A 288,358-nucleotide genomic window follows, 5' to 3' on the forward strand; every position below is an offset into this window, starting at 1 on the left:
GTGCCTGTGAACATGGAGTGATTAACAATAGCTTGCACTTCTTCAGATATGCAATTAAAAACTGTTTTGAAGAAGGTGGTGTGGATAGGATCGAGAAGGCAGGTAGAAGGCTTAAGTTGTGATATCACTTTCCTCAGCATGTCTGTGTCAACCAGGGAAAATAAATCCATAGTGCCTTTGTGTAGTAGGCTAGGGCACATATCATCAAACTTCTCATCAGGTCTTGCTTGACTGATACCCAGGCTAATGTTTGTTTTCTTATCTCTGAAATATGCCGCAAACTCATCACATTTAGATGCGGAGGAAAGTTCAGGGGATCGAATTTATCAGGCCATCAATGGTTGAGAAGAGCACTCTCTAATTATTCTAATTATTAGTGATCAAGTTAGAAAAAAAGCTCTAGTACAGCTAGTTGTTGGGCTAACCTGGGATCTGCCTCCTGGCATCTGTACTGTTCCCAAAACACTGTCTGGGAACTAAACTCTGAGTTACGCCCGACCGTCACCTGTTATGCTTCATGCAGACACAGGAAACAGATCTAGGAGGAACTCAAATATTTGTAGAACCCTGTGTCCACCTATCAGCAGTCTTCTCTCCACAAAGTTACGTCAGACACTGATCCTTGACCTGAAGCTCCAAGAAAGTGTCTGGGCTTGTTATGATTCAAAACCTTTCTCCTCCAAACAAAACTCTCATTGATGTGAAATCACTGTGAAATTGTGGTGGTTGGGTTTAGATGGATGCCAGGCCCTTGACAGCATCTCAGTGCAGCTGTCATTCTGAAATGTCAAGCCTTTCCCTAAAATAAACCCTCTTCCAAATCCAAACTCCGTCAGATTACCCAGCTCTATTAAAATAATCCTCAAAGGTGTCATCTGTCATAACAATGAAATGTGCCTGCACTGTGTAGATAACAGCCACACGTTAATGGGTGTTTTATGAACTCTGTGTCAACTGTGGCCTTGATTTCCTCCGAAATGCAATTAATGTCACAACACGACACTGTGGCGATTCAGTGTTTGAATAATTGGGGTCATTGAGGAATCTGATATAGGACCCCATACCGGCCTGTAGGAAATTAGATGATGGTCTCAATTTAGCCACTCTCTATACATTACATTACTATGAGGCCATAGTGATACTGTAGCTCTATGGGTGTTCTATACTTTACATTCCGCGTTGAATTCAATGCTATGTGTGAAACCCACGTTGCAGCAAGCATCCCTTTCATCCCATATCCACAAATATGATCAACACACAACTGTCAGTGGGCCTGTATTGGGGTAATATGTATCATATATTATATTATATATACCTCACATGAGACCAATGTAAATAGACAATAAAACCCCTTCACCCTATGCAGATACAATACAAGTTAACACAGAGATCATACATCCATATAGATGGCATCAGAATCCACCTTAGGGGACAAGTTTCAGATAGACACCAGACATGGATACTATAGTATTATTCTATCACACATTCAATAGTCAGTTCTCTGGGTACTGTAGAGAGAGATACATTTTGGCCTGTCAGAGGGGGAAGGGCTAAATGGTCCTTGGGCATTGTCTTTTGTGTTTTGTTGAGCCATTTGCCATGCGGCCGAAGGTGACAGAGAGCACGTAGATTAGGGTCGAGCCTACAGTCCTTTTAAAGCAATCTTTCTTACTGAGGTTGAAACACAAATGCACACACACACATTGCACACGCTCTGAAAATCTTTGCTCAAGCATATCACGAAGCCTTTAGCTGAGTATCTGACTACAGAAGCTTCGTTATTTCCAACCTTAGGCTGTGTCAAGTTTTTCAGCAACATTCCTAACCACCTCTCATCAACAGAACTAACAAGGGCATGTTTGTTTTGTTTTTAGTTTTTATTACTGGTACAGCAGTAGATGCATCCTTTGCGATTTGGGTCTTTCAAACGCATCGTGGATAAACATATTTCTGAAGTGTAAGCTATGTAAACAAACTAAAATATCCCTCTAGTGAACCAGCATTTTTGTCATATGAAATGTTTAATTTCACTGGAAGAAGTGTAAGCAGTGATAAACAAAGTAAACTCTTAACAAAACAGTTTTCTAGCTGCAAAAACTGAGCGGATCAAGGACTTTTAAGGACTTGAAATGCTCAGCAAATAAAGAGTACTGCTCAGGGATTATTTGAGCCACTCCTTATAAATGTATAAATAAAAATATAAATGTCCATGATCATACAACATGTCTCCAACCCACGAAGTGGAAATACTGCAGTCTCAGAGTGTGACAATCCATGCATATTAGCATACTGCATGATCAATGAAAAAATGCACATGAGGGGAATCACAGTCATAGCCTATAGGCCACTGCCAGACAATGCAATGGTATATTTATAGAGCACACCACCATTTTCCAATGTTGTTTTTCCAACAATTGTTTACAGACAGATTCTTTCACTTATAATTCACTGTATCACAATTCCAGTGGGTCAGAAGTTTACATACACTAAGTTGACTGTGCCTTTAAACAGCTTGGAAAATTCCAGAAAATGATGTCATGGCTTTAGAAGCTTCTGATAGGCTAATTGACATAATTTGAGTCAATTGGCGGTGTACCTGTGGATGTATTTCAAGGCCTACCTTCAAACTCAGTGCCTCTTTGCTTGACATCATGGGAAAATCAAAACAAATCAGCCAAGACCTCAGAAAAAAAATTGTAGACCTCCACAAGTCTGGTTCATCCTTGGGAGCAATTTCCAAATGCCTGAAGGTACCACGTTCATCTGTACAAACAATAGTACGCAAGTATAAACACCATGGGACCACGCAGCCGTCATACCGCTCAGGAAGGAGACGCGTTCTGTCTCCTAGAGATGAACGTACTTTGGTGCGAAAAGTGCAAATCAATCCCAGAACAGCAAAGGACCTTGTGAAGATGCTGGAGGAAACAGGTACAAAGTATCTATAGCCACAGTAAAACGAGTCCTATAACGACATAACCTGAAAGGCCGCTCAGCAAGGAAGAAGCTACTGCTCCAAAACCGCCATAAAAAAAAGCCAGACTACGGTTTGCAACTGCACATGGGGACAAAGATTGTACTTTTTGGAGAAATGTCCTCTGGTCTGATGAAACAAAAATAGAACTGTTTGGCCATAATGACCATCGTTATGTTTGGAGGAAAAAGGGTGTTGCTTGCAAGCCGAAGAACACCATCCCATCCGTGAAGCATGGCGGTGGCAGCATCATACAGTGGGGGTGCTTTGCTGCAGGAGGGACTGGTGCACTTCACAAAATAGATGGCATCATGAGGAAGGAAAATTATGTGGATATATTGAAGCAACATCTCAAGACATCAATCAGGAAGTTAAAGCTTGGTCGCGAATGGATCTTCCAAATGGACAATGACCCCAAGCATACTTCCAAAGTTGTGGCAAAATGGCTTAAGGACAACATAGTCAAGGTATTGGAGTGGCCATCACAAAGTGCTGACCTCAAACCTATAAAAAAATGTGTGGGCAGAACTGAAAATGCGTGTGCGAGCAAGGAGGCCTACAAACCTGATTCAGTTACACCAGCTCTGTCAGGAGGAATGGGCCATAATTCACCCAACTTATTGTGGGAAGCTTGTGGAAGGCTACCCAAAACGTTTGACCCAAGTTAAGCAATTTAAAGGCAATGCTACCAAATACTAATTGAGTGTATGTAAACTTCTGACCCACTGGGAATGTGATGAAAGAAATAAAAGCTGAAATAAATCATTCTCTCTACTATTATTCTGACATTTCACATTCTTAAAATAAAGTGGTGATAACTGACCTAAGACAGGGAATTTCTACTAGGATTAAATGTCTGGAATTGTGAAAAACTGAGTTTAAATGTATTTAGCTAAGGTGTATGTAAACTTCCGACTTCAATTGTATATTAACAACCGCAGGTCTACATGACATATCAAAACATACTCAATATACTGTAGGCCTAGATGAGGATTTCTGCTGACTGTACAGCATAGATTGTGGCATCTGCTATGCAAATAAATGAACATTCAACATTGTTTCTGATGTTCTGCGCTGGAAAACGAGAGTTTGGTTGAACCTCTGGGGAGTCTTGAGGTATGTCCTGTTTCAGGAAGAAACACCATACTCCTCCCTGTCTTCTCCTCCTCCTCTTCCCCCTCCTCTCCCCCTCCTCTTTCCTTGCATAGCCAGACAGAGGTGAGACAGGCTCAGAGAGAATGGACAGAAAAGAGAAGAGGACTAGAACATAATTTAACAACCTCTGGAGACTTCCACAGTAACTGGATGGCGATTCAATAAGCTTTTCAGACAGGAAAAGTGAGGCCCCCTCTCTATGTATGTAACTATTGATGATAATTCCCATCATTGTTAAAACTAGCTAGTGCTCATTACTGTACAGTTTGAAATATGAGCTCTCGCTGTCAATTTAATGAGCTGTCTGCTAAATTATGGCTTTTCATCACTTCCTCTGAATCACAGAGTAAATGTTTTTATCTTAATTGTGTAACTAAATTAATTTGACAAAATGTCAAGATGATTTATCGTTTGTTGCTTTAAAATATTAGGTAATTCAATTTGGTCTGGGATGAAGTGTTCTATAGTCTGCAATGAATGATAACAAACATTGGGAGGAGAAAAACCATATCCACAGCACACAGGCAACCGAGGTAAAACAACAAATTCCCTTTACTGGTCAGATGTAGCCAGAATGGACCATTTATCCTTAGGCCAGGCCTGGTAAAGCTGAAGAGAATCTTGATAAGACCATCTTATACCTGCTGACCCCAAAAAGCATTTACCACAAAATGTATTCCAAACAGCAAGTCCAAGAGCAGCAGTAAGAGCATCTCTACCTAACCCTTAGGCTAGGGAAAGCCTCTATTACCATTAACCAACAGTGAACACAGACCATTAGTGACAACATGGCTGTCACAGTGGTTCTGCTCTTCTTGTGGACGTTGTCAGAGTGAGAGAGCCCCTGTAGCTATGGTAGGCTATGTGTCCATTGAATCGTCTACCGCCATTGATTGAATTGATAAACAAAGGCTTCTTGGTAATGGAATTCAATGCCTTGAGGCAGGTTTGCATATTCTTCTGCTCTCTTTGAGCTCACTAAGGATGAAAGACATTAGATGGGACCCAGAAACAGAACGAGACAAAGAGGTATTCTGTGGTAAATGGGAATGGAAAGACAGATTTCCTTAGAGAGTGGATTCGTTCACTTTACCACTGGCCCATAATGGGGGAAATTATAAAATGGAGTCAGGACACTAAAAGAGCAAAGGCATGCTGAAGACTAGTCCATTACATCCAGTGAAAATATTTTTCTTTTGTAAACAATATAGCCAGTGTCAATAGTTGATACAGTATGTGAAGAGGTGATTGAACTGAAAAGGACCTTATTTTCTTCACCACTAAATTGTACTGTACATCATCACAATACTAGACGGTGTTGGCCAGACGTGACTGAGAAATAAATATAGTAGCAGCTGGGATCCTCCTCTTTTTAGTGGCAGCCATCAAAAGTCAGCTTTCACACGGGATTGCACATAGAAATGACTGGGCTTATAAGAATAGGCTACTTATTTATATGTATTTCTTAACCCCCTAGAGTCGATGTCCGTGCCCCCACGAAAAATAAATTAGCATAATAATAAAATATTCCCATATAAATCAGTCAGTTTAAGCTAGAGATATCAGATTTTGAATTGGATGCGTCTCAATCCACCGGATCCGCCAATGTCGCACTTCCACATCTGCGGTAAAAGGTGACAGAGCTAGAGCGGTGTTTGTCAGACCATGAGACATCCCGAAAATAGGTCTTCTCACACAATCATCTGTAGCATCCGAATGGTTTGGCCACAAGCATCCTTGGACTCATCTGAAGTTGGTACAGCCAATCTGCCAACTTCTGTCTGTAGCATCCGAACAGTTTGGGCTACACACTCCTCTGTGGAAAGGTGAGACTCTCACAAACATGGTCATGTTGGTAGCCTGACAAGACTCGTCTGAAGGTCCCCCGGTACCAGTTGAAAAAATGAATGGAAGTACAGTGCATTCGGAAAGTATTCAGACCCCTTGACTTTTTCCACATTTTGTTACGTTACAGCCTATTCTAAAATTGATTTAAAAAATATATCCTCATCAATCTACACACAATACTCCATAATGATAAATCGAAAACAGGTTTTTAGAATTTTTTGCAAATTCATAAAAAAATGAAAAACAGAATTACCTTATTTACATAAGTATTCAGACCCTTTGCTATGAGACTCAAAATTGAGCTCAGGTGCATCCTGTTTCCATTGAACATCACTGAGATGTTTCTACAACTTGATTGGAGTCCACCTGTGGTAAATTCAATTGATTGGACATGATTTGGAAAGGCACACACCTGTTTATATAAGGTCCCACAGTTGACAGTGCATGTCAGAGCAAAAACCAAGCCATGAGAGCTCCGAGACAGGATTGTGTCGAGGCACAGATCTCGGGATGTCTGCAGCATTGAAGGTCCCCAAGAACACAGTGGCCTCCATCATTCTTAAATGGAAGAAGTTTGGAACCACCAAGACTCTTCCTACAGATGGCCGCTTGGCCAAACTGAGCAATCGGGGGAGAAGGGCCTTGGTCAGGGAGGTGACCAAGAACCCGATGGTCACTCTGATGGAGCTCCAGAGTTCCTCTGTGGAGATGGGAGAACCTTCCAGAAGGACAACCATCTCTGCCTTTATGGTAGAGTGGCCAGACGGAAGCCACTCCTCAGTAAAAGGCACATGACAGCCAGCTTGGAGTTTACCAAAAGGAAGGCACCTAAAGGACTCTCAGACCATGACAAACAAGATGCCCTGATCTGATGAAACCAAGATTGAACTCTTTGGCCTGAATGCCAAGCGCCACATCTGGAGGAAACCTGGCACCATCTCTATGGTGAAGCATGGTGGTGACAGCATCATGCTGTGGGGATGTTTTTCAGTGGCAGAGACTGGAAGACTAGTCAGGATCGAGGGAAAGATGAACAGAGCAAAGTACAGAGAGATCCTTGATGAAAACCTGCTCCAGAGCACTCAGGACCTCAGACTGGGGCGAAGGTTCACCTTCCAACAGGACAACGATCCTAAGCACACAGCCAAGACAACTCAGGAGTGGTTTCGGGACAACTCTCTGAATGTCCTTGAGTGGCCTCACCAGAGCCCGGACTTGAACCCGATCGAACATCTCTGGAGAGACCTGAAAATAGCTGTGCAGCGACGTTCCCCATCGAACCTGACAGAGCTTGAGAGGATCTGCAGAGAAGAATGGGAGAAAAAAACAGTTTAATCAATTTTAGAATAAGGCTGTAACGTAACAAAATGTGGAAAAAGTCAAGGGGTCTGATTACTTTCCGAATGGAGACTGTTTAGTGCCAAAAATAATTGTTTTATACCTCAATGGGTCTTACATTTTAAATCAAATAGCTAAATGATCCTTGGTGTGACCTTCTTAAAACAATTCCATATATTTTAGTAGAACCCCCCCATATTGTTATGGGATTTTTCTGTCCGTGCAAATAGAAAAATATGTTCATATTCATATCAGTATGTACTTGTTATGTTCCAATTGTTTCACAATATTATTCAGTAAATGTAATTTGAGTTAATAAAAATAAATTAAAAATACAATACACACATAATCCAGAAAAAATCTAAAGAAATTAACCCATAAGAGTCTAAACCCTGTCTAAACCCCCTCCCCTGGTTTAGACAGGCCTTAGACACTTATGGGTTCATTTCTTTAGATTTTTTCTGGATTATGTGTGTATTTTTTTTATTATTATTACTATTGCTAGGCATTACTGCACTGATGGATCTAGAAACACAAGCATTTCGCTGCACCTGCGATAACATCTGCAAATCTGTGTACGCGACCAATAAACGTATTGATTATTTCACTCCACTTATCAACAACTGTTTGAGGAGCATGCAGCCTCTCGCTGCTCAACAGGTGATAGTCCACCCAAACTCTGTATGCCATGGGCTCTCCAACCCTTTTCGTGTAGCTATCTGGTGCTTAATTTGGGAAACCAAGTAAAATCTGTTCGGGAACATCAACAGTAACATGTTTTCACAGCAACACATATTTCATTAAACTGTTGATAACCCCTCTCTCTACACGCTCGAGAAAGGAATGATGAAGAGGAGAGATTGAAACGCACGGTGGTGAGATACTCTGTAGCTAAAGGTAATGTGTCAGCCTACTAATTAGGAAAACATAAAAAATGCCCTATTAGTAGGCTATTCAAAATCAAATTCACTATAATTGTAGGCTAAATCTGTAAGCCACCCTGCACAATCACTGAACCAACAGCATCGCCTAGGCCTATTTGTTCTCTCCCAGACTCATGGATATACATTTTGGAGCGTAGCATAAGGTAACCAGTCCATCCAGTATGCATAATAATACAGTCCACACTCAAAGGCGATTACTGGAATTTGTTTAATTTTGGAGTATAGGATAGACCAGTTATGTACCAAAGACATCTTAAATCTATGAAGTTTTTAAAAATATTTTTCTGTCATGTGTAATTTATTTTATATTTTTTTATTTAACCTTTATTTAACTAGGCAAGTCAGTTAAGAACAAATTCTTATTTACAATGACGGCCTACACCGGCCAAACCCAGACGACGCTGAGCCAATTGCGCGCCGCCCTATGGGACTCCCAATCACGGCCGGTTGTGATACAGCCTGGAATCAAACCAGGGGGTCTGTAGTGACGCCTCAAGCACTGAGATGCAGTGCCTTAGACCGCTGCGCCACTCGGGAGTAATATGCAGGAGGCCATTAGGCTATGTATTGTATAACGGCATAATCATTATTTTACAATAGAGCGCTGATTGCCATTAGCGACCTAGTGGTCTTTAGCGAGTTGGGTACAACCAACACATGTCCAGAGTGGATAAGAGGAGATTACCGTGACTCAACGGTCACGTGGAATTTGACTGTGGTCATGACTGCCGATGTGGTGGTAATATCGTCACCTCAACAGCCCTAGTCCCAGATTTGTTTGTGCTGTCTTGCCAACTCCTATGGCCATTGTCATGCCAAACAGTTGGCAATACAGCATAAACAGATCTGGGTCTAGGCTATCACGGACTGACTTCTTAGACCATGGAGATTGTATGTGATGGCATCACAGCTGTTGGTTGTTGGGTTGTGGGATCAAATGGTGAAGGCCTTTCAATAGAGCAGAGTTAATGGTGATTGATTGTCTTTGTAAGTTGTCCCTATCTCTTTAGGGAAAAGTCCCACTCAAGTCCCAACCGATCCATACGAAGACACTGACCATAACAATCACATGCAATTCCTTCTACCTCAGGATCAATTCAGGTGTATATAGCCAGGGATTGAGTGATGGGGTCAGTCTGTTACATTTTCTAACAGCTAAATCAAGGTTATATTTCACATCAATAGCCATTCTAAAGATGTAGAAGTGCTGATCAACACTCATTTCAAGATGCTACAAAATATTTCCTCATCTTTTATGTATTCTCTTTGCTTAATTTTTATTGAATACCAAACAAAAGGCATCACCCTCCCAGTCTCTAAACACCAAGGCACATAGATAATGGGAACCAACCAGTATAGTAGTGTGGTAGGATCCTATACAGCTGCAACATAAATAGACTAGCTCTATTAATCACACCAGACAAATTGACAATTTACACAGTATTAGTCCAGCTGTAATTGCTTATTAAAACACAGATACTGTAGCTGGGTGGGAAGTGTAATTATACTGCTGGATGCATGGAGATGCATGGGGATCACCCATGCAATTCTGCATAATGGGTTTGCCTCTGCACCATAGTCACATGCAGCGCCCACACCCCTCCCACACCCCCCTCTACCACAGCCGTGCCCCCCAGGGGTCTAATCTTTATAATAGTATCTCCTCAACCCCCTCACCACCACACCCCTCATCCCAGCTATCTGCCTCTTAGTGCTTGTGGGGGTCTGGGTGGTGGCTGGCTGTTTGTCCTGCAAATAAATGTAAATAAATACAGTCTGTGGGGAAAGACTCACAGTAGGGATGTATTTTTATAGAAACATGTAAAGACGGATGAGAGAGAGATAAAGCTCTGCTAGTGACTGTCGCCGGGGCCATTACCGAGAGATGAGAGGCATTTTTCACTCTTACTCCGTCTGGCCGAGGGGATTTGTTGAATTACAACACACTGAGAGAGGGATAGATTTTCCCTGTTACCTTATGGTCTCATGCTAAGACTTCGCCTGGTGGTTAAGGGTGGGTGGGAGCCTGTGGAATGAGCACAGTGACCACATACACAGTGATGTCTTTGTAGTGTGGTTTGTAGGGAGGATTATATACAGGCACATTAACAGACACAGTGTGACGCATCGAGGCCTGTGGGTTTCTCATGGTTTTTACTTTCATGGATTAATTTCCATTTCTATGGAGGACCGCAAGGAACCGGAGCTCCTCCTTGAAGGAGAAGAAAAACATTATCCTCTGGGCGGGAAGTATTAGGACTCAGAGATGCTCTTTTTGCAGGCTGCTGGTTTGTGGCTAGTGTGATTACCACACATTCCCTAGACTTGGGATGCAATTCAGCTGACCATATTTAATGCCAAGCTACAAGACAAAAACACATAAGATGACCATAGATGTTAGGGGCTAGTCTGCACAGTACCTAAGGCTAAGTGCCAGGGGGCTAGCTAGGGTGCCAGGGGTATTGGTGCTGTCCCCAAGGAGGGGCCACCAGAGAGAGAGAGGGGGAAGCAGTGGACCAGATGGGTCTAGAGATAGACAGAGCTTGTAGGTCTGAGCACAGCGCAGCCTGAGGACCCAACATATGGAGAGAGGAGATGAGAGAGGAGAGCAGAGGGACAGAGCCAAGCTACACACATAGAGCCTGGATGAGATGTGGACATTGGAAAGAGGTGGAGACTGAGACAACTGTTAAGACTGGACTTCCCTAGTGTATCCTTAGGGGCCTGAGGAAGACCTTTGGGTTGAAACGTTCCACTCAACAAAACTGTGGGAGCATTCAACAGTATGCTGGTGTCCATATTTCTTTCATTCTTAGAGACATATTAAACTTCTCTGGTTTCTATCTCAATCTTTATTTACCACCTGAGTATCCTAGTGAGACAGATGGACTACACACAGAAAGGACACACACCCAGGGCTGTGGGATAGGACTCAGAGCTGAGGGAGATGATCTCACGCAGTTACACCATAGACTATCAGACCACTGAGGGGCAAATGGAGAGGCGGTGATCCAATCCAAGAGGAAGTGATTTTTGGCTCGGGTGGCAAGGGACGGCACACCCCTCAAGGCCTCCAGAGATGTGACCTTTAACCCCAGTGGGCCAGGACAGGAAGTATAGGTCGGCACAGGAAGTAGGAAGTAAAGACCAGTGAGCAGCCATTGGTCACTGGTACAATAGAGGTCAGCTTGGGGTGGCTGGGTGGCTGGCTGGTCCATGAGCCAAATGTCATTCATTGTCATGGTTCAACAGCAAGGAGGAGGATGTGGGTTTGGCCCATGTCTCTGTGTGGATGTCCAAGGGAGGGGACTATGTGTGCAATACTGTTCCCAAAACATTTAGGCAGGTCAGACAAAACAAGTTTGTTCAACATTACCTCAACTGATATACCAGGGGCGGACTGGGACAAGAATTTGGCCCTGGCATTTTATCCACACCAGCCCACATCAATGCACGCACCACCAAGATGAATTACATACATCTTTATGTTCACTAACTAATATCATAGGCTAATTGATTTGGGGTTCAACACCTGAGGAAGTGGAAACTCAAAACACATGAACTAGATCACTAACTCTAAAGATAATCCACACTGCCAGTAGACATGTATTCATCCAACAGTAAATTGAATGTCTTAAAAAAACTTTGCAGTTGTAGGCTACTATCCATGAGATCTTTAGGCCTATGCCCTCACACGACCACGCGCCGCTCCACATCTCAAAGCCATATCAAATCAAATGTTATTTGCCACATGCACCGAATATGCGTGAAATGCTTACTTATAGCCCTTAACCAACAATGCATTTGATGTGGACACCAAGGAACTTGAAGCTCTCAACATGTTCCACTACAGCCCTGTCGATGAGAATGGAGGCGTGCTCAGTCCTCTTTTTTTTCCTGTAGTCCACAATCATCTCCTTTGTCTTGGTCACGTTGAGGGAGAGGTTGTTATCCTGGCACCACACGACCAGGTCTCTGACCTCCCTATAGGCTGTCTCATCGTTGTCGGTGATCAGCCCTACCACTGTTGTGTCGTCGGCAAACTTAATGATAGTGTTGGAGTCGTGCCTGGCCATGCAGTCATGGGTGAACAGGGAGTAATAATAAATAATAATAATATGCCATTTAGCAGACGCTTTTATCCAAAGCGACTTACAGTCATGCGTGCATACATTTTTGTGTATGGGTGGTCCCGGGGATCGAACCCACTACCCTCTACCAGCTGAGCTACAGAGGGGACTGAGCACGCACCCCTGAGGGGCCCCCGTGTTGAGGATCAGCGTGGAAGATGTGTTGTTACCTACCCTTACCACCTGGGGGCGGCCCATCAGGAAGTCCAGGATCCAGTTGCAGAGGGAGGTGTTTAGTCCCATGATCCTTAGCTTAGTGATGAGCTTTGAGGGCACTATGGTGTTGAACGCTGAGCTACAGTCAATGAATAGCATTCTCACGTAGGTGTTCCTCTTGTCCAGGTAGGAAAGGGCAGTGTGGAGTACAATAGAGATTGCATCATCTGTGGATCTGTTGGGGCGGTATGCAAATTGGAGTGGGTCTAGGGTTTCTGGGATAATGGTGTTGATGTGAGCCATGACCAGCCTTTCAAAGCACTTCATGGCTACAGGCGTCAGTGCTACGGGTCGGTAGTCATTTAGGCAGGTTATCTTAGTGTCCTTGGGCACGGGGACTATGGTGGTCTGCTTGAAACATGTTGTTATTACAGACTCAGTCAGGGACATGTTGAAAATGTTGGTGAAGACACTTGCCAGTTGGTCAGGACATGCTCGGAGTACAAGTCCTGGTAATCCATCTGGACCTGCGGCCCATGTGAATGTTGACCTGCTTAAAAGTCTTACTCACATCGGCTACGGAGAGCGTGATCACATAGTCATCCAGAACAGCTGGTGCTCTCATGCATGCTTCAGTGTTGCTTACCTCGAAGCGAGCATAGAAGCAGTTTAGCTCGTCTGGTAGGCTTGTTTCACTGGGCAGCTCGCGTCTGTGCTTCCCTTTGTAGTCTGTAATAGTTTTCAAGCCCTGCCACATCCGACGAGCGTCAGAGCCGGTGTAGTACGATTCAATCTTAGTCCTGTATTTACTTTTTGCCTGTTTGATGGTTCGTCGGAGGGCATAGCGGGATTTCTTATAAGCGTCCGGGTTAGAGTCCCGCTCCTTGAAAGCGGCAGCTCTACCCTTTATCTCAGTGCGGATGTTGCCTGTAATCCATGGCTTCTGGTTGGGGTATGTACGTATGGTCACTGTGGGGACGACGTCATCGATGCACTTATTGATGAAGCCAGTGACTGATGTGGTGTACTCCTCAATGCTATCTGAAGAATCCCGGAACATGTTCCAGTCTGTGCTAGCAAAACAGTCCTGTAGCTTAGCATCTGCTTCATCTGACCACTTTTTTATTAACCGAGTGGTGCTTCCTGCTCTAGTTTTTGCTTATAAGCAGGAATCAGGAGGATAGAGTTATGGTCAGATTTGCCAAATGGAGGGCGAGGGAGAGCTTTGTATGCGTCTCTGTGTGTGGAGTAAAGGTGGTCTAGAGTTTTTTTTCCTCTGGTTGCACATTTAACATGCTGGTAGAAATTAGGTAGAACGGATTTAAGTTTCCCTGCATTAAAGTCCCCGGCCACTAGGAGCGCTGCCTCTGGATGAGCGTTTTCCTGTTTAGTTATGGCCTTATACAGCTCATTGAGTGCAATCTTAATGCCAGCATTGGTTTGTGGTGGTAAATAGACAGCTATGAAAAGTATAGATGAAAACTCTCTTTGTAAATAGTGTGGTCTACAGCTTTTCATAAGATACTCTACCTCAGGGGGGGGGGTCAGCCGTTGCCCACTGATCTGCCAAAGGCTCATTATAGATTCTAACTGGAAAAAAAAGAAGATAAAAAATAAAGCTTAACAGGCCCATGGGCTTGCCCGCCATGTCACCTTTGTCATGTTTTATTTTTATATAAAAAACATATTTTTGTGTGTGTCAATTTCAACCAGCCTACCCAACAAAAAAATTGTCCAGCCCATCTGTCATTTGCCAGAATTGCCAGATGGCCTATCCGCCCCTGTGAGATACCCACAGATGTTCCTTTCTTTATTATGAATATTGGATTCGGACTTTTAAGATGTATATTCATGGTTAATGATGTTACATTCTTTGTGTCATCTCTAGATGTAAATAAGACCCTCATTTTCTGAGGCAAATTCCACTATAATTGAGGGTTATTTATTGTCAAATAACTGTCACAGTAATTATATTAAAAGATGACAAAAGGCATATCCATAAACTGAACATCACTGTGCACAATGACAGACTCCATTCCTAATGGAACATGGCAACCAATTAGATGTAGATTCACCATCCAGTCCCATTAATATCTCACACATCCATCACACATAGGGTAATTACTGAGCAAACACACACTGCTCCTGTGTCTCAAGGTGAAAAACGACTAAATTAGACACTATGAATGAGCAATGAGACAGAAAGAAGCGGACATTCCACAGCAGTAAGAATGTATGGTCCTATTGGACAATGTATGTAAATGGAATGGGCTGTTTATTTCCAACACATGTACTGTGTAAAACAATTTCATTGACAGAGCTGTATGCAAAGAGCTATATGCTCATGTCATTCATGTTCCACTCAAGTTCGTTTGAAGTGTGACATGCAATTACAGAATGTACTTCAACATGTATAAAATAAGGTTGTGTACATCGGCTACAAATAGTGACTCGTGTACCATCTATATATATAACAATGTAATTATAAAAGCAACAATGGTGTACTGTTTGACAAGTTTAGTCCTCTAATGCAATTAAACTCCCCATCATGCGCAATCAATTTAACATTGACAGCATCTGATCTCTGGTTCCCAATTTCCAATATTTCATATGGCATGTCACCCAGGTCTCTCTCTCTCTCTCTCTCTCTCTCTCTCTCTCTCTCTCTCTCTCTCTCTCTCTCTCTCTCTCTCTCTCTCTCTCTCTCTCTCTCTCTCTCTCTCTCTCTCTCTCTCTCTCTCTCTCTCTCTCTCTCTCTCTCTCTCTCTCTCTCTCTCTCTCTCTCTCTCTCTCTCTCTCTCTCTCTCTCTCTCTCTCTCTCTCTCTCTCTCTCTCTCTGAATTAAACACTGAACAAGACTATTGATTTAGTAATCCCAGAGAATCCCTGTAGCAGCAGAGACAATAGAGGTCAACATTAGACTGGGGCTATGGTCTTAACTGATGCATGATAATGTGACGATGCTATCGCAGTTATATTACATACAGTGCCTTCAGAAAGTATTGATACCCCTTGACATATTCCAAATTGTGTTGTGTTACAGCCTGAATTCAAAATGGATATAAAATAAACATCTATGTTTTAGGTTATTGTCCTGCTGAAAGGTGGATTTGTCTCCCAGTGTCTGTTGGAAATCAAATCAAATGTTATTTGTCACATGCTTCGTAAACAACAGGTGTAGACTAACAGTGAAATGCTTACTTACGGGGCCTTCCCAACAATGCAGAGAGAGAAAAAATACAAATAGTAGAAAAATACACAAATAATAACACAAGGAATAAATAGAAAAATAATAACACAGGGAATAAATACACAATGAGTAATGAAATCCTTGAGCGGTTTCCTTCCTCTCCGGCAACTGAGTTAGGAAGGACGCCTGAAGATATACCATCCAAAGTGTAATTAATAACTTCACCATGCTCAAAGGGATATTCAATGTCTACCAATAGGTGCCCTTCTTTGCGAGGCATTAGAAAACCTCCCTGGTCTTTGTGGTTGGATCTGTGTTTGAAATTCACTGCTTGACTGAGGGACCTTACATATAATTGTGTGGGGTACAGAGATGAGGTAGTCATTCAAAAATAATGTTAAACACTATTATTGTAAACAGCACATTTTTACTCCTGAACTTATTTAGGTTCGCTATAACAAAGGTGTTGAATACTTATTGACTCAATACATTTCAGCTTTTCATTTGTAATGCATTTGTTTTAAAAAAATAACAAAAACATACTTCCACTTTGACATGGGGTATTGTGTGTATACCAGTAACACAAAATCTCAATTTAATACATTTTTTATTCTGTCTGTAACACAACAAAATGTCAAGGGATGTGAACACTTTCTGTAGGCACTGTATCTAGGAGACTGCTTGTGATATGTTATCATGTCCAGAGTCTGTCTTATCTGTTTGCACAGGTGCTTTCCCAAGACATTTGTGAACGCTAAAGCCCTCATTCACATATTTCATTACTATATTGACATGAGATGGGATTTAATTACACATTACATTTTAGTCATTTAGCAGACGCTCTTATCCAGAGCGACTTACAGTTAGAGAGTGCATACATTTTCATACTGGCCCCCCGTGGGAAACGAACCCACAACCCTGGCATTGCAAGCGCCATGCTCTACCAACTGAGCTACACGGGGCACATGTTGTGAAGACTAATTTCTGCCACATGTTAAGGCTAACATTATCTAATTATCTTAGGCGTCCTAATTTACATTTACATACATTGCTTATAAGACATCATGTTCTGTATTCAGACTTCATTTACACACCGCTGGTGGGCTAAATCTGCCCCTTGGGTAAAACCATATCTTCAATGAAAAAAAGTATCTTTCACATGTTGATTCTATTCTCCTGGTAACACCAAACATATTGATGTACTGTATGAAGTGTGTTTTGTTATGCATATCAAATGTATAAAAAAATCATCCCAAGTTTTGGTACTGTGATATTGCCTAATGTCTCATACAGTATTACATGTGTTCCCATAAGGTGCTATGGGAGGGTTGCTCCTCTTCACAGCAGCAGCCAGAGGCTGTAGTTAGCAAAGGGGGGGGGGGGACTCTCAATGGCAGAGACATACAAAAGAGCATCTCCTCTTTGTTCCCAGTCACTGTACAACTATGAGAGTAGATCATGGAGAGAATCCCCCCAGGCACTCAGTAGGCCTACAGTATTTTGGGTGCTCACACAGTAACTATAGCACCACACTCTAACATATATTCTACAGTACAGCTCTTTACTCTAAAATACACACTGGGGCCACGACAATGATAGGGTGCAATTTGCATTCCTTGAAGAGGTAGTACCGTAAATACTGTGGGTAAAGGCACAGAAAACAGGGAGCCAAAACAGGAAAACAAGACCAAAAAGCTTTTCTTCCTAAGTGAGTGATTCATTCATTCACTATCCTCCATCCAACAAACCCATTTGAACTGAGGTAAAAGCAGAAGGGGGAAGCACTCACAATTCACATTCATTCTCTTGCAAATGTAAAGAGCGCCTGTTGTACCTGTTGTCATGGCAACGCTATCCATATGTGGTGTGTGTGTGTGTGTGTGTGTGTGTGTGTGTGTGTGTGTTAGAGTGGGAACCAGGAACCACCAACACCCTCCCTCTCTCCTGGGGCCCCCCTAGCTATGTCGGGGAGATTAATAATGCACGTGTACATGCCAGAGACAAGGCTCAGTGAGCAAATGAAAGAAGAACACCAGGGAAGAAATGAAGGATCTGACTCCCGCTAGATGGCCACACTGGAGATCCAACGCATTGATAATAATCCAGACTTCCCTTTCCCTTCTCTCTCCACTCTACACTACCCATTATAGCACAGTTAGAAGGCTATGCCAAACTGATTCATGCATGTCTGTTAGAGGAGGTTAAAAGGTTGGATGGGAGGGCCACAAGACAGTGTTTAAGTTTTTATTCAAGATGACCTGACCTTTGTACCCCCATTAATACAAACCAAGGACATCCTCCCCTTCATTCGTTAGAGTTGGATGAACTCCTACAGTGAGGGAAAAAAGTATTTGATCCCCTGCTGATTTTGTATGTTTGCCCACTGACAAAGACATGATCAGTCTGTAATTTTAATGGTAGGTTTATTTGAACAGTGAGAGACAGAAAAACAACAACAAAAATCCAGAAGCACGCATGTAAAAAATGTTATGAATTGATTTGCATTTTAATGAGGGAAATAAGTATTTGACCCCTCTGCAAAACCCTTGTTGGCAATCACAGAGGTCAGACGTTTCTTGTAGTTGGCCACCAGGTTTGCACACATCTCAGGAGGGATTTTGTTCCACTCCTCTTTGCAGATCTTCTCCAAGTCATTAAGGTTTAGAGGCTGACGTTTGGCAACTCGAACCTTCAGCTCCCTCAACAGATTTTCTATGGGATTAAGGTCTGGAGACTGCCTAGGCCACTCCAGGACCTTAATGTGCTTCTTCTTGAGCCACTCCTTTGTTGCCTTGGCCGTGTGTTGAGTCATTGTCATGCTGGAATACCCATCCACGACCCATTTTCAATGCCCTGGCTGAGGGAAGGAGGTTCTCGCCCAAGATTTGACGGTACATGGCCCTGTCCATCGTCCCTTTGATGCAGTGAAGTTGTCCTGTCCCCTTAGCAGAAAAACACCCCCAAAGCATAATGTTTCCACCTCCATGTTTGACGGTGGGGATGGTGTTCTTGGGGTCATAGGCAGCATTCCTCCTCCTCCAAACACGGTGAGTTGAGTTGATGCCAAAGAGCTCGATTTTGGTCTCATCTGACCACAACACTTTCACCCAGTTCTCCTCTGAATCATTCAGATGTTCATTGGCAAACTTCAGACGGCCCTGTATATGTGCTTTCTTGAGCAGGGGGACCTTGCGGGCGCTGCAGGATTTCAGTCCTTCACAGCGTAGTGTGTTACCAATTGTTTTCTTGGTGACTATGGTCCCAGCTGCCTTGAGATCATTGACAAGATCCTCCCGTGTAGTTATGGGCTGATTCCTCACCGTTCTCATGATCATTGCAACTCCACGAGGTGAGATCTTGCATGGAGCCCCAGGCCGAGGGAGATTGACAGTTCTTTTGGGTTTCTTCCATTTGCGAATAATCGCACCAACTGTTGTCACCTTCTCACCAAGCTGCTTGGCGATGGTCTTGTAGCCCATTCCAGCCTTGTGTAGGTCTACAATCTTGTCCCTGACATCCTTGGAGAGCTCTTTGGTCTTGGCCATGGTGGAGAGTTTGGAATCTGATTGATTGATTGCTTCTGTGGACAGGTGTCTTTTTATACAGGTATCAAGCTGAGATTAGGAGCACTCCCTTTAAGAGTGTGCTCCTAATCTCAGCTCGTTACCTGTATAAAAGACACCTGGGAGCCAGAAATCTTTCTGATTGAGAGGGGGTCAAATACTTATTTCCCTCATTAAAATGCAAATTAATTTATAACATTTTTTACATGCGTTTTTCTGGATTTCTTTGTTGTTATTCTGTCTCTCACTGTTCAAATAAACCTACCATTAAAATTATAGACTGATCATTTCTTTGTCAGTGGGCAAACGTACAAAATCAGCAGGGGATCAAATACTTTCTTCCCTCACTGTATAAGGACCTACGGACTGCTGGTCATGAGTGGACGTGCCATCTCTCACAGAGAGACTGATAGGTCCACAGTAAAGACTGGTACTCCTCAGTGACACCCTGTCAGGTTAATTGTCCGTGGGGACGCTCTGAGATGGGAGAGAGCACTGACCCCCAGCGTGATGCCTGGCTTAAATGACAACGCCCCCTGCTGTGGGGGAGGGCCAGCATCAAGGTCAGGGGGTTAATCTGGACAGGTCAGTCACAGGTTGGTTACCCCTCACTCTCTCTGTCTGACTCACTCTATACCCCCCCCCCCCCCCCTGTATGTCCTCAGTGGAACCTCACTCCCCTGATAATAACCATTACTCTAAAACACTGTGACCCCTCTGATACAGAGGGAGGAGACCAGCCTTTCAATTAACTCCCCACTCCCAGATGGTTCATCATTGCAAATGACACGGGTCAAATGTGATGCTAATTCAAGTGGAAGGAAGTGGGGAAGTCAGGGGAGGAGAGTCAATCAGTGGTGGGGTGGGGTGAATCCATGAAACACGGATGAACTTGTGGGGGATTCTTTGGGATAACAATGAAGAGTACACTGAAGGGTTGTAGGTCTGATGCAGACATGAAATAGTGCACAGGTCCAGTCTGCATTAACAGCAGGCTATGTACATTTTTACATTTACATTTTAGTCATTTAGCAGACGCTCTTATCCAGAGCGACTTACAGTTAGTGCATTCATCTTAAGATAACTAGGTGGGACAACCACATATCACAGGCATAGAAAGTACATTTTTCCTCAATAACGTTGCTGTCAGTAGAGTCAGAGCTAGAAGGGGGGTGTGGTGGAAGATTATTTAAGATACTGTTTGAAGAGGTAGGGTTTCAGATGTTTTCAGAAGATGGGCAGGGACTCTGCTGTCCTAGCATCAGGGGGAAGCTGGTTCCACCATTGGGGTGCCAGGACAGAGAAGAGCTTGGGGGGGAAGAGGAGAGGGCCTAGAACTGAGCCCTGGGGGACACCAGAAGTGAGAGTACATGGTTCAGACACAGATCCTCTCCACGTCACCTGGTAGGAGTGGCCTGCCAGGTAGGATGCAATCCAAGAGTGTGCATAGCCTGAGACACCCAGCCCTAAGAGGGTGGAGAGGAGGATCTGATGGTTCAAGGTGTCAAAGGCAGAGGATAGATCTAGGAGGATGAGAACAGAGGAGAGAGAGTCAGCTTTGGCAGTGCGGAGAGCCTCTGTGACACAGAAAAGGGCAGTCTCGGTTGAGTGACCCGTCTTGAAGCCTGACTTGTTAGGGTCAAGAAGATAATTCTGAGAGAGATAACTAGAAAGTTGATCAGAGACAGCACACTCAAGTGTTTTGGAAAGAAAAGAAAGAAGGAATACAGGTCTATAGTTTTTGACGTCAGATGAGTCGAGTGTTGGTTTCTTGAGGAGGGGAGCAACTCGGGCCATTTTGAAGTCAGAGGGGACGCAGCCAGTGGTCAGCGATGAGTTGATGAGGGAAGTGAGGAAAGGTCTCCAGAGATGGTTTTGAGAAGGGAGGAAGGGATGTGGTCGAGCGGGCAGGTTGTCGGGCGGCCAGACCTCACTAGTCGCATGATGTAATCTGGAGAGAGAGGGGAGAAAGAGGTCAAGGCGTAGGGTAGTTCTGTGTGAGTGAGACCAGTGGACTCAATAGGCTGAGTGAATGAGTAGCGGATGTTGTCAACCTTTTTTTCAAAGGAGGTTGACAAAGTCGTCCGCAGAGAGGGAGGAGGGAGGGGGGGGTGGAGGATTAAGGAGGGAGGAGAAGGTGGAAAATAGTTTCCTAGGGTTAGAGGCACAAACTTTAAATTTAGAGTGGTAGAAAGTGGCTATAGCAGCGGATAGTAGAGAGGAGGGAGTGAAAGGATGATAGGTAATCCAGAAGTTTCGTTTTCCTCAATTTTCGCTCAGCTGCCCGCAGCCCTGTTCTGTAAGCTCACAATGAGTCGCTCAGCCACGGAGCAGGAGGGGAGGGCCGAGCCGGCCAGGAGGAAAGGGGACAGTGCGAGTCATAGGATGCGGAAAGGAAGGACAGTAGGGTCAAAGAGGCAGAATCAGGAGACAGAAGGGAGAAGGATTTAGCAGAAGTGAGAGATGATAAGATAGAAGAGGAGAGAGTAGTGGGAGAGAGAGAGAGAAGATTGCGACGGCGCATTATCATCTGGGTAGGGGCTGAGTGGTTAGGGTTGGAGGAACGGGAGACAGAAAAGGAAACAAAGTAGTGATCAGAGACCTGGAGGGGGGTTGCAGTAAGATTATTAGGCAAGCAGCCTCTAGTAAAGATGAGGTCAAGCATATTGCCTGCCTTGTGAGTTGGAGGGGAAAGGGTGAGGTCAAAAGAGGCAAGGAAGGGAAAGAGAGAGTTGGAACGAAATGAATCGAAGGCAGACGTCAGGAGGTTGAAGTCGCCAAGTACGAAGAGCGGTGAGCCATCGCCAGGTTATGAAGGTGTCAAGCTCATTGAGGAACTCTCCAAGGGCACCTAGTGGGCGATAGATAACAATAATGTTAAGCTTGAGTGGACAAGTGACAGTGAAAGCATGGAATTCAAATGAGATGGACGGTGAGATAGAGGGAGAAAAAAGAAAATCTCCACTTAGGAGAAATGAGTAGACCTGTGCCACCACCGCGACGACCAGATGCTCTTGGACTATGAGAGAAAACATAGTCAGATGAAGAAAGAGCAGCTGGAGTAGCAGTGTTCTCTGGGGTGATCCATGTCTCCGTCAGGGCCAAAAAGTCAAGGGACTGAAGGGTAGCATAGGCTGAGATGAACTCAGCGTTCTTGACCGCAGATCGGCAGTTTCAAACGTTGCCAGAAACCCGGAATTCCACATGGGTTGTGCGCGCAGGGTACACTAAATTAGAAGGGTTGCAGCCAAGGGGTGGGGAGTGTCTGTAAAGCCTACATATAGAGATACGAACAGGTATAGAAAACACACACAAATAGTTGACAAAGCTACAAATGAGAATCTATAAATAACTAGGTAAGATACTCAAGTGAGAGAGTGGTGTGAACCCCTATGTTTAAACAAGACAGTCAAGACTAAACGAGGGTGTGTAAGAAGTGATTCATGTTGCTCTCACAATCTCATCCACAGCTGATGTCACCACCACTGAGTCAGTCACCCCAGGCAGGGCTCATCAGCCCTGTGAAACAACACTGACACACAGAACAGAAAGAAACAACAACAACAACATGGACCTGTTTGACATGAACTGCTTACCACAGCCTTGTAGCTCTCCTTTCTCTTCCTGATACTTTGGAGTTTAATTACCATGCCCTCTGGGCCCAGGCTGGATAGATAATGTTTACTTAATACATCTCTAATATACACTGAGTATACAAAACATTAAGGACACCTGCTCTTTCCATGACATAGACTCACCAGGTGAATCCAGGTGAAAGCTATGATCCCTTATTGATGTCACTTGTTAAATCCAACTCTATCAGTGTAGATGAAGGGGAGGAGACAGGTTAAAGAAGGATTATTAGGCCTTGAGACATATTTTACTGAGTTACAGCTCATTTAAGGAAATCAGTCAATTGAAATAAATGCATCAGGCCCTAATCTATGGATTTCACGACTGGGAATACAGATATGCATCTGTTGGTCAAAAAAAGCTAGCTAGTCAGCTGATCAGAAAACCAGCCATTATCTGGTGTGACCACCATTTGTCTCATGCAGTGCAACACATTTCCTTCGCATAGAGTTGATCAGGCTTTTGATTGTGGGCTGTGGAATGTTGTCCCACTCCTCTTCAATGGCTGTGCGAAGTTGCTGGATATTGGCGGGAACTGGAACACGCTGTTGTACAAGTCGATCCAAAACATCCCAAACATGCTCAATGGGTGACATGTCTGGTGAGTATGCAGGCCATGGAAGAATTGGAACATTTTCAGCTTCCAGGAATTGTGTACAGATCCTTGTGACATGGGGCCGTGCATTATCATGCTGAAACATGAGGTGATGGCGGTGGATGAATGGCACGACAATGGGCCTCAGGATCTCGTCGCGGTATCGCTGTGCATTCAAATTGACATCAATAAAATGCAATTGTGATCGTTGTCCATAGCTTATGCCTGCCCATACCATAACCCCACCGCCACCATGTGGCACTCTGTTCACAACGTTGACATCAGCAAACCGCTCGCCCACATGACGCCATACACGTGGTCTGCGGTTGTGAGGCTGGTTGGATGTACTACCAAATTCTCTAAAATGACGTTGGAGGCGGCTTATGGTAGAGAAATGAACATTAAATTATCTGGCAACAGCTCTGGTGGACATTCCTGCAGTCAGCATGCCAATTGCACTCTCCCTCAGAACTTGAGACATCTGTGGTATTGTGTTGTGTGACAAAACTGCACATTTTGGAGTGACCTTTTATTTTCCCCAGCATAAGGTGCACCTGTGTAATGATCATGCTGTTTAATCAGCTTCTTGATATGCTACACCTGTCAGGTGGCTGGATTATCTTGGCAAAGGAGAAATGCTCACTAACAGAGAGCACAGCATTTGAGAGAAATAAGCAGGGATCTTGTATTTCAGCTCATGTAACATGGAACCAATACTTTACATGTTGCGTTTATATTTTTGTTCAGTGTAGCTCTCTCTGTCCTTTACTTTAACCCTATCCTGTTAGGCCCTGGAATGATATTGATACTGGCTGATCCAAACCTGCACCGTCCATGTTGATGATATCTTACTTCCAGGCCTGCTGAGACTCTTCGAATGTGTCCCAAATGGCACCCTATTCCCTTCATAGTGCACTACTTTTGACCAGGGCCCACAGTACTCTGGTCAAAAGTAGTGCCCTATATAGGGAATAGGGTTCCATTTGGGACACAACCTCTTTGTCTGCCTAATGCAGGACATTATAGGACATGATTTGACTGAGCTCCAGATCCAGAGATCCTCTCTTTGCCAGACGGAGTGAGCTAGATGAGCCAAAGAAAGCAGTGAATAGGGTGCCATTTGGAACGCAGACATGGTTTGGGATGGGCATTACTCGAGTGCTCATTCTGCTTGCAACATTAATAAAAGGCAGATTCTCCTTGAAAACGGGTTTGATCTTCGAGCTCATTTCCTGTATGGGAGAGGGTTAGCTCTAGTATAATGGTATGTAAATTACTGTATTTGCTCCAGGGGTTGGCTGCTATGTTCTCCATCTTCTATATCGATTCAGTTTGAATACATACATCTTAAGCAATCTGCCTCCATCTGTCTCCATCTCCACAAGATGGTAGTGAAAAATATATTCATTAGATAATTATCCAAAATTGTCCACTTCATATTTCCCCAAGCTCCAACATCTGCCATGCAACATCACAACACAGGCATGCTGTATCTTAAGTTTCAGACACGACAAATTATCAAATTATATTAAGTCAAAAGACATAAACGAAGACGAACATATTCTCGACCATGCCGCACAACTCACAAGCTCTCTCATCCGAGCACAACCTCACTGACAAAGAGAATAATCTTAGTATTGCCAGCAACACATTATCTCACAGTGTTATATTTCAGCAGCACAGCCATAGATGATGTGATATCTGTTGGCTCTGCTGGTGGTATAAGGAGACACTTTGTGTCTTGCCTACCGATGGCTGCAGGGAGATTCTGTTAGCTTTTGGTGTTGCTATTCATTCTCACAGAGAAGAGGAGGATTCTCTCCCTACAGAGAGATAATTAAGAAATAAATATACCACGGCTAAGGGCTGTTCTTAGGCAATGCGGAGTGCCTGGATACAGCCCTTAGCTATGGTATATTGGCCATATACCACAACCCCCTGAGGTGCCTTATTGCTATTATAAAATGGTTACCAATGTAATTAGAACAGTAAACAAGTAATTGTCCATAATACCTGTGGTATATTGTCTGATATACCACAGCTTTCAGCCAATCAGCATCCAGGACCCAAATTACCCAGTTTATAATGGAATATAATCATTAACAGCCCCTTTGGTTTATGACATCAATCCTGCTTATATGAAACAGACTGGGGGAATGGCGACAACTTCAGTCAGGAATTTGTATAAAAGTTCCTGCTTGCTTTGTATGTATGTGTGTGTGCGTACGCGGCATGCGTGCCTATGTGCATGCGGGTTTATGTACGTACATTTGAAGTAAATTGTCATCTAACCAGAAATTCACTCACTTTCTATTTGTGTATGGCATTGTGCCATGTGTCATTTCCCCACTCCGTGACTCTCCTTCCTGCAGCTGCATCCAGAAGACATCAGCAGTTCCTCTGTACTGATCTCCCTCTGTATTTTGACTGTGGCAAACTGCCCTAATTGGTGCCTTATGGTCTTCCTTAAAGAGCGTGACAGGGGTGTGTACTGTATATCTGTTCCTGTGTGTGTGTGTGTGTGTGTGTGTGTGTGTGTGTTCCTGTCTCTGTTCCTGTCTCTGTCAGTGTGAGGAGATCTTAGCCTCTCTGCTGGTGCAGTCTGATTAAACTCCAGTTTCCCAGCCAGAAGCAGCCCAATTTAGCCCCGAAGTGGAGGGTACTGGAAGGTTTCACCAAGCAGGGCAGTAGGGAACCAAATAGCCCTACAGAGGTCGCCGTCGCATATACAGTTAACCCTCTAGAGTCTAAGCCCTGTCTAAGCCGGGGGGTGGGGGGAGGGTTCTAAGCTAACACATGGAATTGTTTTAAGATGGTCATACCAAGGATAATTTAGCTATTTGATTTGGAATTGTAAGACCCCTTAAGGTATAAAAAAAATATATACAAAAATTATTGGATGAAACATTGAATTTGGCATTACTGCTATTAGCCAATAGAAACGTATTGAATAACAGATTCACTACATGGAACAACAGATAGTCCCCAAAAAAATCTAAAGGAAGTTTGTTCTGAAGTGTCTGTCCTATATCTGAGAGATGGAGTGATGCATCACCCGACCTCAACCCAACTGAGATGGTTTGGGATGAGTCGGACGGCAGAGTAAAGGAAAAGCAGCCAACAAGTGCTCAGCATGTGTGGGAACTCCTCCAAGACTGTTGGAAAAGCATTCCAGGTGAAGCTGGTTGAGAGAATGTCAAGAGTGTGCAAAGCTGTCATCAAGGCAAAGGGTGGCTATTTGAAGAATCTCAAATATAAACTATATTTTGATTTGTTTAACACTTTTTTGGTTACTACATGATTCCATATGTGTTATTTCATAGTTTTTATGTCTTCACAATTATTCTACAATGTAGAAAATAGTAAAAATTAATAAAAAACCCTTGAATGAGTAGGTGTGTCCAAACTTTTCACTGGTACTGTATATATATTTTGTACATGTATTTATCCCCTTATTTTAGGCACTAAACTATCTTCATATACGGTATACTTCCATACATTATAAAAAAAATTACAAGGGACATTCAGACGGAGAACACCATCGTGTTCATGTTAGTGTGTAGCCCAAACCGTTCGGACGTTACAGAAAGACGTTGGCAGAAGAGGCTGTCCCGACTTCAGACAAGTCTTGTGAGGCTTCTGGGCATCCTAGGCCAAACCGTTCGGACGCTACATACGATTTTGTGAGAAGACCGATTTTCGGGATGTCACATGGTCTGACAAACACTGCTCTAGCTCTGCCACCTTACACCGCAGATGCGGAAGGGCGATATCGGTGGATGCAGTGGATTGAGACGCAGCCATGCAAAAAAACAGATATCTCTAGCTTAAACAGACAGATTTTGATGGTGATTTTTTTGTTAATTCGATTTCCGCGGGGGCGCGACCATTGTAGGCTAAGGGTTAATAACAGTAAGTACAGTTATTTTAACAGTAATTTTCCGTCTTAGCGCATAAAATTGAAGAAGCATTGTCCAACGTTGGAAGGTACACTATACAGTGAGGGAAAAAACTATTTGATCCCCTGCTGATTTTGTACGTTTGCCCACTGACAAAGAAATGATCAGTCTATCATTTTAATGGTAGGTTTATTTGAACAGTGAGAGACAGAATAACAACAAAGAAATCCAGAAAAACGCATGTCAAAAATGTTATAAATTGATTTGCATTTTAATGAGGGAAATAAGTATTTGACCCCTCTGCAAAACATGACTTAGTACTTGGTGGCAAAACCCTTGTTGGCAATCACAGAGGTCAGATGTTTCTTGTAGTTGGCCACCAGGTTTGCACACATCTCAGGAGGGATTTTGTCCCACTCCTCTTTGCAGATCATTTCCAAGTCATTAAGGTTTTGAGGCTGACATTTGGTAACTCGAACCTTCAGCTTCCTCCACAGATTTTCTATGGGATTAAGGTCTGGAGACTGGCTAGGCCAATCCAGGACCTTAATGTGCTTCTTCTTGAGCCACTCCTTTGTTGCCTTGGCCCTGTGTTTTGGGTCATTGTCATGCTGGAATACCCATCCACAACCCATTTTCAATGCCCTGGCTGAGGGAAGGAGGTTCTCACCCAAGATTTGACGGTACATGGCCCCATCCATCATCCCTTTGATGCGGTGAAGTTGTCCTGTCCCCTTAGCAGAAAAACACCCCCAAAGCATAATGTTTCCACCTCCATGTTTGACGGTGGGGATGGTGTTCTTGGGGTCATAGGCAGCATTCCTCCTCCTCCAAACACGGCGAGTTGAATTGATGCCAAAGAGCTCGATTTTGGTCTCATCTGACCACAACACTTTCACCCAGTTCTCCTCTGAATCATTCAGATGTTCATTGGCAAACTTCAGACGGCCCTGTATATGTGCTTTCTTGAGCAGGGGGACCTTGCGGGCGCTGTAGGATTTCAGTCCTTCACGGCTTAGTGTGTTACCAATTGTTTTCTTGGTGACTATGGTCCCAGCTGCCTTGAGATCATTGACAAGATCCTCCCGTGTAGTTATGGGCTGATTCCTCACCGTTCTCATGATCATTGCAACTCCACGAGGTGAGATCTTGCATGGAGCCCCAGGCCGAGGGAGATTGACAGTTCTTTTGGGTTTCTTCCATTTGCGAATAATCGCACCAACTGTTGTCACCTTCTCACCAAGCTGCTTGGCGATGGTCTTGTAGCCCATTCCAGCCTTGTGTAAGTCTACAATCTTGTCCCTGACATCCTTGGAGAGCTCTTTGGTCTTGGCCATGGTGGAGAGTTCGGAATCTGATTGATTGATTGCTTCTGTGGACAGGTGTCTTTTATACAGGTAACAAGCTGAGATTAGGAGCACTCCCTTTAAGACACCTGGGAGCCAGAAATCTTTCTGATTGAGAGGGGGTCAAATACTTATTTCCCTCAATAAAATGCAAATCAATTTATAACATTTTTGACATGCGTTTTTCTGGATTTTTTTGTTGTTATTCTGTCTCTCACTGTTCAAATAAACCTACCATTAAAATTATAGACTGATCATTTCTTTGTCAGTGGGCAAACGTACAAAATCAGCAGGGGATCAAATACGTTTTCCCTCACTGTATATATAAAAGTATGTGGACACCCCTTCAAATTAGTGGATCCAACTAATTCAGCCACACCCGTTGCTGACAGGTGTATAAAATCAAGCACACAGCCATGCAATCTCCATTGACAAACATTGGCAGTAGAATGGCCTTACTGAAGAGCTCAGTGACTTTCAACGTGGCACTGTCATAGGATGCCACCTTTCCAACAATTCAGTTCGTCAAATTTCTGCCCTGTAAGTGCTGTTATTGTGAAGTGAAAATGTCTAGGAGCAACAATGCGAAGTGGTAGGCCACACAAGCTCACAGAACGGGACCGCAGAGAGCTGAAGCGCGTAGTGTGCAAAAACGTCTGTCCTCTGTTGCAACACTCACTCCCGAGTTCCAAACTGCCTCTGGAAGCAACGTCAGCACAATAACTGTTTGTCGGAAGCTTCAGGAAATGGGTTTCCATGGCCAAGCAGCCGCCACCAAGACTAAGATCACCATGCGCAATGCCAAGCATCGGCTGGAGTGGTGGAAAGCTCGCCGCCATTGGACTGTGGAGCAGTGGAAACGCGTTCTCTGGAGTGATGAATCATGTTTCACCATCTGGCAGTCCAACGGACTAATCTGGGTTTGGTGGTTGCCAGGAGAATGCTACCTGCCCCAATGTATAGTGCCAACTGTAAAGTTTGGTGGAGGAGGAATAATGGTATGGGGCTGTTTTTCATGGTTTGGGCTAGGCCACTTAGTTCCAGTGAAGGGAAATCTTAACTCTACAGCATACAATGACATTCTAGACGATTCTGTGGTTCCAACTTTGTGGCAACAGTTTTGGGAAAGCCCTTTCCTGTTTCAGCATGACAATGCCCCCGTGCACAAAGCAAGGTCCGTACAGAAATAGTTTGTCGAGATCAGTGTGGAAGAACTTGACTGGCCCTGCACAGTCAACCCTATCGAACACCTTTGGGATTAATTGGAACGCCGACTGCGAGCCAGGCCTAATCGCCCAACATCAGTGCCTGATCTCATCAATGCTCTTGTGGCTGAATGGAAGCAAGTCCCTGCAGCAATGTTCCAACATCTAGTGGACAGCCTTTCCAGAAGAGTGGAGGCTGTTATAATAGCAAAAGGGGGACCAACTCCATATTAATGCCCATGATTTTGTAATAAGATGTTCGACGAACAGGTGTCCACATACCTTTAGTCATGTAGTGTATGTTCGTAATCGGGAGACGGTTCTGATTAGGAGGTCCTCGTTTGCATTGCCGAGCAGTGCCCAATAAATAATACAATCCAATTGTTCGATACTACCATCCCCCTTCAACTCAAAACCAAACATGGGTGTCAATGTTTGCGTGCACACGTTCAATTCTACTTCTTGTCTGCAGCAGCATGGTGCCCATATTGCGACGCTGATTAGCTAGGACAAACAGGTGTGAAACACAGACAGGTGTATGCACAAACCGAGAACACAACATGGAATCCATGTTTGGTTTCGAGTTGGATGCGGGGTGGTAGCATCTAACAATTTGATTTAATTATATCTTGGACACTGCTTGGCGATGCAAACGAGGATTTCCTAATCAGAACCATCTACCGATTACGAATATCGGCTCGTGTGTGGGAAAAGTGTCGCGAAGCAGCCACAGGCACAGGTCGGCAAATAACTCACAAGGTGGGTATATTACATAAGACTGGACTTGAGGTCTAGAAAACTGGGCTAGGAAGCGAAGAGGTCCGGAGGGGTACAGTGAAGTGGAAATGTGTGGAATATTGCTGCATCCGTGCCAAATACCTCTCAGATGAGATTACCTCTCTGCTCTTTACTGCTTTAATCATACAGGATATAATGGCTGCTGTTATAGACGTCTCAAGGCTGTTGTTGCTAGGAAAAGCTACTTACAGTATGGAGGAGTTGCTGTGAAATGATGTACCTTGGTGCTGATTGACAGATGTATGAGAGTTATGGAGGCTTTCCTTATGTAGCCTGCCCATGAGTTTTATGATTTAATGGTCTAAATCATTGGAAAGGTAACAGTACTGAATCACCATAATTATCTTGCAAGTAGTATTGGAAGAAAACACATTGGTTTCACACAACATATAACGGAGGGAAATTGTGAAGACCTTTTTCTTTCCACATATTGTTTATCTCGCGCTGTCCATTGTAATTAAAGTAGCATATTTATTCATGTTCAGATCAGAGCTCACGTATGTAGGCCTACTGTATGTGTGAGCAATAGTACTTCTTTACATTAATCCTTAGAATAAGTAATTACGTTGCTTACTTTGTCTGAAAAACACTGTTTTGTTTGTAACATTTCTAACCAAACTCACCAGCTTAAAGAGTCTCACATTGGGCATTCTTTACCAGAGTAGTGCGCACATTGAGTGTAGTGCGCACGCACAGTCTGTTATTCTTCACAGAAATATTGGAGGGCATGACAGACTGTGTATTCTTAATTTCTTATATTCAAGCTAGCATACATGTCTAAATGATCAAAGCTGATGTACAGAAACATTGAATAGGCTCTCTGAACCCTGAAAGAAAAAAAGCATGAAATTCCATCCTCCCATGAAGTTGAATCTAGAACAAGGGAAGAATACACTTTTGAATTCACTTTCTTTTTAAAATAAGCACTTTCGATGGCTGTTAATACCCTTTACTTGAGCTGATGTGTAGCTGTCTTCACAATCTGGCCAATTGTTTCTGGGGATTAGAATGTTCACTAAAGCCTATTCTTCTATTCCCCTCCTCCACTCCTCTCTCTCTCTCTCTCTATGGTCAAGAGGGGACTGCTTAATTATCTCAAGCTATTCACAGACACACACCAAAATATAATATAAATGCATTTTCTCTAAAGGATTCCTGGGACATAGCTACTGTAGCGGCTGTGATCTTTTATTATGCAGATGGAGGGAAAGCAGGGCATAAATATTTACTATGTTTATTACTACACCAATCGTCCTGTAAGGCCAGACCAATACCAAAATACACAGCGTTTATCCCCAAACAGTTTTCACACCACCTGAAAAAGTGTATTGGGTTGAATTGACAAAAGGTCATCAGGTGCAGGAGGTACTGTAGAAGGGGGATTGCTGTAGTGTAGCTCATACTACTTGAGAAACTGTTATGAACCAAGCCCAGCTAACAATTCTAGGGAGAGAGAACATTTTTGTAATGTTACCTGTAATGTTCCCCTAATGTTTGAATGTCCAATTTTCTGTTAGTTAGGGGAACATTCTATCTATGTTAGCAAAAACCTTCTGAGAACCTTTCCAGAATGTTTTGGTGTTAAAGTTAGGAGAACATTCCCTTAATGTCAAGCAGAACTTGCATTTTATGGGACGTTGCAAGGTTAGGACAATATTCCATCAACCTTCCACCAAATATACACAGAACATGGTTGCCATGTTCTCAGAATATACAATATTAATGTTCTAGACCATTGGAGGCTGCTGAGGGGAGGACGGCTCATAATAATGGCTGCAACGGAGCAAATGGAATTGCGGTATTTGATACCATTCCAACCATTCCGCTCCAGCCATTACCACGAGCCCGTTCTCCCCAATTAAGGTGCAACCAACCTCCTGTGTTCTAGACATGTTTCGTGGGACGTTGCAAGAACATTCATGTGTCCAGTTTTCTGAGGGTTAGGAGAATATTCCATCAATGTTCCACCAAACATACTCAGGACATGGTTGCCATGTTCTCAGAATATAAGATATTAATATTATGGATACGTTTCATGGGAACGTTGCAAGAACATTTCTGTGTATCATTTGTCAGGATGTCGCCTGATGGTCCCAAAGAAACGGTTTCCAAAATGATTTTGTTTCATTACACATCACACCTTGTTACTGTTGCCAAGCCTATCAAGGACCTGATTAGTGAACCACTGATCCATTCACAACTCTTTTTGTCTGTTGGCAAGGTTAGGGATACTTACACACAGTGGTTTCAACTAATATATTTTAAATACATGATTACATTATGCATGTTCATTTATGCAGTAATTATTATTCAACATGTCCTCATCTGGTATTTGAACTCATAACAGCTTGGTTCACCACATTCAGAACTTCCTGCTACGCCCCCATGTCTGTCAGTTATCAGTTCATTTGACTATTCTCTCATCATTGATTTGATTTACTTATTTCAACAATTTAAAGGCCTTTTGTATAGTTAGTTGTCTAATGTTGGTGGGCATATTAACCTGGTTTAATGATACTCCTGAATAACTATGATCAATAAAAGTTTTTTCTTGTGTGTATTTGTACAGAGCTGAGATTTACTACAAAGTGCATTCACCCTATTGCGTATACCTATCAAGTTGTTTCAGGTTTTTTACATGGAAGATACATTGGAGATAATATAGGGCAAGTATTAGAAACAATAGAACACTATGGAAAATATGGGAAACCAGGTCTGCTATTCATAGCAGACTTCGAAAAGACATTTGATAAAGTACGACTGGGGTTTATATATAAATTCCTGGAGCATTTCAATTTTGGAGAATCTCTTATAAAATGGGTCAAAATCATGTATAGTAACCCTAGGTGTAAAATAGTAAATAATGGTAGATCTGAAACAGCTTGATAGGTGTAAGCAATATGGTGAATGCACTGTGAAGTAAATCTCAGCTCTGTTAAAAGTGGCCTGGGTTCGAGACCTACTAGGGGATGTGAGAGCAGGGTGACTCCCCTAGTAGGTCTCGAACCCAGGCCACCAGCACCAATGACGAACGCCCTAACCACTGTCCCAATAAGGGATATCTCTAGTACTAATAATAATTACTGTATAAATTAACATGCACAATGTAATCATGTGTGTCAAATGTAAGTTGAAAACACTGTTAAAATCAGTGTGAGTGAGTATCCCTAACCTTGCCAACAGACAAAGAGCTATGAATGGATCAGTGGTTCACCAATTAGGGCCATGATTGGCTCGGCAACAGTAACAAGACGTGATGTGTAATACATTTTTCTTTGGACACAAATGTTCTTGCAATGTTCCCATGAAACTTATCTAGAATATTAATAGGTTATGTTCTGAGAACATGGCAACCATGTTATGTGTATGTTTGGTGGGACATTGATGGAATATTCTCCTAACCCACAGAAAATTTGACACATTGTTTTTTGCCTCATTCCCATGAAACGTGTCAAGAACATTAATATCTTGTGTTCTGATACCCAGAACGTGGTTACCATGTTAAGTTATATTTAACATTAAGGGAATGGTCACTTGGAGACATTCCTTGCACATCACGGAATCATTCCTATTAAAATGTTAGTTAATGACGTAATGAGACTCTTAAGGGTACGTTCTCTAAAGTTGTGGAAATGTTTGTCGTTAGCTGGGTGCTCCCTACACCTTGTGGAATGCTAAAGGATAGGCCAAGGACTGTAGAGCACATGTTCTAGGGTTCAAGGACAGTGGTCCTTTAGTAGTTTTGGAAATCCCAGACCTAGGACACATTGTTTACATTGTGGGAGGGAACCTGTCTGCCTAGGTAGACTAGTCCTTTAGGGACTACTGGGGCTGTAGGGAGAGAGGGGCCAGCTTAGCTGTAACCTTAACTTGATTGACCAGCACGTGACATGAGATTATACTTTTTTTTATTAAAAGCATAAAACATGGTTAGGGTGACTTTTAAAGAACTAGTGGATGTGACAAGACCCCTAGATAGAATTACTATGTGCATGTGGCAAATGGTCTGCAGTTAAAATGCCTCGCTGCTGATGAAAAATGCAACCATGTTCTGTGTATCTTTGGTGGGACGTTGATGGAATAGTCTCCTAACCTACAGTCTTGTAAAAATGCCATGGTAGTAGAAAATTATACACAATGTAGAAGCAGATTGATACAGCATAGTGGAATGCCTGACCGATCGAACTTGAACAGTCTTTCCTCCATGTTGTTCATGGACTGAAAGCAATCCTACTGTATTGAATAAAGATTTGACATCTTAATAGGTGCTTGTTTGAGCATGGTGAGAAATTGCAAGCTGGCCAAGTAGATGAGAACACACTCATTTAATCAAGCAGCCCTCTAGTCAGGAATAGAAATGTGGTTACCATGTCATGATGTTCTCACAGATTATTAATGTGCCAGAAGGATAAAACATTTAATTGAAAGCAAGTCATCCCAAGCAATTATTTTATTATTATTTATTATTAGGATGTAGCAAAACAAAATGGTTCATAATGTGTTCTGCTACGATTTCCAGACCGAATCTGTGGTATTCCAAACGTTTTGACAAAATACGCATGTCAAGATCAAGTCTCAATCAAGACAGAAATACGTTGTACTGTACATTGAACTTTTATTTTCAAAGGGAAAATATATAACTTCAATAAATACTGTGGAAACACAGACATACAAATGGACTAAACATTTTTTTTTTAAGGTTGATGTTCTACAGCTAACACATTCTGAACTTTAATTTAACATTTTTCATACAGAGAGCACAGGCTACACCCACTAGCTGATATACTGCCTTGGGGGGGCTATTCTGAAAGCAGTTCAACAGACTTCTCCAGTTATATGAGGAAAACACCCAAGTACTTACTATGCTGCTGAGAGAACTTAAGACTAAAATTTGTAACTGAAAGATGTATATCTAGTTTAACAGCAACTGCTTGGAGAGGGTGGAGGGAAAGGGGGATACCTATTCAGTTGAACAACAATGCATTCATGTGTTTTCTGCATTTAACCAAACACCTCTGAATCAGAGAGGTGCGGGAGGCTGCCCTAATCGATGTCCACGTCTTCAGCACCTGTGGAACAGTTGTTGTTTGGGGTTAACTGCCTTGCTCAAGGGCAGAACGGCAGATTTGTTCCACCTTGCCGGCTCGTGTAGTCAAACCATCGACCTTTCGGTTATTGGCCCAACGCTCTTAGCCACTAGGCTACCTGCCGCCATGAGCTATAGCTGCGGGCTAGTTCTACTTAGCTACTTGACTTAGCCTACTGCCGCAGTGAACTAGTCACATCCATGATCAAATAACTGTTGTATTTGAATCAAGAGTAGGCTACGAATGTGGTGCATCTGCACCAGAAATGAACAGTCTGAGTAAGATGTAGCCTGCCCTAGCTCTCCACACAGAAATCATTAACAGCGCTGTACAGTTCTTGAACTAGCAAACACTGATAACTAGACTTTGGTCTTTACAGACCATTGCCCTCCTTGGAGTTCGATAAGAATCCTCACATTGCATAACTGAGGACATCCTTGAAAATATCTGTGCAATGATGGTCTTCTGTGTCAATAACCGAAGCTCAGTGGCTTGCTCAGCACTGGCCATGTTTAACCCCTTAGTTAAGCTTGGCTGGCATGGGTGTGTACTGTGCACCCACACATGTACTGAGGCCCTGGCGTCGCCGGCGATATGGGCAGCACAGCTGAAGTCATCCCAGTGACAGAAGAGCGGGGGTGTAGGATATGTCCTCAAACAGAGATACTGTACCACGTCCTTCAAAATCATTGGTCATGATCTTTACACAGCCTATCACAACCGTCGTTGGCAGAGTGCTACTTCGTGAGCGATTCCAATGCTCTGTCAAGCTTTACTTTGGTTGTAAATGATAACAGCAAAACAACAAAGGGGTCAGACTATGCTGAGGTTTAAAAACAGCGCTAGAACGATATGCAAAGGAGTACAACACAGAAAAAAGGCTTTCAGATCTTTCGTAACAGTGTGCAACAGCTTATAACAAAACAAACATCCCATTTCCATTTGGCAAACTCATAAAAGGCAGTAACAAAAGAGAAAAGGGGGAGATAAACTCAAACATGGGCAATGTGAACAAACCACAGTGTTTTTCTGTCCTTTAACTGCTTTGTAAGTGCCAGACCCAGCAGCCAGTGCAAGAGATCCATTTGTCTTCTTAAATCCATTTTACTGTAGCAGAATCTCACTTCTAAACAACAATCTTCTCACTCAGTGCTGAATCCACCACCGTACACTCCCCCCCAAAAAAAAGGTTATGGTGTCATTTACTGTACCAAAAATGTTGTCATTTCCTGGGGTAAAGAAATCTTGAGATGACTGACAGAATTCAGCATGTCTTCCTCCATCTCTTTCTTGTAGTTTACGTGAAAGGGTTGTTGAACATTTTGGCCTTAAAAATAAACCAATTCTGAAGCCTCAGATGGCCTCCAGTGTCCGGTTTCCTTCAGTCTCTTTGGTGAACGTCTATGGCGCAGAGTAGGGCATCTTGATGTAAGTTTGTACGTTTTAGGTCAATCCAAACCAGTGGAGAATCTGATTTAAAAGTGCAGAGCTAACTCGCCTTCTCACTGCTTTGCCTGTGTGTCTAGGAGGGGGAGGGGCTCTATGCACAGTGTCCAGTCCCCATCACCTGCCTGCTCCTCCCACAGTCTACATCAGTCAGTCTCCCTACCCCAACAACCAATCACATTATTGTACAGCTCTTGGCCTTGTCTTTGCGCAGGTCTGACGTGACAGCGGTGAGTTCGGGCCTACTGGGCACGTGCGAGATCCTCTTGGTGCTCCTGGAGGACTTGTTGCGTTTGATGCTCTTGTTGCTCTTGTTGACGCAGGCCAGCGTGGCCACGTGAAAGATGTCTCTGACGCTGTTTTCAGACTGCAGGGACGAACACTCGATGTAGGGAGCACTGATCTGCTTGGCCATGTTGGAGCCCTGAGAGAGAATAACGCCACGAGATCAGTCTGGAGATCTGTCTTTTATCGTTATTCATAGCTGGTATTCAGGTATCACATTTCATAATACCACATTAAGGCATATAGTACTAGCCCAATAATAATTCAAATAACATGTCCACATCGTCATCATCATAGTGAGTGTCAAAGTATGAGCAAAATGCATGTAGCGCCTACCTGATCGTATGACACGGGTGTCTGTCTGTGATTGGATAGTTCCACCAGTGTGGTGAGGTCTGTGCGGAGGTCTGACTTGCATCCCACCAGCAGAATCTTTGTGTTGGGACAAAACTCCTGGATCTCTCCTCGCCACTATGGGGGAAAAAAATTAAGAAAGAAATCAGCAACACTTCTAGTACACAGGTGTGCTTTTACAGGGTTGGCTAATATTCAGTGTCAGACATCCTAACATGAGATTTGCATGCATAACCCTTGACTTTCGCAATGTCACATTGTGAGTTATGCACCCAGATCTCAAGTTAAGATTTGGGCCTAAAATAGTTAGACAAGTGCATAAAGTGCTGCATTGATGGACACTGGAGCTTTCCCAAAGAGTCAACCACCCACACACCCACTTGTTATCTTCATATCATGCGGTCATCTGTGAAAACAGTCACTGACAGCGCCAGCTCTGTATCGCACAATTTAAGTAATGGAAAACATCCTCTTCCACTTTCCCAGGCTTATTCGGTGCCTTGAATTACTGGTCTCCTGCTCTCATTTCCCCTCGCAACAATGCCCAGTCTGATCAATGTGTGTGTGGTCCAGAGACTGGGGCACAGTCTGGTGATTATGTTCTCTCCAGAGGAAGGATAACTGCCCCTCTCACTGGACCAAACTCCTCTCAGCTGGCACAATACCGAGCCCTAGTGTCATCACAGGTCAAAGGGCACCGAGACCCAGAGTAGCCATGCCTGAGATACCACATGTGAACAAGGCCTTTTGGACTACTTCTCAGCCTCATGCGAGTGTTTTCACATTTGTCCCAGTCTCCTTTCTCAATAGTACGACCTTAGGTGTCCTCTCTTGCATTGGTATGGCCCTAGTTCTAATCTCCTCTCATTGGTACAGCCCGGTGCAGTAATTTTCATCAGTGGGGTTTTTCAAAAGCCACTTCACCCAGTAACACAAGCCTCTTCCGAGAGGGTCAAGGGGGCAGAGTGAAAATGATAGTGGGCAATTCAACAATTCAGGGGCAAATCAGAGGAAGCTTACAACTTAGAGGACATACTGTATATGAAACTCACCTTCTTCAGTACACTGTCCAGGGTGTCTGGTCTGCTGATGTCAAAGCAGATGAGGACTGCATCAGAGTCTGGGTAGGAGAGAGGTCGCACATTGTCATAGTACGGAGATCCTGCAAAAACACAATAGTAAAAACCTGGTCAAAAATATGCAAATTAGGCCAAATAAAGAACTGTAAGAAATCACATCTCAGCTCTGCACTGTATTTCTTATAAACAACTAACATTTGTTTAGCTCAGATAACTAAAATGTGTTTAGTTCCAGACCAAGATTTTATACTGTAAATGTTAGAATGACCCAGGGAAAGCAAACTTTCTCCCTGACACCATTTCACTGTACTCTGTGTGAGCCGGCACCTCGGGACATCCATAAATTACTACGCTCGTGTCATCATTTCAGCTGCACTGCCCGTGGTCCCGCTCTCTCCCTGCTTGGTGCTCTGGCCTCCATTCATACCCAGCCCAGAACCCACACAGTCAGAATTAGGACAGGAGACATCTGTAATATGGAGCAGATCGAGAGGGGGGTTTCTCAGATTACGCTAACCAATTAGTCACTCCCGTCCCAGGTCACTGCTGTACATCAAATATCCAACGGCAGTTTTCCCACACAGTGTCAAATCGCTTGACTGTCTTGCTACATAGTATGCAGCTGGGCAACTGTGATTAGGAGCAGCTTGGATTGGATTTAATCTAATTTGCTGGGTTTGCGTTCTAAATTTGGAATTATAAATTTTTAGCAAGTCTTTGAAGCATCTTTCCACGTGCATTTTAATTTCCTAAATTCTACTGCACAGCGCATGCTAATATAAATTGTCCGGAGTCGCTGCCAAAGAAGTCAAGCAAGGAGGTGGTATGCCAATCTGGCAAACTATGCATCTGATTAACAACCCATGTAAAAAGCAAGATGATGCATGAGATTTCGCAAACTGAATTTGGAAAAGCACACAGTGAGCCTGTAGTGACTAAATATCACATTAAAATCACATAGAAACCCAACAATACATTTGCAGACTGATGACTGGCAGCGGAACATCTGAGCTTCCACATTCGGAATGCTATGCCAATGCCAGGAATTCTAGGAATTGTGTTTTTTTCCAGATTATGTGTCTGAGAGATCCTTTGAGAACTACACTGACAGTTCGGTATTCAATGATGACAGCTCAAGGAATTGTTTCCAGCGATGGGGGGGGGGGGTTATGGTAGGAGAGAAGTCTTATTCTGTCAAAGGAATGTAGATTAAATCATAAAGCATTTAATGCATTGACAGGAGCATTTCTCCCCCTCAAAAACATTAATTCTGAACTTGATTTTTTACGCTCCAAAATGGCTGTTTTCATGTTTAGCAGATAAAAAACATGAGGTTTGGTACACTAATGACATGCTCATGTTTCATCCATCGGCGTGGGCCAGGTCAGTTCTCTGTAAGCATGGAAAACACATGGCCGGAATGTTACATCCAATTTAAACTTACATTTACCTGAACAGCAAGTAATGCCAAAATCGTATTTGTTTGTACCGAGTAGGCCTAAGATCTTCTCCAGCATATGATGGCCAAATCTACACTGACAAGATTAACAAATTGTAATTTAACTGTCTGTGTGACTATGTAATTTAACTGGTCCCACTGAACTATGGGACTGCTCATCGATCAGGTAGAGAATGAAGATACTAATATTTAACAGTAAATAGATTCACCCAAAAGAGTATACATTGCATCATGGAGACTGTTTCCTCAGTCAATTGAACAATCAGACAACCAGTGTAGTGATGACACCGGGAACGGGGAGGAGCCCAGAGAAGGAAAGTTACTGCTTTTTTACGATTCTGCTACCGAATCGACTAGCAGTCACTTTGGGGATACAGACACCCTTATACAGAAGCCCAGGAAAAGGAAAGGACAGGATGGCCATGCTGACGGACTGACAGAGACAGCTCATTAGCCCCATTTCACTGTAGCCCTGAGGCCTTGTTCAGTCCCCTGAGCCAGCCAGACGCCCACACACCCATCTCCTCCTTACCCTTCCCTCTCTACCCCCTACTGTGAGTAAACACCCCCGCTATCAGACTGAATTAGCCATTCTGACGGAACTATTCTGAGGGCTTAAAAAGGAGATCCCAGTTGGAGTCCATAAAAAGACAGGCTACCACAATGCTTCTGACAAGCACAAAGACAAGGGGATGTCTTCCTTTATTCTTCCCATTCCTGATGAGGACAGAGCAGAGACCAGCTCAAAACAGAACTACTGCCCCCCACAAAAGGACAGTGACAGCTTCATTTGTTTCATATCCCATGCACTTGTGAGGGAATAAGACCTAGGGGCTACAGTGCTGTCTGTGTAAACGGATATAGAATAGTGAGAGCATGGATGACCCCCCTCCTCTCAGATCACTAGAATGGAACTGTACATTAATCTACAGACATGGAGGACTTGTTTTCAAACAGTGAGTGGGTCCTCCAGGGAACTCTAAAAGGTAACTTTGTCCTTGACTGGTGACATGGAGACATCTTTCACAGTGGGAATACCTCTAAAAGAACGATCACTCTGCCTATGCATTTATGGCTGTCTGACTTGATGTGAAGTGGGTTGCTAGGCTACTCACATAAAAAAGGGGATGTACTGTACAATGCCATTTGTAGAACCCCACCAGATTCTTGGCTTCCGCGTGGAACTGCCTTGTTTTACGTATTTAAACAAATCCGAGAGAATGGAAAAGTAACAAAATCATTGAAAGAACATTGAGGAAAAACCTATTGGTGCATTGAATCACAACTTCAGTCTGGTTTCAAACAACTAAAAATGTGAGAATGTTTTGCTCAAAACACAGGCTGAGTTTCGAAAACAAGCTTTAAAAAAAATAAAAAATAAAAAAAACTCAGCATTGCAAACAATGGGGTCTTTGTGAGGAGAAAGATGCAGTCTTGTGAATGGCATGCAAGACATGCAGCTCAAATTCTCTCAACCGAGATGCATGAGCTCTGCCAGTGCCACTATAGCAGAGAGCAGCCCAGCCACATCAGTCAAGGGCTGAACTACCAAAACAATGAAGTGACAATAAAGAACATCATGAAGACACTTAAAAGACAGGAAGACCGACAGGCCTAAAAAAAAAGGTGGTCCTTCATCTCTTCAGAGACATCAAGAAGCTGCAAGCAAGTGGGGGCATTGACAGACACTGTCCGCTACACCTTACCTGAACAACAGCTCTCTCCTCACCTGCCCCACAGGCAGTCTGACCTCATCCTCCAATAGGTAAATTACCAGCCTGAGGGGCATCTACATGAAACACAACAGGGGTGGATGTCTGTGGGGGGCTAATGAGTCACTTTAAATTACCTCCAGTTTAATGAGCCCCTAAACAAAACCCCAAACACTAAATAACAGTGTTCACCCTGTATTCATGGAAAACCCTTTTAGTGTAAACTTAGACAACGTTTGTAGAAAATATATATCTAAGTACTTTTGGCATGGCTGAATTACTGACTGGGCACATGCCCAGGGGCCCCCATTGATTTTGTTATAATGTTTGAGCATAAGAACACAGAATTAGCCATGACAAAATGCATAGAATTACAGGAAAGTATCTTTTACACTGCAACATTTTGCAAAATGAGTAGAATTGCAGAAAAATCTACATTAAAATAGCTAAATTTGCTCTCAGCTCCATGGAATAATTGAGAATTGAAGGAAAGTAGCCCCTTTAAGTTTTAAATTGAAAATGCCTGTTATCTTGCTAGCGAGCTCATGGTTAGCTAGTTAGCAACATTAGCCTGGCTAGATGGCTAGCCAATTAAATACATGAGAAATTCATAAAAACGAGTTTAGCTTTCTTTGGCTTTTATAAACCAACAGTCTAACTTGCTAGTTAACTAGCTAGCTAACAGATGGTGACGCTAGGGCTTGCCGTTCTTGATAATGTTTGTCTGTTGGTGAGGGATGATAACCTACTTCAAGTACTACTTGATGGACTGATTAGCATCCTCAAGTCAAGTGTGCTTACTTTACTGCAGGAAAATATTGATAGGTTTGCTGTTACCCTCTGGACAGCAGATCATTAGTATAGCTAGTAGGCAAGGTTATGTAACCTTATTTAGTCCAACCTGCTATGGTGGGTTTTCAATTAATTGGTATTCACACGTTTGTTTGAGGTAGAATTGAGGGGGTATTGATAAATAACGCATGCTCCACTCAAGTTGATAGACTAATAAAATTCAATTTCAGGCAACACTAAGCACGGAACGACGCAGACGCCTTTTGGACATCTTTTTTCAGTGCAGTGCGGACCAGCCTTGATTTCCACATCCACTGGTTTTTGGTCCGGACTGGACCAAATCTGAAACAATCATAGACGTCTATGTTTGGTTCAGATTTTGTCTGGTCTGGACCAGCCTTGATTTGGCCCAAACAATTAAGTATTTTCAACTTACATTCAGAACCGAAAATGAACCTTTAAACTTAGAGAAAATACGTATTTTTCAATGTCCTGGAAAATATGTATTTGAAAATGTACGGAAAATGTATTTTTACCGTTCATTCAGAACCTAAATTGAACCTAACTTTAACGTCTGGAAAACACGTACAGTGCATTCGGAAAGTATTCAGACCCCTCTACCTTTTCCACATTGTTACATTACAGCCCTATTTTCTTCCTCAACACACACAACCCCATAATGACAAAGCGAAAACAGGTTTAGACATTTTATTTGGAAAGGCACACACCTGTCTATATAAAAGGTCCCACACTTGACAGTACATGTCAGATCAAAAACCAAGCCATGAGGTTGAAGGAACTGTCTCTGGAGAGACCTGAAAAAAAGCTGTGCAGCGACGCTCCCCATCCAACCTGACAGAACTTGAGAGGATCTGCAGAGAAGAAAGGGAGAAACTCCCCAAATACAGGTGCGCCAAGCTTGAAGCGTCATACCCAAGAAGACTCGAGGCTGTAATCGCTGCCGAAGGTGCTTCAACAAAGTACTGAGTACTTATGTAAATGTGATCCGTTTTTTTATTTGTAATAAAATATGCAAACATTCCTAAAAACCTGTTTTTGCTTTGCCATTATGGGGTATTGTGTGTATATTGATGAGGGGAAAAACAATAACCCATTTTATAATAAGGCTGTAACGTAACAATGTAGATAAAGTCAAGGGGTCTGAATACTTTCCAAATGCACTGTATTTTAAACGTCTTTTCAATGTCATTTTGCTTACTGGGACTATTCTAGTTTTGCGTGGGCCGCATTTGTTGGTCACACCTAGGGCGGCAGAATGGTAACGACCGGCCCTAGTCGGGTGAGTAGTATTGGTTAGGTACTGTATGTGCTTTTAGGTTCCTCCGCATGTGTAGGCCATTGTACTGGCCTGTGTGGTACGGCCTTTCATACACAAGTATGTGGACACCCCTTCAAATTAGTGGATTCAGCTATTTCAGCCACACCCATTGCTGACAGGTATAAAATAAGGCACACAGCCATGCAATCTCAATAGACAAACATTGGCAGTAGAATGGCTTTACTGAAGAGCTCAGTGACGTTCAACGTGGCGCCGTCATAGGGTGTCACCTTTCCAACAAGTCAGTCCGTAAAATTTCTGCCATGCTAGAGCTGCCCCAGTCAACTGTAAGTGCTGTTATTGTGAAGTGGAAACGTCTAGGAGCAACAACGGCTCAGCCGCGAAGTGGTAGGCCACACAGAACGAGACTGCCGATTGCTGAAGCACGTAAAAATCGTCTGTTCTCAGGAAGCAACGTCAGCACTGCATCTGGAAGCCAAACTGCGAACTGTTCATCGGGAGCTTCATGAAATGGTTTACCATGACCAAGAAGCCGCACACAAGCCTAAGATCACCATGCGCAATGCCAAGCGTCCATTGGACTCTGGAGCAGTGGAAAGCATGATTAATCACGCTTCACCATCTGGCAGTCCGACGGCCAAATCTGGGTTTGTCGGATGCCGGGAGAACACTACATGCCCCAATGCATAGTGCCAACTGTAAAGTTTGGTGGAGGAGGAATAATGGTCTGGGGCTGTTTTTCATGGTTCGGGCTAGGCCCCTTAGTTCCAGAGAAGGGAAATCTTAATGCAGCAGCATACAATTACATTCTAGATGATTCTGTGCTTCCAACTTTGCGGCAACAGTTTAGGGAAGGCCCTTTCCTGTTTCAGCATGACAATGCCCCCGTGCACAAAGCGAGGTACATACAGAAATGGTTTGTCGAGATCGGTGAGAAAGAACTTGACTGGCCTGCACAGAGCCCGGAGATCAACCCCATCGAACGCCTTTGGGATGAATTGGAACGCAGACTGTGAGCCAGGCCTAATCGCCCAACATCAGTGCCTGACCTGTTGGCTGAAAGGAAGCAAGTACCCGCAGCAATGTTCCAACATCTAGTGGAAAGCCTAAGGGAGGGGGGGACCAACTCCATAATAATGCCCATGACTTTGGAATGAGATGTTTGACGAGCAGGTGTCCACATACTTTTGGTCATGTAGTATATGTGTAGTAGTTTGTTGCATCGTATTGCTTAGTTTATAATTTGTGTCGACTTTGAATTAAATCTAAGCCACAGATTGTTAACGTCCTCCATTTTGTAATTGACCGTTATAGATGCAGACCCAAAGACATTCAAGCAGCACTTTGAGAGCAAGCATCCCAAGTCTCCAATGTCCCAGTACTGGTTGATGTGCAGGCCTAAGTCACCATACACACTAATGGACCTACAGCTGGGGTAGGATTATTCCATCATTCACACACAGTAGACAGTGTAAACTTCCAAGATGGCATAGCAGTGCGGTCGTGTTTTCTGTAGTGTCCTCATGTAAATAGCCTGTTTTTTTTGTATACAGTGGGGAGAACAAGTATTTGATACACTGCCGATTTTGCAGGTTTTCCTACTTACAAAGCATGTAGAAGTCTAATTTTAATCATAGGTACACTTCAACTGTGAGAGACGGAATCTAAAACAAAAATCCAGAAAATCACATTGTATGATTTTTAAGTAATTCATTTGCATGACATAAGTATTTGATACATCAGAAAAGCAGATCTTAATATTTGGTACAGAATCCTTTGTTTGCAATTACAGAGATCATACGTTTCCTGTAGGTCTTGACCAGGTTTGCACACACTGCAGCAGGGATTTTGGCCCACTCCTCCATACAGACCTTCTCCAGATCCTTCAGGTTTCGGGGCTGTCGCTGGGCAATACGGACTTTCAGCTCACTCCAAAGATGTTCTATTGGGTTCAGGTCTGGAGACTGGCTAGGCCACTCCAGGACCTTGAGATGCTTCTTACGGAGCCACTCCTTAGTTGCCCTGGCTGTGTGTTTCGGGTCGTTGTCATGCTGGAAGACCTAGCCACGACCCATCTTCAATGCTCTTACTGAGGGAAGGAGGTTGTTGGCCAAGATCTCGCGATACATGGCCCCATCCATCCTCCCCTCAATACGGTGCAGTCGAAAAGCATCCCCAAAGAATGTTGTTTCCACCTCCATGCTTCACGGTTGGGATGGTGTTCTTGGGGTTGTTCTCATCCTTCTTCCTCCAAACACGGCGAGTGGAGTTTAGACCAAAAAGCTCTATTTTTGTCTCATCAGACCACATGGCGTTCTCCCATTCCTCCTCTGGATCATCCAGATGGTCATTGGCAAACTTCAGACGGGCCTGGACATGCGCTGGCTTGAGCAGGGGGACCTTGCGTGCGCTGCAGGATTTTAATCCATGACGGCGTAGTGTGTTACTAATGGTTTTCTTTGAGACTGTGGTCCCAGCTCTCTTCAGGTCATTGACCAGGTCCTGCCATGTAGTTCTGGGCTGATCCCTCACCTTCCTCATGATCATTGATGCCCCACGAGGTGAGATCTTGCATGGAGCCCCAGACCGAGGGTGATTGACCGTCATCTTGAACTTCTTCCATGTTGTAATAATTGTGCCAACAGTTGTTGCCTTCTCACCAAGCTGCTTGCCTATTGTCCTGTAGCCCATCCCAGCCTTGTGCAGGTCTACAATTTTATCCCTGATGTCCTTACACAGCTCTCTGGTCTTGGCCATTGTGGAGAGGTTGGAGTCTGGTTGATTGAGTGTGTGGACAGGTGTCTTTTATACAGGTAACGAGTTCAAACAGGTGCAGTTAATACAGGTAATTAGTGGAGAACAGGAGGGCTTCTTAAAGAAAAACGAACAGGTCTGTGAGAGCCGGAATTCTTACTGGTTGGTAGGTGATCAAATACTTATGTCATGCAATAAAATGCAAATGAATTACTTAAAAATCATACAATGTGATTTTCTGGATTTTTAAAAATATAAAAATATAAAAATTACAGACCTCTACATGCTTTGTAAGTAGGAAAACCTGCAAAATCGGCAGTGTATCAAATACTTGTTCTCCCCACTGTATATTTCTCAATCTCACTTTCCATCCTTTAACTAAATATACTTTCCTGCAACCCGCCTCACCCAATGTGGAATGGATTCTATTATTTCTTCATACATTTTTATCCAGAACCTCTGGCTGATACTAGCCAGCTAACTAGCTACTTGCTATTAGCCACCGTTAGCGGTCTTCGCCATTGTCCGTGGCCTGCACTACCTACCAGCCAGCTCTAGCCTGGACAATTATCGGCCAGTCTGCACAGTGCGCTATCGAGCCAGAGCATATCGGATTTTCTGCCGGAATCACTGAATCACTGGACCTTAACACAGGATCATCGCAACTAGCTAGCTGCAACCGAATGGCTGTTGTCATTGTTGGCTAATCACCACTATCCTGAATCTAACCCCAGTTAGCCTTGAGCTAGCCTCGAGCCCATCTCCCGGCTATCTACCTCTCTGTCAACCAGACGGGACCTCCTAATGTTGACACGGAGCCCCGCCGATCCAATCGTCTGATGTGGTTTCAACAGGCTTCCCGTTGCGACGACCCCGAAGATCCATCTGCTAGCCCCGGCCCGCTAGCACACGCAATCAACAGCCGTGCCTCCAGCTCGCCTGTAGCGTAGCAGTCACTGAACTGCTCCCGGACGTACTTATTGCTGTTCACTGGACCTTATGATCACTCAGCTACACAGCTGATGCCTGCTGGACTGTTCCTTTATACGGTACCCCATCCTGTTGATATGTTTAGCCTCAGCTCAAACTTTCGTCGCCATTACCAGCTGTTGTCTTAGCTCTCTCGAATAACACCTGTGACTGCTTTATGCCTATCTCCCATGTCAATATGCCTTGCCTATTGCGGTTTCGGTTAGTTCTAACTGTCCTTTTCCAATGTAGAGCCCCCAGTCCTGCTCAACTTGTCTCAGATCCTTTGTCCCACCCCCCACAGACGTGGAGACCGGCTCAATCAGTGCCTCCAGTGATGCCATCTCTTTCATCTTTACCCAACGCTTAGGTTTACCTCCACTGTACTCATATCCTTCCATATCCTTGTCTGTACATAATGCCCTGAATCTATTCTACAACGCCCGGAAATCTGCCCCTTTTTTTCTCTGTACCCAACGCACTAGAAGACCAGTTTTTAAAGCCTTTAGCCGTCTCCTTATTCTACTCCTCTTCTGGTGATGTAGAGGTTAACCCAGGCCCTGTAGCCCGCAGTATCACTCCTGCTCCCCAGGCGCGATCATTTGTTGACTTCTGTAATCGCAAAAGCCTTGGTTTCTTGCATGTTAACATCAGAAGCCTCCTCCCTACGTTTTAGTTATTCACTGCATTAGCGCACTCAGCCAACCCTGATGTTCTAGCAGTGTCTGAATCCTGGCTTAGGAAGGCCACCAAAGATTCTGACATTTCCATTCCCAACTACATTTTCCGTCTAGATAGAACTGCCAAAGGGGGCGGAGTTGCAATCTACCGTAGAGATAGCCTGCAGAGCTCTATCATACTATCCAGGTCTGTGCCCAAACCGTTTGAGCTTCTACTTCTAAAAATCCACCATTCCAGAAATAAGTCTCACTGTTGCCGCTTGCTACAGACCCCCCTCAGCCCCCAGCTGTGCCCTGAACACCATATGCGAATTGATTGCCCCCCATCTATCCTCAGAGTTCGTATTGCTTGGTGACCTAAACTGGGATATGCTTAACACCCCGGCCGTCCTACAATCTAAACTAGATGCCCTCAATCTCACAAATTATCAAGGAACCTACCAGGTACAACCCTAAATCCGTTAACATGGGCACCCTCATAGATATCATCCTGACTAATTTACCCTCTAAATACACCTCCGCTGTCTTCAAACAGAAAAGGTGTCAGCTAGAGATGACGTGCAGGAGCTTGCAGGGATTTGTAGTCTGGCATGAGGTCTACTTTAATGCTAATTAGCATTTTCAAATCTGAGCGTAAACAGAGCCGAATATATTGATAAAAATCACCTTGTCCGAGAATGATATACACGGTTATCAAAACGTCACGCCAGGGTAAGCCTACACGAAACACAGCCCTTATTTGTTTCTAAAATCCACAATGGATAAAATGAAAGGTGGAAAAACGATTTGAAACATTTCCTTGTTTGACCGCTAGGTTCTATGGGTATTATGGACAAGTCTACTGTGGGGCTCTTATTCACATTCAAAGCACGGGGTCAGAAGATGGGTTCATACACAAACATGATCCAATTCAATATGTACAGGTTGGAACACTGTAGGGGTGAGCCGGAGGCTGCTAGACAACCTACACAGAGCTGAGAAACCTGCACAACCATCTGCTCTACATACTAATAGCTAGGCCCAGAGCAATTAACATACAGTATATAGTGACGACACAGGTGATGCGGAGCTGCCAACACTCACGCATTGGCTGTGAGACACGCATTTGACCCTCTTCTCACGCTCTCACGGCACACATTGAAAAGTACTGCTTTTATTGGTCTAATTAGTCCATTGTATAGTCAACACGTTAAAATCGATTTGGAGCACAGTTGAAAAGTTAGTCAGCATCTGCAATTTAACATCACGAGCAGAACCGCCATTGTCCTGTCTTGCCACAGCACTGAACCGCGGCACATTGAAGCATATAATTGGTTTAGTTATGTAAGGAATCAAGGGGATTGGATGCATGTTTTAAAGAAACACCATTAAGATTAGAGTGGAGCTGAGAGTTAAGAAAAACAAAACAAACAAAAAACTGTAAAAAGCATGGTTAGCGCCGTTTAATGTACAGTGTTGTCAACAAAATTAGGTTGCTATTACTCCCATACCCATTGCAGAACGTAGCCTTTTGACAGCATGTACTAAAGTCGATTTAATACACACCTGCATTAGTCCCCTCTTTTGGTGATTGGCATTTAGGCTGTGCCAACGAAAAGGCAGCAGACAGACCTACAGTATGTTTGAGCAGGGACGTTTGGTAGGGTGACCTGATTTGTAACTATGAAAATGATTTTGTCAAACAGATTATGAACGCCAAAAAGTGTACGTTCGATTCTAGAGGGGGGGGACAATAAATATAAAAATAATTTGGTTAGGGTGTAGGGGCAGATTTGTCATCTATTTACTTTATTTAGTCTGATCAGTGGAACAATTATAATTCTTAAAATGGGCTAAAATAGGGTAATTACTGTGCTTGTTTGCAAGAACACTTATTTCCCACACTTATTTTATTATTCCACTTCTTCCCAGTTTTGCCAGTGTAATCACATATTTGAAATGTGATATGCCTCCAAAAATGATTTATATGAGGCTATGTATTTTTGCAGCCATTCATGGAGAGTTTTGAATAAGTCATACAAATAAGCATTGGATATTAGATGCTCCAGTTTGTTTGACATTTCAGGATTGTGCACATTCTAGGAAGAGATTGTAGGGGGATTCACAACTCAAACACATCACATTTTGTCTATGTAGAGTAACATGATGGCAGGGATCTTCAACTAGTAGGCATAAACCATCTAAATATTTATTATATTGATTATATTTTTCTTGATGGTTGGGTGATTGAGAAGTTAGCCCTATTTTAGAAGAGATAGTTCACCCAAATTACCAAATGTTTGTGTCCTTACCTTGAAAGCAGTCTATGGCCAAGGAGACTGAAATATATTATTTGGTTACCCACTGCCATCAACCATTAATATAAACATTTCCTGTGCAGAGCCTTGGTGTGTAGTGGTAACACTCCCCGGCACGTCGCATACAACTTTTCACCTGAGAACAGGGCTCAATTCCTGCTTCCAAACTTCCTATTGTTTCTACCATTTGCCTGTATCCTAATCTCATTTAATTACTGTCTGACTAAAGTGTCAAACCACCCAAAAAATGTTAAGAAAATATTAGCATACTTTAACTTCCAACATCTCAAAGTCGTCGAAATTTGAGCGTTCAAAGCATCCTTAATACATCTGACCGGTGGTATTATTTTTGACCCTTGTCATAGGCCTAAGCCATGTCAAAATACGTAGATTGCAGGAAATTAGCTTTAAAACAATAACATTTTCCTGGGGGAGGACCCCGAATCCCCCTCTAGGGCTTGTGCCAGGGGGCAATGAAATTCACATAGAAAATCTCACTGCAAGCTTTCTTCACAGGTTGGCAGCCCTGTGATACTTCTCAACAAGAAAAACTACTGGGGCACTAATTCAACATCAACGACACAGAACTATAAATATCAGGCCGCTTGTAATGCTGGACGGAAATGTTCCTCTGAACGGTTTCTGCTAAAATAAACATTTATAATTTTGTAAAACAAACGTAATATTCCCCAGTGTATCAAAGGTGGTCCCCATTAGGACCCATATAGATGTGATAGATAATAAACAGTAGAAGCAGCATATATGATGAGTAAAAAAAAGGGTCAATGCAGATAGTCCAGGTAGCTATTTGGTGAACTATTCAGCAGTCTTATGGCTTGGGTGTAGAAGCTGCCCAATCACCCAGCCAGGCTGGAGGACTCTGAGGCTATAGTATAGGAGGTAATTACCTTCTGATCTGCGGCTGGGTTAGGGTTAGATACCCCAGGGACCTCTGTGGGCATTTTTTGTACCAAGAAATGTAATGTAAGCAAAGTGTCAGCATTTAATTACTCAGGAAAAACAGTATTTGAAATGGGGAAGGTGTTTCAAATGATATGGGGTGTTTGACAGTCAATCAGTGGCATGTATTCATGGATGCCAGGCTTCCCCAAAACATTTAACAAGAAAAAATTTAATTCGCAAGAGGCTTAATGTATCTCACCGGTATAAGCATCAGAGCAAGCGAAACAGCGCCCCTCGGTCTCTGTACGTATAGGCCATCTATCGGATGCTGTCTGGTCCAAAAGAGTATGACATTGTTGCTGCCCGTAGCAATCAATTGAATTTACCACAGGTGGACTCCAAGTTGTAGAAACATCTCAAGGATGATCAATAGAAACAGGATGGACCTGAGCTCAATTTCGAGTATCATAGCAAAGGGTCTGAATACTTATGTAAATAAGGTATCGGTTTTATTTTTAATAAACTTGCAAAATATCCTGTTTTCGTTTTGTCATTATGGGGTATTGTGTGTAGATTGCGGAAAAAATTATGACATTTAATCAATTTTAGAATAAGGCTGTAACGTAACCAAATATGGAAAATACTTCCTGAATACTTTCGTATGTCACTGTACCTAGATGTAGAAGGCTAACGTTATCTAGGTAACGTTGCCCATGAAAAGGAAGTTAGGCTAGCGAGAAAGCATTTTAGCCAGGTAGCCTAGGATAACAAAAAATACAAGCGTATACTGTATGACAGTGATAGACCGTTACGTCAACATTAAAGAGGATGGCATTAGCGTTTCTCTACAAGTACGGTGAGTCAACATGTTTTTTTCTACTTGCACACAGAGAATCAAAACCATGGACAGCCACCTATTTAGCTTACGTTGATTGGACAATTGTTTTTGGTATCTTTTAGTTGTCACTGTATTAGACTTAGCATGAGTGATTTGATGTTGAAATAGAAATGGTGCTGGAATAGCGGAGGCAGCTCCTGTTTTCTTTGCGACTTGCGGTAACTCTCCGTGGTTCTAAATCAATAGTTATTTAGTGGTCCGAAAATGTCGGAAACATTAACTTGCTTGACCATGCTGTAGGTCATGTAACTGGTTGTTACATGCAATATACTTTGTGGACTTCAGACAGTAGTTGTTCTCCAGTTTTTTGATGAAAAAAAGGTTTGGTTGAATTTATTCTGCCACTGTGTCTTACTGTCTTGGCCTTTAGGCCTATATAAATCACAGTCGCAAGGCATATGACCTAACTGGTTATAGAGCAAACAACGCAATTATCACAAAACAGGTTGTAATATGGATTTTTTTGGGGGGGGGCTTCCCCAGTCATTTTACCCACGCTCCTGCATTCAAGTCTCTCTAAATTATGAATTTAAAAACAAGATAATGTTGCGTATATATTTTGAGTGTTTATTTAATAACCATTTATTAATATTTTCTTAGCTGGTGCCTCCACTGAGTGTGCCAAATGCCTTCATCTGTTGTTACACATCTCTGAGTAGAGAGACAGGATGTGGACACTGCACACTGAATTTATGGTTGCCATGGCAACACACAGTCACCTAGGCAGAGAGCTCTGTAAATATTGTGCATACTGTATGTGCTATTTTGAAGTGTTAAGCATTATTTTATTTTTTTACATTTTTGATGTTTTACTGCTCTGGGGTTTGATCAATTACATCTTGTGGTCTTGACTCTCAGATTTGCAGAATTGGGATGGAAAGTCTATTTTTGGCTTACACGTTATAGCTAGCTAGAAGACTGTTTGGTTTTAAATAATGCAGCCCATGCTTTTTCAGTTTAAGCTGTCCGGAATAACTACAACAAGGACTGCATGCTGTTTCCAGAGATGGCAGAGGAGGCTCAGGGACTGTTCTTAACGACTGCCAAGGTGTGGTGGCTTTTTGTGCGCTTTTCACCAGCCATGGCATCACTCAGGTGGGTGCTACATGTTCGGCAATGGAGGACCAGTAGCCTACCTACGGAGGAGAGACATTTGGAGAAACTGACAGTCAGAAAAGCAGGTGTGGGGCACTGATGAAGAGCTCCTGGCCTGTTTGTCAGACTGTCTGTTTCTTCCTGGCTGTAACATCAATGCCCCCTCCACTGAAGCTACACTGCATTTCCAATCCAAACTACCTCAACCCCCGGCCTTTCCATCATTCGACGCCAACTAGAGACATTCAATCTCCATGATCTCAATTTATAATGTGTTGGTTTGCTTTTTTGTGTGCTTTGATATTATTTTCTGTAATGAAAAGCGCTACAGAAGTAAAGTAAATTATTATTTTAATAAATCCTTGTGGTAGAGCAGTCCATCGCAACATTCCTGGGATGCAGCATCACCAAGTTCCAACGCTGGATATTCCCGCCACCTACTGGGCTTGTTTAATGTATTGGATGACCTGTCAAATTAAGATTTCAAGCTGAGTGCACAGTCCAATTTTCCACAAGCTTTTAAAGTGTGGTAATTCATTCAAACGCTCACATTCCACTGTGCCAGTCCAAATTCCACAGTCGGGCTCGTGCCCTGTAGTGCAGTATTAGTATATAAATATAAACGCAACATGTAAAGTGTGGTCCCATGTTTCATGAGCTGAAATAAAAGATCCCAGAAATGTTCCATACACACAAAAAGGTTAATTCTCAAAAAATTTATTGCACACGTGTTTACATCCCTGCTAGTGAGAATTTATCATTTGCCAAGATAATCCATCCACCTGCTAGGTGTGGCATATCAAGAAGCTGATTCAAGAGTATGATCATTACACAGGTGCACCTTGTGCTGGGGACAATAAAAGGCCACTAAAATGTTGTCACACAACACCACAGATGTCTCAAGGTGAGGGCTCGTGCAATTGCTGACTGCAGGCAAGCGGACTGCAGGAATGTCCACCAGAGCTGTTGCCAGATAATTTTATTTTCATTCCTCTACCATAAGCCGCCTCAAATGTCGTTTTAGAGAATTTGGCAGTATGTCAAACCGACCTCACAACCGCAGACCATGTGTATGGCATTGTGTGGGTGAGCGGTTTGCTGAGGTCAACATTGTGAACACAGTGCCCCATGGTGGCTGTAGGGTTATGGTACGGCAGGCATAAGCTACTGACAATGAACACAATTGCATTTTATCTATTGGTAATTTGTATTCACAAAAATACTGCGATGAGATCCTGAGGCCCATTTTATTTTTATTTTTTCTGTAACCAACAGATGCATATCTGTATTCCCAGTCATGTGAAATCCATAGATTAGGGCCCATTGAATTTATTTCAATTGACTGATTTCCTCATATGAACTGTAACTCAGTAAAATCGTTGAAATTGTTGCATGTTGCCTTTATATTTTTGTTCAGTATAGAATGCTGTAGAGATGAAATAGACATTAAGATAGTATAATTCAAAAGGTTCTCACCTGAAGTGTCCCAGAGACTGAGTTCTATTCTTTGCGTGTCGATTTCAAAACTGGCTGTGTAGTTCTCAAACACCGTTGGGACATAGTTCTATAAAATAAAGAATTTGCAATACATCATTATGTTGATCATACAAACGTTATCCAATACACCAAGATGAGTTGCACAAAAAAAACACTAACACATTCTGCATCGTAATTTCATCTGTAATTCTGCAAGCAGTTAATTTGAATCACTTGGTATGTGCGTAAAAGCGCACATAAAAGTTCGGAAAATATCATTTTCCGACACTTCCCCCTCGGGTAACGACTCGTAAATGGCACAAACACGCAAGTTAGTTCATTCATCCAAACGACATCCAACAATAGTCCTACCTCTGGAAAGCAATCTTTCGCAAAGACGTGAAGTAGAGCAGTTTTTCCACACTGACTATCCCCAACGACAACGATTTTACACTTCACGCTCTGGTTAGGATCCATCTCGGATTTCGGTGAAAGCTTTTGACCGGATCCTGTATCCTTCATTGACTTTTCAAATGTCTATAGATAAGCTCCGCACACAAATCAGATATCCATAACAATCGCTACTGTCCTGTTATATTGTTAGTTGCGTCCTCTATACACCGGTAAACTCCTGTTGATATTGTTAGCTACGTCCTCTATTCACCAGTAAACTACTTTTGATCATGCACAGCGACGAGCACAGGAGGTTTATATACGAGGCGGTGAACCAATCGGTTTCCTCGGTCATATGACGAAGCAGTGGTCCGCCCCTTTCTCCCTCGTGGAGACATCAACATTACCACGAGGACAGCGCCCTCTACTTGTCGGTATTCCCTACCATGCTCTCAGAGGAGAGGACAAGAAAGGTGTGTTCAGAGGTGAAAAGAAGCCAGCAAATTTCCATAGTAAAAAAACTAACAAAAGAGTCATTATCATTGTGGCTGAATAAGTGGGACACCTCAAGATAAGGTAATAATACAGTTACTTAACGGTCCATTATGTAATTCAGAAATACCTGGAAGGCTGGCACAACATGTCTAGCTACTCTGTGCTGAACATCTGGTAAACTAAATCGCACATAACTCATGTTCAGAAACATGTGGCTGACGCAACAACTTTGTGATGTTCCCTCAGGGCGAAACACAGCACCACATGGATTGTCGTCACTAGTCACCACAGCCACAAAGTCATCAACCCCGTCTATTTCTACATTTTTTACATTTTTAGCCATTTAGCAGACTCTCTTATCCAGAGCGACTTACAATTAGTGAGTGCATACATTTTCATACTGGCCCCCTGTGGGAAACGAACCCACAACCCTGGCGTTGCAAGCGCCATGCGCTACCAACTGAGCTACAGGGGACTACAACCTTATGCCTAACCCCAACCTTAAATTAAGACCAAAAAGCACATTTTTGTTTTAATCAATTCTGACTTTGAGGCTGTGGTAACTGGAAACCCCATATGGATGGAGAGTGGCGCTTAAAATAATAAAACAATATATATTTGTTTACTTCTGGTAGGTCTGCTTCTACATCTGGTAACAGAGTGGAGGGCCAAACCCCTCTGTTGTGTCTTGGCCAAATGCCAAGGGAGGGAGGACAAAGAGATGAATTCAATTAACTTTGTAATTAATGGATGAAGGACACTGGAGTGGTTCAAAATTAAGAGGGAGGGAAATTACATTTGATTTGGATTATTAAGTAGGCCTATTCATCAGTGTTGAGATGGGTGATCAATGCCATCCAGGACCTCTACACCAGGCGGTGTCAGAGGAAGGCCCCAAAAAATTGTCAGACTCCAGCCACCCAAGCCATAGACTGTTCTCTCTGCTACCGTACGGCAAGCCTTACCAGTGCACCAAGTCTGTAACCAACAGCTTCTACCCCAAGCCATAAGACTACTAAATAGCTAACAAAATGGCTACTCGGACTACCTGCATTGACCCTTGTTTTGCACTAACTCTCTTGCACTGACTCTATGCACACACACTGGACTCTACCCGCACACTCACACTGACATCCCAATACACACATACACACACAAAGCACTGCCTAGTCACCCCTATCTATATGTACATAGCTATCTCAATTACCTCGTACCTCTGCACATCAACTCTGTACTGGTACTCCCTGTTACTTTTACTCGTTACTGTTATTTTTATTTTTTTATTTTTTATTTCACCTTTATTTACCAGGTAAGCCAGTTGAGAACAAGTTCTCATTTACAACTGCGACCTGGCCAAGATAAAGCAAAGCAGTGCGATAAAAACAACAACAACACAGAGTTACACATGGGATAAACAAAACGTACAGTCAAAAATACAACAGAAAAATAGAAAATCTATGTACAGTGTGTGCAAATGTAGCAAGTTATAGAGGTACGGCAATAAATAGGCCATAGTGCAAAATAATTACAATTTAGTATTAACACTGGAGTGATAGATGTGCAGAAGAAGATGTGCAAATAGAGATACTGGGGTGCAAATGAGCAAAAATAAATAACAATATGGGGATGAGGTAGTTGGGTGGGCTAATTTCAGATGGGCTGTGTACAGGTGCAGTGATTGGTAAGCTGCTCTGACAACTGATGCTAAAAGTTAGTGTGTATTTATTCCTCATGTCACTATTTCTATTTTTTATTACATTTTTTATCTTTATCTTAACTCTGCATTGTTGGAAAAGGACCCGTAAGGTAATCATTTCACTGTTTACACCTGTTGTTTACGAAGCATGTGACAAATACAATTTGATTTGATTTGATAAATGTGATTTAAGAATGAAAAAAAAAACATTCAAATAATATGAGAAAAATTGCTATATTGTGCAATGTTTTCCACCTGGAAGCCCAGCCAAAACAGCATCATTACAACAGATAATTAATATTCCTCTGTCACTCAAAACCTCGATCTTGCCAAAAATATATAATTGAATGTGTTAAATCCCCAATGTCCTACAGAGTTTGATTAATATGAATGATGACAGAGCCCATAGGCAACATCTGCCGTCTCTCACCTAACCTAGGAGAATCAGGACCAGGTCGGTCTGTGTGTCCTATACTGCAGCACGGTGGAGGAAACTCAGACACACACACACACACACACACACACACACACACACACACACACACACACACACACACACACACACACACACACACACACAATGAGACATCTTGATGAGTTCCCGGACTTTGCCCTGCAGCTGTTCATCATAGTAAACGCATAATGAGGCCCTCTTGAGAGAGAGGATCCCTGCTTTGCGTGAAGGGAAGCACTTCATTCTGCAGCCTTTCTCCAGGGCCCGAGGCCCCAAAATTCTGCCCCTCCCTCCACTCATCCACTCAAATGAGCCACTAATGGTGTCGATTGCTGCTAATGATGTTCACCATGTGGTGTCACATACTGTAATTTCCCGAATATGCTAATCGTTGTAAACGGTATATAAATATGAATAAATATTATCTGTGTGTGATTAGATGCTGACAGCTGAGAACATTCACCACCACCACCACCAAATAACTGATGAACATGAACTGATGAAACTATTGCACACAAAAAACGGTGAGAAAAACATATGATCCATTGCATTGCAATACACCTCATTGTTTGATGCTATTGATTTTCATTGGAGAAGAGCAGTGCAAGTCCATTTGAATTAGTGTGGCAGAGAGGGATAGAGCAAAGAAACAAAAGTGGTATATTGTGAGCCCATCCCCCATGTCAGACAGCTCCAAACAGTTCAAAGTGATATAATAGGTCCTGACAGTGTGCAGTGGCATGCCCCCGCTGAAAACAGCCATCACATGGACAAGATATAACAGACAGATGCTGTCATCATCGGCTCCCCCTTTGTCTTAGATGTAGAAGAGTAGAATATCTGCATTTTGACAAGTTCAAGATTCTTGAGAATGCATCTATTTTAAAGATGTTTATAGTATTCAACTTTCTTTTTCTCACAATAATAGTCCACCTTAAATGTCTGTGTTTTTGTTCCAATCTGTGTATAGACTGAGCAAGATTGTGTTCCCCGACCCTCCCTAGCACTCTTTAAGCCACTGTCCAATGTTAAATGAACCACTTCAGGGAAAACTAACCCTACTTCCCCTGCCTACTGCTGCCATATCATTACCGTAACCCAGATCTATGTTCTGTAATTGTGTTGTTAAACCACATTAACTTGGTAGCCTGTTATTTTCACACCTAATACGCTTTCTCTATTACACATGTGTTGGTGGAACTCGCTTAATGGCTGCAGCCGCAGGGTCCAGCTAGTCCTGTCAGCAAATAGTCAGCCTCCACTGAGAGACCCCCTGCAGGGTCCTGGTTGGGCCATTTAGCAAGTGACCACAGATTAGAATATGGGTGTCTGCAGGCACTTTGCGAGCACGCGAACAAAAACATACTCACACATTTTGTTCTTCTATCTTCGTGGGGACCTATTTTTTCTAACCCCTAACCCTTACCTTAACCCAAACCCAAACCCTAAACCTAACTCCTAACCCCTTACCCTAACCCTAATTTTAACCTCAACCCCAATTGTAACCCTAAACGTAACCCCTAAGCTTAAAATAGCCTTTGTCCTCATGTGAGTAGCCTTGGCTTGTGTGAGCCGGAACGGCTCATAGGGCAGGAGCCTGTCTCCTGTTTCTGTAGTGCAAGGCAGCTTGATGTACAAGTACACCCCCTGGACAAGACGCTAGTCTGTCGCAGGGCCTTACCCCAATCTATCTCCTTAATGCTGAGTGCCAAGCAGAGATGCATCAGGTCCCATTTTTACAATCTTTGGTATGACTCAGCCAGGGATTGAACTCACAACCTTCCAATCTCAGGGCAGACACTCGAACCACAATTTTCCTTGTTTTACTATCCTTGTGGGGACTTTGGGGGATTTTAGGTACCCACAAGGATAGGAGAACCAACCCCACCAACACCCACACCCACAAACCTAAGAGAGATGGTGTGGGGGAGGGGAAGAAGGAATTGGTAGAGGGCTTGGAAGAAAATGGTGGAAAGAATGGGATAGAGACAAACAAAGCCATGTAAAGGGAAGGAGGAAAAGAGAGCGAGAGGAAGAACAAATAAAGAGGAACAGAGGGCAGGAGGGTGGGGTATGGAAAGGTCGGAAGCTAAGAACATTTGAGAATGGGAGAGGGGAGGAGGGTGTGAACATCTGCAGCTCAGCTCTCCAGAGGTTTGGTGTGTATGTGTGTATGTGTGTTTGTGTCGTCCCGTCCCAGCCCTGAGTGTGGCTAATTAAACTTAACCAGCAGGCTTCAATGGTCCCAGGGTTTCCCCCGCCTCAATTCACAGTCTGGTGGTAACCTCCATTAATGGACTGCCAGGGAGCTCCATCCTCAACAAACAACAAATGGATGGGCATGGAGATGGGGGATAAGGGAGTGGGGATTTGATTTGTCAGGTTATGAAGTCCAGTTGGCCCGTCAATTCAGAGGTATGTTAGAAGAACACACGTAAATACACAAACACCTTTTTTTAATAGCACTCTGTCATCCTGGGGAGGTCATTCCTATGATTCCTCCTAGTGTGTCGGCTGCTCTGACTCACTCTTCCTGGAATGTGTGGATTGAATGGTTCTCAAGCCGTTACGGCTGACATTACATTTACATTTTACATTTACGTCATTTAGCAGACGCTCTTATCCAGAGCGACTTACAGTTAGTGAATACATATTTATTTATTTTTTTATACTGGCCCCCCGTGGGAATCAAACCCACAACCCTGGCGTAGGTCAGTAGAGTCAACAAGTATTCTATAGCATGGCCCATTATCAACAATGAATGTGTCATTTTACTTATCAAACAGGGTGTGTTGCTTGAGTTGATTGGATTACTAACACATTTAATTAAAATGGACAGATGGTCAGTGGTGGTAGAAGTAGCCTGCATTTGAACTGAATGTACAGTACTGTATGGCCTTGTTGAGTTTGGCTTTTTGAAAGACCAAGTAACATAGGCAAAGTGTACAGACAAAGCATATGGGATTCAAATGTGATCTGAACATGTTTCTATTGGCGACCATGGAACAGTCTGGCAATGCAGCCCAACCTGTCTGTATTGTGGAGATGGGGAATTTCCTGTGCTCAGTAGTAACCACGGCGACCACATGTCTGTTGCTCTCCTGTTCTAGAGGGGGCTCCGATCTGGGAGAGGTGAGCAATGGAAAACTCAACTCTTGTTTCCTTTACTTCCCATTAAAAAGAAGCACGGCTCTGGAAGCTTCTCTTCCTTCCTCTCTCTACTCTAACCCACCTCACTTTAAAGCTTAGACCTGTGCTAAATTAGAGTAGAATCAGAGCTAGATTTTCCCAGTGCTCTGGTGAAGGTAGCTCAATAAAGGGAAGAACACACTAGTCTGTTGTGCAGTCCAACATCTGGGCCTCATGTGGTCATGTCAGCCTTTCCTTGTTTGGTAACACTTCACTTGAACCCTTGATCATCAGAGCTACTTAACACTATCATGATTATGACATAGCAGATGTCAGAAACAGTCATGACAGTGTTATGTAGCCCTAATGACGGAGGGTTCAAGTAGAGTGTAAATTATTATCAAGGTCATTGGTTATTATGATGTTTTTCCTGCAATAGATAATCAAAATGATGATCACTGGGATAGGTTTGAATATCGATGGCATAGTTTGGTTCTGTATTTAAAGTGGAACTGACAGCGTTTTAACTACTTTGCAGATATGAAACAAACAGACAATCGTAATATCAGTAAAAAATATCAAATTCACAGTTTATGCTACAAAACTAACTTCATAAGAGGTTTTAAAAATAGGTTATATTTGACAGAAAATACTATAGATGAATGCAGTTCAATGCATGACTAATATAATTCACCAATACATTTCTTGGTAGTCCAAAAAATATTGCTATCAGGTTGCAGGTTGTAAATCACAGCTGGCCTGGTACATTGTTTGCTGCCTCCACCCATTCGGGATGCACTGTTTCAGTTTCAATTACTCAATATATTTGGACAAAAACACGGACGAATGTAACTAAGGCTGGGAATGTCAATACAATCAAACTAGCAAGGGCAATGATCACAAGTCAGTCATAATGTGGCTAATAGGCTAACATATCTATTTATGTATCTATTTATTTAGCAGTCCAATGTTAACTAGCTAGCTGCTGGAAGGATGTCATGTCATTGGAGGAGTGGGTGAGTGACAGTCTTTTCCCACTCATATCGTTTTTTCGGTGTCTACAGCTAGAGATGCAGGTGTCATTTGGTTAGCTAGCAAGAAATGTGAATGGCTTTGCTAGCGAACTTGAACTACTGTTATCCAGTTAGTATATCATAAATTCACTCTGGCTATCTACTCCGATTTCAGAGCACTCTCGTCTGAGCGTGCCAGAGCGCATAATATACGATTGTGCAACACCTGCGGAATATGAGAGGTTTAAGTACATGTCACAAAAAAGTAATTAAATTGTTGCCAGCAGCACAGTTAGTCACTAACGCTCTAGATAACATGTAAACAGCCTAACCAGCTCTGATAAGGCGGGTGAAATGGATCTAGCACCCAAGCTAACTGGCTAACGTTGGCTAGCTTGCTAGCTCCTTCCAGACACAAATGAGAGAACACCTCACTCTGATCATTTTACTCGCCCTAGCAGAGCTGTTTAGGCTGTTTTCATGTTATCCAGAGCGTTGGTGACTGTAACTGTGCTGCTGGCAACAATTTAATTACGCTTCTTTGCCGACGTTTACTGACACCAGCCAATTTCAACGGGTGTTGAGCGTTCGTAAATTCATCAGTTATTCTGCGCTCTGGCACACTCAGACGAGAGTGCTCTGAAATCAGAGTAGATAGCCAGAGTGAATTTACGAACGTACCCTTAGTTGTCAATCAAATGTATTTGGCATTGATGAAATGGGCAGGCGTGCAGGCAGGCAAGTTCCCGTTCAGTTGTCAAAACGTGGGTTGGGACAGGCATGAATTGGAAGGCAAGCTGCAGAAGGACGAGCAGGCTACTATTCCCCATTGTTTATCAGCGCAACTAGCTGAAAAAGGTTTAACTAATGTTCGCTCGTTAAATTTGAGCTCAACTCACTCTGGCTTGCATTACTTGTTGATCTTGTTGTTGTTAATGTATATAACTGAGGGAGAGATAGCCACCTTTTCATGGTTATTATATCAATAGGACTGTAAACTTCCCGCATGTAAGAGGACTCCCGTGGTGTTTACATATTTGCAGAAATCCATTCAGGTGTATTTTGTGGCTTTTGGCGAATGTTTTCTATTGATCTAAAGTCGCGCTGTTGCTACTGACTGTAAACACACAGTCAAGTTCAAAGTGAATGATGGCAGGCCCTTGCGACAAATGGCTTATTTACATAAAGGCCTACTGTAGCTCTGATTGGCTATGGCGCACCGGTCTGCATAGACACCTGGAGGAGACAGATGGCTTTTATTAGGTTTTATTTACTGCAGTGTCTATTACTTGTCCAAACGCAAGGCCTCTTTAGCACTCTATATTGCTATAGAATTTTCACAAATGCCTTACTCTGTCATTCCCAAACATTCTATGAAAACGTGAAAATTACCATATCTAAGTGCTAGCTTAGAACATTTGAAAAAAGGTGTCATATTCTGTATATGAACAGATTTGAATAAGATATAAAAATGTAAATGTTGCTAAAACACTGTCAGTTCCACTTTAATGGGTGAGGTTACGGGAGTGGAGGTTGATGGCAAAATCCTCACTTTTTCAGAATGAAAAATAATTAATCCGTTGGCATATTCATTCTGATCTATGGATTAGTAGTGCTATTTCCAAAGGACTTTCACCCAATATTTTCAGACATGAAAGTTTAACGAGGATGGGGGAAAAAATCAATGGGATTTGTGGAGTAATAAAGCGAAAGACATCGGAGTCTGAGCTGTGTGGAGGCAAGGTCATAAGCCTGGATATCATACTCACACAGCCTTATGAGTGATACCACATATGATTAACTGTGCCAAATACAGTATGTACCATCAGCCGGTCTGGTCACCTCTCCTCAGACATGTGTGCAAGGCATGTGTGTAGCTAACGTTCAGTCTAGACTCTAGTCAGCATGTCAGGAGAGGAAACAAGGATTTATTCAGCATACCAGTGTAATACCCCTGTTATAACCCCAATAACTATTGTAATAACACTAATGTATGTATACATCAACCAGATTATACTAGAGGAAAACATTTGTGATCATTTTCCCATTGTTGTGTGTCCTTAACATTAAAATCCCATCTGTATTCTCCAGAGACTAGGGTAAAGGTAAACATGAGTGTTAACCCTGCAATGAATAACGTACCCACAGGTTAATGCCTATTGTGCTTTGAGGACTTGACCTCATGACCTTTTGACCTGGCAGTTGCATCACCCGCCAGGTGACCCCAGTCTGCCCTCACGTTATTCTTAGGTCACCCCATCCCTTCAACCATAATAACTATGTTTAGTCTAGATTAGTTAAAGTGTGAGAATACTACATAGAGAATTTAAGAAAATTGAGAACGTGGCTAGACTTCATAATATTGTATTAATACATGGATTTTATATAGCGCTTTTCATTGTTCCAAAGATGCGTAAAACATCTCTCTTTTAGCTGATTTCAGGAAGAAACTGTTAATGACCACTGGCACTGACACAGATATATAGATAAAAGCTATGAAGCCAGGTGGCTAGACGTGGCCATATAGGGGAGCACATTCCCCCCTCTTCCCAAAATGTTCACCTGTGGAATTGAAAATGTATCAATTCACTGTGAGGTCTCTCTCACATTGAAGGAGAGGTGAGTGGGACAGCCAAGGGCACAGATTTATCAGTAGTTCCTTTCCTGGACAGCAGAGCAGTTTTCATGGCTAAGGTTACGCATGATGCAGATTTGCGCTCCCAATGTGACCTCATATGCCCCTGGAGTGACTTGAATACCGAAAGGAAAGGACATGCCCACACATCTGTGCTATAAGAGGGAGAATGGGATGATATGGGAGAATATATGGGGGGAGTAGAAGACAGACATGTATTCAAACTTAATATCTTCATAGGTCAGAGTTTTTTTACACTAGACTTTTGCTCCCAAAAAATGTCAAGTTACATTATTTTGATGAAACGGCTCTATTATGAACAGTCATCTCAAGCAAGTGCTATTTTTCTCAAAATCAATCACACCAAATTCTCCACTGTCTGTAAATACCACTTTCTACAGTCTAGGGCCGGGGCACAGTAGATAGATGGATGAGGCTCATTGAGGAGAAGATTGTGAATGTGCTATCACCCCAGTCTCAGAGTGAAGCTATCCATGACTGGCAAAGGTGATTCTAACATGCATTGACTCTGGGCTGTGAATACTTATGTTTACATTTAACATTTTAGTCTTTAGCAGACGCTCTTATCCAGAGCGACTTACAGTTAGAGAGTGCATACATTTTCATACTGGCCCCTCGTGGGAATCGAACCCACAACCCTGGCATTGCAAGCGCCATGCTCTACCAACTGAGCTACACGGGCCCTATGTAAATTAGATATTTCTGTATTTCTATTTCAATAAATTTGCTAACATTTCTAAAACATATTTTCACTTGTGTAGATGGGTGAGAACAAAATCAATTTAGTCCATTTTGAATTCAGGCTGTAACAAAATGTGGAATAAGTCAAGGGGTATGAATACTTTCTGAAGGCACTGTATATAGCACCACTGGAAACATAGGATTAATGGACAGTTTAGAGGGAAATCAATCAATGTAGCTCCTACCCTTTAGCCAGAGACACCGAATATATCACGCCAACACATTTTAGGCCTGATTTCCAGACCTGGAACCCTAGTCTAAATGTAATATATACAACTCCTCTACACCTACTGTAGCTATATTGCCTAAACCCATGGAGCAACTTAGGTTGTGATATGGTTTAGTGCATCTCAATGTTTTTCTGTAATATCCAAATGTTTTTGTTTTTTCTTAATTTTGTCAAATTACAAATAACTGAGACAGGGGATATTTATAAGTAGGCTACAGACTGGTGTACTGAAAAACATGACTAGGCATCTGTTTAAAGGTCAACCCTGAGATGGTAAGTAGCATCTAAAATGCCTCATTTTCTGAATTTAAAATCATCCCATGATTGTTGTGTGTATTTAACATGGCTGGAGCCAGACAAGCAGGCCAGGGATTAATGCCAAATGCTTTCCTCCATCTCTCAGAGTTCAAATCCCAGCGCAGGTGGTTGCATTTGTTCAGCCTCCCTTTTAAGGATACCTGTTTGTTTGTGTGTGTATGTGTGTGTGTGTGCTGTGGTGGGAAAAGTACTCAATTGTCATACTTGAGCAAAAGTAAAGATACCTTAATAGAAAATGACTCAAGTAAAAGTGAAAGTCACCCAGTAAAATACCACTTGAGTAAAAGTCTAAAAGTATCTAGTTTTAAATGTACTTACTGTTAGTACAGTGGTGGAAAAAGTACTCAATTGTTATACTTGAGTAAAAGTAAAAAGTAAAATTAAATGCTATACATCAAGTTCCTCATATTTTTTTAAAAATATGTATTTACAGACAGCCAGGGGCACACTCCACTATGTACTCACAATGCCTGTGATATGTGGTTGTCCCACCTAGAATGCACTAACTGTAAGTCGCTCTGTATAAGAGCATCTGCTAAATGACTAAAATGTAAATGTTGAATGTCTGTAGTGATTGCTGTTGCTGTAGCAAAAGTACCTGTGTGTCTCACTGGTATAACTTGGCAAAGGCACTGGGGCCTGTACGGGCACTTGTTATTGTGTGATATTTCATACTCACCTGTTGAGAGGTGAAATGTAACAAAGCTGTGGCCTTGAATGGAATGAAAGATGTAAGGAACAAGGTCCACATCAGGGCCGCAGCTACATACGAGGACACCAAGGTCCGGCCTGAGTAATTTTTTCTATATCTATATCTATATAGACATACACATACATACATACATACATAGATACATACAGTGGGGGAAAAAAGTATTTAGTCAGCCACCAATTGTGCATGTTCTCCCACTTAAAAAGATGAGAGAGGCCTGTAATTTTCATCATAGGTACACGTCAACTATGACAGACAAATTGAGAAAAAAAAATCCAGAAAATCACATTGTAGGATTTTTTATGAATTTATTTGCAAATTATGGTGGAAAATAAGTATTTGGTCACCTACAAACAAGCAAGATTTCTGGCTCTCACAGACCTGTAACTTCTTCTTTAAGAGGCTCCTCTGTCCTCCACTCGTTACCTGTATTAATGGCACCTGTTTGAACATGTTATCAGTATAAAAGACACCTGTCCACAACCTCAAACAGTCACACTCCAAACTCCACTATGGCCAAGACCAAAGAGCTGTCAAAGGACACCAGAAACAAAATTGTAGACCTGCACCGGGCTGGGAAGACTCAATCTGCAATAGGTAAGCAGCTTGGTTTGAAGAAATCAACCGTGGGAGCAATTATTAGGAAATGGAAGACATACAAGACCACTGATAATCTCCCTCGATCTGGGGCTCCACGCAAGATCTCACCCCGTGGGGTCGAAATGATCACAAGAACGGTGAGCAAAAATCCCAGAACCACACGGGGGGACCTAGTGAATGACCTGCAGAGAGCTGGGACCAAAGTAACAAAGCCTACCATCAGTAACACACTACGCCGCCAGGGACTCAAATCCTGCAGTGCCAGACGTGTCCCCCTGCTTAAGCCAGTACATGTCCAGGCACGTCTGAAGTTTGCTAGAGTGCATTTGGATGATCCAGAAGAGGATTGGGAGAATGTCATATGGTCAGATGAAACCAAAATAGAACTTTTTGGTAAAAACTCAACTCGTCGTGTTTGGAGGACAAAGAATGCTGAGTTGCATCCAAAGAACACCATACCTACTGTGAAGCATGGGGGTGGAAACATCATGCTTTGGGGCTGTTTTTCTGCAAAGGGACCAGGACGACTGATCCGTGTAAAGGAAATAATGAATGGGGCCATGTATCGAAAACCTCCTTCCATCAGCAAGGGCATTGAAGCATTGAAGATGAAACATGGCTGGGTCTTTCAGCATGACAATGATCCCAAACACACCGCCCGGGCAACGAAGGAGTGGCTTCGTAAGAAGCATTTCAAGGTCCTGGAGTGGCCTAGCCAGTCTCCAGATCTCAACCCCATAGAAAATCTTTGGAGGGAGTTGAAAGTCCGTGTTGCCCAGCGACAGCCCCAAAACATCACTGCTCTAGAGGAGATCTGCATGGAGGAATGGGCCAAAATACCAGCAACAGTGTGTGAAAACCTTGTGAAGACTTACAGAAAACGTTTGACCTGTGTCATTGTCAACAAAGGGTATATAACAAAGTATTGAGAAACTTTTGTTATTGACCAAATACTTATTTTCCACCATCATTTGCAAATAAATTCATTAAAAATCCTACAATGTGATTTTCTGGATTTTTTTTCCTCATTTTGTCTGTCATAGTTGACGTGTACCTATGATGAAAATTACATGCCTCTCTCATCTTTTTAAGTGGGAGAACTTGCACAATTGGTGGCACGACTCCAACACCATCATTAAGTTTGCCGACGACACAACAGTGGTAGGCCTGATCACCGACAACGATGAGACAGCCTATAGGGAGGAGGTCAGAGACCTGGCCGTGTGGTGCCAGGACAACAACCTCTCCCTCAACGTGACCAAGACAAAGGAGATGGTTGTGGACTACAGGAAAAAAAAGAGGACTGAGCACGCCCCCATTCTCATCGACGGGGCTGTAGTGGAACAGGTTGAGAGCTTCAAGTTCCTTGGTGTCCACATCACCAACGAACTATCATGGTCCAAACACACCAAGACAGTCGTGAAGAGGGCACGACAAAGCCTATTCCCCCTCAGGAGACTGAAAAGATTTGGCATGGGGTCCTCAGATCCTCAAAAAATTCTACAGCTGCACCATCGAGAGCATCCTGACTGGTTGCATCACTGCCTGGTATGGCAACTGTTTGGCCTCCGACCGCAAGGCACTACAAAGGGTAGTGCGTACGGCCCAGTACATCACTGGGGCCAAGCTTCCTGCCATCCAGGACCTCTATACCAGGCGGTGTCAGAGGAAGGCCCTCAAAATTGTCAAAGACTCCAGCCACCCTAGTCATGGACTGTTCTCCCTGCTACCGCACGGCAAGCGGTACCGGAGTGCCAAGTCTAGGTCCAAAAGACTTCTCAACAGCTTCTACCCCCAAGCCATAAGACTCCTGAACAGCTAATCATGGCTACCCGGACTACTTGCACTGCCCCCCCACCCCATCCTTTTTACGCTGCTGCTACTCTGTTAATTATTTATGCATAGTCACTTTAACTCTACCCACATGTACATATTACTTCAACTATCTCAACTAGCCGGTGCCCCCGCACATTGACTCTGCACCGGTACCCCCTGTATATATAGCCTCCCTACTGTTATTTTATTTAACTTCTGCTCTTTTTTTCTCAACACTTTTTTTGTTGTTGTTTTATTTTTACTTTTTTTGTTAAAAATAAATGCACTGTTGGTTAAGGGCTGTAAGTAAGCATTTCACTGTAATGTCTGCACCTGTTGTATTCGGCGCATGTGACCAATAAAATTTGATTTGATTTGACTAAATACTTTTTTTCCCCACTGTACATACACATATACAGTGAGGAGAACAAGTATTTGATACACTGCCGATTTTGCAGGGTTTCCTACTTACAAAGCATGTAGAGGTCTGTCATTTTTATCATAGGTACACTTCAACTGTGAGAGACGGAATCTAAAACAAAAATCCAGAAAATCACATTGTATGATTTTTTAAGTAATTAATTTGCATTTTATTGCATGACATAAGTATTTGATACATCAGAAAAGCATAACTTAATATTTGGTACAGAATCCTTTGTTTGCAATTACAGAGATCATCCGTTTCCTGTAGGTCTTGACCAGGTTTGCACACACTGCAGCAGGGATTTTGGCCCACTCCTCCATACAGACCTTCTCCAGATCCTTCAGGTTTCGGGGCTGTCGCTGGGCAATACGGACTTTCAGCTCCCTCCAAAGATGTTCTATTGGGTTCAGGTCTGGAGACTGGCTAGGCCACTCCAGGACCTTGAGATGCTTCTTACGGAGCCACTCCTTAGTTGCCCTGGCTGTGTGTTTCGGGTCGTTGTCATGCTGGAAGACCCAGCCACGACCCATCTTCAATGCTCTTACTGAGGGAAGGAGGTTGTTGGCCAAGATCTCGCGATACATGGCCCCATCCATCCTCCCCTCAATACGTTGCAGTCGTCCTGTCCCCTTTGCAGAAAAGCATCCCCAAAGAATGATGTTTCCACCTCCATGCTTCACAGTTGGGATGGTGTTCTTGGAGTTGTACTGATCCTTCTTCTTCCTCCAAACACGGCGAGTGGAGTTTAGACCAAAAAGCTCTATTTTTGTCTCATCAGACCACATGACCTTCTCCCATTCCTCCTCTGGATCATCCAGATGGTCATTGGCAAACTTCAGACGGGCCTGGACATGCGCTGGCTTGAGCAGGGGGACCTTGCGTGCGCTGCAGGATTTTAATCCATGACGGCGTAGTGTGTTACTAATGGTTTTCTTTGAGACTGTGGTCCCAGCTCTCTTCAGGTCATTGACCAGGTCCTGCCGTGTAATTCTGGGCTGATCCCTCACCTTCCTCATGATCATTGATGCCCCACGAGGTGAGATCTTGCATGGAGCCCCAGACCGAGGTTGATTGACCGTCATCTTGAACTTCTTCCATTTTCTAATAATTGCGTCAACAGTTGTTGCCTTCTCACCAAGCTGCTTGCCTATTGTCCTGTAGCCCATCCCAGCCTTGTGCAGGTCTACAATTTTATCCCTGATGTCCTTACACAGCTCTCTGGTCTTGGCCATTGTGGAGAGGTTGGAGTCTGTTTGATTGAGTGTGTGGACAGGTGTCTTTTATACAGGTAACGAGTTCAAACAGGTGCAGTTAATACAGGTAATGAGCGGAGAACAGGAGGGCTTCTTAAAGAAAAACTAACAGGTCTGTGAGAGCCGGAATTCTTACTGGTTGGAAGGTGACCAAATACTTATGTCATGCAATAAAATGCTAATTAATTACTTAAAAATCATACAATGTGATTTTCTGGATTTTAGATTCCGTCTCTCACAGTTGAAGTGTACCTATGATAAAAATTACAGACCTCTACATGCTTTGTAAGTAGGAACACCTGAAAAATCGGCAGTGTATCAAATACTTGTTCTCCCCACTGTATATATATACACTGCTCAAAAAAATTAAGGGAACACTTAAATGATTGACAATACATTTCACATGCTGTTGTGCAAATGGAATAGACAACAGGTGGAAATTATAGGCAATTAGCAAGACACCCCCAATAAAGGACTGGTTTTGCAGGTGGTGACCATAGACCACTTCTCAGTTCCTATGCTTCCTGGCTGATGTTTTGGTCACTTTTGAATGCTGGCGGTGCTTTCACTCTAGTGGTAGCATGAGACGGAGTCTACAACCCACACAAGGGGCTCAGGTAGTGCAGCTCATCCAGGATAGCACATCAATGCGAGCTGTGGCAAGAAGGTTTGCTGTGTCTGTCAGCGTAGTGTCAAGAGCATGGAGGCGCTACCAGGAGACAGGCCAGTACATCAGAAGACGTGGAGGAGGCCGTAGGAGGGCAACAACCCAGCAGCAGGACTGCTACCTCCGCCTTTGTGCAAGGAGGAGCAGAAGGAGCACTGCCAGAGCCCTGCAAAATGACCTCCAGCAGGCCACAAATGTGCATGTGTCTGCTCAAACGGTCAGAAACAGACTCCATGAGGGTGGTATGAGGGCCCGACGTCCACAGGTGGGGGTTGTACTTACAGCCCAACACCGTGCAGGACGTTTGGCATTTGCCAGAGAACACCAAGATTGGCAAATTCGCCACTGGCGCCCTGTGCTCTTCACAGATGAAAGCAGGTTCACACTGAGCACATGTGACAGACGTGACAGAGTCTGGAGACGCCGTGGAGAACGTTCTGCTGCCTGCAACATCCTCCAGCATGACCGGTTTGGCGGTGGGTCAGTCATGGTGTGGGGTGGCATTTCTTTGGGGGGCCGCACAGCCCTCCATGTACCCTCCATGAAGTAGCCTGACTGCCAATAGGTACCGAGATGAGATCCTCAGACCCCTTGTGAGACCATATGCTGGTGCGGTTGGCCCTGGGTTCCTCCTAATGCAAGACAATGCTAGACCTCATGTGGCTGGAGTGTGTCAGCAGTTCCTGCAAGAGGCAGGCATTGATGCTATGGACTGGCCCGCCCGTTCCCCAGACCTGAATCCAATTGAGCACATCTGGGACATCATGTCTCGCTCCATCCACCAACGCCACGTTGCACCAAAGACTGTCCAGGAGTTGGCGGATGCTTTAGTCCAGGTCTGGGAGGAGATCCCTCAGGGGACTATCCGCCACCTCATCAGGAGCATGCCCAGGCGTTGTAGGGAGGTCATACAGGCACGTGGAGGCCACACACACTACTGAGCCTCATTTTGACTTGTTTTAAGGACATTACATCAAAGTTAGATCAGCCTGTAGTGTGGTTTTCCACTTTAATTTTGAGGGTGACTCCAAATTCAGACCTCCATGGGTTGATAAATTTGACTTCCATTGATCATTTTTGTGCGATTTTGTTGTCAGCACATTCAACTATGTAAAGAAAAAAGTATTTAATAAGATTATTTCATTCATTCAGATCTAGGATGTGTTGTTTAAGTGTTCCCTTAATTTTTTTGAGCAGTGTATATATACAGTATCAGTCCAAAGTTTGGACACCCTTACTCATTCAAGGGTTTTTCTTTATTTTTACTATTTTCTACATTGTAGAATAATATTGATGACATCAAAACTATGAAATAACACATATGGAATCATGTAGTAACCAAAAAAGTGTTAAACAAATCTAAATATATTTGATATTTGAGCTTCTTCAAATAGCCACCCTTTGCCTTGATGACAGCTTTGCACTCTTGGCAATCTCTCAACCAGCTTCATGAGGTAGTCACCTGGAAAGTTAATTTGTGCAATTTCTTTCCTTCTTAATGCGTTTAAGCCAATCAGTTGTGTTGTGACAAGGTGGGGGGGTATACAGAAGATAGCCCTATTTGGTAAAAGACCAAGTCCATATTATGGCAAGAACAGCTCAAATAAGCAAAGAGAAACGACAGTCCATCATTAGTTTAAGACATGAAGGTAAGTCAATATGGAAGTTTCTTCAAGTGCAATCGCAAAACCATCAAGCGCTATGATGAAACTGGCTCTCATGAGAACCACCACAGGAATGGAAGACCCAGAGTTACCTCTGCTGCAGAGGATAAGTTCACTAGAGTTACCAGCCTCAGAAATTGAAGCCCAAATAAATGCTTCACAGAGTTCAAGTAACAGACACATCTCAACATCAACTGTTCAGAGGAGACTGTGTGAATCAGGCCTTCATGGTCGAATTGCTGCAAAGAAACCACTACTAAAGGACACCAATAATAAGAAGAGACTTGCTTGGGCCAAGAAACACAAGCAATGGACATTAGACCGGTGGAAATGTGTCCTTTGGTCTGGAGTCCAAATTAGAGATTTTTGGTTCCAACCACCGTGTCTTTGTGAGACGTGGTGTAGGTGAACGGATGATCTCCATGTGTATTTCTCACCGTAAAGCATGGAGGAGGAGGTGTTATGGTGTGGGGGTGCTTTGCTGGTGACACTGTCTGTGATTTATTTAGAATTCATCGCACACTTAACCAGCATGGCTACCACAGCATTCTACAGTGATATGCCATCCCATCTGGTTTGGGCTTATTGGGACTATCATTTGTTTTTCAACAGGACAATTACCCAACACACCTCCAGGCTGTGTAAGGGCTATTTGACCAATAAGGAGAGTGATGGAGTGCTGCATCAGATTACTTGGCCTCCACAATCCCCCGACCTCAACCCAACTGAGATGGTTTGGGATGAGTCGGACAGCAGAGTAAAGGAAAAGCAGCCAACAAGTGCTCAGCATATGTGGGAACTCCTTCAAGACTGTTGGAAAAGCATTCAAGGTAAAGCTGGTTGAGAGAATGCCAAGAGTGTGCAAAGCTGTCATCAAGGCAAAGGGTGCCTATTTGAAGAATCTCAAATATAAAATATATTTTGATTTGTTTAATACTTTTTTGGTTACTACATGATTACATATGTGTTATTTCATAGTTTTGATGTCTTCACTATTATTCTACAATGTAGAAAATAGTAAAAAATAAAGAAAAACCCTGGAATGAGTAGGATTACAGAGATGAGGTAATCATTTAAGAATCATGTTAAACACAATTATTGCACACAGAGCGAGTCCATGCAACTTATTAGGTGACTTGTTAAGCAAATTGTTTGTGTGTGTAGGCCAGTGATACAAAATGTCAATTTAATCAATTTTAAATTCAGGCTTTAACACAACAAAAAGTGGAAAAATTCAAAGGGTGTGAATACTTTCTGAAGGCACTGTACTGTATTGAGGACCAACCAACCAATTTACTAGATTCTACCCTCCATTTGGCTCCCGGGACCCCTGCAGTCATGGATAGCTTCACTCTGAGACTGTGGTGGTAGGGTCTGTAGCACATTCACAATCTTATCCTCAATGAGCCTCATCCATCTATCTACTGTGCCCCGGCCCTAGACTGTAGAAAGTGGTATTTACAGACAGTGGAAGATTTAGTGTGATTGATTTTGAGAGAAATAGCACTTGCTTGAGATGACTGTTCATAATAGAGCCGTTTCATCAAAATAATGTAACTTGACATTTTTTAGGAGCAAAAGTCTAGTGTAAAAAAACTCTGACCTATGAAGATATTAAGTTTGAATACATGTCTGTCTTCTACTCCCCCCATCTATTCTCCCATATCATCCCATTCTCCCTCTTATAGCACAGATGTGTGGGTATGTCCTTTCCTTTCGGTATTCAAGTCACTCCAGGGGCATATGAGGTCACATTGGGAGCGCAAATCTGCATCATGCGTAACCTTAGCCATGAAAAATGCTCTGCTGTCCAGGAAATGAACTACTGATAAACCTGTTCCCTTGGCCGTCCCACTCACCTCTCCTTCAATGTGAATTGACCAATTTTCAATACTGCAGGTGAACATTTTGGGAAGTGGGGGGAATGTGCTCCCCTACATGGCCACCCCTATCCAGCTGGCTTCACAGCTTTTATCTATATAACTGTGTCTAACTTATGTGATTTGTTAAGCACATTTTTACTCCTGAACTTATTTACGTTTGCCATAACAAAGGGGTTGAATAGTTATTGACTCAAGACATTTCAGATTTTTTATTCATTTATAAAAATTTTGAAAAACATAATTCCACTTTGACATTATGGCCAGTGACACAAAATCTAAATTCAATCCATTTTAAATTCAGGCTGTAACACAACAACATTTGGAAAAAGTCAAGGGGTGTGAATACTTTCTGAAGGCACTGTATATATTTTTTTAGGAACTCAGTCGGAATAGTAGAATACACCAGGTGCAATGTTGAAACTTGTTTGTGCATCAGCAGTTTTCCTCTTGTTATATGTCACTCACTGACAGTCACTCAATTAGCCCATGTCAGTGAAAAAAAATGTGATTGGTAAATTACTCTAGTTAGTCTAGTCAGCTATCTAAACTAGTAGTAATCATGGCCGAATTACCGACCGGCCATGCAGGTCACATGCCCAGGTGCCCTGACCTCCAGGGGGCCTGCATTGATTTTGTTAGTCACTAACTCAGATATAAAAAATATCATATTAACATGGCATAAGTCATGGCAAAATGTGTAGAATTGCAGGAAATAGTTCTGTAAAGGAAACGTATTGGTTCACCTTTTGTTAATTAAATACTTTTTCTGCTAACAGATCCCTCTGTACGTATAAAATTATAGTTTTGAATCCTGGTGCTGAGTTAATGTGTAGCAGTTAATTGTATCGCTAACAGGCTATGTGTTTGTAGATCAACTGAGGTGAATGAAGCTACAGCAACAAATGTGGTAATGGCTGGGGTCATTTTGGCATGTTTTGGTTTTCTCCAAAGAGCATTTTAGAGTTTTAAATTGTATAGAAATGCAGTAAAGGAGCAACTTTCTTAATGTTTGTTGGATGGGGCTACGGCCCTGGTTGACATCACCAGATAAAACAGTTTTTCTTACATATCCCACTATTTGACTCATGTATTATGATATTCATCAGCCGTGGGCATGACTATGAAAAACAGCACATTTTGCATAACAAAGTTAAGAGATATGCAATTTCATGCCAGGTTTGATGAATTATATCAATGGAATAGAAAGCAAATCGCTGGTATTACAAAGGAATCCATGTGGAAGGAAGGGAAGGTGGAAGAATGAATAGATTCATTATTCTGGCTGTTCGTATTGTTACTGGATGTGTAAAAAACAGTAGGCGTAAAGATAATCACTATGCATTCTGACGTTCCTCTTACAGCAGATGGATTACAGCAGGAGTTTAACAAGGTAACAATTACCCCCCATATCTTCCTATGTCTTCACTACACACTCACCACCATCTCATCATTGTTTAACAAAGTTCCACCAAGTGAAAATAGTGCTGTTGTTGCTAAGGAATGGTAGTGTCAAGTCAGGTATAGAGGGACACAATGTTTTGTTTTTGTTCATGTGCTCATCATGGAGAAATGAGTCAAGAGAGAACTCGCAGATGAGTATCTCTAATGGCAGCCATTTTAGTTTATTTCCATAGACATTAAATAAGATCAGAAAGAAAGCTTGGATGTCAGTTTGAGCTCATTTCAATCTCAAGACAACTTTAAAATTATAAATGACAATCTTCTCAGCCAAAGGAAGTATACAATATTATACTGTACAAGTGAACTATTCAGTTATGGGGCGGCAAAGAGTATTAGGGCAATATAATCTGCCTGTGGACCACATTAACATATTAATGCAAAGTGCAATTTTTTGCTGGGAGGCAAAATCTTTCCCCCAGGGTGAACAGAGTCTTTGATCGGCCAACTCAGAACGTTGAGGCAGTTATGAAAATAGACGATTCAGAATTAGTAGAGCATCTCAGGAAATAATTTGAAAAGGAGCCATGCATACATTATATTTGGAGACTGATAAACTCAAATACGAGATAATGCGAGAGCCCAGTTGTTAAATGAAATTCTGAAATACTAGGCAAGGCCAACTATTCAGTCTGATTCAGAATGGCAAGACATTCTTAAAATTCAGCCACATAATTATATAGAATTGTACATTGTGTAGTAGCTCTCACTGTAATGACAATATCATCCCATGGGGAACTTATTAGAGATAATATTAAACATCATCTATTTCTCCTGCTCTACAATCCTATATATTAGCATTCTCATTTCATATCAATCAGTTAATCACATGGACAGATCTACTGAGACTGAAAAAGCTGCTGTGAGGTCATACCATACCAACTGCCACTTTAGCCAATGTCAGTGTTTACATGCCTATTTATTTTCTGCAACGACACACTCACACATTGTAAGCAAGCAAGTGCTAGTGACTTCTAAGTCTTTAACTTGAGCAGACTTAAGGCGATTGACTTCGGGAAAAGTGGCTATCAGCTGATAGCGAATGATCATCTAAATCTTCTAGCTAGCTAGTTTGCTATGCTCTCAAAAAAACTTGTTTTGACTTGATTTTAGTTTGATCTGCTGCTGACATCTTTCTCTTAATAACAGTCAAATTGCCCCCTTCTATGTCCCTAACAGTGAGAGACAAACATAACAGATATAACTCAAAGTTAGCCAACTAGGTAGGCCTACCTACCAGTATTCAAACTCTCCGCTCCCCACCACACTGCATGGAGCAGTCAGACGAGTGAGCGCTTGGGGAGGGAGGGAGGGGGAATTTACCCAGGTTCAAGAGCTTATGAAATGAGCTAGTTTGATGTGCAATTCGTTACATTTAAATTTTAAACATTGAAAAGAGACTTAAAATTAAAATAATTTCATGAAATTAAAAAAAATCCACTGAGCTGCGAGGGCACTTTTTCATAGGAGGGCAAAAGGGCAAGTGCTCGGGCACTAATTGAGCCCTATCTGTGCACGTGCCTGCCTCCACCCCACACAGTGGTAACGTCAGAGCTCAATGAGTCAGAGAGGTGCACTGACATTCACCACTGTCTGGGATATGGCCTGGCTAGCCACACATTTTCCCTTTTGTTCTCCAACGTAGCCGCCGAAATTGTCGTAACCCCTATTACTAGCCTGTTCAACCTCTCTTTCGTAACGTCTGAGATCCCCAGAGATTGGAAAGCTGCCGCGGTCATCCCCCTCTTCAAAGGGGGTGACACTCTAGATCCAAACTGTTACAGACCTATGTCCATCCTACCCTGCCTTTCAAAAGTTTTTGAATGCCAAGTTAACAAACAGATCACCGACCATTTCGAATCACACCGTACCTTCTCCGCTATGCAATCCAGTTTCCGAGCTGGTCATGGGTGCACCTCAGCCACGCTCAAGGTCCTAAACGATATTATAACCGCAACCAATAATAGCTAGTACTGTGCAGCCGTCTTCATCGACCTGGCCAAGGCTTTCGATTCTGTCAACCACCGCATTCTTATTGGCAGACTAAATAGCCTTGGTTTCTCAAATGACTGCCTCGCCTGGTTCACCAACTACTTCTCAGATAGAGTTCAATGTGTCAAATCGGAGGGCCTGTTGTCTGGACCTATTGCAGTCTCTATGGGGGTGCCACAGGGTTCAATTCTTGGGCCGACTCTTTCTCTGTGTATATCAATGATGTCGCTCTTGCTGCTGGTGCTTCTCAGATCCACCTCTACCAGACGACACCATTTTGTATACATCTGGCCCTTCATTGGACACTGTGTTAACAAACCTCCAAACGAGCTTCAATGCCATACAACACTCCTTCCGTAGCCTCCAACTGCTCTTAAACACAAGTAAAACTAAATGCATGCTCTTCAATCGAACGCTGCTGGCACCCGCCCACACGACTAGAATCACTACTCTCGAAGGGTCTGACCTAGAGTATGTGGACAACTACAAATACCTAGGTGTCTGGTTAGACTGTAAACTCTCCTTCCAGACTCACATTAAGCATCTCCAATCCAAAGTTAAATCCAGAATCGGCTTCCTATTTCGCAACAAAGCCTCCTTCACTCATGCTGCCAAACATGCCCTCGTAAAACTGACTATCCTACCGATCCTTGACTTCGGCGATGTCATTTACAAAATAGCCACCAACACTCTACTAGGCAAATTGGATGTAGTCTATCACAGTGCCATCCGTTTTTTCACCAAAGCCCCATATACTACCCACCACTGTGACCTGTACGCTCTTGTTGGCTGGTCCTCACTACATATTCGTGTCGCCAAACCCACTGGCTCCAGGCCATCTATAAATCACTGCTAGGCAAATCCCCACCTTATCTTAGCTCATTGGTCACCATAGCAACACCCACCTGTAGTATGCGCTCCAGCATGTATATCTCACTGGTCATCCCCAAAGCCAACACCTCCTTTGGCCGCCATTCCTTCCAGTTCTCTGCTGCCAATGACTGGAACGAATTGCAAAAATCTCTGAAGCTGGAGACGCTTATCTCCCTCACTAACTTTAAGCATCAGTTGTCAGAGCACCTTACCGATCACTGCACCTGTACACAGCCCATCTGAAATTAGCCCACCCAACTACCTCATCCCCATATTGTTATTTATTTTGCTAATTTGTACCCCAGTATCTCTATTTGCACATCATCTCTTGCACATCTATCATTCCAGTGTTAATACTAATTGTAATTATTTTGCACTATGGCCTATTTATTGCCTTACCTCCATAACTTGCTACATTTGCACACACTGTATATAGATTTTCTATTGTGTTATTGACTGTACGTTTTGTTTATCCCATATGTAACTCTGTGTTGTTGTTGTTTTTATCGCACTGCTTTGCTTTATCTTGGCCAGGTCGCAGTTGTAAATGAGAACTTGTTCTCAACTGGCTTACCTGGTTAAATAAAGGTGAAATAAATAAAATAAAAATTTGCCTATCGTTTGTTTGCTTTTATAGAGGAAAAGGGACAAAAGGACAGGCTCCATGACAAATATTTAAGCTGTTTCCACTGATTTTACATCAGAGACTGGAAGCAAGTGAGTTTCTGTGGCAATTCTTTGTGTTGTGGTGTAAATATGAAAATAAAGGATTATCTTTGGATTCATTGAAATAGGACACTGTACAGAACAGAGGATAAATATGTCCTTCACCTTAATCCCACGCCCTTACATCACCTAGCTTGTTGCCTCTAACAGACCTCACTAATCCTAAAATCTGCAGTCTAACAGTGGTAGAACCTTTTGGTTTCAAGGCTTCAGGTTGCAAAGTGACCTGATACATACACAGGTAACCACTACCAGCCACACAATTCTGTAACCTACAGAGTTCATACGGCACAACTTTTTTATATTCACCAAGTATTTACCAAGTTATTTGGCATAAGAATATAGACACTAGGAAGTGAGTCTATGGTAGTAAAAATACTAGGGATTTGCGACAATATCCTTTTTGGAACTCTTTGCTCTTTTAATAGAGATAGGGAGCGAAGCTAAATTTAACAAAACGCTGAAGACACTCAGACAGAAAATTACCTCCATAGCAGTAAAGTTTCAGGCTAAGGCCTATCAGAAATTGTTTCTACCACAAATAATACTTACCTTTCAGACGGTAAAAAGTATGCTAAAAGCCATATTATGTCTGCTAACTGCACGATTACCATCTTCTCCCCACTTTACGTAACACCTTTAGAAATAGAATCTCTCTCCATCGCTTAATGCTTTTAGCGAGAGTAGTGAGTAGAGAATAGGACCATTTACCATATTAAAGGATACAGTGAATAGGATTGGTTTGCTAATGACTTCCCTCATAATGAAGGGCCAGGTGCGTCGGCCTAACCTCAGTCCTCAGTCCTAATTGGATCTCTGCTACAGGGAGGAATGCCCGGTCTGTGAAGACATTTCCCAGAGAGACCCAGGCCCATAGCCATCCCATAATTACCCACTAGCTAAGCCTCCCTGATTGCAGCTGCTCTTTTCAGAGTTGTCTGGGCTGGAGGAACATCTCCTGTTACCGTGTCTCCAGAGGAATATATGAGGAGCACTAAGATTATTAGAAAGAACATCATGAGCATTATATTTCAGTTGGCGTTCATTTGTTTGAATATGATTGATATAACAACCACCAAATAGGTTATATAATATTTATATAAAAATCACATTTAGTTCAAAGTCCCCATCGTCTAGCCCAGAGGAAGTCGTCCCCTGAGGCAACCTGACCTTTTGACTTCTGAACCCTGGCACTGACCCCTCCGCAGACCGCCCAAAGACACCAGTCTATCACAGAAAAAGAACAGAGCACACAAACCCTGCGGATCAATTTAAACTGTGATTCATGAGCATACAAAAATACCACTAGATTCAAAGATCTAGTTCGCCATCAGAATCGTTCAACCAAACGTGATGACACTGCAGTGGTATTCAAACCTTTTCAGCGGGGACCCCATTTTTTTCCAGCAGAATTTCTAGGGACCCCATTTTTTTCACAACAATTTCTCGCAACCCCACCCCACCCCAAATCTAATGACAACCTTAAAAGTGGTAAATTTCTATTTTTACATTAACAAATAACCTTAAATTCATTAAATGTTCATCTCTTATCAAAATGAAAAGAAACCAATAGGTTTGTGCCCATAGGCGACATTGTTACCGGTGATGTCTGGTGAGGACCTGCCTTACAACAGGCCTACAAGCCCTCAGTCCAGCCTCTCTCAGCCTATTGCGGACAGTCTGAGCACTGATGGAGGGATTGTGCGTTCTTGGTGTAACTCGGGCAGTTGTTGTTGCCATCCTGTACCTGTCCCGCAGGTGTGATGTTCAGATGTACCGATCCTGTGCAGGTGTTGTTACACATGGTCTGCCACTGCGAGGACAATCAGCTGTCCGTCCTGTCTCCCTGTAGTGCTGTCTTAGGCGTCTCACAGTACGGACATTGCAATTTATTGCCCTGGCCACATCTGCAGTCCTCATGCCTCCTTGCAGCATGCCTAAGGCACGTTCACGCAGATGAGCTGGGACCCTGGCCATCTTTCTTTTGGTGTTTTTCAGAGTCAGTAGAAAGGCCTCTTTAGTGTCCTAAGTTTTCATAACTGTGTCCTTAATTGCCTACCGTCTGTAAGCTGTTAGTGTCTTAACGACCATTCCACAGGTGCATGTTCATTAATTGTTTATGGTTCATTGAACAAGCATGAGAAACAGTGTTTAAACCCTTTACAATGAAGATCTGTGAAGTTATTTGGATTTTGACAAATTATCTTTGAAAGACAGGGTCCTGAAAAGGGACGTTTCTTTCTTTGCTGAGTTTACATTTTGGAGGAAGTATAGTATTATATGTCTTTCTCTGAGACCAGGCTTCTTGTTGCATCGTAACAAAAAGGAGAATTACAAGGAGAATTTACGTTGTTGGTTAGGGGAACTAACGACAAAGGTAAGGAAAATGTACGTAAAAGGTAAGGAGAACTAACAACAAAGTTAGGAGAATTTATGTAACAGGTTAGGTGAATTAGGTTAAGGTTAGGAAAATGGTTATGGGAATGGTTAGCTAAAATATGACAGTTGTCCCGACATGACTCGAACACGCAACCTTTGGATTGCTAGATGGTCGCGGTATACACCCACCCATCCTCCCCAACCAACCTCCCTACTTTCATTTGTGTCTTAAGTAACCATACCATTATTGTATTTGTAACATAATGTAACATATCATACTTAATGGAGGTGCACACATTTCCGTAAAATGGCCAACGTCTGTCCAGTGACTCCAGTCTGCCAAACCAGGTAATGAGAGTGTTTTGTCTTTTGTTTTCACTCCCCTCTAGCTGAGAGGATCATTAAAAGGTAATTATCTGTTGGATTCCCAAGGAACCATTAACCATGGTCGGTATCTACCTCCTTTCATTATCTGCTGGGTTTCCAATACGCTGACATGGGCTTACTGGTATTGAACAAGTCTGCAGTTAAAGTATCTACTGTAGGAAAATTAGAGGTTGACATGAAAGCTGGTTCTTGTCAGTTAGACTAGCACGTTTTAGTTAATGTTTTGATTTCTTGCTCATGGTTAATATAAGACTGTATAGCATTGAAGTAATTGCAGGAAATTCACATTCAATTCAAAACAATGTCTTTGAGACATTTAATTGATATTCATAATCTAGATATCAACCAGTGGTGATCGGTGCCGTTTAAGAACGTGGCCTTATTTCTATTACAGCATATTGGATGACTGTCATTCATATTCCATTCACCCAGCTCAATGTAACATTGATAAGTAAGGCTACAACATGATGCTCGAATTTTCCCTGTACCCATCATGAGGTTGCTACAACCTAGCCTATGAATGAAAGTTTACAGCTTAGGAATTTTGAGTAAACAAGGTGACAGACAGTGACATATTCAATACTGCCTTGCACACTCTTGCCTTCAACTAGCTGATCTAGAGTGTAATCATTAGTCCAACAGTTGCAAACAAGAGTTTCTATTGGACAAATTCAGGTATGTTTTATCCCCATTTCGTTCCGTTTGCTTCCGTTTAAGAAATGTTTTTCAACAGAATATAGCCCTTATCACACGCAAACACAGTTCACTTTCATAGCAGCCACATACAAACAGCTCGTTGTATATATAATTCCTTCTCGTGTCTATCAACGCGCTCTCCTCCTCTCAGGTTTTCCCTTTGCTTGTGTCAATGTACCCAGAGGAGGACAGAAGCTAGCTGTCCTCCGGCTACACAATGGGGCTACCCTACAGTGCTGCTGAGGCTACTGTAGACCTTCATTGCAAAACAGTGTGTTTTAATCAATTATTTGGTGACGTGAATATATTTAGTATAGTATAAGGATCACTTTTTTAATGTTTCACTATTTTTATTTTTATTAAATTCACTGAGGAGGATGGTCCTCCCCTTCCTCCTCTGAGGAGCCTCCACTGATATCAACCACCCTTCGATTAGCATCGAGTCTCAGCAAGAGTGATAGGTTCAACTTGGTACATTAACATGTCCCTTGGAACATTCGCGATCGCCACCTGGCAACAGGAAGTGAGGCATAAATCAAGCTGTCATGTCATAATTGAAACATGAGCCCTCCAATGGGACAGGACCACCTCACACACATGAAATAACACATGACCTCAGCTCTGCCAACCTGGGCCCTCGCTACGGCGCCATGATGGGCCCCTGTGTATTTGAGTGATTGATTGGCCCCCTCAATGTATCAATAACGCTCTTCGGAGCGAAGAATCATGTTTAGCCTTTGACCCTTAGTCTCTGTATCATAGTATGTGCATCGCCATCGGGACCTTGTCTTTATCACATGGTATGCACTGGGGGGTGAAGAAGAGAGAACTATTTTCCTTTGTAAGGCTTCTATTTTACTTTACAATAGCGTTCCACTTTAATATAATCTTCCAAAAACCTTCTCCTCCCATTAACTAATTCTAGCCCACGTTTATTGAAATGGTGGTTAATGAAGGTCCTAAGGGAGTAATATGAATGGTTCTAATAGGCTGGAATTATTGCTGGGGAGTAGAATCTTCAAGTGTCCCGACACTCCTGGGAGATCTGGAACGGCAGCTTTGAAAGCCACTGATTGCATCCCTCTTGGGATTGAGGGCCTTCAATATCCATTAGCCCACAACAGGATTACCACGGGAGGAGGAGCATTATGGAATCATATGGAGTCACAGCATTCCAACACCAGGGGTGTATTAACTACGCACCAAACGGAAGCCAACAGAAGCAAACAGAACAAAACCGAGAGGAACCTACCTGAATTGGTCCAATAGAACTCTAGTTTTCGTTGCAAAACTTCTTCTGTTTGGAGTAAACGGTTTCCATTGCAAAGCGTTTTTGGAACTGTTTGCACAAACAGGCTATTCCAACACGCAGCAGGTATGTTATGTGATGTGTCTTAGGAATGGAAGTAAAAGGCATACAGTATCTGTTCCCTAGTGACTTTCTGCTCTTAATTCTGTGGACTGGATCGCCCAATAGGACCCACCACAGCAGAATTGTACCTTGAGCGTAGAGTGATGTAATAACCTCTGTGAATCTATTTTTAACATGAAACTCAATGTAAATGATAAATCAGGACTGAGGCCAGAGTGTTTATGGGAAAATGCCCTCAGGTGAAGAGTCTCGTGTCCATCCAGAAAAATCTCTTACATACATAAAAGGTATCGACAGGACTGTACAGTAGATCTGAAGTCGAGTAAGGATGTAATATGTTATGTGCATTGTGCCTGCCTGTCATAAATCAACGGAACAAAGGTAGGCTTTTGAATGTCTATATACCCAGTATAGGGAACAGTATTAAACAACTTGAACTGTGGTTTTTCTGTCAAATTACTCCTGGTTATGATCCCTCGCTCTAGAATACTACACAATATTTATTTAATACTACACAATATTTAATAGTATTTCAGTATATACCTCTACTGTATGATTGAGGACAAATACACCTCAAATATACCCATAGAAGAAAAACAAAGGCTTCTCCCTTGATACTTGGTGATATTCTACAGTGTAGACAATTTTTCTCTACAGAGACACAGTTCAGTGTGTTGACCTGATGTTGTGAAATCAAGCAGTCACCCAGAAAACATGAAATTGCTCCATCGCTTCGATCTCATTACCAGAAAACCTTGGCAATGAGTCCCTCAATTAAACTTGTATAAACTCTACAACTCTGGCAGTAACTAATGGACCAACGCATCACTTGTTGTTCAGCCTGACTTCTCGCTCAGGGAAAGTTCCCCACTACATTATGATTTAAGAGCGCCTGCAACATCAACGTTTTCGAAGGTAACGTGTTTAGTCCTGGACTTTCCAACGGTCACACATGGGGTTTCACTTTTACATTCCGCTTTGGTCAGATTGCTTACCTACAACCTTGAGCCAGGTTGCTCATATATAGTATGGGCATCTTAGTGATTTTGAAATAATGTAAATTCCCCTGTGACTGATTCGGCTGCCATATGTTACTGTAGCAACTCATTTTAGATTTATGAATTTGGATTCATTTTTAAAACACCTCTGCAGCTGTCCTTGTCTTGAGTAAATATATACGTGAGTGTGGAAGATAGGGGAACGTGGGTGTGGGAGATTGGAAGTATTGTGGGGCTTAGTAAACTCAGTGTGCTGCAAGTCTGGAGATGGCTTGGGTGTGGAGGATTTTTGTGAATCTCACTCGTGTGTGGGTGAGTGCGTACAAGCGAGTGAGCGTGCGTGCGTGCGTGCGTTTGGGGTGGAGTTGTCATTGAGTCGTCACTGCTCTTAAATCAGCCAGCTCTCTTTCTGCCTTGCAGAGCACATTTTCAGACTCACAGGGAGTTGTGGATTGCATTGCCTGGCTCACATCAGTAGACCTGTATAGGGTTTGCTGTATGGTTGTCAAAGAGTAACTCTCAGTTCTGTGTGTTCGGGGGTGGGGTGTCACTATTGTCACTATTCTAACCATTGGAGCAGATTATAAATCTGTTTTGCCTACTACTTACCTAAACTGAATACTGTGTACTAATTGTACTACGTACTATTTAGCATGTACTGTTTAGTAAAAGGTATGCAATATGCCATGGCCGAAACTTCTTACTTTTGGTGCGTTCAAGACAACTGGGAATTCAGAAACAAAATGACCTCAGACTGGAAAATATCGTGGCGTCGGTGACCTTCAGGTCAGATAAGTCGGAGCTTTAGGATGATGCCCGAGTTTCTGACTTGTAATTCCGAGTTGGAATTATAAGTCAGAATGATTTTTCCAAGTCGGAGCAAAACATTTGTTGAGTTCACTGCTGTTGGCTTCACATATGAACTGGAAATAATCGGCTGTAGCCCCACCCAGTGACCTTTCATGTTGTTGTTTTGGGCTAACAATGGCTAAGTAGCTAGCATTTGGAATGACGTATTTGGAGTAAACTGTAGGCCTACGCATGTATCAATTGAAAGTCAACTGAAGCTTGAGAAGAATGTGATATGCAGTAGAGGAATGCAGTGCTGAGGCAGAGGGCTCGTAGTGAGAATGATTGGCTACTACTCTGAACTGTGTGTGGTGAGCTTTCTGTTGCTCAGAGCTGCTGAAACATCACCCAAGTGGGTTCCAGTGGCTACATGACTCCACATCTTGACCCTTCTGGGAGGTAGAGGATCCCACAGCTACTGTGTATTTTTGCTTAAGCCTAAGGTTCTTCCACTTTTTCACCCATGCAGGTGACAGCTACCCTTACAGCTCACACTCCTTCACATAGATCGTGAAAAGACATAAGATGAAGTACAACATTAACCAAAAAATTAGCAAAGTAGAGTTGTGTAAACTTTCTGTAGCTAGACTGCCACATACATAATCAAATTGGAGTGCCAAGATGAAACAGTAACGAGTGCAGCTTACCATTACTTTCACCATAACACGGGTATATACTCCAAACAGTTGCAAAACGTTCCATTTTGCAACGAGAACTAGCGTATCTATTGGACAGGTTCAGTAAACAGGAAGGGATCTACCTGAATCAGCCCAATAGAAATGCTAGTTTGGAGCAATGATTACAGCCCTATGTGCAATGAAACTAACTAGCTAGCTAACTAGGCTAATAATGTTAAAATATGAAGTTGTCGCTCAACAGCAAGTAACCATGTGTTCGGACGGTTATACCTTCTAGTCCTAGCTACTAAAGCACATAGCTAGCTAGGAAAGGGCACGGCAGGCAGTAGGTTGAAAATCTGTTTTCAAAGATGTACGATGAAATAGTTGTGATAATTTTGAAGTAAACAAATTACATTTGAGCACCACTGCAAAAGCTTCGCTATTCGCCATCTTCCAAGTTGTTTTGTTGTTTACTTGAAGAGATCTAGCTATCAAACCCCCCCAATGCATTGTGGATGTGAAATTCCAGAATAGTGTGCAGTGAATTGTACTAGATGAAAGCCAAAATGGGTGTAATATCCTGGCATTTACTGCACTCGATTTTCAAAAATTCACATACTATAAAACGTTATATTTTCTCGGACTGAGGATGCATCATGCGTGATTGTTTCCTGCTATTGGTTCATTTCGGTAGTGCATCCCCATATCTAATTGACAGCTGATTATCAGCTGTTGTCAAAGCCGAAATTAGTATGACATCCGGGCATTTAAAATATACTCGATTTTCGAAATGTCACATACTCAAACGACCTACTATTTAGGAATTATGACACAGCCGATGTGTGTCTGCACAGTGAGGGAGTAGACTGGAGCAAACTGGAAGGGAGTGGAACAAAATGGATCTGGGGGAATTCATGCAGGGCACAGAGCATGCCACAGCACTCATGTCACATCTCTTCCACAAAAATAGTGCCTGGTTTTGTTTTCATTTCGGGTACGGTTACAACCAGAGCGATATATATATAAAGCCAAAGCCATTTCACCAAGACTTGCTGCTATTAACCCTATCCTTTGAAATGCCCCACCATATTAGCCAAGGCTTGTGGCAGCTGTGCAGCACTAGGGCAGCTATGCTAGAGGGGTTTAGGGGGCACATTTGACAGTAAAGAATGCCGTAATGCACCCCTCCTCTGTCCACACCGCTGCACAGCTCCCATAAAAAGCAAGGTGCAGTGCAGATGCCGACACTTACCCTGTTGGGCCAGCTTTATAATAACTCTGGGAATGTCTTTGATCCAGGACTTGTTAGGAGGGGCACTAAAGTGACGGTTTCTGCTGACATTTAGCTAACCAAAGACACACAAACAAGCCCCTGACATGGCGAGGTGCTGGCTTGTGTCGTCGCAACCTTTAACCCCCTTCAAAATAAACTGTGTCCAAAAAATATTAGGCTATTCCTCTCTACATCTCTTGTGAATATTTTGTTGGGTATTGTGCCTTGTGAACTACGTTAAAACACTTAATAGGCTTCTATAGGCTGACATTCGTTGCTGACATTCAATTTGCCATCATCACAGCTATGAGAGCAATGTGACACATACTGTATGGGTGTCATCATAAAGTAGTGACTAACCAAAAGCCAAGGTAATGAACTGTCACTCCAGTCCAAAGCCTGCTGATCCTGCTGATCCCCTATGTTCCAGTGTTAAGTACATATATGGCACCCAGCACTGACACTAAACAAGTAAAAGCTCAGAGCAGAGGAATCTGAGGACCACAGCTGGGCTACAGCACACACTTCCCTTCCACAGCAGCATGGATGACTCAGACAATACAAGTCAGATGTTCCTCCACTCACAGTCATCTGGACAGCCAGTGCTAAGAATCCATGATGACTGATACTCCAAGACCTGCACATGTGACACATCAGATATGCACATCACTGAGTAACACCTCAGTAACAGTTATCTAAAGTGTTGTCCTTATGTTTACAGTACAATTTGGCATATACACCTAGTGTACAAAACATTAGGAACACCTTCCTAATATTGAGTTGTACCCCCTTTTGAGCTCAGAATAGCCTCAATTTGTCAGGGCATGGACTCTACAAGGTGTCGAAAGCGTTCTGCAGGGATGCTGGCCCATGTTGACTCCAATGCTTCCCACAGTTGTTTCAAGTTGGCTGGATATCCTTTGGGTGGTGGACCATTCTTGATACACACAGGAAACTGTTAAGCTCAAAAAACCCAGCAGCGTTGCAGATCTTGACACACTCAAACCGGTGCGCCTTGCACCTTCTACCATACCCCGTTCAAAGGTCCTTAAATATTTTGTCTTGCCCATTCACCCTCTGAATGACACACATACACAATCCATGTCTCAATTGTCTCAAGGCTTAAAATTCCTCCTTTAACCTGTCTCCTCCCCTTCATATACACTGATTGAAGTGAATTTAACAAGCAACATCAATAAGGGATCAGAGCTTTCACCTGGATTCACCTGGTCAGTTTGTCATGGAAAGAGCAGGTGTTGACATGAACTGTAGCCCTATGTGTTTCCTCTATCAAGGGCCCTATGCCAACTTCTCATCTGGCTCCTCTCACCCCTAGCAGAGTTTATCAACCTTTAATCAACGGGACAAGGCTGTTTCCCGTTCAATGGGAGAGAACAGAAAAGCCATCATGGGGCTTTTATGAGTTAGAGGAAATGTATTATTGGTTGTAGAGGCTAGGAAATGAACTCCTCACCTAAGGAACCATCAATATGTCAACAATGTACAGGGAGGGGCGGGGGGGTTATTGTTTTCATTTAGATGCATTAAGGGTAAACATTGTAATGGCAGTTAGTTGTTTAGGAATATGGAAGTTAATTAATGCCTTTTTATTGGCCCGTACCGTACACCTGGCCGTAAGCGAAGCTCAGCAACCCCAGAGGCTCCTGGGGCTTGAGAGAGAGAGCCCAGACCTAGCTAGCATAAGTGGTTATTGAGGCCCATCACTAACATGCCACGTCGCTATCGGACTGATGTGGTGGGGAAAGACCCAGAGACTTTCCACAATAAACTGCTGTGAGTGAAATAGCGCGGTCCGTCCTTGGCCAGCGGGCTCAGACAGACACTCCACAGGCCAGCCTACCATCCCAGTGGAAAAAGAAACAGGAATGTGTTATCTAAAGACAGGGCTGCTGTGCTGTGAAGAAACCTCTGGTCTCTCACTAGGGTTGGTTTCTATGGAGGTACTCTGGTGAAGTAGCCTACAAAGTTGCATCAGAAGACATTTTAGAGTCACTCCAACAACCTTGTTGTCCACCAGTTACATTGTGTTTTTTCTCCATCCCCCTCTTACTGTACTTGGCTTGGCCTTTACATTGGAGTATTATCCCATCCTTCCATTTAAATAGTTAGGCTAGATAGTAGGGTTGATTATATGTGTGGTCCTCTGTAGCTCAGCTGGTAGAGCACGGCGCTTGTAACGCCAAGGTAGTGGGTTCGATCCCCGGGACCACCCATACACAAAAATGTATGCACGCATGACTGTAAGTCGCTTTGGATAAAAGCGTCTGCTAAATGGCATATTATTATTATTATATATTATATTATATGAATGGGTATCAACACAAATATGTATTCTTCGCTAACTTGAGCTGAAAGCTTTTGTGGTTTTTTAAATAAATCAAATCTAGTAAAATTGTGTCTTGCATCCCACAAGACATTCACCAGACCTCACGCAAGCAAGATCAAAATAAACATACAAGCTCCTTGTGCATGTCGACAGAGTGGCAGTTGAAGAATGCCTGTTCACGCCACATGGCCCCTCATTTCCTGAACAGTCTCAGGCCATTTTTCCTCACCCTGGCTGGTTTACAGCTCAGACGCAACTATTTTAACACCCCGCCATTCATCAACGAGAAATTAATCTCCAAAGACTGTCACAAGCAACTATTTATAGGAAAGCTGCCATTCCAGAGATGTCTAGCCCTTACTTTCCCAAAATATGTTCTTTTGTTTACTCTCAGGATGATAGGATACACTCCAGATGACACAAACTTTTTGTGTTTTTTTATATCAGTCAGTCACGCCATATTGTGATTCATACTGTAATGAAGTGGTTTGTATTCATTGATGCCATTGCCATTTGAATATATCTGTCATAATTGTCCTGTGTTAGACCATAGAGTGGAGCTGGGCCTTAGCTTTGCCTCTGGGTCGTGCACCAATATTGTGCACCAATATTGCATTTTAAAAGCCTGTTATATGAAATGAAGTGCCATTTAATATACACCACATGGATAATTCAATAAATCTGATTTTTTTATATGAATAAATACTTTTTTATTTTCTTATTATATTTTTTTTTGGGGGGGGGGGGAGTAGATCAGCTTTAATATTGCAGATAGATTGTAACTTCCATCAATGTAAATGTCTGCATCACTTCCAATCCCCCAAATGTTGTTTTTGTCTCGCATATATATATATATATATATATATATATATATATATATATATATATATATATATATATATATACATACACATATACACACATATATATATATACACACATATATATATATATATATATATACATATATATATATACACACATACATATACAGTGGGGAGAACAAGTATTTGATACACTGCCGATTTTGCAGGTTTTCCTACTTACAAAGCATTTAGAGTTCTGTAATTTTTATCATAGGTACACTTCAACTGTGAGAGACGGAATCTAAAACAAAAATCCAGAAAATCACATTGTATGATTTTTAAGTAATTAATTTGCATTTTATTGCAAAAATATATTTTCCTTTATTACTTTCCAATCCCACCACCCATTCCCTAATTGGAGTAAACTAGTGAACAACAATGCTTAGGCCTCTACTTCCAGCTTATACATACTATGTACATTTTATGGACACAGTCAATTTTACAATAATTCTATTTTGTTTGTTTTTACTCCTGAACTTCCTCTACCCTCAACCTCTCCGATCATTTTCATGATGTCCATCCGGTTTGCTTCTATATGCCATATCTTTCTAACTGTGCTCTTTCACAAAAGCTCTCAACCTATAACCTATATACTTATTATGGACACAGTATGCTTGCATTATTAGTTATCTTGTTGTTATTAGTTGTTGTTAGTTGTTATTAGTCCCATCCTTCAACTTCATTCAACACCACCCATCTATCTCTTAACACCATCCATATTGGATTTCTATTTGCCATATATTTTTCAACTGTACTGTGATGTTTTACAAAAGTTCTGAACCTTTCTATTCTCATTGTTTCTACAGATTGTAAATTGAAAATAAACATTTTTGCTAAAGTATTATTATATTATTGATCGATTGACTATGACTTTTCAGATCACCCAGTAATGCTATCTGCAGGGTTAGCTCCAGGTAAATATTGCAATCCTTTAGCCATTCCTGGACCTGTGTCCAAAAACAAGCTACAAATGGACAGTACCAAAACAAATAATCTCTTTGCAGCAAAATCTGCAGAGCTGGGAAGATTGTATCCCCCATATGTTATGTGAACTTGTTTTAATATGGTGAAACTATTCCATTTAAACAAAACATTGAACATCTAATAGTCAAATCATAGTGTAAAAGTGGGTGCGCTGGTTCAACTCTTTTTGGCCATGTTCTGGTGTTTTGTGATGGAAAACAGAGTGGGTTGGACCTGTTACCCATAGATAGACAGGTTAGAAATGTTTAAACAATTTTTGTGTGTGTGTGAAGCTTGCATTCAATTGCCCCTCCCTGTTGCACACAACAAGCTTCAATTTCCCCTGTCACCAGGGGATTAATGGCTGATTTAATATTAAATCGTCAACCCTGTTACTTTATTTTGCACTTAATAGGCACTTACATTTTTACATTTTTAGTCATTTAGCAGACGCTCTTATCCAGAGCGACTTACAGTTAGTGAATACATATATATTTTTTTATACTTGCCCCCCCGTGGGAATCGAAACCCACAACCCTGGCGTTGCAAACGCCATGCTCTATCAACTGAGCTACATCCCTGCCGGCCATTCCCTCCCCTGGGCCAATTGTGCGCCGCCCCAATGGGTCTCCCGGTCGCGGCCGGCTGCGACAGAGCCTGGATTCGAACCAGGATCTCTAGTGGCACAGTTTGCACTGCGATGCGGCGCCTTAGACCACTGCGCCACTCGGGAGCCACTTACTATAGTATTTTTTTATTTAACCTCTTGAGATGGGATTTTTTTTATTTATTAAGTTGAACATGTGCTCTTCATGACAGAATGTTAAAATGAGGTGAAATCAAGTTTATTTTCACCAAGTTACACTACCCAAAAGGGACTCATTTCGTGGAATGACCCCCCTAATGAAGGAACCAGGATGCGGACACAGATGAACTAAACAGACACCTTTAGTATCCACAGCAACAGAGTTTATCAGGTTGACAGGTCCCATCCGGTGTGTTGTCAGACAGCAGCGTACTCAGACACCTTTCCCATTTGGTAAAGGTCACTCTCCTCTCCTCCACTGCACCAGTTCTGTTGTCAAAAAGTTTCTGCAGATGCCTTTTTAGATACCGCTTGGTGGAATGTCCAAATCTGCAGCTGAGGTCTGATGAGTTTCCAGATGAATGTTTTGACCGTAAACATCCCCAAGTTCAGTGTCCTCCCGTCTCTACGGCATGTGTTTTAATCAAACAGCACTACAGAGCACTAGGAGCTACCAACTCCTGCTCACATGTAGACACACTATGTTGCGCATACTGTGTTTCTAGCATGTTTGACAGCTCAGATAAATCCATGGTAGATAAAGCCTTATATCAGATATGAGAGTGGTGAACACTGACTACCCACTACTACTACCCCACCAACCAAGTCCACATACTTCTGCCCGCACACACACACACACCATCCTACTGCCTGGGAATGCAGCTACCCCATGAGAATCATTGGTCAGACTCAGGTTTCTGTTGCTTGTAAATTCCTCCAGCGTGCAGATTAATGGTGCAGAGGTCCTTTTTATAATGTATGACATGCATGACTTACAGTCCTCTCTCTCTCCTTCCTGACGAACAGAAACTCTAAACAGATGCTCTCTCTCCCTCCCTCCCTCCCACTCTCTCTCTCACGCATAAACTCTCCCTTTGGCCAAGTGTTTGAAAATGGGCAAGCGAAAAGGTAGGTCTGTCAAAAGCACCAGACAACAGTTACTGAGGGAACAGTTTACAGTGAACTGACTTAAGCCCTTCGCCCTGAGGAAATATCAATGTCATTGTCAGCCCTATCCACTAGATGTCAAACATACGAGCTAGCAGGCTAGTGGAACTGCTCGTTATAGCTATTCCCTAATGGATAAGGAAATAATCATTGGACGTTTTGAAGTCTCCTTGGCTGTATGATACGTAATAATTAGAAACTCTTAGATATCGGACTGCTAGGGATGTGCATCTTTCCATTTCAAGAATATTCGATACGTATCTAGATACATGGGCACCGATACGTTTTAGTTTTAACCGATTCGGTGCGATTCAGTTTGATTAGAGAATGAATCGCTGCGATTCGGTTAGATGCAATACGATTCGATGCACTAACATCTGTTGCATAAACACATTCATTTTCCAGTCTAAATTAACATCTGCTGCTGATGGAGCTCATGAGTTGGGCCTTTCTGAGCTGGATCTGTCTGATGTATGTCTATGGTGTATGTACTCTGTAGGCACCTGATCTGAGCCATAAGGAAGACTAGGCACTACCACCCCAATACAACTATCAGATTGGGGGGGGGGGTGTTTGAGCTAGTAATGTATCAATATCTATTGTTTACAAATTAGTTATGACATAGCCAATGAATATATAGCACAACTTTGGATTTCACCTCCCATCTCAAAATCGAATGGTTTTGACCGTTTGGACATTTTTACAGCGTGATCTTCTCTTCTCTCGCTTCGGCCATGCAGGGGGCCCTCGCAAAAGTGATTGCTGTCCTCGTTATGAAATTATCAACTTTACCCTGTATATATATAAATACGAATGACTATTTACACTGATTATTTAAAGCAAAACTACCAAAACTATTGCTGATGGTGAACCTGAACAATCACAATAAAATCAATTGTAAGCCCCGTTTGCAGGTATAGCCAAACGAGAGTTGTGTCTCCGGTAACTTACTTTTATTCCAGTAAAACAATTTTCAATAGCGCACAGATAACAATAGCCTAGCAAATTACATAGTTTGTCACTCAACTAATAAAGCCTAATATCACGCAAGCCATTTTAGCATTTGAATGCTGAAGGTGCCGCGCAGATGTGCAAGATCAGGAACAGGCCGCATACCTTGCGTTGGTCAGCGCGTGAAGCTGGGCACAGTGCGCAGTTTGACTAGGCTACTGATATTGCATGGGGTTGTTCGGCATGCAAAATTAGTTGAAGATCAATGACTGTCAACACAGTTGCATCCAGTTCGACACTTAAGGAGAGGCATCAGCTGTCACAAAAGATGATCGGTATTTCTGGAAGATATATAATATGAGCAAATCATTTGAGTGAATCTGTGATTTGTAAAGTTTGAATCGATTTTCTGACCGATGAATGCTACATTTGGATCGGTTTGTGGTCCACGGACCTATGCACTTGTATCTTAAACATTTGAATCTGGGACTGATGCGTATCGATGAATCGTTACATCCCTACTGATTGCCTGTACATTTCCTCTGAGTATGGGGGACTAGGAAGGTAAAAGCTGAGTGTAAATGTGAGCGTTCGGTTGTTAGATCAATCTTTATTAACTTACTGCCCATTTCAGCTTTTACGACAACAATCAACAAGACAAGAATGTTGACATTCTATAGCTTTTCCAAATGCTAGAAGTAAAATAGAAGTTCTCAAACAGGCTTTCCTTTTCCATTCAGGCTCAATGTTCCTCACAGACAGTCCCAAAGCTCCTCTCCCTGATCGTCTGATTTGGCAGCTGCTGCAGCACTCTGTGAGAGTTCTGGAAAGCATTGGTCCAATCAGCCTATCCTCTCGCCCCAGCCCCTGGCTCGGGTCTGATGTCAGCTACCCAGGAGGAGGTTGTTTACACTCAGTGGGTCCCCAGACAGTCAAGGCTTCTGGGACGGGGGCCACATGCCACAGAGGAACTCAAAGAGTGATTTTACAGAGAGACGGAGACACAGACAGAGACCCAGGCAAAGACCTCAGCCAACAAACCACCAGAGCAGACCTCCTCCTCAGCCTTACTCTCTGTTTCTGACCAACCAGGCACGTGTCAAACAACACTATATTTGTTGTTTACTAGTGTGATGTTTCACTACATTCTTACCCTTCAATTAGACGCCAATTACCCATTGGTTACAGAGTAGTTTGTCTTTTTAGGATGAGAAGAAAAAAAGCAGTGTTGAAGTATGGTGTTTATGCTGTCTGAATGGTTACTTACTGTAAGCAGAGACTTTTCACTCGGCAGGCCAATAACGGACAATACCAATGTGTAAGCGAGTGATGACTCACCGAAGAGTATTGTGCCTAAATCAGAAACATTTCTCAGTCAAACATCATCTGTGTGTTTAAGGGACTGCCTTGGCATTATGACGTCAGCTGCGGATGTGCAACATTCACTTTTATTGTCCCATCCCACAAGGAAAATTCATGCCAAATTGATACCGCTGGCAAAGAGGTGAATATCTAGCCCCATCTCAATCATTAGAGACGCCACAGACCTTAACCAATCTCATTTAATTATCTCATTCAGAGAGGGAGTAGCTGACAAAAACACTGTTTTGTAACTGTGCGATGTTGGTGCAATGGGGTGCAAGGAGGCAGCTTCAGGGTGGAAAAAGAAGGAACGTTGCCAGGTAATGCATTGCACACATCATCTCATTTGCATGTAAATCACTGTTTTAAATATTCATGCTGAGGACGGTGATACGGCATTGGCCAGATGAGAGGAGACACTGCTTGCATCCCTAATGGCAACTTATTCCCTATATTGTGCACTGCCTTTGACCAAAGCCCTGGTCAAAAGTAGTGCACTATATTGGGAAAAGGGTGCCATTTGGGACATAGCCATACTGTACCATCACTGACTTCATCAGAGCCTTGTCCAAATATATTAAGGGAATGTATTGTATATTTCTTCAGGGTCATGTTTAGGATCATATTTTTGCATTGCATTGTGTATATTTAAGCGCCATAGTCCGTTTTTTCTGTCACAGTAGAGACGCAGACTGATGGAATTTAAAGCACACTACTTATCCTTGAAGGAAAAGGTTTCCAGTGTTTTGGTGTTGCGTGTTGAAATTATAGGGTGTGCGATCAAAATTGCAGTATTTCAAAACATAATCTGGTCTGCTGAGAAGAATGTGATGGGAAGTTAATCATCCTTCTAGAATAGTTCTGTGATTTTAACAACTGTCTGAGTCATGTTGCTAAATCCGGTACTCATTTATTTTCAGTATTTCTGGAGGGTTTGGAAGATGTGGGGAACAGTGAGCATCCAAATGGTAGAGAGAACATTGAAATTAGAGTTGGTATTGTCCAAATTATACAATACGATAACCTTTAGCAACTATTGTACAAGCCACAGGCTGGCTTATGTTTGGGAAACCCAGGGCTAGGTTATACTCCTCCCCCAACCACTCAGTGCCATAGGGTCAAAACAAAAGGTGAAAGCATACAGCAACCTTGCCCTACATGTCAATGGAATGGCTTTGGGGAAGACAAAGCAGTCAACATGGTTTATTCACCAGCACATCTCAAGCTAATCCTCTACCTCCATTGCCTCCTGTCATACAGACAGATCATTATCGATCTGCCAATAATTTCTGTGATCTGATATTTAGGTTTAGCCAGGGGCTAATCGGAGCTGTGACCTGTGCATGTGTGTCAACAGTAGAAATCATCCACTAATGATGGACTGTGTTTTTTTCCTGCTTTCCTCCATCGGGCGGGTCCTGTCTTGGTCTTTAATCTGGATCGTGTTTGTTTTTCCTGAGTGTCCAATTATTGCCTTCACCTGAACTGACAGGAAAGGGTCAAAGACCAATCAGGAAGCCCCCTCCCTTTCTGCGGCCAATCCAAACAAAGTGTCAGCCATGACCTGCCTCCAACCATCAACGTGAATGGAATGTAGAAATGAGTCTACCCCCTAACCCCTCAATTACAACAGATGGCTTTACCCCCAACTACATGCAATGTGTATGTACACAACACTGAGCTGAATACATGTGCACAATCATACATGTGAAGAATATATCGCCAGTAGCAGTCTTGCAGTTTAGCAGTCTTATGGCATGAGCAGCAATGTGAAAGTGATACATAAAGATTATACTGTGCCACCAAGGTGTGAGACACTGAGGTGTGACAGAATAACGACATGAATCTGTCTGCACCGCTTCCACTGAGCTTCAAGCCCACCCACACAGACCAACATGGCCTGCCCTGTGCCCTTACAATGAGCAGTGGAAATGTAGTCCCAACCCTCGATTGCTATGGTAGTTATAACATCTCAGGGACCAGGCAATGTGAGCAGGTCCATGGGGTCCATGCATGTGATAAAGTGCCTTGTCAGGAGTCGACAGTAGTGATGGAAAGTTTGGCTCTTTTTACTGACCCAGATCTTTTCGACTCGTTCAATCAAAATAACAAATCTTTCGACTCATTTCATGAATTTTTTATTAACTTTTATTTATTCAGGGGAACCCAATTGAGACCAGTGTCTCATTTACAACGGTGTCCTGAGGACAACGTGATTCAGTAATGCCCAGAGAACACACGACCCCCTACCAGTGAACGATGAACTGAAAACTCGAAAGAGTCATGATTCTACAAGCCTCACATTCACCATAGGGGGCTTATTGGTGCTGTCATTTGTGACTGAGACTTGTAAAAGTGTGCTTTAAACAATGTACATTTGTTGATTGCTAGGCATACAAATAAGATACTTTCTTGATACATTTGAAACAAGGTCAAGTTGTGCAGGTTGGAATTTATTGTCATGAATCTTGCCCTTGAGGCAGCTCTGTAGAGTAGTCAACAGCTGGTACAGCCACAGTCATAAAAACAGATTTTAGAGCTAACCCTAACCTTAACCACACTGTTAACCCTAATGCCTAACCTTAACCTTAAATTAAGGCCAAATAGCAAAAAAAATATGTATGAATTGTTACAATATAGCACATTTTTACTTTGCAGCTGGCAGAAATAGCTAAGTTTTGCAAGATTCATCACAATAACTGTCAATAACACATCTCTCTGTAGCTCAGTTGGTAGAGCATGGCGCTTGCAACGCCAGGGTTGTGGGTTCGATTCCCACGGGGGGCCAGTATGAAAATGTATGCACTCACTAACTGTAAGTCGCTCTGGATAAGAGCATCTGCTAAATGACTAAAATGAAAATGTGACTGGATTAGATTGTGAACGATTCTTGGCGAAATGCATTGCTTGGCGATATAAGCACAATATCGTTCGCTAACTGCAGCCCCCCAAACGATTAGTTCTCGAATTCGAGTTTGTTAAGCAGAGGCTGTGTATGTTTCAGTTCCATAAAGCTGTGTTCATCATAACATTCAATAATCATTTAATTGCATTCATTCCTGCACCATGTGATCAATAGTTCTAAACATGTATTTTTCTTCTCTATGATACCTGGCAGTATGATCTATTTTACTCACATATAAGACAGACAGTTGTTGGTCGGAGCACGTCTTTGGAGCCACTGAGCCGGAGAAACGTGTGTCAATCCTGCTGTAGGACTCATTGCGGCCAGCAGGACGAACCACTAAAAACGAACCACTAAAATGAACTCAGAAAAACCAATCATGACTCTGGAGTCGGTAAAAAGAGTAGTTCAAAAAGAACGAATCGTTCGCGAACTGCACATCACTAGTTGACACGCTCACTCATTCTGACAATACCCTGACATTCCCGTTCCACCATCCACCTCAGTCCACCTCCATCCACTCTATACCTCAAACCAGGGTGGGGGAGGAAGGAGAGGACATCCATCAAGTTCAGCCCAGGCGATAGCGCCCCCAACTTCCCCCCAGGACCTTGGTCCCCCAACCCTACTAACACCTCCATCACAACCCCCCTATCCCCCCTTCCCTCCGGGACTGTTTTAGGGCTGCAGTGGGGTCCTGTCTGACTGGACCGGATATGCATTCCAGGACCCAGGGACGGCCTAGCACCATCTGTCATCCAGCTAACAGGGGGGCTGGCTGGGCTGGGCAACCTTTGTGTCTGAGGCATGGAGCTTCTGTCCTCCACAGCCAGGCCCAGGTCTAGGCTGAATTCCAAATTGCACCCTACTCCCAATTTATATAGGGAATAGGGTGCCATTTGGGATGTAGCACAGATTTGGCATGCCAATGTCACAGAGCCCTGGCCGCTGGTGACATTGACTGCCATTTGGCAGGTTTTACAACTGACCTGCAATTTCCTCATGACAAATTAAAACCGCTGATCACAGGCTGCAAATGCTTTTAATTTCCTTTCAGCCAGAAACTATAATGCATGTGAAACAAAACAGCATGTGAAAAAATTGTGTGTGTTTACAAAGAAAGTATACAGAGGAAGTATGCCATGTCATTCTAATCATTTCATTGATTTTCTCTATTATGGGCTGGTTAGGCACCGAGTTCTGGTTAAATGCAGAATCCATCCGTGAGCTTACATAAGAGCTTACACTTCCAGACAAGGTGTGCTTATAGCGTCAATCTGATTCTAATGTATCAACACATCATTTACTCTGCTCTGCACATTTATAAACCAGAGGCATGAAATTCACTTTCCTTGAGCTATGTCTGATTTCAGGAAACCAACATAAATGACTGACTTAGCTAGCCCTGAAGGTCAGAGCCAGCCAGACAGACATCTGCAACAGCAGCAGAAAACCCATTGGCACATTTGCTCCTTTACTATTTAGTATGAGGGGGTGTCAGGGGTACCATTTGGTAGCCATTACTGTTGAAGAAGGAAATCAGGGGAGGTGCGGTGGTGCGGAGGGGGGAGCGAACAGGAAGCAGTCCATATGCAAACCATTACCCTGGCTCTTATCAGACAGCCCCAATATCATAACCCTGGCAAGAAATACGGGATTGATTTAATACACACATCTGAAATGCAATGTTGATCTTTGATGCCTGTTGCTTTTTAATGAGCTAAACGCCATGCTCAAGAGAACGATGTATCCATCTACTGCATATGTGTTTTATTTCTCTCTAGGCACCATTGCTTGGAATAGCCTGTGTGTGTGTGTGTGTGTGTGTGTGTGTGTTTACGCGGTCTAGGATTCAGTTAGACGGTCTGACAGTGTTTGATGTAGTGTGAGAGCAATTACCGCAGCAGTTCTGTCTGTGCTAGTGTGCTCTGTTACACCCGTCACAGGCTCCAGGTGTTGTTGTAAACACTACACCCTCTCCACAGCCCTCACCGTCTCCTCCCACTCTCCAGATGTCTATAACTGTGTGCATGTGGGTATGTATTCATCAATAGAACAGAAAATGTATGAAATATGAATGAGCTTGTATATGAGATGTAAGTGGTGAAAAATATGCATGTTCATATCTTTATGTGATTAAGTGTGATGTTTCGGGCATGGGTAAATAGTCTTCCATGTTATACAGCGAGCACCGATAAACCTGTTGGCCTTGTGCTAAAATAACTCATTGCCATTTGCCTAATTAACTTTCACAATAGTTTATGCCCAATTTCTAAGACAGGAGGAGACCTCTGCACCTTTGTACAACAGAGGAAGGGATGCTCAGGGCAGATATGGTGCCAAATACAGGGATGACATAGCACTTATGCTCGGGGTCTCCACAGTGACCTGTCCCTTCCCGCTAGGGACATTTAAACAACGTACCATAGCAGATGAATCCTCTTTATCTCCGAGCAGTCAGCGGCTGAAACGCCTCATTAACATGCTCTATGACACTGCCAGGGCAACCATTGAACTGAGGCATAGAATGGAAAGAAGTGGACAGAAATGTAAATTTGAGATAAAAGAAAAGAAACAGCACTGAGAGTCTATTGTTTTCAGACACTTCATACATCTGTACCTCAGCCATATTTCTCATGAATCAGCTAACCAAGCACCAAGCTTTAGATTATATCTAATTATCTGCATAATAGTGATTATCATTCTATGAAGCGCTCCAAAGGGGCAACAGTTTCCCACCCTAAAATATTTGGGTCCCTCCTTTTTCAAACCTTGATTGCGTTTGAAAAGTTCCCTCTAACGAGGCCCTCTCCTGTCTCCCGTCTGGCCGGTGGCAGCCCATGCAGTGAAGTCACTGTTATTCCAAAATCAGCTCTGGAGCCTCCAGGCCTAGCATCCAGGCCTGAACTAATGAGATGGAGCAGTCACATACAATGAGTGTCTGATAAGCCAACACATTATTCTGCATCCCAAATGGCACCCTTTCCCTATAAAGTGCACTACTTTTGACCAGAGCCCTGGATAAGGTGGAGGCTGGATGGAGCATCAGTGCTGGAAGTTGAAGAGGAGTCAGATTTCATATTAAACTTGAAGGAATGGAGTACATTTCTTTTTGAAGAGTCTTAGGAGGGCTATGAAGCTGCAGATACTCATATAACGCCAATGAGGCAATGCTTTTTTGGATTAGATTTTAGTATTAAAAGATAATTTCACCATAGCTGATTTTTAACACAGGATCCAGTTTTCTAAATGTCACAAAGTTCAAATCTTTCTCGAACAAATGTCAGCAGTTTGAAATCTTAAAATCTTAAGAGTGCATTCAAAAGAAGTATCCTATTCTTGGGGAAAACTATAGTATTCAACTGAAAAGTTGTCTAAAAATATATAGCTTAATCAGTGTGTGTAGCTCAGCTGTTTATCAAAAGAGACGCTCATTACTTGACGCTTTTGATGTTTCAAATAAATGCTACGTGTAACAATAATGAGTCCAATCTCATTAATTTCAGTGTTGCAGTGCTAGACTACCATCTTTATTCATCTAATCAACTCACACTGCAGAAATAGGGAAACATTTGAACTGCAGAGTCTGTGTGAAACAAATGGAATGACAGTGTCTGGTCACTCGAGACAATTTTGTAATCCTTTTTTGTAATTCCTTTCCATCAATTTATAAATAATTCAAGAGTGTCCATCATAGCCAGTCTCTTCAGTAGTAGGACTATATAATGAAGATAGAAAGGAATAAGGATATTAGGCATGACTCTAGCTATTCCCCCAGGGACTGGCATGATGGCTTCCACCATCTACAAAACATCACCTCAGAGCACAGCAACCTTTACCCCTATCGGAAAAGTCCTGGCAAATCGACATAGCATATTTAAACAGAATGGATTCCTAGAAACCATGTATTAAAGTTGTATTGACCATTATTTTGACAGGTAAGTTGACTGAGAACAAATTATATTTTACAGCAGCAACCTGGGAAAGAGTTGCAGGAGAGGGGATGAATGATTCAATTGGAAGCTGGTGATGATTAGGTGGCCATATTGGACATTTTGCCATGACATTGAGGTTAACACACCTACTCTTACAATAAGTGCCATGGGATCTTTGGTAACCACAGAGAGTCAGGACACCCGTTTTAGCATTCCATCTGAAAGACAGCACACTACGCAGGCCAATGTCCCCTTAACTGCCCTGAGGCATTCGGCTCTCCTTAGACCAGAGGGAAGAGTGCCCCCTACTGGACCTCCAACAGTTATTCTAGCAACATCTGGTCACCCGTCCAGGGAACGACCAGGACCGACCTTGCATAGCTTCAGAAGGAAGCCAGCAGTGGGATGCAGGGTGGTATGCTGCTGGCTAAACATATCGACAGACATGGCAATGTTCTTTCTCACTGCAATATGCTGTATGTCTACGCACCTAAGAAGACTTGAGGAGGGATCGATATCTAATCATCTCAAAAAATATATCTCGTCCTCTTTAAAAATATAATTGATTTCTGTTTGTTTTCATAGATTACAGTCATTCCTAAGAGGATCAAACTAGAACAGCAGCATGAGAGCCTCTCAGACCTGTATCAGCCCTGACCCTGAAGTCCAGAGAGAAAAGAATAGAGAGGAGTGAAAGTGATTGAAAGAGTAGAAGGGAAAGAAAGATGAAGAGGGAGGGAAAAACTGAGAAAGAAAAATGTAAAAATGAGAGAGAGGAAGAGAAAGAGAGGGATAGAGAAAGAGAGAGCGAGAGAGAGAGGCGGCTATCTAACCTGGGCTGGTTCTATTAGTCTGACTGTAGCCATGGCCTTGGGATATGGACATAAAACAGAGGGACAGATGTGTGTTAAAAGGCCTTATGAGTAATGAACAGAACTCAGAGAGCAATAAGAGAGGGGAAAGGAAGGAGAGACCTGGTTAGAGCACTTGTCTATGCTCTCCTTAAAACATATTGAAGTGTGAAGCATTTATGTCTTGTGCAACGCTCCCCCCCCCACAACATCTGTTTGTTTTGTATAGCTTGTTTCCAATCAGAACGGTCAGAATGTGTTCGCATTCTAAAAGAGTCGGGGAGGAAAGCAAATGCAGACTCATCGTGGAGAACAAACACTAGTGGGTGTGGCTTTTGGCTGGAGCGATGTGGATGGATATTCAGGCTACAGTAGGTATATCACTGTAATCAATACTCTGAGTAGTCTGTACACAATGTGACAGCGCCAGACAGAAACGAGACAGAAGATGGATATGGAATGGATGAATGTGACTGTTCTGTCACAGAGGGATGGATGTCACCTAGAGCTCTGAAGGTCGAAGTTGTTCGTCCTCTGTCACTATCTGTCGTTAAGAGGACCCTACACCTGTGTCCAGTGTGGTGACTGACTTGTGAGAATAAGTGGGCCGCAAAGGATCATAAATCCATCTGATGTTCAGCCGAACCACTGTCTGTGACCTTAGAGGAGTTAGTAGCTGACCCCAGCACATTCGGGTTCTCTAGTCATTCAATCACACCCCTCTGCCGTCCTCCCAGACTGCACTGCTCAGACAGTGTCTCCCTTCTCGGGCCCTTCGCTCTCCCTTCATTTGTGTATCCATCAGCTCATTTGGCGGGTAAAGAACAACACAGTCTGAGCCAAGGGAGCTAGATTAGATAGCTCCCTATTTTAGGGTGGCCAATATGTTGCCATTACACTGGTGGAGTAATGGATCTAGTTAAGTCCTGTTTTCCAATCCTCATCAGTCCCTGGACTCCAAAGCAATATGCATCAAATGGGCCAGTAAGTGGTTTTGTATCAGCAGGCCGGGCCATCAAAATTGGCCCTGCAGACCACTTCAGTCATGCATTATTCACTATGGGGAGACATTCATCTTATTTGAGTGACTGAGTGAAGGCTAAATAATCCTCGCCAGGAAATGTATTTGGCTTATTTTGGCTCCATTCAGAGTGCCAGCGGCTTGTCTTGCCAAAATGAGATAAAGGTTTTATTGAGGAATATCCCTTACCACTCAAACACAGGGAATCGAATCAGGGGTGGTGATGTGCCGTTTGGAAGCACTTCAATTGTCACACTATCTTTCGATTCCTGTTTCTCCCCCTCTCTCAATTTCTCTCCCTGTTTCACACTCTTTCAGCCTCTCTTACTCTGTCACAGTGCAAATCTCTAGAGTGCATCAATCACCTAATCAACCACCTAATATGTTTGTTAAAGGGGTAAAAAAAAGGGTAAAAGGGAAGAAGAAAAAGATCACGCTCTGGGCTATGAAAGTCTGGCTTCATCCTTCCTATCCCCCAAGATATCACCTGGAGAGATTTGGACAAATGTGTCTATTCTGACATTCTTAACTCACACTGGCCTGTAACATGTATCATACTCTATAGAACCCAGGGATTTAGGGACAAGCAGCCACCTTTCAACCAATTAGGAGCTGTAGGAGAGGAGAGGCAGGGGGAGACAGGAGGAGGCACTGAGGCAGGCAGGGGGGTTAGGGGGAGGTAGGATAGGGGAGGCAGGCAGAGGTGAGCCAGAGGGAGGAGTCCCTCTCTCTCTCTCTCTCTGAGGCACCTGCCTGCCTGCAGTGACAGACGGGTTAAATCATTAAGGGATCTTTCCTCCCCATTTCACTTTCAGACTCCCTAGCATGACTTACTACCGTCTCACTGTACATACACAGCCTCAATGTCTCGTACTGTAAATTCTCATTACCTCACTCAAAGAGTCAGCCAGGGCTGGAAGATAGATATAAACTATAAAGTGACAAAAGATCTTGCCAGGCTGTAAGCTTATACTGGGCATTGCTTTTGGTCCTCATTGGTGTTGAACTCAATGGAACAGCACACACAGACTGCCATAGCAGTGTTTCCCCTAGGATTTTTTTCAGCAGCAGTGGCAAGGTTAGCGTGAAGGGCTATAAGCGTGGCCAATTGAGAGGTTTTAGAGGCCATCCTCTTGGCCACAGAGACAAAATGTTGCTGTTTTAAAGCTAATTTCCTCCAATTCTACACATGTTGCCATGTGGTGGAGAGAACATTTACAGTTGTAAAGCTAGTTCAACACAATTAGCCACGGCTTATGCCATGTTCTTATACTATCTGAGTGACTCAAACATAACAAAATCAATGGGGACCCCATGCCATTAAAAAAAAATGGATTCTCCCTGACGTCTAGTTTTTATATCTTGGTGATACAAAATATTTTGCAGTGGCGGCCACGATTTAACAGCGGCGGTGCTTTAATACCTCCATATTCATGTCAGGGATTGATTTACAGTAAGGGTTAAGTCAGGGAAAATCAATAAATATTATGAATAGCCATACTTCTTGACTTATGACATGGCATGCTGTGATTGGTGGCAATCACTGCAGTTTTAGGGCTTTCAATTATGAAAAAAACCTTTAAAGGCCACTGTGGGATTTATGAGTGTCCATAACAGAGAATGTGTACGTCCCAAATGGCACCCTATTCCCTTTAAATAGTGCTCTCCTTTAGACCAGAGCACTGTAAGTAGTGCACTATATATGGAATAGGGTGCCATTTGGGATACATTTGGAACGCATACAATGTATCCTACATGTATCCTAGATGCCTATGCTTTGCATTTCTGATGATTGCATTTCCTATCAAATTATCAGCATTATGGGATGTTTGTATCCCTGCTATGTTGACGTAACGAATAGCTTATTACCTGAAATAGCCCATTCAAGGTCAGTTTATGATGCATGGCTGAATTGGTAAAGATGTGTCTTCTAGTGTTTGTATAATGACAAGGCACTACCATCTAGTGGCCTACTGCAGTCATTATGAGCTGAGTGGTACCTTAGACAATGCAATTCTCAATTGTATTATGGTTTTAATGCTGATCAATAAAGTTATCCATAGAATATATTGATGACTCATTTCATGATAACAGATGAAAATCCTTGGTTTGAAGTTGAGCATAACAAATACCTTGATTCATACCAAAGATGCTTGGCACAGAAAAAGAGGCATAGTATCCCTAGATGTAAACAACTGTATTGTGCATTTTTATTTGCCTCCTTCTAACAAAGATCATATAATCATATTCATATTGGGCTCCCGATGTGCGCAGTGGTCTAAGGCACTGCATCTAAGTGCTTGAGGCGTAAGGCAATGCATAAGGCACTATCATGCATGTTGTTTGGCCTTGTTAAACTTTGTATCAACTTTGTATAAGACTTACATATCAGTTTTGGCATCATATAGTGCTGCATGTCAGTGGGGTGTCGAGTTCATGGTGAATGCTGATTAATGCATCAGCACTGATAATTTCTAAGGCATAGTCATGTGGTACCAAGTACTGAGGAACATGAGTATAGATGTACCGTAAGAGGATGGCCGTTAGTGTTAATGTTAGGCCTCCATCTCAGCAGCATCCTCAGTGAAGAAGGCTTTCACCTCCTTGCCCCTGGAGATGTACTTGATGAACTCCACCTCCCCACCGTAGTTACTGGGCTTCTGGAAGTCAATCTCCAGGTAGTCCTGCAAGTCCTCCTCATCCTGGATGTCTTCTACAGTGCTATGAAAAAGTATTTGCCCCCTTTCTAATTTTCTCTACTTTTGCATATTTGTGATACTGAATGTTATCAGATCTTCAACCAAAACCTAATATTAGATAAAGGGATCATAAGTGAACAAATAACACAACAATTACATATTTATACAAAGTTATGCAACACCCAATTCCCCTGTGTGAAAAAGTAATTTCCCCCTTACATTCAATAACTGGTTGTGCCACCTTTAGCTGCAATGACTCCAACCAAATGCTTCCTGTAGTTGTTGATCAGTCTCTCACGTCGCTGTGCAGGAATTTTGGCCCACTCTTCCATGCAGAACTGCTTTAACTCAGTGACGTGTGGGTTTTCAAGCATGAACTGCTCGTTTCAAGTCCTGCCACAACATCTCAATTGGGATTAGGTCTGGACTTTGACTAGGCCATTCCAAAACTTCCAATTTGTTGCTTTTTAGCTATTTTCATGTAGACTTGATTGTGTGTTTTGGATCATTGTCTTGCTGCATGACCCAGCTGCGTGTAATTAATTTGACGTTTTTGCCGAGGATGTTTTAGTTGCGCAATTTTACATCTAACTAAGTTGTTTGGTGCAGTATTTCTCAAGTTCAAAAATGCGCAACGTGTTGTCTCATGTAAACAAAGTAGGAGCTGCTGGGCAGGTGTGTCTCACTGTCTATGCTATTGGATAGAGCAATCGCCACAGCTGTTCACCCCATGTTAGTTGGCAAATGGACATCATCAAATAAAAACCCAACCTTCATTTACCCATTGTGACGCACAGATGTTCCAAACTCAGTTTTAGACGAGACTGACTTTATTACCAAAATTATCCTATTTACACTTTGTAGTCAATTTTGACACTAGAATAACTGTTTCTGACTCTAATCAATGCCACATAAACCATTTTCAAAAGGATTTATTTATTTTTAAAGGCAGTCGCTCTTTAATGTCTTCAAGGTACTTAATTATAACATTAATTGTGTGAACTACTGTACCTCAAACTTGACAGAGGGGTCCAGTGTAAGGCTTTTAGGCTTCACATACACCTTGTCTTTGTCACAGGACACAGTGCACTTGGCCATCTTCAGGATCTGGGCTGCCACTGGGGAAAAAAGGAGAACCCAGTATTACACATACAACGAACATAGATAACTCTGGAATAAGATCAAATCTGATTTGTACAGTACATTACTATACATTAATTTGTCCTGTCTTTATCAAGCCACAAAAGTAAGTGATCTATTTTATTATATATCAAAGGCTAATCCAACATGAGCAGACAAAGGGACCATATCTGGCCGTCCTGATTCCTGTACCTTTATCCTCCTCGAAGGTGATCCCAGCCTGGAGTGTAGCAGACTCTGTCCTCTTGGCCTGTAGCTTAGAATGGCTTTTTTTCAGTTTCTCCATCAGATCCTTGTTACCTCTCTCGAGCATCAAGATATCATCCTGTGTAACAGACAATACCATGCAAAAAACATATGTGAATCATCCACCACAGCCTCTATCTTATTCACCTGAATGAACCTATTGCAGAGAACACAACTTGCCCTAAATGGCTTTACATAAAGAGATTTCTGGCATGGCCAGGTAAATGCCTACCTGTAGCCCTCTCACAGTTTTAATGAACTCATCCTAACGTTGCTCCCCCTGCTGTTGAAGGACTACCAAATCTTTTTGAGTCTTTTTCTTAGAATTTTCAGTTTTGACAACTGCAGCCTAGATTTTTCGTCCTCTGCCTTTTCAAGTTTTGTCTGCATATTAGTAAAGAAACATATATGTTAAAACAAACCTTTAATTTAATAGATAGCTGATCTATTTCAATGTGCAAATAGGCTATCTACCCTCAATTTATCCAGCTCTTCCATGGCTTTAGACAGTCATCATTGCTCTGATCCATCTATTTGTAAGATTTGATTAATTTAGGAAAATCAGTAGTCAATGTAAATGACTGCCAAAGACCTAGAGGATTTTAGCTACCTTTCCATTCACAACAGGCTTGGCGGGGTAAGAGTCACCCATTTTCTGCAGCTGCTACAATCAAACTTACTTCAAGTTCCTCAAAGTCACGAGGTGTAAATCGAAAGTGAAAGTTTTTGTATGTACTATGCACGGCGCAACCATAAGAGCTTAACACAACATATTAGCAAAAATAATCGTTGTTCCACTGAGATTCGAACTGTCACTTCAAAAGGACAGGTGAGGAATCGAAGTTTCTGAAAAAGAGGCATACAAATATTATGATGCTTCAATCAATATAGGTCGACCTAATTGAATAATGACGGAAAAAACTGTGATTCTGGAGGGTCTGCCAGACGACCTAGACAAAATTAGATCCAAATTGGATTTGTACTTCAAAAACAAAAGGAGGTCTGGAGGAGAGGTATTACAAATTCAAGACTATCCTGGGGACAAGAAGAAGGCTCTGCTTGTTTACCTCGAAGATGCATGTAATTATTCAAATATTTTGAAATCAAAATATTTACATACTGTCATTTTAGACACATAATCTGATTGTGAATAAATTAGCCTAATTATACAGTTTATCTATTGTGCTCAGGCCTATATCTGAAGTATTGTGATAAACAGTTAATGTAAACAATCTAACTGTTGACAAACATCCGAAGCACCAAGATTGTGTTCAGTAATGTAATGTTTTAGGAGCCAAAACAGCAGAATCTGGTTTTGTAAAATGGATGAATTAGGCCTAGACTACATATACTGTACCTAATGATGCTATTTTATCTTTTCCCCAGGTCTGCAGAAAGTGTTGGCTAAAAGAGATCATAAGATAGATTTTAAAAAACCCATTGGGGTGGTTGAGCTTCAAGTGAAACTGAAAGAGGATGGCGGTGAAACAAAAGTGAAGAATGTTAAACCACCTCTCTTACCTCACCCAAAAAGAGACAATCTGACTCTTGTGGGGAAATCTGCACCCAACACGGAAGAGAAGGTGATTATTTGTGTATTTGTTATATTGCATCAAGTTTGCCATATTACAATATTTTGACATGTCTTCATTTGTGTTTTTCGGTGCCTGTCTTTATCTGTGATGTAGCAGCCAGTGTCAGACAGTCAAGCAGGTAAGATTGATATTCATAAAGACACTTATTCATCAATATATAACATCAATATGGGAATCACATTAATGTTCATGCTCTCTCTTTCTCTCTCTGTGTGTGTGTGTGTGTGTGTGTGTGTGTGTGTGTGTGTGTGTGTGTGTGTGTGTGTGTGTGTGTGTGTGTATGTGTGTCTTTCTGTTTATTTTTCAGATTCAGTGGAGGATAAGGATATAAAAGCAGAAACATATTCACTGCTTGTTAGAACCACCAAGGAACTCGAAAAGGAGCTCCTTAAATTGTATTTTGACCAGTTTGCATCAGAAGAAGAAGGAGTCAGCATTACAAGACATGACAAGAATAGCTGGATCCTCAAACTGTCCTTTCAGTCTGGTAAGGTTTTTTTTCTCCATAGACTTATGTAATTTAAAACTTCTTTCCTCAAATTAATATTATATTGTGGATTTACTGTATGTAGGAGTTGTTAACCACACACTTGTATTTATTTTACTGTAATCACTGTACTTTTCAACTTTGTACCTGTTGGAATAAACACTATAATTAGATCTGTCATACTTGTTTATCATTCAGAGGTTACTTTGCTATGACTGTAAAATGGAATGTCTCATCTCAGCTGGGAATAGGGGTCATGAGGAAATGCTTCCTTCCCAGTCACAAGAACACAATGGCTGCTATTTGAGTCTTTGCATTTTAGAGAATTGACATTGTTACATTACATTACATGTCATCTACTTATATCAACAGGTGAACATCATATGCGTTTATTTCTTGAGTCTGTTTGGACAATCATGCCCAACAATAAATTCTGTACCTCCTGTCAGATGCAGAGAAAGTCCTTGCCAAGAAGGAGCATCAGTATGGCATTTCTGTGGAGGTGTACAATGAGACAGCTGTGGAAGGGAAACTGGACAACAGGCGCTTCGTCCTGACTGGGTTCAATGAGAGCTGCAAGTGCGACATCATCTCTCTGTTCATCGGCAGCTGCAGCCAAGGGGCTGAGCATGCCTGGGAGACCCTGGACGATGGAGACAGAATAGTGGTCACCTTCAAACAGAACATTGGTGAGTCCACAGATACATCAAAAATATGTATACACAATATCGCTAATATTACGCCATTAAATTAAGTTCAATTACCAAACAACGGCATACAATACTAATCGAACTATTAACATTTTATGTTACTCAGACATAAAGTCCTTCCTTAGGAAATGTTCATCAAAGAAGTTCCAGGGCATGGAGATCGGGGCGTGTCGTTTAGAGCTGACAGACTCTGTGCTTGTCCAGGGGGACATGAGCCAAATCAAAGGAGGAGTGGAGGAGGCCCTCAATCTCTACTTCTCCAGCAAGAGGAGCAAAGGAGGAGATATCAAGTCCCAGATCTGGGTTACCAAGGGCAAGAGCATGGTCATCACCTTTGAAGACTGTCATGGTAGGCCCCTTTTCAATTACATTATCCTCTAGAAATAGGAATAAGTTTTAAGCTAACGTGTTCAGTAAATCATTCTGCCCTCTGTTCTCCTTATTCCAGTTGCCTATCAGGTGGTGGAACACATGCATAATTTCGGTGGGGTGGACCTCATAGCTCAGCTATTCTACTCCAGTCTGCAGAAGGCTTTAACTGGGCAAACAGCCCCCCAGTCAGATATCCCTTCTAACATAGCCCTTTGTCTCAGCTCAGCACTTTTCGACTTCATTAAACGTGATGAAGGCCGCAAGCAGGATTTAACAACTGGACTACGTAAGGTCAATGCTAGTGTCTCCTTCAATATGACCACAGAACCCCCACAGATAGAGCTGGACATGACCATGGAGAAGGAGTCCTTGGGCATGCTCAGACTGGGCCCTACATGGGGACGAATTGCCCGGAGAGAGGCTCTGGCCTTGCTAGAGAAATACAAAGAGGTTCAGCTGCCCACAACGGTGGAGGTCTGGGAAAGGGCTGAGAGTAGTTGTCTTGGCCTCAAATCCCCTGATGCCAGCATTTCTTACAAGAAGAGCAATGGTGAGATTGTGGTGGTAGGCGTGCAGAATGAGGTGAATACCCTTGTGGAGAAGATTGAGCACATGGTGAAGAAGGTCAGTGATGAGCTTGAGATGGAGAGGAACACAATAGTAAGAAAGATCTCACTGGACTCCAAAGAGAAGTTTGAGATCATCTGGAATCTTGTCTCTGGCAAACTAGTGGACGTGGAGTTTTCCAAAGATGAAGAAAGCTTTATCATATGTCTAAAGGGTTTGGAGAACAAGGTGAGCACAGCAGAAGGTGTTGTCCAAGAGGCCATGGGGAATGTTGAAGCCAAACTGCTTGATGTATCAGTGCCTTTGATGGAGTTCTTGAAATCTCTGGACCTGAAGAAGTTTGAGAGGGAGCATTTTGCCCAGAACCACATATCGTCTGTATTTCTCCTTGGTGATGGTTCTATCCAGATCCTGGCAGAAAAAGCTGACGTCCAGAGAGCTGAAGACAAATTACATGAGGTCATCAAAGAAGAAGTCATCAAACTCACACAAGACCAAGCCCATCTGACCAATGGCGAACAATGGACACAGTTCTTTGCCGTACTTAATGGCGAGCTCAAATTCACCAAGAACAACCACAATGTCAGCATCTCCGTAACACAGGAGAAGATTGTAGTCTGTGGATTCTCCAGTGTGGTGGCAGATGTGTCAGGGAAGTTGAGGGGATACCTGGACAACAAGAAGCCAGAAACGGTGGACATCTCTCTCAAATCAGTCCAGGAAGTAGAGTTTGTGGCCTCTTGCATGAACCTCTCAGAGGTCCCTGAAATCAAGGCTCTGGGCGTGACTATACTGCCATGCATAACACAAGGATCTCCTTGTCTGAAGATCACGGCAGCGGGTGATAAAATCAAAGAGGCCGTAGATGCAGTGAAACAGCAGGTCAGTACAATTACAATGGAGAGGTACACATACTCCAAAGCCGGAGAGTCCGAAGTCCTAGAGAAGAACCAAGTGGATCTGCAGGCTAAGGTCAAGGATTTAGGGTGCAAGCTCTACCTATCGCCAGTGATTACCCACTGTCAGAAATACAGCTACAACATAGAAGGTTGCGTCACTTTAACTGTTGGTCAGGGTAACATCTCCCAACATGCTGCAGATGCTTTGATCTGCCCTGTGAGCAGCAGTCTGTCCTTTGATACTCCAATTGCCAAGCAGTTCCTTCAGATTGGTGGGCCTGAGATCAGGAAGGTGTTTGACAAGTTCCTGAAGGAGAGGCAGACTCTACAGCCAGGAGATGTGGTCTTGTCCAACCCAGGCACCCTTGGAGCTCAGCACCTCATCTATGCAGTGATTCCAGTATGGGGGAAGGACACCTCAACTCTTAAAAATATACATCTACAATCAACGGTCCAGGACAGTTTACTGAATGCAGACATCAAGAAGTGCATCTCCATATGGATGCCAGCGATGGGGTGTGGCACCTTTGGTTTTCCCGTCACAGAGAGTTGTGCAGCAGTTATCAAGGGAGTCCTCGGATTCATTAAACAGAAACCCCAACACCTGAGGAACATATTTGTGATAGATTCCGACGCCAAGATAGTGGGGGAGTTCCAGTCAGCCATTGAAGGAGAGGTAAGTCCTTTTCTCAACATCCCATTCCATGTTTAGTGTTTGTTTATAATGCCACCTGGCTATACCTGTGATTAACATACCATGCCAAACCTTGGTACATGCATGGGTTTGATTAAAGAAGAAATGTGCAGTGTTATTGTAAATGGGGACAAGTATTCCTGTTGAAAGTCAAACCTCTTCTTGTCCTACTTGATTGAACAGGGTTATCGTCGACAACAAACAACCAACAAAACAGCAACAGGCACGACTCCAACTGCTCCCTCTGCAGCTACTGCCTCAAATAACACACCTTCACCACCACCCCTAGTGGCTAAACCAGGCTCAGACATCAAAGGTTCGTTTCTTCAACCATACATTTTTGTATCATCATACCATAAGGTTGAATACTGCAGGAAACCTATAACATGCCCTGTCCTCACAAATTGATTTCCAAGTTTTTAGTATATGTTTTTTCAAGACGAGTGATGAGAAGAGAATCATCCAGCCCATTGGGTATCTCACTACACCCCCATATGCCATGTCTTGAAATATGCAGACAGACGGATTAACTGACAGCCAACTTTCTAGATCCGCCCATAACTTTTGTACTTTATAGCATTTCCAGAAGGCATGGATTATTGAGTCATTGTTAGTTTTACACTTAAGACATGACTCTGCCGTTGTGCTGTAGAATTTGTGAATTTTGTCTCTTGTATAATAACTTCTATACATTCGTTTATACTGGATTAATACATTTTAGTTAACTGTAATTTCATTAGTTATGCTCTAACATTCCCTCCATCTTGTGCCAACATCAGTTCTTTTTAAGTCTTGGTTCCAATAGTTTATTTATTTTTTCTGAGATTGTCAGTTGGATAGACTCTCTGCAAGGTTTTGAAATATATTTCCTATCACATGAACATCCTTTTCTGACTCAAGGTTGCTCTGATGTCCAAAAGATTTCAAATCAACATTTCATGATATGTAACTTTTAAGTTGCATGTATTTGAAAATATCTACATCAGTCAGTCCAAAATTGCTTTTTAATTCTGTCATGGAAATAAATGTATTTCGTGTTACCAAGTCATTTACGGTTTCTGTGCCTTTAGTTTTCCATGTGGACCAATTTATCGGTGAATTCTGAAAAGCTATCCAAGGATTGTTCTATAGGGTTGTGTTTTTAGGGAGTGATATTGGTTCTTGTAGAATACGTTTAATCTTCTTCCATAGTGTTATAGTGTTCTTAACTATGAAGTTGTTCATGTTATTAGGTTTATCCTTTGAAAATAGACACATGAAAATATTCTGGGGATGCGCATGCGCATCTTCAATATGTACCCATTGTTCCTCTTTAGTGCATCAAACTTGGTCCTGGGGACCCCAAGTGGTGCACGTTTTGGTTTTTGCCCTAGCACTACATAGCTGATTCAAATAATCAAAGCTTTATTATTTGAATCAGCTGTGTAGTGCTAAGGCAAAAACCAAAATGTGCACCCCTTGGGGTCCCCAGGACTGAGTTTGGGAAATGCTGACATAGACTGACCAGGTGAATCCAGGTGAAAGCTATGATCCCTTATTGATGTCACTTGTTAAATCCACTTCAATCAGTGTAGATGAAGGGGAGGAGACAGGTTAATAGATGAAGGGGAGGAGACAGGTTAAAGATTTTTAAGCCTTGAGACAATTGAGACATGGATTGTGTATGTGTGCCATTCAGAGGGTGAATGGGCAAGACAAAAGATTGAAGTGCCTTTGAACAAGGTATGGTAGTAGGTGCCAGGCAGGCGCACCGGTTTGTGTCAAGAACTGCAACACCTCTGGGTTTTTCATGCTCCACAGTTTCCCATGTGTATCAAGAATGGTCCACCACCCAAGGGACATCCAGCCTACTTGACACAACTGTGGGAAGCATTGGAGTCAACATGGGCCAGCATCCTTGTGGAATGCTTTCGACACCTTGTAGAGTCCATGCCCTGACGAATTGAGGCTGTTCTGAGGGCAAAAGGGGGGGGTGCAACTCAATTCAGCATCACTGAGACTATATACTCAGTGTATATGTCGCAAGGAAAAACATTGGGTAGCGAGTTGATACAATTCATAGTCTAGAAGGTTAAAACCACCCTCAGGCTTAGGAAGATGTAAAACGTTCCTTTTTATTCTATGAGTTTTATTTGCCCATATAAAGTCTGTTATGACCGAGTATACTTTTTCAAAGAATGTCTTCGGTGGGGTAATTGTTCCATTTAATTAGATCTGCTTTCTTAAATTTTCTTCTATTAACAGTGATTATTGGTGGAGTGTCAGTGACGCTGAAAAAGGGAGACATCACCAAAGAGACAGTGGATGTCATAGTGAATTCCAACAACCATCATCTGAATCTTAATTCTGGCAAGTGTCTGTTTTAATGTTTTTAACACATGGTTTGTTTTCAGTTTGTTTTCATTTGACAGTGTACGGTAAGTCTCTATCTTATATATTATCTCAACAGGTGTGTCTGGAGCCATCCTAAAGGAAGCTGGGAAATCAGTAGTGGATGAATGCAGAAGAATGGTACAATATCTTGGTAAGGTATACTTTTTTATTCAACCTTAATTTATCCACGAAGTCCCATTTACAAGAGGACTTTGTCAAGCGATAATACTTGATATGATAAGATTAGGTTATAAAATCAAACATCAAAGTATTTCTAGAAATAATACAGTATTCAGCTTGCTACCAGACCAGTAGTGGTAGTAGACAGAATACTGACTTTTTGTCCCAATTTCCCCAGGTGCCCTGAAGGACGATGGTGTTATGCTCTCACGTGGTGGGAACCTGAACTGTAAGAACATAGCTCAGATAGTTGGGCCCAAGAATGCTGCAGATATCACTACCTCCATAGAGAAAGTCCTTAATCTGTGTGAGAAAAGGAAGGCAGTCACAGTGTCCATTCCTACTATTGGCACAGGTGATTCAACTGGAATATATTGTAAACTAAATGTTCCATTCCAGTGTCACTTGTATTGATTAATTGATCCATTTATTTGTTTCAATTGATCTATTTCTCACTTTGGATGCTGATGTCTTGTGCTTCAGGGAAAGGTGGCATTGAGCCCAAAGATTCCATCAAGGCCATACTAAAAGGACTGGAGAGACACATATCACAGATGCCTTCATCCAGCATCAAAACCATCTTCATAGTGGCCTTTGAGCAGAAGATCTTTGACCTCTTGAGAGATTACTTTAACAAAAGGAACCTGGGCCCACACAAAATCATGCAGGTAGATTTCATTCAACTAAGGCTCAATTAAACATTTTCTGTTTTGTTGATGAGTGTGATAACTAGAGGTTATGGGTTTTATCTAGGCTGCATCAACATCTACACCTTCTCAGTCCAGTCTTCCCCCAAATCAAGGTCTGACTTTGATACATCTTTGTTTACATTTGAAATGAATTCATGTTGTCCTATTTTAAAATGTGCATTTGTATAATTATCACAATGTGTGTGGGTGAAATGTTTACCTTTTCCCTCCCCTAGTTAAGATCCATGGTGTCAGAATTGAAGTGAGGAGAGGCGACATCACTCAAGAAACTGTCAGAGGCATCGTGAATACCACCAACTCTGGTATCAGCTTAACAAGAGGTCTGTATACTGAAAAAACGACATAACATTTTACATTGTTAGCGCACTCCAGAAAATATGATTTCTTCTGTTAATATAACTTTCTTCCTACCTACTGGATACAACCTAATTTTAAACATGTTATTTTCAGGAGTTAGTGCTGCGATTCTCAAAGCAGCTGGGAGCGCAGTTGAACAGGAGTGCAAAACCATTTGTGAGTGTCTCCCATCTCCCATATCAGAAGAAATGGAACCTGTGGTGTATCACAGCCATTCAGTCTGACTCTCTCTCTCTCTGGGTGTATGTGTGTCATCTGCTTTACATCTCCAGGCCCTCTGAGGGCTGATGCAGCAGGGGTGACCAGTGGAGGGGACCTGCAGTGTGACTTCATCCTTCACATGCTGGGGCCCCACTCTGTGGCTGACGCTACACTACGAGTCACCAAGGTGCTGGAGTGCTGTGAGAACAAACAGATCGCAACCGTGTCGTTCCCTGCTGTGGGCACTGGTAGGCAATGGGTTATTAGTCGTTCAGTGTTATTACAGGTTATTATAAACGGTTGTTATTAAAACTCGGATCAAATCATTTTTGTAGGCTCCCAACATGCTGGCATTTTAATTTGTCAAGTTATCCACAGCTATTGTCCGATTTTTCAGCTACACCTAATGCAGTGATTCTTTTATCGTTCCCATTGTAGGAGGTGGGGGCCTTAATGGTACAGACTCCATTGGTGCCATCCTCCAGGGCATCCAGGATCATCTATCACAGTGCCTCTTTTCTACCATCATCAAACTGATCTACATCGTCATCTATGAGGACAAGGTCCTGCAGGAGTGTCAGCTGGGGCTCAACCAGTGGAAGACTAGCCAGATGGTATGTTAAAGCTAGAATCCTTTATTGAAACAATAACAAAGCATTTTCCCCACACCTGTTTCGCTAAAAAGCTAAGGGATGGGGCTGGAGAACCGCTCTCAGATCTATAGACAGAGCTATGGATGCAAGGACTGACCATCCATGATTAATGTTTGAGGCTAAACAGTGTTTGTTTATGTTACGTTGTTTATAAACATTGGAGTAAAACAAGCTTATATTTTGGGTTCTGATGGGGTACAACATTTGAACTAAGTTCATGAGGCATTTATAAGTTATATTCTTCAAGAATCAATGGGTATATATCATTCATTTATAAGTTTTAAAAAATGTATGTAGCTAAGGATTCTAGCTTTAAAGAAATATGAATATAAAAAAGTAACTAACTTTGTAATAATAATGTCATAACTGCCATTGTTAATATAACTAATCTTCAGACATACTGTGGATGTATAGTATACTTACACTGAGTGTACAAAAATTTGGAATACCTGCTCTTTCCATGACATAGACTGACCAGGTGATTCCAGGTAAAGCTATGATCCCTTAATGATGTCACATGTTAAATCCACTTCAATCAGCGTATGTGTGCCATTCAGAGGGTGACTGGGCAAGACAAAAGATTTAAGTGCCTTTTAACGGGGTATGGTAGTAGGTGCCAGGCGCACCAGTTTGAGTGTGTCAAGAACTGCAACGCTGCTGAGTTTTTCATGCTCAACAGTTTCCTGTGTGTATCAAGAATGGTCCACCACCCAAAGGACATCCAGCCAACTTGAAACAACTGTGGGAAGCATTGCAGTCAACATGGGCTAGCATCCCTGTGGAACCTGTTGTGTCGAGTAAACGTTGCTAATTATGCTGTGATACCAAGGAGAACCGCTGACGCTGTATTTTCATCATAAAGGTTTATTCATAACAAAGGGTTACAGCGTCGATTTACAGATACCTGCAGTTATCTGGAGAATAATCGCCCCATCTCAAATATGATTATTCTGCTCTCCTTTGTCTCAACCAAGTATTTATAATCTTTACCCTGCTGTGGGTGGTTTCCCATACAGACCAATCACCTGTCTCCACACAACAGACTTCCTCTGTTCTATGGGGTGTCCCCCTAAAACTGCTCCCCAGATGCTCCCTCTAAGCTGAATAAACCTCCTCTCAGGTTCCATTTGAAAACGTTAGCAAAGTCATAATTCCTCAGATACTACATATTCCCCCCTTCGAGACAAATTAAGTCTCGAAAACAAAAAGAATAGGATTATGACAAATAACAATCTCTCTTATTGAGTATTTTTAACAATAAACCAAAAACACATTTTTCTATGAAGTGTAAATACATTTCTATGAAATTTGAACAAATCTTTATGGAGTGTGAATACATTTCTATGAAATATGAACAAATCTTTATGGAGTGTGAGAGCGAAAAACCTGTCTGGCAGCCTTCTTTCCAAATATCCATCCATCAATCAAGACAGTAAAATTCTCTCACGGCCCCTCTGCCCCAGGCAACCACTTAAGTACTCCAGATCAATTCATAAATCTTTATCAATGCATTTGAAACTATGATGCAATTAAATACACATGAAAGCCTCAGCAAACAAAATACAATCCAAAATGTCCACACTCAGGCTGGTCGACCCATCGGACCCTCCTGTGGATTCTCTCTATCCCTGCCTAGACCCAATATCCCTAAGCTTCCACGAAATAAACAAAAACATCTGAGATCCCCACATGTACCCAATAACAGCAAATATCATTCTACAAAAATTTATACAGAAAGAAAATGACACAATTTATGTATTACACATGCAAATATGTCTATATATCATTGCAGACACTGGAATGTAGTCCACTACACTTCATCTCCTCAGCAGTGTCGACTTCCAATGCATCGTCGATGATGGAATCAGAACATTTCCACACCTTCCTTGTTCCACTTCCTCCAGTCCCTTCATATTGTCCTTTCATATTGTCCCTTCATATTGTCCTTGTTTGAGCATTTGAATCCCCTCTACATATTCCCCCATATGCTTCTGGAAGAAAAGAAAAGACCAAACAGTATATTTTGCAAAACAACACATTCAAATTAGAACATCAATATCAACAAAAAATATAAAAATGATATATCAAATGAATCACATTCTATTTCCCCCCTTTGATTCATAACAAAATAACAAAATACTAAAATCACACTAATATTGAAAAACCTCTAAAAATGATCGGATAATCAAAACTGATATATATCTATCAATACTCCTTTGAGTCTTGACAGAAGGTTAAACCCTCTTATCGTTTCATTTGCAAAACCCTTCAAATTATAGGTAATATTATCTATGTTATCTTCCCAAATTTTACACCATACCATGGAAAAATCCCCACTTCTCTCTTAGACTTATCCTCCAATGGTAGGCTTCCCAGACTATGAAACTTCTCTCTTTCAGAATCAGATTTCTCTCTTTCCCCTTGCTTCCCCTCTTTTAATTTTAAAAACCTCATATGGAAGCTTCAACTTCAACATGTAACAACATCCTATCCATCCATAGGGTAAGAATATATTCTCTCACCACAAACCCCAGATGTTTCTAAAATCCCCCAATAGTCACATTACCATGCAAAACTTCTCTCCTTACTAAATGAAACCTCAAAAGTTACATTATATTTCTCATTACTAACCTTATGTTCCTGCTTACCCCAAAGTCATCATATAATCATCACAATCTGATATTCCCCTAAACATCCCTTTCCATCATATGTTTTATTAGAACAAAAACAGCTTTTAGCCCTCACTGGTTTCCTCTCCAATGCTTCATGAAGCGCTGTTAACTGATTTTCCTTCCTATCTAACAAATTCACATAGGTTAATTCACTTAACCAATAACACTTAAACCTAGGCCTAAACAAATGTTTCCACAACTACATTATTGTATCTGTTAATGATTGTTGCTGATACAACAGCCATGATAAAGGGCAGCAGGTAGCTTAGTGGTTAAGAGCGTTGTGCCAGTAACCGAAAGGTCGCTGGTTCTAATCCCCGAGCTGACTAGGTGAAAAATCTGTCGATGTGCCCTTGAGCAAGGCACTTAACCCTAATTGCTCCTGTAAGTCGCTCTGGATAAGAGCGTCTGCTAAATGACTAAAATGTAAATGTAATAAAGCATAAGATTGACACATACTTGATAGAAGTTTAGCTACCTTCTAAGATTCAACCCCATTTTCCTTATGCTGAAATTCTCAACAGACATTTACCCTCAAGATTCCTCACTGATCTTACAGAATGAGTTAACTCCTTGAACCAAAGATTCCTACCTGCCCATCCATCTTTAATTTTCAAACAGAAGAATCAAATCCATATGCCTTCCATTTAGTTTCTCTCTTCCCTAACGAACTGTATTGATCAGATATATCTTCTTGTCTTCCAGTAAAATCAAAGAACTCATCCTGTACCTCCATGATAGTATTCTCCCTCTAACATTACTCAAAATAACTTAGCAATCACTCATAACCCTCTTTCACTTCCTATCGTTCTACAAAATATACTTCCTTTGACTAGGTGAAACAGCTTCTACTTCTGGTCTTCATAACAACACTTCTTCTCCATAATTATCTCTCCATATGAGAGGAATATCACCTCTACACATTCCTTCTCTCACATCTACAAGGAAGATGAGCTGTATCAACCATCCTAACCCTAATGACAGTCTTTTCCTCTAAAATTGGTGCTGGAGCGATTGGCTCCCTTGTAATCAAATGTGATATATTTATAGCTTTAATAACTGTCAATGTTGAAAGAGTTAAATTGCTTCTCACTGTTGTTATAATAGGCTGAAGTGTTGATGTCATTGTTGTTAATTCACCCATTCTCCCTAAGGCTTTGAACTCTTGACTTGTATTTCCATCTATCACCACTAGTGTCACTACATTAACTCTCAGTCCCAACTCTAATCCCTCACTTTCAAACTGTTGATTATAAAAAATACATTCATAATCACCTTGATCTTCCTGCTGGAAATTGTAAATATAGATACTGCAATCACCCTCAATCTTCTCTTATCATTCAGCAACGCATACATTCTCAATGCATCTGCTCCTAACAGATCTAAACTCTTACCATATCTATCTTCCCACTGAACTCTAAATTTTCCTTCACCACTGTTCTCTCTCTCTTACTACTAACATTGAAGCTTAGCTGACTGTCCTAGAGTTCCTTCAACCCTAGTTTTCTTAACTTTTTTAATCTGACTTTTCTCCTAACTTTTTTCAAAACCCATTTCACTGATTTATCCACAAATTCCTTTCCCACTAATTTTTCAAAAACCATTTCACTGATTTATCCACAAATTCCTTTCCCACTAATTTTAGAATATGTGATCGGGAAGTCCCCACCTGCTTATGACTTCTTTACACACAGACTTGGCAAACGACTGAGCATATTTTAGCTTAGTTTGACATTGTCCTCCTTCCTATGATATATATCTTTTCAAGCAAATATGGTTCCCAAAAACCCTACTCTTTTATAATCTTTCTCCTAACCTTAGCCTTCTTTAAAGAATCTTCACTGAGATTTCCAATCCAGAATACTAAAGACAAATCCATCTCTGTCATCATCAACCATTGGTAAACCTTCTCCTTTGGCACTTCTACCAGACAGCCGTCTGGTGTACATCTTATTGTACTGTTCAACTTACACAATGCTTCTCTTCCCAACAATGCAATAGGTATATGTTCTGATACCAGTATGGGTATTTTAATTTTCTTTGATTTTTATAGCAGAGCTCAATTGGTTCCTTAAGAGTAATCAACTGTTTTACTCCCTCAAATCCCTATCCTAATTAGTCAATTTTACATAGTGAGATGTGTAACCTCTTCAGGCTGTCAGGGTTGAGTGTAGAGGTAGCGTAGAATCACACGCAGGACATACAGAGGTTTCGAACAGACGTCTTTAGTGAAGTCCAAAGAACAAGTCAACCACGGCAACAGGCAACAGGCGAACTTTACGCACAAAGGTAAAGTACAAAATAAAGGCGCACAAAGTGCGGGACTCTCTCTAACAAAAATATATATAGAGAACAGAACAACAAACTAACACAACACGTGACATCGAACAATTACACACAACACCTGACCAAACTCAATAGAACTAAATAGGACGCATAATGAACACTAACAAGGAACAGGTGTAACAAAACAGACAAAACCAATCAAACATAGAAACATAGAACGGTGGCAGCTAGTACTCCGGAGACGACGACCGCCGAAGCCTGCCCGAACAAGGAGAAGGAGCAGCCTCGGCCGAAACCGTGACAGTACCCCCCCCTTGACGCGCGGCTCCAGCCGTGCGCCGACCCCGGCCTCGGGGACGACCAGGAAGACGCGGAGCAGGGCGCGTGGGATGACCACGATGGAACTCGGTCAGAAGAGACGGGTCTAGGATGTCCCTCCTCGGCACCCAGCACCGCTCCTCCGGGCCGTACCCCTCCCACTCCACGAGATATTGGAGACCTCCCATCCGGCGTCTTGAATCTAGGATGGACCGAACAGTGTACGCCGGAGCCCCCTCGATGTCCAACGGGGGCGGAGGAGTCTCTTCTATCTCATAGTCCTGGAGTGGACCAGCTACCACCGGCCTGAGGAGAGACACATGGAACGAGGGGTTAATATTCTTGTAATCAATGGGCAGTTGTAACCTGTAACACACCTCGTTCAATCTCCTCAGGACCTTAAAAGGCCCCACAAACCGCCGACCCAGCTTCCGGCAGGGCAGGCGGAGGGGCAGGTTTCTGGTCGAGAGCCAGACTCGATCTCCAGGTGCGTACACTGGCCCCTCACTGCGGTGGAGATCGGCGCTTGTCTTATGTCGACGGATGACTCGCTGCAGATGGATGTGTGCAGCGTTCCACGTCTCCTCCGAGCGCCGCACCCACTCATCCACCGCAGGGGCCTCGATCTGGCTCTCATGCCAAGGTGCCAGAACCGGCTGGTACCCTAACACACACTGGAAAGGGGTTAGTTTAGTGGAGGAGTGGCGGAGAGAGTTCTGTGCCATCTCGGCCCAGGGAACATATCTCGCCCACTCCTCCGGCCGGCCCTGGCAATACGACCTCAGAAACCTACCCACATCCTGGTTGACACGTTCGACCTGCCCATTACTCTCCGGGTGGTAACCCGAAGTAAGGCTCACCGAAACCCCCAACCGTTCCATAAACGCTCTCCAGAATCTGGAGGTAAACTGGGGGCCTCGATCAGACACTATATCCTCGGGTACCCCGTAATGCCGGAAGACGTGGGTAAATAGAGCCTCAGCGGTCTGTAGGACAGTAGGAAGACCCGGCATGGGAAGGAGACGACAGGCCTTCGAGAACCGATCCACAACGACCAGGATGGTGGTATTCCCCTGTGAGGGGGGAAGGTCTGTAACAAAATCCACCGAGAGGTGAGACCAGGGTCGTTGTGGAACGGGCAGGGGTTGTAACTTACCCCTGGGCAAGTGTCTGGGCGCCTTACACTGGGCACACACCGAGCAGGAGGAGATATAAATCCTCACATCCCTGGCTAACGTTGGCCACCAGTACTTTGTGCTAAGGCAGTGCACTGTCCGGCCAATACCTGGATGCCCAGAGGAGGGTGACGTGTGAGCCCAATAAATGAGTCGATCCTGGACCTCGAGCGGGACGTACGTCCGACCCACCGGACACTGTGGAGGGCTAGGGTCGGTGCGTAACGCCCGCTCGATCTCCGTATCGACCTCCCATACCACCGGTGCCACCAGACAAGACTTAGGTAGTATGGGAGTGGGCTCAACGGACCTCTCCTCCGTGTCATACCGCCGAGACAGGGCATCTGCCTTCCCGTTCTGGGACCCAGGGATGTAAGTGATCTTAAACACGAACCGGGCTAGAAACATAGTCCACCGAGCCTGGCGAGGATTCAGTCTCCTAGCTGCCCGAATGTATTCCAGGTTACGGTGGTCAGTCAAAATGAGAAAAGGGTGTTGAGCCCCCTCAAGCCAATGCCTCCACACCTTTAGGGCTTGTACCACGGCTAACAGCTCCCTGTCCCCTACGTCATAATTACGCTCCGCCGGACTGAGCTTTTTCGAATAAAAAGCACAGGGGCGGAGTTTAGGTGGTGTGCCGGACCGTTGTGAGAGAACGGCCCCGATACCGGCTTCAGACACGTCCACCTCCACTTGGAATGGTAAAGCGGGATCCGGGTGCGCCAGCACCGGAGCCGAGGTAAACAGGTCCTTCAGTCTCCCAAAAGCCCTGTCCGCCTCAGCTGACCACCGCAAGCGCACCGGACCCCCCTTCAGAAGGGATGTTATGGGAGCTGCCACCTGTCCAAAACCCCGGATAAACCTCCGGTAGTAATTCGCAAAACCCAATAACTGCTGCACCTCTTTAACCGTGGTTGGGGTTTGCCAATTACGCACGGCTGACACACGGTCAACCTCCATCTTCACCCCTGACGCAGACAACTGATATCCCAAAAAGGAGACCGACTCCTGGAAGAACAGACATTTCTCTGCCTTGACATACAGGTCATGCTCCAACAGCCTCCTCAACACTCGGCGCACCAGGGCTACATGCTCGGCTCGGGTAGAACTGTACACCAGAATATCGTCTATGTACACGACTACTCCCTGCCCCTGCATGTCCCGGAAAATCTCATCTACAAAGGATTGGAAGACTGATGGAGCATTCATTAACCCGTATGGCATAACGAGATACTCGTAATGACCGGAGGTAGTACTAAATGCTGTCTTCCATTCATCGCCCTCTCTAATGCGCACCAAGTTATATGCGCTCCTGAGGTCCAATTTTGTGAAGAACCGTGCCCCGTGTAATGACTCCGTCATAGTCGCAATCAGAGGGAGTGGATAACTATATTTCACAGTAATCTGATTGAGACCGCGGTAATCAATACACGGGCGCAAACCTCCATCCTTTTTCTTCACAAAAAGAAGCTCGAGGACGCGGGTGAAGTGGAGGGCCGTATGTATCCCTGTCTCAGAGACTCGGCAATGTATGTCTCCATCGCCCTCTTCTCCTCTTGTGACAAAGGATACACATGGCTCCGCGGGAGCGCAGCTCCTGCCTGGAGGTCTATCGCACAATCCCCCTGTCTATGAGGCGGCAATCGCGCCGCTCTCGTCTTGCTAAACACGAGTGCCAAATCCTCATACTCGGGGGGAATGTGCATTGCGGGCATTTGGTTCGGACTCTCCACCGAGGTCGCCCCTACGGAAACACCCAGACATAGCCCCTCACACTGGGCAGACCACCCCTTAAGAGCCCTCTCTCGCCACGAAATAGTAGGATCATGTGTAATCAACCAGGGAAGCCCCAGCACCACCGGATACGCAGGAGAGTCGATCAGATAGAGCTGAATCGTCTCCTCATGACCCCCCTGCTTCTCATTTTTTACATTTACATTTTAGTCATTTAGCAGACGCTCTTAACCAGAGCGACTTACAGGAGCAATTAGGGTTAAGTGCCTTGCTCAGGGGCACATTAACGTCATTTAGCAGACGCTCTTAGCCAGAGCGACTCACAAATTGGTGCGTTCACCCTATAGCCAGTGGGATAACCACTTTACAATTTGGGGGTTAGAAGGAATACTTTATCCTATCCCAGGTATTCCTTAAAGAGGTGGGGTTTCAAATGTCTCCGGAAGGTGGTGAGTGACTCCGCTGTCCTGGCGTCGTGAGGGAGCTTGTTCCACCATTGGGGTGCCAGAGCAGCGAACAGTTTTGACTGGGCTGAGCGGGAGCTATGCTTCCGCAGAGGAAGGGAGCCAGCAGGCCAGAGGTGGATGAACGCAATGTCCTCGTTTGGGTGTAGGGACTGATCAGAGCCTGAAGGTACAGAGGTGCCGTTCCCCTCACTGCTCCATAGGCAAGCACCATGGTCTTGTAGCGGATGCGAGCTTCAACTGGAAGCCAGTGGAGTGTGCGGAGGAGGGGGGTGACGTGAGAGAACTTGGGAAGGTTGAACACCAGACGGGCTGCGGCATTCTGGATGAGTTGTAGGGGTTTAATGGCACAGGCAGGGAGCCCAGCCAACAGCGAGTTGCAGTAGTCCAGACGGGAGATGACAAGTGCCTGGACCAGGACCTGCGCCGCTTCCTGTGTAAGGCAGGGTCGCACTCTCCGAATGTTGTAGAGCATGAACCTGCAGGAGCGGGTCACCGCCTTGATGTTGGCGGAGAACGACAGGGTGTTGTCCAGGGTCACGCCTAGGCTCTTCGCACTCTGGGAGGAGGACACAGCGGAGTTGTCAACCGTGATGGCGAGATCATGGAACGGGCAGTCCTTCCCCGGGAGGAAGAGCAGCTCCGTCTTGCCAGGAGTTCAGCTTGAGGTGGTGATCCGTCATCCATACTGATATGTCTGCCAGACATGCAGAGATGCGATTCGCCACCTGGTTATCAGAAGGGGGAAAGGAGAAGATTAGTTGTGTATCGTCAGCGTAGCAATGATAGGAGAGACCATGTGAGGATATGACAGAGCCAAGTGACTTGGTGTATAGGGAGAAAAGGAGAGGGCCCAGAACCGATCCCTGGGGGACACCAGTGGTGAGAGCACGTGGTGCGGAGACAGCTTCCCGCCACGCCACTTGGTAGGAGCGACCGGTCAGGTAGGACGCAATCCAGGAGTGAGCCGCGCCGGAGATGCCCATCTCGGAGAGGGTGGAGAGGAGGATCTGATGGTTCACAGTATCAAAGGCAGCAGACAGGTCTAGAAGGACAAGAGCAGAGGAGAGAGAGTTAGCTTTAGCAGTGCGGAGAGTCTCCGTGACACAGAGAAGAGCAGTCTCAGTTGAATGACCAGTCCTGAAGCCTGATTGGTTTGGATCAAGAAGGTCATTCTGAGAGAGATAGCAAGAGAGTTGGCTAAAGACGGCACGCTCAATAGTTTTGGAAAGAAAAGAAAGAAGGGATACTGGTCTGTAGTTGTTGACATCAGTGGGGTCGAGTGTTGGTTTTTTGAGAAGGGAGCAACTCTCGCTCTCTTGAAGACGGAAGGGACATGGCCAGCGGTCAAGGATGAGTTGATCAGCGAGGTGAGGTAGGGGAGAAGGTCACCGGAGATGGTCTGGAGAAGGGAGGAGGGGATGGGGTCAAGCGGGCAGGTTGTTGGGCGGCCTGCAGTCACAAGTCGCAGGATTTTATCTGGAGAGAGAGGGGAGAAAGAAGTCAAAGCATAGGGTAGGGCAGTGTGAGCAGGACCAGCAGTGTTATTAGACTTAACAAACGAGGATCGGATGTCGTCAACCTTCTTTTCAAAGTGGTTGACGAAGTCATCCACAGAGAGAGAGGGGGGGGGCGGAGGATTCAGGAGGGAGGAAAATGTGGCAAAGAGCTTCCTAGGGTTAGAGGCAGATGCTTGGAATTTAGAGTGGTAGAAGGTGGCCTTAGCAGCAGAAACAGATGAAGAAAATGTAGAGAGGAGGGAGTGAAAAGATGCCAGGTCGGCAGGGAGTTTAGTTTTCTTCCATTTCCGCTCCGCTGCCCGGAGCTCTGTTCTGTGAGCTCGCAATGAGTCATCAAGCCACGGAGCTGGAGGGGAGGACCGAGCCGGCCGGGAGGATAGGGGACACAGAGAGTCAAAGGATGCAGAAAGGGAGGAGAGGAGGGTTGAGGAGGCAGAATCAGGAGATTGGAGGGAGAAGGATTGAGCAGAGGGGAGAGATGATAGGATGGAAGAGGAGAGAGTAGTGGGAGAGAGAGAGCGAAGGTTGCGGCGGCGCATTACCATCTGTGTAGGGGCAGAGTGAGTAGTGTGGGAGGAGAGCGAGAGAGAAAAGGAAACAAAGTAGTGGTCGGAGAAATGGAGGGGAGTTGCAGTGAGATTAGTAGAGGAGCAGCATCTAGTGAAGATGAGGTCAAGCGTATTGCCTGCCTTGTGAGTAGGGGGGGACGGTGAGAGGGTGAGGTCAAAAGAGGAGAGGAGTGGAAAGAAGGAGGCAGAGAGAAATGAGTCAAATGTGGACATAGGGAGGTTGAAATCCCCCAAAACTGTGAGGGGTGAGCCATCCTCAGGGAAGGAACTTATCAAGGCGTCGAGCTCATTGATGAACTCTCCAAGGGAACCTTCTCCATCCTAAGTGGCACTGTGACCTCCCTAATCAACCCGGATCCTAACGGACGGCTATCTAGGGCATGTACAGGGAAAGGATTATTTACCGGAAGGAGAGGGATCCCTAACTCTACACAGAATTTGCGATCTACAAAATTCCCAGCTGCGCCTGAATCTGCTAGCGCCTTATGCTGGGAACGAGGTGCAACCTGTGGAAAACAAACAGGTATGGTTATGTGTACGACAGAAAGCTCTGGGTAAGTGGGGCGCCTACTCACCTGGGAGGACTCCCCAATGTGTGGCCTGCCTTCTCTTCCACCAGGAGACCCTCCCCAGCACCTAGCCGCGGTGTTCCCTCCACGGCCACAGTTGGTGCAGGGGACGGCCCCCCTCAGGCTCCTTCTCCTCCGTTCTCTAGCGCCAGCACCTCCGAGCTCCATAGGGCTCGGCTCGGAGGTGCTGGAGGGTGGAATGGGCGACCCCCACCCGGGACGCCCGCGGGTGGCGAGCAGGGTGTCCAGCCGAATGGCCATGTCAACCAATTGGTCAAACGAAAGCGTGGTATCCCTGCACGCCAACTCTCTACGGACGTCCTCCCGGAGGCTGCAGCGGAAGTGATCTATGAGAGCCCGCTCATTCCACCCTGCATCTGCCGCTAGAGTCCGGAACTCCAGTGCAAACTCCTGAGCGCTCCTCATCCCCTGCCGGAGGTAGAATAGACGCTCCCCCGCCGCCTTCCCCTCCGGTGGATGGTCAAACACTGCACGGAAGCGGCGGGAGAACTCCACATAGGTGATAGTTGCGGCGTCTATTCTCCTCCATTCGGCGTTGGCCCACTCCAACGCCTTGCCGGTGAGACAGGAGATGAGGGCGGAAACGCTCTCGTGTCCCGAGGGCGCCGGGTGTACGGTGGCGAGGTAGAGTTCAACTTGCAACAGGAACCCCTGACACGCGGCAGCGGTGCCGTCTTACGCCCTCGGGAGCGAGAGCCGAATCCCACTGGGTTCCGGAAGTTGGACAGGCGGGCTGACCGATGGTGATGGTGTGGTAGGTGGGGGTGTGCGTACCCCGCTGGTCTCCCATCGATGGAGGGTGTTCATAACTCTGTCCAGAGCATGCCCGATTTGGTTAATCCTGTCCTCCTGTCCACGAAGGCGCTCCTCGATGATCTCCGTGGGTGCGGTTGCTCCTGCTGATTCCATTGTAAGGGTGTGTAATTATGTCAGGGTTGAGTGTAGAGGTAGCGTAGAATCACACGCAGGACACACAGAGGTTTCGAACAGACGTCTTTAGTGAAGTCCAATGAACAAGTCAACCACGGCAACAGGCAACAGGCGAACTTTACGCACAAAGGTAAAGTACAAAATAAAGGCGCACAAAGTGCGGGACTCTCTCTAACAAAAATATATAGAGAGAACAGAACAACGAACTAACACAACACGTGACATCGAACAATTACACACAACACCTGACCAAACTCAAGAGAACTAAATAGGACGCATAATGAACACTAACAAGGAACAGGTGTAACAAAACAGACAAAACCAATCAAACATAGAAACATAGAACGGTGGCAGCTAGTACTCTGGAGACGACGACCGCCGAAGCCTGCCCGAACAAGGAGAAGGAGCAGCCTCGGCCGAAACCGTGACACAGGCTGAACACAGATAAAAGCTGTTCCACTATCCGCTATCACTTCCCATAGTCCTTTGTTTATTTTCACTTCAATTGTTGGATCTTTTTCCGGTCCTGATGCTACCAGCTGACACCCCCCTTTCGGATCTTCTAGGCACCCCTAGAATCCTTGCTCCTTGTCCCTATAAGGGTTCACCTGTCCTCCAGATGATCTTCACTTGCTCCTGTATCTTCCTCTGAAATTCCCTCTGATGTTTCCTTCTGGCCCATTGCACTCACAGCAAAGTGACCAACCTGTCCATAACTATAACACACTTCTTAAGATTGCTGGAAGTATGGCTTAAATCTTCCTCTTCCTCTTTCTAAGCCTTCTCGTCCTCTTCCTCTCCAATTCTTTCACAGTCCAGAAACTATCTATGGATATGAAACAACTTGTACCACTAGGTGTGGCTGGTACAATTGCATTTGACCTTGTTCAGTTGAAGCTGTGTCAGTGATTGTTGATTTGGTGCACACTGATTCTTCATAACCAAAGCTTTTCTTCTCCTTCTTCTTCTCCCCGAGTTGTATTTGATTGAGTTTTCTGAGAGTTTCTTGGTCCTGTTCTTTCTAGTTGTTTACATATCGGTATTCTTCAAAGGCTTATATTCTAGGCTCTGTCCTCGAAATATCATCTTCCATCATCTTCTTACTTGTGCTCTCTTTCCTTTCCTCAATGTATGCTTCTCCAATTCTTGGGATCCTTTTCTCAGCAGTTTTTTCCTCTTCTCTTCTGTATCTTCAGCTTCTTGAGTTGTTGTTCCAGTTCTCGTTGTCTCTTCTAAATTATTCCCCTTATCCAGGCATAATACGCATCAGTCTATATCTCTTTCTATTTCTTCTTTGCTAATCATTGTAGGATAAAATCCTCTTGAACATAAAGCACCTTTAATCTCCAAATCTTCATCGCTGTATCCATCTTTACTTTCATCAGAACTCGAATCTCTTGTATTCTTCTTCTTCAAACATCCATCACCCCTTCTTTCCGCTCTGGCCAACCTCCATCTGATCACAGGGTCATATCCACCCATGATCTCTTCTCAATCACTCTGATCATCATCATCTTCATCATCATCATCATCATCTTCAAGTTCCATCTTCCTGATCTCATTTTCTTCCTACTTTTGGAGTTTTGGATTCATCTTTATGGTCGTTTCTGCTTTTCCTCTCTCTATTATTCAATCACTTGACTCCACTGGCCATGGTTGTTCAATACTTCCTCTGTTCTATGGGGTGTCCCCCTAAAACTGCTCCCCAGATGCTCCCTCTAAGCTGAATAAACCTCCTCTCAGGTTCCATTTGAAAACGTTAGCAAAGTCATAATTCCTCAGATACTACAAACCCTTTCGACACCTTGAAGAGTCGTCCATGCCCGACGAATTGAGGCTGTTCTGAGGGCAAAGGGGGGGGGGTGCAACTCAGTGTACATTACTGTGTATAGTTGTTGTTTTTAAACCCATTCTTTGGATTGTCATCCAGGATGAAGATGATCTTTATGGTGATGATGATGACAGTGACTCTGAGGATGATTTTTATGATGATACCACCAGCTCTGGGGAAGACGATGGCAGCAGTGGTCAGACAGGTTCGTACAATTCCAATTTATTACAGCATGTGACATTCTGCTACAGTTGATGTCTGCTACTTATCCTTCCTCTGTAACCTTTACCCTTTATCCAGGAAACACCATTGAAGCAATGATTGGGCCAGTGATGGTCAAGGTGGTATGTGGTGACATCACTAAGGAGATAACAGACGCCATCGTCAGCAGTACAAACTCAAGCCTCGATCTGAACTCAGGCAAGATCCCTATTCCAAATTTCGAATCAGCAAAACAAATCTGATATTCTTGCATCATAAAGGTCTTCAGGTGAAGATTATTTCACTCATGTTGTTCCTCACTGTGTAGGTGTATCAGGAGCCATTCTAAAAGCAGCTGGACAGTCGGTTGTGGACGAGTGCAAAGCTTTAGGTATGAGACTTCCATTTCTTCCATAAATACAAACAAAGTAAATGAGAATTGAAATGTGGGTAACTGAAAAAGTGGTGTTTGTGTTAGAAGTTAGACATGCTAATGCATTTGTGTTCTGACCCCAGGGACCCAACCCAATGATGGTGTTGTCATGACCAAACCTGGAAACATCCAGACCAAGCACATCATTCACATGGTGGGGCAGACCAAGGAGAAGGAGATCACCAGCTCCATTCTCAAGGTGCTGAAGATGTGTGAAGACAAGAAACTCCAGTCGGTCTCCATCCCAGCACTTGGAACAGGTAGGCGTAATAACATTGTAGTATTATTGTTAAAAACCTAAAAGTGGAATTTATTATTTGCTATGCATGTACTGTAATGATAAACACTGGACACCAAAAACACAAATGTTTATGCTGCTGTACAGGTGCTGGTAACTTGGGAGCAATGGCGGTCGGGAATGCAATGTTGGACGCAATAACTGAGCTACAGAAAACCATCAGAACCCCATCAGTTAAAACGATTCACATTGTTATATTCCAAACCAAGATGATGAAGGACTTTGATGAGGTTATGAAAAAGTTCAAAAAGGTGACGCCCAAGCCTGCTGGTTAGTAGTAACCTAATCGTCTTCATAAATATAACTATATAAGCCTTTAAAATCGTTTTTTTACAAATGTTTAAGCCTTTACAAGTGTTTAATCTTTTCCACAAGCATGTTTCTCATATATTATGTATGTATTTATTTACTTCTACAAAAACAGCCAAAAAAACCACACCAGCCCAGCCTGCTCCTACCAAACCAGCCCTGTGTTTGGCCAGCGCCACAGCAGCCGTGGTCTTCCCCAGTATGGAGACTGAGGTGTACGGGCCCTCCCCTGCCAGCCTGGCTCAGGTGAAGAAACTTCTGGACGAGCTGGTCTCTGAGGAGTGCATCAGCCAGGACCTGCCCTCCAGCCACCTGCCCCTTCTGCTGGAGCCGCAGAAACAGGCCATCGTGGCCCTGAGCCAGAAGAACCAGGTCCGTGTCCTGGTAGCATCCCCAAACAAAGTCACTGTCTCTGGGAAGAAAGACAACGTTTTTTCGGTCGTCCTCCAGATTAGGGACTATCTGCTGGGGGCGAGGGACAGGGAGAGCCGGGAGGGAGAGGAGAAGAGGATGTGGGAGACGGTGCGCTGGGAGGCCGGGGAGGGAGAGGCCTGGGGAGAGCTGGACCAGAGTCTCAGCTATGATCTCGAGCTGGCCGTACACAGGAAAGACAAAAGTTTTAAATATAACCACCAGGGGGAGACATTCACTGTTGATCTGAGCAGAATGCAGCAGACTGACAGCAAAGGGACAATCACCAGAGTCAAAAGGAGCCTTGTGGCAGACTCGGACACAGGTAATACCTCGGTTATATGTTTAGGAAAAATCTTTATAGTCAAGCATCGTTTATAGTTCATACAAATGTATAGTTTATCAAACGTGTATAATACAGAACATCAAGAGAATATTAATCCTATGAATTGAAATAATAAACATATATTTGATAATAACTCATTGATCCTGTGTTTTTACATTGATGATCTGTTCAATTGTTTCCTCTATGCTTCTGTTTTTCAGCTGTCATTCAGTTCCCACGTAGCTGGACCAGAATGGACGGCAAGGACCTGGAGATAGTCACATTGGCTCCCAACTCAGGGGAGTACCAGAGCATAGAGAAGGAATTTGTTGCAACCTCCAAGAAACCAAATACTAATACACAATCAACCATTCAGATTGTCCAGGTAAATGAACTATTACTGATATGATATACACTGAACAAAAATATAAACGCAACATGTAACAATTTCAAAGATTTTGCTGAGTTACAGTTCATATAAGGTAATCAGTCAATTTAAATTAATTAATTAGGGCCTAATCTATGGATTTCACATGACTGGGAATACAGATATGCATCTGTTGGTAGGGGGGTGGATCAAACAAAGCAGTCAGTATCTGGTGTGACCACCATTTGGCTCAAGCAGTGCAACACATCTTCACATGCAGTTGATCAGGCTGTTGATTGTGGCCTGTGGAATGTTGTCCCACTCATCTTCAATGGCTGTGCAAAGTTACTGGATATTGGCGGGAACTGGAACACGCTGTCGTACACGTCAATCCAGAGCATCCAAAACATGCTCAATGGGTGACATGTGTGGTGAGTATGCAGGCCATGGAAGAACTAGGACATTTTCAGCATCCAGAAATTGTGTACAGATCCTTGCAACATGGAGCCGTGCATTATCATGCTGAAACATGAGGTGATGGCGGTGGATGAATGGCACGACAATGGACCTCAGGATCTCATCACTGTATCTCTGCATTCAAATTGCCATAGATAAAATGCAATAGTGTTCGCTGTCCGTAGTTTATGCCTGCCCATACCATAAGCCCACCATGGGGCACTCTGTTCACAATGTTGACATCAGCAAACCACTCACCCACACAAAGCCATACACACTATCTGCCCGGTACAGTTGAAACCCGGATTAATCCGTGAAGAGCACACTTCTCCAGCGTGCCAGTGGCCATCGAAGATGAGCATTTGCCCACTGAAGTCGGTTACGATGCTGAACTGCAGTCAGGTCAAGACCCTGGTGAGGACTACAAGCCACAGATGAGCTTCCCTGAGATGGTTTCTAACAGTTTGTGCAGAAATTCTTCGGTTGTGCAAACCGACAGTTTCATCAGCTGTCCAGGTGGCTGTTCTCAGACGATCCCACAGGTGAAGAAGCCGGATGTGGAGGTCCTGGCTGGGCTGGCGTGGTTACACGTGGTCTGCGGTTGTGAGGCCCGTTGGACTTAATGCCAAATTCTCTAGAATGGCATTGGAGGCGGCTTGTGGTAGAGAAAATAACATTACATTTTCTGGCAGCAGCTCTGGTGGACGTTCCTGCAGTCAGCATGCCAATTGCACGCTCCCTCAAAACTTGAGACATGTGGCATTGTGTTGTGTGACAACATTTTAGAGTGGCCTTTTATTGTTCCCAGCAGAAGGTGCACCTGAGTTACGATGCACCTGAGTTATGATCATGTTGTTTAATCAGCTTCTTGATATGCCACACCTGTCAGGTGTATGGGATTATCTTGGCAAAGGAGAAATGCTCACTAACAGGTGTGACGACCCTCCCACTCTGTCTGCCGTATTCTCTCTTTGTTCTTGTTTCCTTGTTAGGATGCCGGTGGGCGGAGTTGGGAGGGTCGTCAGCTACATGGGAAACACCTGGGCCGGGTGTGTCCCAGGATAAATGGACCTCTTCCACATTCATTAGGGAGACTCTCTCCAGGCAGTTACTTTGATCTTGGTTGTGATATTTTTGAGGCTTTTTTGGGTTGTTTGCTTTGGCACTTTTCAACACTTTTCCATATTACATTTATGCATGCAAACACTCACGTACACTACTGATTACTGATTACACACACCATTGTTATTTGATTTAGTTTACTTTAATTAATAAATATATACTTTGAGTACTCCTTGTCTCCACGTGTCTCCCTTTTGTTACGAACTTGAGCCGGGTTCGTGACAAGTGGGGGGCTCGTCCGGGGATTTTGAACTGGTTGTGTTTGGGAGAACGTGGAGTTAATGTCCAATTCTGTAGGGTTTTTCTTTGTAAATTTTGTTAGTTTGTTTGAGTTTGATAGGGCAGTATTGGTTGCCTTTGGGTTTTGTACTGCGTTGGAGAGAGTACATTGGTTAGTTTCCAGTCCCTGCCCAGCCTGGAAACTCTTGCTCTACTCGCTGTTGGGACATCGGGCTGAGGTGAGTACAATCGGCTGTGTACCTCAGTGGGAGATTGGGTAGGGTAGTGACATTTGCTACCCGGAGCTATAGCTTTTTTCCCCTGATAGGCTTAGTGACGTGTTTTGTTTTGGGATACGTTGGGCATGGTTAAATGTTTGTTATTTTTGTGTGGTGTCTGTGGACTGAGCAGTTGTCTCGGGGGCACATCCGTGGCTTGGTGGAATCTACCAGCGTGCTGGGGGGTTTAATTCCTTGCCAGCGGGCTACAGTGCGTAATTACCCACCGCGAATCTACACGAAGACTAGGGTTGAGTTATTGTAGGTTATGGGGAAGCTCCATATCCCATCTCTCTTCTGTGGTGCTCGGTGTGATTGTCATTTCTCTTGTGTCTGGTGTGCTCAGCAGAGGGGTTGAGCAAGATTATTATGATATATATATATATCAATTTTTTTTTTTTCCTGATTATGGCGTCTAATGTAGACGAGTTCATTCGCTTTCCATCAGAAGAACTGTTAGAATTATGTACTAAAGAACAGCTGTTGAAGGTTGCTGAACACTACAAGGTTGAAATTAGTGATAAACGCCTAAAAAATTCTATTAGGTTAATATTGAAGGCCAATTTGATGGAGAGTGGTATTCTGGATGTTACCACTGGGGCAGCGTCTGCTGAGGACACGTTGTCTCCCCGATATGTTACAATGACCGCTCCATCGGTTAGTCATAGTGGTCTTCTTTTTGAACAGCAGAAAGAACTGCTTCTGTTACAGCTAGAGCATGAACAAAATGGACAAAGAGCTAAAATGGAGGATGAACAAGCTAAAATGGAGCATGAACAAGCTAAAATGGAGCATGAACGAAATGGACAAAGAGCTAAAATGGAGCATGATCGTGTAAAATATGAAAGGGAATTGGAATTTAAACAGGATATGGAGCGTGCTAAAATCAAGCTGCAACAAGAGCGACTAGAGTTGGTTAGGGAAGGAAAGCTCTCAGGGGAGAGTTTGCTCTGGGAAGGTGACCCAGAGTTACCAGAGACATTTGATGTTGTAGGGAATTTACGGTTGTTGCCCCAGTTTAATGAAAAGGACCCGGAGACATTCTTTTCATTGTTTGAGCGTGTTGCTGACGCTAGGAGTTGGCCTGATTCTGATCGCACTTTGATGTTGCAGTGTGTGCTGACTGGTAAAGCGCAAGAAGCATATTCAGCTCTTAGCGTAGCAGACAGTGTTAGTTATGAGAAGGTTAAAACGGCTGTGTTACAGAGTTACGAATTGGTCCCTGAGGCTTACCGCCAACGATTTAGAACTTTAAAAAGGGATGATCAGCAGACTCATGTTGAGTTTGCGCGAATATTATCTTCACAGTTCAATCGCTGGTGTTCCGCCTCTGCAGTTATGACTTTCCAAGGGCTGTGTGATCTGATTATGTTAGAACAATTTAAGGACACAATCCCTGATCGTATAGCTGACGTACATTAACGAACGAAAAATAAAGACTGTCGCTGAAGCTGCGGTTTTGGCAGATGAATATGTGTTGACTCACACACATTTTTTTGCAGAACCCCGTATTCGGAGTGAGTGGGGGTGTTTGCAGAGATTTGGGCCTCGCTCGCCGAGATACTTCGGTTCCCCGGGCAGAGTTTCATTCAACTGGGGTTGAGCCTGATACCCGTGGTAAAACTGACTTTGGTCAAGAGTGTCACTACTGTCGAGAATTAGGTCATTGGAAAAATGAATGTCCGATTCTGAGGTCTAGGGGTAAATTCAGTACAGGTGCTTATGGTAAATCGAGGCCTATAGCGTTAGCAGCGCCTGTTCCACATCAGTTCACTCCTGACGCATTGTCTCATGCCCAGAGCCATGTGAAGGGCTATATTGATCCCGAGTATTTACCTTTTGTTACGGAGGGTTTTGTGTCTATGGTAGGAAGTAAGAACCTAGTGCCAGTAAAGATCCTAAGAGATACAGGTGCCTCTGAATCATTTGTGTTGGAATCTGTGTTACCCTTCTCTGCGGAGACTGATTTGGGGAATAGTGTTCTAATTAGGGGAATAGGTTTGAACACTCTGTCAGTTCCATTGCATAAACTGATGTTGGATTGTGGACTGGTGAAAGGTGAGGTTGTTGTGGGGGTGCGTCCTTCATTGCCTATTGAGGGTGTTGACGTGATCCTTGGAAATAACTTGGCTGGGGAGCGTGTGTGGCCTATCGTGTTTCCATCTTTAGCGGTTTCTACTAAGCCTTCAATTGTAGGGATTCCTGATGAGAGTGCGCAGAATTTCCCAGAGGTGTTTTCTGCGTGTGCAGTGACGCGTTCTATGATCCCTGATGACTTGGTCACGGAACTGGCTAACGAGAATACCATAAAGAAGTCTGTTACTGTTTTTCCTGTTATCCCGTTATCCGTATCCCGCTCCGATTTAATCGAGGCGCAACGGGCTGACCCTACATTAGAAGAGTTGCGGGACCAAATTGTGCCTGTAGAACAGTTGGGAGATGTCGCACAGGGCTATTTTCTCAAAGAGGAGGTCCTGATGAGGAAGTGGATGTCTCATGGTAGTTGTTTTCTGGGGGAGGCGATTAGTCAGGTTGTGGTACCAGTTAGGCTTCGTGAGTTGGTGCTGACAACTTCTCACAACGACGTTGCTGGGCATATGGGTGTGAGAAAAACCTACAATCGCATATTACGACATTTTTTTTGGCCAAGATTAAAGAGGGATGTTTCTGATTTCATCAAAACTTGTCACACCTGTCAATTAACTGGTAAACCTAATCAAGCTATTAAGCCGGTACCACTGTTCCCTATTCCTGTACTCAGTAAACCTTTTGAGTATTTGATTATTGACTGTGTTGGTCCTCTGCCTCGTTCTAGAAAGGGTAGTAATTATTTGTTGACTGTGATGTGTCAGACCACTAGGTTTCCTGTTGCCTACCCTCTCCGGTCTATCACGACTAAGGCTGTGTTAAAAGCTTTGACTCGGTTTCTCTCACTGTTTGGAATCCCTAAGGTCATTCAAAGTGATCAAGGATCTAATTTCACCTCTAATCTCTTTGGACAGGTTCTCCAACAACTCCATATTAAACACAACTTGTCTAGCGCTTATCATGCCCAAAGTCAAGGAGCACTGGAACGTTTCCATCAAACACTTAAGTCTTTGTTGAGAGCTTATTGTACTGAGATGGATAAGGATTGGGAGGAGGGGTTGCCTTGGTTACTGTTAGCTGCTAGGGAGGTTTCACAGGAGAGCACGGGTTTTAGCCCAAATGACCTAGTGTTTGGACATCGGGTGCGTGGGCTTTTATCTGTTCTCCAGGATGACTGGAAGTCTCCCGAGCCTCCTCAGTCCCTGTTATCATATGTGGGTGATTTTCGGCGACGCTTGTATGCCGCTGGTGAAATGGCTAAAGAGGAGCTATCATCTTCACAGGACAGGATGAAGAGCATATATGATCGCCGAGCTGAGCCTCATCACTTTAGTCCAGGTGATCAGGTTCTGGCTCTGCTGCCAATTGTTGGTTCTCCTTTTCAAGCCAAGTTTCAAGGTTCATATACAGTGGTGCGCCAGTACACTGAGCAAAATTATCTAGTTGCCACTCCAGAACGGAGGAAAGCACACCAACTGTGCCATGTAAATTTGTTAAAACCCTATTATGCACGTTCCTCTGAGACTGAACAGGGGGAGTCTACAGAGGACGGTAAGGCTGTTCTTTTGGCTGATATTGTTTATTCCCTGAGTTCTGGTCATGCTAGGTCTGTGCAGGAGCAGGAAGATGTTTCTGGTCCTGACGATTGCATACTGCAGGGTAGATTGAAAAAGTCAGAGACACTGGAGATTGTAGATAGCCTTCTTACTCATCTACCTGTTGATGAGCAGAAAGAGAGGGTTGGTTTGATTCGGAGATTTCCAGGGTTGTTTTGGATACACCTACACGTACAAACTTAATAGAACATGATATTGACATTGGAGATGCTGACCCCATTCGTCAACGGTTCTATAGAGTTTCTTCAGAGAAACTGCGTTGTCTGGATGCTGAGGTCAGGTACATGCTGGAGAGTAAAATAGCAGATCCTTCTTTCTCCAGTTGGGCTTCTCCCCTGTATCTTGGGCAGTAAATCGGATGGAACAAATAGATTTTGTACGGACTACCGTAAGGTAAACGATGTCACTGGGCCGGATTCATTTCCTCTTCCTCGGATGGAGGACTGCGTTGGTCAAGTCGGCGCAGCTACGTTTGTGAGCAAATTTGACCTGTTAAAGGGGTATTGGCAGGTGCCACTGATGAGTAGGGCACGTGAAATCTCTGCCTTTATTACACCTTTTGGTTTGTACTCGTATTCGGTTATGAGTTTCGGACTGCGTAATGCGCCTGCCACTTTTCAGCGATTTATGAACAGGGTTGTCTCTGGTCTGGCCGGTTGCGCTGTTTATCTGGACGATGTAGTGATATATGCAGATGCTTGGGAGGAGCATCTGTCCCGTATTCAGGCCTTGTTCGGACGTCTGGCTGCGGGTCGCCTCACGATGAATTTGGCTGAATGTGAGTTTGCTCAGGCGACTGTTGTATACCTTGGAAAGGTGGTTGGGCAGGGTGACGTGCGCCCTGTTCATGAATATTGATGTGACCGACCATTGTTTGATTTTGTCATGTTCTATCCTTCCTGTTTGTCCCCTCCTAGTCTTGTGTTCTTCTTTCCTCTTAAAGGTTGCTTCCTGTGTAAAGGTTGCTGAGGTCTGGAGAGGAGGATGATGGGTGGGGCAAGTGGAGGTGTGAACATGTACAATTTGTCGGTTTGGGACGCAGGGGCTGGTACGTTGGTCCGGGGTCCTTGTTGGTCCCCGGTCTTATGGGGGGGGGTGTGACGACCCTCCCACTCTGTCTGCCGTATTCTCTCTTTGTTCTTGTTTCCTTGTTAGGATGCCGGTGGGCGGAGTTGGGAGGGTCGTCAGCTACATGGGAAACACCTGGGCCGGGTGTGTCCCAGGATAAATGGACCTCTTCCACATTCATTAGGGAGACTCTCTCCAGGCAGTTACTTTGATCTTGGTTGTGATATTTTTGAGGCTTTTTTGGGTTGTTTGCTTTGGCACTTTTCAACACTTTTCCATATTACATTTATGCATGCAAACACTCACGTACACTACTGATTACTGATTACACACACCATTGTTATTTGATTTAGTTTACTTTAATTAATAAATATATACTTTGAGTACTCCTTGTCTCCACGTGTCTCCCTTTTGTTACGAACTTGAGCCGGGTTCGTGACACAGGGGTGTAATCACATTTTAGAGAAATAAGCTTTTTGTGTGTATGGAACATTTCTGGGATCTTTTATTTCAGCTCATGAAACATGGGACCAACACTTTACATATTGCATTTATATTTTTTTCAGTGTAGATTATATACAACCAGGAGAGAAATGTAGTGCTTGTGTCACTGACAATATCTATAATGCTTTATCTACAGATCCAGAGGATTCAAAGCAAAGACCAGTGGCAGAGGTACGCAGTGAAGAAACAGGCGTTGGATAAGAAGTATCCTAAAAACAAGAATGAGCTGAACCTTTACCACGGCACCACCAAAGACATTTGTCAGAAAATCAACGCCTGTGGTTTCAATAGGAGCTTCTGTGGGAGAAACGGTAAAGAACATTCTTCATCAACTCATACACTGTCACTCCATTCAGATAACAGTAGTGCTCTGTAGAGCTTAATCAAACAAAGATTCAAACAAATGATCACTTCAAAAACTGTCTTGTCATTATAGTTGTCAATTTCACCAGATTCCTCTATTTCATTCCATGTTTAACTACTTGAAGCTTTCTTGAATCTTTTTGATTTTCTTCGGTTTCAGCTACTGTTTACGGGGACGGGACCTACTTTGCCAAAGAGACGTGGTACTCGTGCCAGGATGCCTACTCCAACCCAGACGCCAGTGGGCTGAAGTACATGTACCGTGCCAGGGTGCTGGTGGGTAAACCCTGCCTAGGAGTGAGGGGCATGAAGGAGCCGAACCCTCTGAACCCTACTGATCTCCATCAGGGCCTGCATGACTGTGCTGTCAATGACCTGCAGAATCCCTTTATTTATGTGGTGTTCTGTGATGCAGGGGCCTACCCTGACTACCTCATCAGCTTCAAGACTGTCTGAGAGAGAGGCGGCCTGATGAAGGCCTTTTTTTTAAAGAATACGGCACTGAAACGCCAATACGGCAAAATGTAACATTTGCACTCTAAACTGTAGAAACTACACTATATATACAAAGGTATGTGGACACCACTTCAAATTAGTGGATGCGACTATTTCAGCCACACCCGTTGCTGACAGGTGTATAACATCGAGCACACAGCCATGCAATCTCCACAGACAAACATTTGCAGTAGAATGGCCTTACGGAAGAGCTCAGTGACTTTCAGCGTGGCACCGTCATAGGATGCCACCTTTCCGACAAGTCAGTTTGTCACATTTATGCCCTGCTAGAGCTGCCCCGGTCAACTGTAAGTGCTGCTTATTGTGAAGGGAAAACATCTAGGAGCAACAACGGCTCAGCCGCGAAGTGGTAGGCCACAGCCTGAAGCGTGTAGCGCGCAAAAATCGTCTGTCCTCGGTTGCAACACTCACTACCGAGTTCCAAATTGCCTTTGGAAGCAACGTCAGCACAATAACTGTTTGTCGGCAGCTTCATGAAATGGGTTTCCATGGCCGAGCAGTCGCACACAAGCCTAAGATCACCAATGCGCAATGCCAAGCGTCGGCTGGAGGGGTGTAAAGCTTGCCGCCATTGGACTCTGGAGCAGTGGAAACGCATTCTTTGGAGTGATGAATCATGCTTCACCATCTGGCAGTCCGACGGACGAATCTGGGTTTGGCGAATGCCAGGAGAACGCTACCTGCCCCAATGCATAGTGCCAACTGTAAAGTTTGGTGGAGGAGGAATAATGGTCTAGGGCTGTTTTTCATGGTTCGGGCTAGTGTGGGCGAGTGTGCAGCTCTCAACTGGTTTTGGCATGGAGCAGCTCACATAAGAATGACATCGGTAGCCGGTAGGGTAGGAAAGATGTTTCAATGTATTATATCTACCAGTAAATGCTAACTAAGGCAACAATAGGTATGCAAAGCAGGTATTGAAAAAGTGGACCCGGAAGTGTTGGTTAGTAGGCTATTTGTGATGCGCAATTGTCATCATGCGCAATTGTCATCATGTGCTGTTTGCATCAGGGGCGTAGATACCCACTGGGGAGCCAGTACCTGACAGGCCCATCCAATCAGATTGATGTGGTTTAAGCGTTCTATTTTAAAAAGTGTGATTTTGAGAGTGAAAATCTGATAAATCTATAGGAAAACTCATTAAAAAAACATAGGAAAACATAGGAATTTTCATACAGGGTGCCTTTCCTTCGCTGGGTGGGCCGTTTGGGAACTTTTTGGCAAAATTTGAGTCTACTCCCTAGAAAGGCAGGAACCTAGGAAGAAACCTAGAGAGGAACCAGGCTCTGAGGGGTGGCCAGTCCTCTTCTGGCTGTGCCAGGTGGAGATTATAAGAGTACATGGCCATTAAGGTTAGATTGTTCTTCAAGATGTTCAAAGGTTCATAGATGACCAGCAGGGTCCAATAATAATCACAGCATTTCCCAATCGAAATTTACAACTATTACTTCCCATTGCAAAAATAATTTCACGTTTAGCACACAATAACCAGTGACCTAAAGTTTAAAGTGGAACTGACAGCGTTTTAACTACTTTGCAGATATGAAACAAACAGACAATCATAATATAATATCAGTCAAAAATATAAAATTCCCAGTTTATGCTACAAAACCAACTTGATAAGAGGTTTTAAAAATAGGTTATATTTGACTCAACGTTCCATGACGTACACTAAGGCATTGTTGGCAAAATAGATGGATGCAGTTCAATGCATGATTAATATAATTCACCAATACATTTCTTGGTAGTCTGAAAAATATTGCTATCAGGTTGTAAATCACAGCTGACCTGGTACATTGTTTGCTGCCTCCATTCAGGATGCACTGTTCCAGTTTCAATGACTGAATATTCTGGACAAAAACGGACGAATGTAACTAGGGCTGGGAATGTCAATACAATCAAACTAACAAGGGCAATGATCACAAGTCAGTCATAACGTGGCTAATAGGCTAGCGTATCTACAGTTGAAGTCGGAAGTTTACATACACCTTAGCCAAATACATTTAAACTCAGTCTTTCACAATTCCTGACATTTAATCCTTGTAAAAAATTCCCTGTCTTAGGTCAGTTAGGATCACCACTTTATTTTAAGAATGTGAAATGTCAGAATAATTGTAGAGAGAATGATTTATTTCAGCTTTTATTTATTTCATCACATTCCCAGTGGGTCAGAAGTTTACATACACTCAATTAGTATTTGGTAGCATTGCCTTTCAATTGTTTAACGGGTCAAACGTTTTGGGTAGCCTTCCACAAGCTTCCCACAATAAGTTGGGTGAATTTTGGCCCATTCCTCCTGACAGAGCTGATGTAACTGAGTCAGGTTTGTAGGCCTCCTTGCTCGCACACGCTTTTTCAGTTCTGCCCACAAATGTTCTATAGGATTGAGGTCAGGGCTTTGTGATGGCCACTCCAATACCTTGACTTTGTTGTCCTTAAACCATTTTGCCACAATTTTGGAAGTATGCTTGGGGTCATTGTCCATTTGAAAGACCCATTTACGACAAAGCTTTAACTTCCTGACTGATGTCTTGAGATGTTGCTTCAATATATCCACATAATTTTCCTTCCTCATGATGCCATCTATTTTGTGAAGTGCACTAGTCCCTCCTGCAGCAAAGCACCCTCACAGCATGATGCTGCCACCCCCGTGCTTCACGGTTGGGATGGTGTTCTTCAGCTTGCAAGCCACCCCCTGTTCCTCCAAACATAACATTGGTCATTATGGCCAAACAGTTCTATTTTTGTTTCATCAGACCTGAGGACATTTCTCCAAAAAGTACGATCTTTGTCCCAATGTGCAGTTGCAAACTGTAGTCTAGCTTTTTTATGGCGGTTTTGGAGCAGTGGCTTCTTCCTTGCTGAGCGGCCTTTCAGGTTATGTCGATATAGGACTCGTTTTACTGTGGATATAGATACTTTTGTACCTGTTTCCTCCAGCATCTTCACAAGGTCTTTTGCTGTAGTTCTGGGATTTATTTGCACTTTTCGCACCAAAGTACATTAATCTCTAGGAGACAGAATGAGTCTCCTTCCTGAGCGGTATGACGGCTGCGTGGTCCCATGGTGTTTATACTTGCGTACTATTGTTTGTACAGATGAACGTGGTACCTTCAGGTGTTTGGAAATTGCTCCCAAGAATGAACCAGATTTGGCTAATTTCTTTTGATTTTCCCATGATGTCAAGCAAAGAGGCACTGAGTTTGAAGGTAGGCCTTGAAATACATCCACAGGTACACCTCCAATTGACTCAAATGATGTCAATTAGCCTATCAGAAGCTTCTAAAGCCATGACATAATTTTCTGGAATTTTCCAAGCTGTTTAAAGGCACAGTCAACTTAGTGTATGTAAACTTCTGACCCACTGGAATTGTGATACAGTGAATTCTAAGTGAAATAATCTTTCTGTAAACAATTGTGTCATGCACAAAGTAGATGTCCTAACCGACTTGCCAAAACTATAGTTTGTTAACAAGAAATTTGTGGAGTGGTTGAAAAACTAGTTTTAATGACTCCAACCTAAGTGTATGTAAACTTCCGACTTCAACTGTATTTATTTAGCAAGCTAAAAACACTGAGCCTAATGTTAGCTAGATAGCTAGCTGCTAGGAGGATGTAATGTCATGCCATTGGAGGCGTGGGTGAGTGACTGACTTTTTCCCCTCGTATAGTTTTTCGGTGGCTATACGCAGCTAGAGATGCAGGTGTCCTTTGGTTAGCTAGCAAGAACTTCAACGACTGTTATCCAGTTAGCATATCTCTTGCGTTCGCAAATTCACTCAGGCTATCTACTCTGATTTCAGAGCACTCTCGTCTGAGTGTGCCATTGCGCAGAACAACTGATGAATTTACGAACTTGCAACACCCGCTGAATATGACCGGTGTCAGTAAACATAGGCAAAAAAAGTAATAGTTAGTCAAGAACGTTCTAGATAACATGTAAACAGCCTAACCAGCTCTGCTACTGCAAATAAAATGGTCAGAGTGAGGTGCCAATTAGCTCGGGTACTTGGTTGGGACAAGCATGCATTGGCAGGCAAGCTGCAGAATGTCGAGGAGGCTACAATTCCCCATCGTTTATCAGTGCAATTTTGATGGCAAACTAGCTGAAAAAGTTTGAGAGGGTTTATCTAATGTTTCTTCGTTACATTTTAGCTCATCTTGCTCTGGCTAGCATTAGTTGTTGATCTTGTTGTTGATGATGTGCATAACTAAGGGAGAGAGAGCCTACATTTTCATGGTTGTTTGATCAATAGGACTGTAATGTTCCCAAATGTAAGATGACTCCTGTGGTGTTTACATATTTGCAGAAATCCATTCAGGTGTATTTTGTGGTTTTTGACGAATGCGTTCTAATGATCTAAAGTCCCGGTGTTGCAACTGCCTGTAAACACACAGTCCAGTACAAAGTGAATGATGGCAGGCCCGTGTGGCAAATGGCTTGTTTGTATAAAGGCCGACTGTAGCTCTAATTGGCTATAGCACACATGTCTGTGTAGACTCCGGTCCTGGACAAGACAGATGTTTTTATTCTGTTTTATTTACTGCAGTGTCTATTAATTGTCCAAACGCACGTCCGCTTTCCCACTCTATATTGCTATAGAATTTTCACAAATGTCTTACTATACGTAATTCCCAAACATTCTAAGAATTTATGAAAAAGCGATGGCTAACAACTTCAAGCACGCTACAATAAAAAACACAGTTCCACTCACCAGATGATGATCATTAGATAATTAACTTCTTGTTGAAAGTTATTCTTGAAAAGGGAGAAGCTATCAAATTAGCAACAACGTCCTCTTTGATGACACCTGCTGCAGCTGCTGCAAACTAACCGACTCTGACTCAATTTGCTTTAGGTGGCCTCGAACACAACACTGTCAACATACTTTTGGACATGTAGTGTAGTTTAGTGGTAAATATTAGGCCTAATGCCTTAACATTATATTGTATTGATTTTCCTGTATGAGGGTTCACTAAAAGCTGCCTTTGTTTGGCACAGAAAAGCTGTGAACTGTACAGTATTACATTTAGTTTGTTTTTGAAATCCTGACAATACCCTTGTCAAAATGTGTTCTGGCTTTTATGTCTCTAATCAATATTATCTCTGCAAATCACGAAGTGCCTCTTGTAACCTGTCCAAGTTCAGCCAAATAGTGTGGCTCAGTTGGTAGGGCATGGCACTTGCAACGCCAGCTTTGTGGGTTTGATTCCCACAGGAGACCAGTACAAAAAAGTATGAAAAATGTATGCACTCACTATAAGATGCTCTGGATAAGAGTGTCTGCTAAATTACTAAAATGTAAATGCATAATGTCCTGGCTTTACCCAAATAATGTTGTCAGGGTATTTGATATACAGTTTATGGGCGGGGAGCAGGACCGAGTTTGGGAAACCCTGGTTTACAGTACTATAGTATATAGAGTGCTTTCAAAAAGTCTTCACACCCCTTCACTTTTTCCACATTTTGTTGTTACAGCCTACAATTTAGATTTTGTATCACTGGCCTACACACAATACCCCAGAATGTCAAAGTGGAATTATGTTTTTACAAATTGATAAAAAAATGAAAAGCTGAAATGTCTTGAGTCAATAAGTATTCAACCCCTTTGTTATGGCAAGCCTAAATATGTTCAGGAGTAACAATGTGCTTAGCAAGTCACATAATAAGTTGCATGGACTCACTCTGTGTGCAGTAATAGTGTTTAACATGATTTTTGAATGACTACCTCATCTCTGTACCCCACACATACAATTATCTGTAAGGTCTCTCAGTCGAGCAGTGGATTTCAAACACAGATTAAACCACAAAGACCAGGGAGGTTTTCCAATGCCTCGCAAAGAAGGACACCTATTGGTAGATGGGTTAAAAAAAATGCCTAAATTGAATATCTACTTGAGCATGGTGAAGTTATTAATTACACTTTGGATGGTGTATCAATGTACCCAGTCACTAGAAAGATACAGGCGTCCTTCTTAACTTAGTTGCCGGAGAGGAAGGAAACCGCTCAGGGATTTCACCGTGAGGCCAATGGTGACTTTAAAACAGTTACAGAGTTTAATGGCTGTGATAGGAGAAAGCTGAGGATGGATCAACAACATTGTAGTTACACAATACTAACCTAAATGACAGAGTGAAAAGAAGGAAGCCTGTAAAGAATAAAACATATTCGAAAACATGCATTCTGTTTGCAATAAGGCACTAAAGTAAAAATGTGGCAAAGAAATTAACTTTGTCCTGAATACAAAGTGTTATGTTTGGAGTAAATCCAACACAACACATCATTGAGTACAGGGCTTAAAGCAACAACAAAAAATCCCATGACTGAAACCTATGTCGATCTCAGATAAGTTGTCTGGGGTCAAGTTAATCTCCCCTTTCATGTAAGAAAACCATGACCATCATTCTTTTAGGGAAAGAGGATCATTTTGTACATGCAAGTTTGGCCAATTCCAGTCCCCCCAGGATAATTTTTATCGAGAACGACTAAGAAGCTCGGTTCTGGTGACTTTTTAAAAGGACATTCTACTCCGAAATTAATGAAAATAAAATTATGCTGACACTATCTAAAATATAATTTCCACCTCCAAAAATGGGCCCAATACTAATTAGTGACCATAATTCATCAATCAGGTACAAGGGAGGAGCGAAAATCCGCAGACACTCTGCCCTCCGTGGAATGAGTTTGACATGTGATATAGCCTATGCATGGAATATTATCAGATGGGCTATTAGCAATAAGCATTATCACCCCAACTGATGAAGCATAGTGGCTATAAAATGTGCATAGGCTGAAGCATGGGGTTTGTCCATCTGCATTTACCCCATTGGACACAACATCCTGATTGTTGTTATTTTTAATTATATTTTATTATAAATATATAAATTATTATTATTTGCTTTAAAATATTATTTATATTACAAAGTATGTCATTGCCCTTTTAAGACATTGCCCCTTTAAGAGCTCTGTTGTGCAGCTGCACCTAAGCCAATTTATGCTTGATCTGAAAATGTGGTTGGAGGCGCCGTATGGCGGGTGTGACGCAATTGCGGAGCATCCAGAGTTATGCAGAGGTCAAATTGTGCTTCCGTACCGCATCGCCGTGCCCGCCCACATTTTGTATCAATGCGGAGGGCTCCTTATAGCTCCACATTGACATGATTGGTTAACGCTAGGTGAGGGCGGGAGTTCCTGTACAAATACAAACTCACTTCCTTGACAACTTCCTTCACAACAGCTCTGCGCTGCTACGCGAAGCGGAAGAAGTAGGAATGCCCCCATAAATGCTCGAAACTCGGGTTGTAAAATTTTTCGTATTCTGACCTTGAATTTAAGCATGAGAATAGCATGCTATTTACCCCGCTATTCGTTTGAAGTGGAGATCTAAGAAATGAAGGTGTGGCAGAGGTGTATCTACAGATACACAGTATTCTGACCTTGATTTAATTCCCTGATAATTCCACCACCTTTACGCGTGAGGAAACCATGAAAAGGTCTAGCGAACCTGCCAGTTCCAAGTGGGAAAAGCATCTACTTTATTTTATTTAATTTTTTTTATGGAAATAACAGCATTCTGCATGCACTGTAATTTATAAATGTATAAGTGCTATTGATAAGAGCTAGGTAAATGAGTAATCCGTTTGGAGAAGGGGATTGTAAATACATTTATTTTTCCTTATGATCCCTGGAGACGAATGTGAAACCAGCCATATGAAGGCAAGCTGAAAATCATAACATGACATGTATTGTGGACCCTTTTCCACCGTGAAATAGACTGTAAACTGTGCCATTATTCAGAATGTTTATTGTGTGCCCTCATAATTGGCGTGGATGAAATTTTGACACCCAAACAATAGGGCTGAACCTGCCATGGTGATGTATGCACTTTAGAAGGTTTTAATTATAGCCTATGGCCGGGCTTTTCTCCGTTTTATTTTACAATTTGTATCATGTTAAATATTAGGCACTATCGGCAGCTACTGTCAGTAATACCCATATTAGCAACTTTTCAACTACTTGCTACTTTGCAACTACTTAGCATTTTAGCTAACCCTTCCCCTAACCCTAATACTTTTAGCTAACCCTTCCCCTAACCCTAATACTTTTAGCTAACCCTTCACCTAACCCTAGCTTTTAACCCTTGTAGCTAACCCTTCCCCTAACCATAACCCTTTAACCTAACTCTTAAACGTAACCTTAACCTTATGCCCGATGGGTAAAGTTTAGGAGTTAGGTTAAAGGGGAAGGGTCAGCTAAAAGAGTTAAGGTTAGCTAGGGTTAGGTGAAGGGTTAGCTAACCCGACGTAGCGTTGCAGACTGCTCCATTGAAAATGTATGACTTCTGCCGGAACGCAGAGTTTGATGCAGCTGGTGGACATGAGGCGTTAACCCTAACGTCAATATATTTCCTGCGTAAAGGCTCTCCAGGCTGTTTTTTTTACTCATACTTTCCTAACCCTAAAATGTGCCTAAATAATCTACAACATTGTAGTATTTTTTAATCTACCAGTTGGTGCTGAAACGGAGACGAAGGTGCATAGATGGCATTATTTCATTGATCCCTATTTTCTGAACCCCTTCTCACAATGTATTGTAGTCTGTCGACAAAATTCTAATTAAAGGTACACGTATTTAAAGGGATGGCTTAAGATAAATGTATTTAAAACTCCATGAGAAAATCTGTTGGCCAGCACGTAGGAAGGTTTAACGGTTGAATTCATTTTTTATGCGTGCATTTTTTGCGTGCATTTTTTATACGCACATTGAAAGGTGATTCTAACATTTACATTTGACATTTTAGTCATTTAGCAGACGCTCTTATCCAGAGCGACTTACAGTTAGTGAATACATATTTTATTTTTTTCATACTGGCCCCCCGTGGGAATCGAACCCACAACCCTGACGTTGCAAACGCCATGCTCTATCAACTGAGCTACATCCCTGCCGGCCATTCCCTCCCCTGACTTTTTGCACATTTTGTTACGTTACAGCCTTAGTCTTAAATGGATTAAATTGTCCCCCCCCTCCCCCTCCCCCCTCCCCTCCCTCCCCCTCATCAATCTACACACCCCATAATGACAAAGCAAAAACAGTTAAAACATTTTTGGGGTTGTTGTCCTGTTGGAAGGTGAACCTTTTGCCCCAGTCTGAGGTCCTGAGCACTCTGGAGCAGGATTTCATCAAGGATCTCTCTGTACTTTGCTCCGATCATCTTTCCCTCGACCCTGACTAATCTCCCAGTCCCTGCCGCTGAATATTTCCACAGCATGACGCTGCCACACCGTAGGGATGGTGCCAGGTTTCCTCCAGACATGACGCTTGGCATTCAGAACAGAGTTCAATCTTGGTTTCATCAGACCAGAGAATCTTGTTTCTCATGGTCTGAGAGTCTTTAGGTGCCTTTTGGCTAACTCCAAGCGGGCTGTCATGTGCCTTTTACTGAGGAGTGGCTTCCATCTGGCCACTCTAACAGGATGCACCTGAGCTCAATTTCGAGTCTCATAGCAAAGGGTCTGAATACTTATGTAAATGAGATATTTCAGTATTTTTTTATTTTTTTTTAAACCTGTTTTCTCTGTCATTATGGGTATTGTGTGTAGATTGATGAGAACATTTAATGTAATGTAACAAAATGTGGAAAAAGTCAAGGGGTCTGAATACAAGCATATGTGAAATCTGAAGCAACAAAGATCTTTGGTTCACTGTGATATGTCACTGCCATTATTTGCAGCTCATTGCATGACAAAAAAGACCTGGCTTCAATTTACGGCACAAAATCACAGAAAGGTATAGAGTCAGCCAAAAGCTTGTTTATTGAAAAACATGTATTTTTATTCCCATAGTTAAATGAGAGCGGTACAGTGGTTTCCCATGTTGAACTAGTAGTAGAAACAACCCATGCTACTGCCGAAGGAGGCAGTTTATGCCAAGGGGGCCACAGCCTTGGTATAAAACACACAGCTACACACATAGCCCCTTCCACCAGACTAGAGAGAGCCCTCATATCAGACATTTTCATTAAAGAGTTGTCATCTGGGTTACTGACTTAAATAAAACACAAAGCTTCTTAATAATGCAGCTGTCAACATATCCTTTAGACAAGGACTTCAATCAACACCCCTATTCAATCAACACCCCTATCTCAACCCTTCATCACACAGTACAGTAGACATGTCAGAATATTGAAGGATCCCCTGGCTGGTTGTATTCTAAGAGGCTGAATGAATCAAATAACAGTTTCAACACAAAAGGGGATCATCTCTGTTCAAGCCCAACGGTCAGGAGGTTAACTTGATTACATCTACCCATGCAAGGGAGGAGCAGAGTACAGGCTTGGACAAGAGAAACATAACAGAAACATCATAGCCCTAATATCAGCATTATCCTCCATTAGACCGACCGACACGCACTCAGGAAACTCACCAGGTCAGAGAGCGAGAGAGAGAGAGAGAGAAGAGAGGGAGGAGAGATTGAGACAGTGTTATTGCACTACATCTGCTGGGTAGAGTTGCCGTTCCAAGTGTTATTCTCATCCTCACTGTCCTCGTGATTCCGTAGCCTGTGGATTTTTCCGTCTTGTTTGAAGTCTGCTGGTTGCTTCTCCCGTGTGCGTTTGCGAAGGGTTTCTCTGAGAAAGTGGAAATGGATGTGAAATAACCCAACTAGGCTTTAGAACACCCAATCTTACATAACCACGGCGCTCAATCAAACCCCTAAATTAATTCTCTGAATTCTTTTCACTCTGGTTACAACAACAATTCATGTTAAAGGTGGCTGTTATGACCTCTGACAAGGATTAACCTGAACCAGTAGACCAGCTTAACCATTCAATTACATTGTAACAATCTGGCAACATTTTGTCACTTGAACTCCTAACCATAATGTACCATCACAACAATCTCAGCTACTCCTAAAAATATGCCTGTACACAATGACTACATAGAAGAGTCTGCTGGATGGGGCCTCACCTTTTTGGTTCACCAGATGAGGATGAGGAGGCAGAGGCAGTGTTGGGCTGTTGGGCTGGGCCTCTGGGGCCTGCTGCTCCAGGGATAGGGGGGCTGGTGAAGAGGAAGCCACTCAGGAACCTCCACACAGCCAGCAGAGGGTAGAGGATAGTACCCAGCACAGCCCAGATACCCCCTCCAGAGGTCGACTGCACTACCATGTTGTTTGGCCGTCCCGTTTGCTGGAAGGGGTTAGAATTATATAAAACACATTTTATTCTCAATGCTCTCATTCTACTGGGAAAACAAGCAAAAAGTCCCCAAAACAAACTAGATAAAGCAGTCGGAAAGTATTCAGACCTCTTCCCCTTTTCCACATTTTGTTACGTTACAGCCTTATTCTAAAATATATAAAATAAATTTTTCCCCTCATCAATCTACACACAATACCTCATATGACAAAGCGAAAAGAGGTTTGTAGAAATATTTGCAAATTTATTACAAATAAAAAACAGAAATACCTTATTTACATAAGTATTCAGACCCTTTGCTATGAGACTCGAAATTGAGCTCAGGTGCATCCTGTTTCCATTGATCATCCTTAAGATGTTTCTACAACCTGATTGGTCCACCTGTGGTCAATTCAATTAATTTGACATGATTTGGAAAGGCACACACCTGTCTATGTAAGGTCCCACAGTTGACAGTGCATGTCAGAGCAAAAACCAAGCTATGAGGTCGAAGGAATTGTCCGTAGAGCTCCGAGACAGGATTGTGTCGAAAACATTTCTGCAGCATTGAAGGTCCCCAAGAACACAGTGGCCTCCATAATTCTTAAATTGAAGAAGTTTGGAACCACCAAGACTATTCCTAGAGCTGGCCGCCCGGCCAAACTGAGCAATAGGGGGAGAAGGGCCTTGGTCAGGGAGGTGACCAAGAACCCAATGGTCACTCTGACAGAGCTTCAGAGTTCCTCTGTGGAGATGGGAGAACCTTCCAGAAGGACAACCATCTCTGCAGCACTACACCAATCAGGCCTTTATGGTAGAGTGGCCAGACGGAAGCCGCTCCTCAGTAAAAGGCACATGACAGCCCGTTGGAGTTTGCCAAAAGGCACCTAAAGGACTCTCAGACCATGAGAAACAAGATTCTCTGGTCTGATGAAACCAAGATTGAACTCTTTGGCCTGAATGCCAAGCTTCACGATCGGAGGAAACCTGGCACCATCCCTACGGCGAAGGTTCACCTTCCAACAGGACAACGACCCTAAGCACACAGCCAAGACAAGGCAGGAGTGGCTTCGGGATAAGTCTCTGAATGTCCTTGAGTGGGCCAGCCAGAGCCCGGACTTGAACCCGATCTAACATCTCTGGAGAGACCTGAAAATAGCTGTGCAGCGACACTCCCCATCCAACCTGACAGAGCTTGAAAGGATCTGCAGAGAAGAATGGGAGAAACTCCCCAAATACAGGTGTGCCAAGCTTGTAGCGTTATACCTAAGAAGACTCTAGCCTGTAATCGCTGCCAAAGGTGCTTCAACAAAGTACTGAGTAAAGGGTCTGAATACTTATGTAAATATTTGTTTTTACTTTTAATAAATTAGCAAAAATTTCAACAAAAAAACTGTTTTTGCTCTGTCATTATGGGGTATTGTTTGTAGATTGATGAGGGAAAAAAAACAATTTCATCAATTTTAGAATAAGGCTGTAACGTAACAAAATGTGGAAAAAGTCAAGGGGTCTTAATACTTTCCGAATGCACTGTACACAAAGAAACCTAAGAAGCCTAAAGATAACTGTGGAGCGATTCTATGACACTGTCTTGTTGTGAATTCTATCAGCAGAAGTTTACATAGAGAAATGGGGAGCTCACTCACAGGCAGCAGCACTATAGAGGCACTGGGGGCCAGCTCAAGCTCCAGTAGGGTCTTGTCCAGGTCGTCAGCCGTAAACTCTCTGCGAGGGAACACGGTCGCCAGGGCGAAGTTGCCATACCTATTTCCCACTTCCTGAGAGGAGAAATATAAACTCTTAAGTGACAGCCAGCATTATGGTATTTAATATCATACTCCACCAAAGAGAGGATGAACATGTTCTTAATAGTCACTTGTCCAACTCTTAAATTATATTGAGTTAGAAAAAGTATCTTACATTGACAGCGAACTGCCGAGCCTCCTGCAGTCTGGCCTCTGAGGGGAACTGGTTGGTGAAGAAAGAACCATCTGGCAGACGGAACTGTATTCTGGCTATGGTGCTGGAGGACAATAACACAGTTTTTTGATGCCAATCTATAATTACATTAGTAGTGACATATAATATAAAACTTATTGGGGTGTTTAAACATTTTATTTATTTAAAGTGACTGCTTTAAAACTTCCTCATGGATATATAACTTCCACCCCAGCCCTGTGACTAGAATAGCTCCATACCTCCTCTCCCTTTGTGTGTTCTCCTTCTTGGCATCTGCCTCTGCCTGTCTGGCCTGCAGTGCTGCCAGCCGGGCTGCCTCCACCTCCTCCTTGTTGTTGGCATAGCGGGCAGCTCTGTCAGCGCGGTCCTGTGGGGACAAAGGTGCATCAGCCAGCCACTCACCTCCTCCCACACCACAACAAACAATGGCTATTTCATCAACAAACCCTGCAGCGCTCACTCAGGCCACTAGAGGGAGTTATGAGTGAAAGTTCAATCAGAGAGGCCCAACAAGGGATTAGTTGAGGAGTGAAAGTGTGATGTGTTTGTTTACCAGGGCGATCTGTGCTTTGACACGCTCCCTGGCAGCCTTCTCCTCTGCCTTATCCCTGTTCCTCTCATCCATAATGCGTTTGGTCTTCTCATCCTCGTTCTTCCTCTTGAAGTCAAGCATCTCCTTCCCCATCTTCCTTCTCTCCATCTCCTTCTTTATTTCACCCTGACCATCATCACACAGAAATAGATACAGGTGCACACAAGCATTAACACCAGAACTGCCATAGGCCAACGGCCACTGACGTTTGATTTTGTAAGTAAAAAGAATCGGCCAAAAAGTACTGCTCTTTCCCTGACTTTTCTTAAATGTTTGTCTTCTACATTGCTCAGTTGTCAGAATTTTAAAATCACAAACAGTAAAGTATTTAGGGGTTTTTCTACCAATTTTCCACCCCCACACCTATTCCTACCTTAACAGGTCAGGACAAATGTGCTGTAAGACGTTGGTACCCAGCCATGTGCTAATGTATGTGTCTCTCCTCACTGAATGAATGACGTAGGCTAAATGAATGAATGGTCGATAGAAACTGATAATTGTGCATGTTACTTCACAATTGAATTTAAATTAGGCCTAACTGAATGGTAAGGAGGGTGATTTCATTTAGTGTAATGATGATGAAGAATTGTAGCCATTGTGACTGAAATCGGGAGCATAGAGAAGAGAAGACTAGATTGATTGATGCGTAAAGGCACGGTTAGGGCACAATACAGAGTCCAATACAATCAATAAATGACTAGTTTTCATATTTTGTCATGAATATTTATATTAATTCTTTACATTTGTGTTATGCCTATTTATCAACGTCAGCGCTCATGTTTATAGCAAATCATTTGACCGTAGCCTTGGTGGTTGATATTCTCTTTTACGTTTTACTTTGTTAAAAAAAAGCTGTTAGTGGACTGAATTATTTACTATAACTCTATTACTAATCAAATTTATCGTAAGTGAAACAAAAACAAGCTACGTGTTGCAATAGGCCTTTAGAATAATGCAAAACATACAGTATCCTTGACTCTGTCAGAGTTTATGAGCAAGGGGAAGTGAACGATGCCAGCCAGCCTGCACAGCTGGCCTATCGAAACTACACCTAAACTATACAGAAACTAATTTCACACATAAGAGTTAGCCTAAAGACAAGATTAAATTGACAATAGTCTTGATGAGTGACAATATTATCAGTTGTCAAATTGTACATGAAGAGATGGGCGCAGCTTGGAATTAACAGAGGCAGGGAAAGGAGCACCACTTTATCAAATCCTCCTTCAGTCACATGCAGGTAAAACTCTGATAGTAACAGAAATAGCATATTCTACAGTTTCTATAACACTTACCTTTGTCAAATAACTCAAAATTCAAGAGGTGAAGCTCCATTTCCAAATATTACTTTTTCAAAGAATAACTGCGCTGTCCATGCGGCATCATTGCTCAGGCTGCAAAGACTAGTAACATAATAAACGTAAAATATATGCTATTCTGTTCTATTTTTATATAAATGTTCTTATTTCCACAATGTTTTTTAGGCCTGCCAAAAAAAATGATGTTGGTTTTCTTTGTGATGGATTGATTTAACTCTTGAACTAGTGGTTTTTCATTTTTACTTATAGCCTAGAGTAGCAAACTAATGAAAATGCTATTATGTTCTTTGAAATAATTGTTTTTTTCATATTCTAATGTTACCTAAGACCTTCATAAACGCAACCAAATGATTATTCTTCCCATAGCATATATGACATGTATTTATTAGACTGTTAGAATGTTGACCCGTCATTGGCTGGAAGGGGGTTCCAACGAGGCCAGGCGTATGCTAATAACGTTGCCCAACAACATTCTCTAGCGGATACTTATAGGCTGAAAGGCCCGGCAGTTCTTACTATGTATAGGCAACATTTGCATTATATAGTATTAAAAGAGCTCAAACTTGTGCTGAGGTGTCAGTATGGGACACCAATGTCTACAGTTATTATTTACCTCCTCCTCTCCTTTCCTTTTCTGCTCCCGTCTTTCCTCCAGTTTCTTTGTTAACCTACAGAAGGAAAGGTTTCAGTTTGAAAAGATAAAGCATGTTTCAAACCTTTATCCCACCTCCGTCGTGTGTGTGTGTGTGTGTGTGTGTGTAGTTCCTACCTCTCCACCTTGGCATCGAGGCCTTCGTCAGGCTGAGAGCTGGTTGACACGTCGTCTGATGATGCACTCCTGTCATCCCCAAGGGTCACAACCTCCGAGGCCGAGGGGCCGCCTTCTTCTGCTGGCCTGGACAGGGCTTCTGGTTAGGACCACAGGCAGATCAAAGCAATCATTATCAGCAATCATGACAGTGTCTCAATTTCAATATCTCAATCAACAGGACACATATCAAATAACATGCACAGACATGCATTTACATATAGCGCAAGTACTTGTATTTTGTGGCATTGCTTTTCAGTAGAATTACTTTTCATCAACATTCCATAGTGGCCCCTCACACAAACACACCTTTAGACGTTGCTGGTACTGGTGCTGCTGCACTGTCTGTGTCTGCTCGTGGTGTGTGGCTAGGCTGGAGCTCCTGTGGGGATGAGGGGGGCTGTGCTGGGGCTGGCTCTGAGGCTACCGTGGCTCGGGGGCAAGCCTCCATGGGAGCCCCTGCATCCACTCCCTCGCCTGTTATCTGCTGAGCGTGCATCTGTAAGGCACAAGAAATGCATGTTAAGTGTGACACCCTCTAGCCTGGCTGACGCACGACCCACGTGACTACACAGCGAGCTGGAGACTTCGAGAGCAGGTGTCAGCCAAACTAGATACCCTCTACCGTACATCTATCTCAGTGCTCTTGAAGACCATTTACTGCTGTTGTTTAAGTATTTTCTGTTTTGTAATGGCTGTCATACCTGTTTGACTTTGTCGATTCTTTTCATGAGTTCCTCTGCAGAGACACTCCCGGCAACAACTTCCAGGGGGATTCCATTCTCTCCGATAAAGAAACTGGACGGGATGCACACCACCGGGTCTTTTTCAGAAAGTTAAAGACAAACCAACCATACTCACAATAATAATAATAATAATAATAATAATAAAATGGGATTGGACTTGATTGCATGATCTAGAATGTCTGAAAGACAAAGCTTGGTGAATAATCAAACATGTTTCAGAAGAGACGCAACATCTTGTTCTAAAGGAAATAAAGCCTGAGGGATCACAAACACAACAGTCTAACTCTAGGGGTGATAAGAACCCTTTGGCGAGGAAGGATACAGATTTGGGAGAACTGAGTGCATGTCTCGCTGCAAGAAAAGAAAAACATTAAACATAAGATGCATCATATTTATGTTAGTATTTCCATTTTGATAGTACTGTACGGAAAGAGTACATCATATCCACACAAGTGTAGGAGGATTCCATTATAAAGGCTACCTCTTGGAATCAACCTTGATTGCAACACAGCAGTTATGGGAGGCCTCGGCCACTCTGTCGTCCTCCCAACTGGACATCATTTGTGCTGACACCTCATCGTCGCCTAGTAGATAGCAAGAATGTCAGATTCAGAAGTGGTGAATCATTCGTCCTACATCACTCAATGCCCTGTTCCCGCACAACACACGTCTGTGGTGTTGGTGTAGCGGACTAAACTCCACTCCATGGTGAAGGAAGGAGTTTAGTCCGCTAGTGTTGGTGGTGACAGTCGCCATCCAGAATAATTGCGACTAGTTAGCTAGCCAGTCAGACAGTTTGTTGTCAACTTGCGGCTAACACTAGTACCAGGAAGCTAGCCAGAGCTAGCTAATTACATCGCATTAACTAACGTTATTTAGCTGAGATTTGACAGCTGTCATTCCTTTTCGTTTTGACAAGCTAGCATCGGCTACATCGACAGCTCGAGTGTAATGTTGTCGACATGTATAGCTAGCTAGCTAAATAGCTGACAATGACAGGGCTCGTTTGCTCTCCCGAGCTTGACACAGTTTGCTTCGCTACCTATGGCGAATCATTCAACTGGTTAACGTTAGCTTTGCTAGCAGCAAATCTGCGCTGGCTAATCTACAAGACAATACCTGTTATTACGACGACGAAGATGGAGCTCTGTTGTTTTGCGGAGATGATGGCTGCTGGAATAGAGCCTTCAAACCAAATCATTTTTATAAAATGTGTTGGCTTTTCCTGTTAAATCGTTTCAATCCTGCAAGTGCCTAGAACGTTCAATCATCACGGAACTAACGGAGAATGATGGAAGTTGTAGTCCAAAGATACGAATGCTTGCTTATGGGACTTGTGGTCCTCTGTAGCTCTGCTGGTAGAGCACGGCGCTTGTAACGCCAAGGTAGTGGGTTCGAACCCCGGGACCACCCATACACAAAAAAAAAAAAAAAAAAATGTATGCACGCATGACTGTAAGTCGCTTTGGATAAAAGCGTCTGCTAAATGGCATATTATTTTGAAGTCAGTTCATTATGTCACCCAATTAACAGCAGATGGCGCTGTGGTACTGATGAAGTGATTGGTGCAGATAACTAACTGTCCCCCACGATGAACGGGGGACTGGATCTATCGGATCTATCTCAGTCCATTTGAACATTAGTTAGTCGAACGAGATCTCAGTCACCACTGGTACGATTTTGACGAAACTTGGGTGAATGATGCGTCTTGCCATAGAGATCCGGCATTTACAAAATTAAAGACTGTCTATTATATTGACACGATAATCACATGACCACTATAACAATGGAAATAGAGTACCACAGTATGAGTCATAATACCCATAAAACCTAGAAGTCAAACAGGGAAATGGTTCCAATCGTTTTCCACCATTCATTCTTCCCATAGGTTATTTTTATTTTTAGAAACACTTCAAATAAGGGCTGTGTTTTGTGTAGGCTTACCCTGGCTTGACGTTTTGATAACTGTGTAAATCTCTCTAGGACAAGGTGACTTTTATCAATATATTCGCCTTTATTTACCCCCCAAAATGCTAATTAGCTGCTAATGTGGCTATCTTAAAGAACTACAAATGCCATTAATATCTGGACGAGACTGCCGAATCTAGGCAAAGTAAGAATCTCTGAAATTAACTAATGTTAGCTAAATGTAGTAATGAATAAATTGGCTACATTTCTTTAAATGGGCAATTATGTGAACTGTCTTGTGCAAGTTTTAAATTGACACAATACCTGTTAGCAAAGGTGTCAGTTAGAGATGACACGCAGGAGCATGCAAGGATTTGCATGAAATCTTTGATGCTAATAGAATTTTCGAATCTGAGAGTAAATAGAGCCGAATATATTGATAAAATTCACTTTTTCCGACACAGATTTAAATGGTTATCAAAACGTCACACCAGGGTAAGCCTACATGAAACACAGACCTTATTTTAAGTTTTTCTAAAAATCCTATGGGAAGAATGAATGGTGGGAACATTTTGGAACCATTTCCCTGTATGACCGCTAGGTTTTATAGGTAGTATGACACCTCCATTGTGGGGCTCTATACATGTCCTCAAAGATGGAAGGCACGCTGGAAGAGGGGAGATCAGGTGGGACCATTCTAGCCAATGAGAGGGCAGATACATGTGTGAACAGGCCATAGAGATAGATAGAGGACTCATCTTTGTATCTGTGCCATTATAGTGTCTGTAACAGCATGGGCAGTGCCATTGAGGCTATCTCCATTTTAGTAGTACATTTTCTTCTTCATTGGCTGATTGCGCCCAACTTGTAGGAATCCCCATCCAGTGGACTACTTAAAATGGTGGAAGCCCTCAATGGCAATGTCCATTTGGATTTCAAATCAAACATGAGGTTAACTATGAAGTTAAAGTGCAGACTGTCAGCTTTAATTTGAGGGGATTTCCATCCATATCGGGTGAACTGTTTAAAAATTACAGCACTTTTTGTACATAGTTCCCCCCCCCCCCAAAAAAAGTATTGGGACCAATTCACTTATGTGTATTAAAGTAGTCAAAAGTTAGGTAATTGTTTAAATATTCATAGCACGTAATGACTACATCAAGCTTGTGACTCTACAAATGTGTTGGATGCATTTGCTGTTTGTTTTGTTTGTGTTTCAGATTATTTTGTGCCCAATAGAAATGAATGGTAAATAATGTACTGTCATTTTGGATTTCAAATCCAAACTTTTGGAGTATAGAGCCAAAAGAATAAAAAATACTTCACTGTCCCAATAATTACGGAGGGCATTGTCTATGCAGCCCCTCATGAGCAACATGTTTCCCATAAGGACATAAGCTCCGCCCATTAGATTTTTAGCAAATTATACTTTTTGTCCCGCACGAAACGTATTCTTTTTTGGTGACCAATTTTTGTAAAAAATATATATATTTTTTTTCATACATCGTATTTTATGGTCAATCTGGCTTCTGTATTGGCCGTACAGCATTTACTGAGATGCGGCCTTTGCAGAAGTCAGGTCATTCATACTTGTTGCACTTCGTGGAGCAGAGCTGAGCTGTCGTGAAGGAAGTTGTCAAGGAAGTGAGTTTGTGTTTATACAGGATGTACCGCCTCGTGGGTGACGACATGTTTGCTGTTGCCTTGTAACTATGGATCTTTGATTAACAAGGCCCTCTAAAAAACAAACGGGTGTGGTAGCTCACCAAACTCAACACAGAGATGTATTATGCAATGATTAATAGAACATTGCATTTGATTAATGTGCTAATAGATCAGCCTCCACTACATTACTTTGTAATGCAGTATTAAGATAGTATTGGTTAAAATAAGTGTACTATTTGTATTCTTGCTCTTTATGGAAGTATTTTTATTTCACAAGGCAAATAGTCACAACATGTCCATCTTAGCATGTCAAACATCCTAGTGCTTTTCCTACTGATCATTTCCCCACACTCTCTAAAAGGCTATGCATGGTCAATTACTGTGATAGTCTCTGCAGAAGTCAAGGCATACATACTTCTTGCACTTCGCAGAGCATAGCTGTTGTCAAGGAAGTGAGTTTGTGTATATACAGGACCTACCGCCACTCAATCATGTCAATGCAGAGCTACTCCTAACAATTCACTAGCCTCGATTGGGGAGAGACTACATTTTCACTACTAGTTTGGTGCTTTCTCTATCAAGAAGATAAGCATTTCGTGCCGTCTTTTGTTTTTGATGCTACATCAAGTTGATAAAGAAAATCTTCTTTGATAGTCACCATGTCTTTGATTTTCAAAATGACAGAAATTCAATCTAACCTTGTTCTTCATTAGGGTGGCTGTGGTCCCCAGATGCCAGATACCCAAACCCTGGACATTCACCAGATATTTACCCACTACATCAACCTAGATTCAGCATACCCCTCTCTATCCAAGCACCTATTCCTATGGTCACAATGCTTTTCCTATCTTATTGCTGAACCACCGGTTTTAAACAAATCGAAACGGCCTCACCTTTACTGTCAGGGCCAGTTTCCCGGACCCAGAAGCCTAGTCCTGGATTTAAAAAGCATGTTCAATGATGTAAATGTGATTCTCCATTTAAAGTGCTTTTTAGCCCAGGACTAGGATTAATCTATCTAGGAAACAAGCCCTCTGTGTTTATAGTTTAATAAACACATGAAAACCTCCACTACCCTGTTTAATAGTAGGAATACAACCAAATTGGCATAGCTATTGAAGCTGTCTGTAACCTAATCTGTCTAATAGAGCCCTTTCCAACCTCAACTCATTTTAGCTTTACTCCTACTGTGTCTGAGCTGACCAAGTCATACGACAGTGGAGAGGGTAATGGCAGCAGGTTGTCACCCTTCTGACAGTGACATGCATATGCTCTGAGTGCTTCACTACACATTATCAGAGAAAATGACCACTCTCAGTAACGACTATGAGCACCTTTCACAGAGAATGGGGTTATGTCATTTCCTTTCATGGAAAACATCTCTCTGCTCACAGCTTTTGTTCAATGATTTATGCATGTCTAGGATTATACTGGGGGTGATAGTGAGTGCACTTTTGTACTATTGGTTTTATACTGATTTACCATCAATTCTCCATGGTCTTCAGTGTATGTATACATTATAGAGCAACATGTATTAATATTACATGTGCTACTTGAAATAACTTGACAACGCAGAAATATACTTAACACCAATCCGTGTGCTAGACATCGACCCTCGGACGGGAAAAAATGAAAATCAAGAGGAAAAAAGGCATTGCAAATGAATATCATAAAACAACCCAAGGGTCATTTATTGCTGAGAATTTCCTCAATAACAAAAGCTCAATTTCGCCAGCCTTGGCTGCAACACGGAGCTCAGCTAGGTCCTCCAGATGTTGGCTTAATTATCTGCTAATAATCTCACTTGTCAGTATGGAGATCCTTAATGTCGCGACCGGACACCTAACGGGCTCCTTAACATACGGATAACGCAGACATGAAGCCATCCATTTTAAACTGTTTCTGGCAACACTAACTCCCCCAGGCTCTAGATGAGACATGAGGGCAGGTGGTTCGATTTTTCTTGCAGTAAATTGCTTTGACGTTATTAGAAAGAAGGAAAAATATGGCAGTGGAGGAAGGAACTGTGTGGCATTGGGTGAGATGATGTTGGTGGGAGGTTAATGTAGCAGACAAATGACCCTATAAAACCTGGATTGAGATGAATAGCACCAACCAAAGACTAAATTAGATAATACCAAGTATAAAACCCACATCTCCACCCATAGCAAAAGAAACCTATCTGCTTACACTGACATCTGAGGTAGGACTATACTTGGTGTTGATAAATAATAATTTAATAGTAAATTGAAACATGAAAGAGGCCATCCAAAGCTGTTCGGTGATGGACAGAGATAGAAAGAGAAACCCAGAGGACCCTCATCCATTTCAAAGGACTTCTTGTGATCTGAAAAAGCACATATGTTGGTGTAAACATTTATTGGTTTCAAACTGAAATAAAAATGACTTGCACCAGCACTGAACAGCCTTTCAGAATCCACACATTTTTATCTTTGAGAGAAATAAAGGAGATATATATATATATATATTCAGTTGTATAAATGTGCAAACTGTATTTTTCCCCAGTGATCCAGTAGGTATATCATTTAAAATGACATAATGAATGATTTGAAACCATTGGCCTTGTAGAAGGAGAGGAGAAAGAGGGAGGACAGTGTGGTGAAGAGAGAGAGAGGCCATCCAAGCAGAGGATTGCTAAAATATGCAGTTGCAGTGGAGGAGTGTCATTTTTATCTCGACTTTTAAATTAAGTTAAAAACCAGGGTTGTCAAACAAAAGCCTTTCTTCGCTGCTCTCATCTGTGTCTGCCTGTGACCAACACATACAGACCATTCACTGTGAAAAGAGAAGTGATTGAGTTATTTAGTTACTAAGCCTATATAAAATTATTTACAAGGTGCAGGTCTTTTCATTTAACAATAGACTGACTGGGGTGTCATTTTGTGATTCTTGGAGAATAAATCAGTAGACTCTCGAGAGAAAGGCACAAGAGACCCATTGTGTAGCTGAGGGCGACTCCATGATGTACTGGCCACAATATGGGGCAAGTGGCTGGTGGCAGGGTGGCCGATAATCAGCTACCCTGGGGTGTGGGGAGGCTTTGGTTGAGTTAAACGGAACCAGACCTGACACTGCAACTGGGCTGGGGGAGTAATAATGAGCTTTGGGTCTGACTCAAGATTTCAACAACTATAAAACAAATTAAAAAATACAACAAAAATACAGACTGCCCTTTTGATATGTTCCGTCCTGTTCTCAAAACAGAGAGCAGACGGGTTTATAATATAATAAGGGTGGTTTTTTAATGTTCGTTCACGTCGGTTCAGTGTTATGTTTAGTTCTTTTTCATCAAATCGCTAGTAAGAACATTATAAAGTACAACACATTCCCCCTAAGCAAGTCTCTACAAATCAAGTGGAAAAACAACCCTTTACAACGAGCCAACTTAGTGAGTGTGGGGGGAGTGATGGCAACAGGAAGTGACTGGCGGTGCTGGTGAGGGGTGAAAGGTCAAGCCAGAGGTCCTTAGCGCCCTCTACTGGGAGCTTGCCCTCTCCAGGGGGTGTCTGTGGCCGTAGCCTCGGTCCCTCCTCATAGTGAGTCTGAAGGAGGCTCGGGGACCATTGTGGTGGAGGAGGGCGTCCTGCGCAGCGTATCTGGAAGGGAACGTGGCCAGGATGGTGTAGGCAAAGGCTGGATCGGCAGGGGCTTGACCGTGGGTTTGGGTGGGGGGTTTGGCGTGGTGGTGGTCACAGTTAGCCCCCGACTGCCAATCCCGGTGGCTGTGGTGCTCTGGGAGCCATCCGACTACAGCCCCGGCTCTGGAGAGCTCACCCAGCAGAGAGTCCGCCTCGGTCCGGCTGATCTCCCCCGGCAGGTCAGTCACCTCCAGGACTCGCCCACTCACTGCCCCACACAAAGACAGAGGGAGAGACACTGTCAAAACTCATTAGTTAACGTAGTACAGACTAATCCTAACGTCCTTTGCAAACAGTTCTGTTCTATGTACAAATCTGTGGGAATTCAAATCAAAGATAAAAAAATATATATAATTGATAAGATTGATCTAAGATATATCTAAGAGTGAGATTAGTTTTTTGGGGTATTTTTTTAGGCTTGGAGGTCCACATCTCTGTCCTAACAGACAGAGGGTGTTCCCTACCATTACCTGGATCACCTACACTGAGATCTGTAGACAGAGCCTTCCTTGGCTGCTTCCTCCCTCTGCCCCCTCCACCGCTGTGCCGCATCCCCATGGGTACCTGGGTGCAGAAAGAAGGACAAGAGCATGTTCAGATTACCATCTCTTGGTCTGCAACTATACTTTCTGTGGAATCCAGCTCAAGGCATCAGAATTATGAAATTGTTTACATTGGAAGACAAATGAGGAACAAAAGAAGCAGAGACCAGTGTTTGACTTAATCTTTTGTTTTATTTGCACAGTACTAAAGAGAAGATGTTTCCAGGCTTTGCCAAGCATTTCAGAATGGTACATAGAAATCCCCACAGATATTTCCTCCTAAAACGATAGGTAGCTTCAACTGAAGTGGATGATGTGTCTTGTGTAGACTCACCTGATGGTTGGGGACCATGGGTGGAGTGTGGAGGAGAGGAGGACGGATCTGGGGGTTGTACTGGAGGGGCTGACCTAGTAACGGGTACTGTGCATCTCCTGGGAAACAGAGACAACAACAGTTTGGTTCAATTTCTTTAGGGTTACCATTTGCCATAAAGATGGTCCTCAGGGACCCTGAGCATTCCACATATTTGTTGAATTTACTATTAGCACACCTGATTCTTCTAGTCAACTAATGACAGCAAACCCTTGGGATAACATTTTCCTATATAATTGGAATAGATTAAATATGTGAAATGGCTTGTTGAAGGTCCCCCAGGACTGGGTAGAAAAACCCTGGGTGTCTCCCTCACCTTGCCCTGGCACAAAGGGTCTGGAGAACTGGGGCATCACGGGGGCGAGGCCTGGACGGATGCTCTTCACATTGGTTAGGTGGTGTGGGTGGGAGGGAGTTGGCGACTGGGCGGGGGAAGTTGAGGGACTGCCCAGCAGGGGACTGCTCTGTACGGACAGATGGTGAGGACAGGGGAGGGTTAGTGGGTGAACACAGACACCATGACATTTAATCTCAAGGATACTTACTTCTTAGAAAATTACAGACCATGGCTACGACTGTCCACAACATCAAACCAAACCTCATTACTACATTTACACTCAGAGTGTGATACTGATGAAATCGATGTTTTATTTTAAATCGTTTTTGTATTTTTATTTATATCTGCAGGTTCTCTCTAGGCTCAGCTGAGTCCCTTCACTCACCTGTGAGGTGTCTAGGGTGGAGAGTTCTGTGGACTTCTGTCCTCTGGTGTGGTCCAGACTGTAGTACTTGCTGTGTTTCCACTGCGGGGGCGAGTGAGGCCGTGGCTGCTGGCCGGGGGGCAACGTCAGCTGCATCATCACCATCCCACCGCCTGGGGGAAGGGGAACGCCTAGGGGGGGCACAGAGACACCAAGGACGGAGAATAGAATCTTACATTAAATTCAATAAATGTTTATTTATCCCCTCAGGGGCAATTAAAGATTTAATTATGTGTAAAAACATCTTAAACTTCATGTGCTAAGCCTTGGCCGCCTGTTTAACTTGGGAATCACAGCATGTTCATCCTGTGTTTGTGCGTGTGGCGGGTTTTGTAATTAAAATGACTTGGTGGACGTCACACATTAACCTTAAAAATATATTTATCAAGTTCAATAGGATTAGCGTGTCAGTGTGACTGTTAAATTATTTCCTTCTGTTTGTATTTCATTAGTGCATTATGAAGAAAAACAAAATAAAGTCCATGTTTGCTGTCTCACTGCTACAATCCTTTGTAATCGAATTATATGTGATGTTAACCTCCACTCATTTGATATGTAAAGTTATTAGTAATTAAATTCCATGTTTGAACAGTGTTTGTTGATATGCGTATTATTCTTGTCGTGACTTTCAGTGTGCCTTCTTTCCAAGGACGGCTCTGACCACTAATACTTAAAATCGTATCTAAAACCTTCAGCCGTCAAGCATCCATTTAAATGTGTTTGCCCAACAATGAAGGGTTAGGGAATTTACTAGACCTGCACTTGTCCTTATTAAAAGAAGAGTTCTGACTGCACTTAGCCGGTCTGGAATTATTTTTGGCAGGGGTTTAAAAGTAAACAGTGTCTATATAATGCTGTTATCCTGACAGGGTGTAAAGTACTGTATGTGGCTAACTCATGGATGAAAAAACCATTGAAAACCTCCATGTATATTTTGCCTCTATGTTTTCCATCTATTTTATTATGACAGTAAAAGGAAAGTCTACAAAGTGTGCCAAAAAAGCTGTAGTAATAGAAAACCAGGCAAAAGATGAACCTCAGTAGTACCACCATCCTTGGATTGAATCTTTAGGCCCATCTTGGTGCAATATGATGCAGTCTAGCGGGATTTAATTGTGAATGAAAAGAGGCCACAGAGAAACAAAGTTGACCATAGAGAAGCTTAAGGACCAAAACACATTTCCACATTTAAAGAAACAGAATGCCATTATAATTTTGTACAATGGACTTATCTAACTCCTCGTAAGCGGTTTCATATGAACATTTTGAATTACGCTTCCTGTACATTGTGCCCTCTTAATGAACATGTTACCTCTATACACATGGTTTGGGAATGCCCTCTTATCTATATTGAACAAAAATATAAACGCAACATGCAACAATTTCAAAGATTTTACTGAGTTACAGTTCATAGAAGGAAATCAGTCAATTGAAATAAATTCATTAGGCCCTAATATATGAATTTCACATGACTGGGCGGGGGCGCAGGCCCAGCCAATCAGAATGAGTTTTTCCCCACAAATGGCTTTATTACAGACAAAAATACTCCTCAGCAGCTGACAATTATTATTACTAAATAAAAAACATTTGATCACAAAAAAATAAAAAAATGCCACAAAATAAATATATTAATTTGTTAGCATTTGCCACAAAAAAGGTTTAAATGAAGTTAATTATTTTTCACTTGGTAATCCCTGCATGAAATTTGATTTGAAAGAACATTTCCCTTTCCTTTTTAATTAGTTATTCAAGGAGAAAAGACAAAGAGAGGGAGAGATGGAAAGAAGAGAGAGATGGGGTGACTGACGATGGCTATACTGATTCACAGGGGCTTCGCCACAGAGAGGAAATTCACATTAACTGAGGCAACATAAAACAGTTTAAATTAGAACACCCATGAAAGCCCTTACTTTTTTAAGATGGCCATAACTGGGAACAAAGCAGCAGAGGAATTACTTTTTAATTACCAGCCTATATCTGTTCAATAATTAGATCGTTAAGACTTGGAGTGTCATTTCAATTAGCACCTTAACGCTTCACAGCTAACAATCGAGGAGGGGGGAATGGGAGTGAAGGCTGGCAGGATGTTAAGGCGTCTACATGACTACCTTTCTTTTGTTGTTGCCACACCGTATAATTATAGCTTTGGCCCTGGGAGATTGGAAGATGAGAATGCTGCCTGCCTGTCTGTCTGTGCCCCCTCACCCTTTTAGAATCGATTCAATCCATTTTGAATTGCCAGAGAATTCGGTCTGAAGTAATTTCTCCTGCCTCTGTTAAGTGGGGTTCTAATTCCAGGGTTTGGTGAAAGGTTATTTTAGGCTATTACACTCCAATGTTTAGCACAGGGGGGATTGGACTGTGGCTAAATTGTGTGGGTTGGATAGAAGAGTATTAAAGAACAAAAAGGTAGAGGTATAAAAAAGGTATAAAAGAGAAAGTCATACATCGAAGCTAGTGATCTGTGGGTTTTGTTCCAGAGACAACCTGCACGGCGGATAATTTTATTGATACAGATTGATTTTTCCTTCTTAGTTGAGACCTGGTTGTAATGGATACTGGGGCTCAGGCTGGCTCTGTGCTGTGATTGGGCTGTGTACCTGAGCACTGCTGTGCCTGATGGAGGGGCTGCTGGGAGCTGCAGGGGGAGGACGGCCGAGGGAACTGCATCTGCTCTGATCCGGGAGGAGGCAGGAACCCAACAGAGGAGCTGCAGAGAGAGAAACACACACACTTTAACGCTGAGCAGCAGAGAGGCAAAGCTCTGGCACCGCTTCACTCAATGTAATCAGACTTTGGCTCATCAGTTTAAAATGGGCTAAATTACTGAAGTGGAACACTGTACACAGGGGATCAATAACCCAGTATTGCATTAGAACTACCACTAATATCCTCAATCAGAAACAAGTAAAGGCTGGGAGGGAATCGGCTAGGAATCGCTACGGACCTCATTTTGTACCAAATCAAAACAAATCAAGGGCATTAATCATTTTGTACTGTGTCTCCGTAACCGAATTGCGGTTGCAGTGTGCCACTTTGGGTTTTCTGCTTTCCAGGCTCTTCTTTCGCTCGTCTCGATTCTGATTTAATAAGGATAGAAGCAAAGAGAAGGCAGGCAGGAGGCAGGGTGATGCGTCAACCCAAAGCACAGAGGCAGGCAGCTGCTGCTGGAGACAGTCGGCTCTTCGCTCGGCACCCTGAGGAATAATGTGCGTCTGCACAGCGGACCAGAGGGCTGGCATGAAGGATGGTGTAGAGAGCAGCTCACCACATGGGACCAGCAATGTTATATTAAGACTCAGTAGATATCTGGCCTTATAAATCATCTTGAACATGGCCTACTAAAGAAGAGGCCCCAGGAGGAGGAGGGAAGAGGGGGTTTGAAAGTGACCCCTTTCCTTTCCTTAACATGCACAGCCCAGCGTGAACCATCACAGGGACGGGCTAGTTATCGGTTCAAACTAAAAACGGCTTACTGTAAAATCGGGAATATATTAATGCTCTGTAATATTGTAATTAGTCTATAATCAGAGTATGTCCACATTAAAACATTGGGATTTCCTACTACATGGTGTTTCGTTAAACTGGGAATACATTTATAACCTGCATTCAACAATGTAATGGGTGTATAATGGGTCAACAATAAGTGTAATGGGTCTATAATGGGTTTAGGTATTTCCATGTTAAAACAGTGTGGTGACGATGATTTCCAACCTCATTGTGTTCTGTTGATTGGGTGTGATAACACTGTAGTAGACCTGGACACCAGAGCCAGGCATGGGACCCTGGTTGGACTGGTTGTGGTTGGGGATGATGATAGGCTGCTGATATGTCTGCTGTGGCACACCCTGGGAGCCTTGAGGCTGCATGGATACCTGCCAAGACAGACCCAAATTACACATGGTCAACATGGGATGCCAAAAAATATACAAGGTTACATAGATCGTTATTGTAAAAGAGAATGGTTCTTAACGACTAAAGATACTTGGCTAAATAAAGGTTTAAATAAATGTTTTTTTTTTAAACATCTTAATAATAATCATCATTGACAATTGTGTGTTTTTACATTATAGACTTACATTGTCTTAGTGTTGCTGAAAAGCCAAGTACCCACCTGATAAGATGGCATGGAGGGATACTGGACCATCATGCCTTGCATCTGATTTCCCATATTGCTATGCAGGCCACTAACAGTGTTCTGACTCTGTGGCACTCCTATCATACTCTGATAGCTCTGTGGTTGATTTGGCATCACTGTTTGGTAACCTGGAGAAATTGTGAAAGAGAGAGCGAGTTGAAGTTGATAATCAAAAAGTGGACACAAATGACTTGAGATCCTTAGATTTCAGCAGACTTGAGATCCTTAGATTTCAGCAGACTTGCATTGAAATCAAATGCAAAGTTCCTTGGCACAGTAAGGCTGTGCTTATTTAATTGAAAGTGATCAATAATTCAGTGAAGTCAACATTAAAATGGCTCTGTGAATAAACAACCTGTAAGAGCCAAAGTCATTTCAATAGGATTTATCCTCCACTGGTAAGATTATGGGAGACGAGAAGAAAAAATACTTTTCATAGAGGATGTTAGAGGAAAATTATCCTCATTTTTTTTCACAAGGTAAAATACATCAGTGTCAAGGTTACCAGAGAGTGCGTAAGCTCTGAGAATGCCATTGAAAAACCCTCCAAAGCAGGCGCCCTGAGGAGAGGTATGGGGGGATGGAGGGGAGAAAACTACAAGAGGTAAAAAGGAGGAAGGGAGGGAGGGAGGTGGGGGGCTGGGCAATTTTCAATTTCTCCTGGCTTTTGGCCAGAGCAACAGCAATCAATTTGGCCCAGATGAGAAGAGAAGTGGGACAAAAGGAATGGATGGCCCCCGGCGGGGAGTGAAGGAGAGGCAGGCGACGAGAGAGGCTGGTCGCTATTTTTAGTGCCATTCTCTTACCTCCACTTACAAACCAAGCATGAAGCGAATATAATATTAAACCCTCTCTGCTTCGGCTGACTGAGCAGAGGATGGAAGCGAGGAAGGAGAGGACAGCGGAGTCGCTTTGCACTATGGTACCACCCAGACCCAGACCCTGAACCTAGGGACTCAAAAGGCTTGAATTGCTTGCCTTGCTGCTTGCAGACAGTCTTGCCGGCCTGGTTAAAAGGAGGCACTGACTGTCAGGCGGCTATAGCTGATAAGATGAAACAGACACGCCACCCCTCTCCTTGTCACAGCAGATAAACTGGGGCTTCTGCTGCCTTTCTCAAGTTCAAAAGCTTAATCTTTGCTTACAAGAATAAGGGAATAGGACTAGTTTTTCCTCAGACGCCTGGGGAAAGGAGTTTTCAGTCAGTACTGGTGTCCTTCAACTCAGATCTACCACAACATTTTTCTTCCTCCCTCTTTTCACAAAAAAACAATTTCCTTCGGCTTTATTTTACAATTTCTGGAGAAGTATAGTACATTTTCACAGAAAATTAGAAGTCTCTGCTGATATTAAGAATTCTGCTGGTATTTTGTGTTTACAACAATTGCACACATTATGAATATATAATACATTCTGTCTTCAGAATTGCAGTTGAGACTCTTGCTCAAGGCTTTTATACTTAACAGAACCAGCTAATGAGCAGTATAATATATGTTACCAGAAATTATATTTTATTATTAAATAATTGTAGAAGTGGAGCACACAAAAAAGTTGACGTCTGATTTTGAAGTCAAAACCAAAACGAGGGCGCTTGTTTTGGCAGGAACATCGAGCATAAAAACAAAAATACACTGAGTCTTCACAAATATTCATGACGAGATACATAGCCTTCTGATTTGATAGTAAATAATCAAGTATGCCCAGAAGAAAGGAGGGCTTTAAATGTGTGAGTTTTACAGCAGTTTGATTGATTGCGTAACCGTTAGTGCTGATCGATTAACCGACATTTGTTATTTTTTGACCAACATCGTTCAATTATTTGAATTCCATTTAGTTCGTTTTTTTTCTTTGAGCTCAATACGAATTCTCACTGCAGTTTCTCTAGAGATAAATCAGATCGAGCCCGAACTGTGCAATGTAGTAGGGAGTTGTAGTTCCCAACAGGCCAATATTCTACATAGTTTAGCGCAATGTTTCCCAACCCTGGTCCTCGAGTACCCCCAACAGTACACAGTTTCATTGTAGCCCTTGAGAGAGACACCTCATTCAACTCATTGAGGGCTTGATGATTAGTTGACAAGTCGAATCAGGTGTGCTTGTCCAGGGTTACAATAAAAATGTGTATTGTTGGGGGTACTCGAGGACGTTAGCGCAGAAAACATGGCAATTAACTACAATGACCATAATCCATTGCACGCCTACTTGTCCGGAGACAGAGAAGAACCCATGATCGAGAGGGATAAAGAGCAGTTGCTTCGCGAGGTACTGTATCTCTACCTGAAAATACATTATCTAAGTGATTGATAGTTGGTATTCAGCAGTCAAAAGTATGCCTTATTTACTTTGAAGAACAAATAAAATTGAGATTTTGTCAGACAGCAGCTCTATAGAGATGAATTACTTGGAATTAAATAACTAAGTCATCAAATAAAACAAATGTAATATACACAACTGAAATATTTAATTAAATTAAAGTCATGTGAATAAATAATGGTTAATAAGTGATAAGCAGTAATGGGTAGTCACTACCATCATGGGACTTTTATTAATTGTTTTATTCTGTGTTGTTACAGCATAATGCATAGTGCATTTAATGTCTACAAAAATTATATAAACCGAAACAGACCTCAAAAAGCACCGATTGCTCAGCACTAGTAGCCATAGAGTGTTGTTGGCGAACAGTTGTCTGAAGAGGTGAGAGTGAGGGGCTGGAAAAGAGACCGGTTCACTGTGAGAATCATAGGCCTCTCAGACAGCGCCCCGGCCCCGTATCCTGAGCCTCTGGTTCTACTGTGGAGGGCCAATACCTGGTTCCACCCATGGAGGGTCAAGATCCACCCATATCCAGGACAGGCCTTTTGGTTCTAACCCAGTCTGGAGGACTGATATCCAGGTAAGAAACCCGACTAAACACCTGACTTAGGACCCACAGGCATATAAACATTCTGACATTTCCCTGCTGGAACTCATCATCATTTAATAATTTCCCCATTTGAAATACCCATCATTTTCTCCACTGCCAACCTGCATGACAGATACATGTACAAAGGCTGGCAGGTAATTAAAACAAAATTCCCCATTTCCTTTTAGAGATCAGATTGGCTTTTGGATTTCAGTGGTGCAGCGGAGCATCTGTTTCTCTAGACAGGCCAGTGAATAATACCTCAGCGATACACAGTGGGGACTCAGTGGGGGAGAGGTAAACAATGCTAATAGTGTATTTGATTGGAAATTGTTATTATGGGCTAAAAGGGCAAGGCAACACAATGGCCAAAACTGCAGAGAAAAGCATTCCAACACAGTAGTTAGCTTTTTGCTCTGCCCCAGGGGCACTGTCTAATTTCCCCTCTGCAGTTTACTGAGATGAGCCTATTGTGTACCCGCCATTAAAGCGGATAACCGGAGAGAACAAAGTGCTGAGAGTAATAGAAAATAAGTGTGAAGAGGGAGAGAGGAGAGCGGTAACAGCCATCTCCCCGCAGCTTGATATAAACTGTATTAAAATGAACACACCGCACACAAGGAGGTGTGGTATGGGGTATTTTACCCACCATGTAGATACATTTAATGCAAACCATTCAACTGATGGTATTACAGATATTACGCCAGAGAAAGAACACACACCTGAAAGTAACACCTGTTTTAATAGAAGAACTTGGCAGCTGAGATGGGATGGTTGAGTTACTGGTTCAGCCTGTGCTAGATACTTACCTGTCTGTTGTGTGGGCGGGGGCATTGGCTGACTCTGTGGGGCGCTGTACTGCACTGTGCCCACAGGCCTGTACTGCTGGTTGGACAGAGGGTACTGGCCTGGCGCACAGTAACATGCTGGCATCTGTAGGCAGAGATAGAGCGGTCTAAAATGGCATACCATTAATACCAACACAGCTACAGCTCTCTGAGGTCTCTGAACATACAGTACCTCAGCTGGTGTGTGGCATAGTTACCAAGTGCCATTTATATGCTATTTTAAGTAGAGAAAGTATTTATGAACACATTTCTTGTAGATGTCTCTCTCAGATAGTAATGCTGGAACATTACAACCATGTAGTTGAGGGAACAAAGAGACTGGCCAAGCATTGATTAAGATAGTACTAATATACTTTCGTTCCATCTAACTGACTAACAGAACAGAATATTGTATAGTCTAATAGTAGTAAACCAGGTTAGGGTCGGATGTACAGAAACTACCTGCTGCATGGACTGCTGCATGTAGCCCTGTTGCTGCATGACCGGCTGGTTGACAGGCGGAGGGGCGGGAGTGTTGTAGGCCTGGTGGGCAGGGACAGGCTGGACTGGAGGGGCCACCATGTAGCCCTGCTGCTGCGGGGGGGTCTGGAGCACCACGGAGGAGGGGTACATGGTAGTGTGGGCGTCCCTACCTGGGCCCTCCCCAGAGGCCTGCCGGGCCAGACTCATGTGGCTGAACTGGGCTCCCAGGTTGTTTTGCTGTGGGAGCACACAGAAATGTGTTAAATGGCATACATTATATTATTACATATCTTTTATATATTTATTAATATCATGCGAGTTCAGTCATGGCTCTACTTGAACTACTACAGAACCTTGTATATAATAAATAATACATAGTACTTTTATATAGTGATTTTCTGAAACCTAAAGACTTCCATAGAACACTACAGGCTAGTACTACAGAACTACTACTGCTGGCTGCTACTGTAGTCAGTGTTCACTGAACTACTGTGCTAGCCTACAGCAATTAAACTGGATACAGCCACCCATCCAGAGCAAAAATATGAAGGCCCTTAAACCTAAAACTTAATTCCACCTGACCTGTTTAAGTGTGCTTTGGTTTACTTTACTGGGCGGCGGGTGGTTAGGGACTTTCAGCATTGCTATTCATAGAATATCAAATTCTATCATCTGATGTGAAATTAATTATTCAAAGCAGCCTTCCACAAATGTAAAAATGTAATTAGTCATTACGGGATGTTTATTGGTAGAGGGAAGTCAGGAAAGAGGTTAGTGGAACACATGATTTGCATCAAATGGATTGAGTGGGGTAGAAACACATGAAAATAAAACTGATTCGATTGATCATTAAATTGGCATATTAAGTCTTACTAAGGGGGAAAAACACTAACCATTGACTAACTGCATTCGATTAGTCTCGAGAAGTTACGCTAAGCAATGCCTGACACTAGTGACTATAAGTTAATTAAGGAACTTTTGCAAGTCTTGTTTAAAATTGTGTGTGTATTCTTTCATGAGCATTAGCCTAATGTTAAATTCAAATCTTAATGTGGGCATATGGCAAGAACAGAACATTTGCGCCATTAATTTTGCTGGAGAGAATTTCTATATTTTATTAATCACATCTATCATATAGCTTGCAAATGACCCTATAATATTCCCAGTTAGATGTCTCATCTAAATGTCTCAGGCACCTACAGTACCAAAAACTAGTTTTGCTCTGTACTAATAAGTTCACTATGCATTTACAAATGTTTTATCAAAATATTTTTTTAACAAGCCATAAGAGGGAAGATGGGATAGAACCCAAAGGTTGAAGGAAGGGGTGAATGATGGAAAAGTAGAGAGACAAAAGTCAAGTACCACAGTGTATTGTTGGTTAGGGGAGACGGAGAGGAGCTGAGGTGGGTAAGAGATAGATGAGTACTGGACAGGCTGAGCAGAAGGCTGGAGGGGCCGGACCGGCTGAGGAAGGGATAGAACAGACTGAGAAGAGGAGGACAGGAAAAGAGGTAGAGGAGAAGATGTAGAGAAGAGGCAGAAAAAACAAAAGGTAGATTTAAAGGAGAGAAGTAGAGGAGGAGAGGGAGAGGAGGAGAGGAGAAGAGATAGAGGAGGAGAGGAGAAGAGGATGAGAGGGAGAGAGGAGAGGTAGAGGAGGAGAGGAGAAGAGGAGGAGAGGGAGAGGAGGAGAGGAGAAGAGGTAGAGGAGGAGAGGGAGAGGAGGAGAGGTAGAAAAGAGGTAGAGAAGCAGAGGAGAAGAGGTAGAGGGCAATGGGTTTAGTCAAAGACATTAGGCAGAAGTTGCAAACACTGCAAGAGGAGAAAGCATTGTCATCTCATAAACAAAAGAGAATTACAGTAGAGGAAAAGGATATTAGTTTATGGAGTGAATCAGTGCTAGCTCATAGGGGAATACAACTAAACAGTAATGAAGTTCATTAAGACAAAGAGCTCAGTCAATAGATGACCATGAATATGAATATCCTCTATCCTCTACCAAGGTTGACTGGTGGAAATCAATTACAGGACATTAATATGAACGCCATGGGACAGCGCTTAGTTCAAAATAAATATCCTCCTATTTGCAAACCCCTCATCAGCCTCATCCCCTGTATCTCTAATGATGTCTTTATTAGAAAGGGACATTGCTGCTTCGCGTCGTCGGAAAGGCATCCTTGTCCGACCCCTGGGTTGTGCACCCACACCATCAGCGGTCAACTCAATTTCCTGTCCTGGTATTTTCACTAATGAAGCTCAACCCCTCCGGTTCTCTGTTTTTCTAAAGGAGCTCTCCATGACAGGTTGTGTTGATGGGGATCTTGCTATTAGAGATTGCTATTCCTACCACTGAGGGCCTGTATGAATTCTAATTATTACTGTTTGGGCTGTGTGCTGCACAAGGGGTCACAGTGTTTAGCTGACACTCTGAACTCAATTCCTTTACTCTGACAGGGGTCGCGACTAAGGAGAACGGCAGGTTGCAAAACTTCCTCAATGAATTACACCGTACGAATGTCAAGCACCGCCATGGTAATGTTTTGAAATGGGGGCCATGTCAATCACCAGGGTGGTTTAGGATGACTGAGAAAGAATTGCGCATGTGCATCTGTTCTCTTCCTACTTTTCCTTGCCCTGCAATGTACAAGCACTTTGTTTGTAATGTGTAGATGTTATGACTAAGCCTGTGACATCTACATTTTCTCCTAGGCTTCAATTGAATTGAATGTAAATTAAATTCAGTGCCCTGCTAAAGGGTTTTAGCGGACCTGTGAGAGGACGTGGTTGTGATTGGTGGGCTGGTGTTGGTGGGGGCCAGGCGGGTGCGGGTGTGGAGGAGGGGGCATGGGCTGCTGGGTCCTGCCCTGCTGATTATGATGCTGATGATGTTGATGCTGAGGAGCCATGCTATGGTTGGGGTTGTACACCACAGCACTGCCATCCGGGTTCACAAAGGGCTGGCCTGCAGGTAGAGAGGAGAGGGGGGCAGGGCTGAAACACACTGGAAAACCACCAGCACTGGGATCTTTATTAACGCATTAATAATCATAATTTTCAGCATTATAATCAACACTATCCATCTCTTTAAACACATCAATAATTATTTTCAACATTATCTTCATCACTATCGACATTATCAACATTACACAGATAACTTCAACGCTTTGATACGAATTTGCCAAATTGCTAGGTATCCAGAAATGTAATTTGGCTAGCATTATCCTTCCAGCAGGTGTAGACAGTATAGTGTCCAAAGGGCTTCATTTACATATCCTATTTCTGAATTCACACAGTGAAGTGAGTAAATATTTATAATAAATGTGTACCTTTGCATGAGAAGGAAAAAGACTAAGAATATTGTGTGCGGAGGCACTTTATGTAGCGAGAATATGAAAGAAACATCTAGGAGAGATTCATACCCTCATTCTTTCCAAGGGCTAATTTCTGAATCACTTGTGAAAAATGCATTGATGCATCTATGGTGGTTCACTGTGAAATAGGCTGGCTCCGAATATCCTTGCGTGAAGGTATTTTTAATGCAGAAAGGAGGTTATTGCCACGGCGCAGTACAGAGACACTCAGCTCCAGTGTATAACTTATCCATCACATTACCCAGTAAAACCTTGGCTGTTTTTTCCTTACTTTTGTATTCTACACACATCTAATGAAGTGCCTGTTGGTAATATACATGATCATAAGGACAAGGGTTCACACTTCAGACATGTATGCTTTGTGAGCACTACAGTTACTCATACACTACGAGGATTAGAGGGGGTCTGGCCAGGCTCTTATTTTACTGAATCTAATATCGGTGAGTATCTATTATAGTTAGCATTTTTCCTACACATTTGGGGTCATAATAAATTATTTTGAAGAAAATATAGGCTATCTATTTGCACTCTGGGCTCATTGGCGAGTGGAGTGAGAGGGTGGGTTTTCCTAGCTTTTTTGCACGTTCGACGCCCACATGGCCCTGAAAATAACTCCTTGAGTTTTGAACTATCAGGTGGCTAAATTAATTTGTGGGTGCTACACAAGACATTTGCCAAGTCCTTAAGAAAGGTCAATAAGCAATTACACACCCCTGGCTGGCTCTCAAAAAACATATTGGTGCCAGCGCCATTTACCCGGGTTTATCAGCCAGACCCATGCATATTTAAGAACTAACATTCTCTAGGTCGGCCTCTTAACGAGCAGACTGAAGAGGAATGCATTATACATCAGAGTGCCGACTTACAGACTATCGACTTTTCTATATTCAATAACACCGTACAGTATGGCTCCATTATCCCGTCTCAGCAACATTTTGGGGAATTTGTTTTGACCAACGTCGGGAATTATTGTTCTTGCGAGTTGTGAGAACGCTATAGTTTTTCAAAGCGCTTCCGTTACGACCTCATCTGCGGGAGGCAGAGAGACGGATCCTCATTTGAATGCAAGCCGCCTCATTAGACAGCGACTCCCGTGTCAAATCGAAATTTATTTGAGGAAAGCGATACACATTCTGTCGGTTGGGTTTACTATTTAAAGGACAATCAAAGCAAACGAAGCAAGTTCTAATTATCACCTCCCCCAAAATACTCAGCAGCATCAGAACTCAAATACATCATAAATAATGCATGAAGAAATGCCTTGTGTTCTGTGTTCTGTTGTGGCGTTCCACCACTTTTCTTCAAGACATCTCCCCCCACAACCCTCCCCAGCTGGCTCCAACATTACAAACGACAGTACGCTGTCTGTCTCTCTATTCACCGCAAGAAGAAGAAAGCAGTCAAGGAATAAGCAGCAAGTTGTGAGTGTCTATGAGTCGTGTTAGTTTGAAGGAGAAGATATCAGCTTGTGAAAGAAACCCAATGACAGGACACAAGACACATTTTACATCCCCCACGGCAAGCCCCTGTACTGTACAACTAACTTACTCCTAACCAACCTGGTCCGATGGTAGGGTTAGAGGGTACCAACCTGTGTGTGGGTTGACCAGGATACTCCCTGGCGGTATCCCTGTGGCTTCCAGGGGAAGCAAATAGTAGCTAGTGTTAGCTGTATTCGCTGGTGGTGGCGGCACCGGGCCGCTCCTGCTTCCCGCCTCATAAGTCACAGTACTACTAGTGCAGATGGCTGGGTAGGCCACTGGGCAGGGGGGCGCGGCGTGGTTGTGAGGGTGGCCAGCCTGGGTTAAAGCTGGGACGGGGAGGGGTGGCTGGGAGCGAGAGAGCGAACCCGTGGAGGACCCTACACTACTAGAAGACTCTAGGGAACCTAGGGAAGGAGGGAAGGAAGGAAGGAGAAGGAAAGCCTTAACCTACAGACACAGCAGAGTTAAGACACCATGCTTAGAGTCGTTATATGGGGATGGATGGGGAGAGTCGTAAGATGCATGCCAAGGGTCACAGGAGATACTGATAGTATCTACTGATGATATCTACTGGAGGAAAAGCTGCTTGAATTCATTGGGTATTTATATTAGTCTGGCTCAGACAATCACCTATAACTGTATAATGCATCAATGGTTGAGGCCATTGGCATAAATACCTTTAGATTTCTACTTAGGTCAACTAACATTTTTTAATAAGAAATGCACTACTTTGAAAGGTCGGTTTTTAAATTCCAAAACTACACAACCAATGATCTATTCTAATTACCTGTGGGACTGATGCGGTCATAACATAGAAAGAGGATAATGACATCATCAGCAGCTCTAAATGACAAGTTAATTAATTTCTTGATTAACGTCTTCATTTAGCTATTCACTTGAGTGTCCAAGCACCACCACTATGTCCATGGTGGGCAGAACAGAACACAACACTTAATGAAATTAATAGATTCTTGAACTGTACATAATTAGATCATTAAGACAACTGGAATCTAATCACTGTCTGGTAAACAAAATAAAACATGATTGACCAAGACATTCTACTACAATTCTAAAAGACTGCCAACTTACTGATCGCATATTACCATAACATTTGTACAACTATGGTTCAAAGAAAGTACGGGAAAATGTATAAATGCTCAAGCTCATGCTTTGTTGAAATGGCTAGCTACTTCACCTATTAAACTGACCATTGTATGTTTGAGATAGGGCTCTTCTTTTTGTGAATTAATAACCAATGAATTCACACTCAAGATACCGAATGGTTGTAATAAAATGAGAGGAGGAGCGGCAAATGTAATAAGAGGAGAAAGTATGCTGGAAAGGCACGCATTAGAAAGCACACTGTCAAAAATGTACACACTGTTAATGTGTGAGTGGTATGTTAAGCGCAAGCAAGGTGTGACAATGCACTAAGACCTGCATCCATCTTGTGTTGCCAAATAGAAAATAAGTGCTCCGTAAATGTAAAAAAGGGGGAAAAAAACACACAAAAACCATCCTATATCAACGCAGGCAGACAGGAGATTAAATGTGCATGGTTTGGTTTTCCTCATCTGCCGACATCTGTTTGAGAATACACCTACTGCACAAAACCACACAGTGAAGCACCCGTTTCACCTGGTAGGAGTCCTCATAGGGAATATGTCTGGTTAAAGACTAAAAGCATTCAAACCCTTTGACAGAATGATGGGCATTATTCTTGAATCTGCCTTTGTCATGTCAAATGGCTTCTCTGATTGGACGCTCCTTTAATGGGCAGGGCGTTGTGACAGGTGCTGCACTGCTGATTGGCCCAACATATAGGTGGAGATTTAGAGTGAAGTGAACGGTGGTTGATGGTTAGCTTGGTTAAAGCAGACTGAACACTGCACTCACCATGGAGCGTGGCATTCAGTCTGGTTTAACCAGGCTAGTTGATAGTGGAAGTGGTGGTTATTTATGTACCAGTCTTAGAAAGGCGACCCATGCTCTTGCTGCTGCCTGAGCTGTCTCCCCTGATAAGGACAGAGATGCCGCTGAAGCTGCTGGCCTTGGTCATGGCTGGCCTCAGGTTACGGTTGGAGCTGTCAGAGTCTGTGCTGCTCCACGGCCGAGGGTCAGAGTACTTGGGCTCATTCTCAGAGCTGCTCTGGCGACTGTTGGCCGAGCGGCCATCTTTTAACCTGAGGGAAGAGCCATTTTAAACCATTATGGGATTATACATTTATTAGCTATTATAACAGATCAGAAACAGTTATGCTATTAAGGAGTTTCTAAGCAGAGAGTAAGAGATGGGGAATTTGTCATGGCTATGTTATGGTGAGAGATAATTACCTAAAGATTTGCCGCCTTTGCTGTGTGTTGTTACAAGCATCATCCTCCTGTATCCTTTTTTCAAGAGCAAAGCCATCTGGACCCTGTAATAAAATAAGCTCTGTTCGCTACTTGTATTTATTGACTCAAACTCTCATAATCTGCATTGAAAAGCTATTAAATTAATATTAAGGGAATTCTATGGGAGAGTTCTCACATCTTGAGCAAATATCCTTTCTCTGGCCCTCTGGTACTCCTCCTCTCGTTCCTCTATAGACTTACTCCTCCGGTCGTCCTTCAGCCGCATCCGCATCTAGACATATCAACACCCTGCTTTAGCACTAACATCTGACACATACATCAACATTCTCCTTTAGCAATGGTTTGATTGTTACTGTTAACTAAGGGCTCAGGGAATATACTCTAGGAAACGCTGAATTAATCACCGTTAATACCAGTTGGCCATTGACTACTGCTTTTACTTTGTGCATGGAGGAAAAACATTCTGAGCTGAGCTAGTAGTGAAGACACCATTAATACCATTTGGCCATTGTCTATGCTTTGTGCATTGAGGAAAAACACTTCAAATGAGGTTTTGTCTTTTTAAAACTTCAATGACTTTGGCTTTCATGGTGAAAAGCTAATTTTTTATTTTCAAATGTAAACAATTTTTCTTGGAAGCTCATTGTTCATTGATCATAATGAGGTCTAGTATTGTGGAGCCTCACATCAAATGACTATCTTACCATGTTGTCATCTTTGTCTGAGCCAGAGTTGTCCCTTTTGAGAATGTAGCGCTTTTGGAAGTCGTCAGTTTTGTCATCTTTGATGTGTTCTGAAAACTTCTGATCAGGACTACAGAGAGAGAGGGAGAGAGAGAGAGAGAGAGATCGGGGAAGAGAGAGAGAGAGAGAGAGAGATCGGGAGGAGAGGGAGGAGAGAGAGAGAGAGAGAGAGAGAGAGAGAGAGAGAGAGAGAGAGAGAGAGAGAGAGAAAGAGAGATAGGGGAAGAGAGAGAGAGAGATGAAAAAAACTTGAGTTGTAGTATGGCTTCGTTCCAAGAAACCTGAGATGTTTACACCATCTCCCTTCCGCTTCAAACGCTGTCACTCTCCTCCCAACCTTCATCACCCAATATTGAAAACGCAGATAATTACGTTTCCCCAAAAACTCATTTAGAGGGCTGCAAAGGAAAATATATTTTGCCTTGACAGAACATTTCTGCATCCTTAGCCATTTTAATTAGAGTAGGGCTGAAAATGTTAATTATTGGTTGTGGCAGAGAGGGACGAGAGTGAGATGACTCACATTCTTGTATTGCTAGTTTTGTTGATGATTACAGATTTCCCGGTTTGGTCGACGTTGTGGTCGAGGCCGAAGTAGGCGGCGACGCGGTGCAGCAGCATTCTGTGGTAGGAGGTCATTGGAGGGAACTTTCTCTTCTGGCTTCTGAGGAGGGGGATGAGGACAGGACAGAGGGGAGGAGAGAGGACAGAGGAAGGGAGGAGAGAGGACAGAGGAAAGGGGGAGAGGACAGGGGAGGTGGGAGTGGATGGGAAGAGAGTGGGAGAGGACAGGGAGAGAGGAGGATGGAGGAGAAAGGGGGACCAAATCAATAATTCAAAGAGACACTACAGGACAATTAGGAATAGTCGTTCTGGGAAAAAAGGTCCAACATAGCCTGGAGTCAAATCTCATTAGCTCTCCCCAGGCAGAGAGAGACACATCACACAAAATTATGCATGAGGCTTAATAAATGAACAGAAACAGCTTATTCTGTTGAAATTAACCCCCCCCCCCCCAAATCCTCAACAAATCAAGACACAAGAGACTCGTAATTCAGTTGAAATGCACCAAAAAAAATCTAGACTGCTGAACTACTCACTCGTTATTACTGATAAAGTCGAGAATGTCCTGTTCCAACTTCAGCAGCATCATTCTGTCCCTGTGAATATAATGGATTGAACATGGAGAGAATTAGTTTGGAGTCTGTTTAGTAATTTGAGCATCCATCTCATTACCTCAGGGTATGACAAAAACTGCAATTAGTAATCGACTGATGAAGATGCCAAGTGTTCAAACCTTTTAGAGAATGAGTCTTTGCTTAATCACCAGTGAAAGAGAACAACAGCCGGGCTTGTGGAACCAGACAAAATATTTTTTAAATGACTAGCATGGCTACACACCTGGGGTTGTTTTTCAACGTGTTTACTAAGAACTCATGGATATCGATCCCGGTAGAGTCTGTGTATTCCTGACTGGAATCTGGAGGGGGAAAAATAGGCATTAAGACAAACTTTTCTATTGTGTTTCTTCATTTCGCAGAAATTTTGCAAAAGTTAGAGCACTTAATGAGCAAGAAACATTTAAAGAAAAATGTAAGCTTAACTTGTAGGACATAGACCATCCATTGCTTTTTACACTTAATTTTACAGAAATGTTGAAGGTTCTTTGAGTGCTGACTGAGCAAACTTTACAACCTCTGAGAAACCTCTGGTTCCATACAATAGCCGGTGCTTACCACACACAATGGCTGTGTCCCAAATGGAAACCTATTCTGTATTTACTGCACTTCTTTTGACCAGGGCCCATAGGGGACGCAGACGATGCCTACCTCTGGACAGCATCTTCCTGGGCATTCTCTCAGTCTTTTCTAGCAGCTTCTCCACTCTTTTGTCTTTGTCCTCCTCATCCTTGATGGGTGGTGCCTCCTCTTTGTCAAACGACTGGGAGAGCTGGATCTCAACTGCATCCTGCAAAATAAGACTGTTGGAGTCACCTTTTATAATGAAATAAAAGGGATCAGGTGATTTCTCTTTCCTAAGTAGCTATCCATCAGGACAACTTCACAAATGTACAGATTCTGTAGCTAGTGGGGTGGCATGGTAGGAAAGCCCATGTGTACTAAGGGTTATCAGTTTAATGCTATGATCTTGAGCATTCACACCCTACAGAGTAGCTAGAAACAAAGCAGGTTTCCCCCTCCTCTTTCTCTGATTAAGAATCTGAAGCAGCCAGAAAGGCATTCATTTAGCCTTTCAGTCAATACAAAAGTAGACCGAGGTAGAACAAGCACACAACGAGGCCGAGGGACAGCAAGTGTTTTTTTATTTAAATGGGGAAAGCTGCAATGTTAACATTGGAATAATTTTTTTCTTTGCGCCGCCCCTGTGAAAAGTACTAGCCTGAGTGAAAGCGAGAGAGCGAAGGATGGTGAATCGAGTGAGGGGAAAAACTCCTGGGAAAGAATCTCAATCACACACCAGTTCAAGGGCATAAATCTGACTGAATGAGTCTTAGTGACACCCTGCCAAGCATATTCTTTCATGAGGTGGGAGATATTTTGACTAGCATTTGTTTAGTTCACTCACAGTCGGAGAGTTTCCATACTGCTCCTTATTGAGGGTTTTTCTACAGTAAACCATCTGAACAAGAGACTATTTCATTCTATGGAATGGGTGGAATTAAAGAAAGTTGGCCTAACACCTAATAAAACAAACGTGTTCTACAGAAGCTTGGCTTCAATTCATTCGACAGATTTGAACCCCTGCTGTCGGATTAAAATGAATTATTTTAATAGGCTAATTCTAGTATGACCTTTTGGGTCTTAAAAATGTTCTGATTTCATGTTGATCAAAAACATTGGAGAATCTAGACCACAGCTGAGACTAAATATGAATCATGAGGTGAGTGACCTGAATCTAGGTAGGAGCTTCAATAGTCACAAATCCTTTCAAGCAACTGGAAATGTCGTGTTACTCAAACAAATTAATTTCTGAAGCTTTTGTAGGGGGGAAAATGTTGTTCTGGAGGCTGAAGATAACCAGAGGAGAACAGTTGGTGAGGAGTGGAAACTACAGGAATTTCTTGTTAACCTCCTCCTTGACGTTTCACTATTAAAAGAGATGCACTTGTGGGGTATAAATATGCAATGAAATGATGTTTTGACACCAGCTGATGGTTTGGGGAGGGGCAGTGAATTGTCATAGGAGGGGCGCGGGGGGGTTGCGGTTTACCTTGTGTTCTCGAGGCAGATCAGTGGTAATAGGGGAAGGAGGAGAGGACTCTTCGCAAACAGCCAGGCTCCGAACTAACTTTAACTTAGACTGGGGATTGGAGAGTGGTGAGGGTTAAGAAGACAGTCAGGATGGGACAAAGACGGTGCAGGTAGAGTTTGAAAACACACCACAAACCAAGCGCATGGTGGGAGGGGGTATCAGAAGGAAAATGAAAAGGAACCCAGAATTCCCGTGCAAGCACAGCACACACTGGCATTGCAACCCAAGCTCAAGAATACACCATTCACACGGTCACCTAGGTTACATTGACCATTAACTGGTCACTGGTTAGATCACTCGTCGTGATTCTGATGCATTACAATTTTGATTTTGCACTTGAATAACTGAAAACTACAAGCTTTAAAAAAAAAAAGTATGGAAAATATATGTAACACAAAATGACATTTTAAAAAATGCAGGCAGTGTAAATTACAGGGAAAAACAACTCATTGTCAACTATTAGATGGTGGGGTTCATCAAGCAAACACTGTTACAGACATGCCTCTTGCCACTGTACCTTGGGCCTTTTTCCCATCTGTCCCGGTGTTTGCCGCTGTACGGTCAGCAATGAGACAAAATGGATCACATGAGACAAGGGTCTCACATTGTCTGTAAGCCCTGGGATGAGTCCCCTTAATAACAAAATGACTGAAGAGGACTGAGTAAAATTACATAGTAAAGATGTGAATCTGCTCTTAAAACCATTTATTCCATCTCTACAAAAATAGATCCATTGAATATTTTTGTAATGTGAAGAAATGTTTTAAGATGCAACCTTTTTTTGCCTAAATATCCAACAGATTCTAACCTTATTTATTAATGGTTGATGCACAATAACATTTTAATGTGTTAGCCCTAATGCATCAGGCTAACCTATACCCAAGTCTAAATAAGTCACTAGTAGAGGATTTGGAAAGAGAGCGTGCCTTGCCCTCCATGCTACTCTGAATTCTAGACTTGGAAGAATGGCCGCGGGGAATGGTAAAATGACTGTTCTCTCCTGCACACACATCTAAAACAGTACCTTGTGTGCAGTGAGGCGCCTCGATCTGCAAAGTGGAGGAGACAGATGGCGGCAAAGACATTTGTTCCGCCTCCCCTCCCCATCCCCCTAGGGGTGACACATGAGAAGTTTGTGGATAAACTGGGATTTGAGATCGAGATGATCTGCTTTTCCACTCTTGCATGGCTTTCCTCAGCAGACTGACTGCATGGCTCCTGGCCTTTCCATTCCCTTACAGGTATATCCCCCCCCTTATCCCAACTGCCTTTAGTACTGTACAACCACCTTTACAAGGGAGGCCAGCCAGGCTAAGATAAGACTGAAATGGCAATCTATTCCATATAAAGTACACTACTTTCGACCAGAGCCCTACAGGCCCTGATCGAAAATAGTGCACTATATAGTAAATAGGGTGCCATTTCAAATGCAGCAGAGTGCTGCTGCGATACAGCTCTCCTCTGACTGCTGTAATACTATATAACCACCTTTACAGATGGAGCCAGGATGAGAGTAGACCAGTGCTGCTGAGATATGAAAAGGAAAACGAGCCGACATCAGCAGGGTCAAGGCTCTTCAGAAAGGGGGATAGCATGAGGGAAATGTCACAGCATCAAGGGAGACTAGCCTAGCTGTTCAAATCTTTCACGCGCTACCTGTCAGAGGATGGGGGTAGAAAAAAAATATATAGGCCGCCTGCCATACAAAACCTCCACAAGGTTAACCTTCAAGCGTATGATAACTGAGTAGTGGTTTTGAGGTACACCACTTTTGCGGGTTCTCACAACTCAATTATCTGACAATTGATTGCTTGTGCTTTGCCAGGGACTCCCCAGGGCCCCTGAGCCTGTGCTGTATCAGAAAGCAATTATTTCTCCCCGCTCTGCTAACCATTACAAAGCCCACCGATACCCCCAACCCTCACACGTCTGTCTCACTAGTCCCCTACCATTTCTCGATGCATATACCTTCAGTGTAGTCCTCTGGTACATAACCCAACCCTTTCAACTGACATGCCATACTTTGATACGGAAAATGTGTGGGTAGGGATGGTTGATTTTGGGGGGAGGGGGGTTGCAGGCGTTGGTCAAAAAAGGCTGACTGGTAGGGGATGGTGTGGGGTCCAGGGGGTCAGATACAACCCTGCTCTGTGATGAGGTTTACCTGAGTTTCGTTCTTGTCTTGGCAGCAGCTCTCTGGTTGAAGCTCAGGTTGGAGCTGGGTCTGAGCTTCGGCCTGTGGCTGGGTCTCTGCCTGCTCCTGCTCCGTGCCGTTTGTCTTGGTCGGGCTTGGTTCTTCTCCCCCTGCTGGTGCCGGTGTGGCACTGGCATGGTGGCTCTCCTCCGTCTCCACACCTCTCATAGTGGCGCTAGTCTCCTTTACAGTGACAGTATCAGACATCCTCATTAGAGAAGGCTACTTGGAGCTTTGTCTACCAAGAGCTCGAGACCTAGAGAGCAGAGAGAGAGATAGACAACACACGACACGGTTCCTTTGGTCAGCCTCAGCCACTGCCTGTACTCCCCGAGGCTACTGTTTCAGCAGCAGCTATTTGTATTAAACAGATCAATGAAGTTTCCTCAATGACAAATCACCCAATATTATAGCCAACTGTGTAATAATGCATCATTGTAAACCCTTAACCTCGCCCCCCTCCCTCCATCTAAATTGATGAAAACCCTGAGAGTGTGAGCAGCACCTGGCCTCAGGAGAGCCCAGCCATCTCAAAAGTGCTAATGAGAATCAGTGGCTTCTAAAGCGCCTCCATTAACACTTTAGAGGGTGAGATATGCTCTACTCCTGTGTGTGTGACACTCCTTTACTCACACCATGGGCCTGCCTGACAGTGCGTGTCTGGTGCCAGGGCGGACGTCAGCATGGCCAGATGGTGCAGCGAGCTGTGACTGCTCTGCCTGCCAGGCAGCCTGCCTCACAGGGAGAGAGACGGTGGTGGTGACACTCCCATATGTGGGCCTGTAGACGCTGTAGCTGTAGCTAGCAGCACTGAGGCCTCCAGGGATCCGTCTCTTCCTTATCGTGAAAACGGGAGAAGCAATCTCCCTGTGTTATCTCCTATCTGGCAACCTGTCACCACACTGGCATCCTATTCTCTCCGAGCCAGTCTCTGTGGCTGTCACTGCCCGCTCTACCCTGCCTATCCAGTCTGCCATCTCTAGTCTGGACTGGACTGCCTTTTTAATGCTTTGGCCTGAGACATGGGCTGTGACTCTTACTGCAGAGGCTGTAATGTCTGTGATGCGAGTGATGTGTGTGTGTGTGCACGTGCGTGTGTGTATTTACTGGCTGCGGTGCTGGGCCTGCAGGTCAGTGGTAGAGCCGAAGAGAAGGGTGAGGCCCACTGAGGCGGGGTCCCTCTGGGTGCTGCTGCCGTGGGTGTCTGGGTGGTGCTGGACCAGGTGGTGGCTGAGGCTCTGGTTTGTATGGAGCTGGGTCGTGCTGGAAGCCCTGAGGAAGAGGCCCATGTCCCCGTCACCAGCACTTGGTCCGGCAAGCAATGGCGCTGGCCTCCGACACGGCTCTCATGCCCCTCAGTGACCTGGGGAGAGAGACAGGTGGAGGGAGGAAGAAAGAAAGAGAATGGTTTGTTAGTATACGTGTTCACTTAAATGCATAATCACCAATGTAAACTAATCTTTTAACACTTATGTAGAACAGGGTGTTGAAGTTGTCAAGTGCATACACACTCACACAGAGTAGGAGTGATACAAAAAAACTATCATTTTGAATCTACTCTATTTGGCTGACCACTGTCTAGCTGAGAATAAGTGAATTGATGGAAAAAAACAACCATTTCGTTGCTTCTGATTCTTTTTAAATCTCCTGTGGTTGGAGGCCAAACTGCAGGGCAGGAGGCTGTCACAGAGAGCTAACGTTTCCATCTCTCTGTTCCCTCAGAGCTCCTCCACGCTCTAACCCTGCTCTCTTCTGGGTTAAGAAGCTGTGTATGTGGAGGAAGTCCCAGTCAGAGGGGTCGGCCAGGAGGTCAAGTGGATTTCCAGCTCGCTCCATAATCCAGTTAACAATGGCTCCAACTCACCTCTTAGCCATACGGAGCCCCAGGTAACCGGGCACTGTGTCACCTCGTAGAGGTTGCCATGGGCACCAAGAAGCATGGCCTCATGGTAGCTTGTTCCTCCAAAATCTGGTCTCTCTTCAGTCCAGTTATCTGATCTGCTCTACACTGGCCAGGATGACTCTGTTGGTGCTTCTCAATTCAATTTTTTTGCAGAATTGAGCAGTGTAAATACCAGTCCAAACAGCTGTTAAAAACAAGCCTTTGTTGGAGGCCTGAGATCATTGGGACGTGTTGATTTGAGAATGGCAGGGCACAGCTAAGCAAACACTTGCTGGGTTCCTGACTGACAACGTAGCGCATTTATCAGGCTAATGGAGGTGGCGCAGAGCTGAAGCAGGGGCTGCTGCATTATTTAAGCCTCCGATGGCCTCACCTGATTGGGATTCATGAGATCTATAGCCCAGGGCTGGTGGGGGCTGTCAGTGGAGAGGACAGGCGTGTCTGGGTGGCTCTTAGTCTCACACACACACTTACGGTCACACACACAAACCCCCGTCTGTCGGTTTGCTGCAGCCTCCTGTCTGTCAACAGGGCGTGTGGTGTCTGTCACAAGTCCCTCTGCTCCGTCTCTTTCCCCAGGCCTCCTGCTGTCTGGGCTGCCTGCCCTGTGTGGGAGTGACAGCCTGCCATAAGCCCTCCACATCTCAACTATGCGAGCTGCGCTGTGGGGGTCACAGGGACCAGACGTCGGCGAGGGGCTGAACGAGACACTCTGCATATTTTCCCACCTCTTCTCTAAGCGGACTGACACTCAAGGACAATTATGCTTTTAATGCGACGGAGAAGAGCTGTTCTGGAATTCATGAGAGCTCAGTAGCTCACCAACCCCCTACCACCCCTCCTCCCGTTTTTTCCGCAGCACATCCGGCGTCAGGCGAGCAAGGACACCCACGCCTGGCTGACCTTTTCCCTCCCATGCCCCCACTCTGGAGTGGCCAAAGATGGAGGCTCCCCCGGGCAGAGAGCAAGGCTGGGTGGTGGTGGAGGGCTAGTGGTAGAGAGGAGAGTACAGTACAGCCTCTTCTAGTGGGAGGACCAGTGCTGCCTGACTGAGGCCCCATGTGGATCAACCTCCATTACACAGGGTCGTGGTGTAATGGAACATCTAAGAAGCAGGTCTTTCTTGACCCTGGACATTGAGCCTTGTAGTCACATGACTCTTCAGGGACTTCTGGTCTCAGCTGCAGCACTGATTGGACGTTCAGTAGAATTTTCGGTGTCTGTGCATATAATAATATAATAATATGCCATTTAGCAGACGCTTTTATCCAAAGCGACTTACAGTCATGCGTGCATAAATTTTTGTGTATGGGTGGTCCCGGGGATCGAACCCACTACCTTGGCGTTACAAGCGCTGTGCTCTACCAGCTGAGCTACAGAGGACCACTATGCTTGTGGTTTGTGTTTTTCTTATGAATTCATGAGTGCATCATTTCTACGGCAGATGCTCGTTATCCTCACAAGGTGACTTGGTTCACACAAATGCATTTGTGGATGACAGATGGACGATATTACAGAAGCAAAGAGAAGGGCATTTTTATTTTCCTTTGAGACAGAAAAACAGCAAAAAGGTCCCATTCATGGAGCTCTCTTCTTGTCTTCCTCCAGGGACTTTTATTTTAATTATATTTTTTTACTTTTCCTTCTTCCCTCTTCAATGGGGGAGGGGGGGGAGAGAGGTAGAGCTGCTGCTCCTTTTTGACTGGAGCCTGAGCAGCTGCAGCCAGTGTTTAACAGAATAGGCGAGGAGGATCCGTGTCCACATTTAGCACTAATTGGCCAGTGTGTTCTAGCCGAGCGGCTAGCCGGAGTCAGACAGAGACCGCACCGGCAGTCTCTTCTCCTCACAGTTGACTCGAGGAATGGTTAGGTGGTTAGGGCTTTACATCGAGCTGCTCAACCAACTGTGGCCGACCATTGAGCAAAGGCAAAACTAAGAGTACAAATGAGGGTGGAAGTGGTGAGTTTGTGAGTGAGCCAGGTGAATGTAATGGATTGTAACGTGTTTGTGTGCGTGCTCGGTGTGTGCCTCTCTCTCCTATCGGTCATCCAGTCGGCTAATGGATCTTGGGAGATAGAAATGAGATGGGTGTTGGTGTCAACGAGTGACAGCTAAGAGTGGAAAAGGTATTGATTTTGTCAGGCTGGATAAATAAGCTGTTGCCTGCTTCCTCATCCTGCTGTGTTGTGTGCAAAACAAGAGGTAGGGTTGCATCCCAAATGGCACCTTACTCCTATATAGTGCACTACTTTTGACTAGGGCCCATCAAAAGTAGTGCACTATATAGGGAATATGGTGCCATTTGGGACGAATCCAGGGAGGTTTCACATAGACTTAAATAGTGAAGAAGCATGGCACAAACATGGGCAGGAGGAGAGGAAAGTGGGGGCAGTCAGCTACTGTCGATCTGCAAGTTGACACCGTAATAAACCACAGAGACAAATAGACTGATCTGTCTGACAGTCCAATCGTGTGTAAACTAACCATGAACATACAATTATATTTTCCAGAATATAAACTAGGTAAACAGTAGTTCCTTCTTATGAAAGCATGTTTCTCATAAAAAATAATTATACCCTTTATCCGTGGGGGAAGCGTTTATTCTCATGGCTGACTTAAAATTGTGACAATGCAATGAGTAAAAATGTTTTGGGGTCAAGAATAGAATAGTGCATTTATTTAATTCTGCAAGATTACAATCCTTTGTGATATTGAAATAAGAACTGAGGGAGATGAAAACTGTAATTAAATGCCTTCCTGTCAACCTTTGTTATCTTTTAAGCACATAGACCTGGAGAGTGTCTCTTTTTTACCATCCACACACAAGGGGATAACATCCTTATTAATAATCCCCATCAGCACTGGGTGAACTATTTTTTCATAGCCAATTATATTTACGGATGATTGACAGTTGGCCGGCGTTGGAACGGAATATAAATTGCAAGAGGGTGCTCTGATGCCTGACACTACTGTGCTTTAACTATACACACACACACTTAAAACACAAAATGAAAAGAAAAATACCAGTGAGGCCAACTCCGTAACTGCCCCTTTTTGCAGCCACCGTGCCCACTTCCCTTACAGCACCATCTGAAATATGTAATTCCCTGGCTTCAGTTTGGAACTGCGCCAAGAAGTACACTGTTCCATTGACGGACTCTAAGATTCCGCTGCATTCAACACTGAAGGCTCAAAAGACAGTCCACCTCTAGCCCCGGGGTGCTTTCTTTAATGACGCTCTCTGAGTTAGGGAGATAAAAAAATGCCCACGAGGCAGGAGGTTCAACTCTCAGACACCGGTGGTGCTGTTCATTTCCATCTGCTTAAACACAAAGCCGTGATCAAAAGCAAAGAGTCTTGCCGGCCGGCCAAACGTTTTCATTAAATGCAGGAATATAGAAGTCTATGTCCGAGCCAGGGCTATCAAAAATGAGATGTGAGAATTCCCCGTAGAGCGGGGCAATATGGACAAAAATCCATATCACGATAAATTGAATGAAATTATCACGATAACGATACATTGAACGATACGTTTATAACATTAATGTGCACCAATTACTTTTTTATATCACCCTTAAAACTACTACTACTTTAAATGTTGTGGCTTTCATTGTCCCGTTAGCAATTGCCCATATTGGCAGACTTATTTTATTTCAAACTTCACATTCCTCTAGTAAAAGCTACTTATCGTTATTATTGATAACAGTAAAATGTCCCCGATAAATGGTCGGTATCGATAATTTTTGGTTTATCGTCCCAACTCTAATTCACAGTACATCGAGCTACACTAATGACTTCAATATCAATCACAATATCCACTATCCATCATCTCATCCAGCAGAGACATTGTGAATCTCTCACCTGCTGTGTGAGTTTCCTAACAGAGGGGCCAGGTGACCTCAGGGCTGCAGTCAGAGGTGAGGCTACCTCTGGCTTCCTTTCAATTACCAACGGGGGAGAAAGAATTAATGAAACCTATAAGATAAGAGAAGGAAGGATAAGGATCAAAATCCTGGTGCAGTTTTTTTCCTTTGCTGGACGGCAGCAGCCGCCACTCAGCACACAAAGGAGCGCTACGTTCCGCTAATGAGGACTTCCTGTGGAGGTTAGAGCGCAGCGTGCCGGGCTCTGCTCCCTCCCCCGCTACATCCATCTAGCAATTACACCACTTAATTGCCTTCATGAGCATGATATTCCCCTGCCTTTTGCCCCAATCTTAATGCAATTACGCCAGGGCTTCTGGGCAATGTTAAACGCAATCTCTGGAGTGCATCTCTGGGGCATTGTGGCTTGCAGTAGCACTGGGTCCTGTTATGTTATTAATTTCAACCCCCTCTTAGAGTGAGGCTGGAGGAGACTGAACTGAATCATTAGCCAGACTCTGAAAATGACCCTTGTCGCCTCGCTCCGTTCCGTTCCAACCATCTGGGACTATGATGGGAGCCAAAGCTCACTCACGCAAGTGACATTTGAGCTAGGCATCAAATTAGAATCATTCACTTGGCCCCTTCATTAGATGTATGATTAGTAGACATAAAAGGATATGAGAGGAGGACTGTGGGGGGAGAATGGCTGATGCAGAGTAGCCGTTAGTTGTGCGGTGCCAGTGGCGTCTGACAGACTCCATTCCCATCGTAACCTTGTCCCACTTTACCAGGACTCTGATTGCCCCATTTAACAGAAATGAGATGCACAGTATTCAGGGTAACTAAATACAAGTGGCCCCACTCTACCAATTACGACACCGTTTGCACGCACTTAGCATAAAAATGATTTGCTAACGGTCCCCTAAGGTATCATAAGGGGAAATGGAATAGGCGCAATTACCAGTGAACTATTAGCAAATAAAGCCAAGCTCGTAACGCTACATAATCTATGACAGGGATAATAAGCAATTCATCAGCCAGAGGACGATTGAGCAAACAAACGCACCTGGAAACAGAGAAATGAGCATGAAAATGCTGACAGAGGCACAATAAAAAAACAGCAAACCTCAACACTTCTAAATGGCTTATGAACAGATTGAGCACTTATTAGCCGAATTGCAACAATTATAGAAGAAAAATAGGAAGCTCACTCCTACCAGACAATGTAATAATATTCAGAGTTGCAAACGATCTGCAGATTCTGCGCCATTAGACTCAACAACCTTTCCGGTATGAAAAAAATCTACCGTGTCACAAATTGACAATGCCAGCTTGACATGCCTGTGAACGATGGGGCACAATTTGAATCGCCATTGAAGGAGAGAGATGGAGACCGTCTTACTTTTGCATGCATTTCCCTCCTGGTCCAAGCATGGCACAGCGGGTAAGGTTTTAGAGAGGGACTAAGCAGCATGGGTCCGAGTGCCGTGGTTCTATTCAGGACACATCAAAAGATCTCAGCAGGGGATCAAGCGCACCGCTTCCTTCCCCCTCTCTAACCTAAGGAAAAAAGCCATTTGGGAAAGAAACAACGTCGCAGCAGCGCAAATAACAATATTTTCAAAAGGGGAAGTTAATGGGACTACGGCCAAAGACAACCACAAATCTCCAGACTGCTAATCATATTCCTCCTTTTCGAACGCTAAGCTTGTGAACTTCTAGAAAAACCGCAGCATTTCCCCGGCAAAACTCTGCTCTCTCACTGCAAATTGCTGAATACTACAGCCACACTCAAACAGTATCACGTTTATTTCTTTATGTACAAAGACAAACGGAGACAAGACCCACTTATAGTGTGCTCATATATTGGACATTGTTCTGGTAGGTACTTGCACCTCTCCAGCGGAGTGTGCACAACACAACACTCACCTGCCACATCGTAGCCTTCATTATTTCCATTGGTCAGGGGTTTAGTTTCCATAGTACCAGAGGCTGCATTGGCTGTGCAAGTTGCCGCTCGGAGAAAGGTCCCCGAGACAGCCCCCTTCTTCCGCTCTCTCTTTCTTCCTCTCTCTGCAGCGCTAGCTCGCTCTGTCTGTGCCGGGGTGCCTAAGTGCCAGAGCCCATGGTTGGGTTGAGACTCACTCTGAAGCCTCGGAGACAGCGCCAAATCAACGACTGGGCTGTATGATGTCAGAGCCGGGCTCAGCCACTCAGGTGGCTCGGCTGAGCTCGCGGCACGTCACTGGCTAAATTGAGCTCTTTATTAGCGGAGCCCACGGCGTCGAGAGGAGCCATGGGATGTTTACCTACCTCACCCACCCCTCCCCCTTCAATAACCAACCACCCCCCCAAAAAAAAAAAATCACACCTCAACCAGAGTGTGTGTGGGTGATTGTGTAGGAGTGAGTGTGTGGGAAAGGAGGGGGTATGTTGGACCACAGTATATGCCTTACAGACTCGAATAGTGTAGAGGTAGTGCAAGGTAAAGAAAGCTGAGATAATTATACTGTCTAGGTGTATTTGATTGACTGGAGTAGTCAATTAAGCGGGAGCAACATCTCATTTGAATAAAGGTTTTGACCCCTCTCTTCCTTTCTGCAAGTTTTTTAGTGAACAAAACGTGTTTCTAAAGAGATAGTTACTGCAAGACAAAATATTTGATTATTCATCAGTGATGAAGAATCGTTCATCAAGGAATGCTTGGCCTAATCAACCCAATAGGACAACATACAGATGCTCAGTGATCTGAACATGTAAACAACAAAGGTCTGAACACTGCTTATGCAGGCTCATACACATTTCATGGTATGGTCTTAACATAACATTAAAAACCAACAATGTCTTAATCCTACTGTACCCCACTAATACCATCTTCAAACAGGTTTCCTAGAATGAGAAAAACAGAACCCAACAATATGCAAAATAGCTTCTCCTTCCTAAACAATAGGGGTGTAACAGTACAGGTATTCGTAGCGAACCGTTCGGTACGGGGAACTCGGTTCAGTCCGCACTGTGAACCCGAATGAATACATAAAAAAATTTAAACACTAGGCCCAACTCTGGACCACGAGAATGAGGATGAGTGATATAACGTACCTTGATATTTCTTACATTTTTATCTGATGAAGCCCCCAAACTCAACTCTGGACCTCGAAGCTAGTTCCACCGCGTTTTTTCATTGTTCCCCTCTAATCGGGGACTGATTTTGACCTGGGACACTAGGTGGATGCAATTATCAGGTAGAAGAGAAAAACAGCAGGCTCCGGACCTCGTAGGGTAAGAGTTGAATACACCTGAACTAGAGCCTATGCACACGTTGTAATCAAAATTATAATCTTAATCTTGGCGCACTTCAAGCTGTCCTTTTGTGTGGCGCAGAAGAACTATACTGAACAAAAATATAAATGCAACATGTAAAGTGTTGGTTTCATGAGCTGAAATAAAATATCTGAGAATGTTCCATACGCACAAAAAGCTTATTTCAAATGCTCACAACCCTGTTAGTGAGCATTTCTCCTTTGCCAAGATAATCCATCCACCTGACAGGTGTGGCATATCAAGAAGCTGATTAAACAGTATGATCATTACACAGGTGCACCTTGTGCTGGGGACAATAAAAGGCCACTCTAAAATGTGCAGTTTGTCACAATAAAATGCCACAGATGTCTCAAGTTTTGAGGGAGAGTGCAATTGGCATGCAGGAATGTCCACCAGAGCCGTTGCCAGATAATTTAATGTTAATTTCTTTACCATAAATCGTCATTTTAGAGAATTTGGCAGAACGTCCAACCGGCCTCACAACTGCAGACCATGTGTAACCACGCCAGCCCAGAACCTCTACATCTGACTTCTTCACCTGCGGGATCATCTGAGACCAGCCACCCAGACAGCTAATGAAACTGAGGAGTATTTCTGTCTGTAATAAAGCTCTTTTGTGGGGAAAAACTCATTCTGATTGGCTGGGCCTGGCTCCGCAGTGGGTGAGCCTTGCTTCCAAGTGGGTGGGCCTATGCCCACCCATGGCTGCGCTACTGCCCAGTCATGTGAAATCCATAGATTAGGGCCTAATGAATGAATTTAAATTTACTTATTTCCTTATATGAACTGTAACGCAGTAAAATAATAGAAATTGTTGCATATTGCGTTTATATCTTTGTTCAGTATTGTTCTGTACGACGGCGAGTGGTGGGGTCGATAAACCAGGAGGATTCTCCATCATCGTTTAAATCTCCAGTTTGGGAACATTTTGGCTTCCCAGTAGATTACAATGGCGATGGAAGGAGTGGGTATGTTGCCACTTCTCAATGAGAATAGCCTATGCACCTGCCAACACCTCAAACATGTTGACACATTTACGCCGACATCACCCCAGTATTCCTACCACCCGAGCAAGACGGAAATGCAAAAAGATAAACTTTGTCTCACCTCTGCATTCAAGCAGCCCTTCGCAGCTGATTCTGACCAGGCCAAATAAATAACAAGAGCGATAGTTATGTTTATAGCCGGGGATATGTGCCTATTCTCGGTGGTTGAGAAGAATAAGGGGTTTCAGCACCTCGTGCAAGTGCTAAAGCTACGTTATTAACTTCTCCCTCTCAAACCCATTTGAGAAAACGGGTAGTACCAGCTCTATATAAGCACGCTAAAGTCAAAGTTGTCAATGAACTGGCCAATGCACCCTGTGTTGCGCTTACAACAGATGGAAGGACCTCCAGGGCTACAGAGAAAATAGCCCATCACATTACCCCGGAGTGGGAAACGAGAAGTATCGTGCTATAGACATGCCCCTTTATGAGATTCACATCGGTGCGCATATTTGTCTCTTTGTAAGAAAACATGGCATAGGCCTATACAATGTCTGAACCATTTTTACATATTGATTTCATACGCATATTGCACTTTATTTTTGTGTTGTTGTTGAGTAATTGGTTTTAAACGTTTATTTAGTAAAAGTTTTAATCTAAGAAAATACAAAGTGTTGGTATTCTGATTATGCTCTCATCAGGCATTATATGACTCATGATCATATATGGAATCAGGAATACCAACACTTTTTATTTTCTGAAATAAACAAAAATAAATTACAGTAACTTTTGGCATTTCGCTGTACTGAAACCGAACAGTGACCCCAAAACCGCAATACATACCGAACCGTGGGTTTGGTAAACCATTACATCCCCACTAAACAAGTAATTCAAATCTGGATGGTATTAAAAAAAAAAAAAAGCATTTCTCTCAAGGATAGGGCACATGAAACCGGCAGCAAAATCCTTTCTTCCCCCTCTGCCATTGATCTACGTGGGGACCACACAACCCCCTCGGGCTAACACACCGACACCTAAAAAAAACACCCCGCAAACAATTACTGCAGACACGTGCGGCACCCTGCCTCTACTGTAAACAAATGTGATTTTCACACCTTCAGAATTATACAGTTCTAGCAGAGAATGAATGCTTCCTTCCTCCATCCTCCCCCAATAATATATTACAGATCCCTGTCAAGCAACCATCAGGAGTCTGTGTTCATTACATTTGTTTACATTATACCGCAACAACGTAGGGAGTTGAGCGCAAAGAGATGGTGTTTGGTAATAACATAGGCTTTGAATGACTCAGTAATAAGCAGATTAGAAAGTTGGAGACTCAATTGGAGGGAGAGAGGGAGGGGGAAAAGTTAGTAAAAAAATTTAACCAAGCGTTTGTTTTTGCAAGCCTTTCCCTGAAACCTTGTTGCATTAGCCCTGGCAGGCTCGAGTCCTAGATTAAAACATATCCCTGGGCGTCCCTGATGATATTAATATTTGATGATAGCTCCTTAAACGATTGAAACTGCAAGTGCACACACCTTCCCTAAGCTGTAGGAAATAAATATTTGACTATGGCTTAAATTATCATCCTGAAAGAGAAATTCTGCTGATAGAGAGAAGAGGCTACTCCTGTATATCCAACCCATTAGACTTTACTCCTTAATTGAAGAAAACTGCACCCCTGAAACCTGTGCGGACAAACAAATTATTTGAGAGAAATAATGACATAAGGTCTATTTAACTAAATTGGTCAAAGAGCCTGTTTTTTGGAGCATCACACCATTTAGGTGCAAAGTTTCACTGTCACCTCTGGGTGTACGACTATAAATGGAGGTGCGAGGGAGGTGGGCTGGGGATATAGTTGTCATCACTCGAGTGCTAGGGCAGGTCTGGTTGGGCGAACTGTGACAGGCTCACAGGGCTATTTGCACACACGAACACACTAACAGGCTACACAGTACACACACAAGCTATACTTACGCACACAGGCACACACACTCAAAGCATGGTGCAGTGGTGAAGCAAACATCTAGGCAGACAGGTGCTGGTGCTGGTGCCGACATATAGTGAGTGAGCAATATGTTTGTAATATCAAATCGCAATACATTTAGAATCTCAACACATAACGTATTGGCACCTAATAATCGTGATATTGTGAGGTCTCTGGCAATTCCTAGCCCTACACCTGACTAGATTTGTTATCAAAATACCTACACACCCCTGGCGAATAAGGCAGTTCCTTTCGCCGCCGTAATTGGCGAATATTCACTCATACTAATTAATTGAATGCATTGCAATGCAAGCTGGGGAGGAAATGGATTCAGATTAGGGCTGGGCGATATGATTAAAATATCATAACACAATATTTATCCAATTTGACAGTATTTTATGTTTTTATAATAATAATAATAATAATATGCCATTTAGCAGACGCTTTTATCCAAAGCGACTTACAGTCATGCGCGCATACATTTTTTGACGTATGGGTGGTCCCGGGGATCGAACCCACTACCCTGGCGTTACAAGCGCCGTGCTCTACCAATTGAGCTACATAGGACCACAGTTTTAAATTTGCTTTAAGAGTAGTGCATGACCCTAGGGTGGCAACACATACATTCTAAGTGATTTGAAAATGGGGCTCTCTTCTATTCTGATAGTTTTATACTTAAGCAATAAGGCACGAGGGGGTTTGTGATATATGACCAATATACCATGGCTAAGGGCTATGTCCAGGCACTCTGCGTTGCGCCGTGCATAAGAACAGCCCTTAGCCGTGGTATATTGGCTATATATCACAAACCCCTGAGGTGCCTTATTGCTATTAGAAACTGGTTACCAATGTAATTAGAACAGTAAAAAAATAAATGTTTTGTCATACCCGTGGTATACGGTCTGATATACCACGTCTGTCAGCCAATCAGCATTCAGGGCTCAAACCTCCCAGTTTATAATGTTCAATTAAATTCAACCAAAAATGTTCAGCATTGTCATCAATTTCTTGCACTCATTTGAGACCACACTGCCACGTAGGGCTGCATGGATGGGCAAAAAATCTAGACTTTATTTTTAACCAAATATTGCAATTGAGTTTTGACTTGTGATTTAGATCAAAACACATTTTAGTCATTTAGCAGACGCTCTTATCCAGAGCGACTTACAGTTAGTGAGTAAATACATTATTTTTCATACTGGCCCCCCGTGGGAATCGAACCCACAACCCTGGCGTTGCAAATGCCATGCTCTACCAACTGAGCTACAACCCTGCCGGCCATTCCCTCCCCTACCCTGGACAACGCTGGGCCAATTGTGCGCCGCCCCATGGGTCTCCCGGTCGCGGCCGGCTACGACAGAGCCTGGATTCGAACCAGGATCTCTAGTGGCACAGCTAGCACTGCGATGCAGTGCCTTAGACCACTGCGCCACTCACTTTGGTGAACTGTTGGAATCATGGAAATAGAATGATTATTCTAATAAGTGGGCACCACCTAACGTGCGATTACCATTAGCGGCTAACATGATTTGGCCACAAACTAGCTGTTTACAGACAGTAAGAAACAAACAGTGTAATTATAGAATGCTTGTGGATTTATATTAAGAAGCAAAGTGGAAACAGCATCGTTGTCATCTTGTTGCATGTGCTGCATTGACCATGCAGACTGAACGCAAGTGTTCTCGTGGTCGAGCAACAACAACTGCAATCCACACGGCGGAGTAGCGCATCACATTTAACAAACCAAACATTGAAATACCGTTATAGAAGGTAAAGTAAAAACCCAAACTGGTCCGTGCATCAATACCAGTATATAGTCAAAAACGGTATACCTCCCAGCCCTAATTCAGATTAGCACTGATTTAGTTCAAACTGACAAGCGTGGTAGTAGTGGTGGAGACACTGCATTTACAAAGAGCAACCAACCCTTGAGTGACTAATTCTTGTAGTGCAATACATCCTGCAGTCAATTTAACATGAGGAACATACAGGTAACTGCCAAATTAAAGGAAACACCAATATAAAGTGTCTTAATAGGGCGCTGGGCCACCACGAACCAGAACAGCGTCAATGCACCTTGGCATAGATCCTACAAGTGTCTGCAACTCTATTGGAGGGATGCGAAACCATTCTTCAAACAATAAATTCCATCATTTAATGTTCTGTTGATGGTGGTGGAAAACGGTCTCAGGTGCTGCTCCAGAAACTCCCATAATTGAGATCTGGTGACAGACAGCCGTGCCCTGTGGATGGGGGCATTGTCATCCTATGGGGGGATAGCCATGGGAGCCAAAATAATGGCCTGCTGTAACAGTGGATGGTAGGCCCCTTACTTAATCTGGTGAGCAATGAGAGGCAGGAAGCAGAAGATCCAGTGCAAGGTATTTATTTAAGGCTCTTGGAGCAGGTGCAGGTATTTACTAAATCTACAAATCATCCAACAAGATGCTGGACCAGGCTCAAAGTAAATAATAAACGGATAAACTAGTCAAATGAATATAAAGACTGAAGATCAAACAACTCTACAATAACAGTTGAAATACTCCCGAGTGGCGCAGCGGTCTAAGGCACTGCATCTCAGTGCTTGAGGCGTCACTACAGACCCCCTGGTTCGATTCCAGGCTGTATCACAACAGGCCGTGATTGGGAGTCCCATAGGGCAGCGCACAATTGGCCCAGCGTCGTCCGGGTTTGGCCGGTGTAGGCCGTCATTGTAAATAAGAATTTGTTCTTAACTGACTTGCCTATTTAAATAAAGGTTAAAAAAAATAAAAAAAATACTATAACCTGTACAATACAGAAACACTTGTAAAGAGTTGGACTAGAGCATAAACTATTTTTACCCCCAATTAGTAATGGAGTGTCCCTTCTTAATGAGCAGACCATGGCCACCTGCGCCTATGGTGGCCACGCCCCTCCATACGCAAACATTTGTAGAGACAGATCTCACACAAACATTTGTAAGTAAAGCTTTAGACTAGCACTGAACTAATAAACTTTATCTAATTTAAAATTTAGAAATGATTTAGACTAGATCAAAACACAGGTAACACACTTAACCAAAATGAATGTTTGGTGAGGTGACTAGGCAATTACATCACCATGTATACTGTGAAATGGGACTAGTGAAGAAGCACAATTAGCTTTCTCACGCCTGCCCAGCAGTTTTATACATGGCCCTAACTAAGCATGATAAGATGTTAATTGCTTAATTAACTCAGGAACCACATCTGTGTCTAAGCACCTGCTTTCAACATACTTTGTATCCCTTATTTACTCAAGGGTTTACATTATTGAGGCAGTTACCTGTACATGTAGCCTATATGAGCAGAATACAGCCTACAAGGCGGCGGCTCCTTCACTTGGGCTGTGTCTGACAACTTTACTTGAGGTCAAACCTTTACTTTCGTTCTTGTTTCTCTCAATTATTTTCAAACCTCATTTTGGGAGTGAAACACGGATGGAAGAAGCAAGGATTTGACGCCGGCAAGTAACGTTTTCAGACACAGCCCTGGAGTTGACCTGAGAGGCAGTAAGTGGAGGAGGAGACAGACAAAACAAATGCCATCCCATCATCCCGGCTCCCCCATCTAATTGCCCCTCGCCTTCTTTCTCCCCGAAAAAAATGATCCCCCTCTCCATTACTCAATTAGAAAGAACATATGTCAAGGGTGACTCTGCGTTGGCAAATTATAACCCTATATCGACCATAAAATCAGAAGTAGTGTCACTACACTTAATTACAGACACTCCAGAAGTTCGGAGTCGACCGCACCGTGCCACCCTACAGGACACTATGCCCACTCACTGGTTATTCAAGATTCTAGAATCCCAAATTGAATAATATTCAGGCGTGCGTGCATGAGCACACACACACACAATTAAAGTGACAGAAACCTCATCTCTCAAATGCCAACCCAACACTTAAATAGCAGACCTGGCTAAAACCAGGGCAATAACGTGCAGCGAGTTAAAGGACACCCCCAGAGGAAGTTGACGCCACTATTCTGACGTAATTTCCTGTCCTTCGGTTTCACCTCCGAAGAATGACGAAGGCTACTTATACATATTCACGATTTGGGTGTGGGAATTTCCACGTGGAGTTGATAAACATCAATAAATACGGCACTGGCAGTTTTCAGTGTAGCTAGCTAGCATGCTAACCTTATCTAGTTAGCAAAGGTTATGTTGTTGCAGGAAAAAAATTTGTTACTACACTGTATTCAAAAGATTAGCCAGCTGGCTCTATGGCTGGTTCTGGAGCTGGATTTGTCATAAGCATTGATTTAGGGAAAACTTCACCACAGATGGAAACCACTGGCCATTCTTTGACTTCGCCATCTATTGTTATCTCCAAAGTTTTGGCATCTTCCATAAATTGCGGCCGCGAATCCACCATAGAAATAGTTAGAAAGAATAAGATGAAGCGCCGGTAATATGGATAACTATTGAAAGATAGCTGATATGTCTTTTTCCACATTTTAAATGGACACAGTGGTAGGCTCTGGCCATCGTCTTTCAACGTGAAAAAGTGGATTAGGGCTACATAAGCAGACAGTGAAATGATTGGACTCATAGCTTGAAACATCAACCACTTCAATGGGTTATTGCAGGGTTCCCTAACTGGTGGCCCCGCGGGCCAAATCAGCTCCAAGCAGGGGTTTGAACAAAATGTTCCCCAATTTTTTGGGGCACTGAGCAAATTGTAGGTCTTGTGAGCGGAAACTTGAGAATTTTGTGCAACTTCCTGCACGCGTTTACAGTGAACTCTGAGGCTGTACCCTTACAGTTTTAGACTGTTGCCAATAGGCTATTGTGGCTATCTGAGCATAATGTAGGCCTACCAACTGACAAATTCCATAACATTTTCACATGGAAATAGCTTTTGATTTCTATGACATAGCCTACAGTCGAGGTCAAAAGTTTTGGGAATGACACAAATATTGGTCTTCACAAAGTTCGCTGCTTCACTGTTATGAGATATTTTTGTCAGATGTTACTATGGTATACTGAAGTATAATTACAAGCATTCCATAAGTGTCAAAGGCTTTTATTGACAATTACATTAAGTTTATGCAAAGAGTCAATATTTGCAGTGTTGACCCTTCTTTTTCCAAGACCTCTGCAATCCGCCCTGGCATGCTGTCAATTAACTTCTGGGCCACATCCTGACTGATGGCAGCCCATTCTTACATAATCAATGCTTGGGGTTTGTCAGAATTTGTGGGGTTTTCTTACCCTCGACCACAAGTTCTCAATAGGATTAAGGTCTGGGGAGTTTCCTGGCCATGGACCCAAAATGTCGAAGTTTTGTTCCCCGAGCCACTTAGTTATCACTTTTGCCTTATGGCAAGGTGCTCCATCATGCTGGAAAAGGCTTTGGTCATCACCAAACTGTTCTTGGATGGTTGGGAGAAGTTGCTCTAGGAGGATGTGTTGGTACCATTCTTTATTCATGGCTGTGTTCTTAGGCAAAATTGTGAGAGTGAGCCCACTACCTTGGCTGAGAAGCAACCCCACACATTAATGGTCTCAGGATGCTTTACTCTTGGCATGACACAGGACTGATGGTAGCGCTCACCTTGTTTTCTCCGGAGAAGCTTTTTTCCAGATGCCCCAAACAATCGGAAAGGGGATTCAGAGAAAATGACTTTACCCATGTCCTCAGCAGTCCAATCCCTCTACCTTTTGCAGAATATCAGTCTGTCCCTGATGTTTTTCCTGAAGAGAAGTGGCTTCTTGCTGCCCTTCTTGACACCAGGCCATCCTCCAAAAGACTGCTCCACAGTCCAATGGCGGCGAGCTTTACACCACTCCAGTCGACGCTTGGCATTGCGCATGGTGATCTTAGGCTTGTGTGTGGCTGCTCGGCCATGGAAACCCATTTCATGAAGCTCCCGACGAACAGTTATTGTGCTGACGTTGCTTCCAGAGGCAGTTTGGAATTCAGTAGTGAGTGTTGCGCTTCATTCTGTGAGCTTGTGTGGCCGACCACTTCGCGGCTGAGCCGTTGTTATCACTTCACAATAACAGCACTTAAAGTTGACCGGGGCAGCTATGTCAGCAATGGGGGTAGCTGAAATAGTTGTATCCACTAATTTGAAGGGGTGTCCACATACTTTTGTATATATAGTGTACTTCCTCAATGGATAGAACAGCTTGCTATGGAGCGGGCAAGCCTTGTACATGCATTGGACAGACAAGTGTAGTGTAGGGTGCAACATTCAACACATTTTGCAGGTGAGGAGAGCGCTGGGCATGAAGTGCTGGGCATCTTGTTATGTAATGCATTATCTGAATTAGGCCCACAGAATTATACCTAAGCCAGAGCGGTTTCTATGAAGGAAATTTGAATGTCTGAACTTCAGAGAGCTGGCTTAACTAACGTTTGACCAGAGCTAGCCCTTGGTCATGACTCTCAGTTCCATTACATTACACATAATGCCTCCTAGAGTTTAAGAGCTAGACCAGAGCTAGCTAACAAGCTTGTGTGTGGAGAGCAGCACCCAAATTAAAATAAACACGCGTCTTACCTTTTTGTAGTTAATAAATCCAATGTGAAACGTGATAAGGATTCTATAGTTAACTAGAATTGAAGAAGTTATGCCATTGTTCTCCAATTAAAAATCTCTCCCTAATATCTGAATCACGCCTGTAACTACAGTAGAATATGCATGTTTCGGATGGAGGGGGAGGGACAGGTAGCCTACACACACACTGGCAAAGATGTTCAGCTGGCAGGCAGGCAGTCTCTGGAATAAGTTTGAGTGACAGTGAGGGCTTTGTTGCATTTTTGTGGGACATTATTTTTTCCCCAAGAACGTAAAAGAAAGTTATTAACCGGTGCCCATGCTTTTAAAATAGCAGTGCTGTTCCAGAACAGTATAGATCACTTTCGTTCTCGGTTCTGGTTCTGTTCCTCTAAAAGGTATATTATTTTCCAGTTTTCGACTACTGTTCCCTGAACAGGTTCCAACCCCAGTGATTTAAATTTTTGGAAATCTGTTCCAAAAATATTCCCATGCATAATAAAGAGATACTGTATGTGATCATATACAAGTTGAAACTATTATGTTTAAGTCAAATATATCTGTTTGGGCTTCTTGCAGTCAACAAATTATTTGTAGTTATGTTCCGGCCTCCTGACCATCCGCTCAAGAAAAAAAATCGTCCCGCGGCTGAATCTAGTCAATAATTCCTGGGTTATTGGCTCAGAGGGATATATACATTTTTCTTTGATGGTCATTCCGAGGCAAAATAGCTTGCATTGCTTTGCAGTGATTTACAATGTTAAGAGGAGCATACCTTTTGCCAGCCAGACAAGAGTCAGATGCCAATGGCAGGATTTTTCATGCCCATTCGTACAGTTTAAAAACACAGAACGCATTGAGTATTTATAATATTACATTGCTCCCCACAGTGATATGATGCTGGCCATTATTCTGTACACTTTCACAGTGAAAAGCCCAATCAAAAACAGCAGAGGGGTCCCATTGAAAAGACTAGATCAAAATCTTCCCAATTGACGTCAATCCAAATTACACAGGGGAGTGGGTCTTCCAACATCAAACAATTTTTCAGTATGAGTTTTGGAATGAGGAGGTTCTTCTAAGCAATAAATGCACTTTAAGTGACTTGGCAGAGCTGAATGCGCTGGCTCAGCTTGGGAAAGGAGAGCAAACGGAGAGGCAGATCTAACAATGTCGTCACACCCACTATTCCCACTGTCTCCTTTTCTCCGAGATTTTGAGATTGAGCCATTAACAGATGGTATTCTCAATACAAAGGAGTAAAATCAAACGTTTTATCATTTGACTCCATCCAAAACATTTAATGAGGACAGACCACCAGCCAACTATATTCCTGCCTGCCTTCTGTAGTTTAATAGGCTGTTCTCAGGTCCATTTTGCCCACTGCCCATGCAATGGATCCACCTTTAAATGGTTTGTGGCCGGCCTGGTCAGGTGGTGGAGGTTTGTGGCCGGCCTGGTCAGGTGGTGGAGGTTTGTGGCCGGCCTGGTCAGGTGGTGGAGGTTTGTGGCCGGCCTGGTCAGGTGGTGGAGGTTTGTGGCCGGCCTGGTCAGGTGGTGGAGGTTTGTGGCCGGCCTGGTCAGGTGGAGGAGGTTTGTGGCCGGCCTGGTCAGTTGGAGGAGGTTTATGGCCGGCCTGGTCAGGTGGTGGAGGTTTGTGGCCGGCCTGGTCAGTTGGAGGTTTGTGGCCGACCTGGTCAGGTGGTGGAGGTTTGTGGGTTTATGAAAAGGAGAGGAACCGGAGAAGGCGTGTCAGGGAGCCCTAATCTCCCCATAAAAATAAATCATGACCCCAGAATCTGTATTAAAAACGACTGATAACACCTGCAGGCTATTCAGCGCTGCGGTTCAGGCACATTGCACTCTGGATTTATGAGTATCAATTTCAACATGTTTGGCAAAGATGGTTTCCCGGGAAAATGGCAGAGAGCGAGGCGGTTCCTGAATAACTGAATGCTCATCAGCAGTCTCTGTCCGATACGCACTCGACAGCCACCACTACGCACCCAAACTGTAACAAAGGATACCAAAGTAGCCCGTCACTCATGTCTTTCCAGCACTATAGCTGGAAAAAGAGAGAAAAACTAATCTGTCAAATAATTATAGCTTGTCCTACGATTCCACAGTGCAGTTGTCTTTTTGATTCTTTCACATGCAAAAAAAAGTCCCCGACATTCAGCTTGGAAACACCTGGCACAGGGCTTGTGAGACAACACTTCCAAAGCGCTCGACCAATTCATTTGCATAATAAAGAAAGCGTAATGGCAGCGTTTACTAATTAAGCCTCAAATTGCAATTTGCTCCCAGGAAAGAGGACGAGGGAGAAAAAATAAGAGGGAGGAGATAGAAGTGACAAAAGTGTTTATTTAACATTTTCCCCAAGGACATACTGATTCCTGCACATTCTAGGAAAGCAAAAAATAAATTAATTAATGAGGTCCCTTGGGGTGTAGGGAGAGCCTTCCTCTCTCCCACTTTCTCTCCTCCCTACCTTCTCTCCATCTCCTCCCGCTCTCTCGTTCCCTCTTTCTCCCCCTCGCTCTCTGTATGTTGGTGAACGTGGCAGAGCTCCTTTGGACACGGTTCCATCCTCATTAGAACAGAGGCAGAAACTTGGGCTGCACAGACACTACAGGTTCTGCATGTGTCAGACGGTGACACGTGACCACACCGTGACACGCTCGTGCCGAGATGATGGGTGGAGGGGGCAGCAGTACGAGCACGTAATGTATTCTGACAGCCCAAACCAACGTTAGCGTACATTAGATTTTCAGTGCGCTCTAGCCAATAGAATAATATTAGTCTAAACTTTGTGATTGGCTGGGTCAATTCAGGCAGCTCGCAAACATTGCGTGTCAACAACGGCATTCAACTGCAAAGTTGTAAATTGCATTTAACGATGAAAAATATGTGTTTGCAGAACACAAGTCTTTGGTGGTTTGTGGTGGCAAACCCTGATTCTCAAATGACGACCTCTGGTACACTAGATCTATTGATCTGAAGAGCACGGTTTCCCCTGGGCATTTTATAGGACAGTGTTTCTTAGCAACCATTACATCATTGTTTTTTTCTTTACCAAAACCGGCGGAGCAAAGCCCTAAAATGATTATGCGACTCCAGACAGTTTTTCCCAGCCCAGACTTCATAAACAAACACAGCATATTAATGCAGGATGCGACAGATCACTGCTCACATTTATTGATTCCCAAAGCGGCAGGCAGGCGTACGATGCACATATCCAGATTGGCATCTTCACACACACGCACAGTGCAGAGTGTCATCAGCCTCCTCCACAGTTGCTTAAGGTAATAATCTCCATGCAAACCCCCCCCCCCCCCAGTGATTGACCTTTTCTATTGCACAGGTATACAGAGCAGCAGAGTATCCACTCCAGGGAAAGGGCAACAGTGTTTGCAGAACAATATTAAACCCATATAAGGACCAGACAGACATTTCTCTAAATCTCTATCCGCAAATCTGCAAATCTGTGTGAGAAAAATTGCTAGGGGAGAAGAAACTCATTAGAAACACACGGGACAGATCCGTCGCAATTAGAGGGGAGCTCGTAAGCTGTGAACCTCTACTTGCAACAGTGGCTCTGCAGCTCCGCTGTGCACAGATGACAGGGTGAGCGCTCAGCACAACTGACGCTCTGCCTGCCCGCCTGCTCTCCCTCTATCTCTTTCTTCCCCGCTCTCTGGCGGCCCTGAGCGCCGGTGAAAAATATGCTGGAGTAGGGGCAGCCGCAGAACATTTCTGTGGGGGGCCAGGAAGAAAGAGCGAATAAGCGGGGTTTCACCAGGCATATATTCTTACTTGGTCAACCCTTGTCCTACTGGTCGACCTCTGCCTAGATTTGACAGAACCTGGTGCTGGTGGACCCCCGCCTGGCTGGCAGATTGCAGGGAGAGGGGGAGGGAATAGAGGGAGGGAGAGATCAAAGGGAGGGTAGCATTCAAGCCCAGGCGAAGGACTACCAGACGGCAAAATAAAAATACATTACCGTCTGGCGAGAGCAATAGTTTACTTAAACAGGTTCCTCAGGTTTCCACCCTGGCCTTCAGTGCTTTTATCGCTTTTATGTTGCACTTGCAAGCTTGCTTTCAGGGAACTGAATGCAATAAAAATACCTAACATTGTCCGAGATGCCCTCATGCTGTGTAGAATGATTTACACCACCAGCCAGCCATCGCAGGTTATTCCTTCATTTTGTGGCAATTTAATAATTGGCTCTGGGGACCCTTTTTTGATGACGGACGACTCAAGATTCGGAGAGCATTCATACGATGTGAAAGACTGATGAGGGTCAAATGGCTTAAAAAGAGAGCACTTGGGTCACTGCAAATGTGTATAGATAAAACTGCTGTCTGCCTGCCTCAAAGGAAAAGCTCCAACAAATCTTGAGGCATAGGCAAAAACAAAAAAATGCTCTACTTGTCAGTGTTCCAAATGGGACATTGTCTTTTTGGGCAGGAGCTCACCGGAGTACCGGCAGTTCAGATTTTCTTCTGCTTGAGTTCCTGCACCGCCTATAGAATATTAGCGCAAAGGTTTTGAGGAGTTCCTGCACCCGAAATCTGTACCGGCACCTATTTCAGTCCAAGTCTAGCACTGGCCTAATAAGGCATACACCATCAGATAGAATTCATAGCAAGCAGTAGGGAGGAGGTGGGACAACGAAAGGGATATACACTACATCACCAAAAGTATGTGGACACCTGCTCGTCGAACATCTCATTCCAAAATCATGGGCATTAATATGGAGTTGGTCCCCCGTTGCTGCTTTAACAGCCTCCACTCTTCTGGGAAGGCTTTCCACTCAATGTTAGAACATTGCTGCGGGCCCATTCAGCCAGAAGAGCATTCGTGAGGTTGGGCACTGATGTTGGGCGATTAGGCCTGGTTCGCAGTCGGCGTAACAATTCATTCCATAGGTGTTCGATGGGGTTGAGGTCAGGGCTCTGTACAGGCCAGTCAAGTTCTTCCACACCGATCGACAAACCATTTCTGTATGGACCTCGCTTTGCGCACAGGGGCATTGTCATGCTGAAACAGGAAAGGGCCTTCCCTAAACTGTTGCCACAAAGTTGGAAGCACAGAATCGTCTAGAATGTCATTGTATGCTGTAGCATTGATTTCCCTTCACTCCTAGCCCGAACCATGACAAAGCCCCAGACCATTATTCCTCCTACACCAAATGTTACAGTTGGCACTATGCATTGGGGCAGGTAGCGTTCTCCTGGCATCCGCCAAACCTAGATTCGTCCATCGACCTGCCAGATGGTGAAGCTTGATTCATCACTCCATAGAATGTGTTTCCACTGCTCCAGAGCCTAATGGTAGTGAGCTTTACACCACTCCAGCCAACGCTTGGCATTGCGCATGGTGAGCTTAGGCTTGTGTGCGGCTGCTCGGCCATGGAAACCCATTTCCTGAAGCTCCCGACGAGGCAGTTTGGAAATCGGTAGTGAGTGTTGCAACTGAGGAGAGATCATTTTTACGCTCTACGCGCTTCAGCACTCACCGGTCCCATTCTGTGAGCTTGTGTGGCCTACCACTTCGCGGCTGAGCCATTGTTGCTCCTAGATGTTTCCATTACTTTTGTATATATAGTGTATTGACAAAAATAATAATAAAACTTTTTTTTGGCAGACGCCTTTCAGGTCACTCAAGGACATCTTACATAAAATCTAGTACTGTACAAAAAAATCTATTTAATTTAGGCCTAGGCCTATGTAGAATTTGAATTATGCTTGATTATTTACTGTGGGAAGAAAACACAAAAAACTATCAGCTTATCAATTTCAAAATAATGGTTAGGGGTGTGAACGTTTAAATGACGTTACGATTGTTAACTTTTAGAACAAATCCTTAACCGAAAAAAAATATTTATGTAGGTCTACAAGACTATTTGGTCTGTAATGCGAAATCACATTAGATGGTTAGTTGTGTGCGATCGATTACAGTAGGGTATAGGGTAGGCTATGCTTTTATCATAATTGAATGATGATTTGAGTACCCACATTTTGGCCCACCTACATTTTTGCTGGCCCTGCCATCAACAGATTTCTGCCTAAGCCACTGCATTGGGGACGGGAAGTTTTGATGGATGCCACATGAAAAAGGTGAAGGTAAACCAGGGATACGGTGCTTTAACTTTTACACAAGGTATTGAGAATTCAGAATTCTGCCGTTCACATTTCCATAAGAAAAAGTAGAAGGGAAAGAAGACAGAGAGAGATAGGGAAATAGATGGTGAAAAGAATAAGAAAAAAAGCACAGGTTGCCTGTGGAGGAGAGATTGCGAGGAGCTAATGTACTACAACAAGACCAGAACAAGGTTGTTCTGAACTGTATGTATACACATGTAATGGCTGTATTTCAGTTACAACAGAAAGAGAATAAAAAGTTAGGCTTGACAAAAATCACTGACATGTGTTCCTGTCTCAGCGCAGGTACAAGCTCCATTTATTTTTCCTCTGGGCTTACACCTCCCTGCAATGCAGCAGTTTCCCTAGGAGAATCAAACAACTAGCTATAATCCATGCCAACATTTTGGAGCTGTACCATTTCCATAAACCATATCAATAAACCAAAAAGGTACAAATTATCCAGCTACTCCATTTGTATGATTAATGAACGAGTACAAATTACAAAATATGATTCAATTAGCCAGTCTGTCACACAATGATGATAGGCTAGAGCTCAAAAAGGCAAGGCCACTATTCATCAGTCCCTCTGTCCTACAGTCTCATCCCAGAGGAGATGGGAGTGTTGTCATCCTTCTAGAACCTGGGCCCGTTACCTCAGTGCTCCATTCTCATCACAAGGAAATGAAATTTACCTGCAGCACCAATGACTCAGACAGCACCATAGATGCGGTAAAGAGATCAATCGAACTCCAACAAAACAATGGAAACGCCATGGCAACACCACTCATGTGTCCCACCAAAGGGGACAAGATTCAGAATCTCTACATTGCCCCCATCAAAATTAGCCCACATGTAGGCTATTGTTTATATGTGTATTTATATTACGTATTATGACTGTATGGAGGACTAAGTTATAATGCTACTCCGGAAGTCTAACTTCATCTGACTGAGTCCTACTATGACACCACAGACAGCGTGGATGGCAAGACACAGTGATGACAACGTGCTGCCTGCCTGCCTGCTCCCGGCTCTCCCCTTTGACCACCTCCTCCCTACTCTGACCTCACTCAAACCATGAACTTCCTCCACCTTCAGTCTCTTGACCGTCGATCTACTCATGCTGAATAATTATGTTGTTTTTTGTTATTGCTTTACAGCACTGAGATTTCTTTATGTAATGAATAGCGCTATAAAAGTGTAATTACTATAATACATTTTTATTTCACACTATTTTGTGGTAAAAATCTGAGTATAAAGCTTGTATGGGATGTCAACCCCAATAGATGTTCATGTCATCATCACCAATCAAACGCATTACACTTAAAAACAGCTTAAAGAACCACTATGCTATCTTATTCAGACAGGAGTTAGAATTTAGCATAAATGTTTTCTAAGCACAAAAAGGCCAATTTCTAAATATTATGCAGCAAAAACAGCCAAATGTATCCAACTCGGATTTTAGTAACCAAATTGTGGGCCTGTTAGAACACAAAAATCATGACAGATTTGACGAATATCCACTTTGTAAGATCATATTTTTTGTATGTGTGCCAATGACAGTGTCCTTGTTCTTTCCCCCACAGTCTGTGTTCCATTGATCTCTTTATCACATGTATAGGGACCCAAAGGGCAGCCACCAAACAGATGGGCTAACTCTTGACTAGCAGCGTACCGTATGTGTCGCAGGTAAACTATTCCATTCACCACCACAGAGCCTGCTTGCCTCGCCCGTAATACCACGTATTCACGCTTTTCAAAACAACATGATTAGAGAACAGGAAATTGAATGTTGGTTCAAAAAGAACAATCCAATACTATATAAAATACATGTCTAGCTTCCAGATGATCAGTGGGGGAAGTGAAATTATGAGGTCATTCACAACATGCAGGTCAATAAAAATGCAGGCTGTATCCCAAAACAACAAGGATAATGCATCCTAAAGTGTGTGTGTGTGTGTTTGAAGTGGGGCAACGTTACCTTATTGCTGTGTTTACAAATGCGAGCTGTGCAAAGCCAGGGAGTTAGTTAGGTGAGAGCCTCCTGGGGCCTAATGGAGACTGACGTTTGTTTCTGTTTCTCATTCCACAGGAGCCCATATGGGCTATGCCGCAAATGGCACCCTATTCCCTATGTAGTGCACTACTTTTGACCAGGCCCTTAAGCAAGCAACCCATGCATCACATCCCCTCAGTCCCATTAATATCCCCCTGACAGATACAGGCCAGGGAAAAAGAGACTATTGCCAAACAATACTGAGGCTGACATTAGCTGTAATGCGATTAGACAGCTTGACAAACCTAGACCGGAGAACATTACAGTCAGGGACGTAGCCTATCTGGAGGACGGTGAGACTAGTCAGGTGGTTCTTTCTCCTTTCAGTGTTTGTTTTTTTCACCTGACAGATAATCATGTTCTCTCGATAAGGCAAGGCATCGTCCTGACCGCATGGCACACGGCAAAGCGGCTGCTCGGTGCTTTGTCCAGCTTCACTTCAGTTGCCACTAGAGAGGACCGACTTATGATCGCACTTGTTTGAACACCTTGTCTTGGTGGAGTGCTTTGCAAATTGGCTTAATGCCCTTGAGTAAATGGATGGCCTGGTGGATTAGTGTGTGTGTGACCTAACCCTGAGAAACAAGCAGAAACGGTTCAGCACTTTGACAGTCAGTGAGTGTAGCATTGCTGAAAACCCACATGTATCCATTATGAACCACTCAAAGGCAGACAGGTGTATTAACACAGAGGTGCCGCTGGGCAGCCCTGATTAAAACTAGGCAATAATGTGGTTTGGAAATTTGCAGTTGTTGCAGGGCTGGGAGGAGAAGAGAGGAAGATCTTCCCTCAGGTGATCAACTATTTATTGCTTTGGAGCATGTGCCATTTCCCATCATGTGTGATATCATTCAGTAACCACGTTTCCACCCACAGTTTTTATGCGAGCAAAGTCATACAGTATTTTTTTATAAAATCATGACAGCTGTGATGGAAACAGGACTTTATATTTTTTAGGGGTAGATCAGATTTATGATTGCATACACAGTCGTGATCAAAGGTTTTGAGAATGACAAATATTAATTTTCACAAAGTCTGCTGCCTCAGTTTTTATGATGGCAATTTGCATTTACTCCAGAATGTTTTGAAATGTTATCAGATGAATTGAAAATGAACTTAATCCCCCAAAAACATTTCCACTGCATTTCAGCCCTGCCACAAAAGGACCAGCTAACATCATGTCAGTGATTCTCTCGTTAACACAGGTGAGAGTGTTGACAAGAACAAGGCTGGAGAGCACTCTGTCATGCTGATTGAGTTAGAATAACAGGACTGGAAGCATTAAAAGGAGGGTGGTGCTTGAAATCATTGTTCTTCCTCTGTTAACCATGGTTACCTGCAAGGAAACATGTGCCGTCATCATTGCATTGCACAAAAAGGGCTTCACAGGCAAGGATATTGCTGCTAGTAAGATTGCACCTAAATCAACCATTTATCGGATCATCAAGAACTTCAAAGAGAGAGGTTCAATTGTTGTGAAGGCGGCTTCGGGGCGCCCAAGAAAGTCCAGCAAGCATCAGGACCGTCTTCTAAAGTTGATTCAGCTGCGGGATCGGGGCACCACCAGTGCAGAGCTTGCTCAGGAATGGCAGCAGGCAGGTGTGAGTGCATCAGCACGCACAGTGAGGCGAAGACTTTTGGAGGATGGCCTGGTGTCAAGAAGGGCAGCGAAGAAGCCACTTCTCTCCAGGAAAAACATCAGGGACAGACTGATATTCTGCAAAAGGTACAGGGATTGGACTGCTGAGGACTGGGGTAAAGTCATTTTCTCTGATGAATCCCCTTTCCGATTGTTTGTGGCATCCAGAAAAAAGCTTGTCCGGAGAAGACAAGGTGAGCGCTACCATCAGTCCTGTGTCATGCCAACAGTAAAGCATCCTGAGACCATTCATGTGTGGGGTTGCTTCTCAGCGAAGGGAGTGGGCTCACTCACAATTTTGCCTAAGAACACAGCCATGAATAAAGAATGGTACAAACACATCATCCGAGAGCAACTTCTCCCAACCATCCAAGAACAGTTTGGATTGCTCAAATATTTTATAAATTCATTTGCATTTTAATGAGGGAAATAAGTATTTGACCCCTCTGCAAAACATGACTTAGTACTTGGTGGCAAAACCCTTGTTGGCAATCACAGAGGTCAGATGTTTTTTGTAGTTGGCCACCAGGTTTGCACACATCTCAGGAGGGATTTTGTCCCACTCCTCTTTGCAGATCTTCTCCAAGTCATTAAGGTTTTGAGACTGACGTTTGGCAACTCAAACCTTCAGCTCCCTCCACAGATTTTCTATGGGATTAAGGTCTGGAGTCTGGCTAGGCCACTCCAGGACCTTAATGTGCTTCTTTTTGAGACACTCCTTTGTTGCCTTGGCCGTGTGTTTTGGGTCATTGTCATGCTGGAATACCCATCCACGACCAATTTGCAATGCCCTGGCTGAGGGAAGGAGGTTCTCACCCAAGATTTGACGGTACATGGCCCCGTCCATCATCCCTTTGATGCGGTGAAGTTGTCCTGTCCCCTTAGCAGAAAAACACCCTCAAAGCATAATGTTTCCACCTCCATGTTTGACAGTAGGGATGGTGTTCTTGGGGTCATAGGCAGCATTCCTCCTCCTCCAAACACGGTGAGTTGAGTTGATGCCAAACACTTTCACCCAGTTCTCCTCTGAATCACTCAGATGTTCAATGGCAAACTTCAGACGGGCCTGTATATGTGCTTTCTTGAGCAGGGGGACCTTGCGGGCGTTGCAGGATTTCAGTCCTTCACGGCGTAGTGTGTTACCAATTGTTTTCTTGGTGACTATGGTCCCAGCTGCCTTGAGATCATTGACAAGATCCTCCCGTGTAGTTCTGGGCTGATTCCTCACCGTTCTCATGATCATTGCAACTCCACGAGGTGAGATCTTGCATGGAGCCCCAGGCCGAGGGAGATTGACAGTTATTTTGTTTCTTCCATTTGCGAAAAATCGCACCAACTGTTGTCACCTTCTCACCAAGCTGCTTGGCAATGGTCTTGTAGCCCATTCCAGCCTTGTGTAGGTCTACAATCTTGTCCCTGACATCCTTGGAGAGCTCTTTGGTCTTGGCCATGGTGGAGAGTTTGGAATCTGATTGATTGATTGCTTTTGTGGACAGGTGTCTTTTATACAGGTAACAAACTGAGATTAGGAGCACTCCCTTTAAGAGTGTGCTCCTAATCTCAGCTCGTTACCTGTATAAAAAGAAACCTGGGAGCCAGAAATCTTTCTGATTGAGAGGGGGTAAAATACTTATTTCCCTCATTAAAATGCAAATCAATTTATAACATTTTTGACATGCGTTTCTCAGGATTTTGTTGTTGTCATTCTGTCTCTCAGTGTTCAAATGAACCTACCATTAAAATTATAGACTGATCGTTTCTTTGTCAATGGGCAAACGTACAAAATCAGCAGGGGATCAAATACTTTTTTCCCCTCACTGTAAGTGACGAACAATGCCTTTTCCAGCATGATGGAGTACCTTGCCATAAGGCAAAAGTGATAACTAAGTGGCTCGGGGAACAAAACATCAAAATCTTGGGTCCATGGCCAGGAAACTCCCCAGATCTTAATCCCATTGAGAACTTGTGGTCGATCCTCAAGAGGCGGGTGGACAAACAAAAACCCACAAATTCGGACAAACTCCAAGCATTGATTATGCAAGAATGGGCTGCCATCAGTCAGGATGTGGCCCAGAAGTTAATTGACAGCATGCCAGGGCGGATTGCAGAGGTCTTGAAAAAGAAGGGTCAACACTGCAAATATTGACTCTTTGCATAAACTTAATGTAATTGTCAATAAAAGCCTTTGACACTTATGGAATGCTTGTAATTATACTTCAGTATACCATAGTAACATCTGACAAAAATATCTAAAAACACTGAAGCAGCAAACTTTGTGAAGACCAATACTTTTGACCACAACTGTAGATTATGGCTTCCATCAATGTAATTGTCTGCATCATTTCCAATCCCCCATATACAGTGCATTCGGAAAGTATTCAGACCCCTCGACCTTTCCACAATTTTACATTGCAGCTTTATTCTAAAATGGATAAAATTGTTTTTTATCCTCAATCTACACACAAGACCCCATAATGACAAAGCAAAAAGTTATAATTTTTTTTGCAAATGTATTAAAAATAAAAAACAGAAACATTACATTTCAATAAGTATTTCAGACCCTTTACCCAGTACTTTGTTGAAGCACCTTTGGCAGCGATTACAGCCTCGAGTCTTCTTGGGAATGGCGCTACAAGCTTGGAACACCTGTATTTGGGGAGTTTCTCCCATTCTTCTCTGCAGATCCTCTCAAGCTCTGTCTGGTTGGATGGGGAGCGTCATTGCACAGCTATTTTCAGGTATCTTCAGAGATGTTCTGGGCTATGGCTGGTCCACTCAAGGACATTCAAAGACTTGTCCCGAAGCCACTCCTGCGTTGTCCTGGCTGTGTGCTTAAGGTCGTTGTCTTATTGGAAGGTGAACCTTCGCCACAGTCTGAGGTCCTGAGCGCTCTGGAACAGGTTTTCGTCAAGGATCTCTCTGTACTTTGCTCCGTTCAACCTTCCCTCGATCCTGACTAGTCTCCTAGTCCCTGCCACTGAAAAACATCCCCACAGCATGATGCTTCTACCACCACGCTTCACAGTAGGGATGGTGCCAGGTTTCCTCCAGACGTGACGCTTGGCATTCAGGCCAAAGAGTTCAATCTTGGTTTCATCACACTCTACCATAAAGGCCTGCTTGGTGGAGCGCTGCAGAGATGGTTGTCCTTCTGGAAGGTTCTCCCATCTCCACAGAGGAACTCTGGAGCTCTGTCAGAGTGACCATCGGGTTCTTGGTCACCTCCCTGACTAAGACCCTTCTCCTCGGATTGCTCAGTTTGGCCGGGCGGCCAGCTCTAGGAAGAGTCTTGGTGGTTCCAAACCTATGTGGCCACTGTGTTCTTGGGGACCTTCAATGCTGCAGAAATGTTTTGGTACCCTTCCTCTGATCTGTGCCTCGACACAATTCTGTCTCGGAGCTCTACGGACAATTCCTTTGACCTCATGGCTTGGTTTTTGCTCTGACATGCACTGTCAACTGTGGGACCTTATATAGACTGGTGTGTGCCTTTCCAAATCATGCCCAATCAATTGAATTTACAACAGGTGGACTCCAATAAAGTTGTAGAAACATCTCAAGGATGATCAATGGAAACAGGATGCGCCTGAGCTCAATTTCAAGTCTCATAGCAAAGGGTCTGAATACTTATGTAAATCAGGTATTTCTGTTTTTAAAGATTTATAAATGTGCAAAAAAAATCTACAAAAGTGTTTTTGCTTTGTCGTTATGGGGTATTGTGTGTAGATTGATGAGGATTTCTCTTTTATTTATTCCATTTTAGAATAAGGCTGTAATGTAACCAAATGTGGAAAAGGGGAAGGGGTCTGAATACTTTCCGAATGCACTGTATTTTTGGTAAATATATACACTACCGGTCAAAAGTTTTAGAACACCTACTCATTCAAGGGTTTTTCTTTATTTGTACTATTTTCTACATTGTAGAATAATAGTGAAGACATCAAAACTATGAAATAACACATGGAATCATGTAGTAACAAAATAAGTGTTAAACAAATCAAAATATATTTTATATTTGAGATTCTTAAAATAGCCACGATTTGCCTTGATTACAGCTTTGGACACTGTTGGCATTCTCTCAACCAGCTTCACCTGGAATTCTTTTCCAACAGTCTTCAAGGAGTTCCCACATATGCTGAGCACTTGTTGGCTGCTTTTCCTTTACGCTGCGGTCCGACTCATCCCAAACCATCTCAATTTGGTTGAGGTCGGGGGATTGTGGAGGCCAGGTCATCTGATGCAGCACTCCATCACTCTCCGTCTTGGTAAAACAGCCCTTACACAGCCTGGAGGTGTGTTGGGTCATTGTCCTGTTGAAAAACAAATGATTGTCCCACTAAGCCCAAACCAGATGGGATAGCGTATCGCTGCAGAATGCTGTGGTAGCCATGCTGGTTAAGTGTGCCTTGAATTCTAAATAAATCACAGACAGTGTCACCAGCAAAGCACCACCACACCATAACACCTCCTGCTCCACCGCGTCTCAGAAAGATAGGGCGGTTGGAACCAAAAATCTCCAATTTGGACTCCAGACCGAAGGACACATTTCCACCGGTCTAATGTCTAAATTGCTTGTGTTTCTTGGCCCAAGCAAGTCTCTTCTTCTTATTGGTGTCCTTTAGTAGTGGTTTCTTTGCAGCAACTTGACCATGAAGGCCTGATTCACACAGTCCCCTCTGAACAGTTGATGTTGAGATGTGTCTGTTACTTTACTCTGTGAAGCATTTATTTGGGCTGCAATTTCTGAGGCTGGTAACTCTAACTTATCCTCTGCAGCAGAGGTAACTGGGTCTTCCATTCCTGTGGCGGTCCTCATGAGAGCCAGTTTCATCATAGCGCTTGATGGTTTTTGCGACTGCACTTGCAGAAACTTTCAAAGTTCTTGAAATGTTCTGTATTGACTGACCTTCATGTCTTAAAGTAATAATGGACTGTTGTTTCTCTTTGCTTATTTGAGCTGTTTTGCCATAATATGGACTTGGTCTTTTACCAAATAGGGCTATCTTCTGTATACCCCCCTACCTTGTCACAACAACTGATTGGCTCAAACGCATGAAGGAGGAAAGAAATTCCACAAATTAACAAGGCACACCTTGGGCTCCCGAGTGGCGCAGCGGTCTAAGGCACTGCATCTCAGTGCTTGAGGCGTCACTACAGACCCCCTGGTTCGATTCCAGGCTGTATCACAACCGGCCGTGATTGGGAGTCCCATAGGGCGGCGCACAATTGGCCCAGCGTTGTCTGGGTTTGGCCGGTGTAGGCCGTCATTGTAAATAAGAATTTGTTCTTAACTGACTTGCCTAGTAAAATAAAAAATAAAATGTTCCAGGTGAAGCTGGTTGAGAGAATGCAAGAGTCTGCAAAGCTGTCATCAAGGTTAGTTTTGATGTCTTCACTATTATTCTACAATGTAGAAAATAGTAAAAATAAAGAAAAACACTTGAATGAGTAGGTGTTCTAAAACGTTTAACCTGTAGTGTATATATATTTTTATATTTTTTCCTTTATTATTTTCCCCTAACCCTACCACCCCTCCCCTAACTGGTGTAAACTAATGGACAACAACACTTAGGCTTCTACTTCCAGTTTATACATAATATATACATTTTATGGACACAGTATATTTTACAATAGTTCTTTTGTTTGTTTTTAGTCCCATCCTTCAGCTACCCTCAACCCCTCCCATCTATCTCAGAAGACCATCCAGTTGATTTTTATTTCCCATATATTTTTCAACTGTGTGGTTTCACAAAAGTTCTGAACCTTATACATTTTATGGACACAGTACATTTTACATGTTATCTTGTTATTTTTAGTCCCATCCTTCAGCTACCCTCAACCCCTCCCATCTATCTCTGAACACCAACCAGTTGATTTCTATTTGCCATATATCTTTCAACTGTGCTGTGATGTTTCACAAAAGTTCTGAACCTTTCTATTCTCATAGTTTCTTCAGATGGTAAATTAAAGATAAAACATTTTTGCTAAGAGTATTATTATATTATTGATCGATTGACTGACTTTAAAAAAATCACCCAGCAGTGCTATTTGCAGAGTTAGCTCGAGGTAAATGTTGCAATTCAGCCATTCCTGAACCTGCGACCAAAAACAAGCTACATATGGACAGTACCAAAACAAATGATCTAATGATTTTGTCTCTTCGGAGCAAAATCTGCAGAGCTGGGATGGTTGTATCCCCCATATATATATATATATATATAAAACATTCTATAGGAAACAGGAAGTCTCTGTACTATTTTATAAATGCCGACAGATCATTTGACATGGTGGGATCTTTTTGTATCTGTAAAATTAATTATGCGAGAAAAGCGAAGTAAACTTGGAGTCACGCAATGATATGGTGTGGGGTCCTCCCACTACGACTCGGAAAACCATTCAGGTTATTAGGCTACAGATGAAATAAGTTATGAAGTTCACAGGGTGGTGAAAGTGCACGGTGATTGCGTCGCAGTGCTGAAGCGCCACTACAGCCTCGGGTTCGATCCCAGGCTGTGTTACAGCCGGTCATGACGGGGAGACCCATAGGGCAGCGCACAATTGGCCCAGCGTCGTCCGGGTTAGGGGAGGGTTTGGCCGGGGGGGGATTTCCTTGGCTCATCGCATTCTAGCGACTCCTTGTGGTGGGCCGGGGGGCGTCTGCAAGCTGACTTCAGCCGTCAGTTGAACAGTGTTTCCTCCAACACATTGGTGCGGCTGGCTTCCGGGTTAAGTGAGCAGTGTGTTAAGAAGCAGCGCGGCTTGGCAGATCATGTTTCGGAGGATGCATGACTCGACCTTCGTCTCCCAACGAGACAAGATCGTAACTACCAATTGGATATCATGAAATTGAGGAGGCGAAAGGGGGTAAAATTCATCCCCCCCAAAAAAAGTGCACGTGATGAGCTTGATGCTCTTTTCCAATAAATATTGAGGGTCTTATTCTGGTGACATGACGATCGATGCTTGACTACAAAAAATATACCTTTTAATAACTGAGCATTTTCTAGATTCAAAACGGACCCCCTGCAACTGGACAAGGACATTTTATATGACTTCTGTTTCCACAAATCGAGGATGAAGACAGTATCGCCCAAGTTAAAGTTGGATACCAAAAATGTTGATTATATCCCATTATCTGGTGTAACAATCTGCAGCTATAGAATTACCAGATACCCTATATCACGTGTCCAACTAATTCCACGGAGGGTCGAGTGTCTGCGGGTTTTCGCTCCACCCTTGATTGATGAAATAAGGTCACTAATTAGTAAGGAACTCCCCTCACCTGGTTGTCTAGGTCTTAATTGAAAGGAAAAAACAAAAACCTGCAGTTGGGTGATAGCTAGTTCTCACTAAACTGGCACTTGACAAAAAAATAAAAATAATCCCACCATAAATCCTTTTGGATTACTAAAATTAGGATCTGTAGTTATCCATTTCATAATTGTTGTGTTTATTGATTCGAATGCATTTTACAACAATTTCCACAACTGCCAATGGAGAAAAAAAAGTTTGAAGTCGCAAAAAGTAACAAACAAATGGCCTAAAAAAAAAAAAAACATTGCTCACCTAATGAAAAGGCCTGAGTTAAACATAACACTGAAAACAAATATTTTAAAATGTAATTAAAATGTGTAATTTCTCATTACCACAACACAACCTTTTCTGAATCTTGTTTGTCATAATTACTAGTGGATACATGTTATTTTTATGTACACATATCTGGATAAAGAACAAAAGGCACTATCAGACTAATCCAAAATTACTAAAGTATGCGTTAATATATCCTAAATATTGCTGCATTACGGTAATGATATGCAGATTTTGAAGATGACAATGCATGTTTCGGTAATGTTGCATAGTTTGCCATTGAAAAACTGTACTGACCTCTATTAGAGATTCAGTAATCCAATTAATCAAACTGTCATTTGTTAATCGCAAATGACTTGCATAATACTAAAAATCACTGATCTTAATGCAATCAACTAAAATACCCCTTAATTTAGCATAAGTACTGTAATTAACTGCATGTATTTTCAAAAGTAGAGAACAACCAATATAGATTTTTTTTTAGGGCCGATGCTGATTTTTGGGGGTCAAAGAGGTCGATCGCCGATATTTTAGGTCGATATTCAACATCATAGAATTAGAAAATGTTGATGACTAAATCTCCCAGACAGCCATGTATACATGAACGCATCCATTTAAAAATCAAACAATAAAATTGACATTGTTTTTATCAACCTAACGGTAATAATTGTATTTGAATGGTAAATCTCTTGATAAACTAGGGAAATTAAGATGGCATAGGCGTGCTTACAATACAAGTGAATGCATATTCAATAGGAGTGTACGCATGCATTGAGTTATTGAGCTTGTTTTGGCTGATCAGTGGAGTCCATGGTGCTACAGATGACAAACAATCCGTTTGCCTTCCATGTGGGACTTATATTAGCATACTGATCAAGAACATTTGCATAGAAGTGTCACTCCAGCATGTCAAGCCTGTATGGAAAGACATCATATAGGCACTGCTGTTAGTTTGAGAATATAAAATAACATCTATTCAATGCAAATGGATCCAACGTAATGTCATGATTTCTGATCACGAATGCTTATGAAACTAGTATTTTTAGTCATTTTCCGTGATCTGGAAAAAGTATTTGTTGGTAAGTTAATGGTTCTCAGCTTTTTAGTCATTTTGGTAATGAGAAGGTCAAATGTCGTAAAGGGGGTGTTTGAGAATAAGATCCTCATTCTGAAGGCATATAAGTGAATAAATAAAATGAACTTGTGCTCATATAAGGACTACTCCTGTAGTCCTCGGTGAATAAAACCTTATTTTAAAAATGATTGGAGTTTTTGCAGTAACTTGAAAAAGTGTTACGGTAATGAGAAACATGTCCACAGACACTGCTGTTACGTAATAAATATTATAGTTTAATGTAAACTTATTCAAATAAATTAGGTTATTCTAAAGTAACATTTTATAAAACAATGACCCGAGAATTTAATCCGGACGCATTTCGGTAATGAGAATTTGGGGTGACACTTAAGTGATAATGCCTGAGAAGCCGGTGTTTGGAGTATATATTGGCACGGGTGTTGTTAGGCCCGAGACGAAGTCGACTTCGAGGGCATTATCACTTTAATACAACGGGTTACCAACATATTCAAATAATGATTGACATACAGTGGGGGAAAAAAGTATTTAGTCAGCCACCAATTGTGCAAGTTCTCCCACTTAAAAAGATGAGAGAGGCCTGTAATTTTCATCATAGGTACACGTCAACTATGACAGACAAAATGAGAAGAAAAAAAATCCAGAAAATCACATTGTAGGATTTTTTATGAATTTATTTTCAAATTATGGTGGAAAATAAGTATTTGGTCAATAACAAAAGTTTCTCAATACTTTGTTATATACCCTTTGTTGGCAATGACACAGTTCAAACGTTTTCTGTAAGTCTTCACAAGGTTTTCACACACTGTTGCTGGTATTTTGGCCCATTCCTCCATGCAGATCTCCTCTAGAGCAGTGATGTTTTGGGGCTGTCGCTGGGCAACACGGACTTTCAACTCCCTCCAAAGATTTTCTATGGGGTTGAGATCTGGAGACTGGCTAGGCCACTCCAGGACCTTGAAATGCTTCTTACGAAGCCACTCCTTCATTGCCCGGGCGATGTGTTTGGGATCATTGTCATGCTGAAAGACCCAGCCACGTTTCATCTTCAATGCCCTTGCTGATGGAAGGAAAATCTCACGATACATGGCCCCATTCATTCTTTCCTTTACACGGATCAGTCGTCCTGGTCCCTTTGCAGAAAAACAGCCCCAAAGCATGATGTTTCCACCCCCATGCTTCACAGTAGGTATGGTGTTCTTTGGATGCAACTCAGCATTCTTTGTCCTCCAAACACAACGAGTTGAGTTTTTACCAAAAAGTTCTATTTTGGTTTCATCTGACATTCTCCCAATCCTCTTCTGGATCATCAAAATGCACTCTAGCAAACTTCAGACTGGCCTGGACATGTACTGGCTTAAGCAGGGGGACACGTCTGGCACTGCAGGATTTGAGTCCCTGGCGGCATAGTGTGTTACTGATGGTAGGCTTTGTTACTTTGGTCCCAGCTCTCTGCAGGTCATTCACTAGGTCCCCCCGTGTGGTTCTGGGATTTTTTCTCACCGTTCTTGTGATCATTTTGACCCCACGGGGTGAGATCTTGCGTGGAGCCCCAGATCGAGGGAGATTATCAGTGGTCTTGTATGTCTTCCATTTCCTAATAATTGCTCCCACAGTTGATTTCTTCAAACCAAGCTGCTTACCTATTGCAGATTCAGTCTTCCCAGCCTGGTGCAGGTCTACAATTTTGTTTCTGGTGTCCTTTGACAGCTCTTTGGTCTTGGCCATAGTGGAGTTTGAAGTGTGACTGTTTGAGGTTGTGGACAGGTGTCTTTTATACTGATAACAAGTTCAAACAGGTGCCATTAGTACAGGTAAAGAGTGGAGGACAGAGGAGCCTCTTAAAGAAGAAGTTACAGGTCTGTGAGAGCCAGAAATCTTGCTTGTTTTTAGGTGACCAAATACTTATTTTCCACCATAATTTGAAAATAAATTCATAAAAAAATCCTACAATGTGATTTTCTGGATTTTTTTTCTTCTCATTTTGTCTGTCATAGTTGACGTGTACCTATGATGAAAATTACAGGCCTCTCTCATCTTTTTAAGTGGGAGAACTTGCACAATTGGTGGCTGACTAAATACTTTTTTTCCCCACTGTAGGTTTATTTGAACAGTGAGAGACAGAATAACAAAAAAAAAATCCTGAGTCAGGTTTGTAGGCCTCCTTGCTCGCACACACTTTTTCAGTTCTGCCCACAAATGTTCTATAGGATTGAGGTCAGGGCTTTGTGATGGCCACTCCAATACCTTGACTTTGTTGTCCTTAAGCCATTTTGCTACAACTTTGGAAGTATGCTTGGGGTCATTGTCCATTTGGAAGACCCATTTGCAACCAAGCTTTAACTTCCTGATTGATGTCTTGAGATGTTGCTTCAATATATCCAAATAATTTTCCTTCCTCATGATGCCATCTATTTTGTGAAGTGCACCAGTCCCTCCTGCAGCAAAGCACCCCCACAACATGATTCTGCCACCCCCGTGTTTCACGGTTGGGATGGTGTTCTTCGGCTTGCAAGGCACCCCCTTTTTCCTCCAAACATAATGATGGTCATTATGGCCAAACAGTTATATTTTTGTTTCATCAGACCAGAGGACATTTCTCCAAAAAGTACAATCTTTGTCCCCATGTGCAGTTGCAAACCGTAGTCTGGCTTTTTTATGGCGGTTTTGGAGCAGTGGCTTCTTCCTTGCTGAGCGGCCTTTCAGGTTATGTCGCTATAGGACTCGTTTTACTGTGGATATAGATCATTTTGTACCCGTTTCCTCCAGCATCTTCACAAGGTCCTTTGCTGTTGTTCTAGGATTGATTTGCACTTTTCGCACCAAAGTACGTTCATCTTTAGGAGACAGAACGCATCTCCTTCCTGAGCGGTATGACGGCTGCGTGGTTCCATGGTGTTTATACTTGCGTACTATTGTTTGTACAGATGAACGTGGTACCTTCAGGCGTTTGGAATTGCTCCCAAGGATGAACCAGACTTGCGGAGGTCTACAATTTTTTTCTGAGCTCTTGGCTGATTTCCCCATGATGTCAAGCAAAGAGGCACTGAGTTTGAAGGTAGGCCTTGAAATACAATGTCAATTAGCCTATCAGAAGCTTCTAAAGCCATGACATAATTTTCTGGAATTTTCCAAGCTGTTTAAAGGCACAGTAAATTTAGTGTATGTAAACTTCTGACCCACTGGAATTGTGATACAGTGAATTATAAGTGAAATAATCTGTCTGTAAACAATTGTTGGAAAAATTACTTGTGTCATGCACAAAGTAGATGTCCTAACCGACTTGCCAAAACTATAGTTTGTTAACAAGAAATTTGTGGAGTGGTTGAAAAACTAGTTTTAATGACTCCAACCTAAGTGTATGTAAACATCCGACTTCAACTGTATGTGTGTGTATATATATATACAGGTAAAAGTCAGTAAATTAGAATATTTTGAAAAACTTGATTTATTTCAGTAATTGCATTCAAAAGGTGTAACTTGTACATTATATTTATTCATTGCACACAGACTGATGCATTCAAATGTTTATTTCATTTAATTTTGATGATTTGAAGTGGCAACAAATGAAAATCCAAAATTCCGTGTGTCACAAAATTAGAATATTACTTAAGGCTAATACAAAAAGGGATTTTTTAGAAATGTTGGCCAACTGAAAAGTATGAAAATGAAAAATATGAGCATGTACAATACTCAATACTTGGTTGGAGCTCCTTTTGCCTCAATTACTGCATTAATGCGGCGTGGCATGGAGTCGATGAGTTTCTGGCACTGCTCAGGTGTTATGAGAGCCCAGGTTGCTCTGATAGTGGCCTTCAACTCTTCTGCGTTGTTGGGTCTGGCATTCTGCATCTTCCTTTTTCACAATACCCCCACAGATTTTCTATGGGGCTAAGGTCAGGGGAGTTGGCTGGCCAATTTAGAACAGAAATACCATGGTCCGTAAACCAGGCACGGGTAGATTTTGCGCTGTGTGCAGGCGCCAAGTCCTGTTGGAACCTGAAATCTCCATCTCCATAGAGCAGGTCAGCAGCAGGAAGCATGAAGTGCTCTAAAACTTGCTGGTAGACGGCTGCGTTGACCCTGGATCTCAGGAAACAGAGTGGACCGACACCAGCAGATGACATGGCACCCCAAACCATCACTGATGGTGGAAACTTTACACTAGACTTCAGGCAACGTGGATCCTGTGCCTCTCCTGTCTTCCTCCAGACTCTGGGACCTCGATTTCCAAAGGAAATGCAAAATTTGCTTTCGTCAGAAAACATGACTTTAGACCACTCAGCAGCAGTCCAGCTCTTTTTTTTCCTTAGCCCAGGTGAGACGCTTTTCGCGCTGTTTCTTGGTCAACAGTGGCTTGACACGAGGTATGCGGCAGTTGAAACCCATGTCTTTCAAGCGTCTCTTGGTGGTGGATCTTGAAGCCCTGACTCCAGCAGCTGTCCACTCCTTGTGAATCTCCCCCACATTTTTGAATGGGTTTTTTTCACAATCTTGACTAGGGCGCGGTGATCCCTATCGCTTGTACACTTTTTCTGACCACAGTTTTTCCTTCCCTTTGCCTCTCTATTAATGTGTTTGGACACAGAGCTCTGAGAACAGCCAGCCTCTTCTGCAATAACCTTTTGTGTCTTTCCCTCCTTGTGCAATGTGTCGATGGTCGCCTTTTGGACAGCTGTCAAATCTGAAGTCTTCCCCATGTTTGTGTAGGCTTCAGAACTGGACTGAGAGACCATTTAAAGCCCTTTGCAGGTGTTTTGAGTTAATCAGCTGATTAGTTTGTGGCACCAGGTGTCTTCAAAATGTAACCCTTACACAATATTCTAATTTTGTGACACACGGAATTTTGGATTTTCATTTGTTGCCACTTCAAATCATCAAAATTAAATGAAATAAACATTTGAATGCATCAGTCTGTGTGCAATGAATAAATATAATGTACAAGTTACACCTTTTGAATGCAATTACTGAAATAAATCAAGTTTTTCAAAATATTCTAATTTACTGACTTTTACCTGTATATGCCAGCTGATTCATGATTTCAACTAGCTGAGAAACGCTGCCTGCCTGTCTGTCTCGTCCCGACCCGTTCATTACTATGGGACAGCTGGAGATCGAATTTGAATATTGAAACAATGTTGCAAATGTCGGAGAGACAGACAGCAAGGTTTATACAAATCTCCACTGTTGAAAACTAAATGTTAGTCTAAAAGAAATGTGAGATAATGTCTACATGCTTTTTATAGTGGAGATCAAGTTTATAAAGAGCCTGGCTGGACTGATGATACAGTGGATTGCGCAGTCAGATGGAACAGAGTAAATAGGCATTTTAACGTCATAGATTTAGCCGGCTGTAACTTGTTGAATAGACACCAGCTGGAAGGCCATTTTAACCAATCAACATTCAGGATTAGACACACCCATTGTATAATGTGCATATAATCTGGGTGGTTTGATCCCTGAATGCTGGCATACGTGATATATCAGACCATATACCATGGGTATGACAAAGCATTTCTTTTTACTGCTCTAATGATGTTAGTAACCAGTTTATAATAGCAATAAGGCACCTCGGATATCAAGGCTAAGGGCTGTATCCAGGCACTCTGCGTTGTGTAGCACTTAAACAGCCCTTAGCCGTGGTATATTGGCCATATACCCCCACCCCCTTGGGCCTTATTGCTTAAATAAACTAGACATCTTAGTCTTCAGAATGATAGAAAACCACAATGCAACAATCAACTAACTCAATTGGTTAATGCCATGGTTAAAACTGGTTTCACGAGAATCACCCACTCAGCTAGTGCTGCAAGCTCTCCGCCAAACATGAAAGCTCACTTAGCTATCTTTCATCGCATTACAAAATTGAACCCAACCGGCTAACTTGCGCGAGTCAGTAGTTTCAAAGAGCATGAACTTGTTAAATATGAACTTTGCTAGCATCTCGATCAGGCCACATCTACCGCGACTGTTTTATTCAGACAGTATTGCTACATGTAACTAGCTAAATAACTAACTCGTAGTTAGGTCATTGTGCACTGACACTAGCTACAAAAGGGGCCAACTGATGGCTTGCAAAGGCAGCTTTTGGCTAACTACCTAACCTAGCCACCTAACGTTACCGCCCCCTTGCCTTACTAGCGCCGCAGAACGCGATTATGGCAGGCCTCACATGGTTAGCGAGCATATGCTAGCTAGCCACATAGCTAACTAACTAATTATGTAAAATAACAGTTAGCTGACTAAGTTACAAAGGTTAGTTACCAGTGTAACAAAGTCAATTTTTTATATTTTTTTTTTAACGACTATGTCCGCATGACACGTGCTTACAAAAAAACTTGTCAGGAAGAATCCCTTGCTTTTATTCGTCAGGTTAGCTAGATAGCTAGCTAGTCTTTCAACTAGGCCAAAGCTTCGTCAACATTGCCTTTCTCACCATTGGACGCCGTTTAACTAGCTAGCTGCTAGCTAACTTAGCTGCGCTAATTACGTTCACACAATATTCAATAAAATAGTTAACACGTTACATTTATAAACCATTAAATTGTCCTTACCGGCAGCGTTAGGTTGTTATTTAGCGGTGTGTATATTTGTTTCTATTTCCAGTCAGTCGGCAACATGCGAGCGAGGGGGAGGCAGCGCGTCTGCAACTGACTGACAGATAGGGGGAGGTTGCCAGACTATGATACCAATTCTTGGTATAGTCAAACAAAACTCTGCAGAATTTGGAAAGCCAGAATGTTGAATAACATTTAATTTGAATGTACTCTACCCGACCGGTTGTCCACAGAAAAGTGTTATTTCCCCAACTTTTTAGAGTGTCAGTACTGCAATTGAAATTTCACCTGGCACATGCGCAAACCCATGTAAACACCTGCAAGACTTCGTTAGTATGCATTCATTGCGTGCATGTACTTCTGTCTTGTACACGTGCCTTAGGTCATGCGCAAACACATCTTGATTGCCATACACAGAGACCCATTTTTTGAAGTCGGTTTAAAGGTCCAATGCAGTCGTTTTTTTTTCAATATCAAATCATTTTGGGGTAACAATTAAGTGCCTTGCTATTATTATTTTCAATAGAAATGATCAAAAAGAAACAACAAAACCTTCTTAGCAAAGAGCAATTTCTCAAGCCATGATTTTGCTAGGACTGTCTGGGAGTGGTCTGAGTGGTGAGGGGAAAACTAGCTGTTATTGGCAGAGAGGTTTGGAACTCACTTTTTTACCGTATGCTGATGTCACCAGGCAGGCCAAAACCATCCCACCAAAAGAGGCTGACATTTCAGGCGGTCTTTTCAAACAGCTCTTACACTATAAGGGCATATTGGGGATTTATTATTCTCCTAAATTGATGGGATGACTAACTTAGAAAGAATGCATTCTTGACTGGGCTAATGTAGGCTGTGACACCTGGCAGGCTGTGATTGATGTGAAGAGCTGTTTTAGGGGGTAAAATGAGATAAGGATTGTGTCTCCAAATGCTAGACTATTGTCGTGTATTAGGATTATGCCTTTGTTAAATGTTTTTCATGAAGAAATGGAATGTTGTTTATCTTAGTTCAAATGTAGCCGGTTGGAGGGTGACGCCCCAGGGGAGACTGGTGATTGGCCAGAAGAGGGAGCAACCCATCTGTTTGCATTGTTTATAAGTATGAGCAAGACAAAGAGGGAGTCAGAGCGGCCATTGCAATCTGAGGCGTCGCTCTCCGGGTGGGCATGTCACCTGTAACTTATGCTGAAAGCTTGTGATACGAATAAACCTTATGATCAAAGTTCAGTATGAGCGGACTCCTTTGTTTATCAGCAATAATTGCCAGCACTTACGCGATACGACACTATACTGGTTCTTTGTGATCTGTGAACCTTCCTTGGACGTAGGAATGATGTCTAAGGGAGCTGGCTCTTCTCACTATGACAGGTTGTTATGATGAACGTATGCCTGGTAACAGAAGAGGCTGGCAACAGGGGTGCATCAACGGATTGGCTGAGTAAAGTTTAAACCACACTCAGTCCTTTACTCTGATTGGCCAGCAGAGAAGTGGGAAACTTTCTCTGTCAGAGTATTTGAGTATTGGATCTGAAACAATGTGTTAGTTCTCTGGGGTGCCCTGTGAGGTATCTCAGAGAGCCCGTATATACGAAACATCATATTTACCATTGAAGGTTTTTGCATTAATTAAAATAACTAGTATATCTTAGAAGTCGTGTTGACCTCTTTTGTTCCTAATACCAGATTTGAATTGACGCGACTTTGACAGGCATTATCATAATTTTCACAGTATTATTACAACCTCATAGTCTGTAAATATATATAAAACACAGGAAAATCACATTTCTGACGGCACTGGGCCTTTAATAATACTGTCCTGTGGATATTTTGTCTCAAGTTTCGACCAGGTGAAGGATCAACCCCACGGACAGTCGGCAGAGTAAGTTAAAATATAATTGTATTCAACATTCGTGACAGACAACGGACGTTTAGGTTTCTTTTAATGTCAATTTTCCATGATGTAGACAATGGAAAGCATTGCCACATTCAAGACTGGGGGATGCAGAGTGGAACATTTTTACATTTTTAGTCATTTAGCAGACGCTCTTATCCAGAGCGACTTACAGTTAGTGAGTGCATACATTTTCATACTGGCCCCCCATGGGAATCGAACCCACAACCCTGCCGTTGCAAGCGCCATGCTCTACCAACTAAGCTACACGGAACAAATTAGTGACATCGAATCTTGTCCTATCACTAGCTAGCTAGCCACAAGGTGTGGACAAAAACATATGAAAACTATTATATGTTGATGCTATCATGAGAAAAGTCAATGAATTGAAACTTTTTTTTATTTTTATGTAACTAGTCAGTTGCTCTCTGGCTCTGGAATCTATGGAGAGGCAGCCATGCTGAAGTCAGATAGTCATTGTAAGGTGAGTGCAGTCAAGAGCAGGCCGGGAGAAGATGCCAAGAATTAAAACCACCCAGGTAAAATCTTTGTGTGTGTGTGTGTGTTTCTATAACAAGTGTTTTTTAAATTACAGAAAAAATTTCAGATGTTTTGCATACAGATAATGAAAAGTAGACAGCAGTATTTTGACAGGACAGGTGGTGGCAAGCATTTTGACAATTTGAGAAGAGTACTTATTTGAGAAGAATTTCAGAAGAGTACTCGTACTGTAATGTCATATTCTCATATATCCTTATCACCATCCTTATATTACTTCCTTCGTGAAACATGAAAACTTGTGAAAAACATTCTACATCTGTTCTAGCCAGGGCTGTCTTCAGGGTTACAGATAAAAGACAAGTTTCTTCAAAGTTAGCCACGGCGGATTCTAATTCCCGTGGGGTTGGAGGCGCTGAGCGAAGTCTGCCCAGGGACACAGTAGGTATCCCAAATGGCACCCTATTCCCTATGCAATAGTTTTGACCAGGGCATTGGTCAAAAGTAATGCACTATAAAGGGTATAGGGTGCCCTTTGGAACAAACATAGAGTTGGTGGAGTGAATTCAATTCCCTGGGAGGTAACAGTCGCTGCTCTGGTTAGGTCAACATGGGACACAAGGGTCTGTGTTCCAATGGTCTTCTTTTTTCCCTGCTGGCTTCTCGGTGCGTTAGTAAAGATCAGGTTAGCTAAAGCCTAGCAAAGGGTATCGATTTGAGGCTGAGCACTCAGACAATGCCCTTCCTTACAGCAAATTTGTTGATGTCCTCTCTGACTTTACCTTCTGAGCCAATAAAATAATCAAATGTGTAATTGAGTGCCCGGATACTAGTGATCTGCAAATGTACAGTATATTCATGATAAACAAGAGCAAATACATGAATTACCCAGCTTTAGAGCACCACTCATTGCTCTTGCCCATGACCCTTTTCAACCTAAAATATTCCTCTTCAGACAATGGCACAAGCTCTTCAAACCTCAACATCCCCCCACACAAACCAATACACAAACAAGTGAACTTTGAAGCACGTTGTTATGTGCTGAGTATGCTCATATTCAAACCACCAGTTTTTCCACCTCTCTCTTTTTCTCTTTCTCTCTCTTGCACTCTCTCTCTCTCCATATACAGTGCATTTGGAAAGTATTCAGACCCCTCAACTTTTTCCACATTTTGCAAATGTATACAAAATAAAAAACGGAAATATCACATTTACATAAGTATTCAGACCCTTTACTCAGTACTTTGTTGAAGCACCTTTGGCAGCGATTACAGACGCTACAAGCTTGGCACACCTGTATTTGGGGAGTTACTCCCATTCTTCGCTGCAGATCCTCTCAAGCTCTGTGATGTTGGATTGGGAGCGTCGCTGCACAGCTATATTTAGGTCTCTCCAGAGATGTTCGATCGGGTTCAAGTCTGGGCTCTGGCTGGGCCACTCAAGGACATTCAGAGACTTGTCCCGAAGCCACTCCTGCTTTTTCTTGGCTGTGTGTTTAGGGTCGTTGTCCTGTTGGAAGGTGAACCTTCACCCCAGTCTGAGGTCCTGAGCACTCTGGAGCAGGTTTTCATCAAGGATCTCTCTGTACTTTGCTCTGTTCATCTTTCCCTCGATCCTGACTTGCCTCCCAGTCCCTGCCACTGAAAAACATCCCCACAGCATGATTCTGCCACCACCATGCTTCACCGTAGGGATGGTGCCAGGTTATCTTGGTTTCATCACACCAGAGAATCTTGTTTCTCATGGTCTGAGAGTCCTTTAGGTGCCTTTTGACAAACTCCAAGCGGGTTGTCATGTGCCTTTTACTGAGGAGTGACTTCCGTCTGGCCACAGTCTACCATAAATGCCTGATTGGTGGAGTGCTGCAGAGATGGTTGTCCTTCTGGAATGTTCTCCCATCTCCACAGAGGAACTCTGGAGCTCTGTCAGAGTGACCATCGGGTTCTTGGTCACCTCCCTGACCAAGGCCCTTCTCCCCCAATTGCTCCGTTTGGCCGGGCGGTCAGCTCTAGGAAGAGTCTTGGTGGTTTCAAACTTCTTCCATTTAAGTATGATGGAGGCCACTGTGTTCTTGGGGACCTTCAATGCTGCAGACATTTTTTGGTACCCTTCCCCAGATCTGTGCCTCAACACAATCCTGTCTCGGAGCTCTACGGACAATTCCTTCGACCTCATGGCTTGGTTTTTGCTCTGACGTGCACTGTCAACTGTGGGACCTTACAGTGAGGGAAAAAAGTATTTGATCCCCTGCTGATTTTGTACGTTTGCCCACTGACAAAAAAATGATCAGTCTATAATTTTAATGGTACAGTGGGGATTTTTTTTATTTAGTCAGCCACCAATTGTGCAAGTTCTCCCACTTAAAAATATGAGAGAGGCCTGTAATTTTCATCATAGGTACACGTCAAGAGAGGATTGGGAGAATGTCATATGGTCAGATGAAACCAAAATATAACTTTTTGGTAAAAACTTGTTGTGTTTGGAGGACAAAGAATGCTGAGTTGCATCCAAAGAACACCATACTTACTGTGAAGCATGGGGGTGGAAACATCATGCTTTGGGGCTGTTTTTCTGCAAAGGGACCAGGACGACTGATCCGTGTAAAGGAAAGAATGAATGGGGCCATGTATTGTGAGATTTTGAATGAAAACCTCCTTCCATCAGCAAGGGCATTGAAGATGAAACGTGGCTGGGTCTTTCAGCATGACAATGATCCCAAACACACCGCCTGGGCAACGAAGGAGTGGCTTCGTAAGAAGCATTTCAAGGTCCTGGAGTGGCCTAGCCAGTCTCCAGATCTCAACCCCATAGAAAATCTTTGGAGGGAGTTGAAAGTCGGTGTTGCCCAGCGACAGACCCAAAACATCACTGCTCTAGAGGAGATCTGCATGGAGGAATGGGCCAAAATACTAGCAACAGTGTGTGAAAACCTTGTGAAGACTTACAGAAAATGTTTGACCTGTGTCATTGCCAACAAAGGGTATATAACAAAGTATTGAGAAACTTTTGTTATTGACCAAATACTTATTTTCCACCATAATTTGCAAATAAATTCATAAAAAATCCTACAATGTGATTTTCTGGAATTTTTTTCTCATTTTGTCTGTCATAGTTGACGTGTACCTATGATGAAAATTACAGGCCTCTCTCATCTTTTTAAGTGGGAGAACTTGCACAATTGGTGGCTGACTAAATACTTTTTTCCCCACTGTAGGTTTATTTGAACAGTGAGAGACAGAATAACAACAAAAAAATCCAGAAAAACGCATGTCAAAAATGTTATAAATTGATTTGCATTTTAATGAGGGAAATAAGTATTTGACCCCCTCTCAATCAGAAAGATTTCTGGCTCCCAGGTGTCTTTTATACAGGTAACGAGCTGAGATTAGGAGCACACTCTTAAAGGGAGTGCTCCTAATCTCAGCTTGTTACCTGTATAAATGACACCTGTCCACAGAAGCAATCAATCAATCAGATTCCAAACTCTCCACCATGGCCAAGACCAAAGAGCTCTCCAAGGATGTCAGGGACAAGATTGTAGACCTACACAAGGCTGGAATGGGCTACAAGACCATCGCCAAGCAGCTTGGTGAGAAGGTGACAACAGTTGGTGCGATTATTCACAAATGGAAGAAACACAAAATAACTGTCAATCTCCCTCTGCCTGGGGCTCCATGCAAGATCTCACCTCGTGGAGTTGCAATGATCATGAGAACGGTGAGGAATCAGCCCAGAACTACACGGGAGGATCTTGTCAATGATCTCAAGGCAGCTGGGACCATAGAAACCAAGAAAACAATTGGTAACACATTACGCCGTGAAGGACTGGAATCCTGTAGCGCCCGCAAGGTCCCCCTGCTAAAGAAAGCACATATACAGGCCCGTCTGAAGTTTGCCAATGAACATCTGAATGATTCAGAGGAGAACTAGGTGAAAGTGTTGTGGTCAGATGAGACCAAAATCGAGCTCTTTGGCATCAACTCAACTCGCTGTGTTTGGAGGAGGAGGAATGCTGCCTATGACCCCAAGAACACCATCCCCACCTTCAAACATGGAGGTGGAAACATTATGCTTTGGGGGTGTTTTTCTGCTAAGGGGACAGGACAACTTCACCGCATCAAAGGGACGATGGACGGGGCCATGTACCGTCAAATCTTGGGTGAGAACCTCCTTCCCTCAGCCAGGGCATTGAAAATGGGTTGTGGATGGGTATTCCAGCATGACAATGACCCAAAACACACGGCCAAGGCAACAAAGGAGTGGCTCAAAAAGAAGCACATTAAGGTCCTGGAGTGGCCTAGCCAGACTCCAGACCTTAATCCCATAGAAAATCTGTGGAGGGAGCTGAAGGTTCGAGTTGCCAAACGTCAGCCTCGAAACCTTAAAGACTTGGAGAAGATCTGCAAAGAGGAGTGGGACAAAAATCCCTCCTGAGATGTGTGCAAACCTGGTGGCCAACTACAAGAAACGTCTGACCTCTGTGATTGCCAACAAGGGTTTTGCCACCAAGTATTAAGTCATGTTTTGCAGAGGGGTCAAATACTTATTTCCCTCATTAAAATGCAAATCAATTCATAATTTTTTTTGACATGGGTTTTTCTGGATTTTTTTGTTGTTATTCTGTCTCTCACTGTTCAAATAAACCTACCATTAAAATTATAGACTGATCATTTCTTTGTCAGTGGGCAAACGTACAAAATCAGCAGGGGATCAAATACTTTTTTCCCTCACTGTATATAGACGGGTGTGTGCCTTTCCACATCCTGTCCAATCAATTGAATTTACCACAGGTGGACTCCAATCAAGTTGTAGAAACATCTCAAGGATGATCAATGGAAACAGGATGCACTTGATCTCAATTTCGAGTCTCATAGGAAATGGTCTGAATACTTATTTTTTAAATCCATTTTAGAATAAGGCTGTAACGTAACAACATTTGGAAAAAGGGAAGGGGTCTGAATACTTTCCGAATGCACTGTATCTTTCTTTGCCTGCATAATATCTGTCTGTTTGTCGCTGTCTGATTCATTTATGTGGGGAATTGCTTGTAAACCTCAATGGCGTCAATGCAGCAGAGAGAATGGCCAGGTTCAGGTAAAGCAAACCCTCTCCCTGTAGCCCCAGACTGATTGATACTTTACAGAAGCCAGTTACTGACGTGCATGGTGCATACTTCTGTGAAGTGACGGGTTATCTGATACCCTGTTATCTTTACATAACTCCTGTGTGGGAGGACAGGCAGCGTTGATCAAGAGGAGGGCCAGTGCCACAGCCCTGCATATGCAGCTGAGAGAGGAGAGCTCTGTTTGGAGCTGTCGAGATGTGTAGGCAGGCACCCTCAAACTGAAATCTGCCTCACTGAGGGGAGAACTAAAAAATGAAATTATGCAAAACACTCCAATAAACTCATAAGAAAAACCGGAAATAGAAATGGACTCTATGGCTTTTATGGATATTAAAGAGTAGTTATGTATTTTCAATCCTTGCTGTATGGTTCATGAAGAACATTCCTGCTGGTAATATGCTGTAGCTTGAGCAAACAATCTTATATTTAGGAGATTTAATTAGACTGAGAACATTTATGAATTAAGAAAATGAATGAAATAATGCTCAACTGGTGAAAACATAGCCTAGGCCTATAAAGATACAATTTTAAATATTGTCTAATGTTGACATTAAGATCAGTAAATATCAATTAATATTTTCCCTTTGAAAGAGAAGCTGCTATTGTAATTAACCAACCAACAGAGGACAGGATCAGAATTACAATTGAGGTATTGTTGCCTCAATGCAAGATAGCTGAAGATTGTATTCTACATTGGCCATTCAGTGAGAAATCCCTTTAGTGTCCAGAACAATACAGTCATCAACAGGACGTGACAGCTTTTGGCTTATCTCCCTGGCCCATGTTGATGGCTGTGCTGGCTGGCTGGCTTTACAGCTGCAGACCAATATACTGACTCCCCAGGTGCATGCAGAGGTTATTTCCCCCTGATCCTCCACTGACAGTGCAAATCCACACTGTGTCCCAAATGACATCCCATTCCCTATATAGTGCACTACTTTTGACTAGAGCCCTATGGGCCCTGCTCAAAAGTTGTGCACTACATTGGGAATACGGTGCCATTTGGAATGCACTATATGTCGAGGCTGCAGGCAGCAGGCAGTGTCCCTCGGATCCCACAACAAAACCAGACAGAGCGGATTTCGGATGCTCCATCTCCTTAAATATAGTTGCTCCCTGGGGGGTTTTGTGTCACATTTCGCAGCGGTGGACTCCAATAGAGTGTAACCCTCCTCACCACTCTCCACCCTGGTTATTTATCTGTCAATTGATCGCAAACCCTCTTTCCCTGGGAGGTGTTTGCCACTGTCTCCCTGGTTTAAATTGGGGGGTATAGGCTTTAGCCCTGCTCTTATTTAGCCCAACTTTAGCCTGGTATAATGGAGCAATCTGCTCCCCTCTGAGTATCCACCACCAACCCCCAGATCGGCTCTTGCCATAGTATTCATTGCTGTATTGGCTCCCTGAGACTACACTTTACTGGCCGGTTGACCCTGCCTCATTCATATTTATCCCAGTGTTGATGGGCTCATATATCATCCAGTATTGCCAGAGGGGTTTCAATGTATTTTTCTCCAGGGCAGTTAGACCATCACTTTTTTTTTCTTCAGAATTCAGGAAAATAAGGTGTTTCATTTAAGTATTGAGATTGCATTTATGCTGCGGTTGATGATCCATTTAGTCTGAATGATGCCTGTACATTTGTGTGGGTTTGCTGAGGTTTTGTTGCTCATGCTAATCGGCATCACTCCTGCACATTTTAATCATCATTATTGGAACTAGTTGTATGACGGGTTGTATCTGAAAACACAGAGTGGCATTGATGGCAAACCGGGTTAAAAGGATTTGCTAGAAAATGCACCAGAAGAGGATGCCAAGCTGTGTCGGGCCTTTGGCAAAGTCGGATCTGAACAGTGCGTGCGTCATACCATATGAAGAAAAAGAGCAACAGCCTAGCATTAAGGAGAGGAAAAAACATCCAGAAAATGTTTTATAATTGTGAGATTCGTTTTTTGAAGACCCCCCATGGGCGAGGAATAGTTTGAGGAAGTGGCTTTGCTTTGTGGTAAGTGAGTGAGTGAGTGGGAGTAAGGGAGTTGAGCGGTGGTGTGCGTGTATGAGCTCCACTTCAAGCCCCTCTCTGACTCACCCCAGTGGGTGAGGGCCAGGAGAACATAGGACACCCACACCCTCAACCCACACTCCCCACAGCTCAGTTCTCTATTGCTACTGCCCTGGAAAATGAACAACACAGAGGGAGGGGGAGGACCGAGATGAAGAAAATAAGAAATACATATCTCCTTTTATACTATTAATAGTCCACAGTCATCAATGTTATGGATGTCTTCCTCCGGATGCTGTGGGGATCATAGTTGCGTGGGTAAAGTATCGGACCTAAACTGCAGATTATTAGTGGACACTGACTGAAAGGAGCGGCCTTTGAAATAAACAACAGTGTCTGAAATAGACATGGGCGTTCTGGCCATGAAAAAATGTTTGCTGATGATGGAGGTCTTTCTTCCTGTTGTATCATCACACACCTGAAGACAAAAGGCTAACGTAGGTCTACAGGAAACATTCTAAGAAAAGTACGTTGTGGCTTGCAAGTGACTTCCACCTCCTACTCTTCTCGGTTTGCTGGTTTTTCTGCATTGTAATCTGAGGCACAACAGTCAAACAGATGAGATCCACCTTTGTGATTTGCAGTGGTGGAAAAAGTACCCAATTGTCATACTTGAGTAAAAGTAAAGATACCTTACTTGAAAATGACTCAAGTAAAAGTGAAAGTCACCCAGTAAAATATTACTTGAGTAAAAGTATAAAAGTATTTGGTTTTAAATATACTTAAGTATCAAAAGTAAATGCAATTGCTAAAATATACTTAAGTATCAAAAGTAAACATATATAAATCATTTCAAATTCCTTATATTAAGCAAACCAGACAGCACCATTTTCTTGTTTTTAAAATGTATGAATAGCCAGGGGCACACTCCTACAATCAGACATCTTTACAAATGAAGCATTAGTGTTTAGTGAGTCCGCCAGATCAGAGGCAGTAGAGATAACCAGGGATGTTCTCTTGATAATGCGTGAATTTGACCATTTTCCTGTCCTGCTAAGTATTCAAAAATGTAAGAGTACTTTTGGGTGTCAGGGAAAATGTATGGAGTAAAAAGTACATTGTTTTCTTTAGGAATGTAGTGAAGTAAAAGCAAAAGTTGTCAAAAACATAAATAGTGAAGTACAGATACCCCAAAAAAAGACTTAAGTTGTATTTTTACTTAAGTACTTCATACCACTGGTGATTTACGATCTGTGCTTTGAAACTTGCTGGCTGTCACCATACACACCACCCTCATCCCCCCGACAGATTACAATCTCAGCCCCAACTGGATGCGATTCGACAGTGTGGAGAAGCTGTGCCGGGGAATTGGAAATGAAATTTTCAGTAATACTGCCTTATTGCCTTACCTCAGCCACCTTTTCATCCAACCAGCACACCAGGAACACAAGTGGATGTTGGCTTTCATGTGGCATAGATTTTTCTTTTTCAGAGAAAGGACTATAGCAAACCAGCTTCCCAGGGGGTCTGTATTGGAAGGCAATTACAGGAGGGAGAGAAGTCCCCAATACTGTGTTATTTGGCCTTCTACCCTACTGTAGGCTACCTGAATGACACTATAGTTTCTTGTCCCAGGCGGTGGCGCACATTTGTTTCTGCATATACCAACGGCCAACAAACAAGGTCTACAGAAGCTGCATATTTCTGACCTTTGGCTTTTTACCCTACTTGTAGAAGGCTACCTTCTTGTCCCAGGCACAAAGGCAGAGGCACATACTCGTTTCTACCTAGTGCCTACCGCCTCCATCAAACAGGGTCGACAGTAGCTACATGTCTCAGACACCTTTCTCCACTCCAACAAACATTAACCAGCACAAACAAAGCTGGTGATAAGACCACTGTAACAAGCATGACATGAGGCGTCATTGAACCTGGAAGGCACAAGGAAGTGGAGGTAATGCACAGCTGTGTTCACAGTAAAGATAAAATTACATTTGTGAAGGCCAAGGCAGGTGGAAATTGAGCCGCGGCAATTATGGAGTAGTGTGCAAATGCAAAACTCTGTCTAGCTCATCACGCCACAAGGTAATGAAATGCACACTGAATGCAAATTGGCCCACGCTGCACTGACAAAATAATCTGTGGTTAGTGTGGTAATGCACGCAGATCACGTACCCAGTAGGGGGGTGCGAGGGGAGGGAGGGTCAGTAACAATTAAGGCAGATAATTAACCCAAGTCGCAAGCTGGAGTTGCCGTGGCATTGATGGCTATCTTTGTTACGAGAGCTAATGGATTGTAACGTTTCACGTTAAGACATCACGACGGCCCCTCATCATACATCAGATGAAAATGTGTGCGTGATGAATTGTGTGTTTATCTTATTTCCCCTGTCCTTGTTCCCTGTCAGGCCTGTCACAGCGGTGCACCTGATCCTGTGTAAAAGGCTAATAAAGAAGCAGAGACTGGCACCAGGGGCGGACCACAGTTGATGCTGGTGCCACTTTTCATTTAGCATCATTACTCAGCTGCCAACTACTAAAGCACTCTGTCTCTTACGGAGCTCTGTATTATAAGGAATAAGAGATACAGTTTAAAGCCATAAACACTGGAATTCATCATGTATCTTCTCTTCTTCAATAGGGCATGAATCATGATAAGACAAACATAACCAAGAGCCTATACAGCAACTGATTTGTAATGTCTGACCAAGGAATACTGCAGAAGAAAGTATGAAAATAAGAAAATATATAATATGAAATATGACATTTTGGACCTGAAAAGAAGCTGGGGAATTAATTATACCCCTTTAATAAATTCTCTATTCAGAGGAGGTGCGATTATCTTGTATAGTTCAATGATGTCGTTGTCAGCAGATGGGACCCTCTGTTGTCCTTTCGGGGCTGCTTGTGCTCCAGGCCCTTGTGGGTTTGGAAGATAACATTTAGGAGTTCTGCATGTTGCTGTCAGGCAACCTTCACCCAGAATGCCGTGCTGTTTGGAGCGTGAGCCACCGAGTGCCCCTGAGTAGACACAGATGATTAATGCTCGGCGAGGCAGCAGGCACCTGACTGAGTCTTATCCATTGTGCATGGAGGCAGGTCAAGAGGGAGAATGGAGCCCCAGCAATTAAAAAAGGGACACCACTGGCTATGATGGCATTACTCAAATAGCTTCAACTAGCTTCAAATAAACCTCAGTGTCTGTGATATAGGCCTAATCAGGGTAGTTTTCTTATTCACCAAATCAGCACTAATTACGATTAGGCTTCATTTATACAGGCAGCACAATTCTGATATTTTTTTTTTTTACAGTCATTGGTCTTTTGAACAATCAGATCAGCTCTGAAAAAGATCTGATGTGATTGGTAAGAAAATAATTTGTGGAAAAAAGATCAGAATTGAGCTAACTGTCTAAACGCAGCCTTAGAGGCACAATTGGTGGAAGAGGGGGAAAGCAAAATATCTGTAAGAGGATAATAAAACAGACCGTCGTTAAAACCTAGACAACGGAAGTCAACAACACCTTCAGTATCTATTTGCACAGCTCTGCCAGATGCATAATTGCAGAGCTGTAAGGGAGAAAAAACAGAGTTAGGAGCAAATAATCATGAAAATGATCATCTACAGTTTGCAGAAAGATTTTCCTGAATGGCAAAGTGTTGATTTTAATGTGATACCCCCGGCCTCAACCTGTTGGAGCCAAGCATCACATTATACATCCATCCCCAGACGGTTCTTTGATGAGCAGTAAGGTCAGATATTTAAATTGACGCAAGTATCTCATGGTGTGTTCAAAGCGTTAATTGTTACACTGAAGAGGAAGTGATAATTAAGAGATCTCTTGCTTTTCTTAACGGTGTCAGAATGCAATAGAGAGAGGAGGGAAAAAGGGATGGGGGTGTTTGAAAGAAAATGTCTATTTATATCATCAATAATTTCTTTGGAGATGAGTTGAGAACATGCCCAGCAGCCCAATGTTCTGTTTGTCTCTGACTGCTGTTTTGGAGTTTGTGTTTGGTAGAGGCATTGTCAGAAGGTTGGCTGGACTGCTCTTAAGGCTGCAGTATGTAACTTGTTGGGCGACCCGACCAAATTCACATAGAAACATCTGTCATTCTCATTGAAAGTAAGTCTAAGAAGCGGTAGATCTGTTCTATGTGTGCTATTTCTATGCTTCCCGTTCTTAAATTTGGTTTTTGCGTCTTTTACTTTCGTTTTTGTACACCAGCTTCAAACAGCTGAAAATACAATACTTTTGGTTATGGAAAATATGTTTCACAGCAGTTTAGATGGTACAATGATTCTCTACACTATACTTGCTTGTTTTGTCACATAAATTGAAATTAAGCGAACTATTACCATTTTAGCAACCAGGAAATGGCGGAGCGATTTCTGCATAGTGCATGTTTAAATCCCGTAGATTACTTCACTTCTCACTTTTTGTTTACAAAGCTCTTCTGCACAAGCTTCCAACATATCTCACTTCTCCGTAAAAATAAGGGGCACCAAACCCGCTCACAGGGTTGGTTAACTCTTGAGGTCCCTCGTGTCTCTACTACCAACCTAAGTAAATCACCCTTTAGTTTAAACGCCCCCCTATGTTTGGAATAATTTACAAACGTCATTAAATCTTGAATCCCTGGTGCCAATAGAGTAGTTTAGAACACCGATGAGGGATGAATTCACTGAGGTTTGCAAGTGTTTTGGTTGATTGTGGTGGTTTATTAGTGTTGTTAAGATGTGGTGGTTTATTAGTGTTGTTGAGATGTGGTGGTTTATTAGTGTTGTTGAGATGTGGTGTGCCTGTATCTGCTGTATCCTGTAGGTGATTTTTTGCTGTTTTATTGATTTATTGAATTATCATGTTGTGAGTTGTTTGTTTTCAGGGCACCATTGTAAATGAGACGCTGGTCTCAATTGGGCTCCCCTGAATAAATAAAAGTTCAATAAAAACACCACCTAATCCTGTCTAATTGTCGAAATCCAGTTTTTGCCGGCATCTTGCTGGCATTTCACTTATGGCACCATGCTGCGTGACTTTTACCTTGGGAGCAAAGGTGGAAAAATACCCTGCATTCATTAGAAACACAGTAGTTTATGAGGCTGGAGTTGGTAAGAAACTTGTGTTGTTTTCTCATTAGGTTCATCTGGATTATCGTCAAATTGCATGCCTGCGTCATACAGGCCATTATTTCTGAGTTAATTTAGTTGTTACTTCCTACACTGTTTCCCTGACCGAATACGTTTCTATTGTTGGAATTATATGTTGAAAGTCATGCAAGAAATTCCGTCCCAAATTAGACTTGGTGAAGACACCTCCTCAACTGTAAACTTTTGTAGCTGATCAATTTATATCAATTTCTGCAGTCTTTAATGATGAGCCAGTGTCAGTGGAGTTGGCTGTCATATGTTAATCATCCTTCCTTCACAGGCCCACATTCTGCAGTTGTCCTGCTGTTGTTTACATTTGATTAATTGTGGAGGCGTCGCTTGCCTCTGAGGAAAACACAGAAGCACCGCATCCAGAAATACAGTTTGTTAACGCAACCCAGGCCTAATCTGTTCTCAATCCAAACTGATTAATCCTCATTTGACAGGTTGCCGTATTCTCTGTAATTAAGTAAAAACATTCATTAATATTCGCTCACCATCAGAGTGTGAGTCTCATGAACGTGGACGTGTTCAGCTGTCAGCGCTGTCTTCTTCCATTACCTCATAAAGATCACTGAAAAGTACAGCTCCTTGGAAGTTTAAGCGCCATCATGGAAATATTGTGTCGACAATACAGCTCCTGCTCCTCTTAACTATCTTCTTCTTGCAATTTATTGCTTTCATACGTACCTGAAAACATTTTGTTTTTACGTTTGCTTTGAAACACTGCCTCGAGACAAGGTGTTCTCTTTCTTGCCTCTTCATTGTGTATAGTGTCAACTTTGAAATCTCACCACATTGTAGAGGACAAACCATTTGAGATGATATTTGACTTTGTTCTCATACACTGACTGTGTCAATATTTATCAATATACATCTGAACGGTGGTGGTGGAAGGACCCAGCTCTTGGAAAATTGTCCTGGGGCTTCTGTGAGGAATAGGAAACCCAACACGCTTTAACTTATGCTTTTTCCTGAAATAACGATCTTTACAGAAAATAAACAGTACTGTATCGAATTCCACAGCAGCCGGAAAGCATAAAGAATCAGAAAGCACCAGCTTCCATGGGACAGAGTAAAAATGGTCATGTTTGTTTTAAGTAAAGATCAAGAACAAGTGATTCTCATTAATGAGTATCTGAAATGTCGAGGGATTGGCAGAGAGTACGCGAGTAAGGTGACATTTATTCTCTCCTGCTTAATAGCTCTAGTAACAGAGCCATCCTTGACTCCCGTCTCCTTCTCTCTGTCATTTAATTAACCTTTGCGCAGATTAAAATGTTATCCGGTGTTATCTGAAAGCAGAGGGTGCAAATAACAGTTTCTTGCTGCGTTTTAAGCCTGTATGAAGTGAGACGTTCGGTTCGTCGCAATCTATTCCCTACACACTAGGGATACAGGTATAATATGTGCTTTGATATTTGGAGGAATTATCATTGGGCGATGAAAGGGATAGTGAACAGGTTGGCCGGTCTGTCTCTTCAGAAGCCAGCTGCTTGGCATGGCAGTCCTGTGACAACTCACTGGGGCTAGATTAAACAACTCAGCTGCTGATCGTAAGGCCACTGCATGTTGTTTCTGTCCTGCTCCCATCGCATGGTCTATGCAACACTGGCACATCTGAATGGGTCAGTTGTCATTATAAAACGGAGGATGTGTGGGGAGAAAGTCCCACAGGATAGGAGGAAAATCAATACAACAATGCTTGGTTGTCATGCTGTGAACTACACATTCAAATCCAAAACTGATGTAGGCCTATTAAAAGTAATACACTAATGTCCTAATATGCATGAGGATGTTCTGATGAAAATTAGTATTGCTTCTTAAAGACCTCATGCAGTGATTTTTCTCTTATGCCTTAATGAATAAGCATAGTCAAAGCAATTAGGTACTATCAGACCTGAACTATGTTATGTTTAATCAGTCAGGAATTCATACTGTTTTCTGAAAAGATCCATCCACATAAGATGACAAGTTATCCAGCCAATTTGCAAACTTACAAGAAAACCCTTTATTACTGTGTCATAACGCATTTCGTACACATCTGTAATACAATACCCCATATTGGCTTGTGTGTTCGAAGGAGTTTCGATACTGAAGGGTGTAACAAACCCTCATCCAACTGATTTTTTTATTACAACATTTCATTTTTCTACCATGTTTATCACCCTGAAAACGATGGCAGAGGCTGCGGTAGAGATGATTCAGCTCCAGGATTCACAGGCCTATAAAGTGGGTTTATTGTGATTTGTGTAGCTCCACATCTCCTGATATCATGATTGCCAGGATGTGCCTGGGAATGGACAGACCAGGTGGATGTGCCTGGGAATGGACAGACCAGGTGGATGTGCCTGGGAATGGACAGACCAGGTGGATGTGCCTGGGAATGGACAGACCAGGTGGATGTGCCTGGGAATGGACAGACCAGGTGGATGTGCCTGGGAATGGACAGACCAGGTGGATGTGCCTGGGAATGGACAGACCAGGTGGATGTGCCTGGGAATGGACAGACCAGGTGGATGTGCCTGGGAATGGACAGACCAGGTGGATGTGCCTGGGAATGGACAGACCAGGTGGATGTGCCTGGGAATGGACAGACCAGGTGGATGTGCCTGGGAATGGACAGACCAGGTGGATGTGCCTGGGAATGGACAGACCAGGTGGATGTGCCTGGGAATGGACAGACCAGGTGGATGTGCCTGGGAATGGACAGACCAGGTGGATGTGCCTGGGAATGGACAGACCAGGTGGATGTGCCTGGGAATGGACAGACCAGGTGGATGTGCCTGGGAATGGACAGACCAGGGTGGATGTGCCTGGGAATGGACAGACCAGGTGGATGTGCCTGGGAATGGACAGACCAGGTGGATGTGCCTGGGAATGGACAGACCAGGTGGATGTGCCTGGGAATGGACAGACCAGGTGGATGTGCCTGGGAATGGACAGACCAGGTGGATGTGCCTGGGAATGGACAGACCAGGTGGATGTGCCTGGGAATGGACAGACCAGGTGGATGTGCCTGGGAATGGACAGACCAGGTGGATGTGCCTGGGAATGGACAGACCAGGTGGATGTGCCTGGGAATGGACAGACCAGGTGGATGTGCCTGGGAATGGACAGACCAGGTGGATGTGCCTGGGAATGGACAGACCAGGTGGATGTGTCGGAAACGATTTAGGCTAGTGAAACCATACAGCTACTGTAACTGCTTGCATTGTACTAACCATAATTGGCAATAAGGTGAGGGCTGATACCGCACCATCTCTTGTACCTCATCATTGTCCTTCCCTTCCCTGCGACTGACGGCTATAGGCTATAAGCTTGGGTTGTCAGGGAGTAAAAACAGAATCGGCTCTGAAACCGCTGACACTCAGGTTTATAAAAGATTGATGTGATGCCTCCCCACCTTGCACACTTTCTGTGTTGTTTTGTCTGCAAGGAAACAACCAGGTACAATCCCCATGTGCTATCTGGCATGCTGAATGTCTTATGACTCCGGAGTGCATCCGGACAAAGGTGCTGCGATGTTTGGCTACTTCAGGAAATTGTGTTGTGTGGCCCCATGGGACGAAAAGGGAAGCAATCATGGAAGAGATATGCCAGAAAAAGACAAGAGACAGCAGCCACTTCTGCGCTTCTTCTGTTTCTCCATTTCTGTAACACAAAAGCTTGCTTGCTTCAAAGCACAGCAAACTACAGTAGTCTACTGTCTCAAACACTAGACTTATTCATTTTAAAAACATTAACAATTGGGCCCCTGCCAACAATGAATGATTAATAACTATAACAAATGTTTCTATACTTTGACGTAACCCATTCATGTAGTACATGACAGGAATATAACATAAATAATTGTCATAATGTTTCATTCAAAAGTGGGAAAATGCTGTTGGGATGTTATTTTGTCACATTTTGGTGGACGGTCTGTCCTGAAATAGCAAAGAACAGTAAATATGTGACAACTTTCTTTGTTCAAGAGAGGATGAATTGGTTAGAGACATTCATGTTGCTAAAGAAAGATTCTCACAAATTAAGGAGTTCTTGTTGTTCTGGAAGGAAACCCCTACCTGAGAATTCCAGCAGCACCAGGCTAGGTTGACCTGTGTTTCTGCCATGGTAATGTTTATAATAAATCTCTGATGTTGCCTTCCAGGCAGTATGCATGCATGTTATTTATAATGTATGTCTCCATACCTTATGTTAAACTGTTAACCTCTTCCAAATACAGGATGTTTTTCTCCTTCAAGAGAAAATAAAAACATTAAACCTGTCAATTACACACAATGAGATTATAAAGATCCCCCACTGTGCATCGCACACCACCTATATGCAAAGAAATGATCTTAATCGTTTGAAGTAAATTCGTAATGTTCTTGACTAGATTTAGTTTATGTACAGAAATATATGTGTATCTCTTTGTTACATGACCTGAAGACTATCTCTCTACTTAATGTTGTGTATAGAGACCTTTATTCATACTAGGTGTTCTTGCTGTGAAAATGTGAATAATCTTTGCTTATTTAAAATAGTCACATGCTACCCTGTTAGTGTCTTTCTCAGGATATATTGTGCATCCAAGATTGTCATCATAGTAGAAAAAAAGAAGGAAGGGAAATGCTGCTAAGGTACACAATAGTAGATTTTAGTAGACAGAAGGTGCTCTTTGGTAAAAGGGGTACATTGGTCATCAAAAAGAAAGGAGGACCAAGACACTCTTCATATAATTAATTAAAATGCCTTTATTTGTATGGCATGTTCAATGGAAACAACGTTTCGGCTGCATGGCCTTCGTCAGGGAGTAAAAAGATATGACATAGTGTTCCTTTTGATGATTAACTTTATCTCATCATTTGCATAATGCAGTAATACCCATATGGTTTTATAATCATTTGATGTTAGTTGACTTCTACTGACGAGCTGTCACTTTTTGAAACAAACATAGCAATCATAACTCATAACAAGCAAGAGTCTATCTGTCAGACACCATTCACAGAGTTGTTGTTTTTTCTCACATTTATTGGTTATGCTTCTTGCTACACACTCTTTTTTCTAATTAACAGCACATACGTGATAGCTTTAATTACACCCAAAAAATAGGCACATACACAAAAACAAATTCTAAATTATAATGGCACTTGATTTCCATAAGCTGTGCTATGGTGTGTGAGATACTTCTCAAGTTCTCATTCGGAACGTTCACAATCAAATGATCATGTACAAATTAAAACAATCTCACACCTTAAAATGTTCACAGACTGTTTAAATTAACTCCCACACTGAGCTGAGGTGAGAAGAACAGCTCTGGAAATAGCTTCGGCTTTGTCAGATTGCCTTATGTTCAACTTTATTTCCACCAAACTTTAATATTTTATGAGCACATATATTCATTTAACCTTTCCCCTCCTACTGCAATGTCACAATCTAGAGAGGTGTTCAAGGACTTAAAGTATGATTTTAAAAAAATGCAATGTACTTGCATGTGGTTTTCAAAATCATTTAAACATGTTTGATGGTAGGATCCTATAGGACCAAAACAAGCCATTATTTTTGTGAACAACATTTTATGTAGTTTGTCATTTTTTCAGAAGAGGGGTTACAGGTACATGTGCACTGAGTGTACAAAACATTAACAACACCTTCCTAATATTGAGTTGCACCCCCTTTTGCCCTCAGAACAGCCTCAATTCATCGTGGTGTGGACTTGTCGAAAGCATTCCACAGGGATGCTGCCCTATGTTGATACCAATGCTTCCCACAGTTGTGTCAAGTTGGCTGGATGTCCTTTGGGTGGTGGACCATTCTTGATATACACGGGAAACAGTGGTCGTCGAACATCTCATTCCAAAATCATGGGCATTAATATGGAGTTGGTTCCCCCTTTGCTGCTATAACAGCCTCCACTCTTCTGGGAAGGCTTTCCACTAGATGTTGGAAAATTGTTGCAGGGACTTGCTTCCATTCAGCCACGAGCATTAGTGAGGTCGGGCACTGATGTTGGGCGATTAGGCCTGGCTCGCAGTCGGCATTCCAAATCATCCCAAAGGTGTTCGATGGGGTTGAGGTCAGGGCTCTGTGCAGGTCATTCAAGTTCTTCCACACCGATCTCGACAAACCATTTCTGTATGGACCACGCTTGGTGCACGGGGGCATTGTCATGCTGAAACAGGAAAGGGTCTTCCTCAAACTGTTGCCACAAAGTTGGAAGCACAGAATCATCTAGAATGTAATTGTATGCTGTAGCGTTAAGATTTCCCTTCACTGGAACTAATGAAAAACAGCCCCAGCCATTATTCCTCCTCCACCACACTTTACAGTTGGCACTATGCATTAGGGCAGGCAGCGTTCTCCTGGCATCCGTCAAACTTAGATTTGTCTGTTGGACTGACAGATGGTGAAGCATGATTCATCACTCCAGAGAACGTGTATCCACTGCTCCAGAGTCCAATGGCGGCGAGCTTTACACCACTCCAGTCAACACTTGGCATTGCACATGGTGATCTTAGGCTTGTGTGTGGCTGTTGGGCCATGGTAACTCATTTCATGAAGCTCCCGACCAACAGTTCTTGTGCTGACATTGCTTCCAGAGTCAGTTTGGAACTTGGTAGTTAGTGTTGCAACCCGAGGACAGACAATTTTTACGCGCTACAACCTTCAGCACTCAGCGGTCCCGTTCTGTGAGCTTATGTGGCCTACCACTTCGTGGCTGAGCCGTTGTAGCTCCTAGACGTTTCCACTTCACAATAACAGCATTTACAGTTGACTGGGGCAGCTCTAGCAGGGCAGAAATTTGACGAACTGACTTGTTGGAAAAGTGCTATCCTATGACGGTGCCACGTTGAAAGTCACTGAGTTCTTCAGTAAGGCCATTCTACTGCAAATGTTTGTCTATGGAGATTGCATGGCTGTGTGCTCTAAATTATACACTTGTCAGTAACTGGTGTGGCTGAAATAGCCCAATCCACTAATTTGAAGGGGTGTCCACATACTTTTGTACATATAGTGTATCTTTATGACTATCACCCCCTCTTATAGATGTTGGAGTTTCTAATAGAGCTGTAATATTAGTGACAGGCAGTGGGTATGTGTGGTGATGCTTTGATGAATGCAATCAGGTCCCTCTGTTCTACACTTGGGCAACACAAAAGCAGCGTCTTAGTAATTGCTAGATATTAAAGCTGATAATCAGCCCCGGTGTGCAATTAAGTATAATGACCATTGTTGATGGATCTATCTCTGAGGATGTGAAAAGCCCTCATGCATACGTACAGTATTGGAGTGAATACATAGGGACTGCGGTCGTGTGAGAATGAAACTTCAAACCATTTCTCAGAACCACAATGGCTGTTGTGATCGACTGTCATTTGCTTGAGAAGTGGGGACTTCAGTGGGGTCTTCAGAGATGGAGTACTGCATTAGGAAAATTACCCCTTTACCTTGTTATTCCAAATTCTAGTGCTGTAAGACATATATGTAGACACCCACACACAGATAAAGCTGAACATGCTTATCTGTCTCTAGGATAGGCATGTTTTATTCCTCTCAGAAAGGAGAGAAAAATAACCCGTCTGATATATACAGTACCAGTCAAAAGTTTGGACACATCTACTCATTCAAGGGTTTTTCTTAATTTCTACTATTTTCTACATTGTAGAATAATAGTGAAGACATCAAAACTATGAAATAACACATATGGAATCATGTAGTAACCAAAAAAGTGTTAAACAAATCAAAATATATTTCATATTTGAGATTCTTCAAATACCCACCCTTTGCCTTGATGACAGCTTTGTACACTCTTGGCATTCTCTCAACCAGCTTCACCTGGAATGCTTTTCTAACAGTCTTCAAGGAGTTCCCACATATGCTGAGCACTTGTTGGCTGCTTTTCCTTCACTCTGCCGTCCGACTCATCCCAAACCATCTCAATTTGGTTGAGGTCGGGGGATTGTGGAGGCCAGGTCATCTGATGCAGCACTCCATCACTCTCCTTTTTGGTAAAATAGTCCTTACACAACCTGGAGGTGTTATTTCATAGTTTTGATGTCTTCACTATTATTCTACAATGTAGAAAATAATATAAAGAAAAACCCTTGAATGAGTAGGTGTGTCCAAACTTTTGACTGGTCTGTATATCTATACAGTATATATATACAGTGGGGAAAAAAAGTATTTAGTCAGCCACCAATTGTGCAAGTTCTCCCACTTAAAAAGATGAGAGAGGCCTGTAATTTTCCTCATAGGTACACGTCAACTATGACAGACAAAATGAGATTTTTTTTTCCAGAAAATCACATTGTAGGATTTTTAATGAATTTATTTGCAAATTATGGTGGAAAATAAGTATTTGGTCAATAACAAAAGTTTCTCAATACTTTGTTATATACCCTTTGTTGGCAATGACACAGGTCAAACGTTTTCTGCAAGTCTTCACAAGGTTTTCACACACTGTTGCTGGTATTTTGCCCATTCCTCCATGCAGATCTCCTCTAGAGCAGTGATGTTTTGGGGCTGTCGCTGGGCAACACAGACTTTCAACACCCTCCAAAGATTTTCTATGGGGTTGAGATCTGGAGACTGGCTAGGCCACTCCAGGACCTTGAAATGCTTCTTACGAAGCCACTCCTTCGTTGCCCTGGCGGTGTGTTTGGGATCATTGTCATGCTGAAAGACCCAGCCACGTTTCATCTTCAATGCCCTTGCTGATGGAAGGAGGTTTTCACTCAAAATCTCACGATACATGGCCCCATTCATTCTTTCCTTTACACGGATCAGTCGTCCTGGTCCCTTTGCAGAAAAACAGCCCCAAAGCATGATGTTTCCACCCCCCATGCTTCACAGTAGGTATGGTGTTCTTTGGATGCAACTCAGCATTCTTTGTCCTCCAAACACGACGAGTTGAGTTTTTACCAAAAAGTTATATTTTGGTTTCATCTGACCATATGACATTCTCCCAATCCTCTTCTGGATCATCCAAATGCACTCTAGCAAACTTCAGACGGGCCTGGACATGTACTGGCTTAAGCAGGGGGACACGTCTGGCACTGCAGGATTTGAGTCCCTGGCGGCGTAGTGTGTTACTGATGGTAGGCTTTGTTACTTTGGTCCCAGCTCTCTGCAGGTCATTCACTAGGTCCCCCTGTGTGGTTCTGGGATTTTTGCTCACCGTTCTTGTGATCATTTTGACCCCACGGGGTGAGATCTTGCGTGGAGCCCCAGATCGAGGGAGATTATCAGTGGTCTTGTATGTCTTCCATTTCCTAATAATTGCTCCCACAGTTGATTTCTTCAAACCAAGCTGCTTACCTATTGCAGATTCAGTCTTCCCAGCCTGGTGCAGGTCTACAATTTTGTTTCTGGTGTCCTTTGACAGCTCTTTGGTCTTGGCCATAGTGGAGTTTGGAGTGTGACTGTTTGAGGTTGTGGACAGGTGTCTTTTATACTGATAACAAGTTCAAACAGGTGCCATTAATACAGGTAACGATTGGAGGACAGAGGAGCCTCTTAAAGAAGAAGTTACAGGTCTGTGAGAGCCAGAAATCTTGCTTGTTTGTAGGTGACCAAATACTTATTTTCCACCATAATTTGCAAATAAATTCATAAAAAATCCTACAATGTGATTTTCTGGATTATTTTTTCTCAATTTGTCTGTCATAGTTGACGTGTACCTATGATGAAAATTACAGGCCTCTCTCATCTTTTTAAGTGGGAGAACCTGCACAATTGGTGGCTGACTAAATCATTTTTTTCCCACTGTATACAGTGCTATGAAAAAGTATTTGCCCCCTTTCTAATTTTCTCTACTTTTGGATATTTGTGATACTGAATGTTATCAGATCTTCAACCAAAACCTAATATTAGATAAAGGGAACATAAGTGAACAAATAACACAACAATTACATATTTATTTCATAAACAAAGTTAAGCAACACCTTTTCCCCTGTGTAAAAATGTAATTGCCCCCTTACACTCAATAACTGGTTGTGCCACCTTTAGCTGCAATGACTCCAACCAAATGCTTCCTGTAGTTGTTGATCAGTCTCTCACGTCGCTGTGGAGGAATTCTGGCCCACTTTTCCATGCAGAACTGCTTTAACTCAGTGACGTGTGGGTTTTCAAGCATGAAAGTCTTGCCACAACATCTCAATTGGGATTAGGTCTGGACTTTGACCATTCCAAAACTTCCAATTTGTTGCTTTTTAGCAATTTTCATGTAGACTTGATTGTGTGTTTTGGATCATTGTCTTGCTGCATGACCCAGCTGCGCTTCAGCTTCAGCTCACAGACGGATGGTCTGACATTCTCCTGTAGAATTCTCTGATACAGAGCAGAATTCATGGTTCCTTCTGTTAAGGCAAGCCATCCAGGTCCTGAGGCAGCAAAGCATCCCCAAACCATCACACCACCACCACCATGCTTGACTTTTGTTATGATGTTCTTACTGTGGAATGCAGTGTTTGGTTTTCGCCAGGCATAATGGGACCCATCTCGTCCAGAAAGTTGACTCAAGTTTGCCAAAAAGCAGTTGGATGATCATCAAGACTCTTGGAAGAACGTTCTATGGACAGATGATTCAAAAGTATAACTTTTTGGACGACATGGTTCCAGTAATGCCTGGCGAAAACCAAACTCTTCATTCCACAGTAAGAACATCATACCAAAGGTCAAGCATGGTGGTGCTGGTGCGATGGTTTGGGGATGCTTTGCTGCCTGAGGACCTGGACGACTTGCCTTAATAGAAGGAACCATGAATTCTGCTCTGTATCAGAGAATTCTACAGGAGAATGTCAGACCATCCGTCTGTGAGCTGAAGCTGAAGCGCAGCTGGGTCACGCAGCAAGACAATGATCCAAAACACACAATCAAGTCTACATGAAAATTGCTAAAAAGCAACAAATTGGAAGTTTTGGAATGGCCTAGTCAAAGTCCAGACCTAATCCCAATTGAGATGTTGTGGCAGGACTTGAAACGAGCAGTTCATGCTTGAAAACCCACACGTTACTGAGTTAAAGCAGTTCTGCATGGAAGAGTGGGCCAAAATTCCTCCACAGCGACGTGAGAGACTGATCAACAACTACAGGAAGCATTTGGTTGGAGTCATTGCAGCTAAAGGTGGCACAACCAGTTATTGAGTGTAAGGGGGCAATTACTTTTTCACACAGGGGAATTGGGTGTTGCATAACTTTGTTGGTTGAAGATCTGATAACATTCAGTATCACAAATATGCAAAAGTAGAGAAATTTAGAAGGGGGGCAAATACTTTTTCATAGCACTGTATATATATATATAGATATATATATACAGTGGGGAAAAAAGTATTTAGTCAGCCACCAATTGTGCAAGTTCTCCCACTTAAAAAGATGAGAGAGGCCTGTAAATTTCATCATAGGTACACGTCAACTATGACAGACAAATTGAGAAAAAATAATCCAGAAAATCACATTGTAGGATTTTTTATGAATTTATTTGCAAATTATGGTGGAAAATAAGTATTTGGTCACCTACAAACAAGCAAGATTTCTGGCTCTCACAGACCTGTAACTTCTTCTTTAAGAGGCTCCTCTGTCCTCCAATCGTTACCTTTATTAATGGCACCTGTTTGAACTTGTTATCAGTATAAAAGACACCTGTCCACAACCTCAAACAGTCACACTCCAAACTCCACTATGGCCAAGACCAAAGAGCTGTCAAAGGACACCAGAAACAAAATTGTAGACCTGCACCAGGCTGGGAAGACTGAATCTGCAATAGGTAAGCAGCTTGGTTTGAAGAAATCAACTGTGGGAGCAATTATTAGGAAATGGAAGACATACAAGACCACTGATAATCTCCCTCGATCTGGGGCTCCACGCAAGATCTCACCCCGTGGGGTCAAAATGATCACAAGAACGGTGAGCAAAAATCCCAGAACCACACAGGGGGACCTAGTGAATGACCTGCAGAGAGCTGGGACCAAAGTAACAAAGCCTACCATCAGTAACACACTACGCCGCCAGGGACTCAAATCCTGCAGTGCCAGACGTGTCCCCCTGCTTAAGCCAGTACATATCCAGGCCCGTCTGAAGTTTGCTAGAGTGCATTTGGATGATCCAGAAGAGGATTGGGAGAATGTCATATGGTCAGATGAAACCAAAATATAACTTTTTGGTAAAAACTCAACTCGTCGTGTTTGGAGGACAAAGAATGCTGAGTTGCATCCAAAGAACACCATACCTACTGTGAAGCATGGGGGTGGAAACATCATGCTTTGGGGCTGTTTTTCTGCAAAGGGACCAGGACGACTGATCCGTAAAGGAAAGAATGAATGGGGCCATGTATCGTGAGATTTTGAGTGAAAACCTCCTTCCATCAGCAAGGGCATTGAAGATGAAACGTGGCTGGGTCTTTCAGCATGACAATGATCCCAAACACACTGCCCGGGCAACGAAGGAGTGGCTTCGTAAGAAGCATTTCAAGGTCCTGGAGTGGCCTAGCCAGTCTCCAGATCTCAACCCCATAGAAAATCTTTGGAGGGAGTTGAAAGTCCGTGTTGCCCAGCGACAGCCCCAAAACATCACTGCTCTAGAGGAGATCTGCATGGAGGAATGGGCCAAAATACCAGCAACAGTGTGTGAAAACCTTGTGAAGACTTACAGAAAACGTTTGACCTGTGTCATTGCCAACAAAGGGTATATAACAAAGTATTGAGAAACTTTTTGTTATTGACCAAATACTTATTTTCCACCATAATTTGCAAATAAATTCATTAAAAAATCCTACAATGTGATTTTCTGGATTTTTTTTTTTTGTCTGTCATAGTTGACGTGTACCTATGATGAAAATTACAGGCCTCTCTCATCTTTTTAAGTGGGAGAACTTGCACAATTGGTGGCTGACTAAATACTTTTTTCCCCCACTGTATATACACAGTATCTCACAAAAGTGAGTACACCCCTCACATTTTAAAAAAATATTTGAGTATATCTTTTCATGTGACAACACTGAAGAAATGACACTTTGCCACAATGTAAAGTAGTGAGTGTACAGCTTTTATAACAGTGTAAATTTGCTGTCCCCTCAAAATAACACAACACACAGCCATTAATGTCTAAACCGCTGGCAACAAAAGTGAGTACACCCCTAAGTGAAAATGTCCAAATTGGGCCCAAAGTGTCAATATTTTGTGTGGCCACCATCATTTTCCAGCACTGCCTTAACCCTCTTGGGCATGGAGTTCACCAGAGCTTCACGGGTTGCCACTGGAGTCCTCTTCCACTCCTCCATGACGACATCACGGAGCTGGTGGATGTTAGAGACCTTGCACTCCTCCACCTTCCGTTTGAGGATGCCCCACAGATGCTCAATAGGGTTTAGGTCTGGAGACATGCTTGGCCAGTCCATCACCTTTACCCTCAGCTTCTTTAGCAAGGCAGTGGTCGTCTTGGAGGTGTGTTTGGGGTCGTTATCATGTTGGAATACTGCCCTGCGGCCCAGTCTCCGAAGGGAGGGGATCATGCTCTGCTTCAGTATGTCACAGTACATGTTGGCATTCATGGTTCCCTCAATGAACTGTAGCTCCCCAGTGCCGGCAGCACTCATGCAGCCCCAGACCATGACTCTCCCACCCCCATGCTTGACTGTAGGTAAGACACACTTGTCTTTGTACTCCTCACCTGGTTGCCGCCACACATGCTTGACACCATCTGAACCAAATAAGTTTATCTTGATCTCATCAGACCACAGGACATGGTTCCAGTAATCCATGTCCTTAGTCTGCATGTCTTCAGCAAACTGTTTGCGGGCTTTCTTGTGCATCATCTTTAGAAGAGGCTTCCTTTTGGGACGACAGCCATGCAGACCAATTTGATGCAGTGTGCGGCGTATGGTTTGAGCACTGACAGGCTGACCCCCCCACCCCTTCAACCTCTGCAGCAATGCTGGCAGCACTCATACGTCTATTTCCCAAAGACAACCTCTGGATATGACGCTGAGCACGTGCACTCAACTTCTTTGGTCGACCATGGCGAGGCCTGTTCTGAGTGGAACCTGTCCTGTTAAACCGTTGTATGGTCTTGGCCTCCGTGCTGCAGCTCAGTTTCAGGGTCTTGGCAATCTTCTTATAGCCCAGGCCATCTTTATGTAAAGCAACAATTATTTTTTTTCAGATCCTCAGAGAGTTCTTTGCCATGAGGTGCCATGTTGAACTTCCAGTGACCAGTATGAGGGAGTGTGAGAGCGATGACACCAAATTTAACACACCTGCTCCCCATTCACACCTGAGACCTTGTAACACTAACGAGTCACATGACACCGGGGAGGGAAAATGGCTAATTGGGCCCAATTTTGACATTTTCACTTAGGAGTGTACTCACTTTTGTTGCCAGCGGTTTAGACATTAATGGCTGTGTGTTGAGTTATTTTGAGGGGACAGCAAATTTACACTGTTGTACAAGCTGTACACTCACTACTTTACATTGTAGCAAAGTGTCATTTCTTCAGTGTTGTCACATGAAAAGATATACTCAAATATTTACAAAAATGTGAGGGGTGTACTCACTTTTGTGAGATACTGTATATACAGTATATGGATCAATCACAACTGAATGAGAGATCCTTCCTTTCTGGTCATCCTCCAAGTTTTCAACTCGTGAAAAAATAATACCTGGGAAGGTAAATAACTTGAAATAAACGTTGTTTTGTGGGGAAGCTATTTGAAAGTTCCTCTGTGGTTGGTAAAATAGTATGAACGGTTTTAGGCAAGTGCAGAGTATAACACTACACTTAAAGTGGACATTTAGGAATTTTGCCAGTGTTACCATGAACAATCCATATGAATTCTGTATGATTTGAATAGTATGTACATTCAAATCAGTTTGAAAGATGTAAATTGTATGTTGTCACCTGTACTAGGGATTGAGACAGTCTCACCAGGGAATGTCAGTAGACAACATTCAGAACATTGAAACTTCACTCCCCAAAACCGGTATTATTCTGTTGCAGTGTGTAGCCTTTGTAGAGAACCTTGTCCATCACTACAGAATATATATATTTGCAACATTTCTGGACATTTTCTGCAACATTCCCTTTGATATACAGTCAGGTCCAAAGTTATTGGCACCATTGAGAAAGATGAGCAAAAAATACTGTATAAAATAAATAATACAAATACTGAGCTACAATTGTAAAATTATTTTATTTTATACTAGTACTATTTCTCAGAGAAAGAGTGCCAATAATTTTGGACGTGACTGTACAACCTATATGTTTTTTGTTTTGTTATATCGGACTGTTACAGTACAGGTTCAATTGCAATTATTAGGTTTTCTAATGGCCATACAACATCACACACTGATGCCTTTCCATTCATTATTGATTTATAATTCATTATAAAATAAGTTACACTCATTTCATTTCCAATTTGGAATTCCAGCTAGGATAATTGATTTGGTACTGTTGGCTTTATGAAGTGTTTAATTGATAGATCCCATTTTTTGCTGTGGTTGGGTCTCTTCTTTTTGTATGAATGATTAAAGAGAGAGTCATTTAATCAATCTCAGAGCTCTGCAGTAGATTTGCATACAGTACTTCCGTGTGACTAACCAAGTGGAGCGAGTGACGGCATCCCAATGGCCCCCTATTCCATACATAGTTCACTACTTTTTACCAGAGCCCTATGGGGAATAGGGTGCCATTTGGGACACAGTCAGTGTCTTTGACCAAATGGCCAACTAATCGCCTCCCTCCCTGTTCCAGATGACCCAATTGACATATCACACTCGGCACCTCGCAGTATTAATGAACGTGTTTCATCATCTGTGATTTAAATTGGATGCTTTATGATTCATCAGCATATATTTTGTGGCGAATTAGAGTCCCTCCGAGGGGATCGACCATTTTAATTGCAGGTGTGTGCAAGGCACCACAGAAAAGAGAATGCGGGAGTTGCCTACTGCCCACATAAATTCACCTGTGCGTCAGCATTTTCACCAAAACCTGCTAGCAGAGGTGATACTACTGTAGCATAAAATATTATTTTCAACATTACCATCACAGCACTTCAATATCAGCATAGTTTTGAACCCACGTACGATGGCTCCCTCCTTCAAAGCAGTTGTTGAGTGTGGATGCATGGAGAGAGACAATCTGTTTTGTTCTTCTTAGTGCTTTAATGGCTCTTCAACAAGCACACATGCTTCCTAATTCAATCTCTATGGAAAGGGAGAACCACGTTTTAATTTATGTAATACTCAACCGCCTTGCTAACATGCACAGCAATTTATGGAAATCAGACCCTTCTATTGAGCCAAAATTAAGAAATGATTATCCTCAGCTCCAAAGTGTGTTTTCTAATAACCCGGTGTGGATTACACCGTAATAATCCATGTTAGTGTCATTTAGAAAACGACAGGCAGCTGAGCTTTTCATATTTCTCTACATATTTATGGAACGTCACTACGATGAGTGCTGCTGACATCAGGGTTTCCGAATCAAAATATAGCTGTTACTTTGTGAAGGAACAAAATGTTCTGAGTCCATACAAATTCTTTTGAAGTGATAATATGGCTTTGGGGTAAAAAAATTTAAATGAGGCGTGGATTCCCTTTTACAACGAGATCTGAGGCAGCAGCCCTGTCTCTCTCTCTCACACACACACACACACACACACACACACACACACACGCAGGCAGTAGTACTGCCACTCTGGCCTTTTCCTATGCCGCCCGCGCCTGGCTATGGGATGACCGCCTGGCTATGGGATGACCGCCTGGCTATGGGATGACCGCCTGGCTATGGGATGACCGCCTGGCTATGGGATGACCGCCTGGCTATGGGATGACCGCCTGGCTATGGGATGACCGCCTGGCTATGGGATGACCGGTGACTGGCACTGCGTCCTCTCCCGTTGCCTCCCCTCATAAAAGTTTGGAGCTGCACCTGAATAAAAGAATAAAATCCTCCTCTAGCTAGATATTAGGAAAGAAAGAGTCTGATTGACCCACAGCTTAAAGGCAGGTCTGCAAACCTCTTCTTTACCCTTTGAATCTGCCTGTGGTTCGTCCCCTCGACCCCCTCTGTGGAGCATGAGAGGTACCGGTGAGGCCAAATCCTTCTCCGGGACTGAGGGTATAAAAATAGAGCCTCATTACTCCATTATTGCAGCCCATCGTCTGTTGCTAGGCAATGGTATCAGATTAACACTAATTATCATTTTATCACACTTTTCTTTCCCCTGTCGTTTTTTTCTTCTTCTTTACTCTCTCTCTCTCTGTCTCTCTCTCTCTCTCTCTGTCTCTCTCTGTCTCTCTGTCTCTCTCTCTCTGTCTCTCTCTCTCTCTCTCTCTCTCTCTCTCTTTCTCTCTGTCTCTCTGTCTCTCTGTCTCTCTCTCTCTCTCTCTCTCTCTCTCTCTCTCTCTCTCTCTCTCTCTCTCTCTCTCTCTCTCTCTCTCTCTCTCTCTCTCTCTCACACACACACACACACACACACACACTGTCTCTCTGTCTCTCTCTGTCTGCTGTAGAGTCAAAACTGTGATTTTATCATTTGCATTGAGGAGTTTCTTTATCCATAGGCTGTAGGAATTCACATTAAGATATTCACATTCGGAGGCATTTCATTTTCTGATATTATGAGAAAATACTTCATGAATAGGAGGGATCCAATATTGGTAAAGGGCTGATATAACGTTAGTCCCTTTCAGAAATACCAGTCAATCACATTAAAAACCACTGATATATCTAGTTTGGGAAGTGCAGGACACGAGCAGAATCCAGAGTGTAATAAGATTGTCTTATCTGTTCATCTGGAATGCCTCATTTCAAGGTAACCAACTGGGCAAAAACTGGTTGAATCAACATTGTTTCCACGTCACTTCAACACAAAAAATCTATGCGATGACGTTGAATTAACGTGGAAAACTGATTGGACTGGCAAAAAGCCATCAATGTGAAATCAAGGGCATTTAGTCTTTTTTAAAACTTTAAAACTTTTAACCTAAATCCAGTGACATGGTGACATTTGTTGTTGATTTCACGTTAGTTGACAACTCAACCAAATGTAAATCAAAACTAAACGTTGAACTGGCATCTGTGCCCAGTGTGAAGGCACCAATTTTCTGATTAACATCCCAGAACCTACAGTAAGCTAATAGTGTACTCTGACTGCAGGCTTTTCTCTGAGACTGAACCCATCCAGAGGTGTGAAGAAAAAAAACATTCCCTCTGCACACTGAGTTCCTCCTCTGCTCTTTGAAAATGAGTTTTCCTGCTAATGAACTAGAATGGGAGTTGTATGTAATGTAAGCTGTGTTTTTGTGTTAAATAGAGAATCCTGCTGCTCGCCCCAGTCACAGTGATTTATTCCTGTGGAACTCTGGCACCCGTGTAGGCCACAGCTTGGGGGCACACAGCATTCTTCCACACCTGCCCATTGTTTCTTTATGCTGGGAGTAATGAGAGCTTCCATAGGAACAGAGCCCATCTCTCCTGTCAGGGTGAAGAATGCAGGCAGTGTGCTGTGTGCAAAAAGCCCACACACAGATGCACAAACACACATGCACGAGCACACACAAATACACTACAGAGAGACAAACAAGAAACACATGCACATACACACACACAACAACACAAAGACAGATTTGCCGGAAAACGTAGACATGCACACGCATGCACGCACGTACACTCATACACACACACCTTCCAGCAACACAGACAGTGTTCACACACCTCAACAGCCCATAAATCACAGTGTCATTTCACACTAGCCTCCTGCAGTTAAGGCAATTAGGAGCAGGAAAACACACTTATCTTTTCCTAAATTTAACATGCAGGAACATAATAAATATAACATTATGCATATGTAAGATCTACATTTCCTGATGTATATTGTGAATATCTGTATATGTATATTAATTGAGAACAAGCTGGATTTGGGGCAGAATGAGAGTATTATAATAATTTGTGGCACAAACTGTTCAGGACAAAATGATGAAACGTTCACCATGCAATTATTTAAGTAAACCATAGCCTACTGTAGGTGTTTCCTTTTCACTGTAAGAGTTTCACTGTACATGAGATGTGTAACAGTCAATAAACTCTCATCCATTCAGTGATTTCCGAACTTCTGTTCTTCCCTCTCTCTCCAATGCTCTAAAAATCCATGGTTCTCCCTCCGTAATGTAATTGTCTGACTTTCCAACTTCCCTAAATGTGGTTGGCTCTTCACCTTAAGAGGAACTATCCATCTATGATTTATTATGGTGAAGCGCTGAGTTTCCTTCTTCGCCCCTGGGTTGTCACTGCTGTTCTATAATTGGGCGAGCCGCATGACCGACCTAGCCAGTGTTGACGCCACGCAATAGCTAGCACCAGCACCGCCACTGTCTTTCTTCGGGAGATTTCCTCCCTTTCTCCCTCCCTTGTCTTCTTTCGTTTTCTTTTTACCAACAGACAGTGAAAGTAGGACGCCATTTGCGTCTCCTTCGTTAATTGCTCTGCCCTTTCTAGCTCAACCACAAAACAACCCCCTAAAAAAGTGGCGAAGTAAAAGGAAAGCAACAAACAAACTAAAAAAGAAAGAAAGAACGGACCCAGCTTTGAGGAATGGGTGAAATTAATGAGGCTGTTGGACCCTGGGAGCTGGAGGGAGGTGGAGGCATCTCGCTCTTGCTCGCCCTTTGAGAAAGTCATTATGATGGTGCTCTGTCTCCTTCACTGCTTCCAGTTCAAGGGGGGATGCTGCTACAGGCTCTGGACTTGACCTGACCCCTGTGACTGGCCTCAAAGTGTAATTTGCCCTTGTGACCCTGTTATGTCTCCTGCATCCTCCAACCATCCTCTCCTCCCTCCATTCTTCCAACCTCATTGTGTCATCCCTTCCTTTCTTTACCTGGCTGAGAGGACCTCTAGGAAGCTGGGGTGGAAACCATATATCTCTCCCCTCTCTCCCCCTTTTCTCCCATTGCTGTGTATGTCTCTCTCAGGGGAGGAAGTCTGCTTCCAGGCAGGCAGGCAGTTTGTTTCTCACCAACTCCACCCCTAATTTCCTTTCACTATAGACAGTCAACACACACAACTTATGTAAAGCAATATTTACCTTTATAGGCTATGTCTGTGTTGGGCATCACTTATTAATGCATGGATCTCAATGGAAAGGGAGAGGCATCCCGGGTCATGGCTGAGTATCTCTGTCTCCCAGGGGAAGAACAGACCAATTAGCCAGGAAGACAACAATGTATTTCTGCTAATTACTCATGCTTCTTTTATGTCTGAACAAGAGGATCAACATTAAACAGAAAAGAGGGGGGGTAGCTGAACAAAACAACACTGACACAGAAAAATAGTTTAAACTCCCTGTATGCAGTGAGTTATAGGACTGGGAAGTACTGTAAAGGTGTTTTAAAATAAGACTGTGTCCTTATAAAACAAGGATATTTTTGGGGGCAATCTTACTCCTTCCCCTAGTGGCCAGTATCTCTATGCTATAGTGTCAGTGTTTAGTCTTTGAGAAAATGTGTTGCCCTTAACAGGAACATGGTTGATTAGCATCTCCTTGATTATCTGTTAATTAAAGGATGTGTAGCCACCGGTATTAAAGGTGTGGACCAACCAGCAGTAAAGGTGTGGACAGGCGACCCCCTGCCATTTGGGCTTCACACCTCCCTTTCCTCAACTCCTCTCCGCTCCTCTCTGCTCCTGGTACCGCCCTGGAGCCCAAGCTGCAGAAACCAACCTTCCTCTTCCAGCCCTCCTCTCTGAAGCAGTGGTTTCCATGACAACCTCAGGAGCTCAGCTCGCATGAAAGTTTCTATCTTCTTCACGTCTAGAAAGTCGGGTGCTACGGGAGTCACAGAGATGCTTTAGCCACATGTGACATGAAGAGGAGCACTAAATATGCAGAAAAGCAAAGCAGGGAGGGAGCGGCTTGGAGACAGATTGTATTATTATGTTCTGTTCATTAGCTCCCAACCCTTCTCTCTCTTTGCCACGAGGAGTCATGAAGCGGTCTCTAATGAGTGGAAAATGATAGGCGTCAGGCACGAAGACATTGTCTATTGTGATAAGACACTCCCAATAAGAGAGTGGCTGCCATGGCAAGGCTCACTAGACTCCTACCAGAAAGTGTGCTTTCTTAATCTGTCATTTTCAGATTCGAAGTCACCAGGCGGTTGATGAATTTCACTGCAGTTTGCCTTACCCTCTTTAAGTCCTATTCTCCCCACTGTTGTTCACCAATGCAGATACCAACCGTGTTTCATTCCCTCTGCTTTCTTAACATTAACCACACCGCCAGTTAACCAGAGGGGGGAAATAGGACATTGTGAGGAGCACATCTGCAATTCCCCTCCACAAACACACGCGCACACACACGCTATTCTATCTACTGGCTCTCTGCAACTGAGAGAACCCAGTGAACGTGTGATGTAGCTAACATATTTTACCTGACTCCTTGTGGTGGTTCTGTTCTACAAGGCAGACATTTTGCAGGGAACAGATTGGGAGCTCAACGCTCCAATTAAGGATCGGAGCAAGTACAAAAGCAGGTGGTGGTAAGAGCTCCTGTGTCGCACATCACAAAAGATTTCAAGTTTGTGTGTGCCTTTTTGTTCCCTCCACCCACACTCAAACCATTTGATATTTAGTGGCTCTGCACTTTTGCCGCAGCCACCTGTGAGAGGAAGCCTGAGCCAGATTATGTGTGTGTACTGACAGGCAGCTTCACAGCAGGTAGCTAGCGCATCAGCTTGTTACAAAGGGAATTTCAGGTGTGTGCAGTGTGACACTTGGGGAATGTAAGGTGCTCAAAGCACTTACACACACATGTCACCTGTCATCCTAGCACAGTTGAGGCGTTCGTTCACCTGGGCCAGGAGCAATCAACGCTACCTGCAATTATACTGCCACCTTACCCTCCCCATCGTGGTGGCTGTCATAGGTTCTGTTGTCTGCTGATTATACCAGAGACAGGGGCAGGGTGGGGGAGCGGTGGAAGGGGAGGGGGAGCAGGTCCATCCCCAACCCCTTCATTCAGGCAGAGCACAGCATGGGCATCACCTGTCAGAGCCATCATCACATGACCTCCCCACCTGCCTATCTCTCTCTCTCTCGCTCTCTCTCTCTCTCACACCATGCAATTACTGATCTCATCCCTTCTGCTCAGAAAATTCCAATGTCTTAAATTTGCAAGACCTTTCTGACCCGTCGCGAGGAAGGGGAGTGGAAGGGAGAGAGAGACCAGGAGTAATGGGGTGAGAGAAAGAAGGAAAATACACTACATGACCAAAAGTATGTGGACACCTGCTCATCCAACATCTCATTCCAAAATCATGGCCATTAATATGGAGTTGGTCCCCCCTTTGGTGCTATAACAGCCTCCACTCTTCTGGGAAGGCTTTCCACTAGATGTTGGAACATTGCTGTGGGGACTTGCTTCCATTCAGCCACAAGAACATTAGTGAGGTTGGGAACTAATGTTGGGCGATTAGGCCTGGCTCACAGTCAGCATTCCAATTCATCCCAAAGGTGTTCGATGGGTTTGAGGTCAGGGCTCTGTGCAGGCCAGTCAAGTTCTTCCACACCAATCTCGACAAACCATTTCTGTATGGACCTCGCTTTGTGCATGGGGGCATTGTCATGCTGAAACAGGAAAGGGCCTTCCCCCAACTTTTGCCACAAAGTTGGAAGCACAGAATTGTCTAGAATTTCATTGTATGCTGTGGCGTTAAGATTTCCCTTCACTGGAACTAAAGGACCTAGCCTGAACCATGAAAAACAGCCCCAGACCATTATTCCTCCTCCACCAAACCTTACATTTACATTTACATTTTAGTCATTTAGCAGACGCTCTTATCCAGAGCGACTTACAGTTAGTGAATACATATTTTTTTATACTGGCCCCCCGTGGGAATCGAACCCACAACCCTGGCATTGCAAACGCCATGCTCTATCAACTGAGCTACATCCCTGCCGGCCATTCCCTCCCCTACCCTGGACGACGCTGGGCCAATTGTGTGCCGCCCATGAGTCTCCCGGTCGCGGCCGGCTGCGACAGAGCCTGGATTCGAACCAGGATCTCTAGTGGCACAGTTAGCACTGCGATGCTTACAGTTGACACTATGCATTCAGGCAGGTAGCATTCTCCTGGCATCCGCCAAACTCAGATTCGTCCGTTGGACTGCCAGGTGGTGAAGCATGATTCATCACTCCAGATAACTTGTTTCCACTGCTCCACAGTCCAATGGCGGCGAGCTTTACACCACTCCAGCTGACCCTTGGCATTTGGCATAGTGATCTTAGGCTTGTGTGCGGCTGCTCGGCCATGGAAACCCATTTCTTGAAGCTCCTGATGAACAGTTTTTGTGCTGACGTTGCATCCAGAGGCAGTTCGGAACTCAGTAGTGAGTGTTGCAACCGAGGACAGACTATTTTTACACGCTACGCGCTTCAGCACTCAGTGGGCCTGTTCTGTGAGCTTGTGTGACCTACCACTTTGCGGCTGAGCCGTTGTTGCTCCTAGACGTTTGCACTTCACAATAACAGCACTTACAGTAGACGGGGGCAGCTCTAGCAGGGCAGAAATTTGACGAACTGACTTGTTGGAAAGGGGGCATCCTATGACGGTGCCACGTTGAAAGTCACTGAGCTCTTGAGTAAGGCCATTCTACTGCTAATATTTGGCTATGGAGATTGCATGGCTGTGTGCTCGATTTTATACACCTGTCAGCAACTGGTGTGGCTGAAATAGCCGAATCCACTCATTTGAAGGGCTGTCCACATACTTTTGTATATATAGTGTATGTCTGAGGTGCTTTGTGGGTTTGTGGCTTGAAACACTTTGGAAGTTGAGAATCCTTGTAATTCCTAGCTGTCCATTCAGCACCACTAGAGGGCTTGAGAGTTTCAGCACCATGGAAAGCGTCCATACTTTCCCTGCTTTGTTGAGAAAGTTTCTAGCAGTGTTCTGTTATGCAGTTGGATGAACTGTGCAGTTGGATGAAGTTAGCATTGTAATTCAATATAGGATATTAGCATTTTATGAACAACTAGAGCATAGGAAAACCATATGTTAAAGCGTACTATTACATAGCACCTTTGTATTTCTGCCCCTTGCCAGGGTACAATAGACAGCAATTACCATTAAACAAGAATTGTATCTCTCTTAAACAAGCTTCAGTTTAAGGAATGTTGTTTTGATTTCTTACTTTACTTTCAGCTTGGCTATTATGAACTTTGTCCTGAATGTCTCTGTGTTGTCAGGGGACTGTGAAAAGCTAGTCTTAAAATAAGGAAGAAAATGAGATGTTTTATTGCCGTTGTGTTGCGCCGTGCTCCTCTGAGAGACCGCTCTCCGCAACTCTGGAAACTAATCTTCTCCACATGCTCTCGACGCTCACACGCACGGCAGGAAAAGGTGTGAAAAATAAAAAGGAGAAGATGACAGCAGGAAACAAAACGTCTACCGCAAAGTACGCAATTTCACCTCCCCATGCGAACATTTTCACACGTTCAGATTCCTCACCTCCAATAAGCAAGGAAATGGAGGCTGAATTTAGATCTCCCAGAACACGCTCAATCTGATCACAACACATGGTTGGTAAGAGACCCCAAGAGCAAGTCTGCTTCACAAATGGCACCCTATTCCCTATATAGTGCACTACTTTTGACCAGAGTACGATGGGCCCTGGTCAAAAGTAGTGCACTATGTAGGGAATAGGTTGCCATTTGGGACAAACGCCAAATGAACGTGATTACAGTTGGCTGACGGAATGAAGCCCTGGTGAAAAGGCATTAAAGTTAGTTAGCTGGATAGCTGGGTTGCTGGATGACTGGCGCCCTGTGGTGTGGCCAGCAGTGCCTTCCACCGATCTCATCAGCAGCTCACGGTGGGAGACAATCAAAGAGGGCTTTAGAGAACTTTGTGTTCTAGAATTGTAGAATGAAGGAAATGATGAACTATTGTGCTGTTGACAATCTGGCTCAGGGTATGGCATGGGGTGAGTGCAATGTGTACCATTGTCTGTCCGCCATACAGTGGATGGTATTATTGTACCCTTTCAATCAGGTTCTTTAGTAATGCCTTTTCCTAATGAAGACAATGTATCACACTGTGAATGTAGCACTTGAATACACTGGTATGACATGATAAGACAATAGTAGCCCAGTAAGACATTCAGATGTATCTTATCGCAAAAGGAATGGCCTTCGACTGAAATCTTTTTACTGTTTCATCTATGTATAAAGGCGTCCGCATGCTTCCCATCCGAAACAGTTCTTAGCAGTTTGTGTATATATTATGACAACATTTTGTGACGTTTTTGTTCGTTTTAGTCTTCGTCAAGGTTTTTTTCGGGTCTTCGTGCACACAAAAATGTTTCTTGAGGCAAGCCGAAGTTGGCAGCCGAAGTCTACGCCCCCTTCGTCGGTGATTGGGAAATAGTAGGGATTCTTTAATTAAGTGTTTGTTGTAATTCAACAGGGACGAATTGTTTTCATGCAAATATTTTCACTTGAGAAATATTGCACCAAACATCTTAGATGTAAAATTACGTGACTAAGATCTCCTTGGCAAAAACTTCAAAATTAATGACCGATTTCTTGAGTTATCTTATATTAATTCTGACTATTTTGAGGAAGCGTATACTGGCTACGGCGTCTCAAGATGTACAAACAGTGCTATTGCTACTTTCTTCTCATTTTTCAAACGAAGGTATTTTAAGAGAGTTTGTGAGCACACTCGCTCGGTTCGCCTGCCGAACTGAAGCATGCTAACGCCTTAAGAGCATTTTATGATTTTATTTTGTCTCTCATTTCAAATATTTTCACAACCCCCATACAGAGATGCTGGTGTATTATGCGCATATTATAACCACGACAAAGCAAGACACCATGCCTCTATCAGTATGAGAAACCAGTCAGACTCTTCCATAAATTAACCGGCTCAGTGTCTGCACGCAAGCCCTCAGAGTAAAGGTCAATTTGAGAGCTAGTGAGCCATCTCATTGGACTCTCATATCAGGATAGGGATGGAGCAGCCTATGACATGCACAGATACACAGCTAGCTGGCTACACCACCCTGGGCCCTGTTGTTGTCTATGGAACAGAAGTTAATCCATGAAGATGGAAGCGTTCTGTCCCGTCCTGCCTCCACTGGCCGTGGCGTGTCCACGGCAAAAGTCTGCTGCAGGCCTAGTGACATATCATCATTATGGCAGACTAAAGGGGCCAATGTTCCATAATGGCCCTAGTAATAAAGTCCTGAACCAACCCCACTGGCCCACTACTGGTGGTCATACATCTCAATCTAAAAAAAACATCCTCCAGGCCTATAGTCCTAGCCCAGTGAGCAACCTCATTTTCTTACCCCTTACAAGCAGCAAGTCCCAATCACGTTCTTCTATTGATTTGAGGCCAAATCCGTTATTCCCCACTTCTCCCCCCAACTCTCTCATTTCTCCCAGTCCCCCCATTTCTCTCCCATCTCTCCTGTTCCCCACATTTCTCCCCTTTCTATCTTCCCCAGTTCCCCCATCTCTCCCAGTTCCCCCCTCTCTCCCAGTCCCAAACCAACAGTGGGAGTGTGTCAGTAATTAAGAAGTGGGCTCACACCCAGAGGCCCCAGAGTGCAGGAGAAGGGGCATCTGCAGCTCTCTCTCCACCCAACCGTTAACTGGCCAATGACAGAAGAGGAGAGGAGAGCCAGGAGGAGAGGACGTCCTTCTCCTTCCCCCTCACATCCACACAGCAGCCCCACTCAAGGTGACAAATCCAGGTTGGCCCTCAGAGGGATTGGCATCACATGGAGATGGAGATGGGGTTGGGGTAGGGGAATGGGGGGGGGGGGTGATTGATAACCTCATTTACACCATTTTCTCTGTTATGTAGAGAGTGGGCACAAGGGGTATTATGTATTCTATTGTATGTAATAACGGAGCTGAGACATTTCTTTGGACACAATGCTGCATTCTCATAGTGATGTAGTACGACTTTTATGGATGACATGCTGTTGCAAAATGGACAAGTCTTTCTTGTGTCAAAGTGCTAAATTTGACCATATATTATATTAAATCAATCAACTCAAGGTGGTGCTTTTCACCGTGTTGGGCAGTGTGCTGTGTACAGTAATGACATCTCACTTCTTAGGCCTGTATGTCACTGAGCTGTGTGTGTTTGTGTTTGCTTGTGTGAGTGTGTGTGAACTATGTCAGAAGATGACACACGTGCGCCTTGTCCTCAGCCACTGCCCCTCACCCTGGTGACCCTGCCAGCACCCCAACCGGGTGAAGCGGATGAGGAGGCAGGTGATCTCAGTTAGACCCCCGTGCCACTGGTGAGAGGACATCTGTCTGCCCTGCCAGTCTCTGGGCGTGGGCTGCCTGCCAGTCACTCCACACACACAAACACATACAGTACACACCAAACATACGCAAACACATGCGCACATACACACACACACAGTGCACAACAGAGAATGCCATGCCACATATGTAACAGAGCCCAGTGGGTGTGTGTATGGCTCCCAAAAAAGAACAGAGAGAAAGAGAAACAAGAGTGAGTTCATTCTCTCTGTGTTGTAACAGAAATGTGTATGAACTGAAGAGAGTTAGAAATTAATTAGAAATGCCTTGATTTATAAGGTTAAGAAAACCCTTACCATCTTGCCAAACCTGTTTTTAATCAAATGATTAAAAGCAAAAAGATTATACATTTCTTAGTGCGTTCAGATTTTTTATTGTTGGTTTCTTTCTACGTGTTACTCAAGTTGTTATATTTGATCCCAAGTCACTCTTTGAACAAAGAATTGAAGCGCTCACAACAACATACAACAGAAAGCTGCTGCCAGCCATACGTTTCATCAATCACAGCATACCCACAAATCCTCCGGAAACCTAGCAACAGCAGGAGCCAGGCTCCACAGATTTAATGATTCCATTCCATTGGTGTGTCTTCTTAATTGGCAGTGTTTCCAAATATCTCTATGTGTTATTTCAGAGTAAAGGGTGCATTCTGCCAGATCTCACTTTATTGGTATCATGAAAATCATGCCGCTTTCATCTACCTTTTATCCCCTTATTTTTAGACAAATGGTATGGTGGGGTGAAAATGATGAAACTATCAGTAGGAATTATTTCAGAGTGTAGGCAGAGAGCGATCATTAGAAGAGAAAGCAGATTTTTCAGCCATCAGATACCTTTCTGATTTTCTATTGGAGACAGCACACTGGCTATAATGTTTTTAAAAAAGCAGATTCTGACATTCTGTGTCGTCTCCTATTTGAGATCTGAGTACACAGATGTTAATATGCCCATTTCTCTCTCTCTCTCTCTCTCTCTCTCTCTCTCTCTCTCTCTCTCTCTCTTTCTCTCTCTCTCTCTCTCTCTCTCTTTCAATGCAATTAACACAAGCTAGCTGTCCTGTTTTATCTCTATCAAATTGAATATGTCTAGCTGTCTACCAAGTTATGTCCTAATCTTAGGCTTTGTGTCTGTCTCTCTCTGAGAATATCTTCATCATATTGATATATTTTTCAGGTTCTCAGTAAAAGTAAGATAACAATTTGAAAGTCAGACAAAAGTTATGCTCACCAGCCATCTGGTTGTCACTTATATTCATATCAGTCTTGAATCACACTGTAATTTTTTATGAATATTCTAACAGAATATCTTATATTGGTATAAGAATGAACCGTACAGTGACAACACCATAACAGAAAAGCATAAAAATATAGAAAGGGCATACATTATTTTTTTTCCACCTTTATTTAACTAGGCAAGTCAGTTAAGAACAAATTCTTATTTACAATGACGGCCTACCCCGGCCAAACCCTCCCCTAACCCGGACGACATTGGGCCAATTGTGCGCCGCCCTATGGGACTCCCGATCACAGCCGGTTGTGATACAGCCCGGGATCGAATGAGGGTCTGTAGTGACGCCTCTAGCACTGCGATGCAGTGCCTTAGACCGCTGCGCCACTCAAGGAACCCACTCAAGGAACCCAACCCATCTTTATGAAGGGCTATGTTAAAAGCCTCCCGTTTTTGCTTGGTGGATTGACCATGCCAGCGCCATATAGAGATATTTTCAGTTTGTCCGTATTTATGGTCAGGCACCTCTCTGTACTCCTCCTCCCAGGAGAGGAGCACGGTAAGTCAGCCTCTCAGTTGGAAGATTAGACTAAACAGAGGAAAGGTCAGTTCCATCACTTTCCCCTCACATTAAGGACCTCCGTCACCTGTGCTGCTCAGAATAGCACATCGCCATTCTATTCTATCTCTCCACCACCATATGGCGTGATGAATGTGGAGTGTAGAGAGGAAAGAGGAGATTGACTAGAACACATTAACTAACGGGAGGGAATGACATTAATTCAGCTGTGGCAGAGCTGAGTAGCTGGAAAGATGTGTTGACCTCTCTACCCTTGTCTTAATGAATCTACCGACCGCCACACTGAAAACAAAGAGAATATATACACGTGTCTGTTTTGTCTCTCCTTTTTCAATTATGGTTTTGCAACCGACCCGATGCAGCAGGCGTTTGTTTCATAACTTATATAAAGGGTGTACATTACTAAAAGAGTCCCATTAGCGATGGTATTTGCGTTGCTGGCTCTCCTAGAGTGTGGTCTCCCATTGTTCCTTCTCTGAAACATATGCTGTTTGATTGGCTCAAACAGATTCATTCAATGTCCTACTTCCTGCTCGTGTTCAGTGAGACAAAAATGGGCTACACCAACTTGATGATTTAATACGTCAACTTTCCTGGTTGGTTTATTGTCAGAATCAGAAATGTTATTCTTTCCAACTTTTAGCAGAAAATATTAGAGTCAGGAACGTTATACTTTCTACATGTAGATTTTAGTCATTTCGAAGACACATTTAGCCAGAGTGACTTACAATTAGTGCATTCATCTTAAGATAGCTGGGTGAGACATTCACATATCACAGTCGAATCAAGTACATTTTCCCTCAATAAAGAAGTTATCAGCAATGTCAGTGCTAGTAGGAAGAAACTATTTTTCTGGGATTAATTTAAGATATTCTTTGAAGAGGTAGGGTTTCAGACGTTTTCGGAAGATGGGCAGGGACTCTGCTGTCCTAGCTTCAGGGGGAAGCTAGTTCCACCATTGGGAAACTTTCTCAATTTGAGCTAGGATATATAATCACTACAGTGTTAGAACTAAGCTATTTTTTTTACATGTTGGAGTACAGACATACTGTATCTCATTTTCATATCGGTGAGATAGCTAATATGTCAGCCAAAGTGACATATAACACCAATGGTTAAATGTCACTATTTTGACATATTCTAACGAGACCATGTTGGAATGGGGAGACATAGAGCGTACTTTCTCCCTAAAGATTCACATTCACGATGATGTGCCCATGGCAGCATGCTGCCATGTTATAAAGTCATGGAGTTTTTTGGCCCTTAAAGCTTTTCTTCATCTGTTCCTTAACAACCTGCCAGCTGATAGACATCTGATTGGACAGTCCTTATCGCTGTGGCAACACTGCAGCTGTGGTATATTTTTTCCCTACCTGCGCCGTGTTGAGACAACGAAAGTAACCCACGTGTGTGTCAATCCCAAATGTTCCCCTGTAGAGGTGTGATGAGGCTCTAACATTGTCTCTCTGTCACGCCAGCAGCCCTGTCATGACACACCCTAATGAGCATCACCTTACTGTCTACCATTGATGAAGGCTTCCCTTCTTCTCTCTCACACAAGGGTACAGAAGTGAGACCAACACCTAAAGTCAACCCTTATGATTAGGACCTTAAGTTTTTCCATGCGATGTGACCTGACAACAAGAAATCGAAGCCACCACTACACCTTGACACCTACAGTACAACATGACAGTGAGGCCCAAAGTTGAGGCCCAATGTAGCAAAAAGTTTCAATTAAACTTCCACTTCAAGACATCCCTGTGCTGAACAATTCTCCCACCTTTAATACAACCCAGCTTGGAAAGACCCCAAGGCATGTCTGCCAATAGAAAATGACAAGACGAATTTAGACACTGTATAAAGTGAGTAAGAGGCAATGCACTTCTCCCTCCCAGAATCTTACTCAAACAGCTGTAAGAGAGGGCTATAGGAATAGCGAGAAACTAGTACTAAAATGAAGAAATGTAAGTCACCTTGGCTTAGGTGAATGAATAATGGAATGGAAAGCGAGCCTAGTTGAAACGTTATCTGCGGGTGCGTCCGAAATGGCACCGTTCCCTATTTAGCGCACTATTTTTGACCAGGCCCCATAGGTGCACTATATGGGAATAGAGAGCCATTTGGGCAACAGGCTATGTGTGAGGCTGAACATGGGGAGGACGTCTCCAGCTTAAAGACAGACCTCCTGGGTGCTTCCATCTGAAACAGGATCTCACACACGGCTATCCCCTACGTGAACTTACATATCTTATTAACATTCGGTGAACACCTATCTGCAGTGTTAATACAAGTATTACTTATATATCTCCATGTTCTGATATCTGGGAAATGCGGCTGCTATCTACCTCATTAGACTGTAGTGGACTGGGGAATGCAAGGTTTTCAAGTATGGACGGTGCATACGGTATGTAGAATAGAATAGAACAGAATAGAATAGAACAGAATAGAATAAACAAGAATATAATAGATTAGAATATATTACAACAGAACAGAACAGACTCGAATAGATTAGAATATAATTGATACTGCCGGCAGCTGGTCCGCCTTTTTAAACTCTAAATAAAGCTTCATAAATATGTTAAAATGGGTCTACAAACTAAACTGGTCACTTAATGGCAATGTCAAAAACCCATTACAGAGGTTAAAGTCTCTGAATTATAATGGAATGTTAGGCCCACAGGCCTAAACATAGAAAAAATATAACTAAGGGCATTTTTTAAATTATTCTAATCAATAAAACATAGAAAATATGAATGCATCATTTACATTGATCTAATTTACATGAGCAATAGTGACAATAGGAATAAATATTGCATTGTTTCTTATTGTATGAATAAATTACCAAATGAATAATTCATTGATAACTGGTGGCTTAAGTATCATAGAAATGCTGCTTACACGATGAGTTAAGCTACAATGAGGGAGATTAATATTGCTTCAGACATTTACAGTTAAGTAAACAGATTGCTGTCAATGATAAAAAAAGATTGAAATTAGAGCAAATTATCTCCAAATAGTATACTGATAAACAGGTAGCCATCATCATAGTATTGTACTGTTTATAACTAAAACATTTTTCCTTATTTTCTATTTAATTTTATCTTTTTTTACCAGGTAAGACTGAGAACACATTCTAATTGACTCTGTTTCTTCCCAACACTCCATCGGAATGTGTTTCATGCTAGATTGGTTCTGAGGACAAGCATCCGTTCACACACTCTCAACACATGTTGGTGCTGCCGCGGCAGCAAGCGCTAGCAGATGTAACGCTAGGATGGGAAGCTGCCTTCATGTTGCTGAAGAAGAAGACACAGCGGTACAGCAGAGCCAGCAGCCAGCTGTTACACTCCACAGACACAGCTCCCAACGGCAATGCTCTTCTCCACTACACTGTGTGTGTAGGTCAGGGGGCTGAGAGGGTGTTTTTAAATTTTTTATTTCACCTTTATTTAACCAGGTAAGCCAGTTGAGAACAAGTTCTCATTTACAACTGCGACCTGGCCAAGATAAAGCAAAGCAGTGCAATAAAAACAACAACACAGAGTTACATATGGTGTAAAACAAAACATAAAGTCAAAAATACCACAGAAAATATATATAAGGTGTGTGCAAATGTAGCAAGTTATGGAGGTAAGGCAATAAATAGGCCATAGTGCAAAATAATTACAATTAGTATTAACACTGGAATGATAGAGATGACGTGCAAATAGAGCAAAATAGAGATACTGGGGTGCAAATGAGCAAAATAAATAACAATATGGGGATGAGGTAGTTGAGTGGGCTAATTTCAGAAGGGCTGTGTACAGGTGCAGTGATCGGTAAAGTGCTCTGACAACTGATGCTTAAAGTTAGTGAGGGAGATAAGAGTCTCCAGCTTCAGATTTTTGCAGTTCGTTCCAGTCATTGGCAGCAGAGAACTGGAAGGAATGGCGGCCAAAGGAGGTGTTGGCTTTGGGGATGACCAGTGAGATATACCTGCTGGAGCGTGTGTTTTATAGATGGCCTGGAGCCAGTGGGTTTGGCGACAAATATGTAGTGAGGACCAGCCAACAAGAGCGTACAGGTCACAATGGTGGGTAGTATATGGGGCTTTGGTGACAAAACGGATGGCACTGTGATAGACTACATCCAATTTGCTGAGTAGAGTGTTGGAGGCTATTTTGTAAATGACATCGCCGAAGTCAAGGATCGGTAGGATAGTCAGTTTTACGAGGGCATGTTTGGCAGCATGAGTGAAGGAGGCTTTGTTGCGAAATAGGAAGCCAATTCTAGATTTCACTTTGGATTGGAGATGCTTAATGTGAGTCTGGAAGGAGAGTTTACAGTCTAACCAGACACCTAGGTATTTGTAGTTGTCCACATACTCTAGGTCAGACCCGTCGAGAGTAGTGATTCTAGTCGGGTGGGCGGGTGCCAGCAGCGTTCGATTGAAGAGCATGCATTTAGTTTTACTAGTGTTTAAGAGAAGTTGGAGGCTACGGAAGGAGTGTTGTATGGCATTGAAGCTCATTTGGAGGTTTGTTAACACAGTGTCCAATGAAGGGCCAGATGTATACAAAATGGTGTCGTCTGCGTAGAGGTGGATCTGAGAGTCACCAGCAGCAAGAGTGACATCATTGATATACACGGAGAAAAGAGTCGGCCCAATAATTGAACCCTGTGGCACCCCCATTAAGACTGCCATAGGTCCAGACAACAGGCCCTCCGATTTGACACATTGAACTCTATCTGAGAAGTAGTTGGTGAACCAGGCGAGGCAGTCATTTGAGAAACCAAGGCTATTTAGTCTGCCAATAAGAATGCGGTGGTTGACAGAGTCAAAAGCCTTGGCCAGGTCGATGAAGACGGCTGCACAGTACTGTCTATTATCGATCGCGGTTATAATATCGTTTAGGACCTTGAGCGTGGCTGAGGTGCACCCATGACCAGCTCGGAAACCGGAATGCATAGCGGAGAATGTACGGTGGGATTCGAAATGGTCGGTGATCTGTTTGTTAACTTGGCTTTCAAAAACTTTCGAAAGGCAGGGCAGGATGGATATAGGTCTGTAACAGTTTGGATCTAGAGTGTCATCCCCTTTGAAGAGGGGGATGACCGCGGCAGCTTTCCAATCTCTGGGGATCTCAGACGTTACGAAATAGAGGTTGAACAGGTTGAATAGGGGTTGCGACAATTCCGGCGGCTATTTTTAGAAAGAAAGGGTCCAGATTGTCTAGCCCAGATAATTTGTAGGGGTCCAGATTTTGCAGCTCTTTCAGAACATCAGCTGCCTGAATTTGTGTGAAGGGGGGCATGGGCAAGTTGCAGCAGAGGGTGCAGAGCTGGTGGCCGGGGTAGTGGTAGCCAGGTGGAAAGCATGGCCAGCCGTAGCAAAATGCTTTCGATTTTTAAATTCTCGATTATTGTAGATTTATCGGTGGTGATAGTGTTTCCTAGTGGGCAGCTGGGAGGAGGTGCTCTTATTCTCCATGGACTTTACAGTGTCTCAAATTTTTTGGGAGTTAGTGCTACAGGATGCAAATTTCTGTTGAAAAAGCTAGCCTTTGCTTTCCTAACTGCTTGTTTATATTGGTTCCTAACTTCCCTTAAAAGTTGCATATCGCGGGGGCTATTCGATGCTAATGCAGTACGCCACAGGATGTTTTTGTGCTGGTCAAAGGCAGTCAAGTCTGAGGAGAACCAGGGGCTATATCTGTTCTTAGTTCTGAATTTTTTGAATGGGGCATGCTTATTTGAGATTGAGAGGAAAGCACTTTTAAAGAACAACCAGGCATCCTCTACTGACGGAATGAGATCGATATCCATCCAGGATACCTGGGCCAGGTCAATTAGGAAGGCCTGCTCGCGAAAGTGTTTTAGGGAGCGTTTGACAGTGATGAGGGGTGGTCGTTTGACCGCGGACCCGTTACGGACGCAGGCAATAAGGCAGTGATCGCTGAGATTCTGGTTGAAGACAGCGGAGGTGTATTTAGAGGGTAAGTTCTAATATAATATCTATGAGGGTGCCCAAGTTTACGGATTTAGGGTTGTACCTGGTAAATTCCTTGATAATTTGTGTGAGATTGAGGGCATCTAGTTTGGATTGTAGGATGGCCGGGGTGTTAAGCATATCCCAGTTTAGGTCACCAAGCAGTACGAACTCTGAGGATAGATGGGGGGCAATCAATTCACATTGGGCACAGCTGGGGGCTGAGGGGGGTCTGTAGTAAGCGGCAAGAGTGAGAGACTTATTTCTGGAAAGGTGGATTTTTAGAAGTAGGAGCTCAAACTGTTTGGGCACAGACCTGGATAGTATGATAGAGCTCTCCAGGCTATCTCTACAGTAGATTGTAACTCCACCCCCTTTGTTTTATCTAGTCGGAAAATGTTGTAGTTGGGGATGGACATTTCTGAATTTTTAAGCCAGGATTCAGACACTGCTAGAACATCAAATGGCACCCTATTCCCTATATAGTGCAATAAAATTGACCAGAGCCCTATGCACCCTGGTCAAAAGCAGTGCACTAAATATGAAATAGGGTGTCATTTGGGACGCACACTTAGGCCTACTGTACACCCCAGCTCAATGTGATCACAAAACACACATCCCCATGATTCACAGGTCTGATATGTGTTGGCATGACGATATATAGAAACTAAAGACGCCAGGTGGCTCATAGAGGTAGGCATCATCACTTTGTGTAAATAATCAGGTGTTAATTATATGCTTATTTTCATAGACGCAAGAGGACATGGTATTGTTCACAAAAGGTGGTGTTTAGACTCATCATCACTAATCATCAATCAAGCCGTGCACTTTGTAATACATTCTTACTATCTCCTAGATTTCCACCTGCCTTGAATTAATTAGTAGAGTCACAGGCTATTTGTCTCCAGTTTCTCATAACAATAGACAATAGATTAGTCCTACACATCCCAGGCATTAACCTTCAGTAATACTTTAACAATCATACAGCTACCTATACATCCACAGATATGAGAAGTATTAGTTGAAAATGGAACCATTTGATATACTGCATGAGTAAGTCATGTAGTGTTGTCTCATGTTAAGTAAGAAAATGGATTTGTATCAAGAATATGAAGCTTAGATTTCAACGTCTTGTTAAAAGGCATGTCTTTGGAGATTTTGGCTGGCACTATGGAATGGAGGGGAATGTAGTGGGGGGGGGGGCAAAACTGAGATGACATTTCATAAAATCCATAAGAGTCCCTGGCCTTTTGAGAGACGGCGAGAAACAGCTTCTCAGGGTGGAAAAAACAATTAGCAGCCTTTCTGAGGCGCAGCAGAGGAGAAAGGTACGGCATGTGTCTTTTGTTTTCACATCGACCTGTGGAGGAAAGTGTCTACAGCCACTTAAAAGGGATACTGGCAGCAGTTAAAGCATACGTGTCACGACTTCCGCCGAGGCTGCCTCCCCTCCTTGTTCGGGCAGGTTTCGGCGTTCGTCGTCACCGGCTTACTAGCTGCTGCTGATCCATTTATCATCACTCCAATTGTCTTGTCTAATTAATCACACACACCTGGTCCTTATCCCCAATTAGTCATTGTATAAGTGTTCCCTCTGCTTCCTTGTCTGTGTGGGTGATTGTTTGTAGTGAGCTGTGTGTAACTCGGTTGAGCTACCCTTATGTAAAGAATACTCGGACAGAGTGGTAAGATCCAATCGCAGAATTGCGATGCTTTATTAGAGTACAGACAAGGGAATAGCTTAATCGTGGTCGGGCGGGCTGTGGTCAAAACCAGGCCAGGCATAGACAGGCATAGGTACCAAGGGAGCGGGCGTAGTCGTAGTCGAGGGCACAGGCACAGGGTCAGAGTACGGTAATCACTGAGATAGACAAGCAGAGGGTTAAGCAATTCGGGGAGTCAAACAACAAGGCACTGGTCGGATACACGGGTAATCAAAAACAACAAACTCTCTCTCTCTCTCGGAACAAAACGCTTAGCAAGTCACAATGGAACAATACCTCGCACCGACTGAACTTCTGAGCACACCTTATATCCTACCCTAATTACGGACAGGTGTGCTCAGAACTCAGGTGAACCAGATCGAGTCTGATGACTCCCCCTCTCTGTAGATCGGGAAGTGTCAGACTCTGTCTAGACCCAGCCAACCCCCGATCCCTTACAGTATCCCCCTCCCCAGGGCCGGCTCCTGACGGCCTTCTACCTCTACCGGGTGGTCTTCCTCTGGGTCGGGGTCCGGGATGATCTGGGTGTTCAGCGTGGAAAGTGGCCTTGAGAGCGGGGTCTAGTATGTCCTTAGCAGGGACCCAGGACCGTTCCTCCGGTCCATATCCCTCCCAGTCCACGAGATATTCGATGCCCCCCTCGTCTCCGTCTTGACTCCAGTATCTCGTGGACTGTATAGGTGGGGTCCTGTTCATCCTCCAAAGGTGGTGTAGTAGGTTGTTGAGCGATTGGTGGGTACATCGGGCTATAATGGACAGGTTTCAACAGGGAGACGTGGAACGTAGGGTTTATCCTGTAGTGTCGAGGGAGTAACAGACGGTAGGTGACAGGGTTAATACGTCTCTGTACCTTGAAGGGACCAATGTACCTGGGTTGGAGCTTCTTGCAGCTCCGTCGGAACCGCAGGTCTCGGGTAGACAGCCACACTCGCTGCCCGGGTTGATAAGTGGGAGTAGGTCTCCGGCGTCGGTCGGCGTAGGTCTTTTGCTGTTGTGAGGCTTGACTGAGATGTTGATGGGCCGTCTCCCAGACCTGCGCACTCCGACGGAACCACTCGTCCACCGCCGGTACCATCCCTGATGCGGTATCCCACGGGAACAGGGGTGGTTGATACCCTAGAACACACTGGAAGGGCGTTAGGCGTAGGGAGGTGTGAATGAGGGAGTTCTGAGCATACTCTACCCAAGGAAGGAATCGGCTCCACTCTTGCGGCTGCCGCGAACATTGTTGCCGTAGATATTTCCCAATTTCCTGGTTGAGTCGTTCTGTCTGCCCATTGGCC

General features: G+C 43.2%; 4 protein-coding genes across 12 annotated transcripts; 1 reads left to right on the forward strand and 3 right to left on the reverse strand.

Annotated features, from left to right (window-relative positions):
- Positions 1-37,301: 37,301 nt before the first annotated feature.
- LOC121536704 (rho-related GTP-binding protein RhoE) lies at positions 37,302-56,034 on the reverse strand. The gene is made up of 5 exons (XM_041844149.1): positions 55,733-56,034; positions 55,361-55,448; positions 38,999-39,108; positions 37,929-38,063; positions 37,302-37,731 (listed from the first exon to the last, which is right to left on the reverse strand). The coding sequence occupies exons 1-5, from the start codon at positions 55,880-55,882 to the stop codon at positions 37,483-37,485; spliced, it is 732 nt and encodes a 243-aa protein (XP_041700083.1). The 5' UTR covers positions 55,883-56,034; the 3' UTR covers positions 37,302-37,482.
- A 54,881-nt stretch (positions 56,035-110,915) lies between these two features.
- LOC121536106 (protein mono-ADP-ribosyltransferase PARP14-like) lies at positions 110,916-144,733 on the forward strand. The gene is made up of 27 exons (XM_045206410.1): positions 110,916-111,244; positions 111,551-111,747; positions 111,853-111,877; positions 112,067-112,246; positions 112,696-112,935; positions 113,063-113,305; positions 113,405-115,470; positions 115,672-115,804; positions 117,733-117,837; positions 117,938-118,012; positions 118,220-118,396; positions 118,525-118,709; positions 118,795-118,843; positions 118,967-119,071; positions 119,202-119,264; positions 119,381-119,557; positions 119,748-119,923; positions 132,152-132,174; positions 134,075-134,256; positions 134,352-134,471; positions 134,581-134,643; positions 134,769-134,945; positions 135,071-135,253; positions 135,408-136,028; positions 136,250-136,413; positions 143,883-144,057; positions 144,270-144,733. The coding sequence occupies exons 1-27, from the start codon at positions 111,073-111,075 to the stop codon at positions 144,563-144,565; spliced, it is 6,372 nt and encodes a 2,123-aa protein (XP_045062345.1). The 5' UTR covers positions 110,916-111,072; the 3' UTR covers positions 144,566-144,733.
- A 9,680-nt stretch (positions 144,734-154,413) lies between these two features.
- ubxn4 (UBX domain protein 4) lies at positions 154,414-162,550 on the reverse strand. 2 transcript variants are annotated; one of them, XM_045206596.1, is made up of 13 exons: positions 162,344-162,550; positions 161,706-161,808; positions 161,547-161,575; positions 161,183-161,301; positions 160,788-160,977; positions 160,440-160,578; positions 160,284-160,338; positions 158,313-158,465; positions 157,999-158,126; positions 157,721-157,823; positions 157,447-157,578; positions 155,592-155,812; positions 154,414-155,251 (listed from the first exon to the last, which is right to left on the reverse strand). In XM_045206596.1, exons 1-13 carry the CDS (start codon positions 162,423-162,425, stop codon positions 155,113-155,115), a joined length of 1,593 nt encoding a protein of 530 aa, XP_045062531.1. In that variant the 5' UTR covers positions 162,426-162,550; the 3' UTR covers positions 154,414-155,112. The 2 variants fall into 2 exon arrangements, with proteins under 2 accessions (XP_045062531.1, XP_041700079.2); XM_041844145.2 differs by having other exon boundaries at positions 158,313-158,477; positions 162,344-162,549.
- Positions 162,551-165,045: 2,495 nt separating this feature from the next.
- LOC121536700 (R3H domain-containing protein 1-like) lies at positions 165,046-235,681 on the reverse strand. 8 transcript variants are annotated; one of them, XM_041844144.2, is made up of 26 exons: positions 235,584-235,681; positions 193,013-193,268; positions 191,876-192,161; positions 190,229-190,264; positions 189,670-189,759; positions 188,268-188,406; positions 187,840-187,918; positions 187,539-187,598; positions 186,962-187,102; positions 186,400-186,508; positions 185,871-185,966; positions 185,675-185,757; positions 185,306-185,523; positions 183,448-183,744; positions 181,254-181,447; positions 179,848-179,970; positions 178,462-178,719; positions 177,982-178,105; positions 174,247-174,398; positions 173,847-174,007; positions 172,733-172,842; positions 170,094-170,263; positions 169,688-169,835; positions 169,333-169,430; positions 168,927-169,020; positions 165,046-168,664 (listed from the first exon to the last, which is right to left on the reverse strand). In XM_041844144.2, exons 3-26 carry the CDS (start codon positions 192,116-192,118, stop codon positions 168,294-168,296), a joined length of 3,594 nt encoding a protein of 1,197 aa, XP_041700078.2. In that variant the 5' UTR covers positions 192,119-192,161; positions 193,013-193,268; positions 235,584-235,681; the 3' UTR covers positions 165,046-168,293. The 8 variants fall into 8 exon arrangements, with proteins under 8 accessions (XP_041700078.2, XP_045062532.1, XP_045062533.1 ...); XM_045206597.1 differs by lacking the exon at positions 235,584-235,681 and adding an exon at positions 199,605-199,831; XM_045206604.1 differs by lacking the exon at positions 235,584-235,681 and adding an exon at positions 199,605-199,831 and having other exon boundaries at positions 168,573-168,664; positions 168,940-169,020.
- Between the last annotated feature and the right edge of the window lie 52,677 nt (positions 235,682-288,358).

This window comes from Coregonus clupeaformis, chromosome 23, assembly GCF_020615455.1.
Source record: "Coregonus clupeaformis isolate EN_2021a chromosome 23, ASM2061545v1, whole genome shotgun sequence".
Classification (NCBI taxonomy): Eukaryota; Metazoa; Chordata; class Actinopteri; order Salmoniformes; family Salmonidae; genus Coregonus; species Coregonus clupeaformis.

Coding starts and splice junctions, on each gene's coding strand:
- LOC121536704 (XM_041844149.1), bottom strand. CDS start 55,882: ATGAAGGATACAGGATCCGGTCAAAAGCTTTCACCGAAATCCGAGATG. Junction 55,449..55,732: donor CGAAAGATTGCTTTCCAGAG/GTAGGACTATTG, acceptor TTTATTTTATAG/AACTATGTCCCAACGGTGTT. Junction 39,109..55,360: donor CAGTCTCTGGGACACTTCAG/GTGAGAACCTTT, acceptor GTGTTTTTGCAG/GATCTCCGTACTATGACAAT.
- LOC121536106 (XM_045206410.1), top strand. CDS start 111,073: ATGACGGAAAAAACTGTGATTCTGGAGGGTCTGCCAGACGACCTAGAC. Junction 113,306..113,404: donor CACCTTTGAAGACTGTCATG/GTAGGCCCCTTT, acceptor TCCTTATTCCAG/TTGCCTATCAGGTGGTGGAA. Junction 118,013..118,219: donor AAGAATGGTACAATATCTTG/GTAAGGTATACT, acceptor CAATTTCCCCAG/GTGCCCTGAAGGACGATGGT.
- ubxn4 (XM_041844145.2), bottom strand. CDS start 162,425: ATGATTTGGTTTGAAGGCTCTATTCCAGCAGCCATCATCTCCGCAAAA. Junction 158,478..160,283: donor AAAGGAAAGGAGAGGAGGAG/GTAAATAATAAC, acceptor GATGATGGTCAG/GGTGAAATAAAGAAGGAGAT. Junction 155,813..157,446: donor CCTCTATAGTGCTGCTGCCT/GTGAGTGAGCTC, acceptor AACCCCTTCCAG/CAAACGGGACGGCCAAACAA.
- LOC121536700 (XM_041844144.2), bottom strand. CDS start 192,118: ATGAGGATGTCTGATACTGTCACTGTAAAGGAGACTAGCGCCACTATG. Junction 190,265..191,875: donor AAGACAAGAACGAAACTCAG/GTAAACCTCATC, acceptor CTGACCGTACAG/CGGCAAACACCGGGACAGAT. Junction 172,843..173,846: donor AATCAACAGAACACAATGAG/GTTGGAAATCAT, acceptor CTCTCTCTGCAG/CTCCTCTGTTGGGTTCCTGC.